Raw genomic sequence first — 283,432 nt, forward strand, 5'->3', positions numbered from 1 at the left:
TGTCTCTCTCTCTCTAAAAATAAAAAATAAACATTAAAAAAATATATCAAATCTAGAAAGTCAGAGAAAGGTTGCAGAGCCGAAACCCAGACGTCTGGGGAGCAGATGCCAGCTGGTGGTGCTGGTGTCCCTTGAAACCATGAGGCAGGTCCTACAAGTATCAGGGGAAAAGCAAACTGGAATCAATTGCCCCTCTTGGAATGAACTGGTGCTGTCAGGCGGGAAAAGCCTTGCCCCTGTCAGGGCATGTGGGGCAGCTGGACTTCTGTGTTATCTATCTTCTCTCTACCTCACCTCAGGCTCCCTGTCTCCTCTCTCAGTTTACTTCTCTCCAGGATCAATCCCAAACGTTGCTGGTTCAATCAAGAAACCTTTATTGAGGGTGCCTGGGTGGATCAGTTGGTTAAGTGCCCAACTTTGGCTCAGGTCATGATCTTGAGCCCTGCATCAGGCTCTCTGTGCTCTCTGCTGTCAACGCGGAGCCCGCTCCAGATCCTCTGTCCCCCTCCCTGTACCTCCTCAGCGCTCTCTCTCTCCCTCTCTCTCTCAAAAATAAACATTGAAAAAAAAATAAACCTTTATTGAACACCTATTATGCCCCCCGGTTCTGGGGACTGGAGACCTAAGCTACAAAAATAGTAACAGCACCCACGTTCATTGGAGCACTTACCTGCCTGACCTTGCTGTAAGCATCTCACGTACATTAACTCATTTACTAGTTACCCTCATTTTACAGATGGGGAAACTGAGGCACAGAGCCATTTAGTAACTTGCTTAGGGTTATTATTTAGCTAGTGAGTGGCAGAGGCCATATGAACCCAATTAGTGTGACTTCGCTCCCCACATTCCTCACCGAGTCACCTCATTGTCCAGAGACCAGACACGTGAACAGCTGATGGCGGCACAGGTAGTGAACGCCACATAGGGAGGGCCTCGCAGAGATGGCAACTCGTGTCATCCATTAATCCAATAAATCTTTAGACTGGGGTGTGATGATGAGCAAAAACAGACATTTCACCTGCTTTTGGGAAAAGCCTCTAGTAGACACACAGACATTAACCAAATTTCCACACCGAAAAAAGTCAGCTCCAATAAACAGGTTCCCTTTGCTATGAAAGCTGTAACCACAGACATTTGTTATTTGTCATAAATGTGAAAATGAGAAGGCTGCTTCCTGGAGGATGTGATGGCTGGGCTGGGGCATAAAAGATAAGCGGAAGTTAATCAGATGTAGAACAGAAAGAAGAAAGAATGTTCCAGGCAGAGGGAACAGCATTTGCAAAGGCACTGAGATGTGTGTGTGGGGGGGGGTGGGGGGTGGGTATGAGTGCAAGAACTGTAAGTCCTGCCCCTGAACTCTGGCCGGCTGGCCTTGGCAGCCCTCCCAGGCACGTAGCCCACCAGTCCAGTTTGGAGCCCCAGGGCCAACCCTTCCTGGATCATGCTGGAGGCTGGCCATCACCTAGTAGTGTGGGTACCAACCTCCCTGAGCTTCAAGTAACAGGCTGGCCTCAGGGGCCTCTGGAGGGAGGCCTGAAAAAGCTCCTAGAAGCTGGTCAAGGGACTAACAGGGACAGTCTTGTTGGATAGGGAGTGGGGCAAGTCCTCAGTGAGTTTTTGAAGAGTGAGTGAATGGGGGCACCATATAAATGACCTTTGTAAAAAGAAGCCTCAGGCAGCTGGGGGCTCAAATAGGCAATGATCGCCCCCTCCCAGAACCACCAGAGCCTCCGCTGGGAGTCAGAGCGCTCAACTCATACCAATTACCTCCCACGCCTTGAGCGGGTGGGGAGGCAATGATTAAGCCCATTTTACAGGACAGGGAAAGGGAAAGGCAAGGCTACAGAGGAAAGTTGGAGCTTGGGGCCACTTCTCAGCCTGACCCTTTTGAGAGGCAGCTGGGCCTTCGGCACATGAGACTCTGAAAGCCTTGCAGAGGTTTTATGCAGGGTCCAGAGGCTCTGGGATGAGCGGGCAAGACCTTAGCCTCCTAATGGGTCAGAAAGGGGGACAGACAGACTAGAGGAGAGGGAGCCCCCACTTCCTGTCTCCGGCGCCCTCTCCTCTCTCTGCCCTGTTTACAGAAAACAAAGTGCCTTTGGCTGACTCTGAACTGGTTGCCCTGAAGCAATTAGAGCAACCACTGTCACGCTTCTCCACCCCCTCCCACCATCCACAGAGCTGTCAGCCCAGCTGGGGGCCCCATGCTGTCGTCAGTTGGGATCTGCATGCCTGGGGCCCTGACCCTCTTCCCCCACCCCAGACAGCACTGAAAAGTGCCCAAAGCCGTCCAAGTTTCCACGGGCCCAACCTAATCGAGACTAATTGAGGGCTGTGTCATCCTCATCACCGGGAGTATCTCATGAGAAGGCCCATCACTGAATGGGCCCCTCTGGCTCCCCATGGGAATACGGGCCCCTCCCTTCCTGACTCCCCTTGCTGCCTGAGGTAGGTCTTTCAGCAGAACCACCCGACCAGAGGCACTGAACAAAGACGATTTGAATTCTCTGAGCCTCCCTCCAGCGCCAGGGTGAGGGCCTGGGCACAAATCCCTGTTGTGCCCCGTTGGGTTGGGGGGCCCTGCAGGATGCCGCCACCCACCTGCCAGGACAGGGGAGTCACCTGATGGGATGGCACAGGCCAGGACCCAGGGTCTTGGACGGACACTCAGTGGCTGACAGAGGGGCGGCCCCCATTGATCTGTGGTGGTCCAGAGACTCTCTGTGTCTTCTGAACACCTGACACTATCTTTCCTACCAGCCTGCCATACCGCAGGAGGGGTTTCTTTCCCCCTCCTCTACTTTGCGCCCGCCTGCCTCACTCTAAGCGGGGTGTGCTAGAGCCAGTTCACACAGACTTGCAAAAGTCAATTGTTAAAGATTCAGGAATTTTGTGAGCTGATTGTTAAACACAGCCATCGCTGAAAATTAAATTCTATAGGCGTGCCTGGGTGGCTCAGTTGGTTGAGCAGCTGACTTCGGCTCAGGTCAGGATCTCATGGTTCGTGGGGTCGAGCCCCATGTGGGGCTCTGTGCTGACAGCACAGAGCTTGCTTTGGATTCTCTGTCTCCTTCTCTCTGCCCCTCACCTGCTCATTCTCTCTCTATTTCTCTGTCAAAACTAAATAAACATTGGGGTGCCTGAGTGGTTTAGTCGGTTAAGCGTCTGACTCTTGATTCCAGCTCAGGTCATGATCTCGCCCGCAGTCATGGGATCAAGCCCCATGTCGGGCTCCATGGTGATTGTGGACCCTGCTTGGGATTCTGTCTCTCTCCTTCTATGCCCCTACTCTCTCTCTCAAAATAAATAAGTAAACATTAAAAAATCTTTATAAAAAATAAATAAACATTTTAAAAAACTAAAAAAAATTAGGGGCGCCTGGGTGGCTCAGTCAGTGAAGAGTCCGACTTCAGCTCAGGTCATGATCTCACAGTTTGTGGGTTCCAGCCCCGCCTCGGGCTCTGTGCTGACAGCTCAGAGCCTGCAGCCTGCTTAGGATTCTGTGTCTCCCTCTCTCTCTGCCCCTCCCCTGTTCACGCTCTGTTTCTCTCTGTCTCTCAAAAACAAATAAATGTTGGGGTGCCTGGGTGGCTCAGTCGTTTAAGCGGCCGACTTCGGCTCAGGTCATGATCTCGCGGTCCGTGAGTTCGAGCCCCGCGTCGGGCTCTGTGCTGACAGCTTAGAGCCTGGAGCCTGTTTCAGATTCTGTGTCTCCCTCTCTCTGACCCTCCCCTGTTCATGCTCTGTCTCTCTCTGTCTCAATAAATAAACATTAAAAAAAAATTAAAAAAAAACCAAATGTTAAAAAATTAAAAAAATTAAATTATACAAGCCAGTGTTTCTCATCCTTTTGCTCACTATTGCCTACTAAACAGCCTTTTCAGACATTTTCCCCAATTTCCTACCACCCTTCCCATGAAAATTTAATGTCACAAGACATGCTATATGTCTGTTTATGTACCGAAAGCCTATCTTTATACATAAAAAGAATAAGATTGTTTTTGTCCCCAACAAGAACGCATTTTCACCCCTGTTGAAAATGGAGGCTATAAACTCACAGATATATTATATTAAAAATAAAAGTAATGTATACTGAGAACACATCAGTTTCTAGTTATTTTACTATATATTTTTAAAAGTTTATTTATTTTGAGGGGGGTAGGGCAGAGGGAGAGGGAGAGAGAGAGAATCCCAAGCAGGCTCCATGCAGAGCCCGATATGGGACTTGAACTCACAAACCATGAGATCATGACCTGAGCTGAAACTACGAGTCGGGCGCTCAACTGACTGAGTCACCCAGGCATCCCTAATTTTTTTTTTTATCATTGGTTCTTTCAAAGTTATTGATATATATATTTTTTGTTTATTTATTTATTTATTTATTTATTTATTTATTTTGCCCCCTGGAGAGCTGATGGTTCAACATTTACCAGCACACCATTGGTCAGGTCTTTTAGCAAAAGAACAAATACTTTGAGAGGTGACTGATTGTTGTCACAGAAAGATCAGTTTGTCTAGCAAAAGCCTCACTTGAAGAAGCATGGGAGGACCTGGAAAATTCCAGTGAATGCGGGGAGAAGAGGGAGAGAAGCCAGGAGACAGAAACGACCCTCTGATGCTGACTCCATAGTCAGCTACAGAGTGCCTCTGTGTGAAAAGTTTAAAAAGGGGGAAAAAGTGTGAATATATGAGTGAGTGTGTGTGTGTGTGTGTGTGTGTGTGTGTGTAATCCACACCCTCATGCTCTAGGAATGTTTGTGATTAGCAACTGCTTGCTTTCACCTCAGGTGTTGTGCACATTTTCAGCCACCCTTAGAGGCTGAGACCTCTGCACTGTCCCATTTCCTCCCAGTGTCCATGTCTAGAGTGTTCTGTAAATACCTGAATCTCCGTTCCACAGGGAGCTCCGAGAAACACCTAGCGAGGCCGGGTCTGAGGAGAGGGAGGACACGGGATGCTCACAGGCAGACCACACTGTGGAAACTTCCCTCGCCAGTCTCCTCACCATCAGATGGGAGAAGAGCTCGAGTTCTCAGGAGGGCCTTCCAGCTCTCAACGTCCTTGCCTGGAAAGCCAGCTCCTCTTCCTCCATGTGGACAAACCTGCCAGGTCCATCCTGTCCAGGCACGGCCTCCTGCCACTCCTGGGGCCTCGCTCACCTCCCCTCCGCCTGCAGGAGGGCCTTGGAGAGCTTAGCCTGGCTCCCTCTGCTTCTCCCACAAAAGGCCACATGTGAGACGGCGGGGTGCGAACTCAAACGTTCTGCCATTACTTGTCAGCTGGTGGACCCCTGTCCCAGCACCAGCTCCCCCATCTTTCACACAGGAACGAGGCCTGCAGGGCCCAGGCTGGGGTGAAATTACGTGAGGTGATGTGCTGAACGCAGTGTTGCTCCTTGTTAGGCCAGAATTGTGCCCACCCCGTTCCCCATTCATATGTTGAAGAGACTTAAACCCCAGTTCCTTAAATGTGGCTGTATTTGGAGAGAGGGCTCTTACACAGGTAATTAAGTTAAAATGGGGCCGTTAGGGTGGGCCCTAATCCAGTCTAACTGGTGTCCTCATAAAAGAGATTAGGAGGCACAGAGAGACTCTAGGGGCATGAATGCTCAGAGGGACGACCATGTTAGGAGGCAGCAACAGGGCAACTGTCTGCAGGCCAAGGAGAGGCTTCCAGAGAAATCAAGCCTTCTGGCAACCCTGATCTTGGCCTTTCAGCCTCCAGAACTATGAGCAAGTACACTTGTTTAAATCATGGCCTGTGGTATTTTGTTATGGCAGCTGTAGAATACTTTAATGCAGTCTTTAAGAGGTACTGATTCTTTCTGACATTAATTTGTGTCAGCCTTGTGTTATGTGTGAGGACTTTGTTTCTCTGCTTATAAATAACTGGAGGTGAGATCCAGGCAGATGTATCTTTCCTGTGTCTTCAGGGTCTTCAATGCCACACACAAAATATATACTCTTGGGCCTCTGTCCTCACTGCCTGCCTTGCCCACCTGCAGGCAAGGGGAGGGGGAACCAGTTGCCAACCACCACGATACTGTTCAAACTTCAGGTCACGGACAAAGCAGGAAAGCATATCCAATGGAAAAAAGGCAGTCTCTTCAACAAACGGTGTTGGGAAAACTGGACAGCGACGTGCAGAAGCATGAACCTGGACCACTTTCTTACACCATACACAAAAATAAACTCAAAATGGATGAAAGATCTAAATGTGAGACAGGAAACCATCAAAATCCTAGAGGGGAACACAGGCAGTAACCTCTATGACCTCAGCTAGAGCAACTTCTTACTAGACATGTTGCCGCAGGCAAGGGAAATAAAAGCAAAAATGAACTATTGGGACTTCATCAAGATAAGCCTCTGCACAGCGAAGGAAACAACAAAACTAAAAGGCAGACTACGGAATGGGAGAAGGTATTTGCAAATGACATATCTGATAAAGGGTTAATATCCAAAATCTATAAAGAACTTATCAAACTCAGCACCCAAAAAACAAATAATCCAATTAAGAAATGGGCAGAAGACATGAACGGACATTTTTCCAAAGAAGACATTCTGATGGCCAACTGACACATGAAAAGATGCTCAACATCACTCATCGTCAGGGAAACATAAATCAAAACCACGATGAGATACCACCTCACAGCTGTCAGGGTAGCTAAACTTAACAACACAAGAAACAACAGGTGTTGAAGAGGATGCAGAGAAAGACAAACCCTCTTGCACTGTTGGTGGGAATGCAGACTGGTGCAGCCACTCTGGAGAACAGTATGGAGTTTCCTCAGAAAGTTAAAAATAGGGACTCCTGGTGGCTCAGTCGGTTAAGTGTACGATTTCGGCTCAGGTCATGATCTCATGGTCTGTAAGTTCGAACCCCGCGTCGGGCTCTGTGCTGACAGCTCAGAGCCTGGAGCCTGCTTCACATCCTGTCTCCCTCTCTCTCTGCCCCTCCCGTGCTTGTGCTCTGCCTGTCTCCCAAAAATAAATAAACATTAAGACAATTTTTTAAAAGTTAAAAATAGAGCTATCCTATAACCCAGCAATTGCATTATTACTTACCCAAAGGGTACAAAAATACTGATTCAAAGGGACACACATACCCCGATGTTTATAGCAGCACTATCAACAATAGCCAAGTTATGGAAAGAGCCCAAATGTCCACCAACTGATTAATGGATAAAGAAGATGTGGTATATACATATACGATGGAATGGAATTACTCAGCCATCAAAAATAATGAAATCTTGCCATTTGCAATGACGTGGATGGAACTAGAGTGCATTATGCTAAGCAAAATAAGTCAGTCAGAGAAGGACAAACACCATATGATTTCACTCATAGGTGGAATTTAAGAAACAAAACAGATGAACAAGTTGGGGGGGGGGGTGGAGAGAGTGAAAGAAACCATAAGAGACTCTTAATAGAGAACAAACTGAGGGTTGAAGAGGGAGGTGAGTGGGAGATGGGCTAGATGGGTGATGGGTACTAAGTAGGGCACTTGTTGGGATGAGCACTGGGTGCTGTATGTGAGCGATGCATCACCGAATTCTACCCCCTGAAACCAATATTGCAATATTGTATGTTAACTAACCAGAATTTAAAGAAAAATTTGAAAAGGAAAAGAAATCTTCAAAGCCCAAATGCCAGGTCATGGAATCAATGCAGTGAGTCACATGAGCACTTTTCAAAAATAATGACGCTGAATAGCAGAGATTAGAGAATGCCAGAGTGCATCTCAGGCAGGAAGGGAAACATTATTTCTTGAAACCTGAATTTGGTTTTACATATTTGTAAATAAACAAATGAAGTAACTACAAATTATTCTAAACGCTATGAATTATGTTTGTGTGTCTGGTTACTGCATTGTGGTATTAAATGCATTTCTTACTGTGACTTACAATCCACAAAGTCTGGGAAAAAAAATAAAAACACTGATCTACCAGTGATTTTCAATTTTCCTCTGAGTAAGTTGATGGTTGAAAAGCCAGTCAACCATCCAGAGGAGGCTTGGGGTGGGTGGTGCGGTGGGGTGGGGGTGGGGATGGGGGGGGTGGGGAAAGGACCCTCAGGGGAGGACCTGAATGGGCAGAGTCACTTTGTCCAGGCCATAGCCATGGAGCCCTGACTTTGGGTTCTTTCCTCTCTGTGTCCTGGAACAAGTGACATGACCGGCCTGGGCCTCAGTTTCCCTATCTCCCAAACCCACTTGCAGATGTGCTATGAAGATTACTAGAAACCAAAGAACCTGAAGGCACACACTCAATGCGGTAAGAGATGGTTTTGTTATTTCATCATTTCATTCAGGTCTGTCTACTCTAGTACGTGAATTGTTTCTCTACCATCTCAGGACAAAGGAATGCACATACCCCTCACCCCTCGGGGATCCCTGGCTGGGGGTAGGCCAGGGACGCAGGGATATCCAGAAAGGTATTTCAGAGTCTAAATCCCCAGGGGAGACTCTCTTCTTAAGGATTTTATGCAGATAACGTCAATTCTGGCAAACTCTCAAGCAGTTTCCAAAGGTGAGTCAATGTCCCCAGAGGCCAGGAGAAGGGGTAGCTTCCCACCCTTTGTCCAGGAAACAGAGGGGTCTGGGCCTGCTGCCACCCCTTCCCCCTCTGGCTGGGGTCCCAGAACATTGCCTGCAAGTCTTGTCACTGCTAGAGGCCATTCTGGAATCCCGGGAGTGCAGAGCTGGGACAGCTCCCCGCCAAGGTGGTCCCACCAATCCCATGGCCTGGCAACCCCCTGCCTCAGCCAGGCTGCTTCTCAGCACACCTGTCTTCTCTGGGCCGACACCTCTCTGAAACCCATGTTGGCAAATCTGTTTCCAAGCAGAAAACTTGGACATGAGTGGAATATCTGGAATTCCTGGAGGATTTATAACCCAGCAACTGGGACAGGTGTGGGTAGCTGACCCCAACCCTACCCCAGCTCTGACCCTGCCTCCAGCTCTCCGCTGGTCTCCCTTCCCTGGCCCCACATCTAGGTCACCGTCCTGGCCTCCATCCCCTGGTCCAGAGCAGACAGTCCTGGATGCAGAGCCAGGAGCTCGGTTTCTAGCTCCAGCTCTGCTTCTAACTCTCTCCGTGACCTCAGGCAGGCCACCTCACGTCTCCAGACCTCAGTTTCCTCACCTGTAAAATGGGCAGGCTGATAGGACAAGGGTTAGTGCTGGATTTTCTGTAAGAGTCAGATCTTTAACTGTTCTTTCTAAAATTCTAGGAAATGGACTAGAAGAGTTGACATCATGCTGGTTTCCTCCCTAAGGAGAAAAACGGGCACCTGCGTTCCTGGGGATAGAGCCAGAGCTTGTGAACTATCAGACCAGCCTCCAGGATTTGGAATCTTTGGTGGGACAGGGGCTGGGCATCCTTTCTGCAGCCCACACCGGCAGGGTGTGGCCTCTGGACTGCACAGGGTGTACTTAAGTCTGGGGCGGGGCAGAGAGAATGGTTGTTCCCCACACAGCTGCATTCTGCACCAGAGTGGGGAAATGGGGAACTTCTCTCTGGCAGTCCTCACATGCTGTTCTCCCTTCCCTTCCTGTGTCTCAGCGCAGAGACCCTCAGCCTTATTTTGGGAATGCCCCTTGTCCAGGGCTGATCAGAAGGACCCCCAAACTATACCCATTCAGATCTGCCCCCAGATCATTGCTATCACCCATCACCCCATTCCCACCCCGCAACGCCCTGTCATCGCACCTGCCCAGTTGTGCTTTGTGAGTCAGGAGACCAACAGATATTCATCCCTCTGGCTTGGAATTTCACTTGGTGAAATTAATCCTCAAAAAGGTAGCCCTCGAGTGTTCTTCCTCCTTTGTGAAACCTGACCTGACCACTGTCCCAGTTCCGGTGCCTGTCCCCACTTCCTCCACACCAGACATTCAATTATTTAATCAGCATATATTGAGCACTGGCTGCCTACCCTGTGCTCCGCTGGGTGCTGGGATGAGAGTGAAAAACAGACCCAGCTCTGCCTCTATGGGAGTTTAGGGCCCGCTGGACAGGGGCTCTTCTTACATATCCCCTCCTCCTTGCCCCCACCTTTCCGGCCCCCACTCCCTCCTAGACCAGCTCCCCAGGACAGCACCCTGTCATACACGTCTTTGTAGCTCAGCACCCAGCAAGTGCCCGTCATCTAACAGGGCTCCAGTATATTGCAGACTACATTTGTGTGCCCACGAAGGGAAATTGGTTTATGCCTGAAGTTGGTCCTAACTCTGTTATTTAGGGATAACAGATGATAGGGAGCGTAATTAAGGCTAGACATTGGGTTAAATCATATGTTACTGCTGCCTGCAGGGTGCAGTTTGGCCACAGCTCTCAACATTATAAATGCATTCACTTTTGGACCCAGTAGTTTCACTTCTCTGAGTTTATTGGACAGATGGATGCTCACACATGTGAAATGATACAGGTATGGTGTCACTGTAGTATTGTTTGCAACAGATTGGCAACGACTTAAATGTTCATCTATGGGGACTATTTTTTTACTTAAAAAATTTTTTTTAATGTTTATTTATTGAGAGAGAGAGAGAGAGACAGAGTATAAGCAGGGTAGGAGCAGAGAGAAAGGGAGACACAGAATCCGAAGCAGGCTCCAGGCTCTGAGCTATCAGCACAGAGCCCGACACGGGGCTCAAACTCACGAACGGTGAGATCATGACCTGAGCTGAAGTCGGACGCTCCACCGACTGAGCCACCCAGGTGCCCCTAAAAATTCTTTTTTAATGTTTATTTATCTTTGAGAGAAAGAGCATGAATGGGGAAGGACAGAGAGAGAAGGAGACACAGAATCTGAAGCAGGCTCCAGGCTCCAAGGTCAGCACAGAGCCTGATGTGGGGCATGAACCCACAAACGGTGAGATCATGACCTGAACCGAAGTTGGACACTCAACTGACTGAGCCACCCAGGCGCCTATGGGGTCTATTTAATACATTATGCTACACCTATATGGAGCAGAATCCTATGCAGTATGAAAAAAAAGAAGTTGTCTTTGTTGCTTTGTTTTTATTTTTAAGTAAACTCTGTGCCCAGAGTGGGGTTTGAACTCATGACCCTGAGATCAAGAGTCACATGCTCTACCTACTGAGCCAGCCAGGGGCCGGAAGAAGCTCTCTTTGGATATAAATAGGAAAACCTCTAAGACATATTGTTGCATTAAAACAGAAGTTGACAAAGAGTGTAGTAGTTCATGTAGTGTAAAAACTGGAGTAATGGGGAAGGAATGTATTTAAATATATACCTATTTGTTTCCGTATATGTAGAAGAGTCCTTAGGGAGAGTCTCAGGAAATGGGTAACAGTGAGCATCATGGGAGGGAAAATGGGCAAATGGGGATGGGGAACAAGGTAGGAAGAGATCTTTCCACTGAAGAGCCTGCGAATCTTTTGAATATTGTATCATGTAAATATGTAACCTGTTAAAAATAAAAATAAAAATAAAATAAAGTTAACTATAAAGATTATGAGGCAGCATGGAAAAATGTTCATAAGATAGGTGAGAAAAAAGATTTTTAAAAATCTGTATTCAGAATTATAAACATGTAAAATAAATGCATGTTAAAAATTTCTATCTTGTGGAAGGGATAGTCTGGGTAATTTTTATTTCCTTTCTTTTTTGTAATTTTCCCCCCAAATTTCTATAATAAACACATACTACTTCTTTTTTTTTTTTTTTTTTTTTTAAACGTTTATTTATTTTTGAGACAGAGAGAGACAGAGCATGAACGGGGGAGGGTCACAGAGAGAGGGAGACACAGAATCTGAAACAGGCTCCAGGCTCTGAGCAGTCAGCACAGAGCCCGACGCGGGGCTCGAACCCACAAGCTGTGAGATCATGACCTGAGCCGAAGTCGGACGCTTAACCGACTGCGCCACCCAGGCGCCCCACTACTTCTTTTTTAATGTTTATTTATTTTTGAAAGAGAGAATGAGTGGAGGATGGGCAGAGAGAGAGAGAGGGAGAGAATCCCAAGCAGGCTTTGTGCTGTTAGCATGCCCAGGCACCCAATTTTATTATTAGAAACAAACCTGTGACATAAGAAAATACATATATACTAAGCAAATTGTATATTCTGTATAATCTGAATTATGGAAACAAGGTTGAAAAAGACTAGAAGGAAATATGCAAAATGTTCACAGTGGTTGTCATGAGATATTAGAGAATTTTTTTTTTTTTAGTGTTTATTTTTTTGAGAGAGAGAGAGAGAGAGAGAGAGACAGAATATGAATGGGGGAGGGGCAGAGATTGAGAGAGAGAGAGGGAGACACAGAATGCAAAGCAGACTCCAGGTTCTGAGCTGTCAGCACAGAGCTGGATGTGGGGCTCGAATTCATGGACCGCGAGATAATGACCTGAGTCGAAGTCGGACACTTAACCGACTGAGCCACCCAGATGCCCTGATAATTTTTAAAACATTACAATATTTTGTATTATTTTCATGACACCTGGAAGGAAGGAAGGGAGGGAGGGAATCTAGTGGAAGGGAGTTCTTCAAAACAACAGTTGTGTTAGGGAAGTAAGATAATGAGTCATTTTTGTTGTTTTGTTCAGTTTTCCAAACTTTTCATTATGTGGTTTCATTGTTATTTTAGCAGGAATGGAACCCTCACTGCTGTAGAGTGGGATCCCTGAAGTGCTGCTGATTTGTGCTAAGGACCTGAGCTCCCTGACTGTTATTCATTCCAAGTCACGAAGCCCAAGGAGTTGCCCTGGACGGTGGTGGGAGATTTCTACCAGTGACATGTTGCTGGGGAGAAAAATAGCCCAAATCAGAGCACCTTTGGGCCCTTCAAAGTTGGCAAACATTTAGGGAATCCTGACTGCCAGGCCTGGTGCTGGGACTACAGGGTACCAAAATCCAGTCTCTGCCCTTGCTGGGCTCTAGGCTCCTATGGTATCCCAAGGCCAAGAGGTTTCATGCAGAGAGAGAACAGGGGTCCTCAAGAAGGTCTGAGCAGAGGCCTGGCAAGATCAGGCCTTGTAGGCAGTGACGGACTCTGACAGTGGACAAAATTGGGCCTAAAATTAGGCCTGTTCGAGGGTTGGGCTCTCACTGGTCCTAAACTGCCTTGCCATAGGGAGCACATGTCCCCTCAGAATGTCCTCAGTGGAAGGACACTAACGAGTGATTATAAACCAAACTGCCCAGCAAAGATTTGGGTCATCCAAACCGGAGAGACCTGGACTCTGAATCTGGCTTTACCATTAACCAGCTATGAGATCTTGGACAAGTAATTTCACCTTTATGAGCCTCAGTCTCCTTATCTACAAAATGGGGAAAATCATTATAATAATGAATAGTCCCTCCCTATCTCCCAGACTTTCTGTGAGGATCAGCTGACATAACGTATATAAAAGCATTTTAAAAGCATAAAGGATGGGAGCACCTGGGTGGCTCAGTCGCTTAAGCGCCCGACTTTGGCTCAGGTCATGATCTTATGATTCCTGGATTTGAGCCCTGCATCAGGATCTCTACTATCAGCTCAGAGCTGCTTCAGATCCTTGGTCTCCCTCTCCCTTTGCCCCTCCCCCACTTGCGTGCACACACGCGCGCTCGAGCTCTCTCAAAAATAAACAAACACTAAAAAAAAAAAAGTATAAAGGACGTCTGCTGACAAACGGATACACAAAATGTGGCATACCAATACAATGGAATACTATTCAATCTTAAAAAGGAACAAAGTATTGATACATGACAACAGGGATGAACCTTGAAAACATTATGCTTAGCAAAAGAAGCCAGACACATAATTTCATTTACGTAAAATATCCACAACAGGCAAATATACAAAGAAAGAGAGATTAGTGGTTGCCAGTGGCTGGGGGAGGAGAAACGGAAAGTGGCTGATTAATGGGTATGGGGTTTCCTTTTAAGGTGATGGAAATGTTCCGGTACTAGACAGAGGTGACGGTTGCACAACACCATGAATGTACTAAATGCCACTGAACTGTACACTCAAGTGCTTAAAACGATAAATTTTAGGTTATATTTATTTTACCACAATTTTTTAAAACTTATAAACAGTATATATGATGATTCAAATCTGAGTTTATTATAATTAATATTTCCATGATTAATAATCAAACAGATTTGACGTTCAGAATTTCCGAATTTTGCATCTGTACCAGGGCAGAGTGAGAAGTGCCTAGAAAAAGCAAAAAGAGAGAAAGGAAATCCCCCTCAAAGTGTGCAGAGCCCTAGGGATTCGAACCATTCAGCCCAGAAGCAGTATGACCAGAGGGGAAACCCAGAATGCCAAGGCCAGGGAAGCAATGATCTGGGAATTTCAAAATCCATCTGCGTGGGCTTACCCTTTAATTTGGTGGCTGTGAAATCCCTTGGGGAAGATTTAATCCCCAGCCTCCTGCCCCCCAAATTGTTTCCCAGCCAGACTGGAAGAGTCCTTCCTGGCTCCTGCCCTGAGAACGAAGGGCAGCTTCCAGGACATAAAAGGGCCCAAACCTGGCTTTGTTCCTGAGTGACCCCGGGCCCACAGCCTTTAAAGCCTGAAAGACTGTCCTATGAAGAGTTCTTGATGACAATGATGTGACTCTTTGATGATGATGTGATGTAACAAGAGAAACAATTCACTTGCAGGACACTCAGATGTGTAAAGAAGATAGTTTTTTTTTCTCCGTTACTGATACAATCTGTCTGTTGAGCCCCACCTCAGGGAGTAGGAGCCAGCAAGGGAGGGGACAACTTACCAGTTAGGCATCTTAGTCTGTTCCCATTAAACTCCATTCACTAGGGGCTCCTGGGTGGCTCAGATGGTTGACCGTCCAACTTTTGATCTCAGCTCAGATCTTGATCTCAGGGTTGTGAGTTCAAGCCCCGCAACTGAGCTCCGGGCTGGGCATGAAGCCTACTTAAAAAAATAAAATAAAAATAAACTGCATCTAACAGATAAATATTCAGTCACTTCATAGAGGCACTTCTCCCTTCCCTGCCACTCCCTGCCCCCATGCCACTTTGGGGAAGGGTCCTTTGGCACACAGGGAACCTCGTGCTTCCCCTGCATCTTTCCCTCTCCTCCCCACAATGCACCAGGCCATGAAGGGCCGACACACCCTCTCTGCCAGGGGTTCCTAAGCTTCCCTGACAAGAACCAGTAACTTGGGCACTGGTTTAAAATGCCCTTTCTGATTCTTTCCCTCTCTAAATAGATAGATAGATAGATAGATAGATAGATAGATAGATAAATAAATAAATAAACAAACAAATAAATAAATAAATAAATGTAAATAAATAAATAAATAAAAGGCCCATTCTGGGGTGCCTGGGTTGTTCAGTCAGTTAAGGTTCTAATTCTTAGTTTTGGCTCAGGTCAGGATCTCGTGGTTTCATGAGTTCAAGCCCTGTGTTGAGCTCTGTGCTCGCAACATGGAGCCAGCTTGGGATTTTCTGTCTCCCTTTCTCTCTGCCCCTCCCTCACTAGCGCTCTCTCTCAAAAATAAACTTTAAGAAAAAAAATTTTTAATGTTTATCTTTGAGAGAGAGAGAGAGAGAGAGAGAGAGAGAGAGAGCAGGGGAGCGGCAAAGAAAGAGGGAGACACAGAAATCAAAGCAGGCTCCAGCTCTGATCTGTCAGCACAGAGCCTGACGTAGGGCTTGAACACATGAACCGTGAGATCATGACCTGAACCAAAGTCAGACGCTTAACTGACTGAACCACACAGGCACACCAACTAAGGGTTCTTTTAACTGCCAAGATACCCCTTCCCTGAGTTTGAGGCCTCTTGGAAATCATCTAGTCCAACTTTTTTTTTTTTTTTTTAGAGAAAGAGTGCACATAACCAGGGAGAGACAGGGAGAGGGGAAGAGAGAGATTGAGAGAGAGAGAGAGAGAGAGAGAGAGAGAGAGAGAGAGAGAGAGAAAATCTCAAGCAGGCTCCATGCTCTGCGTGGGTCCTGATGCAGGGCTCCATCCCATGACCCTGGGATCATGACCTGAGCCAAAATCAAGAGTTGGATGCTCAATTACTGAGCCACCAGGTGCCCCCAACCTCTCTGTTACAGGTGTGGAGACCCAGACTTGGAGAATGAGTGACTTGCCCAGGACACACAACTAGTCAACAGCAGGGCTGGGAATGGACCCCAAGCCTGATCCAGTGCTCAGCCTCAGCGCTGGCATTTGATGTGTGATGTTTGCCATTGGGTAACTGTGTTGAACTGCCTAAGGACAGAGAGTCTTCAGAGGAGTGAGATCTACCCCATGGTTTCAGAATTTCACTGAGTTCTTAAAATGAGAGGACCCATCCAAAAGCACTGCTTCAGTGTTGTTGTTGCACCATAAATTTCTATTCATTGACGTCTTCTCTTAAAATTATTTTTTAAAAGTAAAGTCTTTACCCAACATGGGGCTCAAACTTATGACCCCCCGATCAAGAGTCACACACTCCACCGTTCCACCGACTCAGCCAGGAGGTCCTCTATTCATTGATTTCTTTTTTTTTTAATGTTTTTAATTTTTATTTTTGAGAGAGAGATGGGCACAGAGGATCTGAGGCTGGCTCTGCACTGAGCCCGATGCATGGCTCGAACTCAAGAACTGTGAGATCATGACCTGAGCTGAAGTCAGAAACTCAACGGACTGAGCAGACTGAGCCAAGTAGGTGCCCCTAGTCACTGATTTTTAATATGTGTGTTTTTTGGTTATGACTCCAAACCTAATTGCAGCCTAATTGTTTTGCAGATTTGGGGGAGCCAAAAGGGTGAGGGCGGTAGCTCCAGGGTCCATCAGGGGGTTTCTGGACCCACTCAACGCTCGTTTCACCTTTGCAAGGTGCAAAGCCCTGAGGCAGAGAACTCCTTTGAGGTGGTGAGTAATGGGTGAGAAAGAAGCCTTCTGAGCTCCAGTCATGGGATCTTTGTCCCAGCACATTTCACAATCTGGAAGGGCGAACTCCCAACTCCAAAGGGTAGGAAGAAAGGGAGCCCACGGTTAGTGAGCAGCTGCGATGAGCCAGACTGTGTGTTAAATACTTAACAGAGTTGTTTCATTCCCACCCTCACCCTGCAAGGCTGGTACTGTTATCCCCATTTTATAGATGAAGAAATCAAGGGTTAGAGAGGGTGAGGATAATTGGCCCGAAGTCTCACAGGTTTTAAATTAGCTGACCTGGAGTTTGAACGAAGTCTGCTAGACTCCAGAGACTCCGTATGTGGATGCCACGGAGCTTTCAAGGGTGAAATGCCACCTGCAAGCTTTACCGAGGCTTGCAGATCCCACCATCTGCTCCCAGCCATGGCTCCTCTTCCTCCTCCCCTGTTCCTGATCCTCCACTGGACTGGCAGTTCCTGATGACGTGCTGCTCTCATCGGGAGCTCATGCTTATGCTCAGTCTTAGCTTTCATTTTTCTGACCAGTTCACAGCCTTACTGAGGCGGTGTCCTAGAGACGCAGTCACTGCGTGCCCCACCCACATTCCTTCTGGAGGACCGTTACCTGAAAACCTGCCCTCAGGGTCCCAGCTGATTGTTCCAAGGCAGACGACTGAGCAAGGTCAGTTGGGCTGTGAGAGCCCCACTGCTCGTGCTTTGTGGGACTTGGCTTAGTAAAGAGGAGCTGTTTCAGTCAGATGCCTTTTCAAGAACTGGGAATTGGGAAATCCAAGAATGGCCGTGGAATCAGTCATGGCACTTGAATTACAAAGGTTGTGATACAGACAGAAGTGGGAAAAGGTATGATGAGCCACTTCTGGACTGATGAGCACATAAACCAGACATACGTAATGAGAAAGGAGTAGGGTATGTGTGCAGAGGGGCAGAAAGACCACACATACCCATGCATGGCGGCCGCAGTTCCTGTGCTTGGATTCCCACGAGCCTGCTGGATCCTTCATGATAACTTTTCCTGAGGTAAACTGAATGGGCTTCTTTTTCTTGAAACCAAAGCAGCTTTGTCTAGAGCAGGAGGAAACGAAATAACTTACGTTTGAACTTCCTTACAATCGGCAAGAGACACCTTTGGGTTAAGGCTCCCAAAGAGCTCCAACCAACACTTGGAACAGCTTTTAAGCAGTGAAGAAAAAGGAGCCACATGGTTTTCCAGTTATCTATTGCCGTGAATACCACCCCGAACTTAGAGGCTGAAAACAACCATTATTTATTTTGCTCATAAACCCGTAATTTGGGCAGGGCTCCTCGGGGACGACTTGTTTCTGCTCCACTTGGCATCAGTTAGGGTGGCTCGAAGGCTGGGACTAGAATCACCTGAAGACTCACTCACTCATTCAGATGGGTAGAGGCTGGTGAGTGGGGCCTCAGCTGTCTGCCACACACACCCATATGTGGCCTCTCCACGTGGGTTTGCCCCTTTCCTGTGGCATGGTGATTAGGTTCCAAGAACCAGCATTTCTAGAGGACTGAGTGGAACCGGTATCATCTTTTATGACCTTATAAGTCACATAGCATCATGAGCCCACTCAGATTCAAGGGGAGAAAGCATATGTGGTGGGTGGAATGTCAACATTACATTGTAAGAACATGTTGGATATGATATGTTGTGGTGCCCATTTTTGGAATAATCTGCCACATAGTGAGCTATAGACATTAGGAAGACAGTGAAAGCCCCTGGCCCATATTCAAACAATTGCATATTAGATGCAGCAACAGATTAAAAGGCTCAATAAAACCACTACATTGAGACCGAATTATGAAAGCAGAGAGAAGTAGAAAGCACAGCAGTGTGGGACTATTTAATGCAGGTGCAAACAGCCTAGCAGACCTCAGTAATTTCCGGGAGTCTCACTATCTAAGAGCACACTAATGTTCAATTTGAACCTTCTGTTAAGAAGCGAAGGATGGGGTGATATACTTTGGAATGAATTACATCAGAAATCATTAAAACAATGGTTTGGGTTTTATTTAAGATTGAATGTATGTAGGGGTGCCTGGGCGGCTGTCGGTTGAGCATCCGACTTCGGCTCAGGTCATGATCTCACAGTTTGTGAGTTCGAGCCCCGCGTTGGGCTCTGTGCTGACAGCTCAGAGCCTGGAACCTGCTTCAGATTCTGTGTCTCCCTCTCTCTCTGCCCCTTCCCTGCTCATGCTCTGTCTCTCTCTGTCTCTCAAAAATAAATAAAGTTAAAAAAAATAAAAAAATATATATACGTATGTATATATATGTAAGTACTTAAACTCATGACCCTGAGATGAAGACCTGGGCTGAGGTCAAGGCTCAGATGCTTAACGACTGAGACACCCAGGTGCCCCAGTTTTGGTTTTTAAACGGGGATGATGACTTCAGTAACACATTAGCTTTCCCTCATGATGATATAAAAATCTTACTATGGTGTCTTACACTTATTTTATGTTCTACCTTTCAATTGGAGAAACCTACCTTAGAATTCTCTTGGAGATATCATTCCGTTATCTTCCAGCCTCTATTGCTGCTGAAGGTAGTCCGCTGTTAATCTTAGTTTCTTTATAAACTGTCTGATTTCCCTGGCTGCATTTAAGATTTTTTTTTATTTGTCTTTGGTGTACTGCATTTGCTCTTACATATATGTCTACCGGTGGAATTTTTAAAAATTCTGCTCGGGGCACCTGGTGGGCTCAGTCAAGAACATGTGACTCTTGATCTCCGAGTTGCATGTTTGAGCCCCACATTGGGTGATTATTAAAAAGGAATAAATAAGCCTAAAAAGAAAATTCTGCTAGGGTTCAATATGATTCTTTTTTTTCCAAGTTTATTTATTTCGAGAAAGAGCAAGAGAACCCCAAGCAGACCCCTGCTGTCAGCACAGACCCCTACGGAGGGCTTGATCCCATGAACTGTGAGATTATGACCTGAACTGAAATCAAGAGTCAAATGCTCAACTGACTGAGCCACCCAGGCGCCCCTCAATGATTCTTTAATCTGATGATACATGTTATATATAAAAAATTTGGTCTTTGTCCTGGGTTCCTGTAGGGAAGATTCTAAACCCTTCCTAATTTTCCAAATAGACTATCGTTGTTAATTACGATGGGACCCTTAGACCACATCTGAGTTTATGTTAATGAGTAATTCAGGATGGGGCTGGTCACACCAGAAAGACTAACCATGTGATTAGAGGGTTGGGGATTTGAGCCACATGGTATCAGCCTAACTTCCTCTTGGGAAAGGAGGGGGCTGGAGAGTCCGTTCAATCAATTGTGTATATAATGAAATCCCAACAAAAACTGTGGACACCCAAAGCTTGGGGGAGCCTCCTGGCTAGTAAATCCATCAATGTGCTGGGAAGGTGGCACATCCTGATTCCACAGGGAAGGGGGCAGGGAAAGTCTATGTTTGGGACCCTCCCAGACCTCACCTGTGTGTCTCTTCATTTGGCTAGTTCTGATTTACATCCTCTAAAACTGTTATTAAGTATAGCCCTTTCCTGAATTCTATAAATCATCCCAGCAAATTATGGAACTTGAAGGGGTCATGGGAGCCTCTGAATTTGTAGCCCATTGGTTAGAAGTGAGGATGGCCTGGGACCCCTTGAATTGGCAGCTGGGGTCTGAGTAGAGACATCTTATTTGGACACTGTGCTCTTAACCTGCGGAGGCTGTGCTAACTCTGGGCTATTACTGTCAGAATAGCTCCGCAGTATTGCACACATCTTTATTCACTCTGGAGAGATTTCAACGTTAGAAATCTGTGGTCATCAAATACTACACCAGATTATGAACAACCAGTAACGACTTCCCATTGCCTATTGTTCCAATCACAGTAAACTGTGGCTCCTCCGCCTGGCATCAAAGACACACCATTAACCACAGGAGAAACACTGTCATGCCTTTGATGTAGCAATAAGAGTGTAAAGTAAAGGCCGTGTGGAAGATGGCATTAATGTTTCTTTAGCAGACATTACTGGTTCTCTGCTCAGATCTTTTCAGATCTCTTTTCAGGTTCTGATCCTTCTCCCGATTTCTGTGTGCCTTTGTTTCTAAGAGCCATGCACCTGTGACTCTTTTTTTTTTTTTTAATTTTTTTTAACGTTTTATTTATTTTTGAGACAGAGAGAGACAGAGCATGAACGGGGGAGGGGCAGAGAGAGAGGGAGACACAGAATCAGAAGCGGGCTCCAGGCTCTGAGCCATCAGCCCAGAGCCCGATGCGGGGCTCAAACTCACGGACCGCGAGATCGTGACCTGAGCTGAAGTCGGACGCCCAACCGACTGAGCCACCCAGGCGCCCCATCCTGTGACTCTTTTTAAAGGGCTGTCCCAGGGCTACTGGAGCTGCTTCACCCGCATTCCGAAAGCCCAAACTGCGCAGTTGCCTATGTTCCCATGGAGCAGTCCTTAGCCAATGACGGACAGCTGTGGAAATACGAGAGCCTAACTCCCCTGCCTGGAGGTGGGACAGACTCTGAGGTGTAATTTACACTCCAGGATGCCCTGCAGGGTGAGGTTCATCCCAGGACTTTGCCTGATGATACTTAGCTTTGTCCCCTTCCCTGCTCTGTTCCCCTTACTCCTTTTCTGGATTCTCCTAGGAACACTTCCTTAGTAAATCACTTACCCACAAATCCTTGACTCAGAGTCTACTTCTGGGGAACCTAACCTAAAATAGCTCCTAATTATTCATTGCCAAGCAGGTTGCCATGTGACTTGCAATGCCTGGGGAGGGGGGAGGGAACAGGCATTGTACGCTACACATTACTTGAATCTTAAGAATCATCACATTGTTACTAGAATTGCTTTTTTCTCTGGGGGAAAGGCCAACACAGGGGCTGCTCCCTCAGCCTGGGTCCCAGAACAAGACATGTGAAGAGCTACAGCTGACACAAAGCCAACATGTAACATGAGCAAGAATAAACCTTTATTGGAAGACCATGAGATTTGGGGTTTTCACTGCAGAACTCAACAGATATTAATACAGGCAGTGAGTGTGACATAGTAGTTAAGAGCATACATCCTGGAGCTAAACAGCCAAGCTCTACGGCTATCTGTATAACCTTGACCAAGGTGCTCAGCCTCTCTGAGCCTCAGTTTCTCCATTTGTAAAATAGGGATATTAATCATATCCACTTCATAAGGTCACTGTGCGGACCAAATGAGTTAACATATATAGAGTACTTCAAACAGTGTTTGGCACATGGTAAATGCTTGATAAATATTAACTGAAGTGAACTATAATAGCTAGCTCATCCCCAAGTTTTTAATGTTTCCTCCCCAGCATCCATTCCACTCTTCCCACAGTACTGATTTCTATTTGAGGATCTATCTGGTTCTGAGAAAGCTATTTTACTCTGACTACACTTGGCCCAACATGAACCTAATAGCTAGTAGTGTGTTGGTAAACTGGATCCAAGGAGGGTGGGGAGGGAAGGCAATTTCCACGGTGTAAATACTCCCTACTTAGCCAATTTCGAGCTATCAGTGGTTTTTAACAATTGGCTTCCAAAATTCTTGAATATTTAATAATCACCCGGGGAGCCAGTACTCGCCAGCTCCAACACCTCACATGCCACTCCTCTAGCTATAATGCATAAATCCCAAGCTGCTCTCATCTGTGAGAATCTCAGAATTTCTGTAACTCTAATCCAACACAGTTTCCCTGCATGTTGTAAAACATAAAGGAGCTTTCCTAAACGTGTTAGGTTGAACATACAGAATTGCCAACATTTAACTCGTTTTGATCTACATAAAGAAAGGGTCGCTTTCATATGATCCAACTTAACAGATCAAATGCACAGGAAAAAGGGTAGAAGAAAGAGTAAGGAATGAGGACAGACGGAAGGAAGGAGGAGGAGGAGAAAGTGGAGGAGGACGTCGATCCCACCAGAAGCAAATCTGGACTATGACCACGTGGAGTTTAAAAAGATGTTAATCCTTTACTCCACAGTGGGTATTAAACATAATTATGGACAATTAGCTTCTTTATTATTCAACTATATACCCTCTGGGAAGTATCATATTTTACCCTATAAGCATATCCAACAACTTCATTCTTCCAACTTTGCTTTTATGGCACTAAACCTAGTTCCATCATGGGCTAGAAATTCAGAAAGGTCTTAGGAGAGATTTTGGCAAGCACCTTGCGACAGGTGTTTGAGAACACTCAGGGTCACGCTACCCAGAGTTCCATTTCCCTATGGCGTTTTTCTCCTCCGTAAACTCACTTGCAGCAAGTTGGCGCGTCAGGGAGCCGAGGGCAGAGGGCAGCGGGTTCCTTCACCTCTCCGAGGTTGAGGTCATTCACCTGTCTGGTGGGGATAAGAACTCCCCTCAAGAGCTGGCCCGGAGTACTAACGGGGGAAATACAGGTAGGAGGCAAGGCGCTCGGCTGCCAAGAGCCCTTAAGTTAGACAATGTAGACACCGAGGGGCTGTCACAAAGCCCAGCCCGCACCAGGTGAGCAGACACACGCTGGGCACCACGTGCAAATTCAGCGCTCCCGCCTCCACCACTTCCCGGAGGCCCCTGCGGTGGGCGCGGCCCCGCTTCCCAGAATGCCCTGCAAGGGGGCCCCCAGGCCCGCAGCATGAGCGAGTCTGGCCCGAGGGCCCCCGACCCCGCCCCCAGCCCCGCCTCCTCCGCCCCGGCCCCGCCCCTTCTCGTCCTCCGGCCCCCTCCCCACCGCGGAGATCCGCGCCTCCTACCAGGCAGCCCCCAAGAGCAGCACAAACGCTGTGACACCTGCACAGATAACACTCCCTGCACAGATAACACTAGCACACACCTCCACACACGGCTACACTCTGCTTTTGGCTCACAAATGATCCGCGTCTCCCCCACGCCACACAAAATCCACGCACCACGGCACTCGGAGCATGCGCAAACCGCAACGCCGTGTACCTGCCCACCACTGGTACTTGTCAGTTCCGACATTGATCACGGCGTTCACTCTGCTCACCAAAGGCAGAAGTCCCTCAATACCTCACACACAACACACACTAGCGCACCACCTATACGAGCACGCACTACAAACACCATGTATTTTGCAGAATACGTGAGTCACTCACATCCACACACCACAACGCACCGCTCCCTCTTCATGCCGATGACAGGCATACATTCCACACTACACCGAACACAAAATATATACTTAAACCTCTGATTTAAAAAAAACCCATCACATTGCACACAAACGACATGCATACATGACCCACACCACACTAAATACAACACATTATACAAGCCCTACACATACGCGTGCATCTTACAAACAAATGCACATAGCACATCTTCACACACTCAGCAACTGAACCACATAACTTCTAGGTACCCTTATGGTGACCAGCCATCCTTTATGTACCCAGAACCGGCCTGGTTTTAGCACCGAAAATCCAACATCCTGAGAAAGCCCTCAATCCTGGGCTATCTGGGAAGATGGTCCCCCACCCCCTACACTGTTCCAATGAATTAGGCTGGTCCCCCAATAAGTACCAGTGATAAAATCTGAGCTGCTCTGGGAGCAGAGAGATAGGGGGCTGCAGAAGGCCAGAGCTAAGGGGACTCAGGTGTGGCTCTCTGAGCAGTAAGTTCCATCCTCTGACTTGTCTGTAGGGGAAAATGCAGTTAGGGAAAAAAATGCCTTAAAAATAAAGTTGCTCACTGCACCTTCCAAAAAAAAAAGGAAAGAAAAAAAGAAAAAAGAGAAGAAAGAGTCAAAGAAGTCTAACCACACCTGACTTTGAGGTTTTACCCCTGGCAAAACACTTTGACTGAAGTTATCTCATCTTAGAAAAACCTGTGAGGTAAGTAGTATAGGTGCTATCATGACAATGATGCTGGAGAGGCGCAGGCACCTGCCTGAAGTCACAGAGCACAGGTCAGGCGGAGCAAGTCTGGAAGAAGTCCCATCCATCTCCCGGATCACCCCACCCAGGCTTCCTCCTCCTGCCAGCTGTCTGCACAGCCCCCCTCTTTCCTCCAGCCTGGCTGAGACAGTGTGGCTGCAATCAAGAAGCCACCTGTCTTGAGCCACCACCTTCAAAAGCCTTTCATTCCGTCCTAATGGGGCAAGGCGCCCAGGCCGCCCCACCCTTAGGGTGGATTAGGCCTCGCCTCCCTGTTGGGGTTTAAGGTACATCAAAAGAGCTCCCTGCACCAAAATAGCTCTCACAGGCCCTGTCTGGTAGCTCGAAATCACACCACAAGAGATCTCTTTTAGGTAAAAGACATTGTGCTTCGAAGGCCCCTGCTCGAAATGCACCTGCGTCCCTGGGACAGCCTCCCCCATGGCAGCCTCCAGCACCTCGAAGCTGGTGTTGTCTTCCCTGCCGCTCCGTGCATTGCAACACACATTGCCTAATGTCAGCCCGCTGATGGAATTGGATTGTTTCTAGCAAGTCCTGCGGGAATGGGGCACAGGCTGGGAAAGTTTGATCATGGCCGAGGGAAGGTGTGAGAAGGGTGCAGTGTGGCTTGGAGATGGGAAAACAGGATTGTACAGGTATGGGGACAGGATTGAGAAAGATGGGGACATGCCCTTGGTAGGAGTGGAGGAGACCCTGAGTCTAAGAGAAAGGCAGAGGGAATGCCATGAGCTTTCCAGAGAGACCAGGAAGTAGAAGAGGGTCAAATGTATATGGTGAGCATAAGGGGGGGATGGAGAGGTTGGTGGGAGAGAGCTGTTTGTGGGGGACACTGTGGCTCCTTCCTAGCAGCACCCTGGTCAGGACACTTGAGCAATCACAGATTATTCCTCTGTAAAAGTTGCAGAAGAAAATGTAAGGGCATGGGAAATGTTTGGGATGTATTGATAAGTGAGAAAAAAGGTTTCAAAACAGGACATAGAATGGGATCCATATTTTGTAACACTGGCTGGAAAGATACCAAAATGTTAGCTGGGGTTATCCCTGCTGTAGGGAGGATGGTTTGCATTTCATCTTGGACGCTTTCTGTATTTTCCAGATTTTCTACAATGAACTTGGAACATTCTGTATATATCGGAAAGAGTTCTTTTAGATGAAGATTCACTGAGTATTTATCGGGTGCTTATTAAATTCTACAGTGTAGGCACCACACATAATGAAGAGAAATGGAAGCCGTGACCACTGCTCTCAGATTACCCTTAAATCCAGTCATGGCACAGGGGTTCAGGTCCGTGCGCAAAAATGTGGCCTCAGGAACCAGACTGCCTGGTCCAAGTCCCTCTTCTGTAGCTTCCTAGCTGTGCGACTCGGGCGAGTGCCTGGACCTTTCTGTGCTTTGGTTGTAATCCCCACCTAAGTGTTAGCTGTTATTGTTATTAGTGGGTAAGAGCTTTGCCTCTGGAGCCAGCCTGTCTGGGTTCAAATCCTTGTTCTGTCTCTGTCTGGCTTGGGCAAATAGTTTCATATCTGTTTCTACCTCAGTTTCCTAATCTTTAAAATGGGGATGACCATAATGGTGCTTCATAGAGTTGTTATGAATATTCACCGAGTAGCTATGGAGAAAGTACTTAGAACAGTGCCTGGCACATAGAAAGTGCTCATTAAATGTCAGCTGCTATAATACTAATTTGTTGTTGCTGCTGTAATCATTGCTATTGGGGGAGGCAGGGATTGGACACCACCCAGCAGAGCACCCCACATAGAGGCAGCCAGGGGTACAGGATGCATGAGATGGGGCTAAGCTGGGCCCTGCAAGATGGCCCCATCCCCTCTCGCCTCTCTTGTATTCTCCTCCAGCCCAGGTTAGTCTAGGCCTTTAAGTTTTAAAACTGTGGCCCCTAAGGTGCCACTCCTTGCATGTACACCACCGCCTCCCTGATCTTTATTTAGCCATAAACAGGGTAGATTTATGGTAAGGCTGATGAAGGGAGGCTTCCAGGACTTATTTGCATGGGGAGTGCCAGGCAATATTACATTTATAATTGTGTTCTTCTTCTTGCCATCATTACATAAATTTCAGCCCCACCTGGATCCTCCTTTAATTTGGGGAAGGGGACTCCTAATTCAGACTTCTGATGAAATCCAGCTCCTTTCTTCTTTTTAATTTTTTAAATTATTTTTAAATTATTTTTTAATGTTTGTTTACTTTTGAGAGAGAGACAGAGTGTGAGTGGGGGAGAAGCAGAGAGAGGGGGGAGACACAGAATCTGAAGCAGGCTCCAGGCTCTGAGCTGTCAGCACAGAGCCCGATGCGGGGCTCGAACTCATGAACCGCAAGATCATGACCCGAGCTTAAGTCGGACGCCTACCGACAGAGCCACCCAGGCGCCCCAAACCAGCTTCTTTCTTTAACTGGGCCTGGTCACTGAGACCTACCCGGGTGGGATTTTTGCACATGTGAATCTGTTTTCCTTTGTTACTGGTGCATAGTACTTTATGTCTCTTCTTGCAGCCATAGCCTCTACCTGAATGAATGAATGAATGAATGAATACACTCTGGGTCTGTTTTGTTCTCAAGGTAAACCAGCAGAAAAATGGCTTAGTTCTTGGAGCAAAGCTCTTGGCAGACAGGAGAAGCTGGAAGGCCTTTTGAATCTATGTGGAACAAGAAGCCTCTGAAATCTTGGAGTGTTTGGCAGCTTAGGAACTTGACTACAGGTCTACTTGGGAAAATATGTTAAGTCTGGAAACTCAACCAGAAGCTGAAATTGATGAACAGTCACAGGTCAGGGAGGGAGGATCCCTGTCATACCTGTGTTCTTTATTGACAGCTGGTGTTCTCTAGCTTTCTTAAGGCTGCTCTGGTGTTCTTCTTCTTTTTTTTTTAATGTTTATTTATTTGTTTTTGAGAGAGGGGGAAAGGGCAGAGAGAGAGGGACACAGAGAATCTGAAGCAGGCTCTGCACTGTCAGCACAGAGCCCGACACTGGGTCCCAGCTCACAAACCATGAGATCATGACCTGATCTGAAGTCATATGCTTAACGACTGAGCCACCCAGGAGCCCCTCTGCTGTTCTTTATTAAAGATTTATGTTTTTATTTAAAAATGGGCAAAATCAAGAGGGGAAGCTTGCTCGTCCCAGTGTTAGGCATGAACTCCAGTGTATCTCTGGATTTCTGGACTATACTTGAGGGGACTTTTTCAGGCCATGCTCAGAACCTTGCCATTTATCCCATACTAGCTGCTTCATACGCTTTGTGATTATTTTATGTGTCCCTCTGTGACTATTAATTCTGGAAAGGTGGGGACTTTCACATCCCATCCCTGACAAATGCTCAAAGCTGAAGTATTAAATACCCCAGCATTAAATAGGTATGATGATTAATTTTGTATTAACTTAGTACCCAGTTGTTTGGTCAAACACCAGGTATCTTTTTTTTGTTTCAACGTTTATTTATTTTTGAGAGAGAGAGCAGGGGAGGGGCAGAGAGAGGGGAGACAAAGAATAGGAAGCAGGCTCCAGGCTCTGAGCTGTCTGTCATCACAGAGCCCAGTGCAGGGCTCGAACTCACAAACTGAGTGATCATGACCTGAGCGGAACTCAATGGCTTTAACCCACTGAGCCATCCAGGGGCTCCGCTGAGAGGGTATCTTTTAGATGTGATTAACATTTAAATCAATAGACTTTGAGTCTATTGAGGTAATTACCCTCCTTCATGTGGTTGGGCCTCATCCAGTCAGCTGAAGGCCTACAAGAAAAGACCACCGAGGCTCCCACCCACACTCTAAGAAACAAAGGAATTCTGCCTCTGGAGGGTCTTCCAAGGTCGCAACATCAACTCTTGCTGAAATTGCCACCCTGCCCCTACAATGAGGGACATAACAGCCCTCCCCCAAAAGCACAAACCCCAGTACCTCACAGTAAACCTATTTGTCTGTCTGTCTCTGGATACATACACAGAAAGTAGAGTGTTCTACAAAAACTTTCGTAAGCCCATACGGTGAAAGCGAAGAAGGAATTGCTGTCAACTTCCATGGAATTTTTTTGAGTGTTCTCAGACCCGAAATAAACTTCTCTTAGGCTTTTCAGATCTGTTAGGACACATCTTGCTAATGGATGCATGAAATAAATTGAGATAAAGCACGGATGTTCACAGACACAGTTCAAAGCTGTGGCCGCTTGGTGCTGAGATGCTGAAGGCAGTCCTGGGGGCGGGAGCTACAGTTGGTGGCGCCACTCTCCCTGCCCCAGTGCGCTGTGTCTACGACAGCTGGGTGCAGAACAAATACTGAACGCTATTTTCACTCTCGGCACCCCCCTCCCCCCCATTTTTTTGTAAAAGTGACAGTCCTCTTCAGATTTCTTTTGGTTAGCAAAACCAGGTACAAACGTAGGTCTTGCATAAAAACAGAGTGTGGTAATGCAAACTTTTGCAAAGCGAGGGATACCTGTATATATATTTAGTGTGTATACAAAATTTGGTTCTGTTTCTCTAGAGAACCCTAGTACAGCATGTGTCTTTCTTACTTGGAAAAAAAAATCATTCTTGATGCCTTTTCATGATGTTAAATGCTTGGACAGGTGCAGGAGGTCTGGGAGAGGTCAGCAGGACTTCTTGTATCTTGCCTCCTTTTTTTTTTTTTTTTAAGTTTACTTATTTATTTTGAGAGAGAGAGAGAGAGCATGCAGGGGAGGGGCAGACACAGAGGGACAGAGAGAGAATCCCAAGAAGGCTCTCCGCTGTCGGTACAGAGCCCATCATGGGGCTCGAACTCACGAATCGTGAGATCATGACCTGAGCTGAAATCAAGAGTTGGTTGCTTAACTGACTGTGAGGCACCCAAGCGCCCCTTGCCAGACTCTTGATCAGGCTTGGACTTAAACTTTCAGTCACAAATAAGCATTAGAAATGAAGATCAATTCTTCCTTTGCTACCTGCCATGCAGGCAGCTACATCTAAAACCATGTGTGTTTGTAATAACGAAAGACTAGGGGCAGCCAAAATGTTTGTCCACATGATGGAGTGCCATGCGATGGCAAAGGGAATGGGGCTCCTTGTACCGACGTGGAATAGCTGTCGGACAAATTGAGTAGAAAAAAGCAACGTGCCCCACACTGTGCTTCCATGTGGCCAGGTGATGGGAATATATGAATATTTATATATTCATATATATACACAATCTTTGGTCTGTGTCAAATTTGTACGGTAGCAATACCAGAGCTAAAAGGATGTGAAGACATTTTGCAGTGTTACTTACCCCTATTAGTGTGAATATCTTACACCCCAGACCTCGGGCGACCAATCATCCTGTTTGCCTGGGACCGACAGGGTTCCCTGGGCACGGAGCTGACGGTACGGAAACCCCAAAGGTGAGTCATCCTAATATACAACCTAATCGGGTGAGGGGTGTTACTGAGTACGTGCGTTTGCACCTTATTACATGTCTGAAATCTGAAAAGGTCTAGATTCTGAAACCAGTCTGTCCCCTGGGGTTTGGAGGAAGGACTGGGGACCTGGATGTCCACGGGTCTACCTCTGGCAGGAGACGCAGCAACCAGCCACAGCCTCTGGGAAGGAAATGGGTGGCTGGAGGGCAGGGATAGGATAGAACATTTTCACTGCATTTTCTTTTGCATCTTTTGACTACAAAACACGTGAGTGCATTGTCTCCTCAAAAAAAATAAATACAGGAAATTATGGAGAAGCAGAACTCCCTGCACTTTTGACTAAACTATAAATGGAACTTGAAAGATTTGGAAAAACTACATTACTGTGCTACTGTTGTTGATGCCCTCGAAACAATATTTGTCTTTTTGATTCTGCTGATTCCAGCGTATCCTGTCCTGAGAGCCGCTTCGCCTACGGAGCCCTGATTTGGGAATCCGGAGACTTGCTTTTCATTTTGTAAACCAAGAATGCTGAGTAGGTCTCTCTGGAGCAGCAGGTGGCCCCGGGCTCCTGCTCCAGCAGCCTGCTCCACAGCCCCGGGCGATTTTTTTTTTTTTTTCCTGGCTGGTAGTGGTTATTATTATTACGAAAAATCAAGAACGATCATGCAGAGCAAGTAGAAACAGGCTGGGTCAGCTGAAAAATGCCCACACGCCCCCGCCCTGGGTCTCTGGGTGATATAATTAGCTGGTTGTATCCAGCGGTGAGTGGGCGGCTGGCTCCCCTAGCACCCGCAAGGCCAGAGGATGATGTAACAAAAGACTAGCCCGGGCAAGGCCAAGCCTGAGCTGTGCCTCCAGAGAGGCTGACTTGGCGTTCTGCGGGCGGGAGGGGGAAGGGAGTGGGGGCTTCAGCGCTGCAGGGTGGGGGGTGCCGACTGCCCAGGAGGAAAAGCCAGCCTTCTGCTCACTCAGCCTCGAGCACTCCTCCTGCACCCCCATCCCTACTTCTCTCGTTCTCACCAGGGTAGAAGGGTCTGCTGAGAACTTCTTGAGCTGAGGAAGGGGTCTTGAGCCTGCATAGACTACATCAGGGTCCCCAAAGCTGTGAGGGTGGAGGATGTGGATGTCTCAGGCACCCGGGAGATTTTTCAAATGACCTGTGAACTTGCGTAGCTGGCTGACCCTCACCCAATTTTCATTCAGTAGGTTTGGAGAGGGCCAGAAATCGTGCTGACAGCACAGAGCCTGCTTGGAATTCTCTCTCTCCCTCTCTCTGCCCCTACCTAGCTCCCACACGCTCTCTCTCTCTCTCTCAAAACTAAGTAAATAAACATAAAAAAATAAAATGAGGGGCGCCTGGGTGGCTCAGTCGATTAAGTGTCCGACTCTTGATTTTGGCTCAGATCATGATCTCATGATTTGTGACATTGATTCCCACGTTGGGTTCTGCATTGAGTGTGGAGCCCACTTGGGATTCTCTCTCTCTCTCTCTCTCTCTCTCTCTCTCTCTCTCAAAATAAATAAATAAACATTAAAAAAACAAAATGATATTAATGATTACAAAGATACATTATGAGGAATAAGCCTACCTTGTACCCCGGGCCAAGCAGTCTGTACACAGCACAACTCCAGGGGCACTGTCCACGCAGTTGGATGGTGCTCGGTGCCCCGGACATGGGTGACGCAGTCATTATTTCTTGTGTCTTCTTCCAGAGAGAGCCCATATGTTTGCAGGATCTGAACATTTTTCCAAAGGGGTTTTCCTTTCCTCCCACTCTGTTGAGAGGCAGTGAACTAGAGGGAGCGAGGTCTGTGGAGAGAGTTCAGGCCTCTACACGGTGATAGAGGATGGGGCCCTCCCTGAAGCCTCACCCCCGGCCCCACCAGCCAGGCTGGCTCCCACAAACCCCATCAAGAACCTGTCAGGGTCTCTGTACCTGCATTTCAGGCAATAAAAGGCCCTTTCTTAACAATCCTCCAAGGCCCCCAGGCAGTTTTCAGATGGATTTGCTGAGTAAGGGGTTTTCCATGCATTTCAGTGTTCTCAGCAGACTTTGATGTTGACTAGTAAAAACAAAACAAAACAAAACAAACCTGTGTACCAGAGAGAGGAAATTGGATCCCGCTGTGTGACTTTAGACAAGTCACACTGTCTCTTTGTGTGCTGGTTTCCTCCTTTGGGAACTGAGGAGGATCAGGCCTATTTCATGTTTTTCCATCCTCTCAGGGAGGTTGTAAGACCGTGGATATGAAAGTACCCACCTTATAGATGAAGATATTGAGGTCTAAGTTCACGCGGCTCAGAGGTGGCACTGTTCTTCTTGTGGCAAGGTCCAGAACCTCATCAGGAAAAGACTCTCTTGGGGCACCTGGGTGGCTCAGTCGGTTAAGCTTCTGACTTCGGCTCGGGTCATGATCTCGCGGTTTGTGAGTTCGAGCCCCATGTGGGGCTCTGTGCTGACAGCTCAGAGCCTGGAGCCTGCTTCGGATTCTGTGTGTGTGTCTGTCTCTGTCTCTGCTCCTCCCCCGTTTGTGCTCTCTCTCTCTCTCTCTCTCTCTCTCTCTCTCTCAGAAATGAATAAACATTAAAAAAAAAAAGACTCTCATAAAAAAAAAAAAAGGAAAAGACTCTCTTATAGGAAGGTGGGGGGCGGGGGTAGAAGGCAGGGAGAGGCTTTCATTTGCCTCTCTCTCCTGCTGTGGCACAGATGACTAGCAGCTCATCACAAATCTGTGCCCCTACCCAGGGACTACATTGACCCTTGCATCTAGGTGGGGACGCATGACAAGTTCTTATCAATGAAATGGGGGTGGGAAATGATACACGTGACTTCTGAGCCAGATGTGAAGAAAGGCATAGGCCTGCTGGAAGCAGAGACCCTGATGTCCTAGGGGATGGGGAACTACAGGGTGGAAAGAACCTGCATCCCTGAATCACCACGTGGAGGTCAGCTACTCGCCAGCCACAACACCTTAGTTGTATTCATACGTGTGTGAGAAATACACTTCTTTGGGTTGTCTTGAAAATCAGTTGGAGAGTTTATTTGTTACGGTGGGTAGTAGCATCCGCACACGCACCCCCCACTTTTCTTCCTAAGTCCAGCCTTGAGCTGCTTACATGTACCCAAAAGGAGATGAGGACAACCGTTCAATTATTCCTTACAGCAAACTGAATGTGTGGAACAGGAGATATTGTCTCCCTCCTCGCTCTGAGATTCGGGCCACCAGCATTTGGGGCTTGGTGGTTGCAGCTGTTGGCATTCGGCAATGGCCCTGGCGGTATTATGACTATGGGTGACGCTCAGAGCCATCCTAGGGAAGCAAAGACAAGGACAAGCAGCTGATGGGAGGGTGGGGCCACAGCCAGAGGCCTGGGCCTGCCCAGCCTCTCTGCCTGTGTCACCTCAGCCAAAGTCAGTGCCTCCTGGGGCCTCCGTTTCCCCATCTGTAATATGAGTCTAAAACACTTGTCGTGGGGGTGCCTGGCTGGCTCAGCCGGTAGAGCAGGTGACTCTTGATCTCTGGGTCGGGAGTTCAGGCTCCATGTTGGGTGTAGAGTCTACTTAAAACACACACACGCGCGCACACACACACAACACCTGTCGTGGATGGGGAGGCAGGGAGGAAAAGATCGTGAGGCGTGAGATAATAAATCTGAAATTCTGAAATCACTTCCTAAGACTCCACACTTCTGTGCAATCAAAAGATCCAAACCCAACACCCTCAGGACTTTGATGTGTAGGCCGGGGCTACTCTTTGGGAGGTACTTAAAGATAATATGAGAGAAGAAAACAGTGAAAGATCACATAACTCCTACTCTTTGGGGGATCATCCAGAAGGCTGTTCTCAGCTAATGGGGCTGGGAGAAGGGTGTCTTGGAGCTTTGAGGGCCAGTGAACCCAGTGTCTGTGGGTAGTTTCCTTTTCCACCAAATGTCTGCTCTCAGGTGCCTGATATCTGTAATTCCAACATTACTGCTTCATTGTTTTGGATTCCTGTTTGTTCCTCCACAAAAATGCAAACAATGATAATCCCTACTATTTGTTCAGTGCTTTACGCTTGCTCCAATAATCCTGAAAGAGATAGACGGGCCCAGACACTGGGTGGTGTTTCTCAATCACTTTTCCTGACATGAAGATGGTGGGCAGTTCTACTCCTAGGTGTACATCCAAGACAAATTCTGGCATGTGTGCCCTAGAGGATTGGATAAGAATAGTCAGAATAGAATAACACAATATTGGAAATAACCCAAGTGCTCCCTGACAGGAGATGGGGACCACCGGATGTTAAATAACAGTGAAAATGATTGAGCCCTGTTTTAATGAACAAGAAACCATGTTAGAACGTGGTGACAAGCACAATCGTTATTTGCTCACAATTCCGTAATTCAGGCAGGTGCACATGGGGGACGGCTTGTCTCTACTCCATGCGGCTTCGACTGGGAAGGCTCGCCTGGGAAATCAACTTTCAAGAGGGTGCTGCTCACATGGCTGGCACATTAATGCTGGCCATGAGCTAGGAGGTCAGATGGGGCTATTTGGTGTGTGTCGGGGAGGGGTTCAGTTGTCTTGCACGTGGCCTCTCCACATGATTCCTCACAGCATGGTGGTCTCAGAGTAATCAAAGTCTCACACATGTTTCAAGGCCCCCAAGAACGCAAAAGCAGAAAGTTGCTAGACTTTCTTTCTTTTTTCTTTTTTTTTTTAATGATTATTTATTTTTGAGAGAGAGAGAGACAGACAAAGCATGAGTGGGGGAGGGGCAGAGAGAGAAGGAGACACAGAATCCGAGGCAGGCTTCAGGCTCTCAGCTGTCAGCACAGAGCCCTACACGGGACTTGAACTCACGAACTTCTAGATCATGACCCGAGCTGAAATCGAGAGTTGAATGCTTAACCGACTGAGGCACCCAGGTGCCCCAGAAAGAGGCTAGACCTTCTTAAGGCTTAAACCTGGAGCGGGTACCAGCTTATTTCTGTCCCATTCTATTGGCCCAAAGAGTTACAACCTAGACAGATTTAAGGGGAAGAAACTACGAAAGAGTGTGAAGAACCAGAGGTGTAGTTCATTGGGTGCCACGGCCTTCTACAGATGGCAACCACCCACGGCCACACGGATAAATCTTAGGTAGGTTATGGTGCAGGAACAAATAATCCCCACATCTCAGTGACTTTACACAATAAAGGGTTACTGCTTTCTCACAGATCCCACACAAAGTGGTGGGGTACTCTGTTCCACACAATCTGCCAGGAACCCAGGCTGATGGAAGCTCCACCATGTTGAGGTGGCAGCATCTGGGACACGAGCCCCCACTTTTGCCACAGCCATGGGAGGCAGAAAGCCTGGAGAGTTTCACTTGGCTTCAGCCCTGAAGAGGCAAATGTCACTTATGCTCGCATTTCATTGGCCAGAACTAGTCACGTGACCCTGTGTAAGTACAAGGAGGGGCTGGGAACACATAGAAAAGTGGGTGAGATCCGAGTCACGGCACCAAAAAAAAAAACAAAAACAAAAACAAAAAAAACAAAAAAAAAGAAAAGTGGGTGAGCGTCAAGGTCTTGGCCACATGGGATGAAACTACTGAAAACAAAGGAAAGTTCAACATAAGATTCAAGATCGTGTTTACTGCAGGATAAGGGAGGAACTCACAGGAAGGTGTCAGTGATTTGTAATGTTCTGGTTCTTGGGTTGAGCAATGAGTGTTAATTTTATATATCTATAAATGAATGGATGAGTGAATAGATGAATGAATAAATAGAAGAAGGGACTCAGAAGCAGTGACACTGAAGCCTAATCTCAGAGGCAGGCCAAAAATGGCCCTTTCATAAATATTCCATGAGCTCTGGCTGAGGCCGCTAGACCTCAAAGGTACAAAGATGAATAAAATATGGGCTCATCCCCTCCAGGTTCCCAGCTCAGGCAATGCACTAGGCCCACAAACCAAGCAAGCCAGCAAGGCACAGGGAGATGGATTGCTCACCAGTTCTGGGAGCCAGAGGAAGCCCTGGGAAGGCCTCCTTCAGAAGGGTCATGAGGGTCGGGTCATGCAGGATCAGTAGGAGTTCAACAGGTAGCGAAAGGAGTGGAGGTGGGTGGGGTAGGTTGGTCAGGAAAACTCATTCTAGGAACAGCGAACAATACGTTCAAGGTACAGAGAGCCCTTCATTCCTCAGCTGCCTGTGTTCCCAGGGTTTCCTCGCCACCTTCTAGTCCCTGAATGATCTGATCAGCCCTTTCACCTGTGCTGTACCCCCCAGAACCCTCTGCAGGACCCAGGCACACATTCTCCCTACTGGCTGTTGGGAGCATGGGTTGCTGATGAGTCTTTCTTCAGGAATCGGCCCCATATAAGGGAGCTCTCTTGTCCAAGGTCATGCACCCCCTCCCTACTCCAGGGGCAGACACATTCAAATGACTGGTGAAAGCAGGAATATAAAGGTCTAGCTCCCTTACTTCAATTCAGGGAGCTCAGCAGGGCATCCCAGCTCCAGAGCTCCCTGTGGGATCAGCTAGGGCCTGTCTGGAGTCTCCAGTCTCCATTATAGTCCAACTCATCTCTCTGCTAGATCCTGTTCCTTTTGTACGCCCCCCCCCCACACAGGTGTTGATTGTGAATGCACTCCCCAAGAAACCTCGTTCAAGAGTATCTCCACTTCAGAGCACCTGGGTGGCTCAGTGGGTTAAGTGTCTGACTGGCTTGGGTTATGGTCTCACGGTTCATGAGTTCAAGCCCTGTCTTGGGCTCTGTGCTGACAGTGCAGAGCCTGCTTGAGATTCTGCCTCTCTGTCTCTCTCTGCCCTTCCCCCACTTGAGCTCGCTTTAAATAAATAAACTTAAAAAAGAGTATCTCCACTTCAGGTGTGTTTTCTAGGAAACCTATCTAAGGTACCCACTAAGTAAATGATTACTTAATCAGGGATGAAAACCCCTTTCCTAGAGGCGCTTCTATAGCAACAATATTAACTAATATTCACAGAGTGATTTCTGAGCTAGGCACTATGCTAAGCACTTTGCTTATGTGAGTTTATTTAATAAAGAACGGAATGAGCTAATGCCAAAGAAATGAATTTCTAACGGTGAAATTTCAGACTCTGGGAAGGTGAGATTGTCAGCTTAGGGAGTCTGGAAGTATTTGTGTGGCACATATTCTGTCACAGACTTTTTTCTCTGTCTTGCTGTTTAGTAGTCCTAATCTTTTATATTGGCTGGGTAAAGCCCCCAGCAAGTCAGGGATAAGGCTCCCAAACTCATTCTTCCTTAAAAAAAAAAAAAGAAGAAGAAGAAGAAGAAACAAAGAAGAAGGACTTCTGCTCTTCTCAGTGGTGCAATAATATTTCTGTTCTGTCTTTTTTTGGGGGGGGGGGTCTCGCTTCTTGGGAGCCTGTGTGGAGGTGAATTCCTCTGAAAGCCAAGTGCCCCTGTTTGGGACTCCCCAGATATTTTCTGAGAAACGGTGACATTGTTCCTCGTACTTCCTCTCCCTTCCTGAGCAGCTCCTGTAGCTACACTTCTATCCTCCTTCTTCAGGCTTGGGCTTTCCACCTTTCCTTTCTATCATCACCTCCTTCCTGGTGGGAGCCGATCTGAAATTTCTTGTCTCCCAGGCTGATCCTCTCTCCATCCCTAAGCTGCCTCCTTCCTGGGGAGCATGCCCAGGCAGCAGGCTGTAGCCCTGACTGGCCTTCCGGCCGTCAGGAACATGTCCCAACATGTTGAGCACTGACTCGCGGCTGTTTATCCTTTGAGCTGCCTGCTTTGGGGCAAAGAGGGGGGTGGTAGGATACAGGAGACCCCCCCCCCCCGAGACCTCAAGGAGACCTTGGTCTGAATTTCTCTGAACAGCAATATGTGCTTTGCAGCAGATCTCTTGGGATTGGCCTGGGATCTGGGGTGTGTGTGTGTGTGTGTGTGTGTGTGTGTGTGCATTTTTTGCATCAGATCTTGCGTGTGACTTCCAACAACCTGCTCTTTTGCCCTCTTCAGGGCAGAAGTCCTTTAAGGGCACACCTGGCTACACACTCAAGTGTATGGTTGGAAACTTTTTTTTTTTAAGTACTGAACAGTATTAGACACTTAGTAGGTGCTTAATACTTGTTGAATTCTGTTGTGGTGGTGGTGAGCTAAAAGTTATAGAAAAAAAAAACAAAACAGAACTCACTTCCCAACAACAACAACAAAAAGAATCATCTTGTGAAGTTCAGTATCACAAAACTTTAAATAATTCAATACAGGCCTTCATTAACTTTTTTTCCCCCCAAAGTAAACAGACAGACAATGTCAAGTCTATTTGAAATGCCTGAAAGCCAAGGGGAGTCAAGGCAGTAGGAGGATATGCCTGTCCTCTTCTGGACATTTGACAACGCAGTCTTTGGTATGTGTATGTTGGGGGTGGGGGCTGCATGGAGAAAGGGAGGAGGGGACTGGTCCTGGGGTCTTGGCCTTTTTGAGGCCCTCCTGAGGTCCATCTGCAGTCCTGGCCCAAATCCAAGATCAGGTAGGCAAGAGAGTCTGTTCTGTGCCCTCCCACTCCTAACTGGGCTCCTATGCCAGCAGTAGAGAAGACCTGTCCTCCCTGAGGTCAGCTGCATTAGAGGAAGAAAACTGGGCATGTCTGGACAGAGATTTCTAGACACTGAAGAGTCCTAGATGTCAGTAATTGTAGCTGTTCTAAGCCTGAGTTCTAATTTTTAGTGGGATTTCTGTTCAAATTAACATTCTGTTCTCTGCAATTTTTTTTAAAGATTTAAACGTTTATTTTATTTTACTATTTCAGTTTATTTTTTTAAAGTAAGCTCTATGCCCAACATAGGACTAGAACTCAGACTCCCAAATCAAGAGTCACATGCTCTACTAACTGAGCCAGCCAGGTACCTCTGTTCTCTGCAATTAAAAAAACATTTTTTAAATGTTTATTTATTCTTTTTTCAACGTTTTTTAAATTTATTTTTGGGACAGAGAGAGACAGAGCATGAACGGGGGAGGGGCAGAGAGAGAGGAAGACACAGAATCGGAAACAGGCTCCGAGCCATCAGCCCAGAGCCTGACGCGGGGCTTGAACTCACGGACCGCGAGATCGTGACCTGGCTGAAGTCGGACGCTTAACCGACTGCGCCACCCAGGCGCCCCTAATGTTTATTTATTCTTGACGGAGGGACAGGGTGTGAGTGGGAGAGGGTCAGAGAGAGAGGGAGACACAGAATCCAAAGCAGGCTCCAGGCTCTGAGCTGTCAGCACAGAGCCCCACGCAAGGCTTGAACTCACCAGCCGTGAGATCATGAACTGAGCCCAAGTCGGGCCCTTAACTGACTGAGCCACCCAGGCGCCCCTGTTCTCCGCAATTTTTTAAAAGCTAAAACTGCAAATGTTTTAGGTTAAAGGAGGCAAAAATGGAGTGCAAGAGGGGCTGGGGGTGTGAACTGGGTGGGAGGAAGTGGGCACCTCACTTGCTTCTGTATCTGGGAGAAGCACTAGTGGATATTTCCAGAAATGTCTTTCATCAACGTCACCTGAAAATGAAGGGTGCTGGGTGTTTCCCTCTTTCTAGAGCCACTGTGTAAGAGAGGGCAAGGGGCAGAGGGCTCTGGGTGGGAGGCAATAGGCCTATGCCCTAGGGATGCCTGGGTAGTTCGGTTGCTTAAGCATCTGACTTCATCTCAGGTCATGATCTCAGGTTCGAGTCCCACATCTGGCTTGCTGCTGTCCGCACAGAGTCCACTTCATATCCTCTGTCCCCCTTTCTCTCTGCCCTTCCCCTGCTTGTGCGTGCTCTCTCTCAGAAATAAACAAACACTAAGAAGAAAATGGGCTTGTGCTCCAACCGCAGCTATTTATTTGCTTGCTGTGTGACCTGAGTCAGATCACTGAACTTCTCTGAACCTCAGTTACCTTTAGTTCTATGGGCCTTGATTTCCTCATCTGTGCAATCAAAGGGACTGGATCCCTTTCTGGCCTCCAAGATGTTTTGTTGAGGTGTCTGGGTGTTTCAGGTGGTGCTTTGGGAGAGGTGGTCTAGGGAGAGAGCCTAGGAATAGTGATGCTATAGTGGGCTTTTCTGGGAATTCCAAAGTGAGGGACATCTTTTTTATTATTTATGGAGTTTTATTTATTAATGGTCACCCCTCATGCTCTTTTCGGGGCCAGAAAGAGGGCTTATGCTAAGAATGCCATCCCTTCCTGGGGAGTGCCAACTCACACCCCAATGAAAACCACCCAGATTTGTAGCTCAGCTAGTTTCCCCACCAACTGTGTAGAGCACACACGCCCAGGCGCGGTGGGGGGGGGGGGGGGAGGGAAACGCCCTCCAGCAGCTGATAACATTGGCATCTGAGTTCTGAGGTTCTAGAGCCAGGCCGGGAGCTACGAGCGTCCCGCGGCTCTGGAAGGGCGGTCCCAGGCCTTCAGCGGGCGGAGCAGCGGGTCCCGCCTCCGAAGCCATCCTTTATAAGAGCAGCGCCGGGCGGTGCCAGCAGAGGTGTGAGCCACTGCTCCAGTCTGTGACCTGGAGACCCGGAGCCGGGCGCGGATTCACGGAGCCACCGAGACCCTCAGAAGAGGTGAGGGAGTCGTGGCAGGCAGGAGCCTACCCTGGACCGGCAGCTCTGAGCCGAGAAGTGTCTGCCTGTGCGTCCGTTCGCGTCCGCGAGTGTGTCCTCGCGGGTGTATGTGTGTGTGCTGTCTTCACAGGTGAATGGCGTGAGTGGGTCGGTGCGCGGGTCTGGGGTTTGCTCCCACGGGTGTCTCCGTAAGTGCCCGTGTGACGGAGGCCGAGTTTGGCGGAGACTCCGGGCGGAGGGAGGGCAGGAGTTGGAGGGATCGATCCCTGCCGCGCTCCCGTCCCCTTGAAACAAAGCAGGGTGGAGGAGAGGCGGGCACCCGGGCGCCGCGGACCCCTGGCGCCGTTAGCGCTAGCGGCGAGCGGCTGGAGCCCCTGAGCGCCAAGCTCCGGGAGGGGCGGGGAACGCGGAGCCGAGCAGGTTCATCAGCGATCCGCTCCGGAGCAGCTCCCGGATCCACTAGGTGCCGTCTCCCCGCCCCGAGGTCTAGGTTCCCGACGCCTCCGTGTCCGCCACCGCTGGGCGCTGAGGTCAGCGCGGGCTGTGTCCCTGGTCCTTGGGAACGTGTTGGTACACGTCCCTTCAGGGCAATCGAGGAGGTGACTCATGGTGACAAGGAGACCCCGGGAAACGAACCGGGTGAGGTCAGAGCCCCGCCCGGGCTGGTGGGGGACAGTGGCGCCCCAGAAGTCAGCTTCCCGGCCCTCGGCGGTCTCTGACCCCCTACCCCCCCCCCCCCCATCAGCACAGTGACCTATTTGGCTGGCACGAAGTGTTCTCAGGGAAGCCGGGGACGCGAGGAGGTCCAGGACTGGTTGTGCGGTCCCCGCCTCGCAGCGCGCCCTCGAGGACGCGGAGCGGTGGCCCCGCGCGGGGTGGGCCCACGCCAGCCTGTCGGTTTGAGAAGAGCAGGAGTCGGACACACCTCTGTTCCATCGCGCCCGCCGAACCCCGGCCCAGCTTGCCCGCGACTCGGGGTGCCGGACTCCGCGGAGGGAGCGCAGCCCTGCGCAGCGGGGCGGCGGGGCGTGCAGCCCTCGTCCGGGAAGGGGTCACAATCGGAGGGTGGGACTTCGGGGGGGGGGGCGCGACGCTGCTCCGGCACTCTGTCAGCAGCATCCAGGGGCTCCCGGCGCCCCCCACCAAACTGCCCTCTCCAAGGGCGACAGGTCTGAGCGGAGCCGGGGGACGACGAGTCGTCCTTCGAACGCCGCCGCCCTGCGAGGGCCACAGTGCATCCGTCCTGTCGGGGGCCCTCTGGGGACCCTGGTGCCCTTCTAGTTCGGACAAGAATCTTGGATTTACTAGGGTTTGGCACTTTAGGGCGCCAAGGCAGCTCCCCTTCCCCTCCCTCCACGTCGCGTTTCGAGGAGGACTTTCGAGCGGTTTTGTTTTCCTTGCTTTCGTCTATTTTTATTTTCCAGGGATCTGACTCATCCCGTGCTTTGGGCGTGGAGATAAGGTGGAGGGCCCAAACCTCTGCGCGCCTGTGCGTGCTGTGTGTGTGTGTGTGTGTGTGTGTGTGTGTGTGTCACAGAGGAGCGCGCGGTTTCCCAACAGTGGCGGGGCTTTCGGAAGCCTGACTGGCTCAGCGTGACGTGTTTGCGGCCCCTGGTTCTCCTCCTAGTCCCCACCCCCCGCCACCTCCAGAGGGTGACGCGCAGCCCGAGTGGAAGCGAAGTTTTGGCGGGTGGGGAGAGCTTTGCAGGAAACTGACTCATCACAACTCCCTGCTGCTGTCCAAGGCTCTGCCCACGCACCTCCGACCCTGCGCCTGATTTCCTGGCGACCAGCGCCCCCTTCCGGCCCCGGCGCGAATAGCAAACACGCCTTCCCGCGGAATGCGGTTTCACCCGCCTTTCCTTCCCGCTCGCTTCGCCTACGCAGAGATCGCTCGCCGCTTCTGCCAACGCCCCTTAAAAAGAGTACCCCATTGGTTCAACAGTCTGTAATGAGTCCTTACTGTTTACTTCGGAATTAAAATTGGTTGATATCTAAGGCACGAAGGCCAACAAAGGAAGCTCTTCTCAGTTACTTGTTTGTAAAACAAGGGTTTGTGTTTCTCAGCTTTCCCTGAACTGGGAGTTATGATAATGGTAGTGAGATCAGATGCGGAGCCTATGAGAGCCATATGGGCTGGGGTGTTAGGAGAAAGGATTCTGGTCCCAGCTCCTGGAAGCCAGGGAATACCCAGCGTCCTGATGAAATCCTAGGCAGGCGCCTCCTCCTTGTGCCAATGAGGCACTGAGACCCAGAATGTCCATTTCGGCCATCCTGTGTATCCCCTCTTGAATGGCACCCCAAGAGTGCCCATCTGGGGAACTGCCAAACACCTGCTTAAATCCCCCTTAATTTGAGTTAATTAATCTGGGACCTAGATTAATTGATAGAGAGACCTATCAATATGGGTTTTTTTGTTTTTGTTGTTGTTTTGTTTTTTTAGAGAGAGAGAGAGAGAGAGAGAGAGCGTGCAAGCAGGGGAGGGGCAGAGTAAAGAGGGAATCCTAACCAAGCAGGCTCCCTTAGTGTGGAGGGAGCCTGAAGCAGAGGCTCTATCCCCACCCTGGGATCACGACCTGAGCCAAAATCAAGAGTCAGTGGCTGTTTTGACCGAGCCACCCAAACAACCCTGTATTTTTTTAATTCTTTTTTATTTTTCCTTGAGAGAGCGTGTGAGTGGGGGAGGGCCAGAGGGAGAGAATCTTAAGCAGGGTCCATACCCATCGCAGAGGCCCCAGTGGGGATCCATCTCATGCCTGTGAGATCATGACCTGAGCCAAAAATCAAGAGTGCAGTACTCAGCTGGCTGAGCCACCCAGGTGCCCCTGGATCTGTATTTGTAAAAAGCTCCCCAAGTGGGGTGCCTGGTTGGCTCAGTTAAGCGCCCACCTTCGGGTCAGGTCATGATCTCACAGTCGATGGGCTCCAGCCCCGCGTCGGTCTGTGCTGACAGCTCAAAGCCTGGAGCCTGCTTCGGATTCTGTGTCTGGATTCTGCGTCTCCCTCTCTCTTTGCCCTTCCCTCACTTGTGCTCTTTCTCTTTCTCAAACCTAAAAAAAATATTTTTAAAAAAGTTCCCCAAATGATTCTGCTGGGACTGTAGTTAATAATACAAAACGAGAAGAGTAAGGATGAATACCAGAGCGCAGAACGCAGGGCAAACAGGCTTGGGTTCAAATCCTGGCTCTGCCACTTGTGAGTTGGGTGGTCTTGGGCAAGTTACTTAATTTCTCTGAGCCTTCGTTACTTATTCTGTTAAAAAAAAGAGAGAGAGAGAGAGAGCAAACATACTGCACTGGGTAACCCCTCTATGGGGCAGTGGCTCTTGGCCTTTTCAGTTTTCTGGTTTGGGGGCAAGCCTCATATCTCGTCAAACTCTTGCTCTTTAAATTTGGTCTGAGGTCACCTGGTGCCTCTCCTCCCCCATCAGCGCTGAGAGGTGGGGTGGGGAGGGGTAGGTGTGGCAGGGGTCCAGGTCTTCCTGCCCGAGGAGGTCACTCAGAGCCTGCAAAGCAGGACTTGTCCTCGGGAAAACCCAGTCCCTGCCAAGGTTGCACAGCCACTCAGCCCTGGAGTCAGGCCAGAGCAGGGCAGGTGGGTGCCAGCTCTTCGTCATGAGCAAACTCAACCTTGGTTTTCCCTCTTCTGAAGTGGGAGGAGAGGAACCGGGTAGACCGGCCACCTCTAATTTTTCTTGCCTGCAAAACGAGTTCCTTGGATGTAGCCAACATGGGGCAGGGGCTTCCAGGCTGTCTAGACTCCAGATCACCTGATGTGCCTGGCAGGATGTGGCTCAGCCTGGGAGAAATCATTGTCCTGCCCTGCCCAGCCCCTCCTCACCCCCAGGCCTCCAGCTTGATGACATCCTTGGGAAAGGCCCTCAGCACACAGCACCTGTCAGCTGCTGTCTGAAGGAGGTGGTGGCCCGGGGAGTGATGTGGAGAAGGCTCAGCCAGAACTGAACACAGAGCAAAATAATAACACTTCTGTTTTCCAAGCACTTCTGTCTACCAGGTGCTTTTCCCAGCATGTTACCTACATTAACTCAGTTAATCCTCACATCTATCCTCTGAGACAGTCACTAATACTGTCTCCATTTTACAGATGAGAAAAAATAGAGCCCAGAGAAGTTAAGCCATTTGTCTAGGGTCACCCAGCAGAGCCTGGATTCCAACCCAGGCAGTCTGGCTCCAGAGCCCACACTCTTAACCACAAGAGCCAGCCTCTCAACTCTGTTCCATCTGCCTTGCCTGAAGGGACTCCCTGACCTATTATTGCTTGAGGATGCTTCCACAGTTCCATTTTATAGATGAGAAAACTGAGGCCCAGAGATATTAAGTGACATTTTATTTTTACAATTAAAAAAAATTTTAATTAAAAAAATTTTGTTAATGTTTATTTATTTTTGAGAGAGAGAGAGAGAGAGAGAGAGACACGCAACACGTGTGGGGGAGGGGCAGAGAGAGAGAGGGAGATACAGAATCCGAAGCAGGTTCCAGGCTCTGAGCTGTCAGCACAGAGCCCGACTCGAGGCTCGAGTTCACAAATCGCGAGGTCATGACCTGAGCTAAAGTCGGATGCTTAACAGACTGAGCTACCGAGGTGCCCCTTTTTACAATTTTTAAATTAAAAAAAAATTTCAGTGATTATTTAGTTATTTATTTATTTACTTAAAGTTTATTTTTGAGAGAGACAGAGACAGCATGAGTAGGGGAAGGGCAGAGAGAGGGAGAGAGAGCATCCAAAGCAGGCTCCTCACTGCCAGCACAGAGCCTGATGTGGGGCTCAAACTCACAAAACCTCAAGATCATGACCTGAACCAAAACCAAGAGTCAGACACCTAACCGACCGAGCCACCCGGCACCCCTTTAAGTGACTTTAAACTTTAGGTAGTAGGCAGCAAAGCTAGGACTGGATCCTAGGTGTTTTTTATCCCAGGGGCCAGGGTACTTTTGTTTCAGAACAGGGTTATCCCACATGGGCATCTGGGTAAAGGGGTTCAGGAGGCCAGAGAAGCTGTCAGCCTGTCCTTTCACAACGCAGAGTTCTAACCGCTATACGATCACGGCCCTTTCATTTGCTACCTGACCTCTTGGCCAGGGCTGGGGTTGGGAAACTACTGGACTCTGGCAATTCACACGTACTTGGGGCATTCGCACCCATGAGGGACACCTTGGGGGGACAACAAATTGATTTTAGTTGATAAAGCCTGGCGGTAAACAGGACTCTGATCCCTGCTATTGCAATAAACTTGTCTTTGTCAACACAAGTTTGTCCTTCAGCTGCTCCCTCCTCCAGTGACCTTGGGGTACCAGGTTAACCCAGCTCTGCCCCCACCCGGTGGCTGTTGGTTGGGGACTGGGGACGGCCTGTGGGAAGGCGATGGTGGCAAACCAGCTGGAAGGAGCCAGAGAGACCCCATGTTCTAGGAGGAAGACTTCATCTGAGCCAAGCACAGCCTGGTAAGGTAGGGTCCAATTTCCCGAGTGACCAGGACCTTACTTGTGTCTCGGCTGCAGGTGCCATGTCGGAGCCGTCCAGGGATGCCCACCAGATCCCACATGGCAGCAAGGCCTGCCGCCGCCTCTTCGGCCCAGTGGACAGCGAGCAGCTGCGCCGAGACTGTGACGCGTTAATGGCAGGCTGCGTGCAGGAGGCCCGGGAGCGATGGAACTTCGACTTTGTCACCGAGACACCGCTGGAGGGCGACTTTGCCTGGGAGCGTGTGTGGGGCCTGGGCCTGCCCAAGCTCTACCTGCCTGCAGGGCCCCGGGGGGGCCGGGATGACCTGGGAGGGGGCAAGCGGCCCAGCACCTCGTCTACCCTGCTGCCGGGGACAGCTCGGGAGGACCACCTGGACCTGTCCCTGTCCTGCACTCTCATGCCTCACTCCCCTGAGCGGCCTGAGGCGTCTCCGGGTGCACCTGGCACCTCTCAGGGCCGAAAACGGCGGCAGACCAGCATGACAGGTGAGGATAGACACAGGGAAGGACACTAGAAGGAATCAAGACTCTCAGAATCTGTGGTGCGAGGGACCGTGTCTGGTCCTGCAAGGGACCTGTCTGGTCCAGTTTGCTCATTAGGCCATAGGGAAAGCAAGCCCAGAGAGACAGAGCAACTTTCCTGAGGTCCCATGGCAGGTATACAGCCATGACCAACTCACTAACATCTACTGGGAACATTTATTGTATGTCAGGCCCTTTGCTAAGGTGAATTTCTAAGGTAGGTTTCATTTAGTTCTTAAAGCAGTCCTGTTCCATATAACATTCTTGCCACTCTTTTATAGGAGTGGAAATAAGGCTCAGAGAGGTAGGGTGGTTTGCCTATGGTCCCACAGTGAATTTGCAGTAGAGAGAAAACTAATGACAGTAATTTCCCGGCTGCCCTATCCAGATCTAACTCACCTTCCCCATCACACACACACACACACACACACACACACACACACACTTCCATTCAGTCCTCAGAGCACTACACAAATGGTCAACTTCATTTTATATGTGAGGAAACCGAGGTTCAGGGCGATGCAGTCAAGAATCCCACAGGAAATTTACAGCTGGTGCAGAACTAACAATACTGAAGATAGTGGCTCACATGTATATGGCCCCATCGTGGGCAGAACACTTCTCATGGGTTCTCCAATTGCGTTCCTAGAGCAGTGTGGTTCAATAGAACTGTGCAGTGATGCAAATGTCCAGTGCCACTAGGCGCAATGTAGCCATTGAGCATTTGACATGTGGCTGGTGTGACTGAGGAACCGAATTTTGCATTTTATTTGATTTTAGTTCGTTTAACTACACAGGGCCACCACAGTAGTGGTGGGCAGCTTGGCTTGGAGCAGGCCCACAGATGTTGGTCTGGTTATAATCAGTCATGTCTGGGAAGCGTGATGGGATGCCTGGTAGAACGGTGCCGTGGGAGACGGGGTGGGAGTTGCCAGAGTTTTACCCTGTACTTGGCAATGTGTCCCTTTGGCCCTAGGGAGGAGTGCCTGCCCCCTCTGCTGTGGGTTTTGGATGGATGGCTCTGTTGGGCCCTCTTCCTCCTGGCCTGGCTGACTTCTGTTCTCTCTTCCCAGATTTCTATCACTCCAAACGCCGGCTGATCTTCTCCAAGAGGAAGCCCTAATCTGCCCCCTGGAAGCCTCAAGCTCCTAGAAATGAGGCCCACCGCCCCGCCACCCCCCTCCCCCCCACTGCCCCCACAGGCCTCTTCTACACCTTTGCCTTTAGTCCTTCAGTTTGTGCGTCTTAATTATTATTTGTGTTTTAATTTAAACTCCTCCTCATGTACATATCCTGCTTGCCACCACCCTTCCCCCCCGCTCCCCCCCCCCAGCCTTTGGCATTTCCAATTATTTAAAAAACCATTAGACAGCAGAATGATAGGTTTATTAGAGCGCTAGGTATTTTTATTATGCGAACTATTATTTAAGACGTCTTCATCCTGTGCTCCCCATTTCTGCTCTCCCAGAGGTAAGGTGGGGCTGGCGTGACCCTCACCTTCTGGGTGGTGCTCCCTGGAGGGGCCTGGCTCCTTCAGCTCACCACCTCATGGGGGTTATGAAATTTCTGCCCCTTTCGTGCATTCTCAAACCCAGATTCTTTATCATTTGAGAAGTGCACAGATAGCACTTTGAAGGGGGCCCAGCAGGGTGGGGGCATCATCAACACTTTGGAGGCCCCTCCCCTTCTCTGAGGTCGGGCAGTGTGACCTTGAAGGGGGCACAGCCTGGAACACGGCTGGGAACGTGGCACTTTCCTGGCCCCTGATGCCCCGCCCTGCTCTGTGAAAGCAAGGGCGAAGGTAGGGTCCTGTAGCAAACCACCCCACCTCCTCTCACCCCCTCTGCCACCCACAGGGAAGCCAGTCTCAATGTTTGGCCTCCCCTGCACTTTTCTAGGAGCCCCAGACGCCCCTCTTTTCCAGCTGGGCTTTCAAGTCCCTCTCTGCTCCGCTCCCCTCCCCCATACCCTTTCCCTCTAGTACCCTCTCGGCCCTAGGTGGCAGCTCTGGGGTGCCTGTCCCCCCAGCTTAGTGGACTGGGAGGGAAGGGGTATGCTAGAAGTAGGGGTCCCCAGTTCTACCTCAGGCAGCTCAAGCAGTGGCCGCCTCCTCCTCTTACCTTCTGGGGCAGAGGTTCTGGTGGTTGGACAGGCCTTCTTGAGCGGGGATCCCTCTGTCAGGGGTATGTCTCGGGGAGCAGAGTTTTCGAGGAGGAAGAGTGTGACACCAGCCCCTGGAACCCCTCCAAGGACCTTCCCCACTGCCCACCCTCCCCCATTTCATTGCACTTTGATAGCAGCTGAACAAGGAGTCAGATGTTTTAAGATGATAGGGTAGAGGCTGTGGATAGGGTATGCTAAGTGGGCTAATGCGGCCCTGGGAGTTGGGAGTTATTGTCTTTCCCAGCACTGAGCATTGAGCCCCTGCAGGCATCGAAGCACTTAGTGGGTCTGACCCCAAACATCTTACGTTCCTGTAACATGCTGGCCTGGACTGTTTTCTCCTGGCTCCTCCTGTCTCCACCTAGACTGTAAGCCTCTGAAGGGCAGGGAACAAGTCCTATACTGCTCTGTGCCCTTCATAGCCCCTTCCTCAGTGCTGGGTATACAGCAGGTGCTCAATAAATGTTTCTTGGTGATTTTACTGGTAATATTACCATTGTGGCCCACAGGCCTTGTCATTTGTAAGAAGGAGTAGGCAGAAGTTCTTTCGGTTGTTTCCACAATGTTAACAATTAAGCATTTAAAGTTAAAAAACGCAGAGGCTTAACAAACAGACCATGAGCCAAAAAAGATGACAACGAAACAACCACGGTAAACATCACACCTCTGCAAAGATCACCACGGTCAATATTTTGGTTCCTTGTGTGGTCTTTTTTAGTAAGGGATATGTTACTCACCAGAACTGCACCTCATTACTCATGGCGGAAATGCACATTAAAACCGCAATAAGATAACGCTGTACATCGACCAGAATGACTAACGTGAAAAAGACAATGCCAAGCGAGGGCAAGGATCGGGAACAACCGGAAGTCAAACCTGGCTGGCAGAAGTATGAAATATTTCAACTACTTTAGAAAACAGGCAATGCCTTCTAAAAATGGCTCCCCTCGTGCCCACCCCATGACTCGAGAGTCCCCTTCCTGTTTGTTCTCACGAGAAATCAGTACGTATTTCCACCAGAAGGCATGTTCATGGCAGCGTTATTCTTGACCCAAGCTGGGAACAACCCAGATGTCCACAACAAGAACGGATGTGTAAATTGTGGTATCTTTCTAGAGTGGAGTATTATGCAATGTTAAAAAGAACAAAGTACTTTATGTGCACGTTTCTGATGATCTATTCATAGCTAACCACTCCAAGACTTAGTGGCTTAAAACGATGACCTTTATTTGCTCCTGATTCTGCAATTTAGCCAAAAACCACTTTTCAGATACGGGATAATTCTCTGCTGTATGGGACATGGCTTTGCTCTAGAACCCTAGGGGTCTGAGGTAGGGCTCTCCCACTGGGACTTTTCAGAGACTTCACACTGTCTACTTATCTGCCACGGATATTTCTAGTACCATGGGACACACAAGGTCGTATGTCCCAAGTGCTTGTCCTATAGCATGGACCTGTCACAGAGCCCTCTTTGGTTCTGGACTCCACTCGAACGTGGCAGCTCCCCATGCCATCTGGTAGATGGGCCAGAGCATTATTAGTATATGGCCTCCGAAGTCCACCTTGGCTCGCTAAAGCTATTTCTCTTTTGAGGGGGAGCATGTCCTCAGTACTTGTCTTTTCCTATAGAGGGAACGTCCCGGCACGTCCCAGTTCATTTGACCACTTAAAACAGAACATGACAGGTCTCTGAATTCTTGTAAAGAACGTGAATATGCCCCATTTCTTATCCCCTTTCCTGAAACGGATCAGAGAGAATGCGCTGGCCATATTGTTAGCTTCTTACAGTCAGAGGCTGTGTAGACTATTCTAGCAAAGATACCGTATCTGATATGATGCCTGCAATTAGGGCAACGATGTGGATAACCATCAACTGCCATGCTTCGTTTGGTTATTATAGGAGCAGTATGGGGTGGATGGAATGGGGATATGATGGGAACCACCTTGCTCCCTGCAGGCCTTTGAAAGGAGCACCGATCTCTGCACTGCCACCTGGCAAGCGGCGTTGTTTCCGATTCACTGTCTTGACTAGGGGGATAACTTAAGAGACTTCCATTCAGTCCTTCTTTCCATTAATGGCTCTTATTCCATAGATAAGGAAACTAATCAGTGCACGTTCTGCCAACTGCTAAATGTACCCACGCCTGTCGCTGATTGAGGGCTTCCTTCTGGGGGGCAAGTTTGGGTTCCTCCTCTCATGGGTGAAACAACTTCCCATGATGCCGGAGGAAACCGGAAGGATGGGAACATTTGAAGTGAGAAGCTGCATCACCACCAGGAACCCACGTTTCAGGCGAACAGAGGTGTGGGACAGGGACGGGGGCGGGGGGGCATCAACTTTGGCTTCCGTGACTTCCCTTCAGCCAGCCTAGTGCCCAGATAAACATGGTGGCAAAAGTCACTGCGGCTTTACCCTCTCCCATCAGCCCACAGAAATGTGAGCTCCGTGAGGGCAGGTCTTTGCCTGTTTCATTTGCTGCCATGTCTCAGCACCAAAGGAGTGCCCAGCACACAGTAGGTGCTCAATAAATATTCGTTGAATGAATGAATTATTCACTGTGGCTTGAATTTCCTTCCTGACCCCAGCGTTCATCTCTCACACCCAGTTCTCCGCCTACCCCACTCCCAGGTGGCTGCCCTCATCACTTGACAATCAGTCTGGCATTTGAACATGGCCATCTGCTAATTGGCAGGATACAGAAGTCGGAGATTCTCTAACTCAGTCTCCTTTTTTTTTTTTTTTTTTAATTTATGTTTGAGAGAGAGAGAGACAGCATGAGCAGGGGAGGAGCAGAGAGAGAGAGAGACAGACAGACGACAGACAGACAGAATCAGAAGCAGGCTTCAGGCTCTGAGCTGTCAGCACAGAGCCCAGCATGGGGCTGGAACTCAGGGGCAGTGAGATCACGACCTGAGCCAAAGTCGGACGCCCAACCGACTGAGCCACCCTGGCGTCCCAGTCTCCTTTTAAGTCACAAATATAACAACGGCCAGCATTGATGATCATCTGCCTGCCGTGGTTCTAAATGCTTTATGCGGCTTATAGCATTTAATCCTTGCAACAGACCATGAACGGGGTGCTATTATTACCTCTGTTTTACAGATGAGAAACTGAGGCAATAAGCCCTTAAGCCACTTGCCTGAGGCCACCCCTCTAGGAAGAGGTGGGGAGCCAGGATATTCATGCTGATGACCCAGGTCACATTGCCTGCTTGGTCCATAAACGAGCAAGGGGAAGTGCCTCGCCCAGGGCCACTACCATCATGAAGACGCTGAGGAGGCTTGCGGGCACCTGTCTCCCCCGGGTCCTGACTCTGTCTCTGAAGTAACTCAGGTTTCTCAGTCATACGCAAGGCGTGCTATGTAAATGCAAATTTGAACCAAGCTCCCTGGCCCTGGTTTCCCACCAGCCGGCCTGAGCTCCATCTAGAGACAGCTTGGAGCCAGCAGCTGCAGCCAGGTCTGGACACTGTACCTCAGGACAGAGAGTCTTTTGCCTCAGGGTTTCCTAAACTGTCAAGTGAATGCAAGCATCTCCGGGGAATTGAAAAAGAGTGAGTGTGAAACTTTCCCATTGATAAAAACGGTCTCACTGTCTGGGATCCTTGTTCATTCATTCAGTTTCTGTAAAATTCAGTGTCTGAGCTCAGTGTTTTTAAGTCCAGCGACACCATATTTTAAAATTAACTCCGCTGCTTCCAAAAAGGCCTGGATCTAACTTTTTTTTCTGAGCACTTGGCTCCGGCCTCCTGCCAGCTGGCTCACGGCAGATTCTCCCCTGGGGCTGCAGCAGAGGGCAGCCAGGCTGAGCTCTGACCACTCCGGCTCCATCGGGGAGGACTGGGACCACCCCTGCCTCCTCCGTGCCCCTTTAATTTCCATGGTTGGGAGGTGGGTCGTGGGGATGGGGGGCAAATGAACTGAAGATGCTTTGACATCCTGGAGGCTGGGTCTTAAAAATTGAACTTCACTCTGTTCCCAGGGAAGTGGAGAGAGCCCTCACTGCTGAAAAGTCTCGGATTTGTTACAGTTGCACTACCAGCAGCAAACGATGTTAGCCCTACTTTCAAAATACATCAGGGGTGCCTGGGTGTCTCAGTCTGTTAAGCGTCCAACCCTTGGTTTCAGCTCAGGTCATGATCTCACGGTTTGTGAGTTTCAGCCGTGCATGGGGCTCCACACTGACAGTGCAGAGCCTGCCTGGGATTCTCCCTGTCTCTCTCTCTCTCTGCCCCTCCCCCGCTTGCTCTCTCTCTCAAAATAAATAAATAACCTAAGAGAATATTTTAAAAAATACATCCAGAATCCTCTTGCCATCACCTCCACGGCTGCCCTCCTGGTCCAAATCGTTACTTCTTGTGTGAATTATCCTAACAGCCTCCTCACTGGTCTCCCTGCTTCTGCCCTTAAGTAGCACAGTCTATTATCCACAATGAAGGCAGCCAGAGGGATCATTTTAAAACCTCCAAATGGCTTCCACCTCACTTACGGTTAGAACCCAGGTCCTTACGTGGCCTACAGGTCCTCTTGTCTGTTCCTTCTGACCTCATCTTCTCCACTCTTCCCTCTATTACCTTCTCTCTATCACTGTCCCTCATGTACACAAAGCATGTTCCTGCCTCAGGGCCTTTGCACTCACCATTCCCTCTCCTGAACACTCTTTTTCCAGATCTTCTTTGTAAGCTCTATTCCAACATCACCTCTTCATCCAGGCTTCCCCCAGCCACCCCATCTAAAATATGCTTCCCACCATTCACTTTGCTTTACTTTTCTTTGTAAGCACTTATTACCTATGTTTTTTTTCCTTTCAGTTTTGTGTCCTCAGTCCCTAGGACAGTGTCTGGCACATATTAGGTGCTCAATAAATATTTTTGAATTAAAAAAATGAATGCCTTATTTAGTTCAATAAAGCTATAGAAACTCTCTGGGTACCAATTTCCTCAGCTGTAAAAATGGGGTAAAAAGCATGGTTCATTGTGAGGCTATCAGTTTATTTAGAAATTACACTTATTAAATTTCAAAACTTTTTGTTTTGAAATAATTTCAGACACAGAAAAATTGCAAAAATAGTAAAGTAATACTTTTCACCAACAGTTCCTAAATTTTAACGTTTTCCCACGTTTCCCACATCACTCTCTCTCTCTGAATATGTACAAATTATTTTTTTTCTTTTCTTTTCTTTGTTTAATGTTTATTTACTTATTTTGAGAGAGAGGGAGAGAGAGAATCTCAAGTAGGCTCCGTGTTATCAGTGCAGAGCCCAACACAGGGCTCGATTCCACCAACTATGAGATTGTGACCTGAGCCGAAATCAAGAGTAGGACACTTAACCAACTGAGCCACTCAGGCACCCCTTAAATTTATTTTTGAGTGGGCAACATATCAAGATGGTACAAAATAACCAGTGAAACATAAATTTCCCTCCTTCTCCATCCCAACACTTTTCTCCAGCCCAACTGCTACCAGTGTCTTGTATATTCTATCAGAAATATTTGGCATATTTACAACCGTATAGGAATGCATGTGTATTTACAGGGTGTACATTTCATCCACACATTTGTTCTTCATGCAAAGCGTACTAGACTCACCACTCTGCACCTTGCTGGTTTTATTCAACAATATATTTAGAAGGTCTTCACGCTGGCCCACCTATATCCTTTTCATTTTCTTCACAGCTGCCTAGAGGCCCTACAGGGACATATTTGAGCTTTAATCAGTTCCCTGTTGATGGAAATTTAGGTTGTTTCCAGTCCTTTGCTGCTATAGACAATGTGGTAGTGAAATCTTTCTATATCGTCATTGTGCGCATCACCTACAGGACAAATGACTAGAAGTGAAATTGCCGAGTAAAAAGCTCTTTCCTTTTTAATGTTGACAGATATCACCACATTGCTTCTCAGGAAAGCTGTGTCAGTTTATTCATTCAGTTCTTCCTTACAACGTGTGAAAATGTTTTCCTGCATCCTTTATAACACAGCACGCTATCGATTAGAAAAAAATTTTTTTTTTAATATTTACTCATTTTTGAGGGAGACAGACAGAGGATGAGCAGGGGAGGGGCAGAGAGAGAGGGAGAAGAATCCGAAGCAGGCTCCACGCTCTGAGCCGTCAGTACAAACTGACATGGGGCTCGAACCCATGAACTGAGATCATGACCTGCGGTGAAGTTGGACGCCCAACAGACTGAGCCACCCAGGCGCCCCGCAAATTTTTTTTTTTTTTTTTTGCTTTGCCAATTGGAGAACTTAAAATATTATGTTGCAGTTTTATTTTGTGCTTATTTTATTTTACTTTTTAATTTTTAAAAATGTTTACTTATTTTTGAGAGAGAGATAGAGAGGAAGTGCAGAGAGGGAGACACAAAATCCGAAGCAGGCTCCAGGCTCTGAGCTGTCAGCACAGAGCCTGACTAGAAGCTTAAACTCATGAACTGTGAGATCATGACCTGAGCCGAAGTCGGATGCTTAACCGACAGCCACACAGGAGCCCCTGTATTTCTTTTATTACAAGTGAAAATAAATATTTTTCACATGTTGAAAAGCCATTGGTATTTTTTTTCCCCCATGAACTGTCTATTTATTGATGGTCCTGATTTCTCTATTTATTGATGGTCCCAATTTCTCTATAGGAACTCATGATCTAAGAAGGAAATGAGCTTATTTTCTGTGACATGTGACTATTTCTTCACAGTCTGTTTGCTTTTTAACTTGTCAGTGGTTAATTTTTTTTTGCCATTCAGACGTTTATTTTTTATTCTAAAATTTCTATTTCATCATATGTGTCAATCTTTTATGGCTTCAAACACTTTGTGATAAACCTGGAATGGCCTTACCTGCTCCAGGATTATTTAAAAACCCATCCCATGATTTCTTACAGCATCTCTTGAAACATACACAAGAGTAGAGAGAATAGAATGAATCAGTGGTGCCCTCGCCAACTTCAACAGTAATCAGAACAGGGCCAGGGCCTTAGTTCATCTGTGTCCCACCCATCCTTCCACCCTTCCATTACTTTGAAACCTATCCCAAACATACAATTTTATGGGTTTTTAATGCTTGAACTTATACCATCTGGAACTATTTTATTTTATTCTTCTTAAAGGATTTATTTCTTTATTTTTAAATGTTTACTTATTTATTTTGAGAGAGAGAGCACGAGCAGGGGAGGGACAGAGAGAGGGAGAGACTGACAGTGCAAAGCCCAATGCGGGGCTCGAACTCACAAACGGTGAGATCATGACTTGAGTCCATATCAAGAGTCAGACGCTTAACTTAGCCACCCAGGCACTCCTAGATTTTATTTAATTTTAAGCAATCTCTACACCCAACTTGGGGCTTGAACTGAACCCCAAGATCAGGAGTTGCATGCTCTACTGACTGAACAAGCCACGTGTCCCCATCTGGAATTATCTTAGAGCCCTAACTTTGCTTTTTGCAGATAGCCAGTCCATTCTCTGAATGGTTTTTTGAGTAAACCATCTTTTTAAAAATCTTTTTAAAAAATGTTTATTTATTTTTGAGAGAGAGTGTGTGAGTAGGGGAGGGACAGAGAGAGAGAGACAGGGACAGAGGATCTGAAGCAGGCTCTGTGCCGACAGCAGTGAGCCCAATGTAGGGCTCAAACTCAGGAACTGTGAGATCACCACCTGAGCCAAAATCAGACGCTCAACTGGCTGAGCCGCCCCGGCACCCCTTGAATAAACTTTTATCCACTGATTTGAAATGCCGCTTGTAACATACATGACATTCCCATATGCATTTGAGTCTATTCCCGTCTATTCTGTTCCATTGATCCATCCCTGTATATTCATGCTCCAGTACCACTCTTTTCTGATGGTTGTAGCTCTCCAATACATTTCGGTGCTAAGTTAGACTCTTCTCTAAAAGATGATTTGAATGTAAGCCTCCCCCGGTATTTGCAGACACTGAGTCACGGTGTACAGGTACCCCGGGGCAGTCTGTATACCAGCTTTAGCCATAATGTGCCCCGTCAACACTCTAAGGCATAGCATCACCCTGGCAACCAGAGACTTGGGTCCGAGTCCTGGCTTTGCCACCGAGAGCTGGGTGACCCTGAGCAGCCCACCTCACCCTTCAGAGCCTCTGCTTAGAAGGACCTCCCCTCTAGTTCCAGCGGTCTACAGTTCTAAGCTTCTAGGGAGAGGGGCCTGGGGAGTATCAGGCCAGATTATGAAAGGACAGCCAGTCCTCGCTTCTACAGGAAGTCCTGTAGATAACACAGGAGATTGGCTTGCTGGGGAACGGAAAGGACGATTAAGCAAGAGACAAGACTGTTAACAGTTCCAGAGCTCGTGGGCTCCTGGGGGGCAGCGGTTGCCTCGTCACCAGGTCCAGGAGGCCAGCACTGGGTGCCCGACTGGGAGCCTTTAAGAGGTGGGAGCCACTGGAGTTGCAATGCTTCTTTTCTTTTGGAGGGGTGGTGGGGGGGAGAGGGAGCAGTGGTCCCCATCTGGCTCCTATGATGAGGGTGCAGAGATCTGAGCCCTCTTTTCTCGAGAATTGGGAACTCTCTGCATGGTCTAATGAGGGCCCTTGAGCAGGGGACTGGGATAGATTGCCTACCTTAGATGGCTGTGTGACCTTGGGCAAGTTACCTGGCTTCTCGGAGCCTTGGTTTCTCTACAAGTCAGTGAGGGGAAGAGAGAGGGGGAGTAGACCAGAGCAAGGCGTTCAGTGGTCTCTCAGACCCACCAACCTGGACATTTGGGTTCACTATTATTTTCAGTTATTGAAGTGGGGTGAAGGCAGAACCAGTTCCTTGCCCCTTTGGTGAGAGAATGATGGAATTGGGGAAGCCCTAGGGTAGCTGTTGCTTATCCCATTTCTCTTTTTACTTTTTTTTTTTTTTAATGTTTATTTTTGAGAGAGAGACAGAGCATGAGCAGGGGAGGGGCAGAGAGAGAGGGAGACACAGACTCGGAAGCAGGCTCCAGGCTCTGAGCTATCAGCACAGAGCCCGATGCGGGGCTTGAACCCATGGACCCTGAGATCATGACCTGAGCCGAAGCCCGACACTTAACCAACTGAGCCACTCAGGTGCCTGCCCCCCGCCCCATTTTTCTTACGTGGTTCTCTGCTCACTGACCCAAAGCTCGTGGTGCCTGCTCCCCTAACCCAGTCCCCCAGCGGGGAGAGCTGGTTCCTATAGATGCCTGGGAGCGAGATCCATTTGCTCTCAAGTTTGGCTTTCACGTTTGTATGATTGCTTGGGCGAGGAATGTGGGGAAAGGGGGTAGGGCTGAGGGTGTGTGTGCATGTTCCTGGTCATGAGGGGCTTCTGACTGTCACGGGTGTGAGGTAGCGATAAAGGCGGTGGGGATGTGGCAGAGGATGGAGGGGTGTCCCCGCTGGCTGAGTCTGAGGGGTGTTGACCCGAGTGACTCCGAGTGGCCAGGGACCTTCATCCGCGCCAAAGACCTGTGAGGAATGTCCTGTGAGACCCGTGAAGGAGGGGTCAGCGGTGGCTGAGTGGGAGCCGGCTGAGGAAGGAGTGTGTGTGCGTGTGACCCCACTATCTCTGAGGGGTCGTTCCTGACCGCGAAGGGGGCGCGGACTGTTTTTAGGGTTGCTACAAGGCCACGAAGGGAGAGTTGGCCATCCGCGACTGATGGTGTTCATACTTTGAGGCGGTGCTGGTGGTCGGGCTCCTGCTGTGCTTCTATCCCGGGGCCTCCTGACAGGCAGGGGGTGGTGCCTCGGAAAGGCCCTCCAGGGAAAGGACTGAGTGCTGGGGCTGTGGCCAAGTAGCAGCCGGTGAGGTGTCCAGAAGGTGCTGCCTTCTTACCAAATGCCAGGGAACTGTTGGAAATGGGCTGAGCTGACGCAGTTCGACCAGGAACTCCCAGAAAGGGATGTCAAGAGCATCCCATATCCTGGGATATGGCCACAGGGAATTTGTTTTAGGATTCTCATTTCCTTTACTTGCGGGAGCCTGACAGACTCAGTAATGTGGCACCCGTATCGTTATAAACTCTTCCCCCAGGGCTTTGGTTCTAGAAGCTTCCCCACTGAGAGTCTTATCTTGCTGCCTCCTGTGTGTTATCTCCATCAACAGAAGTCCACGTGCAGCTTGAGTTTCCAAGTCTCACACCTACAGGCAAAGCCTGCCCACTCGGCCCTGCTCCAAAGCCCTTGTCTCACGCATGTGCGTCAGGCATCCGTGGTCCCCAGGGGGCCCTTCGGCCCACCAAGGAGGGACCTTTCTAGGAAGTGGCCTTGGGCGAAGCCCATCCCACACAAACCAGCACAGTAGATCCTGTGCCAGTTCCACTACTGGCGTCACGGCTTGGGCAGGTTTCTTGCTTCTCAGAGCGCCCCTCCCTCGGTTTCCTCGCATGTCAAGTGGGAATAAATCGTATCTGTACAGTACTCGGCTTTTATGAGGCTCAAATGGAATTCTGCCCCCATCTGCATCATCACCACTATTGTCAATGCCGCCTTCACCCAGCAGTCACTGTGTGCTGGGCACAGCTGTGAGTGCTTTATTGTGGGCTATGTAGTCAACGAGTATTTGCTGAGTGCCAACTGTATGCAAGGCACTGTTTGAGGCCCTGGGTAATTAGGTTACAGCAGTAAGCAAAAGAGCATACTTTCAACTCATGGGAGGCTTACATTTCAGTAAGAGGAGATGGAGAATTTACAGAGTAAGTGAATAAAAGACTATTCTGAGAAGGTGACAAGTGCTAAGAGAAAAAAAAGCCAGAAAGGGAGGGGGGCTGTGCCAGGGAATGGGAGGTGGTGTTTCAACTTGCATTATCATATCTAATCCTCACTGCAACCCTGTGGGGTAGACAGCAGTCCCTTGTTCCAATAAGGAAACAGACACGGTGGGGGGGAAAAAAAAAGAAGGAAACAGACATGGGAATGTTAAGCGATTTGCCCTAGGTCACACTGCTAGCAAGCGGCAGGACTGGGAGACGCAGAGGTCTGTCTGACTCCAAAGCACTGTGACTGGAAGTCACTTCCTCTCTTGGGCCTCCTTTTCCATGTCTATGATTCAAGAGGGTGGGATGGACTGCCAGGAGGAGGGGCACCTCTTCCTAATTCACCGAATGGAACACTGCATCGTGGCAAGACTGCTACCTTGCGCTGGCATTCAGTCGGTGCTCAGTAAATGCTTGTCACTCAAGCGCATGCTAGATCTTGGGAAGGGTCTGGGCAGAAGGAAGTCTTCTTGGCAGAGAAGACTGCTAACTGTCCTGTGGGGTGGGGAGCCCTGACTTGTAGCATTTGCTGGTTCACATGGCTTAAATACTCCCCCGGTGGCTGAGCCCAAGCCACTGTGCTAGAAAGAGACGTGCACAATTGGCTTTTGCAAGGGCCTCAGATCTGACTCCGCGATTTTCATCTATGATCTTAAAACTGCATCTGAAACAGATTTGGAAGGCCCCGAGAGAGGCAAAGATAGTAAGCTGGAGAGAAACAGATGGAGACACAAAACACACAGGAAGAAAGAGAAAGACTGGGGTGGGTGGGTGGAGAGAGATTGAGGGACAGACTCTACTTCCTTTAAAGTCTGGGGGGCTCCACAGCCTGGGGAATTGCTTCATTCAAGTCCTATGCAACCCGTGCGAGGGAACACGCCCAAAGGGAGGCTGGACCAGTGGCTCCGGACCCCTGGAATAAGCCCCCTTCCCTGAAACAGAGTCCCCTGACCCCTCCACTCAGCCTGTCTGTGACCTTTTACCCCAGCAGAGAAAGCCCAGAGGGGCCTTCTTGTTCCTGCTGTTCAGTTCCTCTGCACATGCTGTTCACGGCTTCTAAATCCCACCTGCCTCCTTTAGAGCTTGGCCCAAGTCCCATGCCCGGCAGAAAGCAGCGTGCCTCTGCACATCAAGCTCCTCCCACCCCATACAGTTTCATGTGCCCCAGACTTATTCTCCGCTCAGGGCAGGCTCAGACTACACCCCTATCAGACTCCAGTCTCCCTCTCTTCTGTCCTTGGGGTCTCACCTAGACAAAATCCTCATCAACTGACTGACCTCAGACCTTCAGCGACAGTGGGGAGGTCCCCAATTAATGAATTGGACAACGCTTTTATTTTTTTTATGTTTATTTTTGACAGGGAGAGAGAGAGCACATGAGCGAGCAGGGGAGGGGCAGACAGAGAGGGAGACACAGAATCTGAAGCAGGCTCCAGGCTCTGAGCTGTCAGCACAGAGCCTGACACGGGGCTTGAACTCACGGACTGTGAGATTATGACCTGAGCTGAAGTCGGATGCTTAACCGACTGAGCCACCCAGGCGCCCCTCTTTCTTTTTAAAAGTAGGCTTCATGCCTAGCAAGGAACCCAATGTGGGGCTTGAACCCATGACTCTGAGACCAAGACCTAAGCTGAGATCAAGAGTCAGACTTCCAACCGACTGAGCCACCCAGGTGCCTCAGAGAAGACTTTCCAGGAGCAAACATCTGAAAGAGATGAGGCCACATAGATAGCTTGGGGGAAGAACATTCCAGGCAGAAGGAACAGAAAGGGCAAAGGCCTCATGCTGGAGGCCACGAGGTTGGGGATGGGGCATGAAGTTGGGGAGGCCAGCTGGGGTCCAATCAGCTTCATCAGCCATGGTGTCTTTTCTCCAGGAGCCACCAGAGGGTTTTCAGCAGAGTGACTGTGTTCGGCAGCCCGGTACCCCCTCACCATTCTTCTGTCCCCAGGCCGAAGCAGTATGGAGAGTGAACAGAGAGTTTCCCGAAAAGGCCGCAAGCTGGGCTCTAGCCGCCGCCGGCAGATGAGAGAAGTAGCCGATAGCCTGGATGCTGCTGCGGCCCCAGAGCCAGAGTCCTGGTCCTCCCAGGCTGCTGCCGAATTGCAAGCCTTCTTCCAGGATTGTGGTGCCAAGGAGAGGGGCTTTGTCACCCGCGAGGACCTGGCGGTGAGTCCAAGTCCCTAGCTCATCCCCTGAATCCCCTTTCTTTCTTTCCTTTTAAAGAATGTTTATTTCTGAGGGAGGGTGGAGAGGATCCAAAGCGGGCTCCTCACTGACAGCACAGAGCCCGATGCAGGGCTTGAACCCATGAACCGCAATATCATGACCCAAGCCGAAGTCAGACGCTTAACTGACTAAGCCACCCAGGTGCCCCCTGAATCCCTTTTCTGTAGCCGTCTGAGACTTTCCATCCCAGGAAGGCAGGGCATGCCTGTTCTTTGTCCTTTCTCTCATCCAAAATTTGCTTTCAAAGAGGAACTCTCGTGCACTGTTGGTGGGAATGTCAATTGGTGCAGCCACTGTGGCAAACAGGATGGGGGTTCCTCAAGTATTTTGAAATAGAAAAACCCCTACAATCCAATAATTCAACCACTGGGTATTTGCCCAAAGAAAACAGAAGCACCAGTTCAGAAAGATGTATGCACCCCTGTGTTCATTGCTGCATTATTAGCCAAGATATAGAAACAACCTAAGTGTCCATTGACAGATGAATGGATAAGGAAGGTGTGGCATATACATATAAAGGAATATTACTCAGTCATACAAAATGGTCTTCTCACTTGTGACCACATGGATGGACCTAGAAGGTTTTGTAGTAAGTGAAATAAGTCAGAGAAGGACAAATAGTCTATGATTTCACTTATATGTAGAATTAAAATCAAAAGAAATGAACAAACAACCAAAAAGCAGAAATAGCCTCATAAATAGAACAAACTGGTTGCCAGAGGGGAGGTGAGTAGAAGACCAGCGAGGGGCACCAGGGTGGCTCAGTTGGTTAAGTGTCCGACTTCGGCTCAGGTCATGATCTCACGGTTTGTGGGTTCCAGACCTGTGTCGGGCTCTGTGCTGACAGCTCGGAGCCTGGAGCCTGCTTCGGATTCTGTGCCTCCCTCTCTCTCTCTGCCGCTCCCCAGCTGGCACTGTCTGTCTCTCTGTCTCCCAAAAATAAACAAACATTGAAAAAAAAAAAAGGACAGACGGATGGGAAGTGGGGAACAGAGGCTTCCAGTTATGGAGGCCATGGGGATGAAAGGTACGGCATTGGGAATACAGTTAAGAGTATCATAGGCGCATCTGGGTGGCTCAGTTGGTTGAGCGTCCAACTCTTGCTTTCAGCTCAGGTTCTGATGATCTCCCAGTTTGTGGGTTCGAGCCCTACATCGGGCTCTGCACTGACAGTCAGAGCCTGCTTGGGATTCTCTCTCTCCTTCTCTTTCTCTGCCTCTCCCCAGCTCATGCCCTCTCTCTCTCTCTCTCTCTCTCTGTCTCAAAAAAAAAAAAAAAAAACGTATTGTAATAGTGTTGAATGGTGGTGTCTACACTTCTGGTGAGCACAATATACATGTAGACTTGTCAAATCACTATGTTGTGTACCTGAAAGTAATATAACATTGTGTGTCAACGATGCTTCCATTAAAAATTAATTAATTAATTAATTAATTAAAATATAAAGACCAGTGGGCAAAAAGCACAATGTACATATCAGGTATTTATGTTTGTATGCAAAGAAATGTTCTCCATTTTGTTGGTTTTATTTGAGCTGGTTGCCTGCAAAACACATTTGTTACACGATAACATTAATGTTTTTGTGTCTGGCACAAATTATTATCTTTTTTTTTTTTTTAGATTCGAGTTAGTTAACATACAGTGTAGTATTGGTTTCAGGAGTAGAATTTAGCGATTCATCACTTACACAACACCCAGTGCTCATCCAACAAGTGCCGTCCTTAAGGCCCATCACCCATGTAGCCCATTCCCCCACCCAAAACCCCTCCAGCAACCCTCAGTTCCTTCTCTGTATTTAAGAGAATCTCTCTCTCTCATTTTTTAATGTTAATTTATTTTTGAGAGAGAGAGAGAGAGAGACAGAGAGAGACAGAGTGTGAGCAGGGGAGGGGTAGAGAGAGAGGGAGACACAGAATCCAAAGCAGGCTCCAGGCTCTGAACTGTCAGCACAGAGCCCGACGTGGGGCTCGAACTCATGGACTGCAAGATCATGACCCTAGCCGAAGTTGGACGCCTAACCGACTGAGCCACCCAGGCGCCCCTGTATTTAAGAGTCTTTTATGGTTTGCCTCCCAAAATGTTCTCTGGGTTAATTGACAAATACACATGTTTTCTGAGGCAAGTAAATAAATAAATAAAAATTGCTCTCAGAAAAAGTGAGGAATTTGTTTATACTAATGTGTAACTAAATGACTGACAAGACGTTATGTGTGCCACTCTTCCAGAAACATTTGCATTTTAACAAAGGAAAGGACTTCAAGCCAAAGAAGGAACTTGCAAGTGATAGAATTTCGGGCCCATTGAGCAGGGAAGTTTATCCTGGGGAGCAGAGTCCTGGAAGTCAAACCATATCGATGACCGTAAACATCAATGAAACATAAGATCGGCCATGGTTGTGTGTTCAAATAACGAGTCTGAGGCTCTGGCCTAGACCAACATTGGCCAATTCTTCTTTGGTTTTTCCTCATTCTCTGCAAAGGGGCCCATGTGGGTTGCTGGAGTCACACTGGTTCTGCCCGTCTCCTCCGGACACTGTTCCATGCTCCAGACTCTGTCCTTCCCCCATCAAAACTGACCTTTCTTGTGTTCTAGCCTCAGGGCCACAAGGTACAAATGGCTGACGTTAAAATATAATTTTCAGGGGAGCCTGGCTGGCTCAGCGGTAGAGCATGTGATTCTTGATCTTGAGGGTTGTTCAAGCCCCACGTTGGGTGCAGAGATGACTTATTAATTAATTAATTAATTAATAAGACTTTTTCAGGGGAGCCTCTGCCAACTCCCTAGAATAATTCAGTTAAAAAATATATATATATAATTTATACATAAATTATATATTTTTTTAGGATATATATATTATATGTATACGTATATATTATATATATACGTATATATATTATATATTATAATATATATAATATAATATATATAATATAATATATATATTATATATGTATATATATAATTTATACATAAATTATATATATACATGTATATATATACGTATATATATAATTTATGTTATATATATGTATATATATAATTTATACATAAATTATATATATATAATTTATACATAAATTAATACATAAATTTATACATAAATTATATATATACATATATATAATTTATGTATAAATTATATATATATACATATATATGTATATATATATAATTTATACATAAATTATATATATGTATATATATAATTTATACATAAATTATATATATGTATATATATAATTTATACATAAATTATATATATACGTATATATATAATTTATACATAAATTATATATGTATATATATAATTTATACATAAATTATATATGTATATATATATATAATTTATACATAAATTATATATGTATATATATATAATTTATACATAAATTTATGTATTAATTTATGTATAAATTATATATACGTATATATATAATTTATGTATAAATTATATATATACGTATATACATATATACATAATACATATTTATACATAAATTATATATACATATATATAATTTTCAAAAAGATAAAAAATAGACTTTCAAGTAAATATAAAATCAACACTTATCAAAGTTCTTATCTAATGAATTATTATTGTTGATTAATGAAGGAGCCAGGAAGATGTTACGACTGGCTCAAAAAGTATGTAAGAAGCTAGGATACAGTATTTAAAGGCAATCTGACAGGACAGTGTTAGGATAAGATTGCTGAGTTCAATTTTTAACATGGCTGATGTCCCACAGGCCGTAAATCTTTGGGGTTATCTGTTCTACTAGACAAAAATTATTTTCATCTCTCCTGGGCAAAACTCCACAAGTTAACAAGTAACTTCAGCACGTCTGGGACTTTTAATTAAAGATAAACAATGAGATGGACTGAGTGCATTCCTCTAGTCTAGACAATGCTTGAAGCGACATGCTCTCCACCTTTCGGCCCTGTTTCCAAGTTTCCAAGTATTCAGGTGATTTTCTGTGATGATAAATAATCTCCCAAGCTTATTCTCGATATAAAAAAGCCAATTCTCATTAGGTTTCCGTAAGTGAAACACGTGCATCCTTGAGTTTGCTCTGCAAATCCAGACTTCGAAGGCATTAAACCATTTTAGCTTCTGTCTAAACATTTTCATGCAGAACCTTAGATTTAAAACCTCTGTTATTTGCTCTTCTATGTAGAGTGAATGTTTGTCCCAGTTTGCCTGGGACTGGAGGGGTACCCGGGATGAGAGACTTCCAGTGTTAACACTGGGAAAGTCTGGGGCAGACTGGGTCAAGCTGGCCACCCTATTTTCTATCCTCAGGCCAGGAAACTAAACCCAAGACTCTCTCTCCACCACCTTTTACCTGCAGCCCCTATAAATGCAAAGGGTTTCCTTTCTCCTTGGGGTTCCCAATTTTACTAAGGTCCCTCTCCTGCCCGAAAGTGGTTTTCTTTATCAACTGGCTCCAGGCCAGGTTTCTGGAAGGGTTTTGCAGACATTGGTTCCATGGCTGTTCTTTTTTTTTTTTTTTTTTTTTAATTTTTTTTTTCAACGTTTTTTATTTATTTTTGGGACAGAGAGAGACAGAGCATGAACGGGGGAGGGGCAGAGAGAGAGGGAGACACAGAATCGGAAACAGGCTCCAGGCTCCGAGCCATCAGCCCAGAGCCTGACGCGGGGCTCGAACTCACAGACCGCGAGATCGTGACCTGGCTGAAGTCGGACGCCCAACCGACTGCGCCACCCAGGCGCCCCACCATGGCTGTTCTTTACAATGGACTCGTCATGTCTGATTATATGAGAATCATTCTCCTACATGACTCATCAGTTACACAATTGATTCATCCAGCTATATCCCAACAGAAAGGAGGACAGATTCTTATTGAACCCGTGTAAATAACTATGTTAACATGGAAAGTAAGGAGGTTCAGTAAAATTGTTGGTTTCTGATACAGGAGGGGGTCAGTGAGATTCAGACAGCATTTACAATGTTTAACTTCAGGGGAGCCTGGGTGGCTCAGTCAGTTAAGCATGCAACTTTGGCTCAGGTCATGGTCTCATGGTCCGTGAGTTCCAGCCCCACGTTGGGCTCTGTGCTGACAGCTTAAAGCCTGGAGCCTGCTTTGGATTCTGTGTGTATGTCTCTCTCTCTGCCCCTCCCCTGCTTACACTCCGTTTCTCTCTGTCTCAAAAATAAACAAACATTAAAATGTCTAACCTCAGTTGAACAATTCACTCCGTTCTATGTAATTAATTCTTGTCCTGCTGGATCTTGGGTGAGCTGGCTGCTTCTGGACTCAAGTGTCCTAGAAATTGTCAGTCCACCAGTTCAGTCTGAGGGTCGGCCAATGTCAGCTCAGAATCCTTGTACCCAAGTGAAACAACAGAAACAGAGGTATCAGAAGCATAGAACCTGGTGCAGTTCTTTCCCACAAGTCTTTGGGTCAGTCCTTTGTGGCCTGCAGATTTTACCGGAGACTCCAGGACAAAATAGGAAAGCAGAAACTTATTTGGTAACGAGACTGAAAAGCTGTAATTATTTATGACAGTAACTAATATTATCAGAGTAGAAGAGAGTAAAGTTCTTTGCTGGGATACTGCACATAATGATTTCATAAGGGTTTGATCGGTGCTCCCCCTGAAAATAAGCACTTGCAAAGGCATTGAGAAATCTCCAGGGCCTTCCCATAAAGCATGAAGTTTCTGAAATAGTGTATTAATGACATTTTACCTACATAAAGCTTGAACATCTCTTCTAATTTGGTAGTTCTTCTGATGATGCTCTTTTTTTAACCCAAACCATAAATAAATAGATAGATAGATAGCTAAATAAATAAATAAATAAATAAATATTGTTTTTAAATTTAACCTTCACCCTCCTAACCCAAGCCATATTTGATGTCAGATTTTGTTATAGTTTATACCCTCAGTTTTGATTTTCATCTACATGCAACAAATATTGCAAGATTTCTTTTTTTTTTTAATTTTTAAAAATATTTATTTATTTTTGAGAGAGAGAGAGAGACAGACAGAGCGCAAGGGGAAGAGGCAGATAGAGAGGGAGACACAGACTCCGAAGCAGGCTTCAGGGTCTGAGCTGTCAGCACAGAGCCCGATGTGGGGCTCGAACCCATGAACTGTGAGATCATGACCCAAGTCAAAGTTGGACGTTTAACTGACTGAGCCACCTAGGCGCCCTGAAACTCTGCCCTAATTAAACCCTAATTCCCATTCTCCTTTCTCCCCATCCTCTAGAAGCCCCCATTCTACTTTCTGTCTCCATGAATTGGACCACTCTGGGTCCCTTGTATAACTGGAAAAATACAATATTTGTCCTTTTGTGACTGGCTTCTTTCACTTAGCATGATGTCTTTAACGTTCATTCATGTTATATATAGCATGTGTCACAATTTCCTTCCTTTTTAAGGCTGAGTAATATTCCACTGTATGTATAGACCACATTTTGTCTTTCTGTTCATCCCCCAATGGACACGTGTGTTGTTTTCCATCTTTTGGCTATTGTGAATAGTGCCACTGTGAACTTGGGTGTACAAATATATACTTGAATCTCTGCTTTGCCTTGCACAACTATTTAAAGTGGCAGGAATGAATTGACTCATTAACATGACTCAAAGGTCTAGCTGCTCTCTTGCACATAAAAATAAGAAGTAAAAGGATATAAACTTAAAATCATGCTTAGTAATGTTTTAGCTTTTCTTTTTCTTTCTCTCTCTCTCTCTTTTTTTTTTTTTTTTTTGAGAGAAAAAGAAAGAGAGAGAGTGGGGGGGGAGGGGCAAGAGGGAGAGGGGAGAGAATCTTAAATAGACTGCACGCCCAGCACAGAGCCCAACATAGGGCTCAGTCCCATGACCGTGGCATCAGGACCTGAGCCAAAATCAAAAGTAAGACATTTAGCCGACTGAGTCACCCAGGTGCCCCAATGTTTCAGTTTTTCTCAGAAACTGTCCAGGTAGCCAAAAATTCTTTTCTTTTCTTTTCTTTTCTTTTCTTTTCTTTTCTTTTCTTTTCTTTTCTTTTCTTAGTTTATTTATTTACTTTGAGAGAGAAAGAGATGGGGGAGGGGCAGAGAGAGAGGAAGAAAGAGAGAGAATCCCAAGCAGTCTCTGCATTGTCAGTGCAGAACCCAAAGCAGTGTTTGAAATAGTGAACTGAGCCCGAACTCACCATCTGTGAGATCATGACATGAGCTGAAATCAAGAGTTGGATGTTTAACAGACTGAGCCACTCAGGCACCCCCTAAAATTCTTTATTAATTAATATTAATTCATGTTTTTAAAGTTACCTAAGGATCTTGGAATTGTGTAATGAATCAATTTAGTTGAACCCAAATTTACATTTTTATAATCTTAAACATTATGTGAGGATTATGTTGGATTGTTTGATTAGTGAGACAAAATCAGAAGTGTGGAAAATTCAGATTAACTAGTTTCTTCACAAAAAAGAAATCCAGGGGCGCCTGGGTGGCTCATTCGGTTAATCGGCCAACTTCGGCTCAGGTCATGATCTCGCGGTCCGTGAGTTCGAGTCCCGCGTCAGGCTCTGTGCTGACAGCTCAGAGCCTGGAGCCTGTTTCAGATTCTGTGTCTCCCTCTCTCTGACCCTCCCCCATTCATGCTCTGTCTCTCTCTGTCTCAAAAATAAATAAACGTTAAAAAAATAAATAAAAACAAAAACAAAAAAGAAATCCAGATCTTATAAAAAGTAGAAAGTATAATTGTACGATACTTAATATAAAGCAGAGAAAACACAGATATTATTTATATTTTATAAGCAAAATTATTAAACCAATCTAATTTAGCCAAAGATCCACATTAATTACATTAACTTGGTTTTTTAAAAGCTTTCTGAGCTAGCAATTTCTTTTAAGACGGATTTAAAAAAAAATCTAGCACAGGGGCACCTGACTGGCTCAGTTGGTTGAGCATCCGACTTTCACTCAGGTCATAATCTCAGGTTGGTGATATCAAGCCCCAAGTCGGGCTCTGTGCTGACAGCTCAGAGCCTGGAGCCTGCTTCAGATTCTGTGTCTCCCTCTCTCTCTGCCCCTCCCCCACTCATGCTCTGTCTCTCTCTCAAAAATAAACATTAAAAAAAAGTTTTGTTTAATCTAGCACATTTAAAGCATTAGAAGCTCAGTTTCTTTATTTTCTGTGATTTGGGGGGAAATTAGATTTATATAAACACTTATTTGTCTCTATAAACCAATCAACACAGAACCCCTGTAAGAGACATAGTACTCTAAGTCATTAATACCCTCCAGATGCAGAAAAATATTTCATACTCACAGAAGAGTTAAAGGTATTTCTGAATTACAGACATGTAGACACATAGATACACAGACACAGTGGCTTCATATCCACAACTCACAGGCCACAGGTCAAAAGTAAACACAGGCACACGAAACTCACCTGTCCAGCTCTCAAAGAGTTGTTCTCCTTCCCAGTGGGTACAAAATGCTTCGCCACTTTGGAGCACACGTAGAAAAACCACCATCACCACCACCACCAAAGATCAGCAAATCAGGTTTTCTGCTGCCTCTCAACCAATAGACACTAGGTCTCTATCATGCGTCCCATAGAGATCAGCAATGGCCGGTCCATAAAATTGAATTCCCCATCATGGCGGCCACGAAAAATGAAAACACAAAATCAGCGAGGAAAAAAAAAAAAAAGACAACAACAACATAAGAAACAGCAATGGGGCACCTGGGTGGCTCAGTTGGTTAAACATCTGACTTTGGCTCAGGTCATAATCTCACAGTTCTTGGGTTTGAGCCCTGCATCAGGCTCTGTGCTGATGGCTCAGAGCCTGGAGCCTGCTTCAGATTCTGTGTCTCCCTCCCTGTCTGCTCATCCCCCTCTCATGCTCTCTCTCTCTCAAAATAAATAAATAAATAAATAAATAAATAAATAAATAAATAAACATAAAAAATTTTTTTAGCAGAGTCAGCAAACCTAAAGTTCTGTCACACATGGGATTCCCTCCAAGAGCCAAGAGAGAAAGTGCTTGGGTTCACAGAGACCATGAAAGGCACCTCTCCAGTACCGTAGGTTGCTTGGTTCTGACATCTGAGTTTACTGGGGCATCTCCATGAAACCTCCCAAACTCTTAAAATATAATTTTCAAAAAGATAAAATTATTACCCTTGGGCAAAAATAAAATAAAGCCATCTCAAAGACTCTATTTAGCTCATTAATTAATGAGAGATATTATGAATGGTTCAAAGAGCATTTAAAAAGCTGAATAACAAAGAAGTGTTACAATGAGATGGCTGAGTTCGATTTTTAAAAGCTGGTTAATGTACAACAGGCCATGAATCTTTGAGGTTATCTGTTCCAGCAGATGAAAATTGTTTACATCTCTCCTGGACAAAATCTACAGGTTAATGTGTGACTTCATTTAGTCTGGGACCTCCAGTCTGTGCCAGGGGAGGAAATGAAGTACATTCCTATAGTCTAGAAGATGCTTGGGTGGCCTTTGCCCCTGTGGAATGCTGAAAGAACGTGCTGTCAACCTTTCGGACTTATTTTCAAATTCCAGATAATTCTTTTGGATACCGATAAACACATTCTGGGGAGGATTAGCTACTCTCCTTTATTAGGATCGTAAAGGGTGAGACTCAGAACAGATAAGTTTTGATGTTGGATGGAGAAAGGGAAAAAGTGGGGAGGAAGGTCAAGGCCGTGCTGAGGGGGGGTGCTGTCTTGGGTGGGGTCCTGGAGCCTCAAGGGTACGCCATGGGACAGGTTGGGGCTGGGACTCCAAAGTTGGGGAGAGGGGAGGTAGGAGTGGCTGAAGGCAAACACCTCTTTTTTTAATTAAAAAAACTTTTTTTAATGTTTATTCATTTTTGAGAGAGAGAGAGAGAGAGCGCGCGCGCGTGCGCGCGCACACACACACACACACACACACACACACACACACACACGCCTGAGTGGGGGAGGGGCAGAGAGAGAGGGAGACACAGACTCCGAAGCAGGCTCCAGACTCTGAGCAGTCAGCACAGAGACCGATTCGGGGCTCGAACCCACCGACCGTGAGATCATGACCTGACACGAAGTCGGTTGGATGCTCAATCGACTGAGTCGAACAGACGTCCCCAAACATCTCTTCTTCTTGAGGGTGGCCCAGCGTCTTCCCCAGTGGGAACAGCGCCCAATTTACCTCTTCCTTGCAGGTGGCCAAGTTCAGCTTCCTGAGTGGCGAGGACGAGCTGGAGATGATCTTTGACTGGGTGGATGTGGAGCAGAAGGGACGCCTCTCCCTTGAAGAATTCAGCTCTGGGCTCAGTATGTCTGTCCTGGGAGGGCCTCTGGGGACTTGCTGCACAGCCAGGAGTCCCATGCAGTATGCCCAGTACGGGGAGGCTGGCCCGACAGGGTAGGCAATAGAGGACCTCACCACACACCTGAGAGCAATTCAGGGCGTGGATGACAATATGGATTATTCTGGAGATGAGGATACTAAGCCTGTGTGGGCAGGCAGCTGGTTTAAGACAGAGCTCCGTCTTAAAACTCTAACCCAGGAGGCCTGTTCACTTCTTTTACCACCAGTGAAAGCAGTTCATTGGTTGGGGGCTCCCCTTAGCAAACCCCCCCCCTCCTCCAGGGAGGCCTCCAGGCTTACTTTCTGATGCCTCACTTGTGTTCTCCCCAAAAAAAAGGCTTCCCTTGAGCAAGAAGTTCAACACCCCCATTCTTGGGACCACAAGCCTCGTTTCTGCCTGAGGAGAGCTTTGGTTAAGGGAATTTCAGGGAGCAGCAGAGGGTGATATTTAGTGGTTGAGGACTTCCCTGACCCTTTGTCCCCGTTGGGCAGGGCTACTCCAACACTTGATTCTCAAGACAGTCCCAAAAGGACCTAAAGAGACCAAGGCTGGCAGGGTACATTATTTCCGCTGATCTTCTCAATAGGGGTATACCTTCCAGCTCAGGGAATGGAACGTGTGATGTCCTTGCAGAGACCCTGCAAAGCACAGCTCAGCCTTAAATGTCAGCAAAGCCATCCAGAGTTCTCAGGTCTGCTGAGTCTCCAAAAGTTTGGGGGACAACAGAGAGGGAGGCCAGGAATCTGCATTTACACGTTGTAAAACGGGCGGAGTATAGCTTAAGTAGATTCCCAAGGTTGATAGGACGAACGTATGAACATGGCCCTGTATCAATGTGACCAACGCAGATACAGTTATCTCCCCAAGGGCTGAAGCAGGGCAAGATGGGAGATGGGGGGGGGGTGGTGGTGAGCCCAGCCCCACTCTGCTGCCTTTTGTCCCCTCTGTCCCACAGAGAACGTCTTCGGCTCCGGCACCCACGGGGTCCGCAGAAAGAGGCCAGTGCCCTCCAAGAGGGAATCTGCAGCCGTCAGCCTCCCGGTGCTGGAGGAGGCTGACCCTGAGGAGAAGGAGGCGTTCTTCGCATTCATACAGCAGCTGGGGGCAGGCCACTTACTTCCCGAGTAAGGCTGGCGCCGTGTGTGGGGGCGGGCCCTGCCAGTCTGTGGGGGCGAGGACTCACCCGGACTCGGTGTCAAGGTGGGAGGCCGCCAGATAGAGCTGGGTGCAAATCCTGGTGTGGCCACTTGTTAGCTGTGTGACTGTGGGCCAGTGGCCTAACCTGTGACCTCTGTTTCCCAGCTGCAGTGAGTTTAAGAGCAGTTGTGGGATTAAATGAAGCCCGTGTGGAGGGTGTCTGCTCTTGAGGAGTCCCTCCCACCACCACTCGCTCCCCCTGTCCTGCCCTATATGATTGCTCCCCAGGATTGGTGGGTTGGGGGTAGCAGGCTCCCCAGGGTACTCACGTTCTTAAAAACACGACTGAGGGTGCCTTTCTTGACCCACAAAGAGGATCCCCCAATTGGAGCGGTTTCAGGTACGGTGAGGCCCTGGGCTGGACAGGTTTGGAGATGGGGAGGGATTTTCTCCAAACTGTCTCAGCCCCTGGGCTCATGGGGTTCACTCATGCTCAGAGAAGGGGGACCCTGCCTCTCTCACGTCTCCCAGGTCCCACTGGGTCTCTTAGAGCCGGCAAGGGAACAACTGTTGCCCGTTTACCTAACTCAGGGGGCTCTGTGAGGACAGGCTCTCAGAAGGTGGGGCCAGGAGTGGTGGGGCATGCAGCGTGGGACTTAGGGTATAGGCTGGCAGGGCAGGTGTGGTGGGGAGCCATCTGCCCACTTGGCAGCTTGGCCTGGGCTCAGCCCTCCGGCATCTGTCTTCACGACTTAATTAAATCTGTGTGAAAGCAGCATTTGTCGAGTGCCAGCCATGGGCCAGGCTCCAAGCTGATGCTTTCACTGGGCAAGTCTCATTCTCCAGCGACCTTACTGGGCAGGTATCAGCCTCCCCATTTTACCAACAAGCCCAGAGAGGGCATGGGAGTTACCAAAGTCACACAGCTACAGAGTGGGACAAGAGAGAAGGCAATGGAAGCCCTGGGCCGTCAGGCCCCCGAGTCCCCCCTCCCCCCCATGCCATAATTCATCGCCAAACTGTGGAGAGACGAAGGGCTGTGGGGGTTCACGAAGGGAGAGGTTCTGGCCAAGGTTCCTGGAGGAGGTGGGAACTTGAATTGTACCTGGTAGGGTGTAAAGAGGTTAACGCGGCCCAGGTGCCCGGGTCTCCTGGGGCGTTGCCATTAAAATGGAGAAGTGGGCCCCCTGCCTCCTGGTCCCACCTCATATCTAATCTCTGGCTACCCCCCTTCCCCAGGCAGGCAGAGATCTGGCAGCTGTGGGGGAAGCTGCGGCAGGAGGAGCCCCAGCTGGCAGGCAACTTGGAGGGCTTTCTGGCCAGGATGACCAGCCGCCTGCAGGAGGCACAGGCCGACAAAGAGGCTTTGGAGCTGACCCTGCGGAAGTGAGTGGGGCTGGTGCGGAGTACGTGATCTCTGCCGTTTGGCTGAATGCGAATTGGATTCCCTCGGCTCCAGAAGCATAGAGGCCTGGGGTTCACCACAGGGCCCGGGAGCTGGTGGGGGGCAGAGCTGAGCTGGAAGAAGGGCTGGCTCGGGGGGCCTGGTGAGGAGGACAGAGCTGGGCCTCAGCAGTGATGGGGATGGCAAGCGTGTCTCAGTGCAGGGCCACCGTGGCACCCACCTCCAGGGACATCGCTCTTGTAGATTATGACGCATGTGGCAACCCTGGGTTTGGCGTGGAGTCTGAGTTTGAGGGTGGGGATGGTGACGCGGGAAGCGGCGATGGAGTGAGGGGGGCAACAGGGACCGTGGGGCAGGGCCAGGGGAACCAACATCTTGGTGATGGTTACAGGAGTCAGCATGATGACAGATGTCAAGGGCATACGGGTCAGGGGCTGTTACTGGCATGACTATTCTCAGGGTGGCAGGGGTGAGTGGGTCAGAGGCTATTACTGGGATGACTGCTCTCAGGGTGGCAGGGGTCAGTGGCTCCTGAGGTGAGCAGTGGGATGGACCCTAAACCTAGGCCCAGTCCACCCCTGCCAGCAGCAGGGTCCCGGGGTGCTGATGTGCCGCCCGCCTCTCACCCCTGCCAGGCGGGACTCTGATCACCATCGAGAGGTGCAACAGCTCTATGAGGAAATGGAGCAGCAGATCCTCCGGGAGAAGCAGCAGCTGCAGGCCGAGGTGGCCTCCCCTGGCAGCCCGCCCCTTCCCCCTGCCCTGGACTCGCCGCTGGGGGCGAGTAGCGGGGCCAGAGACCGGCCAGTGGGGGCAGCGGGGAGGCTGCTGGGAGTAGGTCCTATCACTGCCCCCGCCCCCCCCATCCCCCCGCCCCGACCGGCTGGCATTCCCGAGAGAGGGGGTGGGGAGAGCTGTGCCTGAGCCCCCTGCCCGTCTCTGCCAGGCCTCGCTCTCCGGGCCTGTCTCCTTGTGGCCACCATCTAGGCCTGCATCAGGGAAGTTGTCCTGAGATCCCTCCCTGCTGGGGCGTCCTGGACCCAGGCCCGGGGCCTGGATGAGGTGGAGTGTGGGGAGGCCCGGCCCTGCTGGGGCTTAGAGTGTGCAGCACTGGGGCTGAAACCTGTCTGCTCTGCAGAGCGACTCCCGGGGCCTGGCCTTCAGCTCCCAGATGCAGGAGGTCCTGGAGGCCAAGGAGCGTGAATTTCAGCGGCTGACTGAGGGCCAGAGGGAGGTGAGTGACAGCGCTTCCCCGGGAGCCCGATTTCTGAGCATAGGCTCTGACACCCATCTCCTGAGAATTCATGGGGCTGGCTGGGCTCCCGTATAAGAGCGGCCCCCTTTGCTGAGATGAGGCCAGGCAGTGCCGAGGGACCACTGGGAAGGTCCAGGTTCAAATCCCTGCCATTGCAATTAAGAGCCATGCAAATCTGAGGCAACAACTTTGCTTGTCTTGGCCTTAGTTTCCCCATCTGTAAAATGGGAATAGCCACATCTACTGCATCTCCCAGGCTAGTTTTGTCAAATGAGGTAATAAATGGGAAAGCACTTTGAAACAGGAAAGCACTGGGCAAACGTGAGAGCTCAACGTTGGAGAGGCTCAGTGGCAGGGTGGTATTCGGCTTTTGTCTCCACTGTCTGCTGAGTGACCTTGGGCAGGTTTGTAACCTCTCTGAGCCTTGGTTTCCTCATCGGAAATGGAAATCAGAACTCTTGCTCTAAAAGGCTGCTGAGGGGCGCCTGGGTGGCTTGGTCGGTTAAGCGTCCGACTTCGGCTCAGGTCATGATCTCGCGGTCCGTGAGTTCGAGCCCCACGTCGGGCTCTGTGCTGACCGCTCAGAGCCTGGAGCCTGTTTCAGATTCTGTGTCTCCTTCTCTCTCTGACCCTCCCCTGTTCATGTTCTGTCTCTCTCTGTCTCAAAAATAAATAAAAACGTTAAAAAAAAATTAAAAAATAAATAAAAGGCCGCTGGGATGACAACAGATGCCATATCTAAGGGCCTGGCGTGGTGCCTGGCACGTAGTACGTGCTTTACACATCACAGTTGTTACTGTCTCTGAGTCTGACCTAGTTCCTTGCCGCCCTGATGCCCAGGGCTCATGGCCTGTGGTCACTTCCAGTTGGCACTGTGACTGAGTCTTTGGGTCTGAGACCCTGCCCTACCATCCCTTCCTTTCTCAACTCCCAGACCACCAACCTTAGTAAACTCACCAGGACAACCAGCTGTCCTTCAGCAATGGACAAGGTTCCCAGAGCCTTTCCCACCGTTGCCTTGACTGGCCCTGTCACCTGGTCTCACCTCCCCAACGGGCTGATTTCCAGGTGCCTCTACAACAGCTGCTCCTTAGAAATGGAGGCAGACCCCTTCGGCCAAGGGAGGAGATTGGACTGGGGAAGTGCAGTCCAGGCAGAGAACAGCGAGTGCAAAGGTCCTGAGGTAGACACGTGCTATGAATGTTCCAGGAGCAGCCAGGAGACCTGTGGCTGGAGCAGACAGAGGGAGGGGAGAGTAGTGAAGGGGGAGGCCCGAGACCCAGTGGGGTGGGAGGGACTCTGCAAGGCCCAGGATGCCCCGGTGCAGGTTTCACCTTCCACTCTGAGTGTTCCAGCTGTGTGCCATCTCCGAGTCATGTGACTTGCTGTTGGCTCGGGAGCTCCCAGCGGACCAGATGGGGTTCGGAGATGAGCAACCATCACAGAGCTTTGAGCAGAGGAGGGTGTGATCCCATTCACGTGGCAGGCCCTTGTGGTGCTGCAGTGTGTGTTCCTTATACAATTCCCTCTCTCCTCCCTACCCCAGCAATTCAAATGTCTCTCCTGGGTGGGAGGTAATGGAGCTTGTTAGGCCAATAAGGGGTAACCACCCCCCCAATCCTTTGTGTGTGTGTGTCTTTTTTTAAGTTCATTTATTTTGAGGGAGAGAGAGAACGTGCAGGGGAGGGAGCAGAATGAGAGGGAGACGGAGAATCCCAAGCAGGCTCCGCACTGTCGGCACAGAGCCCGATGTGGGGCTCGAACTCACGAACCCTGAGATTATGACCTGAGCCAAAATCAAGAGTCGGCCGCTCAACCACCTGAGCCACCCGGGCGCCCCCCTCCAATGTTATGTTTAAGCTCGGTCTCCAGAAGCCTGGGGTCTGTACCCAGAAGCCTGGGGTCTGCACCCCACGGTGGCCTTTGGAGGCTGTTTGTCGCCCCGGAAGGCAGCTGGGCTTCTCCCCTCCTCACACCCCGCCTCCTGCAGCTGGAGGCCCAGGTCCAGTTCCTCAGCAGCACACATCAGGAGGCCAACGCGGAGAACCGGCAGCTTCGGGAGGCTGAGCGTGACCTGGCTGGGCGGCTGGAGGAGGCGCAGGAGCAACTGCAGGTGACCAGGGGGCGTCTGAATGCCGCCAGGGGCCACGTGTCCTGGCAGACGGAGGAGGAACCAAGGCAAGTAGCTGCCATCCCTGGGCTGAGGTGGGGACCAGGGGCTTCCTGAGAGAGGTGAGGGAGTTCTCTGAGGCTCTGGTCAGCACCAGAACACCCCCAGAATCTCCCTCCTTAAGCTTTACAACAACCATGCCAGGCTGACATTCTCATGCCCGCTTCTCAGACAAGGAAAGTAAGGCACAGAGAGGGGAAAGTCATGTGTCAAGGTCACACAACTGGGATTCACACACACACACACACACACACACACACACACACACACGGTCTAGTGTGGTAATGGATCCCAGGCAGGCACTCACTCTACCTGTTACAGCCCAGAGGAGTGAGATGGGCCAGGATGGTCAGGGGAGGCTTCCTGGAGGAGGTGAGGCTTCATATAGGCCCTGAAGGATGGGCAGGATTGGTTGAGGGGGAGGAAGGGGGTGCGTGCAGGGTGAGAAGGACTGCGGAGTAGAGAGAGACCGGGAGGGGGGCCAGTTGTGAGGCGTTACCGATGGGGAGACATGTAAGCTGGGTTGGTATGACATCTATCTGCCCCTCTCCTGACCTTAGCTTCCTAAACCCTTTCTAGTGTCCCCAGGGCAGGTGAGGAGAAAGCTCCAGACACCAAGGCAGTCTCCTCAGAGGAGGCCCCCCTGCCTGGACTGTTTGGGGATGAGGATGACTGGGACCAGCTCCTGAACAGCTTCAACACCTCCTCGCGCAGAGCCCTGCAGCTCTCCTGGAGCCCACCCTCCACCCCGAGAGCCCTGGCAGGCCCCCAGACGCCCCGAGTAGTCAGGCAGATCTCCATCTCGGAGCTGCATTCTTTGCCGTTTGGTCAGGGGCCACCTTCAGATCTGGATGGGGCTCCAAGGAGCCCCACGGGGGCGCCCTCCAGGGCCACGGAGGGGAAAGGAGTGGACGTGGGTGGGCAGGACATCAGTCCAGAGCAGCCTGTCCAGCCTCACAGCCTGGAACCTAAGGAGGAGTCAGGGCCCGGCCCCGAGACCATCTTCCACGGGAGTTCCCCAGGGGCCCCGAGTGAGGAGTCAGGGAGCCTAGTGGCAGCTGCACTCAAAATGCTCATTCCTTTGGAGGATGCACCCCCTCCCCCGGTGACCTCCTCTCCTCCCCAGGCCCCAGCTGGGCCCAGCGAACAGCTCCAGGCCTCATACTCAGATGACAAGAGCCCAGAGCCCGGGCCTGTCCCAGTCAAGCTGCCCAGGCAGAGAGAGGCCCTCCTCCATCAGGACCCACACGCTGCTGGCTCTGAGCCAGGACTGGGGTCCCCAGGAGCCGGAACCCCCACACCGGGGCTGGCTGAGCCCTCCCAGGATCCGGAGCCTGTGGGTCGGGCTCCCACAGAGGGATTGGAGCAGGGCCAGCTGGGCCCTGGTGTGCAGGAGGGCCATCTTGGAGGGCCAAGAGAAGCTCACAGCCAGGTCCTCGGGCCAGAAGGCCTGTCCACCCTTTCCCGCAAGAGTCTAGAAGAAGAGCCCAAGGTCGAGGAAAGGAAACAGGTGGATCAAGGAAGCCTAGACCTCAGTTCAGGGCAGTCCACTGAGGCTCATGGCCTGAAAACGGGGCATTCAGAACACCCCCAGCAAGACGGTCTGCCTGCCCCTCGCCCACATGATGTACCGCAGGCTCAGGCTGAAGCAGGGGCCCCTGCTTCTAGAAAACAGTCACCTCCACTGGACTCTCCCCATGAAGGGGCTCAGCGCGGGGATGGAGCAGGGCCCCGGGAGCCCACACAGAACCTCCCCACCATGGTTGAGCTGGAAACCCACCCCATGCCCTCACCTACAGCTGCTCATACAGAAGAACAAGGCTCCCTACGACCCAGGGAGCCAAAGGCAGAGAACAGGCCTGAAGACCCAGGAAGTGACTCCAAGGAGGCTGAGCTGACCCCATCCTCAGGGTCCCTCACTGCCAACGAGCTTCCAGCCAACCCTGATTACCTCTTTCACATCGTCTTCCTGGGAGACTCAAACGTGGGCAAAACATCCTTCCTACACCTGCTGCACAAAAACACCTTCACCCCTGGGCTGGCAGCTACTGTGGGTAAGAGCCCACCTGGGCCGGGGGGGGGGGGGGGGTGGTGCGGGGGAGAGGGGGGAGGAGGCTGGGGGGAGGGGAAACCCAGGGCCCGGAGCCAAGGGGCTGGAGCAGGGCCAGAGAGAGCCGTCTCCGGGGAAGCTGCAGGTTCTCCTGGCCACGGGCCCTGCATTAGACTTTATTTTATGTGGGCATAATCTTACTATTTTACTAATTATCTCTAATTATAGGTAATTTGCTTTGCTGCATTGATCTGATGAGCTTATAATGTGCCACATCAACAAAGCACCCTGCAATTTAGGGGCCAATGCTGGTTGATGGTGAAAACAAGCAAGTCTCCCCCCACATGGGCCGTGGGCAGGCCACTGCGGGGGTCCCTGCACTCACATTTGTTCAGGATCAACCCCCGGGGCCAGTTAGCCAAGCTCTGGCAGGAAGTTGTCTCGGGCAAGTTGAACACTTCACACAGAATGTATTTCTAGAGTAGGGTCAGTTAGTACCTGACTTCAAATCCCCTCTCTGCCACTGGCTAGCAGTATGAACTTGGGCAAGTTATTTAACCCCTCTGAGCTCCCAAACCCTCATCTGCATATAATGGGGACAAGAGTGCTAACTTCCTAGAATGGTTGTAAGGGTTACTTCCATCCGTACATGTCAAGTCTTAGAATAATATCTGGCATGTCATAAGTGCTCAATAAATAGTTTTTTTTATTATTATTAAGTTTTTAAAATGTTTTTTATTTATTTTTGAGGGGGGGAGGGGCAGAGAGAGAGGGAGACAGAATCCGAAGCAGGCTCCAGGCTCCGAGCTGTCAGCACAGAGCCCGACGTGGGGCTCGAACCCACCAACTGCGAGATCATGACGTGAGCCAAAGTCTGGCGCTTAACTGACTGAACCACCCAGGCACCCCTGTTTTTATTGTTATTATTGTAAGTAAATGTTTGCTAATGTCTAATTCAGTGGCCCCTGCAAATGAAATGTCCCCAACCACAAAGACTCCTGTACCTAAAAACGTCAGGGTATATGACCACTTGGCATCGTATAGAGCCACAGAAATGCAAGCTCAGGAATGAAGAGGAGACCCACTTAGGCACAAAGACGGGGGCGATCCGTGTGTTCGTGTCAGTCAGGGTGCAGGCTGTCTGGGGACCAGTGCCAGGCCAGTGAGTAAATGACAGCCTTCATGCACAAGAGGCTCTAAGACAAGTTCTCAAACTTTTTTCTAAGAATCCTAACCTGGGGAACCAGTTAAGAGTGCAGTGTCCTTGGGAGTGGGGAACTCATAGCAGGCCTGGTCTGATGTTGAGTGGGGTCACAGGGTCTGCAAGGCCACCGTTATTAATCACTAAGTTATTGGTTACTGACTACCTACAGTGCCCAAGCCTGTCTTACATGCCTTATTCCTTACAGAAGCCCTCCCTGTATTAAATGATCTGCCTCCATTATTATGTGATAAGAAGGTCCCACAGAATTCAATCAAGAAAAACACAGGTTGCAAAATTGTAAAAAGACAGGTCGAGCCTGCGCTCACTGCTAGGCAGCTTGGGAGTGTCTGAGATCCAGGTGGGTGAGACCAATCTGTCCCAGGGCCAGCTGCGGTTTGGTGCCCCCTGGTGGCTGCCATCCATCTGGCTTCGTTATCCATGGGGACGATTCTGGCTTCCCCAGTCTTGAACATTTCCCCACTCAGCGTCACCTCTTCCATTCTCACCCCCTCTCAGAAGAACAGGGCTAGGTGGAGTCCCAGAGCCAGAGCCAAGTGGGTTATATCTGAATGTGCATTTGTGCCAGGCTTTTCCATAGCCCCATTTTACAGATGAGGGAAACAGATCATTGAAGACCTGGTTAACTTTCCTGCCCTCGCTGGGGCCCAAAGTTCATTAGCCATAGTCTCCTGCCTTCAAAGCACATGCCCTACCCTCTTCTGGGTCTTACCCTCTTCTGCGTTCAGCATTACTCTCTCCCTGGGGAGATTCCTTCGGAAAGAGGTCATTGTTATACTCTTAATGTAAATAGCAGATTCCTTGGGAAGGAGATAACTTCTATTCTTAACGGCATGTTTGGGGGACAGTATGGGGGCCGTATGGGTGGACTGAAGAGGGGATGGACAGGGAGGTAGAACAGCGGGGGTAATGGGGGGGGTTACGAAAGAGTCATTTGTAGGTTACACAGTGGGTATTTAAGCCGAAGCTGGATATTATCACTGGGGGTTGGATTAGACAATCTCAGAGGTTCCTGCAGACCCTGGGCTTCCTAAAACATTCAGGAAAGAGGGCAGAAAAGAGAAGTAAATGCTACAGACTTCTGCATCACCATTCTGCAGTCAGGTCTCCCAGGTGGTCACTTCCTGTGGAGAACATGGGCAGTGGGGGGAGGGAGGTGGTCCGTGGTTTTGACTGCCTCCGGGGAGAGCAGCAGGTGTTCATGGAGGTCACCATAAGAGACGGAGGAAAGTCTCTACTAGCTCAGGGCTGATATGAGGAGGCACCCCTTTCCTGAGCTGGCCTGGGGCCTACAGTGGGCCCTGTAGGAAAGGGACAAAGAAGCCCCTCTCACTCACCCCCTACTCTGCCGGATTTCCTTGGGAAGTGGGGATTGGCAGGAAGGTGCACCTCAAACTTTCTACACTTCCCCGGGATTTCACTCTTATCTTCTATCTCCAGGGACAGAGAGGGTCTGAAAGCATGACCACGGCAGGGGTGGACCTGGGAAATTTGAAGGGCTAGGGTTCAGGGAGATGAGAATAGTGATGAGGGGCGCCTGGGTGGCTCGGTTAAGCGTCCGACTTCAGCTCAGGTCATGATCTCACAGTTCGTGTGTTCGAGCCCCGCGTCAGATTCTACGCTGACAGTGCAGAGCCTTTTTGGGATTCTCTCTCTCCCACTCTCTCTGACCCTCCCCTGCTCATGCGTGCTCTCTCTCAAAATAAATAAACAAACATTAAAAATAAAAAGAATAATGGTGAAAATGATCACCTCTCAAGAACTCCCTCCAGAAACTGGGCTGAACCTCAAACATAAGTCATTTAATTCTCCCAACCACTCTGCGATGTGCGTCCTTTTGTTTTATTTTAAAACCATTATTATTATTATTATTATTTACAGATAGTTATTTATTTACTTAAGTGAGCTCTACACCCAACGTGGGGCTTGAACTCAAGACCCTGAGATCAAGAGCCGCGTGCTCTCCCAACTGAGCCAGCCAGGCGCCCCGGTGCGGGTCTTTTTAAATTGTCATCTTGCATGGGGCACCTGGGTAGCTCAGTCGGTTAAGCATCCGACTTCAGCTCAGGTCACGATCTCGCGGTCCATGAGTTCAAGCCCCACGTCGGGCTCTGTGCTGACAGCTCAGAGCCTGGAGCCTGTTTCAGATTATGTGTCTCCCTCTTTCTCTGACCCTCCCCTGTTCATGCTCTCTCACTCTGTCTCAAAAATAAATAAACGTTAAAAAAAAATTAAAAAAAAATTAATTGTCATCTTGCAGATGAGAAAGGGAGGCTCAGAGAGGTACAGTGACCTGCCTGGGGTCACAAAGCCAGCAGCTGAGGGTGGGCAGCTCACAGTCAGGCATCCCTGACAGCATTGCTCCTTCCGCCCTCCTTGGCTGTCTGTTTCTACCCTGCTGTCTGTTCCATAATTAGGAACGAAACAGGGAGTATTCTAAAAATAAAATAATGAAACTGGTTTTCTTGAGGGACCTGAGGAATAAACATTGCTGTACAGGTGGGAAGACGGATATGTTCACAGATGTCGAAACAATGCAAGGTGCCTCGAACTGGCACTGACCGCCAGGGTGTGGGAGTGTGGTGGGGGCAGTGAAGCCCACAGGCTAGGTGGTCAGGAGAGGCTTCTTGGCAGACGTGGGCCCTTGTGTACAGATGGGATTTGGAGAGCTGAGGGGAAGCCCGGCAGCCCGAGGGGCTGGTACTGGGGACAGGTCTTGGCTGGAAGCCCTGGATGGTAACTTAGAAGCGGACCTGATGCCCTCTGTGTGTCCTAGGCGTGGATTTTCGGGTCAAAACTCTGCTGGTGGATAACAAGTGCTTCGCGCTGCAGCTCTGGGACACGGCTGGCCAGGAGAGGTAACTGGCACTGTCTGTAATCGTGTTGTCAGGGCCGCTGAGGTACAGCGGGGTGGAGGGCAGCCCTGACCTCAAAGAGTCTAACATAGGTAAGAGGCAACCACGTGCATGAAAGGTATCCAGCCCCTAAGGATTTAGGAGGCTGGGGAAGGAGAGGTGAGTCAAGCCCCGGTGGGGTAGGTGAACCAAGGGCCCCTTGGCCTGACAGGGCAGCTGGCAGGGCCATCCCCGCACGGCCTGCAGGGATGGCTGCCCATCGCCTGTTCTGAAAACGCCAGCCTGCCCCTTTGCAGTTAGGCAGTAGCGATCGAAACTTAAAAGGCATAGTTTCTGGGGAGCCTGGGTGCCTCGGCTGAGCGTCTAACTCTTGGTTTCGGCTCAGGCCATGATCCCAGGGTCATGGGATCAAAGCCCACGTCCTCTCTCCCTCCCCCTCTGTCCCCCTTCCCCGCTCATGCTATTTCTCTCTCTCTCTCTTTAAAAAAAAAAAAAAAAAAAGCCACATTTTCTTTGACCCAGCAGCTCTGCTTCCAGAAACTTACTCTGCTGATCAACTCATACATGACTATAGTCTCGACACATTCACAACAACATCACTTATGTTGTGAAACACCGGGAATGACCAAAACGTCCGGAATGGTGGCCCAGCTGATTCTACCCAATATGTAGAATAGTATGAAGCCACAAAAGAGATTGAGCGTTCTCCCCGTGCACCTGTGGGGAGACACCTCCAAGACGTTTTACGAACTGAAAAAGCAAAGTACAGATTACTGAGCATTAACGAATACAGTGAGGACTTCACACTGTGTTTACCATGTGTGTGCGTGTATGCACATATACAGTTGTGTATGTTCATAAAATCCCTCTGGAAACTGCTAACCCTGGCTGCCCCCGGGGAGGGAGACTGAGTGGCGGCAGGATGGGGGTGGTGGCGGGGAGGGGGGCGGTGTCAGACTTTTCACTGGGTGCTGGCTGGTACCTTCTGAAGTCTGAGCCATGAGAACCGTTACCTATTCAACGAGAACTACCCTGTGAGAAGGAAAACTCTGGGAAGCAATCAGAAGCAGGTGAGGCTCCTTGCCCCACTTTGCGGATGAAGTAGCTAAGTCCTGGAGAGGCCAGGGCATGGGGTCAGCCCCCCAGGCCTGGCCTCACGCAGACCGTCTGGGCAGGTACCACAGCGTGACTCGGCAGCTACTCCGCAAGGCTGATGGAGTGGTACTCATGTACGACGTCACCTCCCAGGAGAGCTTTGCCCATGTGCGCCACTGGCTGGACTGTCTCCAGGTGAGCCGATGGCTGCTGGGGTTGGCCCCAGTTTGGGGAACCAAGAGGGAACTTGCACCCTGCCCACACCCCCCTTTCTCCCAGGATTACAAATGACACAGCAGACTCGTGGGTGATGCGACCCACTGAGGGCGGGTGGCTGGATGGGCCGGGGGCATCATCACACAAAGAAACCACAACCACATAGTACCGCCTCCAAAACAAACTACTTCCTTTATCTTATGAACATTTCTTTCCTATATGCAGTAGCTTGGGGGTGTCTTCTTAACACCTGGAAATAATGCAAGTGTAGCGGCACTCTAAGTGATAAGTCGTCCGTCCACCCGTCTCTAGTTCTTGCCCCGTGTGCTTAGTTGACACGCACATACTGAAATTCTGCAGCATGGGCTGGCACCGCAGAGGGGTGTGAAGGAAGACGTGTTGTCTTCTCTGTGGGAGTTTCTAGTCTAGTTGAAGAGAAGCCAACAAAGTAGGATAAGGTGATGTATGAAGGAGGCTGGGCTCTGGGTCTGACAGGACCTAGGTGTGAATCCCAACTACCCTGCCCCAACTCTGACCTTGGACAAGTGACTCAGCTTCTCCGAACTTCGATTTTCCAGCTTCTCTCAGACAGTTGTTAGGATTAACTGACATCATTGCCTTTAGCACAATGCTGGGTATATAGTAAGCACTCAGTAAACAGAAGCTTAACAGCAGTAGCTTCTGCTGTGAAGCCGGCCTGTGTAATCAAGCACTGGGCTGTTCAGCACAGGCAGGAAGAGAAGGGCATGGGCGGGAACAATCCTGGAAGGCCTGCTAGGGGAGGCACTTTTGAGGCTGGCCTCGGAAAATGGCTGACAAGTTTGTAGGCAGAGAGGAGGGGCTGACTCACCGTCACACCGAAGGGTGTGGAGTGGGTGTGACCCGGAAAGGTGGTCATGGGGGGGGGAGGGGCAGGGTGTGCTTAGTCAGCTCCCTGGAGGGCGGGGCCGCGTCCACCCAGGGCCTGGCACAGCATAGCAGGCACCCAGCACGTGTGGCTGAGGGAATGTGTTCTGTGTGCAGGACTCAGGGTCCAATGGGGTGGTCATGCTTCTCCTGGGAAACAAGATGGACTGTGAGGAGAAACGGCAGGTGCCCACCGAGGCCGGGCAGCAGCTGGCCCAGGTGAGCACCCGGGCATCAGGCCCTCACCCAGCCTGGACTGGGCAGACCCCTCCCTGGAGGTTAGTGGACAGGTCACCCCGGCCTGGCTAACCGAGAAGGACCCGTTGCCCGTTCCTGCCCCTGCCCCTGCCCTGCCCTGCCAAAGGCCGGGTCAGAGTGGACAGCGGCCTGGCCCCCTCTGTCTCTGGCCTACCCTGTTCTTAGGCCCAAACGTGAAGCTGTGATGGTGGGCGTGACATTGACCCTCACGTTGAACTAGCAGTTCTCCACACAGCATTCTGACCCCCACAAAAATATCTTCAGAGTAAAGAAAGGTTTTTAAAGCTTCACTTAAAATTCCCAATCAAATCTTACTTTTCTCTCTGGTCTCTAATTAACATAGCATTCCTTCTAATTTATTCTATCTTAGGACTCAAATTCTTCTCTGGCGAGAGCGCATCAAAAGCCCCACCACCAGGCAGTGGATACTATTTATTTACGAATAGAATTTGGCCACATTCCAGAAACTCTGGAGAATAATAGAGAAGGAAGAAAGAACCCACCCCTTGCCCCACCTCTGCTACAACCCCTCTTGGCATTTCCATATTGTATTTCCTTCCCCTTCTCTTTTCTCGTAATCATGAGGTCATCACTGTGGCTCCTAGTTGGCGGGAATTTTTCCCTCTTAAATGTAGTGGCTCATCTCTTTGACATGGTAATTCCTCCTCTGGCAATTTATCCTGAGGAAAGAATCAGAAATAATAATCCCTAAGAGAATAGCGTAATGGATACCCGCGTATAATGTATAATCAAGAATGTTTACGTGAGGATGTTATTTACAGTATTATTTATAAGAACAGACATTTGGCAGTGGGTGGTGGTCAAATTGTGGAGGTTCATGGGAGAGGCTAGCATTTGCCATTAAGAATCCCTCCCCAGAAAAAATATTTGAGGGTGTGGAGGAAATGCTTACAATATAACGTGAAGTCAAAAGAACAGCTGGTCTTCTGAATCCTGTGAGGTTGCTGATATTTGACTGGGGCCCCGTCAAACTAGCCATTGCATATGGTTTAATCCAACAGTACAATGACCTTGAGCCCACCCTACCCCAAAGGGTTATATAAAACAGAGCGAGGGGCACCTGGGTGGCTCAGTCGGTTAAGCAGCCGACTTCGGCTCAGGTCATGATCTCATGGTCCGTGAGTTCAAGCCCTGCGTCGGGCTCTGTGCTGACAGCTCAGAGCCTGGAGCCTCTTTCGGATTCTGTGTCTCCCTCTCTCTCTGACTGTCCCCTGTTCATGCTCTGTCTCTCTCTGTCTCAAAAATAAACATTAAAAAAATTAAAAAAAATAAAACAGAGCGAAAAGATATATATCAAACACTAACAGGAGTGGTTTATATTTTGCACCTATACACTTTTAGAAACGTTTATTCATTTTTGAGAGAGAGAGTGTGAGCAGGGGAAGGGCAGAGAGGGAGTGGGACAGAGGATCCCAAGTGGGCTCTGTGCGAGGGGCAGGGAGCCCGATGTGGGGCTTGAGCTCACGAACCATGATCATGACCTGAGCCAAAGTCAGACGCCCAACCGACTGAGCCACCCAGGCGCCCCTGCACTTAAACTTTTTGAATGCTGTATTTTCCAGTATTTCGCCCAGTTGAATATTTTTGAAATAAAAAACCCCACACAACTAATGGTTTAAAATGCTCCTGGAGGGGGGCACCGGGGTGGCTCAGTTGGTTGACTGTCTGACTTCAGCTCAGGTCGTGACTTTGCTGTTCCTGGGTTTGGGCCCCTGCACTGACAGCTCAGAGCCTGGAGCTTGCTTCACATTCCGTGTCTCCCTCTCTCTCTGCCCCTTCCCTGCTCATGCTGTGTCTCTCTCTGTCTCAAGAATAAATAAACATTAGGGGCGCCTGGGTGGCGTAGTCGGTTGGGCGTCCGACTTCAGCCAGGTCACGATCTCGCACTCCGTGAGTTCGAGCCCCGCGTCAGGCTCTGGGCTGATGGCTCAGAGCCTGGAGCCTGTTTCCGATTCTGTGTCTCCCTCTCTCTCTGCCCCTCCCCCGTTCATGCTCTGTCTCTCTCTGTCCCAAAAATAAATAAATGTTGAAAAAAAAAATTTTTTTTAAAAGAATAAATAAACATAAAAAAAATATATATATATATATATATATATATATATATATATATATATATTCATTCCCAGGGACATTTCTCCAAGTTGGGACACGGGCTTTCCACCATTGCTCTGTGGGCTCTGGAACGTTTCCGGGGTGGCATCTTTAGCATGGTGGCTGGCCAGGGTGGAGAGGGCCAGTGGGCAGGACCAGGGCTGGGACCAGTGGCCACACGGAGAAGGGGCTGCCTCGCTTGTTGTGGTTGGCCTAGGGACGTACTGGGTGGGACTCTGTCTGATGGCCAGGGCTTTGGCGGTGGGGGCGGCCACCAGGATGCTCAGTGTGCTCCCCGAGGGCACCCATACCCCTGTCTGTCTGCAGGAGCTGGGAGTCTCCTTTGGGGAGTGCAGCGCCGCCCTAGGTCACAACATCCAGGAGTCCATGATGAACCTGGCCCGGTGAGTGCCACCCCGCCCCTCCCCACCCTGAGAGCCTCCTGGGCAGCCTCCAGACCCCTCCTGAGGGAGGGAAGGCCCACTCTGAGGAAGCACTGCGACAACACAGGGCTCACACTCTGGGGAAGGACAGAGAGCACTGTGCAGAGAGTCCGAAGCCAGTTCTACCAACGCCGTTGACTGCATCACCTCCTACAAGTCTCACATGCCCTGTCTGAGCCTCGGCTTTCTCCTCTGTGCAGTGTGGTGGGACAGAGAGAGTCACTTTCCTGCTCCCAGCCTTCTAGTAACTCCCACTAGATTTAGAATAAAATCCCAATGCCTCGCAGTGGCCTTCCTCATCTCCGGAGCCATCTCCCCTGTCCCTGTGTGCGGGTGTACGTGCACACTCACTCAGCTCCAGCTGTTTAGGGGGGACCCTCCCTGACCACTCCCCATCCCACCACTATTCTGGATCCCTGTCCTCTTGTTTGTGTCTTTCAAAGCCCTTCTTGGGGCGCCTGGGTGACTCAGTGAAGCATCCAACTCTTGATTTTGGCTCAGGTGGTGATCTCGCGGTTCGGGAGTTCGGGCCCCACGTCGGGCTCTGCGCTGACAGCGGGGAGCCTGCTTGGGGTTCTCTTTCTCTCCCCCTCTCTCTGCCCCTCCTCCTCCCCGGCTTGTGCTCTCGTCTCTCTCAAAATAAACAAGCTTTAAAAAAAAAAAAACCCTTCATGGGGAGCCTGGGTGGCTCAGTCGGTTAAGCAGCCGACTTCAGCTCAGGTCACGATCTCGAGGTCCGTGAGTTCGAGCCCCGCATCGGGCTATGGGCTGATGACTCGGAGCCTGGAGCCTGTTTCAGATTCTGTGTCTCCCTCTCTCTCTGACCCTCCTCCGTTCATGCTCTGTCTCTCTCTGTCTCAAAAATAAATAAACATTAAAAAATTTTTTGAAAAAACAAACAAAACAAAACAAAAACCTTCTTGACAAATCGTAATCACAGGTGCATTTGTCTGCTTCCTTGTTGCTGTCGGCCTCCTGCACCAGACTGTAGCTCCAGGAGGGCAGGGCCGCGTCTGTTTTGTTCAGCCCCTCCCTCCACACCCAGGGCCCAGCACATACTAGGTGCCCAAGAAATGAATGAAATGGGTAAGGCGGACGGGGTACTAGGCCAGATGATCTGGAAGCCCCTTCTCTGACAAAGCAACCGGGGCGAGCTTGCCAAACCACGCACCCGATCACACTGTGATGGCCTCTGATCCAAAACTGCTCAACGGATTCCCTCTGCTGTAGAACAGAAGCCCGGGTTCCTGAATGTGGTTTCCAGGCCCCTGGGGGCCCTGACCCCCTGTTGCCTACAAGGCTTCTTTCTGGGCCAGTCAGTCTTTTAGGCTTTGGGAGTTAGTGCAGTGGTCCCCACACAGTAAATATAATCTGAGCAAGTGAATGAACCAATGAGCTTCTTTTATTTCCCCAATCCCCAGCTCTCTTTTGACACCGAGCCTTTGCCCCCTGCCTGGAATGCACCCTGCTTTTCTGCTAGCGAACTCTTGTACTCTGCTGGTCTCAGCTCTGATGCTGCCTCCTTCCTCCGTAAATCCCTGGAGAACCTGGTGTGAGGTCCCTCGGCGTGCTTCCCCATTCCTGGGTTCTGACAGCCCCTTCTCCTCTCTGTCTCCCTTACTACTCAAGGCAAGGACATGCCGGCTTCACTGTCCCATTCAAAGTCCCTTGCACCAAGCCTGGCACACAGTAGTCTGGAAAGGATGCCAGGAAAGAGAGGGCAAAAGTCTCTATGGCCCCATTTTTCCGGTGCCGTGTGGAATGCAGGACGGGAACAGAGCAGGGGGGGAAGAGAGGTAGCTCAGGGGATGCAATCCCCCAGCCCCACAGCTGCACCTGCAGGTCCCTCCCTGCTGCCCCGGCAAGGTGAGACAGAGGACTGATGTCTGGCGTCGTCACACAGGTCACTCAAGATGCAGGAAGACCGTCTGAAGGACTCCCTGGTGGAGGTGGCCCCCAAGAGGCCATCCAAGAGCTCTGTCTGCTGCTTCTGACCATCTGGCCCAGCCAGGACAGGACGGCACCCCTCGGGTTTCCTGTTCCTCGACTCCTGTCCCACCTGCCTGGACACAGCAATGACAGAGACGGCCAGCTCGGATGTTCAGGAAAACCCCTCCTCCCATCAGGACTCGGATCCCAGGGTAGGGCTGCACTAACTCCGCCCTTTGCACTCTGAAGAAGGACTTTGCTGAGGTGATGGTGGTGAAAACTCTTTAAAGTAAGGAAAAGTCTAGAAAAATGAATGAAGGAAAGCACACCACATTCTTGGGCACACATCTCTGGGTGGTAAAATTGCAGGGTGAATGTGCGGAGGTGTTATTTCCCTTTTTATATGTATTTGTATTTCCAGATCTTCTGCAATGATTCGGTGTTCTTTATATAATCAAAATGAAAAATAAACGCTGAGGAGAGGGAGAGAAACTTCCCTGGGAGCCTGCTTCGGGGCTGATTGCTAACGGATACTGCCTGTTAATGACAGAATACTCTTTATTCAAGCAGTCCCCCTGTTTCGTGCCTGCCAAAGCTGGTGAACCTTGTCCCATTCACCCCTGTTTGCAAGTATGGAGGTCCTTCCGAGCAGAATCCAAGTCTGGGGAAAGAGCAATGTTCTGATGGCCCCTGACAAGCCCTGTTCCTCCTGTCTCCTGTCCCCCCCCTCCCCCACTTCCTTTCCCCCAGACCTGACTCTAAAGGGTCATATTCAAGGACCACCTGCTCTAATGCCAAGATGTCCCCTGCTGCAGCTCTCTGCCCTCAGTCGTCAGTCTCTGGGTGCTCTCGAGGTCCAGCTGGGGTGTGGCTGGTGGGGCCTGGGGAGCAGCAGAGACACTGGCCACGGGTCACTCATGGGCTCCTCTTTGGAGCTTTTGTAGGGATTCCCAGAACTGCACAACATTTGCCTCCTGAAAGGTACAGCCCCCCAGGCTGCGGTCTCCTGTGCCCTTAAGGAGCTTGTTTCGAGAATCTTAGGGAGACGGCCCCTCAATGTCGGACTATCTCCCGTCACGTATGTTTGTCGTGATTGTTGTCCCCGTCATCTTACCGCTAACCGCAATGACACCCACCATGTCCTGCAGGCCAGCATGTGCAGGATGCAGGGTGCGTAATGATAACTTCGTGATCCTTCAATCCTGGTGAATTCCCCAGCTGAATCCAAGGAAACCCCGGTTCCGTGGGGGAGACAAGCAGAGACAGTTCCAAGAGAAAGAGGTACAGAGCAAGAGCCTGCAGGAGAGGAAGCGAGGGCGGGAGGTGGAAAACAGAGCTTGCCTACAGGTTGAATCAGTCTCCGATCTTGGCCCCCATCCCTCTGCTCGGTTCTGAAAGGGATGCCTCCACAGCAGTGAGCTCTCTGTCAATAAAGGCATACAAGTGGCAGTTGGATGACCCTTGGCAAGAGGCAAGGTGGAAAAGGTTCAGGCATCCGAAGCCGCTAAAGGTTGGATCCAATGCCTTTAACGGACCCCATTCAACCTCTAGACAGTATGCAGGATGACTTTGTGATCTAGGCAGTTCTCTTCCTGGCCCCTCTTATGGATTCTTTCTTATCCCCAATCTCTTCTCTCTTCCTGGATCCTCTCTGTCAGCCCACAAGTGTCTCCCTGCTCTGAGAAGTTTCTAGATTGTAGTAGGTTCCAAGACAGACAGACAGACAGACAGAGAGAGGTGGGCTGGAGAGAGTGATGTGTGCCCACGGATGAGGGTGGGAGGCAGGTCTTGCTGTTGCTAATGGATCTCTCTGGGGCCTGGGGACCTGGCAGGAACCAACGTCTCTGTCCGGTAGGCCAGCGAGTTAATGAGGCAGGTAAGCAGGGTGTGATTCCTGGGGGAGCCAGGAGAGCGGATAGAGCCCCTGTCCTCTGGGGGACCCCGTACAGAAATAGCCCCCAGGCCTGCCCCTTTCATCTCAGCTCTGCCCCCGCTGGAGGCAGCCAGCTCAGGTTCCCTAGAGGTGGGGTGCCAGAAGGGACCACACACCTGCCCAGAACCTTCTCTTGGCTTTCTCTGGCTAGGTCCAGCTTCTGTGCCGAGCAGGGCTGTGGAGGGGCCGCCAGCCTTTCCTGGTGTCAGAGGGCTCCGGGTCAGCAAGCAGGGCCCAGGAACCTCAGAGCAGCACGAGGCAGGTAAGGAGAGCAGCAGGAGGGGCTCAAGGTAGATTTCAGAGGGAGCATCCAGGCAAGTGGTGAGTTCCCAGGGCACGTCTGCCAAGCAGGCGCTGGTCACAACTTAGCTTGAGGTTGGTTAGGAAAAGGAGGGTGAGGGTGCCTGGGGTGGCTCAGTCCGGGAAGCGTCAGGCTTCAGCTCAGGTCATGATCTTGCAGTTCATGGTTCGAGCCCCGCGTCAGGCTCTGTGACAGCTCAGAGCCTGGAGCCTGCTTCGGATTCTCTATCTCCTCTCTCTGCCCCTCCCTCGCTCTTTCTCTCTCTCTCAAAAATAAACATTTCAACAATTTTTTTAAAAAAGAAAAGGAGGGTGGGACTGGGCTGATGGGGCTCAGGCGGTGGAGTGAGAAGGGGAGGGCAGGGGGACAAACTGGAGTGTGGACAGAGGTGTCAGGGAAGAGAGATTTTTGGAACGGTGGGTGGGCAGGAACAGAACAGGCGTCATTTGCAAAGCTCCTACTTCGCGCCAGGCACTGTTCCGAGCACTTAGCTTGTATCACCCCATTCAACCCTCACATCAGCCCTGTGAGATGGGGCTTGTGATTATCCCCACTTCACAGCTAAGGAAAATGCGGCACAGAGGATGAGTCGCTTGTCCGCAGCCACGCGGCTAGCAGGTGGTGCAGGGGGGTTTTGAACCCAGGCTCTGGCGGCCACAAGCGTCGCCATGAAGTTACGGAGCTTCTCCTAGGAAGGTACGGACGCTTAGGTGGAGCCGGGGCGGGGGCCCTGGACCCTTTCTTTCCCTCCCCTCGTCTCCACTTCTGTCATTGGCAGCAGGCCTGGGCCGGGTGAATGAAGAAAGGGAAGACAGGGCAGTTAGGGACTGAGGCTGGTCCCTCGGTTCCTCCTCCACCCACAGTTCCCGGAAGGAGCCTGAGACCTTGCAGTGGCGTGGTATTGGAGGCAGAATTCACACAGGCCCCCCTGAGGTCTCTTCTCGGCTGCCCTCGGGCCCCAGAGGCCAAGCAAGTCCCCCAGGCAGGGCTCTGCCGCAGGGGCTCAGGGGACCCCCGGCTCCGAGCCAGAGAGGGGTCTCTCCAGACTCCCCCTGCCCCCAGTGTAGGAGAAAAGGGGAAGGAAAGTAGAATCAGGACCCCACGGAGCTGTCACGTTTGCTGCTGGATCCCTAGAAGCTGGTTCAGGGTAAAGACTCAGGACATATTTATTGAGTTAATGGGCAAGTCTCTTCCCAAGAACGCTGGGGATCCCGGCCTGATCCGCACCGTGGCAGTTGCAGACGGTGGACCCCCTGGGCTGACTCTGGGATGTCTAGACTCCGTTTCCCAGCCTGGCTCCGGGGGCCCCCCATGTTCTCAGCATGTAGGACGCGGTGAGGGGGAGAAGATCCGACACCTGGGGAGCAGTGCCTCCCCCCACCCCCACCGGGTACCCAGCACAGCCACAGAAAGGCGGTCGTTCCCAAGCTGGTCCGCCCCGTAGAGTCATCTGGAATCTTTCAAAAAAGCCCACATCGATGAAATCTTGTCACTGGGACCCACGCATTAGTATTTTTGAAACTCCTCAGGTGATCCCCATGCACAGACAAGCTTGGGAACCGCTGGCAGGGACTTCACACCTTCTCAAAGCCCTTCCATATGCACTTTCTTACTTGAACCTCGAATTAAAATCTGTTTCACAGGCAGGCAAGGTTTTGTTTAAAAATATATATGCACGTGTGTGCATGCACGCATGCACGTGCATATACATAGACACACACACACACACCCCAAATTCGTTTTGCACTCCCTGCAGAAATTTTATTTATTCATATTTTTAAAGTTTATTTATTTATTTTGAGAAAGAAAGAGAGAGAGCCTGAGCACGAGAGAGGCAGAGAGAGCGGGGTGGGGGTGGTGGGGGGGGGGAGAGAGAGAGAGAGAGAGAGAGAGAGAGAGAATCCCAAGCAGGCTCCATGCTGTCAGCGCAGAGCCCGGTGTGGGGCTTGAACTCACGAACTGTGAGATCACGACCTCAGCCGAAACTGAGAGTCGGATGCTTAACCGACTGAGCCACCCAGGCGCCCCATCCCCGCAGAAGTTTTAGAAATAAAGAAGTTAAAAAGAGGAGCATGAAAATTACCCTTTTGTAACGGTTACTGTTGACATCGGTTTTATCTTATTTCCTTACTTCTCTACAGTTGAGGAAACTGAGGTAGGGAAACATTAGGTAACTTCCCAAAGTCATGGAGCTACAGCGTAGCAGAGTCGGGACTTGAGCCCACGGTGTAGACCGAGCCCGTCCCATCAGGCTGTTGTGAGGTCTCAGGGGACCGAGGCATGCCAAGGGGGCCCCCTGGATGCAGGGCTCTGGGAAAGGAGGGGCGCTCAGCAGGGGAAGAGGGACACGGCCCTCAGGCCGGTTTCTACACTGTCCTTGTGTGTGTGGAGCAGGAGGATGGAGCCTAGGCTGGAGCCCAACGCCACGTTCACCTCCGGGCTCACAGCCACACCTGAGCGACCGCTCCGTCTCATCTTTGCCGGAGTCTGCGGCCTCATCCTGCTGGTGGGGCTGGTGGCCAACGGGCTCATGCTGGTGGTGGTGGGCCGGGCCTCAGGCGCCCCCCGTCCGCTCCTCGCCCTGACCAACAGCCTCATGGTGAACATCACGCTGTCCGACCTGCTCTTCCTGGCCTGCGTGGTGCCCGTGCTGCTGCTCAGCTTCCTGCGGCCCCACTGGTGGCTGGGCCCCGTCCTCTGCACTGCCAGCCAGGCCACCAACAACGCCACCATGTTCTGTACCTTCTACAGCATGGTGGCCACGGCTCTTCTGCGCCACGTGGCCGTGGCCTGGCCCGACGTGGCCCTCCCGTCTGGCCGGGGCGCCCGCCTGCTGCTCTGTGGGGCTGCGTGGGTCCTGGGCCTCACTGCGTCATTGCCTACCTGGCTGTTCCAGAGGGTGGTCGTGGAGGAGGGGGCCGTGGGGGCCCCGGCCTGCCTCTTGCTCCTGAGCCCTGCCCAGGCCTCCTGCTACTTCAGCCTGCTGGGAGCCCTGGCCTTCCTGCCTTGTACGCTGGGGCTGGGCTGCTCTTTCGGCCACGTGGGCTGGCTCCTGCGGACACGGCCCCGTGGCCCCAGCGGGGAGAGCGTCCGGGAGCACCAGGAGAACGCAGGGCTCATCCTTGTGGTGCTGGTGGTCTTCGTGCTGATGTGGGGGCCCTGCTCTGTGCTGGGCTACGTGGCAGCCGTGGGCGGCCTGCCTGCCACGCCGGTGGCTTTCGTGGCGTCCAGCCTCTGCACCATCCTGGCCTATTCCAACTGTGCGGTCAGCCCCATCCTCTGCTTCTACCTCTCCCGCCCCTTCCGGGCAGGGCTCAGGGACCTCTTCTGCAGGCCAAGGGCAGCCAGGCACCCTGGGGGTGTGGGCGGGGCCGGTATGGTGATGGAGAGCATCCAGCCTGGCCTCAACCCAGGTCCCGGGAGGCCTCTGGGGTCTGGCGAGGGTCTGAGAAGATAGGCTGACGGGAGAGCTGAGAGTCAAGAGAGATGGGAAGACCCTTAGCGACGTTAGAGCCGGTCCCCTCCATTTTACCAGTGGGGACCCTGAGATCCAGAGAGGGCAGGTGGCCCAGCAAAGGTGAGACAGCAACCAAAATGGCAACTAGGTTGATGCTCCCATTCCACCTTGGGACTCAGATACCTGTAGGCTCTACTACTTTCTAGTGGTGTGACCCTGAACAAGTCCCTTAACCTCTCCATGGCTCCGTCTTCTCATCTGGAAAGTGGGATGATGGTAGCACCTTCTTCACAGGGTTGTTATAAAGATACTCGTAACACACATAGAGTGCTCAGAACACCTGCTGCTTCATAAGTGCATATGAGTGTTGGTCATCGCGATTATTATCATCATCATTTTATTTTTACTAATTCAGGGGTACTTGAGGGGGGTGGACAAGAGATCGGTAAAGGGACTTCCAAAGGCAGAAGTGTGGAGGGGAATGACCTGGGGAATGACAGTCCAGGGTCCTTAATCCTGAGGGCCTGTGGAGCAAATAGGGGTGAGGAGGGAAGACAGCTGCACCCGGGGTGGGAGCCCAGAGGCCAGGAGAGCCTTTCAGCTGCCTCTCCCTCCTCTGCCTGCCCTCTCCTAGCTCAGTCACACACACCTCTCAGCCCCACAAGGGAACACAAAGTCAACCTTGGTGCCGTGACTTTCTGAACGCCCTCCTTTCTTCTCTGTGGTTTCCTTCCTCTCTCCAGAGAAATTAAAGGTCCCCACCTCTCCTACCCAACCTCCTCTGAGAAGCTCCCAAACTCCATGCCCTGCCTCTGGCCTCCTGGTAGCAGGCCTCAGTCTTCTGTGTTAGTGGTGGAACCAGGGAGGTGATCTCTACTTAAAGCCCTAAGAATGTTCAACGTTTTCTGCTTGGTAACAGTGTTACAGCTAAACACACACACACTCTCTCTCTCTCTGACTCCATGGTCAAAAAGCTTTGGAAACACCGGATTGAACCAAGTTAAACTGGTCTCTTTGCTGCAGGACTTATCAGAGCCTTGAATGCCCCAAAGGCCACTGGGATTCTCTGAGAGGGGCTCAGAGTAGGCAGTTCCCCAAAATCCATGCCAAAAAACCAATGTTTCATGGGCCATACCTTGAGAAATAACCCAGGAGAGAAGCTACAGTGTCAAGCTCAGTAAAGATGCACTTGGCCCCCCTTGGGCAGTGGCTCTGAGACTTGATTCCCCTGCCAGGTGGGCATCTCTGCTTGATGCTTTCCCACAGACGTCCAAGGTGAGGCAAAATGGGTCACTGGTTATGGGAACTTCCCTCTTCCCAAGCTATGACCCCACCCGGTTCCCACTCCAAGCATATCGGAATGCAAGTCAGAGGGTGATCTAATTATAGGGACAGCCATGAATCAGCTCTAATTTACTATAAAATCATAAGAAGTAAGTCCCCAACTTTGGTATAATTAGTCCCAAATTTCTTGTGATGTGCAGATTGGGAATGGCTGGCTGGAGGGCTAATCTGAGAGTGAGCTTGCCCAGAGGAGGGGAGAAGTCCCCTTTCCCTGCGATCCTGGGCTCTGATGGCCACAGGGGTTGATAGATGAAGAGGGACACGGAGGGCAGGGGCTGCCCTCTGAGGGTACAACTGTGTGTGAATCAGTGTTTCCAAACTCGAGCGGGGCCTGGCGTGAGTGCTAGGTAAATACTTGTTGAGGGATGAGTCAGTGGGTGATCAAATGTAATAAACTGACCCACCTGTTTTTGAGAATAATCTGATCATGTTATTCACCTCTCTCACCTCCTGACTCCATTTCACTCAAGAGTAATGCTAAAGCCCTAACCACGGCCCACAAGGCCCTATGCACTCTGGATTCTTCACCCCCCTGATCTCACCTCCTGAACTATCTCCCCACTTAATACAGTTCCAATCACACAAGCCTCCCTGCTGTCCTTCACATGAAGTATGCTCCTGCCTCAGGGCCTTTGCACTTGCTGTTCCTTCTACTTGTCCTTGGATACCATCGTGCCTCCTTCTCTCATATCCTTAGGGCTCATTTCAACCTTCACTTCCTCAGAGAGGCTCTCCCTAACCACCTCATTAAAATATCACCCTGTCCCTCTCTAGCCCCTTATTTTCTGTTCTTTGTCTTTGTAACTCTTATCACCACCTGAAATTAAGTTATCTACCTATTTAAGTGCTTACTGGGTTTTCCTGTCTTATTTATGTGTTTGTTGTAAGCTCCATGTGGAGACGGGGCCTGTGTTTTGTTCACTGCCGCATCCTGAGTGCCCAGCACAGACCCTGGCACATAGTAGTTGCTCAGTAAATCTTCATTAAACAAAAGAATGGAAGAAAGATGGAGAGGAGAACCTGGACTCTGTCGAACAGCAATATATTTTCTGTTTTTCACAGGGAAAGGAAAACAAGAAACTTTAGTAAAAGAACCAAATTTACTCCAGTTTAAGGCAAATTCCACACAGAGACTGTCTCAGAGACGGGCACAGGACCAGACAGCATAGAAACACCACCATCATGCATGACAGGGAGGGAAGCGGCATTGGGCAGCAGACGGGCGCGGGGGGAGGGGGGGTGGCGCCCAGGCATGGGATGTGCAGTGGGCCTCGGAGCCTCATGCTGCAGGAGGGGCTGGCATGCATGACCAAGGCTGGGCAGCTGGTTGGGCCCAGGGGTGAGATCACCTGTCTCACCTTCCCCACAGCAGGGGCAGGAGCTTGGGCTCAGACACCAGAGCCCAAGGCTGAAGGACTCAGGTGGATCTGGGGTGACAGGATGGAACAAGGTGACCCCAAGGGCCAAGACGGCCTGGGGTAAGGGGTCGCACTGCTAAGGAGTGGGATGGGGGGAGCTGGGCGTGGCATGAATGGATTCTCAGGACATCAGAGCTGAAGGTAAATCTGGGACCATCTGGTCAACCCTCTTGACTTACAGATGTGGAAACTGAGACCCAGAAGGCAGGAGGGCCTTACTTGGGTTCCCACGGGCAGCAGCTAGAGGCAGGGCTTGAACCCAGGACCTCTATCTCTTATCCCCGTGGGTCAGAGGGGCAGTGTAGGAGTGCTGGGGCTGGACTGCTCCTTCCAAGGCCTCCAGGGGGGGTAGCAGAGGCCTAGGCTCCAGGGGCCCCAGGCAGCTCTGGCAAGAGGAGGGGATGCCTGGAATCAGAAGTCAGCTGTAGAGATGCCTGTGGGTCTACACCAAGGAAAGGCCTGTGGATCTGTGTATCTAAAACCATGTCCTTCTGGGCTTGAGAGGCACCAGAAAGGACCCCGTGCCCAAAAGGCCTCCATTCCTAGCCCACCATGCGGCCTACGGCCTCCCCTCACAGCCTCCCCTGCATGGGTCCGCAGGGCTCCCAGAGCATGCAGGTGTCCCTGGGAAGGGTCACATGTTCAGGCATCCCTGCAAACCCAGCAGCCTCACAGGGTTCACTGGAAATAGGGATGGGATAGATACTGGGGTAGGAGGGCAGGGGCCAGGTATAGAAATAGACACCACAGGAGGAGGGAGGCCCAGTCCAGGCTTCACGGCCATATAGGAGCAGACGGGATTGCCAGGTGGGCCGAGGGGGATCTCAATTCTCCTCACTGTTAACACCTTCCTGGCTGGGCCAGAACCAGGTATCAGGGGGAAATGAGAAGGGCAGGGGCCCAGAACCTCACCTCCACCACCTGTACCCTCCCAATTCCCTGGGTTGGGCCATAAGGCTAGGAAATTAGAGAGGAGTCTTCAGAGGCCCCGCCTCCTGCTGGCCTCCCAGGCACACATGTTACAAAGGCTGGGCGGGGCAAATTGCAAGAGACCCCGCCTATACTTCCCCCCGCTGGGCGGGGCAAATTGGAGACCCCGCCTACACTTCCACTGGCCTCCCCGGGCCCCAGCCGCCCGCCACAGGCCAGGGGACTTCTTCGGGAAGAGGGCTCAGATGTGTGTGTGCAGGGGGGAAGCAGGGGGCGTGCGGGCTGGGGACTGTGGGGGCGAGGGCTCTGGGGCCGCAGGCGGGGGGCGCGGGCGGATGCCCTGTGACTTCATGTAGGACACCAGCTGGTCAGGGATCTCGGCCAGCACATCGCGGGCCAGGCGGGCCATGCTCAGCACGTGGTTGCCAGTGCGGTCCACGTAGTCCCTGAAGGGCACGAACTGGCCAGAGGAAAGGCAGGGTCAGGCAGGGTCTCCGGCTGGACCACAGCCCCCACATCTCCAGGCCTGGGTTCCTGTCCTATTCCTCCTCAGCCGCGGCCCTCTGCACTCACCCCCTCCCCATGGTGGTGAATTCTCATAGCCCCTGTTCTCTCATTCACTCAACAGATTCGTACTGAGCATCTACGTCATGCCAGGATACATCACCAAACAAGAGCACTTAATCTCTGAAGTCCTGGCACCAACACAGGGACTTAGCCGGTGCTCAGGAAACGCTGACTGAGCCCCTTGGCTTGTAAGAGCGGGCCTTCCCATCTCCCCCCACCTCTCTCTCTTTGGCTCCACTTCTCTTCTCTCTCGCGCTGACACCTAAAGTCAGGCCCCTCTGACTTCCTCCCAGGCCCCTTGAGCCCCTCACCACCCCTTGAATGCCTCAGCGCATTCCTGGCTCTAGGCCTTTCTATGCAAGGGTCCCCCCTCCCAGATTGCCCCTGCTCTGAGGTCTAGCCTCCTCTCTTTGCTCTCTACCCCTGGAATGAACCCTCCTCCATCCCCTCCTTTTTTTTCTTTTCTTTTTAATCCAGGGGTTCTGGAGAATGTCAGTTTTTATTCCCAATCTCCTAAACACTACGGACTCAGTCTGCAGGAGATTCACAGACAGAAGTGCTTACTAAGGTGCATTCTGAGGCTTGACTGGGCAGGGACACCCTGAGGACAAAGACCTGTCTGCTCATTACATCTGCCATCCTACATGGGATGTTCAGACAGGGCTTCAATTAAGCAAGCACTGCCCGTTCTCGGAGAAGGCGGAGAGGGCCGCAGCAACACTATAGACACCGCCCCCCCTTCAAGGGTTTGCCCTCCCACTGGGAAGGCGGCCCAGCAGAAGACAATGGAAGGTGCAAATATCAAGTGTGAGTGCTCTGCATGCAGGAGGCCAAGGAGACCTGGGGGCTCAGGGAGAGCACTGGCAGAGCATTCTGGTCGGGGTAACAACATTAGGGGTGAGTCTCAGACATGGGAGAGAGGGGTCCAGCTGGGGGAGAAGTGTGACCCAAGCACTGATTCCCGCTCCCTTCTCCGGTGGCCAGGCCACTCTGGGGCTCTCTCCAGGGCCCCTTTCTAGAGAAGTCTCTAAAAGGGGGGTGTATAAGGCCAGCCTGGCTAGAGGGGCTCTTGCATCTTCCTTGGAGCAGGCAGGATTTGGGTTTCACCTGGACAATGTCCCGTTCTGCCAGCTTCCCCCGGGAGGAGATCCGCACATCATCACCATCCAGCTCCACCATGGCTGTGTGAGGAGAGGCATTGGGGGTGGGGTGAGTTAATGGTGGGCACCTGGGCCTGGCACACCAGTGGAACTTGTCCTCCAATCCCAGGCCAATCCAAGACAGAGACCGTCAGACCAGATCCCCATGTTAGAGATGAGGAAACTGAGGCCAGGAGACAGGAGGAGCCCAACCAGGTGAACCCCTGGCTTCTAGCCCAGTGTTCCAGCTCCCCCACCCTCCCCAAGCTCCCAGGGTTGGAGGAGGGAGGAGTGACTGGGCCTCCTCCCCACAGCCTTGGGATGGGTACACAGCCCGACACACCCTTCCCTGTGCAAACAAACACACCCTTACACCCTGTGCTCACCCAGACAGTCACACCCACCCATGAGCTCTCACTCTTTGGGGAAGGGTCATTCCCAAGGGCCTGAAGCCTCTGGGGGAATACCTAGGGGGATGGGGACTTACCGTCGAACTCCGCCTGGCCCACGCCAATGATGATGATGGACATGGGCAGTTTGGCAGCCTGGGAGATCATGGGTAGGGGCAGAAAGGGGTGGGTCAACAGAAGACAGAAGGAAAAGAGAAGAAATGGAACAGAAGGATGGAGACACGCAGAAACACAGAAAAGGGGGGAGGCGGAAGGACACAGACAAAGGGAAACCAAGGTGAGGCCCCAGAGAGGAAGAGAGGGTCGAGAGGGTGAAATGGGTCACAGGTCTGCTTTTATGAGACACCCCCATCCCCGCTTCTGTCCCTGGGCCACCAAGTGGGACATCTTTTATGTGGGCAACTAGGAGTGCCAGCTGGGGTGGGAGTCCCTTATACAGGGAGAACACCCAGTAGGGGGAGCCATGTTCCTGGGCCTCCCCCACTCTGGGCTCCCGCTGGACCTGGCCAGGCTGGGCTGGGGTCTGGGGCAGCAGTCCTAGAGATGGGCTAATAAGGGAACCATAGGCATCTAGAGGGAGTGGACCATCTAGGGTGGGTGCAGAGGTCATCGGTAGGACCCTTCATCAGCCGGTGCCCCCTCCGCCCCCCAAACCCCACTGCGTGGAAAGCCTCATCCCAAGGGTTCCTCTGAAGCAGCGGGAAGGCATGCCCCCCACCCCCATTTTCCTCCCCCTTTCCCACCCCCCCCAGCTCACATTGACGATAGCCTCCTTAGTCTGTGCCATGTCCGAGATGACCCCATCCGTGATGATCAGCAGCACCGAGTACTGAGAGCCATCCTGCACTGCGGCCGCGGTCCTGGGGTGGGGTGGGGGCTGCTATCTGTCTGGCCCGCTCGGTGTCCCTCCCCGCCCCCCACACTTTGGTGGGGACAAGCCTTTAGCCGGAGGGGAGTCTCTTTAGGGTCAGAGCTCTCTGAAAGGCGGGTCGACGGGAAGAGACACCTCCTCCCACCTTCCCAAGAGGACAGGGGTGGGCACGAAGGCCGTGTGAAGATGTTGGGATGGGCGTCCAGTGGCCCCGGCACTCACCTGGCCACGTGGGTGACCACAGGGGCGAAGTTGGTTGGGCCGTAGAGCTGCACCGTGCGCAGGCTGTGGTGGTAGGCCTCCAGGATGCCATCGATGCCGCAGCAGGAGGGGTTCTCCTGGTTGCCGTTCTGGGGGCACCGGGGATGGGGAGGTTGAGCTCAGGAAGGACGGAGGAGTGGGAAGGAGGGCAGCCAGGTGCTCTGTTGGGGGCGGGGCGGGGGTAACGTACAGCCAGGGAGGGGGAGGCCAGCAGGTCTGAGATCTCCTAGACTCTTCTCTGGTGGGGGGTAGGGGAAGAGGAGGGAGCCCCAGGGCAACACGTGCTCTGGGTGAGCAGGGTTCCGACCCGCCCCTTGCACCACTCTTTGTACCTGCTCAGGCGGCACCCCCTCCACGAGACCCCTGGCTGCTTCCCTCAGGGGGGCCCCCGGGGCAAACCACTCCGTCCTAAAATGACTGCAGGGTCTGAGTGGCTCTGGAAGGGCCAGCCAACTAACCTGTCCTCCCGTGTCCTGTGCCTGGCACAATTGAGCGTCCCCAGCTCGTGGGAGGGAGGGAGAGAAGGTGGCCTGAGAAAGCATCCCTCAGGTCCCCCATCGCAGCACTAACTCGGGGAGTTTCTGGAATTACCTGTAGTTGCCCATACCCAACGCACACCGCTTTTACCCTGATTTCTGGGGTTTTGGTGGGGGTAGTTCGGCCACGTCTCTACTCCACCTCTACTCGGGTCTTGTCAGAAAAAAGAGGGCAGACCCCACTGCGGGTGGCATCAGACATGGAGGGGAGATGCTGGTGAGTCAGCTGGGGAGTGGGCTTCTGGAGGCCCTGCTACAAGCCCCCCTACACACAGCAGGCAGCTTACCGCCCCCCCACCCCCCCCCCCGCCCAAGGGCTGCACGGATGTCCCCTTGCCCCAGGCTCGTCACCACACCCCGAGCCTGGTGGGCCCTCAGCCTGTCCTCCCAGGACCTCCTACCAGCGGGAACTCATGGGACACCCTTCCATCAGGGGGTAGCTTGGCCCCGAAGCCAAGGGCAGGAAACATCTTGTCGCTGTCATAGTGCTGGATGATCTCCCCGACGGCAGTCAGCGCCAGTGCATAGGCGTTCAGCTGGTAGGGGCTCATGTAGTGCAGGGACGTGGACTGCGAGGGGTTCCCTGCAACACGGGACACGGGAACATTTGCTGGTGTCGACACTCCAAGCACCCCGGGCTCAGAATGCAGTGGGGGGTGCCCAAGGCACCCCTAATTTGATTTATTTATCCTTGACTCCTTTCTCTCTTGCCACACCTTCAATCCTTTAGTAACTCCTGGTTGCTAAACCTTCAAAATATATGCAGAATCCCATCTACTGTCCCCAGCTCTGTGACACCACCAGCCACTCGCCTGCAGGACGGCAGCAGCCCAGCCCAGCTCTCGGCCTCTGCCCTGGGGACTGCCGTCCAGCCAGACGAGCCTGTCAAACCCCAGGCAGCTAGATCATGCCTCTTCTCTCCTCCAAATGCTCCCATGCTCCTATCCCACCCAGTCCCAACCGGGGCGGGGGCTGCCCACAGGCCCCACGGGGTCTGGCCTCCGCTTACCTCCCTCCTGGCCTCCTGCCACCCCTGGCACCCCCTCCTGTCACCCACTCAGGCCTGGCCCCTTACCATCCCCACCTCAGAGCCTCTGCAATGGTGGTTCCCTCTGGGACACTTTTCTATAAATGTGTACATGGTGTGTGGTCTTCCTGAGCAGACTCCTGAAAATTACAGCCTCCCCCAACGCTCCCTGTCCCTCTTCCTGCTTACATTTTCTCCATAGCCCTTGTCACCACTGACAATGCCCGCATTTTACCTATTTGTTTATTAATGAGGGGCACTCTGGCATAGACTGCCAAGGTACAGATCCTGTCTCTATCTGTGTGCTCGTGGATGGTTCCTTAACCTCTCAGCCTCAGTTCCTCGTGCGTAGAGTGGGGATAATAGTCTCACCTCCTGGGACTGATGTGAGGAGTCGTGATGTGTTACTGGAACTCCCCTCATTGTAATGACAAGGCCCCTTCCAGCTCTGACTTCTACCACTCTAGGATGCTAGGGCCCACCTGAGGAGTCCAAAACCTGGGCTCCTTCTGACAGACACGGAAATGGGCACTGAGCACCGCTAATGGAGGTCCAGACTCCAAGGAAGGTTGTGAAGTTTCTAACAGTGAAAAGTGGGGCACTGATTGTTCCTGGTGACTCGGTCATAGCCCACCCCTGGAGAAGGTCAGAGGAGGGAAGGGAGCTGGGACAGGCCCAGCGAGGGTGGGAACTGGGGCTCCTGCCCTCGCTGAGGACCACAGAGCTCCGCTCGGCCTGAAGGTTGGCCTGCACAAAGGATGTGAGGTTTAATCCCGTGAGGAAACACTTTTTCTCCATGTGCTGTTTGTGGGCCCAGAGTAGCACTGCCCTATCTTTGCAGGAAGACTGGGTGCCCTCAAGGGCAAGGCTGTGCCTCAGGGCACATAGGTCCAGAGCCCAGATTTATTAGACCGTGGTCCAGTCTGGGGATGCCTTCGCCATTTTGATTATACTTTGGCTCTCCAGGCTTAAGTACCTTCTTTTTGGGGAGGATGAGGCCAGAGAATATGGGAGATCTGGCTCCCAGCTAGGGCCAACTACCACAGCTCTGAAAAGTGCCCCCCATCCCTTTCCAGCCCCAGCCCCACGCCAGCTCCTCTGCCCATCCCCCACTCACCATTGGAGGCCGTGAAATCGATGGCCACCGTGAAGTTGATCTGGGTCCTAAAAAAGGAAGAGGAGCAGGGGAGTTAACTGGACAGGTGGCAATCTGGCTTCCACCCCAGCCCCACGGCTTGCCAGGCATGTGGCTTTGGTGGAGTCCCTTGTCTTCCAGCTCTGGAAAACAGGGATAGTAATGCCAGCCACAGCCTCCCCCCAGAGGATTGTTGGGAGTATAAGAGGTAGGCAGTGCGAAAGTTCTTTGAGGATGATTCCTTTCCATGTGGACACCTGGTGACGATGACTTATTTATTCTCCCAACCCTGCACCTGGGCCCGCCTGAGTTAGGTGAAGTAGGGTCCCACTGTGTTTCTGGTTCAAATTTGGAGTCAGATTCGGGGTTCACGCTTACTTGACAAAAAAAGAGAGACAGAGATATTGTGCATCTCTGAGGGAAGAACAACACCCCACTTATGATGCTGCCTTGCCAAAAGCTGGAACGTGAATCCTACTGAACTTCCAGATCTCCCAGTTGTTTACAGGAAATACAAGGGACAGAAGAACATATTAAATGACAGCAGGGGGATGCAGCCAGAAAAGTCAGTCTGGGGGCAGCAGTGAGGAGTCCAGGGCCCCTGCAGACCTCATGAATCAGAATCCCTTGGCGGGGAGCAGGAATCTGTTTCAGCAAAGCCTCAGGTACTTGGGGGAATCAACAGATAAAAAGAGAATTAAGGGACAAACGGACCAATCACAATATATTGATCTTACCTGGATTTCTGATTCAAACAAGCCAATTAAGTAAGACAACGGGGGAAATTCGCACACTGAAAAGGTCTTTGGTATTAAGGAACTGTTTGATTTGTAGGTGTAATTATGGTATTATGGGTACATTTTACAAAGAGAAAGTTCTTGGGGCCCCTGGCGGCTCAGTCGGTAGAGCATGCAACTCTTGATGTTGGGGTTGTAAGTTCGAGCCCCACGTTGGGTGTAGAGATTGCTTAAAAATGAAATCTTTAAAAAAAATAAAATAGGGGCGCCTGGGTGGCTCAGTCGGTTAAGCATCCGACTTCAGCTCAGGTCATGATCTCACAGATTCGTGGGTTTGAACCCCACGTCGGACTCTCTGCGAACAGCTTGGAGCCTGCTTCAGATTCTGTCTCCCTCTCTGTCTCTACCCCTCCTCCACTTGTGATTTCTCTCCTTCTCTCTCTCTCTCTCTCTCTCAAAAATAAACATTAAAAAGTAAATATAAATAAAATCTAATTTCTTTTATTAAAAAAAAGAAAGTCTTTAAATTTTAGGGGTGCCTGGGTGGCTAAGTCGGTTAAGCATCCAACTTCAGCTCAGGTCATGATCTCACAGTCCGTGGGTTCGAGCCCCGCATTAGGCTCTGTGCTGACAGCTCAGAACCTGGAACCTGCTTCGGATTCTGTGTTTCCCTGTCTCTCTGCCCCTCCCCTGCTCATGCTCTGTCTCTCTCTGTCTAAAAAAAAAAAAAAAAAAAAAAAAAAAGTCCTTATATTTTAGAGCTACATCCTGAAGTATTTGGGGGAATGAAATATGATGTCTGAGATTTGCTTCAAAATAATTGGATGAGGGGCGTCTGGATGGCTCAGTTGGTTGAGGGTCTGACTTCAGCTCGGGTCATGATCTCCCAGTTTGTGAGCTGGAGCCCCACATCAGGCTCACTGCTGTTGGTGTAGAGCCGCTTCAGATCCTCTGTCCCCCCTCTCTCTCTGCCCTTCCCCTGCTTGCTCTCTCTCTCTCTCTCAAAAATAAACATTTAAATTAAACTAACTGGGTGAAAGGAAGCATGCATGGAACAAGGCTGGCCAGCAGTTGGTAACTGCTGAATCTGGGTGAAGGGTACTTGGGGTTTCATTACGCCTTCTCTCTACTTTTGCATGTATTTGGAATTTTTCTGTAATAAAAGGTTTGGTTTTGAGGCTTCAGATTCAGGGGGAAGCTTTCTGAGGGTTTGGCTGTTCTAGGTTCTGTGCTAGATGCTGACAGAACAAAGCCGACAAGGGGCATCTGGGTGGCTCAGTCGGGTAAGCGTCCGGCTTCAGCTCAGGTCACAATCTCACAGTTTTTGAGTTCGAGCCCCGCATCAGGCTCTGTGCTGACAGCTCGGAGCCTGGAGCCTGTTTCAGATTCTGTGTCTCCCTCTCTCTCTGCCCCTCCCCTGCTCACACTCTGTGTCTGCCTCTCAATAATAAATAAACGTTAAAAAAAAAAATTAAAGAACAAAGCCGACACGATGTGAACCCCTGATAACATCTAGTCTCATGGTTCTAGTGACCACAGAGTCACCAGGGGAATTTGTTTAAGAAGAAGGTCCCAGGGCCCCACTCCAAAGGATACCAGTTCATTTGGGTCTGAGATGGGGCCCCAGAATCTGCTTCTTCAACAGACATTCCCTGCCCTCATCCAGGGATGGATTCTGAAGACAGGGTTCTGGGATCACACCTGGGGACACCCTTCTGGTGGGTCCCAGTTGGGGTGATGTAAGATGGGGCAGGGCTCACTTCATCTGCATTTAGCAGACGGCACCTCTCAGAAGCCAAAGCCCTCTCCCCACCTGACCACAGATGAGCTGCTGCTCACGGGACCATCGTCCCCTAGGAAGGATGAAGGACACGGTTAGCAGGAGACCCAAGCCAGGGTCTGCTGGCCAGAGACGGTCCAGCCCACGCTCTTTCCCCTCGTCTGGTGCCTGGAGGCACAGCATCCAGTGGACTCCAACATCTGCGAGAGATGCAGCCACCAGGAGGCAAGAGCCTGGGTCCCTCACTGACTGTAGAGCGTCTCACCCATCCCTGCCATCCCATGAATGAAAAATAAACCGTTGTTTGTATTAAGCCTTGAGGTCACAGGATTATCTGTTATAGCAGTTGACCTACCCTATTCATCTCTTTGTGGTCATGTCTCACTGGGGAATAGACAGATCGTGTCTTTGTTAGAGGAAGAGAGACACTTGGAGGGTAAGAGCTCTGCTCCCAGGGCCACTATTGGGAGGGTAGTTCCGGTCTATGGGACCACAGCTGAGGGACACCCACCGGCCCGGCTCTTCCAAATAAGGATGAGGGGAGAGGCAAGCCTCATTCCTTAACTGGTCTTCCCCTGCTCTGGGTTCTGAAAGACTCAGGGAAGGAAGGGGCTGGAAAGCAGGTACATTTAGGGGACAGCTGCTCCCTGCAGGCTCGCCTCTCCAGCCTAAGGGCAGAGCAGGGCAGAAGGCAGGCTGCTGAGCAAGCAGCTCCCTCTGACACCGGGCGGAGGTGGCCAATCCCTCTCTCCAGGTCCAGAGAGGATCCCGGGACAAGAGCATCCATCGGCTGCCTGCCTGGACACGTACCTGGAGCTCTCGCTCCCTGGAGCCAGCTCTCTGGCTCAAGTCTCTGGGGAGGGCGGAGAGAGGTGTGGGGGAGGGCCAGGGAGGCGCCAGCAGCCTCTGAGGGCTCCTCCATGAGACATCGCGGCACCCAACCCTTTAACTCCACTGTCTCCGCCTGCATCACACCCCACCTGGTAGCTGTGAGGCAGGCAGGGCCACGATTATTCATTACTGTGGAAGAAATGCAGCATGTGGCGACAGAGGAACCCTGCTGCTGGCTGGGCGTGTGGCCACGGGCAAGTTATGTAAAATGGGAGATAATCATCCTCACCCTGCCCACTGTGCTCTGTAAATTGGGGGCACTATGCAAATGAGGAGAAACAGGATGTGGACTGCTTGAGAATTAGCAGGTGCCATGGAATGCTTGATGGGATAGAGAACAGGGCAGTTTTGATGGGGGATGGGAGCAAGGGCAGGGTCTGGAGTAGGTTCAGAGGAGAGGCGGGGGCGGGGGGCAGCGGTGGGGGGGCCCTCTGGGTGACCGCAGGCAGGTGTGTGCTCAGTGGGTAGGAGAGCTCGCAACCTTGAAAGCAGTTTCAAGGCGACAGGGAGTGGTGTCATGGGAGAGTAAGTGTGGCTTCCCAGGGCCTGACTTTTCCCTCTGCCCTGGAGAGCCCGGCAGCCAAGTGCCCACTTGGCTGGGATGAGCCTTTGGCACCTGCCCTGTCTTCTTTCCAGACAGGTGTAGTCACTCACCTGCCAGCACCTGTGGGCTCTCGGCTTCCCACACCCTGACCTGGCACCTGTTCTGGCAGGGAGCACACTAACCTCACCTTGGAGTCAGACTCTCTTTCCGCAAGCTGTTGGCTGGAGCCTCCAGGCTTCCCTGCCTGCCTCGGCCTGGATGCCAACCCCTCTGGCTCTTTCTGCTTCTTACACTCGTGTCTGACCACCTGGGACCATCTGATGGCTCAGCCCCCAATGCCTCCTGTCCCTTGTATGTCCTTGATGACACTGGGCAGGTTAATCTTTGCCCCCCCCCTCCCCGCCCCCAGCCTCCCCGAAAGACCAGGGATCAGCAGCTCAGAGAAGGAAGGACCATTAGAATTCACTTGACTCCAACTTCTGTGTGTGTAAAGGAGGAAACTGATATGAAGGGAGGGAAAGCGACCTGCCCAAAGTAATGGGGCTAAATTAGCAAGTGGCTAAGAAGGGCCGAGAGCCTGGGCCTCCTAACTCCTAGTCCAGGGCTCTTTCCACCGCCTCCCTAAGCCCTTAGTTCTCTTTGCCACGGAGTCCCTACCACCTCCGGATCCCATCCCTGCAAGGGAACCTGATGTGACCCAGGCTGGAGCCTCCACAGCTCAGGAGCCTCCTCTCCGGCCACTCAGGATCCAGGGACATGCACGGCTCCGGGCGAGTTGTCTGAGGCCAGAAATGGGCGTTTGCTCAGGGCTCACAGGCTACGTCTGGGGCCTCAAAGAGGCCAGCGTGGGGCTAGAGCTGCTCATGTCGATGGGTGGGGCCCCCTTCCTCTCCCTGAAGCCAAAGAAACCGGGCTGGATCTCTTCTCACCCTCCTTTGATGTAGTCAAGAAACGTGCACTCGGACTCCACCGCAAAGGAAAGCAGCGTGACCTTGAAAACAAAAGGCAGCTTGGTCAGCGGGGAGCCCAGGGTTGGGGGGAGACGGTTCGCTGAGAGTCAGGGGGCACATAGCAGGCCACTTCTGCGGACCCCACTGCATACAGTACCCACAACGACCCTCGAAGTGCAGCTGTGGTCCCATTTTATAGCCAAGGAAACTGGCTTCAAAGAGGTCATGCCATCTGCCCAGGACACGGCTGAGTGAGACTGGAACCCAGGTCGGTCTGACTCCAGAGCCTGCACTCTTGACCTTGATGCCAAACTGCATCCTAGGAGGGCCCTGCCTCTGTCACTGGGGCACAGGGGTCAAGCCAAGAGCACGAGTTTCCCCCAAGTGGACACCGATGTGGAGTGTGGAGGGCAAGGGGGTCTTCCTGACACAGGCCCGAAAACCTGCCAAAGCCGACTAGCTCCACCCTTCCACGTCCTGCTAACTGTCGACCTAAAGCACCCCTCTTTGGTCTGCGCTTATCTTAAACCTTACTTGTCCCGACTCATCCCTCTGGTGTCTCGTGATCCCTGCCTTCTCAGCCCTGAGACCCTCATAAGCAGCCTGTTCTTTCCCTGGAGGTACCTGACGGGGGGGCCCCCCTTCAGAGCAGATGCCTTTCGACCTATGCCTCCTGGCGGCTTTGGCATCAGCTCGGCCAAGACAGGCAGCTCCCTGGCACCTCGCTACAATAATGATTTAGGATCATGGAGACAAGTGAAAGCCTGGCTGCCAAAACCAATTAAATGAGGCAAGACTGGGGCAGGGGACCTATCACCTGTGCCAGAGAACTCTACCCTAGAATTTGGGGAAGCCCCTACTGGTGCAGATTCTGCTATCGTGACCAACTCTCTGGGTAGGCCAGGGAGGGCCTCTGCTTGACATCAGCCCAAATAATGGGAAGGTCTGTGGGTGCTGAGCCGGGCCTCGGAGACCCCTACCTGCTGTGGTTATGGTGTCAGGTACCCGGACGGACGAAGCCTCCTTTCACTAGCAGTGGACCATGGCAGTGGCCTCTACCCTGGCCAGCGGTCACCAGATGACCAATGATCATCTTGCAGCCTGGGTGGGGACCCCCAAACCAATTACATCCGTTTTGGGGGTAGGGCTCTTGCCCTGGATCTTTCTGTAGCTCCTCACATGAGTCTAACCGACAGCCGGGGTTGAACCCCACTGCCCCCCACAAGGCTCTGGGCTGAGGCAGCTCCCTAACCTGCCTGACCATACGGATTCACCCAGGGACTTTGTTGCTCAGAGTGTGGTCCCTGGACCAGAAGCAGCAGCAGTAGCACCTTGATGCTGCTTAGAATGCAGACATGCAGATTCGTGGCACATTAACAAGATTCCCCGAAGATTCTGCACACAGGAAATTAAGTATGAGAAGCCCTGTACACGGGTTCCCGGGCCTCCTGAAATGGAACCCCAGAGAACTGGACAGGGCACGGGCATTTTAATAAGCATCCTGGACCCTGACTGATTTGTTACGGTGAAGACTGACCTGAAACAAATCATGTCCCCTCTCTGGGCCTCAGTTTCCTTATGTCTGAGAAAACGGAACGAGATCGATGGTTTTCAAACTTTTTTTTTTTTTAGCAGTACCTCTGAGATTTCTCAGCTGGGGAAGGTGCTGCCTCCCCTAGGGGCATGGGAATGTGTAGGAAAGTTCTGGGGCTCTGCCGATGCCTGGGGCTCTACTGGTAGCCATGGCCGAGACCAGGGGTGCTAAGCGCCCCACGACGCACAGGGAGGTCCTGGGACAGGAAGAATGATCCTGCCCCCAATGCTGACAGCCTGCAGCAGACACACTGCAGCTTTGGACAAAGGAAATATTACTCCAACATTCTCCTGACTGAGAAACAGTTACAATCAGTCCCCTTTGAATGAGCAGAGTAATTTGCAGTTTGCAGGCCTGCGTCTCCATCTGTCTGTCACAGCCACCCAGCGCAGTAAGCCGGGCAGGGATGATTTATTCGCCCCATTTTACAGATGGAGAAAATAAGGTTCCTCAGAGGAACCCCGGAGCTCCCTGACTAGGACCTCTTCTGGGTCTGGAGGTGCAGTTTGCTTAACTCTAATGACTAAGTGTGGCTGCATTTGCAGATGGGGCTGTGGACATCTACAGCACAGAGGGACACGAAGGGTACAAATCTTGAATGTATCTGCAGGGCAAAGATGCTGGCTTGTTCTAGAAGTGCACTGTGGGCTCTGCCTCAGGGCCTTTGTACATGCTGATCCCTACAGCTAGAATTCTCTTTCCCCAATATCCTCAATACTTGCTCCCTCCCCTTCTTTGAATCTCTGCTCTAATATCACCTCCTCAGAGAAAAGCTTTCTTTAATTACTTGACATCAAATAGTTATCGTGTCTCTGGCATTCCCCAACACTTTACCTTTTGTATACTTTTTTCTACAGCACTCAAAACCACAGGACAAATACAGATACATGTATGTGTGTATATATATAATTTGTTTTCTGTCTCCCCCACTAAAATATAAGTAACAGAAGGGCAAAGATTTGAGTCTGTCTTGTTCCCAGCTGTATCCCTCACGCCTAGAACATGACAGTGCTCAGTAAACATTTGTTGGATAAATGCATGAATGTCCTGAAGATCAGCCCCCGGAAGCCACGGGGCTAGTGTGATCCTAGGATAGTCGTGGTAAACAGGGGCAGTGCCGGCTGCCAGCGCTCAGTTTAACTACTGGGCTCATTGCCATCTCTAGCTACGACCTTGGTTGTGACTTTCTGCCTCTGTGACCTTGGGCGAGTCACTTCCCTGCCTGCAGCCTTGGTTTCCTCTTTTATGACAAAGGGATGGTAATGTCTGCCTCTCAAGGAAACAACCTATGAAAAAGCACCGGGGTGGGGAATTTCCCACAGCAAGGGCCTCTACTCCTTTTCTGCTTCCTTTCTACAGGAAGTCCCCATGGGAATTTCTCATTCTGTGTCACAGGTATGGCCTACACCATCTACATCTACATCTCCTATCTCCCCGCAGGGGGAGGCTCCATCGGCCCCATCCCTCCCCACCCGCAACGCCCCACGTCTGGTTCCCACACTCTGCACAAGCCCACCCCGCAGACATGCGCACCTCCTGACACCAGACCTAGCTTGGACCTCAGGATGTCTATGCCTGGCTGCAGGGGATGGCGGGGGGCGGGGGGTGGGGGGGAGCGGGGGGGGGGGGCGGCGGGTGCCACTCACTGTGCCAGAATTCACGTATTTCTTTTTCTTCATTTTCTTTTTGGGGTTTACCACCTGCAAGAGAAAACAGTCACAGGATAAGAAGGAGTGTTTCCAAGCAGTCAGGGCTGGGCCCCCAGAGCTTCTAACGACCCGAGTGTGGCCCCAGCCCCAGCCAGCAGAATGTGGGGTCCAGGGGAGGGGAGGGTCCCGGGAGGTTTTATGAGAGATTGGCATTTAGATTTATACGCGCGGGCTTCCTGATTAGACCCAGTGTTCCACGACCAAACACAACAGGAATAATATTTATTTCACCTTCTTCCCCACTGCTCCCCCAAACACGCCCTCCACCCAAAGCAGCCAAAGGAGGTTCGATGTTGCAAAGGGGCCCTGTCTGTGCCTGCCCTTGTGTGTTGGCTCAGGCTGCTCCCCTCACCCCAAATGCCTTCCCCTCCTTCCTCCACCAATTCCCCCTCCCTGAGATCCAGCCCTACTGCTGCCCAGAGGCCTTTGAGGCTCCCCCCTGCCCCCAACACTGCAGTTAGAATTTCCTTAACTGTTCTTCATGTGAAAGCTCTCATTCCAAACCAGACCTGTCATCAGAGAATATATCACAGACCTAGGGGCATATTTAGTAGATGCTAAAAAAAAAAAAAAAAAAAAAAAAATCACTTGTTGCTGGGCTTAACTCAGTGGTCTCAACTGCCTGCCACCTCCCCCCTCCCAGGCATTTGGCAATGTTTGGAGATATTTTGGTTGCCACACTGGGGGAGAAGGTAGAGGCAAGGGATGCTGTGAAACATCTTGGAGTGCACAGGACAGCCCCCAACACAGGAAATCATCAAGTCCAAGATGCAGAACCACGGCTGAGAAGCTCTGGATGAATGAGGAGGACCAGAACCCTCCAGGGGGATTTCACACCTGCCACATCCGTACTGGGCTTGAGCCTCACCAGCTCTTTTGTTTTCACCTGGGAAGCTCAGGCCCCGCCTTTCCCTAATCTCCCATCAAAGGAAGCAAGGTGGTTTGATTTTCACACCCTAGGTCCTCCACAGGTTCTTGGTGAATTCATCCCCCCCACCCCATCTCCCCAGGGATGGCCAGCTCTGTCTTTAGCAGAGACCTCTTCTGTCGGAATGAGAGTTGCCATCCATTTCTGGAGATAAGGAAATGAAGGTACAGGGACAGTGACTTGCCTAAGGTCACACAGCTGCTCTGGGTAGTGATCAAACTGGAAACTAGGTTCCAGCCCTCAGCCCGCCTTCCTGCCTACCTGGGTGCCACCTTGATAACAAATACAAACACATTCCTTCACAAATACTTCTGGGGGGGAGGGAGTGGGGGATACCAGTTTCTCTTCTAGAACCTTCACTCCAATTGGAGAAAGATACGTCCTAGGGAGATACAGGACAAGAGATACCAAAAAGGGGAGCCAGAAATGTGAAGGGAGTTGGAGGAAAGAAGGACTGTTCTAGGTCCAGCATCAGTAAGGCTCCCCGGGACAGGTGGTGTTGAAGGCAGGTGCTGAGGACAGGAAGGGTTTGGGGCACGGGGAGACGGAGGGAGGGCATTCCAGTCAGAGGAGATAGTTGAAGGGGGTGGGGGGAGGCAGGGGGCGGGCACAGAACTGGGGTCCAGTTTGACTACAGGGCCACAGAGTGGAAGAGTAAACTGGGCTGGCTGGCAGAGAGCCTAGAGGGGCCAAGCTAAATGTCTGATGACTTCTAAACTAGCAGGGGCAAGATCACAGGTTCTAGGATGCTGGAAGGGGAGGGGAGAAGGAGAGACATCAGGGGTACGTTTACCCTCTTGGTTCTGCCACCTACTGGCTGTGTGACCGTAGGCAAGTTACTTAACGTCCCTGGGTTTCAGTTTCCTCATCTATAAAATGGGAATGAAAAGTACCTACCTTATAGAAAGGTATGACGATTAAATAGGTCAATACAAGCAAAGTGTGTAGGACATGGTCCACAATGTAGTAAATACTATATAAGTGTTAGCTGCTATTAATTTTTATTACTATGACCACTACCGCCCCCACTAGTCCAGGTGAGAGGTCATGAGCGGGTTGCTGGAACAGGTAGAGAGCTATGGCAAAACAGCATTGTCAAGAAGTCAACACAGGTCTTGGGCCCGGGGCATGGCTGCGGGAGCAGGAAAGGGGTCAGGGTTGACCAGGTAGACACAGGAGGAAGGAAGAGCTGGTCCCAGGTGGGAAGTTCAGGTGGGAAGGCTGGCCACAGCTCTGCAGGTGGAAATTTGTGAGCCTGGGGAGAGAGCCCATGACAACCTCAGAGCCTCCACAGGTACGAAGGCCACTCGGATGATGTGTTGGTCACAGACACATTCACGGGAAAACCATGTAGTAGGCCAGCTCCAACCCTGCACTGTGCCTCAGTTTCTCAATCTGTCCCATAAGGGTGTGGAACTTTTAGAACTGAATACACCTCAAACTTTTATTCCAAAGTCTCCTCCCAGCTGAGGAGAATAAACATGGACTCCTGGGGGGCTGGGTGTCGCCCAAGGACCTGGCCACAAGCACATTTCTTTGAAGTCTTCTGGGTTACCTTTAAATTAGCCTGTATTCCACATTTCCACTCTCTAATTATAACTGTTTTAATATTAAAGCAATGTTTTGTTCTCAGATCCTCATGTGAAGTGGGCACTGAAGAAACGCCCTGTTTATTCTGAGGTTTCGTGCCCTCCCAGCACCCCACCCTCACCCCACGGTACCAACCTCTCCGGCCCTAAATGGCTGCACCCTGAAGTTCCACGTGGGGGACCATCGCCCCCTGGGGGCCAGCCAGGGAATCTCCCAACTCCCAGGCTGGAATTCTCCGCCTTCTCCTCTCCCTCTCTTCACACCCCCAGGGTCCCGACGGCCCCCCAGGGCAAGTCTGGGGTGGGCCCTCCTGTGCAGGCAAGTCCCTGAATGGCTCTCAGGGGCCAGGAGCTGTGCCAGCTTTGGGAATAGGGAGTGAGACACTGCCCCCACCCTTGAGGACGTCATGGTCCTTGAGGGGACAGGAAGCTTGACAAACAGGTAATAGCCAGGGGGTGGGGGGGTGCATAGGAGCACCGAGGAGAGGTATTTACTTCAGACTTTGGGGGTGGAGTGCGTGTGCAGGCAGAGAAGGCTTCCTGGAGGAGGAATAATACCCAAAGGGAGTCTCCAAAGATCCACAGACCCAACCAAGTGAAGAAAAGCTAAGGGAGCCCCAGGGGAGGCACCATGGAGTGAAGCACAGAGGCTGAGCCAGCAGGGCGGTTCAGAGAGCCTTGGACAGCATAATGGGGCTGACAGTGGCGGAAGGCAGGGAGGGAAGGAGCAAGACCCCAGGGCCTCCTAGGGGTGGGATATGTGAGTTTACTTACGCACGCCCACTGGTTGCGGATTGCAGGCTGCTGGGGTGTGGAGGAGCTTGGACTCTACCCTGTGGGTCAAGGGCCCTGCAGACTCTCAGCTGGGGTGAGGGTGTCTTTTGGAACCTCCTCCCCACTCCTCTGCATGAACCGGGCTGACGCAGTAGGGGGGATGCACAGCCAAGGGTTAAGGAGGGCAGCGAGGTGGTCAGACTGCCATTTTGGAGGAGCCCTTGGATTACTGAGTGGAGGACGGTAGGAGGTGGGAAGGCCGTTAGGGGGCCGTTGCAAAGCCCCCCACGCGGGGGAGATCATGGCGGTGGAGGTGAATGGGAATGGAGGGAACAAATGTCAGAATGTATGTGGTAGGATTCAGTTGTGGACTGCATGTGGGGTGAGGGGCAAGAGGTGTCAAGGGTGACTCCCGAGGTGCCCCCCATGACGACCTCCCAGGAGTTGGAGCCTGCTGGCCAGGGAGAGGGGACAGCTGTGGAGAGGCCTTCAGTTTGGGAAGGCTGAGTCTGAGGAGTGGCCAGCAGACAGCTGGACATAGGAGTCAGACACCCAGGGTGATGCCGGGGCCCAGGAGAAGGGTCTTTCCTGACAGAAGCCTGTTTTCCCTTCAGACAATTTGGACTCTAGAAAGGCCTTTCAGTGACCCCCGCCCCATACTGCAAGCCCTGCCAGAGTTGAATTCCTTTTCTACCTGATGGTGTTTCTGATGGGGAAAACAAGTCAACCCAACCTTGTCTGCTTTGAGCTTGAGAGATCATGGCCTCTTCAGAGCCTGTCAAGCACCCTTAAAAGCCAAACTCCCAAAGATGTAATCCCTTCACTTCACTTCCCTAAAAAATCTCCTTAAAGGAAGCCAGAGAAGGAAAGGATGGGGCCTGCTTCTCTCTGCCTGGTGGGGGAACAAAGACAGCCCTTCCCTTGGCTGATGCGGAAAACAAAGCAATTAACTGTGAGGATCAGAGCCCTTTCAAAGAATTTCACCCACGCTCTATCTTCACAATGGCCTCGTTCAAGGGAGTTCAGTGTGTGCACGGATCATCAGCACCTGCTGGGTGCCCAGCGCTGCCCAGGGCCAACACGACAGGAGGCCACAGAAAGGGCTGTCACCTGGCCTGCCCTTAGGGAGCTTCTGTCTAACTGGAACACGAGACCTGCCCACTCAGAACCCAGACACAGGGGGAGGGAGTGAAGAAAGTGTGGAGCGATTCAGACTCAGCGACGGAAGTCAAGGCCTGTTCTTCAACTTCGCTAGCTGAGTGGCTGCTAATGTGAGGAGAGAGCCCAACTGTAGGGCCGTGGTGAAATGTAAATCTCTTGGCACACAGACGCTCAACAGATGATGCTGGAAGACAGCAGTGATGTAATAATAACAACGCTCACTAGGGGCCAGGCACTGGTCTAGTGACTTATTTAATTCTCAGTATGCATGGCGCAGAGTGGTTCAGGAACTTAGCCCAGGTCACATAGCTAGGACGTGGTAGCGTCAGGGTAGGGACCCAAGTGGTTATTAGGGTTATAAGTATCTGCAGTTAAGCTGGTCTAGCATGAACCGTGCATGAAGTTCCCAGGGAGGAAGCATGAAGTTCCCAGGGAGGAAGCATGAGGCCGGAGTGGCTGGGAAGGCCACCAGAGGAGGTGGAACTCGGCCAGATTTGGAAGGTGGGAGAGCATCCCGGGAGGGCGAGCACACCCACACACAAAGGCTCAGCAGCGGAAAGTGTCCTTTAAGGGCAAACACTATCATCTCCCGAAAGACTGGGGGCCTTGTCCCAGGTTCTCCAGGTCCCGGTGGAGGGATCCTGACTCCCATTCCTCTGACTCTTTCCTTCCAGAAAAGGTAAGATATTCAGCAGGCCCTGAGACTGGTCTGTTTGAAGGCAGAGGGCCACCTTGAACTCAGGACCTTGGGTCTCAGGCCTCAGAGACTTCTGGTAATGTCCCCCCCCACCGCCCCACCCGCACCCCTACCTCCCACCTTGTTGGAAGTACTCTGTGGAGGCCTCTCCACAGCTGTCCCCTCTCCCTGGCCAGCAGGCTCCAACTGCTACTCAGTGATTTGGAGCCAGACACGTCAACACTGTTTGCCTTTTGATTTTCCACTTACTGAACCGCATGTCTTTGGGCAAATTCCCCAACTTCTCCGAGACTTAGGCTCCTTAACTATAAAATGGGACAATAACACCCACCTCCCGGGAGAGCGTGCAAATACCCCAGCCCCACACATGGCCCCCTGGAGTCCTCAATGTCTGGGAGTCATGTATTATCAGAGCAGACCCCAGCCCCCAGGGCGCCCACCTCACCTCGTAGATGTTGAACTGGCTCTGCCCACGGGCTAGCTCCCGGTAGCTGGTAGTGAACTCCCCGATGAAGTCGTGGCTGCAAGGGAAGGGCTGCCGCTGAGACCAAGCGGCCCAGGCCACGCCTTGCCTCTGCCCACCTCCCCGCCTCCCACATCCCTTCCCCTGGCTCCCCATTCTGCTTGGGGCCCTTCTGCAGGGGCGCATGCCAGCAGAGAAGCTGGGTCCCTGGGGAAGTGTCCAGGGTCACCCATGGGGCGGGAAACCCAGTGGTCACCTAGCAAAGTGCGGGGCCCCGGACGACGGGACTCGGGTTCTTGTCGGAACAAGACAGCCGTGCAAGGGATTTTGAGGACAACTGGAGAAATTTAAATATGAAACGAATATTCGATGGTATTCAAGAATGACTGTTCCATGCGTCAGGTGTGATAATGGCATTCGCAGTTATGTAGAAAAAGGTCCTTATTTTTTAGACGTTCTCAATGAGATATTTAGGGGTAAAAACGCCTTGATGTCTGTAATTTAAACTACATCAGCAAAACACAGATAAAGCAAATGTGGCAACATGTAACACTTGTAAAATTCAGATGATAGGCTTAAAAGCATTCATTAAACTCGCCTGTCTTTCTGCGTATTTGGACACTTTCCCAATAACACTTTTTGAAAAGGCCATTTACGCTACGTCCACCCAGGCAGCTGGAGGTGTTTTCTGCGGCGGCCACACCTCCTGGGACTGCCCCCACTGTCACTGTCCCTGGTAGAGGGAACCTGGAGTGCCTTCCGGGGAGTGAGGCCCAAGGCGTGTCCCCGGGGCCTGGCTCTGCCTTGAGTCCACACTGTGTTTTGACTACGTATTTATAGCTCTCTGCATTCAGACCATGAGCTCCTCGATGGCAGGCCTCTACGGCATCTGGTGGCTGTCCCCAGTTTTCCCCAGTGAAGGAGAAATATGGGGAGCTCCCGGGTAAGATGAAGTAAATCATGGGTGGAGACATGGAGCTGATGTGCCTGTGATGTGGTTGAAGAGGGGAGGACAGGGGGACAGAGTGAGTTTACAGGTGCTGGGGCACTGGTGTCCTCTCTTGGAAGGCCTTGGGGAAAGGTGAGCTACTTGGCCCGGCCAGGGCCTAACTTAGAGCTGTCTGCACAGCCCTTTACAGTACCTCCTATCCACGTCGCAGACTTGACAGGCATCGATAAGGAGTACGGGCCTCTGCAACGCCCCTGGCAGTCCCACAGAATGGAGGAGTCACAAACGTCAGGGCGTATTTGGCTTTGGTCCAACAGACAAGTAGGAGCCAGTGAGGTTTCTGGACTACAGCCACAGGAGGCCCCTTCTGGTCCTCATCTGTGAATTCCCAGTGAGGCTGCTCCCTGGGAGCACATTCACAGACAGGGAGGGCACTGACCTCCCCAAACCCGACTAGAAAGTGCCACCCTACTGGCCAGGCTTGGCCCTACTCAGGTACTGCTTCGTGGCTCTGGAGACCATTCAAGTGTGTCAAAGCTTGCATTTCCCGGGGCGCCCGGGTGGTTCAGTCAGTAAGCATACTTCTTGGTTTCAGCTCAGGTCATGATCTCACGGTTCATGAGTCGGGCTGTCTGCTGACAATGCGGAGCCTGCTTGGGATTCTCTCTCTCCTGCTCTCTCTGCCCCTCCCCTGCTCTGTGTCTCAAAATAAATAAACTTAAAAAAAATAAAAAGCTTACACTTCCCAAAGCCGACTCCCTCAGGGCCTGCTCCCTGCAAACAGATCCTCTGATGCACCAAGGGCCTCCCCACTAGATTCGGGGGAGTCTCTGAGGGCTGAGCTTGTCTTCTGTGCCCGGTCACCCGGGCCTCTGTGTGCTTAGCCTCACACAGAGAACACATCCATGAATGCTCGGGGGTCGCTCGGGGGTTGCTAGTTTCTGTACATTAGGATATGCACATTTCAGAAAATCCTAATTCTCCCAAATGTAAGGAGATTTTAGTCACTGGCCAGCCGCTAGGCAGCTATTTTGGGAAAAGAGGCCTCTTATGCCCCTGGAACCTGTCATGCAGGTCACAGAGCCTCCGGTGCTTCAGTGGAGCTGGGCAGGGACAAGCCACTGGAGCTGGGGGACCTCCCACGGGAAGACCCTCTCGCCCCCAGAGCTGTCCCCATCCCTGCTCACCTTTTGTCCTTCTGCCTGCTTACCTGCCATCGCGATCCCAGTCGTACACCTCCACCTTGATGGTCCTGCAAGGCAAAGGGCCCGTGGTGGGATGAACTTGACCCAGCACCTGTGGGGCCTGAACGGGGCCCTTCCCCTGCTCCTGGGCCAGAAGGGGATACAGGGCCCCCCACTAGGCTCCAGCTGCCCTCACTGGAGACGCAGCAGCCCAAGAGACAAAGGAACTATCTTGAGGCCTTTTGGCTAAGGTCTTAGGGACAGTGGCAGCCCGAAAGCTGTGTAGGGACTCCCCCAAGTTTCAGGGAGAATGTGGAAAAACAGCTGCAGACTTCAGTTCACCCCACCTTCTCCTTGGCCACCCCAGAAGGGACACAGGTCCCAGGATGAAGCCATATTGTGAATTTATCAGGGGCGGGGCTGTTGTGGCGGGAGCGAGGCGCTCCCCAGATCTCAGGCCTAACCAGTCTGGGCTCTCCTGGGGAGGGGGCGACAAGACTGCAGGTGTGTGTGGTGGGACCCCCGGGTCTGAGGAGTCTGAGTGGTGGGGAGCCAGCCCAGCAGGGAAGGACCCAGAGCCCCTGACTGGGGGATGGCCTGCTGAGCTTTTCCATTGCGACGACTGGCTCCTGAGTGAGGGTGTAATTATCTTCACATTTTAGCCTGGCTGCTTTAATTAGTTTGTTTTGACTCCTGTGCATGGGGCTGGGCTTTGGGAGCCCATTTTATTTTTAGCTCGTTTCCATGGCAACAGGCTAGCAGACCAGAGGTGGGAGGAGGGAGGTGGAGGGCTGCGGGTTAACCCTTGGTGCCAGTGGTCCTCCAGGGACGCCCAGGCAGGGACGAGGGGGGGGGGAGCTGCCAGGGTCCCACTGCAGGGTCAGGGTCCGGGGAGGCGGGAGAGGCGTGGGGAGCCGGGGTCTCCAGCCTTCAGTCCTAAGTGGGGCTCGCACAGACCCGTGCCTGGGCCCGTCTTCTATTAACATCTCATCATCTCGCCCATGGCCGCAGCCCATCTCCTCGGGTCTGCGAGGAGTAGGCCTCGGGACTGCGCAGCGCCCAGCAGGAGGCGCTATCCCCCTTCAGATGCGCCTTCACGGCCCCCGGGGCGGGGTGCCGATCCGCCTGCAACAGGGCACATAACTGTTCCCAATGAGGGAACGTCTTGTAGGTTGTGCACCAACCGGATTTTTGTTACCAAAATGTAAAATGGGGCAGGCACAGAAGCCCACCATTTAAAGGAACCCTCTAAATTCTTGTGAAAAACAAAAAAACTATGTCTCTCCGAGGTGAATTGTGTGGAAAGAAAAAAAAAAAAAAAAATCTAGGCTCCTGAAGGTAGCTGATGAGCTGGAAAGAGAGGAAAGAGGCTGGGGTGCAGACTCAGATGCTGTGGGACCTGGGGATGTCACTGAACCTCTCTGAGCCACAGACCATCATCTTCAAGGAGGGACAACAGCAGCCTTGCAGAACAGCTGCAAAGCAAGTCAGCAAACCCCGCCTGGCACACAGATGGGTCTCTATAAACATGCCTCTTCCTGGGGCACCTGGGTGGCTCAGTCAGTTAAGCACCCGACTCTTGGTTTGGGCTTGCATCACAATTTCACGGTTTGTGAGACGGAGCTGGGGCATCGGGCTCTGCGCTGACAGCACAGAGCCTGCTTGGGATTCTTTCTCCCTGCCTCTGCCCTCCCCGTGTGTTCTCCCTCTCTCTCTCTCAAAAATAGATAAATAAACATTAAAAAAAAAAAAAGGAAAAAATGCCTCGTCCTCCTCACTTGGGCATTTGGCCACACTTGGATAGTTTTTCTTTCTTTCTTTCTTTATTTTATTTTTTATTTAAAAAAAAATTTTTTTAACGTTTATTTTTGAGACAGAGACAGAGCATGAACAGGGGAGGGTCAGAGAGAGGGAGACACAGAATCTGAAACAGGCTCCAGGCTCTGAGCAGTCAGCACAGAGCCCGACGCGGGGCTTGAACTCACGGACCTCGAGATCATGACCTGAGCTGAAGTCGGCCGCTTAACCGACTGAGCCACCCAGGTGCCCCTTGGATAGTTTTTCATATGAAATTTATTTAAATCAGGGACACCCATGCCTGGGTGCCTGGGCTCTGCCACTTCTAATTCCTGGAACGACAAGGCTGGACATGACCTTCGTGGCATCCAAGCCAGGCCACCTGGCAGATCACCAGACACACACAGCCCCAGGTCCAGTTCTTGGCAGCTCTGGGCAGTGCCCCGGGATCTAGTTTAAAGGTTTCCCTAGCGCCTCTGCTGTGCATGTTCTGGAGTGATAACCTCCAGCCCCCTCATATTCGGATGGGGAAACTGAGCCCTAAGAGCTCCCAGTGATGTGCCCAGGGTCACAGAGCGGGTGAGGGTCAGAGCCAGGACCCTGCCTCACAATGCCAAAGTCCCCCAGTCCTTCCCAGAGCCATGCAGCTCTGTAGGGGACATTCAGGAACCCCAGGGAGGAGTGCTGGTCACCAACACCAGCCTCTCAGGCGACTCAATCAGTGACAGCCACATGCTCAGAGGCTGTAGGAGGACCTCAGTTACAGCCACAGCCTTGGATACCCCAAAAAAAAATCACTGGGGAGCTTTTCTTTAAAACTCCCAGGGCCACAGGGCCTGATTCAATTGGTCTGGATAGTACTCGGGCACAGGTAGCTTTGGTCAGTCCCCTGGTTGATTGGAATGTGCTCCAGAACCACTGACCTTCTCCAGATGAGAGCACTGATTTTCCAACCTGGTTGCATACCGGATCCCTGGCGAGCATTAGCAATCCTGAGGCCAATGCCTCACCCCAGAGGTTCAGAATCAGTTGGTCTGGGGTACGGCCTGGGCAGGGGGATTGTTAAAAGCTCCTTGGGGAATGTGACACTGCAGCCGAGGTAAAGACCACTTGGAGTGTGGATTCCTGTGTAAACCCACCCCGGCCTCAGCTGAGGGTTCTAGGGATGGCTGCAGCTTAGGGGGTCAGATTAGCTCAGAGACTGCAGCCTCCAGCGCTGGGGGAGAAGGAGGTGAGAGAAACGGCACCCAAGACAGGGGAAGGCAGAGGCAGAAGCCAGACACGGCTCTGACTACTCTATGGACAGTTCTGTCACTGTCCAGCCCTGGCTGGGCTGCCCTGGGTCACCTCGTGTGCCACTTGTGGGCTGCAGGCCTTGGCTCCAACTCCTTAGCACAGGCCTAATAAAGGCTCATATCAGACCAACTGTGATTTCTGGGGACCGCACAATAGAGAAGGGGCTCCTGGGTACAGGACAGTGAAATGGGCCTCTGCTACCCACGGAATGAACGTCTTATTTGACATTTAAGGCTCAGAACACGGAGCCCCTAATCTGAGAGGCAGTGAGGTGGCCAGAGAAGGCTGCAGGCTCTGGGGCAGTCCCAGTTCCTCCAGGTACCAGCTGTGTAGCCCTGTGCAACTGGCCTACCCCTCAGGGACTCTGTTTACCCCTCTGTCAAATGGGATCATCATACCCACTTTGGAGTGCTGTGAGGAGTCAACTATGTCATTCCCGCATCATTCACACCAGCACTGGACACGTGTTGTTCTGTTCCATCTAAAACACTCCAGCCTTTTGTCCAAGACCCTGTCTCCCAAACAATCCCCTATTCACCATGAAAATATCAGCCCCACGACACTAGGGATTTTTGTGTGTTTTGTTCACCGACGTATCTTCAGCTTCTAGAACAGTGCCTAGCATATGGTAGGGAACATAAGTATTATTCAATGCCCGTTGCCCGACTACGACCTAACAACTCCGAGAAGTTACCACCCAGTAACAATCCCCTCCTTCCACAAAATCACAAAGGGAAGCCCAGGGTGTGTGGCTTTCCCCAGGTCACAAGGCGGCTCTGCAGAGCTGGGTGTGTGTGAGCCTCAGCAGGGCAGCAGGGATGAGGGACGCTGGCAAAGGCTGCAGGCCCCCCTCTTGACACACCACTGGCACACGGGCAGCATAGCCTGCCCCCCCTGCCCCGCCCCAGCAGAGGTGCAGGTCTGCCTCCTAATGAGCGTCTCCCGGGGCAGGAAGAGGTACTGGGCTGACAGGTCCCCTCGCCTGACTGAGTCAGCCCCCCAGTCAACAGTCCTAGAGGCTTCTAGGCCAAGAAGAGGGGGTGTCAGGGCTCACTGAGCAGGCAGCGAGACCGGATGGCAGCGCTCCATGCAACCCCAGCCATACGGCAGGGCCCTAACCTCTTCTGTCGCAGTTCAGTTTCTGCACGTGCGAGCTGGGGAGGAAAGAACTCTCCCAACCCAGGGCACATGTAGTGGCTGGGTCCCTCGGCATGTGGCGGGGTTCAGAGGAGAAGCACTTCCCTTCTCCAGCAGGCTGGCAGAAGCACATGAAGCTTCTATGAAGTGAGAGCCCCCAATTCTGGGGAATCCTCTCCCCAGATGAGGACCCAGGACAACCGACCCTCTTAAAAATCTACTCATTCAACATTAAGATGTGAGTGAGTGAGTGACAGCATCCCAACCAGGGCAATCTGGCTTAAGGGGACTAAATCCTCAAATCACAGAAGGTTCAAGGAGAGAGTAGGGGGACTTCAGGAAAGGCAGGGAAGTGCTTCTTGTCATCACCCACTTTACTCCACTGGAGGGCTGGACTTGCTCTGATCTGGAGGCCAGCTCCCCTGATTCCAACTGTGCTCAGCTGGCTCGCGTGGGTTTGGCCTGGAGACACAGCAAAGGCAGGGGGACCCCAAACCGGAGGGCCAAGCCAGAGGCGACTTCTGGAGAAGAGAAATGTCCCTTCTCCTTGTTTTGGCAAGATACAGAAGCTCCAGGCCTCTGTTTCCCCATCTGTGAAATGGGCATGTCACTAGTACCCAACTTCTGGTTACTAGCGCGATTTAAATGCACAAAATAAGAGAATGCATTCAAACCAATTAGGACACAATTTGGCCCATGTCTGAAAGACTCAGCAATCTTAACTCATTTCCACCCCCCACCCCCGACTCCCATCATGGCAGGAAAACGATCCTTTCTCACAGATCCCTGGTTCTCATCCTCCTGGCCTCTTTTTCATGATAGGAGTTGATAACTCCCGTTTGGATTCTCCCCTCTCAGCGCCCTGCTCACAGCCGCCCTCCCCGCGTACCCTGCTAGCTCTCTGACCATCTCCACTTCTTTCTCCTGCTTCCAACCTGTACGGAGGCCTTGGGCACCCCACCTCTGCCAGCTCTCTGTCCCCCCTGTCCCCTTGACAGAGCATCGCTGTGCCTGTCCCACAGCCCCTCACCCTGGCTCCCTGTCACACTTCCATTTCTGTCTCTTGACCCCAGCTCCAAACACTAATGACCTTGACTTCCCTTTCACCCCCTGATCTGGGCAGATGTCAAGGCTTTTGAGTCTTTCTTCCACCTCCAGGCTCAAAGCAGATCTGCCCCAAGTCCCTGGGCGAGCCCTCCTCCAAACATACCCCGCTCACACTCGTCTCAGACATCTGGCAGCAGATTGAAGGTTAAGAACACGGATTCTCTAGCCAGCCTGCCTGGTTCCAAATCCTAATTCCACCACTGACTGGCAGTAAGACACCGGGGAAGCTACTTCACCTCTCTGGCCTCCGTTCCTTTACCTGTAAAAGGTGGATAGTATTAGCCCCTTTTTCAGGGGAAATACTAATCGTTGGGAGAATTAAATTAGTTCATAGACATAAATTACCACGGAGGTGCTATAGGAGCCTTTGCTATTATTATTATTATTATTATTATTATTATTATTATTATTACCTGTCTGCCTCCCATTCTGGCCTGGGAGCAACCTAACAGCGAGACTTGGGTCTGACGCTCAGAATGCCCACGGCACCCAACCTGGTGCCCGGTGCCGGCTGGCTTGGAAAACAAGGCTGTTAGATCAAACTGAATGTGTTCTTGTGAGGCTTCAAGAGGTACCTCAGACGGAAGAGGAAAAGTGGCTTTGTTTTCTTGCACAAACCCCTCCCCATCCTCCCCTGAGAGGGCCTCCCGGACATTTGCACCTCCCAAGTGGCTGTTGGGTACATAGGTCACCCTGGAGCACAGCATCAGACAGGCCTGCTCGTTTTCCAGGCCAGCGTGACATGCCTGGCCCCTCCATTAACACTACCATCAGTCACTTCACTTCACGGTCAATCTGTTCCTGGCTGTGGAGAAGGACCCAGCTGCCTGGCCATTCTGCAAGGAAACTGGTCTGGGGCTCAGCCTGGGAGGGGGAAATGGGGGCCTGTGGGGGTGTTCCCCACCATCTGCACCCTCCACCACACCCTCACCTCCTCCAGTGGCTGCACAGTGACCCCAGGCCTCTGAGCCCGGCTGCCCTCCTCACTGTCCCCGACGAGGTTGGGTTCTGAGGGTGCAGGGCTGTGGGGGGGTCAGCTGGACCCCCAACAGCCTCTGGGCAGAGGAGCCAGAGATCTCAATTCCTCCCACCCTGTGCAACTTGACCTGCCAGGCTCTCCCATCCCTCAGCCTTGAATTTCCCCTCCCTTTTCCTGTCATCTCAACCATTCTTCCAGGAACCAATACCCCCCAGCTCCTCCCAGCCTTCCCCAAGCCTCCTTTTCACCCTGCTGCTCCAACCAGACCGTCCTCCCAGCCCCCAGCACCCCAGAAGCCTCAGGACCTGGTCAGACACATACCAGGGGTTCATTTGGCTGGAATGCCTATCTTTGTCTCCAGTCTTATTTTGCACAATTATTTAGCTATCTAAAATGCAGATGTGCACACATCTGAACTCCCTGTGGTCAGACTTCAAGTTCCCTCAAGATGGAAACGTTGCTACATTTATATTCCCCTGAGTGCCACACAGCTGCTGGCGTAGTGGAGCCAGCCTCTGTGACTGCCTCTGGAGGTGCTCAGTGACAGCCTTTGGAGCAGATTGTGGCTGTTCTGTTCCCAACAAAGAGGCAGGAAAAGGAGCCACTTCATCTCCTGGATCAGCAACCTAGTAAGGCAATCTTGAGGGCTTCCTGGAGGAAGACAGGGGTGTCTGAAGGCCATCCACCTTGTCATTCACTCTCCATCCCACCACACCTACCCAGTCGGAAGCCACTGCGAGCAGGGTCCCAGGGAGCCCACGCCAATGCCATCGCCCAGGATGCCCCGAAGGTGTCTGACACCCCAGTATTCCTGTCGAAGTGGCCAGCAGAGGCCCGGCCTCCTCAAGGCTGCCCAGGCAGCCCTGCCTGTGAACCCCCTGCCAGCTCATCCCCCAGCAACAGCAATCACCAGGAAACCAGGCTGGGTTCTCATGACTTAACACAGACCGATACCAGCTTCCAGCTTCCAGCTTCTACCCCCACCCCCACCCCACTCCCCGGCACTTACCACAGTTTGTAATTACATGTTTCTCTGTGTGATTATTGGATTAATGTCTGCCTCCCCCGCGAGAATGTAAACTCCACAAGGTTGGGCAAAGGGTGAAGACTATGCGTTTTGTTCCCTGCGGATTTCCCAGCATCTAGCGCACAGTGCCTGGTGCATGGTAGGAAGTCTACAAACGCTTGTGGACAAAATGCCAGGTTTGGTATTTTATGCACACCAGAGCCTGCTTGTGGCGCTTCTGAGCAGCCCTTTAAGGCAGGCAGGTAGCCATTTAAAACCCATTTTACAGATAAGGAAACTGAAGCTCAGACAGGTCAAAGTTTGCCCAGGGTGCCAGGGCTTTTAAGTCACAGAGCCAGGATTAGAAGCCGCGTACCCGGGACCTGCGCCCAACAGTCTACACTCTAAAGGGTGATGGCGATAGTGGACATGTCATAAGAGTAAGCTGTCACATCAAAAAAGTTTCACGAGTTCTCTGTACTCCGCCCCAGCCCCCCACCCCCCATTTATCTTGGGATGCTGATTCCCCAGATTCCATCTGCAAGGAGTTGGGGCTGGTGGCGGCCCCGGCCACCTCGGCCTGCATCTAGAGCCCCAACCTGCTCCCACTTGCCCTTCCGCTGGAAATCATGGAGACACAGGCTGCAGAGCTCCAGGCCAGGACCCCCAACACCCACAAGGGCTCCCCCGGGGAATCCCAATCCCCCAGCCTGGGGAGGTCTTCACCAATGCGGGGGAGGGGAGGGCAGACAGCGGTGGGGGAGGGTGGAGAGGGAGGCCTGGGAGGAGATAAAGGCAGACACTGCCCAGGGAGGTGAGAGGCAGGGACAGTGCAGCTCCAGGAGGCTCCGCCCATACTGCCTGGGCAGCCTGCACCTGCACCTGCACCTGCGCTGGGGAGGGACATTTTCTCATCTCACCGGTCATAGTCCCCGTTGCAGAGTGCTCTCACAGGAATGGAGAAAGTTTGCCAGACTGGGTTTAGGGTGTTCTTCATGACCTCGGTCTTGTGGCAGATGGTGAAGCTGGTGAAGAAGAGAGGGAAGGTGTCAGGCCCGAATCGAGGGAGGCAGAATCCAGGTGAACAGAGGGGCCACAACCCAAGAGGCTCTGCGGATGCCAGACGGTGGAAACTACAGCTGCATGAGGTGATGAGCCACCTGTCACTAGCAGCATCCAGCCAGGAACTAGATGGCCACTTCTTTCTTTTTTTATTTTATTCTTTCTAACGTTTATTTTATTTTTGAGAGAGAGAGAGCGTGAGCATGGGCTGGGGAGGGGCAGAGAGAAAGGGAGACACAGACTCTGAAGCGGGTTCCAGGCTCCGAGCTGTCAGCACAGAGCCCGATGGGGGTTGGGGACGGGGGGGGGGCGGGGCTAGAACTCATGAACTGCGAAACCATGACCTGAGCCGAAGTCTGACACTTAACCAACTGAGCCCCCCAGGCCCCCCAACTAGATGGCCAGTTCTTGGTGATGTTTTTTGGTTTGGTTGTTTAGGTAGGCTTTATGTCCAGTACAGAGCCCAAAGTGGGGCTTGAACTCACGATCCTGAGATCAAGACCTGAGCTGAGATCGTGAGTCAGATGCTTAACCCACTGAGCCACCCAGGTGCCCCTCTTGGTGATGTTTGAGGGAGCAGGTGCACAGCATCAGGAGATAGGGGTTCTGCCCTTCCTCCCCCCTCCCCCCACCCTGTGTGACTTTGAGCTAGCAGAACCCTCCCCTGTGAACTCAGGGAGCTGGCTGCTATCAGCCATTCTTCATCTGAGACCCATGGAAGGACCTGTGGACGGGATTTCAGGGTTTGTGAACCCCTGGAATTGGGGGATATTGGGTGGGTGACTCTCATCTGCTTGCTGTCCCCCTCCCGGAACACTGTCCCAGATCTCCCATGTTCTTGGCTTGCCTCCTCACTTCCTTTAGGTCTTTACTCAAATGTCACCCCTCTGACATGAGCACTTGCCCTGAGCACCATATATCAAATTTACAGCTCCTGGTCCCCTGACTCCGACATCCCCTAGACCCCTTCCATGCTTTTTTTTCTTTTTCACCTGTTACTGTTTGACATTTGACATAGTCTGTGTATCTCCTTATTTATTGTACGGTCTATCACTAAAATGTAAGTCCTGTAAAGGCAAGCGTTTTGTCTTCTTTGATCACTGGTGTATCTCCAGTGCTCAGAACAGTGCCTGGCACTTAGTAAGTGTTCACTAAATATTTTTTTTGGAACGAACTAACGAATATCTGTATGTCTCAGAGGAGAGTTTCCACAGATTTCACTGGCATTCAAGGCAGTGAAAGTAAGGCCCCTGGCTTAGACAATCTCTAAGACACTTTAGGCTCTTCCAGTCTGAATCCATGAGCCTGCTTTGCAAACTAAAAGTGTTGAATTGGCTTATCCCGCTGGGCTCCAATCCAGCATCCCTGCCCACTCCCCATGCCACGCCTGCTGGCCCTATCCCAGAAGTCTGCCCCACCACCTGGAGGGGCAGCCAGGAGCCAGGGTGGAGCTGGGAGCAGAGGCTGTCCCCCTGACACTTCCCAGCATCCACTCCAGCCCCCTCCCAGCCTGGAAAGGTCACCCCGGAAAGTGCCTGGGCCCCACCCATGCCCACACAGCCTGTGCCATTTCTTCTCTGGCAATTTTCAAGTCAAAATGTCATTCCTGTCACCGTGGCTCAGCGTTTCTCTGCTCCTTCTCGCCCGCCCACTGGAGAGTAGAGATACATGTGGGAGACCTCCCCACACACCCCGGAGCTGGTGACGAGGACAGGAACAGGGGCGACGGGGACAGGAGGGACCATGGCTGCCCAAGCTGGGGCAGGTAGGTAAGGCAGGAAGAGGAAAGGGTTGGGGGAGAATCAGGTGCAGCAGCTGGGCGGTGAAGGGAGGGAGGTTCCAGGGTGCAGAAGCCCTGGCCGGGCTCCAGAGGCCTCCTACCTGGAACAGTGACACCGGCCTGCTGCCCTGCTGTGGAGCCTCCCAGCCCCTCCATCTTTCTGGACCCGCTGACTTCTCTGTCTCCTATCCCCTGCCAGCCAGTTTCTTGACCCAGTCTTCTGAGCTATGAGCCCGATTTCTTCCCTACATGCTTCTCCCTGAGCCCTGTGTAGTCCTGTTTTCTGCTTCAGACTCTTGTCTGAAACTGCTTTCTCTAAGGTCCCCCGGGGCCCCTCACCACCAAATCCACAGACCCCTCGACTCCCCGCTGCCCTTGCCCTGGGGGGCTAGGTCTCAGTGTGGCCACGGTCCCTGCAATCCCGTCATGACTCAACTCCATTCACTCTGACAGACGGGCCTACACTCAGGACGTGGTGTGGGAGAGCAGGAGCCACGGGGCCAGACAGGCGAGGCTCCAGTCCCAGGGCCACTTCAACCAGCTGTGCAGCCCAGGGCAAGTGACTCTCTCTCTCTGAGCTTCCCCTTCATTGTAAAATGGGGAGAAAATAGTAGCTACCACTGCCAGGCCCTGTTCTATTTACATTAACTCATTTGGTCCTCAAAGTAACCCTGTGAGGGAGGAGTGATGATTATCCCCACTGCACATACAGAGAAACCGAGCTGTGGACGTTACAGTTGCACATTCCAACATGGTAGCCCCACGGGGCTATTGACCTTTAAAGTAACCTCCATTCAATCAAAAACCCAGTTCCTCAGTCACACTAGCCCCGTTCCACATACTCAACAGCTACATGTAGCTACTGGAGACTGTACTGGATAGCCAGACACAGAACATTTCCACCCTCCCAGAAAGTTCCGTGGGTTAAGAGACTTGCCTAAAGTTACACAGCAGGCGGGCTGGCACAGCCCGGCTCTCCATCACGTTCTAGATCCCAGAGGAGAGACTGGGACTGAACGAGGCAGGCCAGGCTGCACATGGGCCAGAGCACAGGGGGTGCTCTGTGGGTGCCTCCTTCCCCTTCCCTCCTGGGGAGGCAGGCATGACATTCCACTCCCTGGGGTCCCTCATTGACCTTCCTCCTGTCCTCTTCCTAACTGGGGCCGTCTTCTCTTCTCTCCTCAAACCCGGCTTGCACCAGTTCAGCCTCAACCTGTGCCCGCAGGCTGGCCCACCCTTCAGGGGCTTCTGGGTGGGTTTCCTGAGCTGCCCTGAGCATCTCCTCCAAGACAGCTCCAGCCCCCATGCTTCAAGCGAAAGTCGCCCCCAGATAAACTCCCATCGCCTCCCCCATCTGACCAGCTCCTTTGCCATCTTTAACACTCTGGGTTTCCCACAGCTCCACTACTGGGGAGGAGGGGGGCTCTGCCGTCAGTGGCCACCCAAGTCCTACCTAGTGAGGTCCTCCCCTCCCCGCTTCCTCCCTGCATTGCCACAGCAAGGCTCGCCTGCGCTCAGCACCTCCCACCTGTTCGCGGTGTCAGTCACGAGTCTCTCCCTCTTCCCTGCCCCCTCCCCACCCATCCTACACAGGCTCTTCTAGAACAATCACTGGCAAACACTGCAACACACCCCTCTCCTGCTCCCAAACCAAAATCCCTCTCTCCCGGCCGGCTGGCCTTCACCTCAGAGACAGACCTGGCCTGGCCAGGCATCGCCTCTCTGAAGGGGACCTGTGGGGACATTTTCTTTACGTGGGCGCCCAGAGAATCACTGGGCCCTTTTCCTCCCTCCCGCAAGTCAAGTCAAAGTCAACAAGAATTATTTAAAGAAATCCTGCTGGGAGTCCTTCGGTGAGACAAAGACTCCTTTTGTTATGCAAATGATCGTACCTAATTTCCCTTGTTTTGTTCCTTCAGGTTTTAAAATCGGTTTTCCCCTCGAACTGAAACACACCTCCTCCTGCTACTCCCTGCCCCCCAGCGCGCGCGCGCGCACACACACACACACACACACACACACACACACACACACAGAGTTTCAGAATCTAGGGGAACTTGGTGGACGCCTCTCTGTCCCCTGCTCAGAGCATACCTGCTTTGCACTTACTTGCATTTTCTCTACCCTATTATTCTTCCCCGCTCCTCCCCCAAGGACCCATTTTCTTCCCCTCCTTTAAAACCTGCTTCCAAGTTCCCCTTCTCCAGCAGCGTTTCTCTAATTAACCTCCCTGGCCCCATCGCTTCCTGGTTCTGCAGAATCCCAGCTGTGAGTGGCCACAGCCTCCCAGAGCTGGACTGCTTAAAGAGACCATGGAGACCTCCTAATCCAACTGGTTCATTTTACTGATGAGAATATAGGCCCAGAGAGGGGGCATAAGTTGCCCCAGGTCACACAGCGAGTTGGTGGGGGGCACTGAGGTCCCCAGACCCTCAACCTAGAATCTGTGCATCTGTGTGCATGGCTGACCTACATTTGCCAGTGTGTTGTGTGTGTTTCCGTCATATTGTGGGTGGCTTCTAGATTAGGGAGAGGAGAGGAGGAAATGGGGGCTTTGAAGACGTGTGTGGTTTTGAATGAAGCCTGTGGCAAGGTGTGGGGCTGGGCAGGTAAAAGGGTTCAGATTTGCCAGGCTGAGCGTCTGGTAATTGGGTGGGGGGCACAGGTGGTAGTAGGGTGTCGAGACAGCTGCGGGTGGAGACGGGGTGGGCTAGAGATAGGCACTGATCTGTGTGGAAGAAGAAGGGGCTGTTACTGGAGCTCCTTTTTCCCAGCTTAGCCCTGTTTTTGCCCGCTCCCCTCACCTCCAACGTACCTAGCACCCACCATTGCTGAGCCCCTCAGAAGGGCACTGCTGGCTTGGAAGCCATCCCCACCCTTTACCCCTACACACACACCAGTCCCTACCACGTGTCAGGGCACCACCCAGGAGCCCCAGACTTCCACCCTGAGCAGGAGCCCCAGGGCAGCACCGGGAAGAGGCGGGCCCAAGCCCTCTTGCCTGGTGGGTCACCACACCCCTCCATCCCTGATTCCCGAAAGGGGGTGAAGTGCTGTTAGAGAACTTACGTTCCATCCTCGTTGCTTCTGTAAAACACCAAGAAGGGGTCGGACTTCCCAAAGAAATCTTTCTTGTCCAGCTTGTTGGCACAGAACTGCATGGTGGCTACATCCTGGTGAGAGGGAGAGAGAACAGGGGTGTGAGACAGCAGTAGGCTGGAAGGTGCCCCAATCCCTGTGGAAACACAGCCCCAGGGCCCTGGAAAATAGGAGGATTCTGAGCACCAGGCTGGTTAGAAAGGACAGCATGTTACATTTGCCCTGCACCAACCAAGGGCCAGGCCCTGGGCTAACACTTTGGACGGTCTCATTTCATCCTCAAACCCCACCGGGCAGGTCTAACGGAGCAGCCGGGGGGTGTGTGAAGCAGGTGCATTCTGGAGCCAGCTGCCCCGGTCTGAATTCTGGCTCTGCCACTTTCTAGCTGTGTGCCCTCAAACAAGGGAGGCAAGCTCTCAGAGCCTCAGCTTCCCTTCTGTAACACAGGGCTGACGGCAGTACAGACCTCAAAGCACCGTAGTGAGGGCCAAATTGCAAAGCACTTAGCAGAGGAGCAGTCACGTCCATGTTAACGCGCACGTCGCTTTATTACTATTTTACCAGGGGGCTCAGAGAGGTGAAACGGCCAGCCTCAAGGCTACTCTGAACTTGGTCTGCCAACCTCAAAGCCCTCACTCTGTCCACACTGCCTCATTCTCTCACACCCTGTGTGGCTCCTGGAGGACAGCCCAGATGAGGCATTGCTTTCACACCCACTAACCCAGGAGAGGCCCACCCAACTCTCGAAGGTAGATATGGCCCATTTTACAGCTGAGGAGTCTAGGGCTCAGAGCAGGGAGCGACTCCCCCAAGTTCACCAGGCAGAGCCCTGGGTTTCTGACTCCCCGGGTCGTTCATGGCCCTGGCTGACCCAATACTCAGCCCAAGAGCACAAAGAAGGTATCCAGGCCCTGCTGAGGACTGCTGGATCCCTCCCCTCACGTGACCCCAAGCCCCTCAGTCTGCCATGGCTGACAGGGCACTGGGCAGAAATGCCCCCATGTCCTTCTCTCCACCCATCCCCCTGTGGCCTCTTCAACCTGAAATCTCTGCATCCCGACAAATCTCCTGCCAACTGGCCAGAGCTCGGAGCTTTGTCTTCTAGTCCTTTGGGCCTGGCCTGCCCTCAAGGGCTAGGGCCTGTGGGGAAGTCACCTAACTCTCACGCTGCCCCCTTCCTCTCAGTGGGGAAGAGGGTCTCTTGAGCTCAGCCCCACAGCCCAGTGAGGACCAAAATGGTGGCAGAGCTGAAAAGGCAACCTCCCACAAGTTTGAAGGGCATGGTCAAGGGTAGGGAGAAGGTGGTGGTATAATGGTTAAGAATATGGTCACTGGAGCCAGACCGCCTGCTTCAGTTCCAACCCTTTCTAGCTGTGTGACCTAGGGCAAGTTAATCACCCTCTCTGCACTCAGTTCCTCATCTGTAAAATAGGGTACTGGCAATGCCTACCTCATAGGCTTGTTGTGAGGCTGAAGTGAGTTAATATGAGTATACTGCTGAAAACAGGATATATACGGTGCACACTAGATGCCATGTACGTGTAAGCTCTTAGGGCTATTTGGACACTTGCCCTCCTTGCACACACAACATATGTGGCCTCTGTCTCTGCCCCACCCCACCCCAAATGCCTCCCTTCAAGGACAGCTGACAATAGCAAACACAGAGCATCCGTTCACTCACTCACTCACTCACTCACTCACTCACTGATTCATTCATTCAACAAACATTTATTAGATACATACGTGTAGCCAAGTCACTGAGTTCCTTATCACCTTTAGCCCGAGAAGTAATCCTTTGTTGCTTTTTTATAAATGAGGAAGCTGGGGCAGAAGAAGCTGACCTGCCCAAGATCACCAGCTGGCAACCAGCAGAGTGTAATTCAGCACGTATGAACTGGCTGCAAAGTCAGGCCTCTTCCGGCGTACCACTCCGCTGAGAGGGAGCGCGTTCCAGCTGTGAGGCCCTCTTCCCTGGTTTCTTTGGACTCCGGGGTCGTCGGGGTCGGGGAAGGGGCAGGGAGGGGCTGGCCTCTGGTTAATCTGGGACGGAAGTACCCACTAAAGGGAGGCTCTGAGGAGGGGCAGTGCTGAGGCACACAGCAGCCAGAGCACAGAGGTGTGCGGGTAAGGACGACTTTCATCGTGTTCCTCTTCAAGACTGACCCGAGAGGAAGAAGGAGCTGGACCGGGGGCTTGCAAGGCCTAGCAGTGCCAGGAATCCTAGAGCCTCCAGAGAAACCTAGGACTTCAGACCTGGAATAAGAGAATGGCTGACTTATTGAGCACTTACTGTATGCAAGTCACTGTGTTAAGCCTTCTCTTTACATACGTTATTGTATTGAATCCTCATAAAGACCATATGAAGTAACTCCACTATTCTCCCCATGTTACGGATGAGGACACTGAGGCTTTTAAAGGCTGTCATAGGCCCACAGTCACACAGAGGGTAACCGAGGCAGGTAGACTTCAGGGCATTCCCTCTCAGCCTCCCAAAAAGATCTCTAGCCTTCTAAGTCTGTCCCCTGTAGTCACTGTAGGAGAAAGTTTCAATCCCACCCCATGCTGGATGGAGGAAGCATTTTAAATGCCTCCCTGGGGAGTTCTATCCCATGGGCTAGAAAAAGGAGGCGGCTTAGGACCAGGTGGGCTCCTCCCAGCACTGGCTATATAATCTGTGGGGCCCAGTGGAAAGGGAAAATGTGACAGCGGGGCATTAAACCGAACTTAGGCCCTGTGTGACTGCACAGATCATAGGCCCATGAAGCCAGCGCTGGCTCCTCCTCACGGAGGCAGCGGGCAGTGGCATCAGAAAATACTGACCTCTTGGGGCACCTGGGTGGCTCAGTCGGTTAAGCTTCTGACTCTAGATTTCAGCTCAGGTCACAGATCTCATGGCTCATGAGTTCCAGCCCTACATCGGGCTCTGCACTGGCAGTGTGGAGCCTGCTTGGGATGCTCTCTCTCTCCCTCTCTCTCTGCCCCTCCCCAGCTAGCACACTCTCGCTCTAAGTAAATAAATAAAAAAAAAAAAAAAAGAAAACACTGACCTCTCAGATTCTGCTGAGGACAGAGTGGAGATAGCCCAGCAAGGCGCCCATAGTTCTGGTGTCTAAGCCTCAGTTTCCTCATCTGTAAAGTGACATGCTGGACAGGATGACTACACTGTCCTTTAACGCAGGGCAATTTAGGCTTCCGTGTGAATGCTACAGGGAGCGCACTGGGACAGGGGTGGCAGTGGGGAAGGCTGGCACCCAGGGGACAGTCTGGGAATCCAAAACCCCTCCACCGGCTTCCCCGGGATACAGTTTGGTCGTATCTCCAGATGTGATTCCACACAATCAGAGGTCACCTATAGGACACCTGCACCTGAATGAACACAGGCAAGCCACACACAGCAACCTGCCCCGGTTGACTCTAAAATACACACATATACTGGCAACAGCCAAACCAAAAAATCCAGGAGAAAGAGCTCTTCCTTTTGCTTCCTAGGAGAACCTTCAAGGCCCTGCAAGATCAGGAAGGGGGGCAGGAATATGAGGACAAAATCAGTGCAGAACTTAATTATCGTAACTTCCAGGACCATTCAGTGCTCCCCTGGGAGGGCCCCTGGCCCCGGCACAACACCTGACACAGAGAATAGTACAGGGGAGTCAAGGCCACCTGGCTGGAAACCACTTCTGCGACCTATCAGCTCAGCAGCCTCTGACAAGCAACTTAACCTAAGCCTTGGTGTTCTCCTCTGGAAAAACAGAGTAATAACACCCCCTGTGAGCCTGTCAGGAAGACTGAGGCAAATGGCATATGTCAAATACCAGCCCACAGTGCCTAGCACGGAGCAGCTGCAAGAACAGGGGCCAACACTTGTGGAATGCCATCCCCCACTGGGCCGGACCCTATGAAACTGCCTACCTACAAAAATGGCAATACCACATGGGTCAACCTCAGGTGGATGTTTTTACGGTGACTAACTCATTTTAATTCGTTGAATCCTCTCAACCGCCCCAATGAGGTAGATGCCATTATCAGTCCCATTTTAAAGATGAGGAAACTGAGGCCCAGAGAGGTTAACACCCTCGCCGGAAGCCACACAGCTACTAACAGGAGAAGTTGGGATTGGAAGACAACAGTCTGGCTCCGAAGATTAATAACTGAGATTCCAAATGATGACCCCCCGAATCATCAAGATAAGTTGAATTTGTGTTCTGTAGCCTCAGTTTGAGGACTCAGAAAAGTGTGAAATCCATTTTAGAAAGGCCTCCTCCGTGCAAACTAGTTAAAATTAAAGAAAAGAAGAGAAGAGAAGAGAAAAGAAAAGAAAAGAAAAGAAAAGAAAAGAAAAGAAAAGAAAAGACAAGACAAGACAAGACAAGACAAGACAAGACTGGCTCTAAAAATCAGCTAACTGGAAAAATCTTCCAGGGAGCCACACCTCATTCCCCCGCTGATGGCAAATACAGGTTTTGCTGGCGGCTCATTTTGTCGCTCAACCTGCCCTGCCATCCCTAACACAATCTAGACCCAGAAACAATCACCAAAAGCCCATTAAGGTTATGGGTACTGCTGTGCCATTGTCGAATCCACAGGGATACAACAGACCTTCAGTGAGATTTCTAGGCTGTAACGAAAGCAAGCTTCTTCCCTCATGGGTGAGCCTGCCCCAGGGAGTCCTGGAGACAAGGAACTGTCCTGGTCTGGGGACCCAACTTCGGAAGGCGGCTCTGAGTTATGTCAACAGTCATATCATATGAACAAGGCTTTGACTGCTCCCCTTAAATGTGGGTTAGTGAATGGACCCCAGGAAGAGGCTGGGAAGCGGCAACAGTTGGGACTGAGCCAGCAGGACTAGGAGGCAATGAATTCCGGCCATGGTCAGAGGTCCCTCTGTTTGATAGCTTCAGCTGGAGGGTGGGGCTCTCTGAGCGCAAGAAACGCCGTTCCCAAACCAGAAGCATCTCTGGAATCAAGTGTGCAGAAGATAAACAACTCCTGCAATATATAATTTCCTGCAATTTCTGCCTTTTCGCCCTATCTTTTTAAAAAACATATTAAGTTCTTCTAAAACAGCAGGATTGCCTCAATTTGCATCTTTCCGCATGTTAATCAGGCTGCTTGGGAGACTACAGCAAACAGCCTTTCTCTCCAGGGTGGCCTGGCCCACTCTAGCGCTAGCCCTCCGACCCAGAGAGGCCTTGCAGGTCAGAGGTCAGGCCCAGAGGTCAGCAAGTGGGCTGAAGACTGGGAGAGGGTAGCAACACCCTGGAGGGGAGAAAAGAAAACCGGGTCTTGCTGGCATGCTCCAGGATCAGAACAAGAGAGTAAGGCGAGTACAAAATTTAAAAGGTGCCCCGAATCTCAGTAATCAAAATAAAGATATAATGTGACACCTTTAAAAATCAATGTCAGTGCAAAAATCCATAATAAAACACCAACGATTTAAATAAAGCCATTTTACAAATGAATAAACGGAGGCACAGAAAAGTCAAGTAACTTACCCACAGTCACACAGCTAGTAAGCAGTGGCATTTAGTCTAGATCCAGAGCCCAAGTTCTTAGCCACTTTGCTCACATACTACACCCTAAAAAGTAGTTTTATAGCTTTTTTAAAAGTTTACTTATTTATTTATTTTGAGAGAGTGTGTGTGAGTGGGGAAGGGGAAGAGAGAGAGGGAGAGAGAGAATCCCAAGCAGGTTCTGCACTGTCAGCACAGAGCCTGATGTGGGGCTTGATCCCACAAACTAAGATCATGACTGAGCTGAAATCAAGAGTCGAATGCTTAACTGATTGAGTCACCCAGGTGCCCCCCCCCCAAAAAAAAGTACTTTTAAATGGATGGTGGAACCATGGTGACATTTATTGTTTTCTCCTCAAAGTTGGCTGGGTTTTACAAATTTCCTGGAACTTGTACATTGTCTTTTTTAGTCCAAAAAAGAGAAGACATCAATTAAAAGGAAAAAGAATCATTAGCTACAACTCTGAAATTCAGCACTCCAGCAGGAGGGAACACAACGCAGAGTCAAGAGCCATTCTGTGCACAGTAACCTCTGAAAGGGCTTCCACATTCACAGAAGGGCCCGGAACCCCAGGCTGCCGGGATAAGACTACAGAAGCAGGGGCCCAGGGCACAGGTGTTCTGGGATGTCCGCGAAGACCACATAGGCTAGAATTGATTGGAATATAGATGGTGGGTGTAGACGTTGGTCTAAGAGATTGGGTCTGTCTTTACACGTTGACTGTAACAACCACATGGGGGTCAAGCTGTTTTTTCTCTGCTGTCTTAATAGCTGACTTCCCAAACAATCTAATCAGTTGTACATCTGTTGATTTGGTCATTCAGAAGCTGAAAACCCCAGATTGACTGTTTTCCCTCCCACTCATGGAGACTATGTGCCTGGGATACTAACCAAAATCCATCAACAAAAGCTCAAAAGAAAAATGGGATTATTTGGCTAGGAGGATGTTCAGGGCAGTATTAATTACATTTTTTCCTAGAAGAGAATAGATTTAATAAATTATGGCTCATCCATATAATAGAGGAACAATATATAGCTATTAAATCCATGTTTTCAAAAAATATCTAATGATATGGGAAAATAAATCTGAATACCATATCCTACTAATTATAAAAGGGGTGCCTGGGTGGCTCAGTGGGTTAAGCCTCCAACTTCAGCTCAGGTCATGATCTCACGGTTCATGGGTTTGAGCCCCACGTTGGGCTCCGTGCTGACAGTGTGGAACCTGGAGCCTGCAGGACACTTATATCCGTGCTAGCCATAACGTGCATCTTTCCTAAATACCAACCTGCATACTTCTGAGTCTCAGAAAAGCTTCACCACTTCCCCCCACTTCACCTCTTTCTTCTTATCTCTCTCCCTTCCTCCCAGGACTCTCCCATAGGCTCCCACATGGAGACACTGGGCTCTCCCTGGTATCTGTCCTCAGAACAGTGAGAGTTCTGACTTTATCAAGATTCAAAACTGCTAAAGGGCTCTGCTACAAGGTCCTCCCCCCACCACTTCCCACCCACTCCCACCTACACCCTCACCTCTCTGACATCACTCATCATTGTCTCCTTGCCCCAGGGCCTTTGCACAAGCTGCTTTCCTTGCCATCTTCTTCAAGGTAGCTGTAAGGGCTTATTCCTTCACCTGTGTGTATTTTGGCATATTATATGGTATTATCCATGGATTTTTCTTCAGGATAGTAAAGAGTGCTGTAAAATGCTTTCTATTAAAAAAGAGGCAATGGGGGGCACCTGGGTGGCTCAGTCAGTTGGGCGTCCGACTTCGGCTCAGGTCATGATCTCACAGTCTGTGAGTTCAAGCTCCGTGTCAGGCTCTGTGCTGACAGCTCAGAACCTGGAGCCTGTTTCAGATTCTGTGTCTCCCTCTCTCTCTGACCCTCCCCCGTTCATGCTGTCTCTCCCTGTCTCAAAAATAAATAAACGTTAAAAAAAATTTTTTTTTTTTAAATAAAAAAGAGGCAATGGGTCTGATGAATTAAAGACTACTGCTGTACTGTGATTGCTGGTTGACATTTCTGTCTCTCGCACTAAACTGGAAACTCTGGGGTGGTGGCAAGGACTGAGCCAAAGCATGTTTGCTGAAAAAAATGAATGAACACGTGAGCGGGCTAGTGATACCTAAGGGGTGGGGGCCTTGTGGGGCAGCTGCAGTGAGAAGCTTTGACTCCCGAGGCTTGTGAGAGGGGAGCCACACTCTCTCCAGTGTGTACAGGAACCTGACAGGGAGGCAGTGAAGACGTGCTATCTGGCCAGGACCCCCGGGGTCCGCGGCAAAGCAGGTCTGGGTGTCTGGCAGGCGTAAGGGTAGCTGAGGATCTGGGAAGGGGAGGGCCAGGAGCTGCCCAACCTGTGCGTCCACAACACCCCCCCCAGCTCTCTTTAGAAGCCCAGCCACTCACCATGCCTGCTGAAAGCTACTGGCCCCACAAAGATCACAAAGCCCACCCCTGTTTCATGCACCATAAAGCTCATGGCTGCACCGTGGCTGAGGGAACTACTCCCTGAGGACTAGGGGTCCACAGCCGAGCAATCTTTTTTTTAAAAAAAACTTTTTTAATGTTTATTTATTTTTGAGAGACAGAGTGCGAGCCAGGGACAGGCAGAGAGGGAGACTGAATCTAAAAGCAAGCTCCAGGCTCTGAGCTGTCAGCATAGAACCTGACGCAGAGCTCGAACTCACAAGCGGTGAGATCATGACCTGAGCCTAAGTCGGACGCTGAACCGACTGAGCCACCCAGGCACCCCTCTCCACCTAGCAATCTTAAGCTGTCACTTCAACCTCTCTGCACCTGTGAACTGGAGGCACTCACTCCTACCCACCTCCCAGCCCTGTGGTAAGGACCAAATAGACTATAATCATGAGGATCTTGGTCAATTGTGAGGGCTATGCAAATGTTGGTCAGTATTACACAGAATAATAATAGTTTTACTGCTGAACATAATTAAGTCTTTGGTGATTCAGAGGCCCTTCAGGAGCTTAAGCTCATCGTTGTCAACATCCAGTATGACTGAATAGTATTTGGGATCAAATTCCCATTGTTGCAACTTTCTTGTTTAAATTCTAGATAAGGAAAGCTTTTCCGTAACCTATCAAAGCACGCTGGTGACCCACTGGAGTCCTTTGCTAGTCCCCACCCGTCCACACCATCTGACTACTTAGCAGAACACATTCGCTTGAGCAGAAAGCCCTGCTCTGGTTGGAAAAAAAAAAACAAAACCTCTCAGACTCCACCCTCTTCCTTTGATCCTCCTACTGAATGCCGAGCTGGAGCCACAGAAGCAAAGCAGCTCAGATGTAATTATTTTCATTCAGCCAGATGCTGGGAATTAGTCTCTTTTCCTTGTAAGTATTCTAGGGAAAGACAGAACTCAGCCAAAGACGCCCCGAAAGAAAAGGAGCTGACAATCTCAAGAGGAAGGGAGGGAGCCCACCCCCCACCTCCTTGCCTTGGGAACAGCTTAAATCAAGGAAACTGTGGCCACCCCTGGAGGGAAGGTGGGGAAGGAGCAAGGAACAGGGAGGCGCCTAATAGATACTAAAAGGCAGATTGTTTGCCAATCCCGGAAAACTAGACCAATGACAGCACCCAGCATTGTCTAGGGCTTTAGAATTTCCAAAGCACTTTCACTCGTATTACCTTATTTAATTATAAGCTAGGGAGGAAATCACCAGCTGAGCTGGAAGCTTGGGGGCAAACGGAATTTAGGCTTCAAGGAATTCAGATTCCATCCTTCCCAGCCACCAGTTAGGCAGAGCCACCTCCATGAGCCCCTTTAATCCTCGAGACACCTCTATCAGCCCCGACATACAGATGGAGAAGCTGAGGCTCGGGGAGCTTCAACAACTCTCCTGTAATGTCGGCTGTGTTCTCTCTCCCTTGCCTGAACGCCGGTGACTTCCAGATGGTCAGCATACACATTTGTAGTTTTCCTCGTGGTCCGCTGCTAAACGTTTGGTCTGTGCTTTTATTCGGTTACAGATTCCTCCTGATCCATCCTGCAGGACTGGCCACCGCACACCAGGCCCTCTGCTGGGGCTGTATACCAGAGGGGGTGTGGTCCTGCTGCTAAATTCCTCCAGACCCACTGAGGTTAACAGACACTTAGATGAGCCAGAACGAGCAGTGGCCTAGCAGTGGATTTGGTCATCGCTACACTGCCCTGGCCTATCAATTCTGTGTCTTATTCTCCAACGGGAGGCCCCTGAAAGCAGAGTTTGGAAGCCCACAGCCTGGTGTTTAAAGACCCTGGCTCTAGAACCAGACTGCCTGGGTTCAAATCTCTCCTACCCAGTGGCTCTGTGACCCTGGGCAGGTCATTTAACCTCTCTGGAAAAGAAAAACTGTAATATAGCAGATATTATGTAATACATCACACTACTTACAGTATTACATCACACATCACACTAATACACATTAAGAAGTCGATACAGGGGCGCCTGGGTGGCACAGTCGGTTAAGCGTCCGACTTCAGCTCAGGTCACGATCTCGCGGTCCGCGAGTTTGAGCCCCGCGTCGGGCTCTGGGCTGATGGCTCAGAGCCTAGAGCCTGCTTCGGATTCTGTGTCTCCCTCTCTCTCTGCCCCTCCCCCGTTCATGCTCTGTCTCTCTCTGTCTCAAAAATAAATAAACGTTAAAAAAAAATTTTTAAAAGAAGTCGATACATGTAAACCTCTTAGCACAGGGTGTGGCTCAGTATAATTGCTCAATTAATCTTGGCTAACAATTTATACCTCCACAGCAGCAGTTCTCAAAGTATGGACCAGGAACCCTCAGGAGGTGGTCCATGAGGCCAAAACTCTTTTCATAATAATGCTAATAAGACATGGAGTTTTCTAGAATTTACCTAGCAGTGATACACAACAGATTGACTGCAGAAGCAAATATGAGACTCTAACTCTCTTCTGTTCAGCCTGACATTCAAGATATTTACAAAAATGCAAAACAAGGCTGCTCTTCTCACTAAATGACTCTTGTTTTGGAAAAGGTAGTCATTTTTCAGAAAAAGTTGTTATTTATGTTGTCATTGTTAAGCGAATTAACATATAGCTTCTTAATCGCTCAACTTTATTTTCTAATAAGGCAAATATTTATAGCTAACAAATATCATAGTTGCACTGATTTCCCAGGAAGGTCAGAAAATCCTGTTTCTCCCCCTCCCTCCCACACCCTCTAACCTGAGCTATGTGAACTCGGGTTCCCAGGTTACCCCAGGCTTGGTCCTGTGTTCACACTCCGTGGCCACCTCTTCCTTCTCTCCCTGGGACCTACCCCATTCCCACCTGTGGCTTCTAATGAACCTAAGAGGCATGCAAGCCTGGGAACGAGCCCAGGTTTTAGAATCGGGTTGACCTGGGTTAGAACCGTGACTCTACCATTTCCTGTCCTTGAACAGATGACTCCGTTTCCCTGAGCCTCAATTTCTTCATTCGTAAAATGGGAACAAGAACAGTACCCACCTCTTCGGATTGTTGTCAGGAGCAGTGATAACTTAGGCAAAAATGCCCCTCCCCTGACAAGTAATAACTATCATCATCACTATGTTTCACCATTATTTTTAGCCATCGAGTCCCCTGAGCCCCTTGTTGGTGTGCTCAGCTACCCCTTCAGCTGTCCCCACCTCCTGCTTCTCCACGGTCCCACAGAAGGAGCAAAACCAAGGGCCGCCTGCGATGGCAGACTCTAGCTTCGCAACACACACACCCTCACTCCCTCGACCCCGTGCAGGGCGTCACCCTACTCCAGAGCTAAAAGCGCAATATGACAACGACATGCCAAGCCCCCAGGCTCCACGACGGAAAAAGCCCCTCTCTGCCAGTCCTGGAGCCAAAGCAGTCTTGGTTCAAAGACATGTGAGAGGTGACCATGATGGGGAATGGAGGAGCCCCGGCGTGGAGGGCAGGGGCCAGGGCCAGTCTGGCTCTGCTGCTAACTGTGGACGAGTTCCTTCCCCCTCTGGGCCTCAGTGCGCTCCGCTATAAAGGAGAAGGCACCGGGGCGCCTGGGTGGTTCAGTCGGTTAAGCGTCCGACTCTTGGTTTTGGCTCAGGTCACCATCTCACAGTTCACGGGCTAGCTCTGATGTTACAGAATTCTGTGACCGCCAGGTCAAACTGAGGAGCCCTGCCTTCCCCCGGATACCTTCCAAAGACACGCGTGGCCCGGGGGTCACAGGGAGAGCAGCCTGCCCTCTGTCACTGCTCCACCTCTGCCCCCACCAGGTCCCGTCCTGGAGCCCCTCTGCCACTCACCCTACAGTTGCTCAGCTCCTCGGCGGACAGGATGATGGTGCCACATTTCTTCCCTGGGACACCACTGGGAGAGGAGAAGATGAAAGAATGGAGAGCCAGACAAAGACAGACACACAAGCCTGAACACTCCCCGAATCAGACCTCCTCACCCTCCCTCCTCCCCCACCCAGCAGACCTGCCCAAAGCCCCTGGGGAGACAGAGTCTCCTGAAATCCATGTGGCAGTGTGGCCTAGTGCACTGCTTCCTGGGCCAGGCCCCCAGACCTGGAGCTGCCCCGCCCCCTGCTCCCCGAGAGCCCAGAGCCCCACCAAGGGTAGTGTCTGCAATTAAAGTCCTAGAAGTGGAAAAGCATCCAGACTCACCCGGAGGCTTCCAGACCAGTGGTTCTCAAACTTTCCATCCAAAGACCACTTCTGTGGGCAAAAGACCTCGTGGGCCAGCCACCCCACCCTGCACCCAGCTGACCCCCAGAGTCCCGGGACATTTCAGCTCTGAACCACTCCGATTTATCATGGGAGGGAGAGCAGCAAGGGGAGTTAAGCAGAAGGGCTGGAATGCTCTTGGGGCAGCTTGTCCAGGCTCTCTCCCACGGCTACCTCCCCTTGAACTCCTCGGCTGGGGTCTCTCCAGAGAAGAGAGCTCCTGGCCATTCATGCAGCAACTCAGTGAGGGGGGCAACCAGGACCTGAAGTCGGCCCACGCGAAGAATCCCTTCCAGGAGGGTGAATTCCCAAGGGTGGGCCTTCACCCAGGGGACCTGTACCACCTCTTCCCTAGGTCAGGAAGGACCCCTCCCCCAGGCACCAGCCCATCCCACTCCAGTGTTTGGGATGAACCTGGGGGTGGGGGCCCCCAGTGTAGCCAGGGGCCACTGGGAGGGAGAAAAAAATGTTACGTTGTCCAGCAGCTGTGTGACTTTGGACTCATGCCTGCACCTCTCTGAGCCTCCGTTTCCTAGCCCCTAAAAATGAGTGTGTTTGTAGCCTCCATTATGACCAACATGCACACACAGTGCTATCATTTCCCTCCCCGCCCGCTTTCCTTTACAAAGTTGCAAAGCTGAGAAAATCCGGCCCCACCCCTCAGGCCAGCCTCGGGAGCAGCAGCACGCTGTCCGCAGAACCCACTTTGAGAACCACTGATGGAACTCTCCCCAGTGCCAGCTTTCGGAGGGAGGGGCTCTCAAGTAGAGGAGGCAGGGGAGCTGGCCCCAGAGGTGGGGACAGCCCAGAGCTCTCCAAATCAGGTGAGCAGAGCAGGGGCCACATCTGGAGGCTCCCATCACAGATGGCTGGCAGGGCCTGCCAGCCTGTCCCCCTAGACGTGGGGAGTGCCCCCAAAGCACCTCCCCAGCCCCGGTCTGGCCCTCCCCGGGACTGATATGTGTCTGCCCAGGGAGACAGAGTCCTCACACCAGCCTCTTCCGCCAGTGTTTCTCCCTCTGCCTCCGGGCCCCTCTCCTATTTCCCACCTTCCCTTCCCTCCCCTCCAGACCCAACCCACTCCCACCTGCTTGGCCTTCCTTTCTCTCTCTCTGCCTTTCTGGCCCTCCCTCTCTGCTCTTCTCCCTGACTCCTGTTCCCTCTCCAACTGCTGCTTCCATACTCTCCTTGTAAATTAGCATCCACACCCTTCCTGGGCCGTGAGCACCCTGGGCCCCCTAGAGCCCCTGTCCCATATCCAGCTGCTCTGGTGGCCGGTGCAGCTGCTGGGACCCCAGCTCCTGGGAGCTCTCAGCAAGGCCAGTGGAGCTCTGCTGACTGGGCCAAAATGCTCAGCTGTCTGAGGCACCTCCAGGCTGCTCCCGCAGGCAGATATCCCCTATCCTGCCCCCCAACACCCTCAGGTGAGGACCTTCCCTCCAACCAGGAGAGGGGACAGGCAAGGAGTGGGGAGGGAGGGTCTTTGTTGCACACAGTTGCAGGAAGCCGGCCAAAAGCGGATGGTCAGGGTGGAGGCCAGGGGAATGGGGCTGGCCCACCACAGCTGGTGAGCAAATAGAAAAAGTGAGGATTTAGCAGAATCTTCTCCATGAAGAGGCAGACATCCAGCAGTGGGAGCATGGAGGGGAAGTGGAGTAAGGAGATAAAGAGAAGGGAGGGAAAGAGGAAGGGGAGAAGGGCAAGAGGTGAGAGGCCGAAGAAACCAGGCCAGGGAGAGAGGAAGAGAATGTGTCCAGTCCCTGGTGGCCACCGGAAGCAGCGCCTACCTCTGATCCCCACCCTGCTCCCTGAAGTCCCATGGGCCACTGGGCCTGGGGATGCTGGAGCTCAGGTCTGGATGGGGGAGGGGCTGGCTGCAGAGTGGCCCAAAGCACCCACATCCTGCAGGAGGGACCCAGGCTCCTCTCTCCCCTTGGCCAGGGCTGCGTGCACGGTGGTGGGGGCAGGGACCGGGCCTGGACTCTGAGGCTCCCTCTGCAGAGCTGGCTGGATGTCTGAGGACTCCAGGACCAAAGATGTCTGCTGACCTACCCATTGGACACAGCTGGCATGGGTTTGCCTGTCCTGGAATTCAGGCTGAATGCTCCTATCCTGTGGAGAGAGAGGAAGAGAGAGCATGCCATGAGCCAAGTACCCTCGTCCTGAGAGGCCACAGCACTTGGCATCAGAATTCTTGGAGACAGGTTTCTATTCTGGATCAAACGTCAAAACAAGACCAAAAGCCATGGGCCAGAGGAAGGAGAGGTCTTCCTCCCAAGCCCTGTTGTGAAGTCCTGGGCGACCGCCCCTCAGGGGTTCTCAAAGTGTGGTCTCCGGACCAGCACCATCAGCATCCCCCGGGAATGTGTTAGAGATGTAAATTCTCAGGCTCCACCCCAGACTTGCTGGATCGGAACCTGGGGGTGGGGGTGGGGGGTGGAGCCCAGCAATCTGTGCTTTAACAAGCCCTCCTGACGATAAGCCTGCCACAGTTTGAGGACCACTGTTCCACTTCTTTGAGCCTCAGTGTGTGAACCGTGAAATGGGGAGACCTGCCGAGTGAATCTTGTGAGATCAGAGAAGCTGATTATGGTCTGGCCCAGAGGAGATGCCCAGTGAAGGGGAGCTGTGCGTGGGTCTCACTGGGGAGAATGAAGCATTTGAAACCTTCAGTGGGGGAAACAGGTGCCCCTCCTTCACCAACCCATCGTCTCCAGGATCCTGCCTGCCCTCATGGCTGGCCTCCCCAGCCATCTCCTGCTGAGGTCCTCCTCAATCCCGGCAGAGGGCGCGCCTCCCCAAAGGTGGGCTGGGTGACAGGAGGGAGGAAACAGACCCGAATGACAAATGGGAATTAGACCCAGGCAGTTGGGGGCTGGGAGGGACAGACACATACCTCACTCTGGGGGCCCCAAATTCCATAAACTTCAGAGCCCCCCAAACCTGGTCTCCTTACTCCTCCTCAGCCTGCATGACTGGCTGACTGCTTTGCCCCTACCCTGAGCCAAGGGAGGCTGGAAAGTTGGCCCATCTCTGGGGAAGCAACCCAGGCAGGCCCCCCACCCCTTTACACTTACGTGAGGGGCTTCTCCAGGCGGCTCCCAGGGGACCCCACAATCTCTCCGAGGGTGCAGAAGGCTTGGCCCAGAAAATCCTGCATACCCGGGGAACAGAAAAAAAACAGTGTCGCCCACCCTGCCCACACCCACCCCACCTCCTCCATCACCCCATCCCTAGAAGTACGAGGGCTCTGAAATGACAGGTGGCAGCATCAGACACACAGTCTGTGTCACGGTGAAGTCCGAGGCCGACCCAGACCTTGGCATTTAAGAGATGTTCAGAACCTCTGGGCAGTCGCTGGCAAAACTCACGTGTTTGGATAAATCAGGGCTCTTCGAGTCGACGTCGTATCTGCATGGGACGCACAGAGATGGTGAAGATAGCTGGGGCATCCTGCCCAGAACTGCTGGGGCCCCTGAGCCAAGCCAGGACCCCTGTACTCAAAAAACCAGTCTCTGACACAGTGGTTACCCCTGGGAGTAATGGCTGGGAGGCGCACGTGGGAGCCCCGTGGGGTGCTGGACGTGTTCTGTCTCTTGATCTGGGTGGTGGTTACATGAGTGTGAACATCTAAAAGGGCATCATGGAATGGACTCTTATATACATGTCATACCTCCTTAAAGACTGAAAAAGGAAAACAAACTTGCTCTGCAGCCCTGGCTGGTTCACAGGTGGCTGGGCCACCTTGCCCTTCGCTGCCTGTTCTCCCATCTTCCCAGCGAGGCTCGGCTGCCCTTGAAACGAGCTCAGGACCTGGCCTTTGACCTTCCCCGACTGCGTCACCTTGCTCAGGGGGGGCCAGCCTGACCTTGGGTCTTGTCACTCAAGAACGAGGGATGCATTCAACACCTTCACCTCTTCCCTGCAGCTGGGTACCTCCCTTTATCCGGAGCCATACCTGCAGCCCTCTTCTCCAGTCACCAGGCCATCCAGGCCCAAATGCCTTCTGCTGAGGGCACTCATTCTCGTGCTCCCCCTACCCTGAGCACCTTCTCTCTCCAAAATGTCCCCAAATGGTGACTTCTCGACAATGGGCTGCAAGCCCTCCATCAGTCCCTGAAAAGTCATTTCCTTCTACTGTATTTTTTTTTCCTTTGCTCCTTCAAGCCCCCAACCCCCTTTCTGTCCACCCTGTCCACAATTCTCTGCGACACGGTCCTTTCTAACCACCCCACGCCTTGGAAAAACAACAAAACAATGTTCCTCCTGTCATCATCTTTAACCTCAGCAGAGGGGCACTCGGCTCCTTTGTGAGACACATGCACATGCTCTGAGCCCCATCAGCCAGGTTACCTCTGCAGGAGGGGAGACTGGGGGGTACCCTCTCCTCAAACAAGCTCTGACAGAGGGAGTGGTCAATGGGGACCGCCCTGGCAGCTGGGGAGAAAAAGGCTCTCTGGAGGTGGAGTTAGAGCTTGCCCCCAAGAGCTTTCCTCAACTGGCCCCTAGAGTCAGGGCTTGTTCAGGGCCCCCCATGTAGCTGAGACAAACGGTGGGGAGCCTCTGTTCTCTCTCCTCACCTCTTTTCCATCTCCTGATGGAGGCGGGGCTAGACTTCAACTAATCGTCACTTTTATTCCAGGCCAACCCTGAGCTACTACCAACCCGGGTCCTACAGTCCCACCTCCCGTCAGTGGTTCCTCCCCAAGCCCCAGCCTCAGCACCATCTTCCACTTACAAGTCAAAACGGAGGTTCTGCTTCTCCTCAAAGAAGTAATCCACGATGAATTTGCGCACAAAGTCAGGATTGAGTGTGTTGTCAATGACTTCAGTGCGTCCGAACTGCAAGAGAAAACAGGGCATGGACCTCAGGGCCAGGCTGGTGGGGCAGGGGAGAGCACTGAGCTCAGAGCCCCTCAGTCCTGGCCCCAGCAGTAATGGAAGCCATGCCTATCCCACCTCATGGCCCCCATCCCCACCCCCCAGCAAGGGTGAGACCTCTTCCATCTCTAACAATGGAAACCATCCACCCTATGGGTCCAATCTCCACTGTCAGCTTTATTCTCCTTACCTCTATCCAGGCTCCACCCAAGTTGTAAGGTTTTGATACCTGGACACCTGAGCGGGCCCTTCACTTACCCACCTCACTGCCTTTGCCTATGCTCTGTCCTCCACCTGGGCTTCCCCTTTGTGCCAGAGGCATATCCTCCATTTCTTCAAGGTCCTTTGATAATGCTGCGTCCTCCAAGAAGCCTTCCTGATTCTTCCTTTCAGAGACTTTTACTTTTCTCTGAACCACCACTGAACTTGTGCTCACCCCTATGACCACGGTCCTTCTCTGACCGATTCCACAGTTAGGCGTGTACGTATCTGATGCCACAATTGTAAACGAAAGGGCAGAAGAAGGGATGGTGGTATCTTGGAAGATCCCCCACCTCCTGCCCTTGTATAATCCCCTCCTTTTCAGGGTGGGCTAGACTTCATGACTCATTTCACGAACAGAACAGAGCACAAGCCACTCCCAAAATGTTACAAACAACTATGACTTCTGTCTTGGGCACCCCCTCTCTCGCTCTCATTTGCTTGCTCACTTTGAGGAAGCCAGCTGCCCTTTGGAGAGGCCCGTGTGGCAAGGAACTGAGGGCAACCTTAGGCCAACAGCCAGTGAGGAACCAGGCTGTCAGCCCACCCACCTGTAAGGATCTGAATCTTACCAACAGCGACTGAGTGAACTTAGAAGTGGACCCTGCCCCAGCAGAATCTTGAGATGACCGAGGCCCTGGCCTACACCTTGACTGTAGCCTTGTGAGAGACCCTGAGGTAAAGGAACCCACAAAGCTGCACCCAGATTCATGACCCTGTTATTGAAGTTGCGAAACTCTGGGCTAATTTGTTACACGGCAACAGATAACTGATGCATTGATGTAACTCTTGGTATCCCCTACAGCATACACTCTACAACTTTACACACATTAGGCACTCAACAATTGAATCCCCCTGAACTCCCCAAATGACATAAGGCAAGTCACTCCCATTTCTGGGCATCAGATCACTTGGAGGGTTTGTTAAAGGATGGATTGTCGGTCTCACTCCCAGAGGTTTTGATTCAATAGATTTAGGGTGAGGCCTGAGACTCTGCATCTCTCAAACTGTGCTGCTGGTGTGGGGACCTCCCTTTGACAACCACTGGGCTAGACCTTTGTACACAGGGCCCTGAGCTCCTTGGAGTCTCCCTGCAGAATGGAGGAAGGCAGTGTGGACATAGTTCCAGGCCATCTGTTCCATCAAAACAGCTCACTCTTACGTCTGTTCAACACACTGGACATTTCTGGTGAGATTTTGTTTCACAAAAGCGACGTGGGACTAAAAGATAAAGCATAAAAGCACTGTACTATATCCTTCCTGAAGGGAAGGCGGGATATTCCACAAAGTGAACAAGACAGACAGGTGCACAATAAATATTTTAAATAAGTTGCTAATATTTCTTTTTTTAAAAAATTTTTTAATGTTTATTTTGAGAGCGAGACACAGAATGAGGGTGGGGGATGGGCAGAGAGAGAGGGAGACACAGAATCTGAAGCAGGCTCCAGGCTCTGAGCTGTCAGCACAAAGCCTGACTTAGGGCTCGAACTCACGAACCGTGAGATCACGACCTGAGCCGAAGTCGGACGCTTAACCGACTGAGCTACCCAGGTGCCCCAGTCGCTAATATTTCCGAATACATAAACATGTTTTTTCAAATTGGGTAGTAATTGCCAAAATAAAAAATTAATCCTGAATACTAGTCCTCCTTAATGGGGCTCTGCAATCCAGAATAATGCCAGTACCTGGGCCCCTCTCCCGTGAGGTGGGCAAGGCCCCGTTATGTAGGATCTACCCCTGCACTCACTTCTGCCCTGAATTAAGTTAGAAAGCTGCAAAGAGAACCCCCATCTAAGGCAGTGTGGGTTCAGCTGAGAGCACTAGATTTGGAACCTTCTTGCCCTCATTCCCTGTCAAGTCGACCTGCTAAGTCTCTCTCCAATCCCTCTGTCTTCGTTTCCTCTGTTGTGGCCTTGGTCTGGGCTTACCATTTTCTTACCTCAACTTCCGCAGCAGCCTCCTAGTGGGTCCACTAAGTGGGAACATTCCTAATGCTTGAAGACTCGGCTCCCGGGAAGTCCTGTTCTCCAACTCCTAAGCCCTCCCCTGTGCTCCCATAATTCCCTTCACACCCCTCTTGCTGCACTTACCATGTCCCCTGATAATGATCTACTGAGGCTGTTTCTACCCTACTAGATTGAGCTTCTCGAACAGCGGAGGATCCAAGCTCTCCTCATCTTTGCAGCCCAGGACCTGACATTGTCTAACACAGTCACAGGCTCATAGTTGCAGATGATTAACAGCCCCAGGAACTGAGTTAAATATTTTGCACCGTTTTACCTTATTTAGTCCTTTTATGGTAGGCTTCCCCATTTTATAGATGGGAAAACACAAGCACAGAAAAGCTAAGCCATTTGTCCAGGGTTTCACAACTAGTCATCGCTGAGGTCAAGTCACAAGCTAGGCATTCTGTCCCATGCTCTCTAAGCCACATTGTGCTACACATGAAATCCCTTGGGAGGGCAAAGACTCATAACTGCTCCCAGCGACTGGTACACAGTAGGTACTCAGGAATTGTTGAAGGAAGGAAGGTTGAGTGAGGGAATGGATGAGCGGGTTTCAGTCCCAACCTTATCACAAGCTAATTGTGGGACTTCATCGGAGCTTTTCAAAGCTCCAATCTCCTTACTTCTTGGGGGTATCATCTAAGTCAATTACTGATTCAACAGTTTTTAAGCACTTTTCATAGGCCGGACAGTGTGCTGGGTGCTGAGCTACTAAGGGAGCATGAACCCTTCACTTAAGGACTTCTCTATCACAGGTGGGACAACTACAACACCATGTGACAACAGCGCTAACAGAGCTACATACAAACGTCTACGACAATCCCCTGCCTGCACACCAGAAGCACCATGGAGGTGTGAAGGATAGTGAAATCTACAAAAAAGCAGATTACTGGGTGTTCTGCTTCACATACTAGCCCAGGTATCGGACTTCATAGAGATCTGCACCTTTCATTATTGTTGAGCTATTTTACAACTCTGTAAACTGCCGGAAGGAAGCAGAGTGCAAAGGATTCTTTTTTTTCTTTTTCAAGTAGGCTTCTAGCCCAGAGTGAAGCCCATGAACTCATGACCCTGAGATCAAGACCTGAGCTGAGATCAAGAGTTGGACGCTTCCCACAACTCTATGGTCGACTAATCTTTGACAAAGCAAGAAAGAATATCTGATGGAAAAATGACAGTCTCTTCAACAAATGGTGTTGGGAAAACTGGACAGTGACATGCCAAAGAATGAGACCGGACCCCTTTCTTACACCAGACACAAAAATAAATTCAAAATGGATGAAAGACCTAAATGACAGGAAACCATCAAAATCCTACAGAAGAACACAGGTAACGACCTCCTTGACCTCGGCTGGAGCAACTTCTTCCTAGACACGTCTCCGGGGGCAAAGGAAACAGAAGCAAAAATGAACTACTGGGACCTTATCAAGATAAAAAAAACTTCTGCACAGTAAAGGAAATAATCAACAAAACTAAGAGGCGGCCTACAGAATAGGAGAAGATATTTGCAAATGACATAGCTGATAAAGGGTTAGCATCCAAAATCTATAAGGAATCTATCAAAGTCAACACCCAAAAAACAAATAATCCAGTTAAGAAATAGGCAGAAGACATGAATAGACACTTTTCCAAAAACAAGACATCCAGATGGCAAACAGACACATGAAAAGATGTTCGACATCACTCATTATCAGGGAAATACAAACTAAAGCCACTATGAGATACCACCTCATATCAGTCAGAATGACTAATATTAACAACACAAGAAACAACAGGTGTTGGCGAGGATGCAGAGAAAGAGGAACCGTCTTGCATTTTTGGCAGGAATGCAAACTGGTGTAGCCACTCTAGACAACAGTATGGAGGTTCCTCAAAAAGTTAAAAATAGAACTACCCTACCATCCAGCAACTTCACCACTAAGTATTTATCCAAAGGATATAAAAAGAAAAACAGATTTGAAGGGGTACATGCACCCCAATGTTTATAGCAGCAATATCAACAATAGCCAAACTAGGGATAGAGCCCAAATGTCCACTGACTGATGAATAGATAAAGAAGGTATGGTATGTATGTGTGTGTGTGTGTGTGTGTGTGTGTATACGTATATATATATACACACATATATCATAGATAAAGGATGGAATATCTATCTACCAATAGATAAGGAAAGCTTATATATATATGTGTATGCATGACGGAATATTATTCATCAAAAAGGATGAAATCTTGCCATTTGCAGCCACGTGGATGGAGCTAGTGGGTATTATGCTAAGCGAAATTAGTCAGAGAAAGACAAATACCATATGATTTCACTACTATGTGGAATTTAAGAAACAAAACAGATGAACATATGGGAGGGGGGAAAAGAGAAAGGGAAACAAACCATGAGAGACTGCTGAAGATAGAGAACAAACTGAGGATTGATGGAGGGAGGTGAGTGGGGGATGGGCTATATGGGTAATGGGCGGGGGGGGGGGGGTAGGGGGGCGCCTGGGTGGCTCAGTCAGTTAAGCGGTCGACTTCGGCTCAGGTCATGATCTCGCGGTCCGTGAGTTCGAGCCCCGTGGTCCGTGAGTTCCAGCCCCGCGTCGGGCTCTGTGCTGACAGCTCAGAGCCTGGAGCCTGTTTCAGATTCTGTGTCTCCCTCTCTCTGACCCTCCCCCATTCATGTTCTGTCTCTCTCTGTCTCAAAAATAAATAAACGTTAAAAAAAATTTTAACAAAAGAAAGCCATAAGGAAAAGAAAATACATTTATAGTACTATACTGTATTTATTGAAACAAATTTGCATATAAGTGGATCAGCAAAGTTCAAACTCGTGTTGTTCAGGGTCAACAGTAGGTGTGTTGTTTGAGTCATCTGAACCAGTTGTAACATCTAACTGGTTCCCTCATTTAATTAACAAGTTAAATAAATCTTTACCATGTGTTCATTTTATATTTGCATGGGAGTCATGCTTTTACCTTTTAAAAAAATGTATCCTTTAACAGGAGCTTTTTTAAAAAGCTCAAAGCCCCCACACAGACCTATGAAACCCGATCTCAATGGGTGGGGCCTAAACAACTGTGTTTTTTTTCAGTTTCCTAGGTGATTCTAAAGTGCAGTTGGAGTTCAGAACCACTGATGGAGGAAGGAAGAAAACTAACCTTGACTGAGCCCCGTCTGAACGCTCAATAGATCGAGTGGATCGTTATCTCATTCAGTTCTCATAAAAACCCCCGTCAGTTACTACCCATTTTGCAAGTGAGAGAATCAGAGAGGTTAAGTACCTTGCCCAAGGTCACACAGCTAGGCAGACCTGGGACCTAAACGCAGGTATGTCTAATCCAAAACCCATTATATTTTTACTTATCTAACATCTAACAGGCCTCCTCAAGTACGATGAAAACCAAATAAAGATGAAGTTTACTTCACAAGTATTTATAAAATCCCCACTGTGTGCAAGGCAATGGCGAGGGCACAGAGGTGAGTAAGACTGGGCTCCTGCTGCATCCCCTAAAATTCAATAACGATCTTACAATGTATAATCCTCGTTCCAAGAGAACTGCTGCATTTTCCTCTTGTGCTCTTTCTAATTGTTAATACCTCTAGTCTTCAGACAAAAGGAAAATTTCTCTCACACCCAGGTGTGAGAGAATCCTCCTTTCAGAAAGGGCTCTGCCACCTCCTCAATGTACTGCTCTCCCAAACAAAGTAAAAAAAAAAAAAAAAAAAAAAATCCCTCTGGCTGAATTTTAGACGAACCCCAGTCCAGAAGGAACAAGCCTTGGTGCGGTCTCTCTCCTCACCCGACTCTCCGCAGAGATGCAAGGAAAACACCCATTAGGCAAGATGACGGCGCTGCTTTTAAAATGGCACTTGAAGCTTCACTCGAGGGGAATTCCCTGGAGAGTGATCTCTGCCAGAGAAGAAAATGGAGTTCCCCCGGAAACAGGACTTGGAGCAGGACTCCAAGGACCCCCGAGATTTCCTAGCACAGGAGAGGGGGCAAGAGAGCCAGGCTGGGCAGTGATGAATTTCCAGCACACAGGGGTAATTAACATATGCCAGTCACAAACAACTGTGAAATCTACAACCCAGGGATTTACTAAAGATGTTTTATAGCCTTCATTACTTTGGCTAATAACAAAGGGGGGAAAAAAGGGAAAACTTGGGTTTTGAACATCCAAGAAGCAACCAGGTCTCTGCCAGGCCCAATTTACACACCTATTAATGACACTAGGAAACAACCTAACTGATGTATAAAAAAAAATCAATTTGGTTGTATTTCCTTCCACACAGAATTACTGTTTCCAAGCCACAAGGGACTTGGACAGATGAGGTATTAGCACCGAGGAGTGGGAATCACATGAAAGCATATAGTCTTTTTTTTTTTTTTAACTTTTTAAAAATGTTTATTCATTTTTGAGAGACAGAGAGAGACAGCGCGAGCAAGCGTGGGGGAGGGGCAGAGAAAGAGGGAGACACAGAATCCAAAGCAGGCTCCAGGCTCCAAGCTGTCAGCACAGAGGCCGATATGGGGCTTGAACCCATGAACCGTGAACCGAAGTCGGACGCTTAACTGACTAAGCCACCCAGGTGCCCCAAAGCATACAGTCTGAATGACATATGGCAAATCCTGCTTGGGGGAGAAGGGGAGAATGGGTTAACCCCTCGCCAACCATAATCAGAGCCAACCCAGCCCTGAACACTCTTCCAGCTCCCTGTCCCTCCCTTGGTCCATTCTGAACTCCTCTGTCTACACTCCAGGCTCTGCAGATGGCAGGCAGTATCTCACATTGCTCACAACCTGGGGGCACGGGCCCCCAAACACCAGTGGACATGGGATTTCTCTGATGAACAAAGCTGAAGGCAAACCTCGAAATCTTGGTTTTACCAAGTGATTCTCATGCAGAGGGTCTTGGAGAACTGTTCCCGATGAGACAAGGGCAAGTGTGGACTGGGTAGGGCACGGTGTGAAACTGGGGAAGGGGCTGAGCAATCTGAAAGAAAGGTGAGGGGGACCTCCGTGGGCCCCAAAGCCTGGAATAGTCTCCCAGTAAGGGAGAAAGAAAGAGAAAGTACAAACAAGTAAGAAACCTGGAAATTAGGGTATTCGCCCTCTGAAAAGCTCACTTCTTGTCCCTGGCAACAAAACCCAGCGGGAAAAGCTCCTGACATGCCACAAAAGATGCTCCCAAGGGCTCCTAAAACCTCTATGACTAAGCCCCAAGAATATCAATTAAGCAGCATTAATTACATATCATCAGTTCCAGTGAGACCCTCAAAGGGAAGGCAGACTTAAACCTTCTTTGAGAACTAAATTAAATGGCTCCCCGGGGCTCTGCTACACACAGAAGTTGAGAGTTACGGGGGCGGGTGGGCAGCTGTCCCAGCAAACTGCAAGGGCCACTGCAAGGCTGGGATTGAGAACCCTGGTCAGGCAAGTAAGGTCTTTCCATTCTACAGCCAGCTATGAGGCCAGGAGGGGGTGATCTTCTGTCAAGACCTGGGCCTCCTGACCTCCAGGGGGGCATAGGGCTGGCAGTTAGGCGTGGACTGATTTGGCGGCTTATTCTCTGCTGCCCCCACCCGACCCCACCCCACCCCACCCAGCTCATTCTCTGTCCTGCTCTACACTCCAGGGGATCCTTTCCCTTTTGAAGCCCATTGCCCTAGTTCCCTTGCCCTGTGGATTTCAGTTGGGTTTGGCCAATGGGAGGCCCTAGCAGATGGGACATAGGTGGAGAGAGACATGGGGTTATTTCTTCCCACTCTGGCCCAGCCTCTGCACCACAGTTCTGGGAGGGGCTGCTCCCCACCTCACCCCCCACCCCCCAACCATGCTCTGCCTCTCAATCTCCTCTCACTACCCCTCAAGCCTGCGGTGAGAACAGCTCTCTGCTGTGGCTGGGCCCTGGGTGCTGCCCTACCCTTATGGGTTTCCTCAACCTCACCCATACCTTTGAAAGAAACCCATTACCTCTCTCTCTTGAGTTCAATGAACCGAGTAAACTCTCTCTCCTGCTGCTGCCCTGACTGATCTAGTTTCTCTCTCACAAACACCTTCATACACATACAATTTCCAACTCAACTGAACATAAACCAAGTCCCCACCCCATTCCTTCTGCTGAAACACTGTGTTAACACTCATGTCACCAACAAAGGACGCGACTCCCACCCATGCAGCTGGGATGACAGCCTTCTGGGATGCAGGGGCTCAGCACTGCAGTCCCACCTAAGGGCCCCTGTGGGAACTCTTGGGGATCAGGGCTCCCACCCCAGCCTCCTCCACTTGGCAGAAAGTGGCCATCCTGGCCCCATCCGCACAGTTGCCAGAATGAGGCCCAGGTGGGGAAGAACACCTACCAGATTAGAGACACAGTTTGAGGCTTTTAGTCAGCTCTAAGTGGGTTTGTGACACCCTGAAATTGAAAGCAAATGTCTGTCTGTACATGTCTGCGTTTTCTGGGTAGAGGAGCTGTGGTTTTCATTAGTTTCCTAAAGGGAAAGCATGTCTTCAGAAAGCTTTAAGAACCTCTGATTCTACCTTTGAAGACAGATCTTAGGGTTTCCCACACATGGCAGGAAGTGAGGCAGCAAATAAGCGAAGTAAATAGAGCAGAGTCTGGAGCCAGGCTTCCTGGGTCCAAATCTGGCTTTGCTCCTCAGTGGCTGTGTGACCTAGAAGAAATCCCTTTGCCCCATTGTGTTTTGGTTTACTCTTCTGCAAAATGACAACTTAGCCGCACATTGTAGGGCTGTCGGAGGCTTACACGATATGGTTTATGTAATGTACTTAGAAGGCACCCTGGGACATAAAATGAGCTCTGTAAATTAGTGATTCCACACTCTGGTCCTTCCTAAATCCCAAAGCCTGGCCCAGTCACCCAGGAAGTGTGTACCTCCCGAGTCTCTGAACTCAGCCTCTTCTCTGAGCTGTTGCCAGCCCTAACTGCTAACACTGCCTCCTCACCTTCCACGCCCGAGAGGCCCGGGCTCTGAGCGGTTTCTCTCCAGACATGTTCCACACGCGGGCAAGGCTGAGGGAGAAATGCAGGGCTGCCCCTTTGCTCTTACCCAGCAGCTACTCTGTTAAGTTCTAGGCTCTGGCCTCCCCGTGGGCATCCCACAAACTTAAATGCCAAGGCCTTTGCTAGAAAAAAAAAAGGCAGTAGAACGAGAAAGGTTTGCTTAGAGACCCGGGCCTGGAGAAGAAAATTCGCTCTCCTGCCGCTGGCTGGGAAGGCAAGGCAGAAGAACCCCTCGGGCTAGGAGGCTGCTTAGTGAGGGTGGGGAGGGGAGGAGAGTTCTTGACCCTCGCTAACCCTGCTCAGACACACGGACTACCAAGCTAGGAGGTACAAAGCAAGGCAGCCTGGGAAGAGGCTCTTTTCTCTGTTGCTTCTAGATTTCTAAAGTCTGGTCCCTCCTTCCTCACAAACCACCTGCAAACCCCTGCAAATGCCCATGGTTGGGGGGCACTGGGGGCTAGGGCTATGGAGCCACGGTGGGGTACAGAGGTAGCCAGCCCATGGGTTTAGGACACCCACTGGCCAGAGTTCTGTTTCTTATTATTTACAGGAGACTACCTAGAATCGCCCCTCAGAGGGTGCATTTCCCCACTGCTAAGACAGCAACTCATTCCTTCTCCAAGGGAAGGACAGAAGGGAATGTGCATGAAGCCTTACCTAGAAGGTCTGCTGCACAGTTGACCTTCAGTACTGACAATAACCCTCATGTAGCCCTAAAGTCAGTCGGGCGCTAGGTGTTTTCCACATTTTGTCTCCCTTACTATTATCTCCATCTTACAGATGCCCAAGGTCGTACAACTGGTGGGTAGAAGACACAGGATTCGAACCCCGGCAGTCTGTGCTCCAAATCAATAAGGAATTGATAGGGGCGCCTGGGTGGCTCAGTCGGCTAAGCGTCCGACTTCGGCTCAGGTCACGATCTCGCGGTCCGTGAGTTCGAGCCCCGCGTTGGGCTCTGTGCTGACAGCTCGGAGCCTGGAGCCTGTTTCGGATTCTGTCTCTCCCTCTCTCTGACCCTCCCCCGTTCATGCTCTGTCTCTCTCTGTCTCAAAAATAAATAAACGCTAAAAAAAAAATTAAAAAAAAAATAAGGAATTGATATAGTCACTAACCAATAAGAGGTTAATACTGTGAATGGGGCTTGGACTGTGTCCTATCCAGCCTTTACTCCTCTTATTTTCCTACCTTCAGCAGAACCTCTCGACTCCTTTAATGCTTGCTCTCTCTTCCACCTTGTTGACTCTTCCTGTGGGTTGGGGGGCTCTAGGTCACATGGCCCAGGTGAGTGTCCCCAACCCATTCTTCTGCTCACCTCCTACCCACACTTCCAACTCCCACAGACTACACCCCACCCCCCACCCACATACTCCTGGTCCCTCCTATGATTTCCATAAACATTTGTTGATAAACAAGTTGACCTGGAAGCTGAAGATTTTAGAGCTGGAAGGAACCAAATCCTCTCAACCAATGAGAAAAGACAGGCAGAGAAGCGGGCGGTGTGCTCTGACGGAGGTCACACAGCTAATGAGGCAAAAGGCTGTGACCAGAGCCCAGGTCAGGTCAGCTCCAGCCTGGAGCAGTGCCCTGTCCTCCCAGAAGCCTGTCAACGCCTCCTCTCTCAGGTTTCTCTCAGGTCTTCCTCCCATCAAATCCTCCTCCTCCTCCTCTTGCTTTGCATCGTGACTCCTCATCTTCAAATCACTTCCGTGATCTCATTTAACTCCCCCCCACCCCAGTGACCCCATGGAGACATTATGATCGTCACCCCCATTTTACAGATGAGAGAACGGGGCTCCAGGAGGCCAGAAGGACCTCCCAGATGCACCCAGCGGTGGAGAGGGAGGACCAGGGCTCCCAGGAGTGATGGAGCCACTGTGTCCCATGGTGTTTACCGCGGTCCCCTGCCTCAGTAATGAGTGGGTGGTTCTGCAAGCCTGAACAATCTTCACAGCCCCGGATTTAAGCAGCTCTTGCCTTTTTACAAATTACAGCTGGATGGAGCTCCAGAGACCTCCCCCCAGCTGCAAAGCCCCCAGTGGCTGTGCTGGCCGGGACAGAGGGAGGCCAGAGCTGACAGACGGCTCTCCACCTCGAAGCTGCCCACCCTTTCCCAGTCAGAGCTCCCCTATAATTTTCATATATAATTGATGGCTCCTTAATTGGGGATTCTAAAAGCCCTGTGGCAGAGCCCAGCCCCGGCCCCTCATGAATCATGTTCACCGGGATTAAAATTAGAGGCCAGAAAGCTCTCTGACTCAAATAGAAATCGGAAAAAGGGGTGTGCTCGGTGCTGGGAATGGGGCCCGAGCGGGTGCCCGGGGCTGGAGAAAAGAATGGCCTGAGGTCTGGGCACGAGGAAGGAGGGCCTGGGTTTCCAGCAGGAGCACAAAGGACCTGGTTGCATGCCAGGCCCACATCATCTTCAGTCTGGAAAGCTCTCTGAGGTTCCCTCACTGGAGGAGTCCAGGATTCTGTGGCCACCCTCTTGAGGGAAACCAGGCCCCAAGAGAGGAAGGGGCTTGCCTAAACTACAGAGTGAAACTTCTGTGGCCTGATGGCCTTCCAGATCACTTCCTGTTCTGTTAAGGCCTCTGGGTGTGGAAGGGCAGAGGTGAGCGAGGAGACCCGAGGCTCCAAAGGCCTTCCCCGTTGCCCAGGCCTGGACGGAGAAGTTTCCCTCTCTGGCCCCAGACACCAGCATCAGCCAAGCTCATAATGAAAGACTTCCTGACAAAAGGCTTAGTTCCTAATTAGCCACTGTTCCAGATAATCTGTTAAAAAGTCCCAGTTCCTGGAGGGAATGGCCCTTTTACCAATGAGCCTAGCTGCCAAGCTGCTGGCAAAACACTCTCCACCAGCCTGAGCCCTGGTCTTGCCTGGGCAGGAAGCCCTGGGTCTGGCTGCAGCCTGTGGGGGGAGGGCCCTCAGCAAGCCCCGCCCTAAAGGCACCTGTCCCCTAGAGCACCCTATAGCTCCTGCCAAATGGCATCAGGGTGTCTAAAATGATACCACCAATCGTTCTTTCCTGCAGGTGAAGCAGGGGTTCCTCCTTCAGGACTTCTAAGGAGCCGTTATTGAGCATTTTCTCTTGCCAGGCGCTTTACATGAATTAGCTCCTTTCATCCTCACAGCAGGCTTGTGCACCGAGGCACCTGCCTAAGAGCCCCAGCTGGGAAGGTGGTGGCCCGGATTTGGACCCAGTCACCCTGACTTCGGAGCCCACACTCTCAACAGTTCTGCCACAACTGTAAAATGCACCGGGACATTGACACTGAAGAGTAAATAGGTTTCTCGGCCGCCAAAAGATCCGGACTAGAACCTCAGGGTTTAGCAACCCCCAGAGTTAGAAAGCAAACTCTCTTCAAGTGAAATCTTGGGCTCCTGTCTACCGTATTACACGGAACTAACAAAACGTCTCTGGCTGAGCAGGGGAAGGGGAGGCAGGAGCCACGCACAAATTCACATCAAACCCTGAAGTTCGAAAAGCCCACTCGGACAGAGGCCTGGCCAGATGGGAGGACTCAGAAGACCACCTCACACCTCAGCTCCACCACTCTCTGGCTGAGTCACTGGGCGAAACGGGGACCCCTCTGTGCCTCTGCCCCCTCATCTGGGGTGTGCTGAGGGCCAAGGGGGATAACGGGGTGCTGCTGATGTAGAAACCGCACAGGCCACAGGAATGTCATTCGACCTCCTACTGAGGGAGCAGCAGGACAGGGGGCAGACCCTCCACCCAGCTTTGTCTAACAGTATTGCATAATAATATTTACAAGTATTGAGCACAGCCAGGGACTGTGATGAGCGATTCAGTCATTACGTCCACACCACAACCCAACCAGCAGGCATCAGGATCCCATTTACTGATGGAAAAAACTAAAACTCAGAGACTTTCAGGGAAGTGACAGAATCAGGATTTTAAGGGACACGGTGACAGTACCTTGCTGTGCCAAGGCAGGTTCTAAAGCCCTAACCCTGAGACAGTGAGCAGTGCCCATGACCCATCTAGTCCCCAAAGGCAGGTTTTCGTCCCAGACTGCCTGCTCCCACTGATGGCAAGTGAGGGCCCTGAAAATTCAGCTGCGTGGCAAGAGCAAAGGCCATTAAAGGTTGCCCACGGGACCCGAGGCTCAAGAGGGACCTTTCTTTGCAGAGGCAGACTCCTCTCTGCAAAAATGAGTCCAGGGGCACCTGGGTGACTCATTCAGTTAAGTGTCCAACTTTGGCTCAGGTCATGATCTCATGGTTCGTGAGTTCGAGCCCCACATTGGGCTCTCCGCTGTCAGTGCAGAGCCTGCTTTGGATCCTCTGTCTCCCTCTCTCTCTGCCCCTCCCTTGCTTGCACTAAAAAATAAATAAAAACATTAAAACAAAACAAAAACAAAGCAAAAAACGGGTGAGTCCAGAAAGCCAACCCCATGCTTGCCTTGGAGTCCAGCTCCTAGAGAGGCTTGTCTCCTGCTTTAGGGCTTAGCAGTAATAATGACCATTCATTACTTTAAATCTTTTGATAAAGGTCTATGTCATGTGACTGGGACCAGGTCCTACGCTGGTCATCAGACATCCCAAATTGGGCTCACAGCGTGGTGGCAAAGGGTCATTTCATTTCACATTTAAACTCTTGACCATCAGACAAACTGGATCCCCACTGCCCTTGCCCACTCCCGTCTCATCCCTGTACTCCACAAGACTGAAAACTGTCTTCCTGTCTCTGTCCTTTCCCCCACAATCTGCTCTGCACACAGTGGCCAGAGCTGTCTTTCTGAAACATAAATGGGGCTGCATCACTATCCTGCTCAAAACCCTCAAAGAGCTTCCCCTCACACTCAGAGCAGTGTCTGAACTCCTACATGGCCTATAAAGCCCTATAGGACTTGCCCCTGTAGACCTCTGCAACCATACCGCCCACTGTCTTCATTGTTCACAGCACTCAAACTATACTGGCCTTCTTTTTGTCCTTTGAGTGCAGTGAGTTTGTTCCTACCTCAGGGCCTTTGCACCTGCTGTACCCCCTACCTAGAACACTCCCTCCCAGACTTATGCATGGCAACACTTAGCACTCGATTCAAGTCACCAGAAAGGACTCCCTTGGCCCCCTAACAAAAGCAGTCCCTTCCTCCCTGGTCACTCTCTCATTATGCTGTTTTATCTTTTTCACAGCACTTATCAATCAATACCTGAAATTGTCCAGTTTCTTTGCTGATTACACTAAGCCTCTCCAGAGTAAGGACTCTGCCTGTCTTCTTCTCCACCATGTGCCTGGACCAGTGTGTGGCATATAGTAGGTGCTCAATCAATAAATGGTTGTTCACTGACTGCTGACTCTTTGGAAACCGATCAGACCTTGTACTCCCAACAGAGTTCCCAATGGGGCACTGCCCTCCCTTCCTCAGCTCATCTCTCACCTCTCTCTAACACAGCCTGGGCCACAGCCAGACCGAGGCTAGTTCACAAACACACGGGACATTCCCACCACCAGGCTTTGCTAAAGGCAAACCCCCTTCCTGGAATGCTCTTTCTTCTTTCCACTATGTTTCAGTCCCAGGCCTGGTACCACCTCCCCCTAGAAGCCTTCCCAGCCCTCCTGGATCTCTCCCTGCTGTGAAGCACTGAGAACTCACGCCCAAACTACTTGGGTGGATCCTGGCCTAGTTGTGGTCTGGAACTTGGGGCCTCTGAGAGGATCTGCTCCAATGCTCCCATCGAGATGAAGAACACAAGGCTTTTAAGTCCTTCCACGTCTGTCTGGTCTCCCCAGCTCCATAAACGGTCTCTGAGGGCAGGAACCTCACAGCTACTGCTTTGCGCCCTGGATGATATCACAGTCCCTTACTCAAGTTATTTCCCTTCTCTTGGCCTCCCCACTGCTATCTATAGAATGGGTTACCTGAGATAAAGCACCTAAACTGCCTGGTACATTGCCTGACACCCAGAGCCCATCAGTGATACTATAACAAGAGCTACCTTTGACCAAGGGCCCATGTGACTCCTCCAGCTTACTTTATGTTCTCTCTAATCCTTAGATAATCCAACGAGTAAATTGTCCATCTCACAGTTAAGAAAACTGAGGCCCAAAGAGAATAAGCGTCTAGGACAAGGCCACACAGCTCTAAGTACCAAGGTCCTGACACAAACCCAAGAACTGCCCATGACACCATCTTCCTCTGTGGTTCCGCAGGGACAGAGCCCTGGTTTCCTAGCCACGTCACCTGGGCGAAGTTCTGTCACCTCTTTGAAGTCTGGAGATAATCTGTACCTGCCTGCAGAGTCATTATAAGGATTAAGGACAAGTATAAGATGTGATGCTGGGCACACGCCAGGCACTTCTTAAAGGAGGCCTGCTGTGACATAGCAGATTTTCCATACATCTTGGCTGATTCTTTGAGTACTTTAAACAATCAGAGTTGTTGGGGTGCAATCTTGGCTGCTGGGATAGGGGTGCCTGGGGAGCTCAGAGAGAGCCAAAGGTGGACCAGAGTTGCATAAAGGCATGGGCGTGGCTGGAGGATTTCCTTTGGAGGAACAGCAGGAGGGTGGGAAGTACGCCAGACTGGGGGTGGGGGTGGGTGGGGAGGGTGCTCTGAATGTCTGGATGCAAGAGGAGGGACGGAGCTATGGAAGAAGGCGGGTAACATGCTGTGAGGTAGGGTGGGAAAAGCTTGGAGTCAAACAGCTTGGCTTTTGTTCTCCTGTCAATAATATGTTATTTAAAATTATTATTATTTTTTGGGAGAGAGTGCTCCCCAAGCAGGGGAGGGGAGAGGGAGAAGGAGAGAGACTTATTAAACAGGCTCTGCGCCCAGCCCAGAGCCCAACGTGGGGCTGGATCTCACGACCACGAGATTATGACCTGAGCCAAAACCAAGAGTTGGACGCTTAACTGGCTGAGCCACCCAGGCGCCCCTAAATTTTTTTTTAAGTTTTTAAATTAATGTATTTATTTTGAGAGAGAGAGAGAGAGAGAGAGAGAGAGAGAGAGAGAGAGAGAAAGCGAGCCGAGGAGGGACAGAGACAGGTGGACAGAGGATCCCAAGCAGGCTCTGTGCTGACAGCAGAGAGCCCGATGCGGGGCTCGAACTCACGAACCATGAGATCATGGCCTGAGCCAAAGCCAGATGCTTAACTGACTGAGCCACCCAGGTGCCCGTGAAATTATTTTTTTTGAGTGCGTTTCATCCATCCCAGGAGTGGAGGTTACATTTGAGAAGCCCTAACTAGGAGGCCTCACCTCAGATACAGGATCTCCCAGGCGCCAGAGGACCCTATTAACAAAGGGAAGTTGGCAGTCATTTTTCAGAGCCAACGGGAAGGTGTGGAGAGACACATGAATGGTTTGCAGTGCCGCACGGTCGGGACCTCACGCCTTGGGGGTGGGCCTGGGCTTCTGACGGCGTCCGGGCTCGCCTGCCAGCGGAGGCTGCCCGACCCTCACCAGTGCTAGAGCGTCGTCTCTCCGCCTGCCTCCAGTGAACCTTTCAGGCAAAAGCAGGTCCTGGAACCTCACTGAGCTTATAAGGACAAGCAGGTGAACAGGGGGCCGCATGCTAATATTAGATTAGAGTGTCACGTAACCATTAGACTATATGAAATTGCCAACTTTTTTTTTTTTCTTTTCAGATTTTCAAACTGCAAATCCATATGGTTCCCCTTAGCATGCTGGTGCATGTGGCAGAAATCAGCCCGAGTCCTGCTTTCATGGTTGCGTAGGCTCCGGTGTCGAGGTTGTGTGGAAGCAGAGCTGTGCCTGCACCCACCTCTGACTGTGGGAGGCTGCTGGCACCTGCCCCAAAGGCCTGACAGCTGTGGACAGATACCCGGGGTTAGGTGGCTTCACAGCACATTTGAATCCCAAGCCTGCACCGATTAACAGAGTGGCCTTGCACGAGTCACTTCGACTTTTCCAGCCTCAGTTTCCCATCAGGGACGTGGGCCGATAGGATCTCCTCACGGGTGGTTGCAGCATTAGAGGTGAGCCAGCAGAGCACACGGCAGGGGCTCCCTCAGTGGCAGTTCCTCTCTTACAGCCATTTTTTAGGGTAGTCCGAGTGGGAGAGGCTCTGACTCCAGGCTAAGAAGTGGATGATGCTTTGGGGCACCCGGATGGCTCAGTCGGTGGCATCTGACTCTTGATTTCGGCTCAGGTCATGATCTCACAGTTCGTGAGTTCGAGCCCCGCATCGGGCTCTGTGCTGACGGTGTGGAGACTGCTTGGGATTCTCTCTCTCTCGCTCTCTCTCTCTCTCTCTCTCTCCTCCTCTCTCCCTGCCCCTCCCTGGCATTCTCTCTCTCTCTCTCTCTCTCTCCCCCTCCCTCTCCCTCTCTCCCCTCTTCTCTCCCTGCCCCTCCCTGGCACTCTCTCTCTCTCTCTCTCTCTCAAAATAAATACATAAACTTAAAAAAAAAAAAAACCCACTATGTTAAAAAAAAAAAAAAAGGTTGATGTTTTGTTTCAGAGGCTTGGGAAACAGGTGAATTCCTGAATCGTGATTTTAAGAGCCATTGGAACCAGGAAAAAAAGCCCCTTTCTGTTCAGAAGGAGCTAAAGGGGAGAGAAAAAGTGCTGGCTGCCAGGGGTGAGCAAGGGGATGACCTTCAAGGCCAGAGCCAGAGAAGATGATGGGGCTGTGCAAGGGGGCAGGAGCCAGACAGGCCACCACTTAGAGAATCAGGGTTTTGTGGGCAGACTAAGAGGAGACACCCCCGGACAAACACCAAGGGAACAAAGGCACCAGCGGGGCAGGGAGTTGCCAGTGTAGGATGCTGCAATGCTGTCTGGGCTCGACACCATGATGAAGGCCCCCCTGGGTCCACCCTTTCCTGGAAGAGCCCCTCCTGATGAAGGACCCTTCCCATATAAGGTTGACATGTTTCCCTATAACCCCTTCTCTTCCTGGAAGCCCTCACTCCTTGGAGCCAACTGGGTCCTGGGGTTCTAGGCTGAGGAGGGGACTTAGTCCACAGGGTCTCCAAATATAGCTGTTTCCACTGACAGAGCGCCTGGGCACTCAAGTTGGGCAATGGCACACTGCAGTTGATATTTCAAGGCATCTGCACAAGTGTGATGTTAGCTGGTCCTTCGAAGAAAGACTCCTGGCCCCATTTGACAGATGAGTAAGCTGAGACTAAGAAGATAAAGATCTCGCCCAGGTCACATAGTCAGAAATCTCAGAGTGGAGATGGGAATGCAGGGTTCCAGACGTCAAGTTCAGAGCCTCATCTGACTAGGCACTGGACTGTTATTCACGAAGCACTTAGAAAACAGATCTAGAAACATGGGATGGATTATAACCAGATTATGCAGATCCTTGGTGGCTGAACAGCCTACCTCAAAAAGCAACTAGAGAAACGAGGTCAATCTGGGAAAAGGTCTCCAGGGGAGGACCACAACGCTCTATCCTGTTCAACCCCGCATCGTTCGTGTGGACAGCAATGGCAGCCAACCCAGGACCTTGATCTTGACCAAATCAAGATGCTGAATGCACGATCGTAATTCAACATGATCTTCACAGCCATACAACAGACTGAACCTATCAAATGACAAATCTACTGAATAAATGAAGATAAATGTAAACTCTCACACTGAGGTTCAAAAATTCAATCGCGAAGTCTGAGCTGGGGGAATCCTGTCTGGAGAGCAGTTCGTGTGAAAAAGACACAGAAGCCCCACACTCAGGGTGAAATAAGTCAGAAACACCTGCCAGAAAGGCCGGTGAAATACTAGACAGCACGACAGATGTACGACCCTCAGAAACAGACACAGAATCAGGGACCTGAGGCAGGAGCATGACCGTCTAGTTCAAGCCCCAGTGAGGAGGGAGCACACCCATGATGCTCTGGACTAGATAAGTTAAGTGGGTGCAGCAGGACACCCACTCTGGGAAGAACACTGATGAATGGACACGTGTTCCAGGGAGTGTGGCCAGACTGGAAAAGGGACACGAGACAGTGATAGAAAGAGGAAGTACGGATAGAAATGGTCACATTCTAAATCTGCCCAAAATATTGAGCTGTCCTCAAATACTGAGAGAAAGAGCACTTGGAAGAGAAAATCAACTTATTGTGTGCATCTAAGGAGGGTCGAATTTGGGATGAGTGGAATTCTGCCCTTTATATATAACTATTATAGTTTTTACAACGTCATGTTCTAGAAGTTACTTTCACATTTAACCTCTGTGCTTCAGTTTCCTCCTCTGTGAAATGGGCCAATAATAATAATAGTAATAATACCTGCTGCATGGGGTTGTTGTGAGGATTTAGTTGCTAAATACTTAGAACTGTGCCCCGTGCAGCACTGTTATAGATGTGTTTGCTGTTAACATTCTTATTGCTATTACTGTCATTATTGCTATACCTTCCTGAATCGAAAATGGGCTTCTAGGGGTGCCTGGGTGGCTCAGTCCGTTGAGCGACTGACTTCGGCTCAGGTCATGATCTCACGGTTTGTGAGTTCGAGCCCCATGTCGGGGCTCTGTGCTGACAGCTCAGAGCCTGGAGCCTGCTTCGGATTCTGTGTCTCCCTCTCTCTCTGCCCCTCCCCCACTCATGCTCTGTCTCTCTCTGTCTCAGAAATAAACATTAAAAAAAAAATTAAGAGGGGCGCCTGGGTGGCTCATTCAGTTGAGCACCTGACTTCAGCTCAGGTCATGATCTCACGGTTTGTGGGTTCGAGCCCCACGTTGGGCTCTGTGCTGACCGCTCAGAGCCTGGAGCCTGCTTCGGATTCTGTGTCTCCCTCTCTCTGTCCCTCCCCCGCTAGTGTTCTGCCTCTCTCTGTCTCTCAAAACTGAATAAAAAACATTAAAAAAAATTTAAAAAAAAAAGCAATTAAGAGGGGCGCCTGGGTGGCTCAGTCGGTTAAGCATCCGACTTTGGCTCAGGTCATGATCTCACCATCCGTGAGTTCGAGCCCCACGTCGGGCTCTGTGCTGACAGCTCAGAGCCTGGAGCCTGCTTCAGATTCTGTGTCTCCCTCTCTCTCTGACCCTCCCCCATTCATGCTCTGTCTCTCTCTGTTTCAAAAATAAATAAACATTTAAAAAAAATTAAGAAAATGAGCTTCTCTGGTTGTAGACAGAGTTGTCTCATGCCCCTTTGTGTCCCCAGCAATCTACCCTGGCACACAGTAGGTATCCACACATGCTTGTTGACATTTAGAGATGAACTGTCATTCCCAGCCAGTGTGAAATGTTCCAGGAACTGAGGTTGCTCAAAAATAGCGCTCTGGCAGGGATGTGTGGGTGTGGCCGCCAGAGCTCATGCCCCACAGGCGGTGTGGTTCGATCAGCAGGACACCCTAAGATTCTATAATACCATCTCCTCCTCTCCAAGGGGCCCTTGGCCAGGACAGCTGCCTGGCAAGTGAGGGGCAGGGATCACCTGATCACACACGTTTTAAATGGGGAACTAAGAGGCGCTCCCTATGACGTCCCTCCTCCCGGTGAGAATGTTTCTGGGACCCTTCCTACTTGGTCATCCTGCCTTCCCTGGGACAGCCAGAAGGCCCTGGCAAACTCTGATGCAAGTAGTGCTCAATTTCCTCAGCTAAAATTACATCTGGAGTCAATTTTCATAAAATGCATTGACAGATTTAGGTTCTGGAAGATGGAGCTTTCTCAGAAGGCATTAAAATGACCCAAACGGTTAGAATCAGCTGAAACCCGGCAGCCAGGGGCTGAGAGAACAGCTTTCATCCTTCCGCAGCCTTGTGGGAACCCGGGGTCTGGACCCTGCCTGGAGAGACTGCTGTGCCTGCGCTTGACTCCTCTTGGTCACTGGATGATTACCTCCCGGCCAAGGTTCCACTAACAGACGTTTTGCAATGAACTAACAGGTGGGAATCGGTTCCTGTTTATGAACAAAAGCAGTCTGCCATCCCGGGGGCAGCTTCAGAGATAGATCTGGATGTTTCTTTAAATTTCCCATTCCTGATACTTTCCTCTGTGGGTCACAGAGAGAATTAGGCAAAGAAATAGGGCCTCAGTATGTCTGAGTGCGTCTCCCCTTCTCCAGCAATAGCTTGAAGCCTGTGTCCTAGGGGTACCCAGCTGGCTGAACTCTGCCGCCATCACCCCTGAAGGCTGGGTATGGTGTTGATTGTCCATGGGGCGGCCTCCTTGATCTCTAGGGACCCTCCTGCTCTGACATTCTGACCCCGTAACCCCAGCTGTCCCCAGCCTGACCGCCATGAGCTCCCTGAGTTGCCTCTTCCTGTACTTTGCCAGCCTCGCTCATCTGCTCGCTGTCCATTCTGGACTGTCTCCCTTTGCCCCTCTGGATCCACTCTCTTGGCCACCCTGCTCTGTGCCCGGGAGGCAGACCTGTGTGGACTGCGTCAACAGTCCCCTACCCTAGGTCTTCCAGTGGGGTGATACTGGGGGCCGGGGCGGGGAGGCACTGGCAGGAGAGCAGAGGGTGGAAAGAGAGTGAGGTTGCCCGGGGCCCCCGCTCCTCCTAGGAAGTCCCCCTGGGGTTCTGCATCCCCTTACCTCCTCAGGCCTCTAGTAGTAACAGCTTTCTGCTGTTGCCAGCCTCATGATTCGTCACCCCTCGCTGGTTTCCCTAAACCCTGAGGACTCCTCTATAAACAGCCCCTTATTAGCTCCTCCAGCTGCCCAGGACCTGGACTGACCTGCTCATTCCGGCCTCCCGCTGTGCCTTCCCTTCTACCGCCATCTTTGCTGCTGGGCCCTTGTGCCGTGTCCCCCAGCTTCCGTGAAACCCTGCTCCTCCAGGTGGGTGCTCCCACTGCACTGGGGCCTAGCGCCCTGCCTCCACCACCTGAGGCCAGGCCTGCCCCTCTCTATAGAATGAGGGGGTGGAGCGGATGATCTGGAAGTTCCTTCTGACCCATGTTCTCCTCTGCTCTACGGCATGCACCCCTTAGCCCGATGGCTTGTGTTTAGTCACACTGGATTTTTAAAAGTCCAATGAGGGGCGCCTGGGTGGCTCAGTCGGTTAAGTGTCTGACTTCAGCTCAGGTCACAATCTCACGGTCCGTGAGTTCGAGCCCCGCGTCGGGCTCTGTGCTGATGGCTCAGAGCCTGGAGCCTGTTTCAGATTCTGTGTCTCCCTCTCTCTCTCTGACCCTCCCCCGTTCATTCTCTGTCTCTCTCTGTCTCAAAAGTAAATAAACGTTAAAAAAAAAAAAAAATTAAAAAAAAAAAAAAGTCCAATGAGCTAGCAAAGTGCTTTAGCTAGGGGAATCTGGGTGGCTCAGCCGGTTGGGCGTCCGACTTCGGCTCAGGTCATGATCTCGCGGTTCGTGGGTTCGAGCCCCACATCAGGCTCTGTGCTGACAGCTCAGCGCTTGGAGTCCGCTTCCGATTCTGTGTCTCCCTCGCTCTCTGCCCCTCCCCCGCTCACACTCTCTCAAAAATAAACAAACATTTAAATAATTTTTTTAAATAAATGAAAGTCCAATGAGCCATCAAAGTGCTTTCGCTAGGGGCGCCTGGGTGGCTCAGTCAGTTGAGCATCCAACTTCCACCCAGGTCATGATCTCGCAGTTCATGAGTTTGAGCCCTGCATCCGGCTCTGTGCTATCAGCACGGAGCCCACTTCGGATCTTCTGTCCATCTCTCTCTCTCTCTGCCCCTTCCCCATTTGTGCTGTCTCTCTCAAAAAATAAATAAATCTTTAAAAATTAAAAAAGTGCTGTAGCTAAACATGGTGTCCTGGCTGTAACTCTCTCTGTCCTCTGAACTCCCACTTTATTCCCACTGATACTTTTTTCTGTCACCGTTTCCTCTGTTAGGATTATTCACACATGTGAATCTCCCCTTCCAGGCTGCAAACTCCATAGTTCCAGCTTTTGGTGAGGCTCTATTTTTTTGACCATCTCCCTCTTTCCCCACTGCACCTGACAGATTGCCTGGGACACATGAATGCTTACCGTTGCAAATATTAACCGACGGGGGAGGGACCGGGTGGCCCTGACCACTCTGGATGATGCCATACAAGGGTATTTACTGAGCAATGACTACCCACCAGGCACATTACATCCCCATCTTGTTTCACCCGCTCTCACCACAGGCTTACCAGGTAGGTGTTATCCCCATATTACAGATGTAGAAACTGAGGCACAGAAAGGGTAAGCAACTTGCTCCAGATCCCGCCTCCAGAAAGGGCTGGAGCCAGGAACAAAGCACAGGGGTACCTGACACCAAGGCCTCCCACCTTTCCTCTGCTCCACCTGAGGGTGAGGGGATAACGATACAAGGTGGACAGTCAGGGACCCTGACCCAAAGGGAGACACGTCTCAATTACTGAATGTAATTAATCGCTAGCAGAGCAGTGCCCTTAGGAAGAGGCCCGTCCAGACTTTTCCTGAATGAATCACTACGACATTAACACATTGCTGCTTTCTGTGAAGCTCGGCCAAAAGGCCTCAAAAGTAATTAGTTCACTTAAGTAGGCTAAACGTTCCCCCAGCAATCTGGTTTACACTGTAATTGGCTTAGGGTCTCAGAGAGGGCGAAAAAGGTACAGTTTAGCCCAGCCCCTGTGGAAATACTTCCCACACATTTTATGGATAAAATTCACCCCCTTCGGCCACGTGCTCCTGCCCCACACGGGGGCAGGGGTAGGAAGCAGGGCAGGTGATGCTCTGGCCAACCCGACAAGGAAGGAGGTTTGTTAATCAAGTCTGAGTTACTGAGGCTTTTACTGGCTATTCTCATTCTGGCCCTGTCGTCCAGGAGGGACTCCCCAGGTTCTTGGCAGAGCTTGGAAGGCAGACTAAAGAGTTGGGACTTGATTCAAAGCAGAGAAGAGTCACTGAAGGTTTCCAAGCAAGGGAATCACCTAACCGAACGATCACATTGGTCAGAAACCAAGGGAAGGCTGGTGTAGATGAGACATGGCGCCAGCTGCTATATCCACGTCTTAGGCCACCACACAAGATCTTTCTTTCTTATTGGGCCTGGATTCCCTCTGTCTCCCCCGCAGACTGGGGCTCCCTGGGGACAGGGCTGTGTCTCCCCCTCAGACTGGGGCTCCCTGGGGGCAGGGCTGTGTCTTCCCCTCAGACTGGGGCTCCCTGGGGGCAGGGTTGTGTCTCCCCCTCAGACTGGGGCTCCCTGAGGGCAGGGCTGTGTCTCCCTCTCAGACTGGGGCTCCTTGAAGGCAGGGCTGTGTCTCCCCCTCAGACTGGGGCTCTTGAGGACAGGGCTGTGTCTCCCCCCTCAGACTGGGGCTCCCTGGGGGCAGGGCTGTGTCTTCCCCTCAGACTGGGGCTCCCTGAGGGCAGGGCTGTCTCTCCCTCTCAGACTGGGGCTGCTTGGGGGCAGGTCTGTGTCTCCCTCTCAGACTGGGGCTACTTGGGGGCAGGTCTGTGTCTCCCTCTCAGACTGGGGCTCCCTGGGGGCAGGGCTGTGTCTCCCCCTCAGACTGGGGCTCCCTGAGGGCAGGGCTGTGTCTCCCTCTCAGACTGGGGCTGCTTGGGGGCAGGTCTATGTCTCCCTCTCAGACTGGGGCTCCCTGGGGGCAGGGCTGTGTCTCCCCCTCAGACTGGGGCTGCTTGGGGGCGGGTCTGTGTCTCCCCCCTCACACTGGACTCCCTGAGGGCAGGGCTGTGTCTCCTCCTTCAGAATGGGGTTTGCTGAGTCAGGGCTGTCTCCCCCGTCAGACTAGGGCTCCCTGGGGGCAGGGCTGTGTCTCCCTCTCAGACTGGGGCTGCTTGGGGGCAGGTCTGTGTCTCCCCCCTCACACTGGACTCCCTGAGGGCAGGGCTGTGTCTCCTTCAGAATGGGGTTTGCTGAGTCAGGGCTGTGTCTCCCCCCTCAGACTGGGGCTCCTTGAGGGCAGGGCTGTCTCTCCCTCAGACTGGCACACAGAGGGCAGGAACTTTTCCCTCCACCATGTTTCTTCTTGCCATAGCAGGGACAAAACTCCGTGCTCTTCAAGCCTTGCTATCCTTCCCAGGGGCTCAGATGCTGCGCTCCCAAACACATCGGGTGGGATGTCTCCAGAGTTAGACAAACAGACACATAATGAGGGCCAGGCCATGTTTCCAGGGTGGGCAAGGGGCCACCTACCTCCCGCCACTGCTTGTTCTCCATCCCTTGAGTATACATGACACATACTGTGGGGAAAGGAGAAAAACAGGGTTAAGACCCCAGGCCAAGAGGAAGGTGGGGGCCCCGGATGGGGACAGCTCTGGAGGGGGAGGCATCTCAGGAGACTCTGACCTGGGTCGCACCGTTTACGTCTGGAGCCAGGGTAGGGGCGGTCAGCTTGGAGAAGGGGCCTAGAACATAAGCGTGTCTGGGAGAGGCACCCTTTTGGAGGAGGTTAGGCCAGAACGTGATGGAGGGCACATGGAGGACTGAGTCGCAGAGACGGGAGAGGACATCTACATCCTTTCAGACCCCAAGGCAGTCTCATGAGGCCCTGTACCATCACCAGCTCCACCTCACTGATGGGCACACTGCGGCTCAGAGGCGGCCAATGACCTGTCTGAGATCATACAGTTGACTGGCATTGCTCAGGGCTAGCTCCCTGGACTGCAAAATCAGCGCTCCTCCCCGCCCCTCCCCGCCCCAGACCACAGCCAGTTGGGGCTCTAAAATGTACCGGTTTCCCTGGGACCAAGAACTCCTGGCCTCAGACACCCCGATCCCTGCCAACCCCCTTGGTTGTGTTGAATCTTCACCAGTTCCTGCAGGCTGGGAAGGGTCAGACTCTCCAGTTCTCCTCCAGACAGTATCAGTAAAACACTAAACAGCCTGGATGCACCCGGAGTGGTGCCTGGCACATAGCACGCAGGAAGGGCTCCAGGGTCGGCCGCCGCAATCGGTCGGAATGTCGTTGCTGTTGTTGTTACTGTTATTATTGTCAGAGCAGGACTTACGTGGGTCGGACTTGGAAAACATGTCTTTGTCCAAAAGGTTCCTGAAAGAGTGGGGAGAGAAGAAAAGTTAGCACAGCCAGAGAGGAGGCTCTCAGGGGATTCAGGCCGATGTGAGACGCAGAGGCTGCCTCAGGCCCGCTGCAGGCAAAACCGGAAGAGAAGACGGCTCCTTCAGGACAAGATCATTAGGTGCTCATTAAAACCGGCATAGGGTGGGTGGGCCCTGGAGGTCCCTCAGCTCAGCCTCCTAAGGAGCGGGGCTCCCCACCTCCCACCCCAACCAGCCACACACGCTCTGGGTACCCTGGATCCCGCAGGACCTCACTCTTGAGCCAAACCTCACTCTGCCCAATGTCTTAGCCTGTTCCAGGAATTCTCCTGTCACCTACCTCAAATAAATAAATAAAGTAAAATCCAGCAAACAAAACTTAGCCACCTTATGTCCCATTCTCTGAGGGCTCTAGTTACAGCCAGTTTATTCAACCCTCCCATCTATGCCGATAGATTAATGATACTTGGAGCCATGGGATACAGACTCATTTGAACAGGGTCCCCGGAAGCTAACACATGGCCCTGATAATCAGACTTGAAGGCACTACAGCAGGACGATGGACACATCTGGGGACCGAGAGGTCTTGAACGGGTGGCGAGCCCCTCCTGCCCTGCTTCCGTGCTATCACACGCTCTTGAACCCCAGTGATGGATGCTAAGTGTCCTGTAAATTCGCTCCCAATTCACACGCTGCCCTGCGAGGTCAGTACCGGGTAGGCATCATCCCATCGGACAGATGCGGAAGCGGAGGCATAGAAAGATCAGGCAAGGGTATGTCCTGAACATCTGTGTCCCTCATTCCATAGTGACCTGCTGCTGTCAGGAAGCAACACAGCCCACTGGAAACTCAGTTTCTGGCTGGGACGTGACTCGGCTTCTCTGAGCCTCTGTTTCCTCACCTGTACAATGGAGACAATAGAACCAGTCCTGAAGATTGCAGATGCCTTACCCTATCTATCTCCTCAGCCCTTCTAGCTCCTGTACACACCCACGGTTTCCTCCGGCATCTGCTTCTCTCCCAAGGGCCTTCTCTGGCAAGCCAGCTGCAAATTACCAGGAAGTGTATGCTCCCCAGGTCAGCCCTCAACCAATGATGGGCAGGACTTGGGGGTAAATATCCAGTTCTTCATTGCTCTCCTCACCCCCCAATGCCAGGCAGACCCCAGGCGTGCTCCCAAGTCTCCAGTGGGACCGAGTCCCAGAAGCCCAGTGGGCGACCCCCTCATCAAAGACCTTGTTGACTCGTGTAAGGGCTCCCACCCCCACCCCTGGAAGACTTCTGTGAGCCCTCCTGCCTCTGCAAGCTACTGTTCCTTCCTACACTACCCTAAAGTAAGCCTGCCCGGGGCGCCTGGGTGGCTCAGTCGGTTGAACGTCCGACTTCAGCTCAGGTCATGATCTCGTGATTCCTGAGTTCAAGCCCCACATCGGCCTCGTTGCTGTCAGCACAGAGCCTGCCTCAGATCTTCTGTCCCCCTCTCGCCACCCCTCCCCCACTTGCGCCGTCTCGACGATAAATAAAACATTATAAAATAAATAAAGTAAACTCTGGCCTTGCCAGCCATCTTAGCCTTGTCCCACCTCCCTTCCAGATGCCCCCAGGGGTCTTCTCACCCTGTCCCTCCACTCCTTCCATGAACTCCTTTCTCAGAAAGGAGAAACAATAGACACTGGTCCGTGTGGCTTCCTGACCCCCAACTCCAACTGTCAGAATATGGAGCCCTCTGGGTCATCTGTTCCGTCTTCTCCTAGGAGGGGAGAATGAAACCCAAGGAGCTGCAGGGAATAGGCAGTGGTAGAGCCAGAAAGATCTAGAAGAAGGCCTTACCCTGGGTCACTGTCGCCAAAGCCATCAGGAGTGACAGTCTATCTGGGCAATTTGACCCCACAGTCAATGCCAAAGGTGGGAGGTGGGAGGTGGGAGCCAAAGACCAGCTGATGAATGGACAGATGCAGTGGCAACCAGGTGCCCTGCTGCTGGGGAGGCCCCAGATCACGCTCATGAATCCCCAAGACTCCCAGAGATGCCCTTGAGAGAGGGATCCCCAGATCCCCACCCTCTGTTCCAGCCTTCATTCAGGGGCCTCTTCCCTAAAGGCCGCCACCCACACCCACACCCCCTCTGCTGGTCTCCACCACTCCTGCACCAGATCTGCTTGGGGACAGCTGTCACTTTGGACATCATCTGATAAACCTCCCAGCCCACCGCAGTGAGCACCAGATGAAATGATGAAAGGCAGCCCTGAAGGAGGCAGGGGGAGTACAGGTAAGACATCACTTTTAAGTACATGCATCCACACCAACGTGGGCTGACCACCTCCTCCTGCAGTGTGCAGAAGGGTCTATCTTGATTTCAGCAAAGGGCAAAATGCCTTCACACCAAAGATGAGACTCTACAGTGGGCAGAACATGAGGCGTGGTGAGGAGTAATAAAGAGGGTTGGTGGGGGGGGCAGGACATTATTAAAGAGAGTGCTGGAATTTATCTTTGAATTCCATAATGAAATTCTATAATTGCACAAAACCTTAGAATGTTCAAGCTAGAAGGGACCTGAGGTCACCTTTTCCAATTCCTTTATAAATCAGGAATATGAGACTCTGAGAAAGGACATCTCATTTCTCTAAGGTCTGGGTCTCCTCCAAGCTTGGGTCTGGAACTCAGGTTTTGTCACATCTAGGCTAGTGAGATGCTGGATTTCAGTGTATGTGTGTGTGTGTGTGTGTGTGTGTGTGTGTATGTGTGTGTGCATGCGTGTGTGACAGACAGAGACGGAGAGACAGAGAGACAAAAAGATACAGAGAAATAGAGACAGAAAAGGAAGGACACAGAGACAGAGACAGAGGTGGCTCTGCCCATGTTCCCACCTAGACTGAGAAATAGAACCAGTGATGTAGCTTCAGTGGCTCCCTGCCCTGTAACCTCTGGACTCTCACGGAGCCCTGGGGCTTGGGTTAGCCTGACCCGGACACCCGAGGATGACGAAACCCTTGTCCAATTCCTATCCGTCCTTGATTTTGCCTTCCCTGAACAGGCACTGACCAACAACCATCTCCTCTCCCCTCCCCAGAGCTCTCTTGGGCCTGTAGTGTGCAGCCCCTGACTTGTAGGGCCCCATGTCCATACTCAGCACACCCTGGGCTGCAAAATGAGGGACACATCTATCTCCCACACTGGCTGGGTGCTCCTCCATGCTAGGGACCCCACCTCTGCTGCAGGCCAGCCCAGCATGTGACTCAGAGCAGGGTGCTGGCAAATTTGGATGAAGGAAGACCAAGAGGAATGGCCACATGGGTAAGGCTCTTGTCTCCCACCCGCATGGCATCTGCTCAGTCAGGACCAGCCCATAGACTCTCTTTTAGCTGTACGGCCTAGTGGTTAAGTGCGTGGGCGGCAGGCAGACAAGCGGGGTTCACATTCCAGCTCTGGACAAGTTTCTTGCCTTCCTTGTGTCTCAGTGTCCCCACTTATAAAGTAGGGCTAAACTGGTTCCTCCCTCAGGACTGCTCTGGAGCACCTGGGCCTAGTGAGGCTGCTCAGAAGGTCAGTCATCATTGGCTCAGGGCTGAACAGAGTGGCCACTCTCCTGGCGGGTGTTCAGGTTCATTTGGTGAAAAAGAGAGACCCAGGATGGGCGACACGAGCCACCTCCACCCTCACCTGACCAAGGAAGCAACACATATACTCCCAGCACCCCATTGTATGTGTTGAATCTCCTACTGGCTAACAGGAACCCCACTCACCCCAGCCTCAGGCCCCTCCTTGGCCTCCCCACCTTCCCTCCCACTCAGCTTAAGGCCCCTCTGCCCCTTTGCCTAAGTCCCTGCACCCTACACCCCTCTCTGATCCCTTACGTCATCCACAATTGCCCCTATCTGTGCCTGACCCCAAGGGCCTGTCCTAACAGAAGCCTCAGGGCCCGCTGAGCTGACTCTCATGGCCTTGAAATGGTGGCTTCCCCACACGAGCCATGAGCCTCTCACTTCCTGGGACTCACCCTTGCCCCCTCTTGTAAAAAGGCAGATTCTTGGGCCCTAGGCCCAGAGCCCGGTTTCTGCTGGTCTGGATGGGCTCCTGGAAGTCATGTTTCAACTATCTTCCCCACCACACACACCCACACCCACACACCATGTTTCTGATGGCAGCACTCCAAACACTGCATGTTGGGACACCGGGGTCTTTAGGGCCTCAGCTTCCCCCACCGCAACCATGTACACAGACACAGCACTTGAAAGCTGTCACGTGACCCTCACCCTGAGGCATCGAGGACTCGCAGGCTGAGGGACAGTGACTGACTTGCCCACAGACACAGCCGGTGAGAAGCAGTGAGAAGCAGGGTGGAAGGAGACCAGGTCTGGCCTGAAGCAGGGCCCCGACCACAGGGCTCGGCCACACCAGACCATAAGTGCTTTTTCTCCACCTTCTGTCTTGGGAGAGCTCAAAGAGAAATTCTTTCCAACAGGCAAAAGGTGTTTTTTCCCCAAAACAGCATAAAACCCTTCAGCTGCCCGCACAGCAGCCTGGAGCTTAGCTTCTTTTGTTCCTGAAATCAAGGCTGGGGAAGGAGCCCAGGGCCCCTTTCCTCCCTCCTCTCCCCCAAGGAATCGTTTTCGATTCAGTGGCAGCCAGAAAAAAACAACTATGCACTGAGTGGTGAGGTCAGAAGTCTCCAAAGCCCCAGCAAAGGGAGAGAGCACTGAAAGGGTGGAAATAGGACCTCTTACCTGGTGCCAAAGACGGGAGCCTGAGGGTACCACCCTCCCATCTGTGAGACTTAAAACAGTAGGGAGTATAGGCTGGGACTCTCCAGTCAGAGAGAGGAGGAGATACAGCCCTGTCCTCAGGGATACCCAGTCTGAGGGGGGAGACACAGCCCTGCCTTCAGGGAGCCCCAGTTTGAGGGGGGAGACATAGTCCTGCCTTCGGGGAGCTCCAATCTGAGTGGGGGGAGACACAGCCCTGCCTTTGGGGAGCCCCAGTCTGAGGGGGGAGACATAGTCCTGCCCTCAAAGCGCCCCAGGCTAAGGAGGGGAAATACAACCTGCCCTCAGGAGGTCCCAGTCTGAGGGGAGGGAGACACAGCCTTGTTCTCAGGAACCCCAGTCTGATGAGGAGACATAGCCTTGCCTTAGGGAGTCCAAGTCTGAGGGGAGACACAGCCCTGTCTCAGGGAGCCCCAGTCTGAGGGGGAGACACATTTGCTCTTGAGCTGAGTTGCTGGGTAAACTGACCATCACACATCCCTGGTTGTCTCTAAGCGAAGCCCAAAAATGCTGTATAGATGCTCTGAGCAATGACTCCAGCTACGGCGTAGTGGGAAACACATTAAGAGCACTCACCCTCAGCTTTTCCTGGACCAGGGGTCCCCACGGACCCCCTGAAACTGGAAGGAAAACGTGGCATATTGGTACATTTGGATGCATTCTTTTTGGAGAGCTGTCATCAGATTCCCAAAGAGGTTCCTGAGGCTAAAAGAGTTACAAAAACCTGGTTCATCTTTTCCCCAGCAACTCTCCCTAAGCATCCTTCCAACATCTGGCAAGAGGTGGGGAGCACAGAGAGCAGATGTGGAGCTTCACCGCTCAGTCCAAAACTCAGTTCTGCCCTTTACTAGGTGGATGACCTCACTTAACCTCCCTGTGCCTCAGTATCCCCATCTGTAAAGTAGGGATAATAAGAGTCTCTCTCTCCTTGGGATTTTCTGAGAATTAACAGAGCTCATAGATGCAAAACAGTTAGAAGAGTGTCTAACGTTGTAGTAAGCTGCAATTCGGTGCCTGGAATTCAATGGGTGCTCGCTAAAGGCCTGTGGAGAATGAAGTAGGATCTCTAGGGACGCCTCATGCTCTGCCCCCCTAAACGGGCTGCAGCAGGACTTTGAGCCCCCGCATGCTCACCACTGCCCAATACGGCTGCACGGCCTTCCTTACGGAGAGCAGACTGGGGACACGTGAGCCACCATAGGGGAGAAACAGGAATCTCGAGAAGATCCAGAGATCCCTGGCCCCGAAGAGCCTGCCAGCAACACCCTATTTCTCTGCAGAGCCATTCGACCCCAAACATCTGGCCCACACCCCAGGCAGGCGAAGAGGGTGGGAGCTGGCAGACATTAATCACAGAGACAGTCTGCTCCGAGTGCTTAACCTGTGACACCCTATTCGCCCTACGTATCAAATGCCAGGAAGTGGACGTGGCCTCCTTCTAGAGGCCAGGGTGCTGGGGCTGACAGAGGTGCCCAGTGTCACCCAACTTGCCAGGGAACACGCTGAGCTTGAAGTCTGACGCCCAAACCCAGCTACAGGTGCCACGGGGAGTGTCTGCATTTCCAAACCCAGGGCCACCCCAAACCCCATCCTGGCCAGCAGTGCCCCCTCCCCTTCTCACTCTCCCCTGTGTCCTGCTTGGCTCTCAGCAGGGCTGCTTCCAAAGGAATGGCTGGAGAGAACTGGAGGGCTTTCTGTCTCCTCCTGCCCTGCTCTCCGTCCACACACACAGAAGGAATCCAAGAAAAGAAGAGGAGGGAGCTGGGGAAGAAAGGGATATTGGCACCCAGCCCTTGGCACTTGCCCATCTCCCCCTTTAAGATCCCGCTCCTCACCCACGTGCACTGTTTCCCTGCCAAGCCACCTCACAAAGGTCTAAAAAGCAATTTGCACACGGCTTAAAGAGCTCTCCTTCCTGGGGCTATTTGCATTATTATTATGACTATTATTAATTACTGCAATAATTGTCCCTCCCATGCTGTGTGGCCAAAGGAAGAGAGCCTGAGTTCTGGCCTCAGAGGCATCCACACTGGAATCTCCACACGGCCACGTGGTAATTCTGTGACTCTGGACAAGCTACTGACCCTCAGTTTCCTCATCTGCATATGGGGTCACATACCTGCCTTCTGCAGTTGTGAAACCAATAGCTTAAAATAGGAAGGCAGGAAGCACGTTGACTCCTCGCTCCCTTATGCCCCCACCAGTCCTATTCATCAAGTCTTAACCGTTTCTACTTCAAAAACACACTCCAAACCCCACACCACCATCAGCATTGTCTCTCGCTCGCTCACTCGGATGTGGCAGTAGCTTCCTGCCTAGCAGTGTGCTTCAGTCCCTGCCCCCGTCGTCACAGCAACCAGAGAAAAGTTTTTTTAGAAAATGTATCAGATCACATTACTCCCGGTTAACCACCCGACCCCCCCCCCCAGGTGCTGTTAAAATACCCAACCCCTTCGTGCTGGTCACAAGGCCGTGACCCACATCCCCCATTTCCCCTCTAAGCTCGGCTTTCTTCCCTCCCCATCTCCCACACCGCTCCAGCTACACTGGCCTCTCTGCAGTTTTGAGAGCATACCAAGGTCTCTTCTGCCATCGGGCCTTTGCACTTGCCGTTCTCCCCCTCTGAATCACCTTCCCTACGGTTCCTTCCCCAGTTGGCTTTCTCATCCTTTGGCTCTCAGCTCGATGTTACCCGCTCATCCTGTCTGTAGTGTCCCCAACAACCACAGACTTATTTGCAGAACACCTATCTCTATCAGACATTACTGGCTTAATAAAAAAATGTATATATTTGTTATAATCCCCCTCCCCACCCCCTCACATACAGATCACTGTGAGTTCAACGAGAGAGTTTGTCTATCTTGTTCACCACTATATCCTCAGCACTTCAAACTCTGAAGACTCGAGGTACCTGGGTGGCTCAGTCGGTTAAGTGTCTGACTCCTGGTTTTGGGTCAGGTCGTGATCTCACGGTTTGTGGAAATGAGCCCTGCATCGGGCTCTGTGCTGACAGCACGGAGCTTGCTTGGGATTCTTTCCCTCCCCCCTCTCCCTGCCCCTCCCCCTGGCCTCTCTCTCTCAAAATAAAATAAATAAAAACTATTCAGACTCAATAGCAAATGAGGATCAGTACCAATTGTTGAACAAATGAATGTATCAGTAGTGTTCAGTTATTGGTACCTATTACCATTATTAATTTTATTTAGTACATCCCAGTTTATACGGAACTTCACAAATATAATCTCGTTTGTCTTTATAACAATCTTATAGAACGTGGACAGGACCAATATTTCTCCCCATTTAACAGATGGAAAGACTGAGGCTAGAGATCTTAACTGAGCCGGCTGAGATTGTGGAGAGGGTAAGCCAGGAACCGCATTGACTTTCAGTGTCCTGCCCAGGATTCTTCAAGATCCAAAGGCATAAAGCTCTCCTATTGGGACCTGCAGGCACTATGCTGGGCCACCAGAAGTGAGCAGTATTAGAGGACAGAGCCATCTTGCAATGTTTTGCCCAGGAAGGTTTGCCAACTTATCACACTAAGTTTTCAGGGTTTTTTGTTTTTGTTTTTTTTTTTCTTGCCCAGGAAACTGTCAAGAACAGAGATAGCCAGGGGTCTGGCCAAGCTGTGCTTGGAGAATCAGTCCCCAGTCACCTAACACAGGCTGTCCACTGACTGCAGGAAAATCTAAGGAGCTAGTCCTCAGAGATACCAAACTCCAAGTACCCCCAGGGAGCTCAGGTAACATATGGATCACTTGGAAAGCCTCCTGTGGCAGAGGTCATGGCTGTCCACCCAGCAAGCATTCCTCACTCTCTTCCTGCTGACAGAATCCACAATGGTTGAGGTATCTGATAGAAATACCCGGAATCCTAGAAGGTAGATTCTTATCCCTTGTTGCTATCAACTGAATTGTGTACCTCCTAAAATGTATATATTGAAACACTAATCCTCAATGTGATGGTATTTGGAGATTGGCCTTCGGATGGTAATTAGGGTTATGGGGGTGGGGCCCTCGTGATGGGATTAGTGTCCTTATGAGAAAAGACACCAGAGAGCTTGCTCTCTCTTTCTCTGCCACGTGAGAACACAGTGAGAAGGTGGCCATCTGAAGTCAGGAAGAGAGTCCTCCCCAGAACCCAACTATGCTGATCTCAGACTAACATCCTCAATGGTGGGAAATAAATTTCTGTTGTTTAAACCACCCAGTCTATAGTGTTTGGTTATGGCAGCCCATGCTAACTAATATGCTAGTCCTCTAGAGGAGGACATGAGACATAGCTTTAGCCACTGAAATAGAAGGGGAAGTCTGGTGAGATTTGGGGAAGGATTGTGTTTTTCAGATAAAAGAACTTGTGAAACAGAGGCCTTTGGCCCCATGCTTTGCTTCCTATCTTTGGATGTGGCTGTGATGCCTGGAACAGGTGCAGCCATTTTGTAACAAGGAGGTCCACCATTTGGATGGCAGCAGAGTAGAAAGATAGCTGGGTTCTTGGTAGCGAAGTGAGGTGACAAACCTGCACTGCGATAACCTACCTCCAGACTCACTGTGATCTGACAAAAAATATATATATTTGGGGTTTGAGCCACTACCAGATTTTCTGTTATCCATAGCTGAAACATTCCTAGCTGAACCTGACTCCTCTGTGCTCCAAAGCTTTCCAGACTTATTCCCCTTACCTCCTCCCACCCTCTCTTCCCAATGGTAAGTCATCTCCAGCAATGGCCTTGGGTCCAAGCAAGAACTGTGGGCTGGGAGAGGAGGAATGGGAGCTACCACCATATGGTCTGGATGCCATGGAAAGCTCACTGCCATCCCATGACTCTCTCTGGTCTCTGCTCCCTGGAGATTCCTCCCATTCTGGGTTTGCCTCCCAGAGCCAGAGGCATTCTAGAGTAAGGAAGGCCTCTCCCATCCCTGGAGAGAGAGCACGTACTCCTTGGTGACATCTACTGTGGTTGGCACCCAGGCCCCTACGATGACCCTCATGGAGACCCCAATCCCCAACCTCAAGAAGCCCTCAAGGTTCTGAAGTCTGAGGAAACTGGATTTGGATCCCATTCTCCAAAATGTGCTAACTGAAACCTTTTGGGCAGGTCCCTTAACCTCTCTGAGCTCTGATTTCCTAATCAGCAAAAAGGGAAACTACTTCTGCATACCTTATAGGATTGTTGCAAGGTTAAAAAGATATAGTAATTGCGGATGGCAGAAATCGAAGATGGTCCCCAAGAGTCCTGCCCCCTGGTGAACAAGCCTGCATAATCCCCTCCCCTTGAGTCTGGGTGGGACCTGGAAATATGACGATACTCATGCCGGCGATCACTGCTACTTTCCTTAAGACTCTGTCATGGCCGACTGGGGAAGAGACCTTCCTGCTGACTCCCAAGAAGGGACCCGCCATGTTGTGACAGGTCCACACAGCTAGGATCTGAGGGCGGCCTCTAGGAGCTGAGAACCCTCCTGATCCATGAGCCAGCAAGAAAACAGGACTTCAATCCCACAGCTTCGAGGAACTGGATTCTGCCAACCATCTAAATGAGCTTGGCTTAGGCCCTGAGCCTCAGATGAGATCATAGCCCCTGCAGACACCTTGATTTCAGCGTGGCGAGACCCTGGGCAGAGGGGCCAGGTGCACTATATGCCTAAGCTTCTGACCTACAGAAACTGCCAGAAAATAAACGGCTGTTGTCGTAAGCCGCTGGGCGCGCGGTAATTCATCATGCAGCCACCGAAAATTAACATCATGATCTTAGTTTGAACCAAATGGCTGCTTGAGTCGATCGAAAACAGCAGAATACAGGCCACTGCATACGGTTCAGCCTAATACAGATGTGAAGTGCCTAGCACGTAGTAAGCACTCAGTAATTTCCACTCATTCCCCTGGCTCCACTACCAAGCGCCTGGGAGTAATCTTTTTCCTAACACTGGCCTTGACAGCTGCCACGTTGCCCCCAGCCTCCTCCTTCCCCAGAGCTGCCTTCCCAGCGCCTGTCAGAAGAAAGCATTCAGAGCCCATTCACACCCCTTCCGAGAGAGGTCCGGGGCACAGCTCCTGAGCTAGGCTGCCTCTCAGGGCTCGGCAGCAAAACGCCAACTTGGACAGCAGAAAACATCTTCGGGGCAGACAGCAACTGCCCTCCAACCCCACCCGCTGGCAGGGGCCCGGCCGCTGCTTGAGAGATTCCAGCCTGGCCAAGCAAACTGTCTGCCTTCTGGACTCTCCCCTCCTTGTCTTCCCTATGGGCTCCAAGAGCCCCACCGTGTGAAACTGTGCATTCCTTCTTCCCGCAGGACCCTGTGGAAGTGCAAAGGTTTCCTGTTACATAAAAAATGCAAATCGCTCTTTCTAACACACTGGTCCGGATCCCTGCACAGAGAGACCTCAAAAGTAGTGAGGATTGTGGGGAATGGGACACGAGATAGCTGAGTTTGGAATGGGTCTGCAGGGAGGCTAATCGTCAGGAAAGGTCTGCAACAGACCATCAGAGGAAGGAGAAGCTTGCGGCTCACGTTTTCTACAACGTCTTCCGGTATCTGGTCCCACAAACCATCTCCTCTACTTACCCCCAAAACAACCCTTCAGAATCTCTAAATGTACACAGTATGTCAAATCTGTCTCAGTAAAGCTGAGGCAGGGAGGGGTGAATAAAAATCTCTCCATGGATCAGATCTCCAGGACCCACACAAACCCTGGGATCCAACTAGAAAGGCAAATGTTTATTTACTCATGTGTCAAATACTAGGCAAATCAATTACTATTCATGGACTAATCCACCTCACCCTCATAACTGTGATAAGAATCAGTGCACACCTTTTACAGATGAGAAAACAGAGGCACAGGTTAAGTAGTTCATGCAACGTCACAAGGATAGAGCTGGGATTTGAACCCAGGCAGACAGATCCCACAGTTGATGTTCCTAACCATTGAGCCAAATGACCAGAAGCTTTATAATATTTGAACCTGAGTTTACTAAAGTCAATGAAAACAATTGTTTGCACGTAGACCATAGGTCAGCCCAAGGGATACACTACCCAAAGCAGAGAGACCCAAATACGTCCATCCCACAGTGTCATGTGCCTTCAGTGGAGGCTTGGCTAGGCCTCCACGGTGGTCCTGTGCAGGGGGTCAGACATGCCCCTGGACCAGGCAGCTCTGCTCAGCTAGCAGTGCCCTAGGAGAGGCGTGGCAGGGCATCAGGTCTTTCCCAGGCAAGAGCAGAGAGCTCCTGGGGCTGCAGGGTTGGCTGGGACCTTCCTAAGGAGCAGGGCGGAGCTGGAAGGGAACTGGATCCCAGGGATGTTAGTTTCCAGTTCCCTGAAATACCAGGCCCCTCAACCTGAGCTGCCCATTCTCAAAGCCCCCCGAAGTTCTCACCCCACCAACCCCTCTGCCTGCCTTCCTGTCCCTGCCCACCAGAAGGGGTCACCTAGATGCTCAGCGCAGGACATCCCTTAACCTCCTCTCCTGGGACCCAGTCAGTGCCGACCACGGGATACTGGGGAGGAAGACTTATGACCATGGAGTCTTGAATATGCTGGAGAAAGCCATTCTGTGCAGCTCTCCCTCCTCCCTCTGCTCCTCTTCTCCCACCTCCCTCTTTCCCTTCTCTCTCTCCTTCTTCTAGAAGCTAGATATTTGGACCTGCTGGAGGTAAAGATGGATTTACAATTCCAAGCCCACCCAGACTGGTTTTTGGCCTCCCCTCTGTTCCAGGTGACTCCTGCCTCCTCAACCTTCCTACCGACACCAGGCCCCACCCTCTGGGTGGCTTTCAGACCAGGAGCAGGGCCTGAGTCGGGCTGATGGATCACATCCCTTGAGATGCCAGGGCCGATCCCAAATCACATCCCCCAGGAACTCAGGGGGATCCCCGGGTATTTCTTAGGCAAAAACCTTGAGTCCTTTGGACCCCTCCGCTTTCCGAGAGCAAACAGGAGGGGCCAAGTGCTGCTGCCTCACAGTAATCATTGTACCTACTTATTGAGCACCGACTATGTGCCAAGCAAGTGCAAAGTAGGTGCTGGGTGCCTCCCCATCCTCTACTCCCGTAATTCTTCCAACCGCGTTTGTTACGTATGTGCAACATGCATGCCAACCACTCCTCTGAGCAGAGGCGCTACCTCAGCAAATACGATTTCTCCAATACAGGTTTCGTTGTTTGTACTTGACCAACGGGGGTGATGGAGGCGAAAAGCATGCCCCAAAGGGTGGAGCTGAGTCGGTTTCAAGGTGTCTGACTCCAAAGCCACAGTGCCACGTGCCCTCTGCCTCCTCTCCTCTCCACTGGAGTAGAGGGTTCATGGGTCTGAGCCAGGGTGGGGATCCCCGTCCTCAAATGCTTAGACAGTTGCTTTGGGGGAGGAGGGGTGGAGCCTACACACCTGAGATGGCTTCAGAGGTGGAGTGCTCGGTATGTGAGTAACCCCTTGGGCCAGGCTGAGTACCCAGGACCCAGGGGACACAGAAGACTCTGTGATTCGGACTGGGTGTCTCATGGGTGAGCAGGAGGGCTGCAAGTGGGGGGCATGAGAACAGGCTTTTCAGGATGGGGGGACATGAACTGGCAGAGATGAAAGAGGGGTGAATTCAGGATGGGGAATAGGCTGCTCAGAGCCCGGTGGTGACAAGGATCTGGAGACAGCTCTGACACAAGCCTGACAAGCTGGGAGGGAGCGTCAGGCGCAGCGATGTGTGCTCCGCAGGGAAGGAAAGGCAGGCTGTGGCAACTATTGATGGCTGAGGAGGTGAGACTGGAGCTAATGGGCCATCAGGAATCTCCCAGCAGAGCGATGGCAAGATGCAAATGGAGTCAGGAGAGAATTCTGACAGCGATGTGCGGGACCACGGGGAGACATGTGGGTGTTATCACAGGAGACCCAGGAAGGGCCTGGCATGGGAGGGGGGGGCTATGCTCCACCTCACGGGCCCTCCCTCCTACACACCCTCAAATCCCAGTCCCTCCCCTTCCCACACCTCAGCCCAGCTCTCTGTCTGGCTACAGGGCCCCCAGGGCCACAACTGTGGAAACGAGAGTTGAGAGGCCACGAGGGTGAGTGAAGGGTCTGACCAGAGAGGGGCCTGGATGAAAACGGAGTGGGTGATTTGGAACAAGGGCACAGCCAGGACCGCGGAAATGCTATTGGGTAGCATCATCTAGGGTAGGAGGAACAGCAAATCCAGGGGAATGTCAAGGTGGGCTATGCCCAGGGCCACAGCACCCCTCACAGCCCAGCCAGGCAGTGGCCCTAGGCCAGCCACAGGATGATGACTGCATTAGAGAAGAATCCCCCTTCTCCACTGGTACCCCATACTGCCTGGAAGAAACTGGGAGAGACCCAGCTCTCGGATGGAGAAGTTACCCCCAAAGTCTGTGTGACATGACTGAGGATTTGGGGGTGGTAGCCCATAAAAACACACCTCCCCTCCCCTGCTGGACTCTAAAATTCCACACTCACTGTCCTAGTCCTTTGGCTTAAGATTTTGTGTACCTAAGTTATTGTTTATTTTAATGGTGCCACTTTAAGTTGTTATCAGTTATCCATAGCTCAGTTATCCATTGATTGAATGAATCAATCTGGTCCTTTTCCGCCGGTTCTGTTGTTGGAGATGAAGAAAAGCTTCAAACCCTGGGGTCTAGGGTAGTGGGTGGGTGGGGTGGAGAGGAGGATATTGGGGCAAAGGAGCAGAGAGAAGAGAGAAAAGAAGAACAGAGAAGGCGGAGGCTGGGTATTCCTGGGGAGGATGGGGCAAAATCACTCACTTCATCATTTGGGCAAGAGTTGATCGGCAATAACCTGTGCCAAGACCCCGGGATAGCCTTTCATTACCTCCCTCTCCTGCTTCGGGCGCCCGGACCCCTGTTCCTGTGTCTTCACATCTCTTCTCAGCAACAGCCTGGAGTGCAAACTTTCCGAGATAGGACCCCAAGCCTGGCTTCCCCCCATTCCGCGGTCATCACCCGTGGCTGGGCAGGGGCTCCTGCTGGACACGCACGGGGGGCATCCTGGAGGCAAGGACACTCTGAAAGGGGGCGCGCGAGGGTAGAGGGTCCGCGCGGCAGGAGCCGCGGGGCTCCGGGTCCAGGGGCGGGGCAGGGGGGACCCGGCCAGCGGGCGGCTCACCTGCAGGACACGGTGATCTCCACCTTGGTGGCCGGGATGCTGCCCGCCAAGGAGTCGAACTCGCTCAGCGACGCCATGTCCTCAGGCTGCTCCATCGCCTACCGCGCCCCCCACCCCAAATTAGTCAATCTCTGCGCGATTCACGCCTCCTCCAAAGCGACTGAAACCCTGGGCTCTCCCCCAACTCCGGAGCCGGCGCTGGGCGGCAAAGGGAGGAGAGAGGAGCGCGAAGAGGGGGCGTGGGAAGTGAGAGAGGGAAGGGGGGCGGAGGGAGCGGGGGCCGCGGGTAGAGGAGGGGGTGCAGGTGACGCGACGAGGAGGCCGGGGCGGGGGCAGCGGAGAGGGGCGAGGTGCCCAGGGAGCTGGGGTGCAGCGGAGAGAGGCGGAGGGGCGCGGGGAGAGGGCACCGGGAGGCACGCGCGGAGTCGTGGAGAGGGGTTTGGGGAGAGGAGCGTGCGGCTTCGGGTGGGGAACAGAAGGGGTGAGGGAGAGGGAGAGGGGCGTGGGGGGCCGGCTCGGGCGCGGGGGTGGCCGGACGCCGGGAGCGCCCGGGCTGCGCCGCCCCTCGCTGGGTCTCGGCGCGGGCGGCAGCGGGGCCGGGGACCCGGCTGCGCGCGCCACCTCCTCGGCTCCGGCTGGGGCTCCGGGGCGCCCGGGCTGCGGGAAAATCAAATCTGCCCGAAGCCGCCGCCTCCCGCCGGCCGGGGCGGGCTGCGTGCCGGGTCCGCGCGCGCCGGAGGGGGCGCCCGCAGGGGCCGGGGCGGGGCCGCGGGCGGGGTCTGCGTGCGGGTGTGAGTGTGTCCGTGCGAGCGTGAGTCTGTGTGTGTGCGTGTGTGCGCGCGTGGCGGGCGTGGGGACGCGGCTCCAGATGCTGGCAGCCTGGGGGGTGGGGGGTGAGCCAGAGACGGTCGGGGCCGTGTGCGTCTCCTTCCGCGCCCACCCCCTCCCCCCTCAGGGGTTTCCTACTGGAAGAGGGAGAGGGTTTTGTGAACCGCCGGGCGTCTGTTTGAGAAGGGTCTACGCCGGGCTGGGTGGGAGTGACGTGCGCAAAAGAGACATCCTCCCGCAAAAGGCTGGGGGAGCTCTCTGCTGAGGGTGCGCCCCACCGGGGGCCGGGCGTCAGTCTATAAACAGCATCACATCTCTTGCGGAGGTGTGTGGGGGCGACCCCGGTGCCCGGAGGGGCCTCCTGGGTTTCCTAAGGAGGGTCGTTAGGACCAGGCAGGGTCGGTGCTTGGGCGCTCCCCCATCCTCCTCTGGCCACACCGAGTCAGCCACCTAAGCCACACGCCAGCGCCCTCCCCATCCCCGGCCCGTCGTGACCACGTAGCTGAGCCAGCCCCTGGGGTCTAGAAGCTTCCTCCACCAGACTGCGAGGGTGGCCGGGGCTCCCTGGGCTCCTATCCAGCCAGCGCTGAGTAGGCGCCTGCTGTGTGCAGGGTTCTGATCCCTGTCCTGGGAGAGTGGGGACAGTTGAGGCACCTCTCAGGTGGCACCCCTCCTGAACCAACCCCTTCATGTCTTCAGGGCTGGACGGGCCCCACCCTGCCTCAGCCTGGCCCTTCCAGACCAGGGGTCGCCAGGACTGTGAGCTGTGGCATCTCCCTAGGGCTGCCCGCATAGATTGCTGCACTGAGACTCCGGAAAATCCCCCGCAGGCCCTCCTCAGCCTCTGTCAAAGCTTTGCAGAGATGGAGCCCACTTTTCTACGCCCACCACCGGATACCGTGCGGGGGGGGGGGGGGGAGGGCTGGGGGAGGCCAAGAAGGCTGGACGCAGAAAAGTCACGCCCTCTGGGGGCATGCCGTTGGCAAGCCGGGCCTTAACTGGCAAGTCCAGAGATTGTTTGAAGTCGATTCCCAGAACATCAGATACAGCCAAAGTCAAAGATGAGTATAAGAACACATTCCTTGGCCTAGGTTAAGTGTTTTCGTTTACCCGTACGTCAGTTCGGCTGGACTCCTTCTGCCACCCGGGACTGACACCAAGGGGCAGAGGCGCTGGGACTCCCATGGCAGTGGGGCACACTGGGGTCTGAGGGCCCCACTCCTGGATTGACCCTTAGCCCTACCTCCCCAGAGAATAATCCCAGCCTCCTTTCCTGAGGGATGCAATACTGGGCTTGAAATTTCTCTGCCCACCACCCTCCCATCCCCCATACCTCTCCCAGACAGTGCTGCAAACCTGCTTGTGGACCGTTATCCATTCATTCCACCAGTATTTACTGAGTACCTACTGTGTGACTGGCGCACTGCTGGGGCCATTTGGGAAACTTCTTGATAACCACCATTCTATTTTCAAAGAGCCTACCCTGAGCTAGACACCATGATTCTTTTTTTTTTGAAAAAAAAATTTTTTTTTGAAATTTTTTTAAATTTTGAAATATTATACCCATACCATAAAACTGGTATGGTAATGTTTTATGGTAAACATTAAAACTAAGGCGCAGAGCCGGCTTGGGATTCTCTCTCTCTGCCCCTTCCTGCACTCTCTCTCAAAAATAAATAAATAAACTAAAAAAAAAAAAAAAAAAAAAGACTTTGTCCCCACAGAATCCTCAGGTTAATAGGGGCCCCAGGACATGCAGACAGATGGTACAGACAAACCCCAGTGAGACTTGAGGAGTGCTGCTGAGGTAGGTATAAAGGCCCTTGGAAGAGAAAAGAGTAGCCAGGAGTGCCTGGGTGGCTCAAGCCGTTGAGTGGTTGAGCATCTGACTTCGGCTCAGGTCATGATCTCACAGTTCCTGTGCTGACAGATGGGAGCCTGCTACAGATTCTGTGTCTCCCCACCCCACCCCGCCCCTCCCATTTGTGCACTCTTTCTCTCTCTGTCAAAAATAAATAAACATTAAAAAATGTTTATTTATTTTTGACAGAGAGAGAGAGGAGATAGAGCATGAGCAGGGGAGGGGCAGAGAAAGAGGGAGACACAGAATCCGAAGCAGGTTCCAGGCTCTGAGCTGTCAGCACAGAGCCCCACACGGGGCTCGAACTCACAGACCGCGAGATCATGACCTGAGCCGAAGTCAGACGCTCAATCGACTGAGCCACCCAGGCGCCCCCCCCCCAAAATAAACATTTTAAAAGCAAAGAGTGGCCAACAGTTTTGCCTCAAAAGTGGAAACAAGGGAGGGTCAGGGGAAACTGCAAAAAGGAGGTGATCTTGAGAAGGGCATTGAAGATGATGTCTGTTTGGTTCCTCTAGAAGCAGACCCGGAGAGAAAGATTTGAATGTGAGTAGTTTATTTGGGAGACGAAGGAAAACGCTGTGGGGAGCGCGGAAGTAAGACAGGTAAGTGGGCAGTCCTGGGTGGTTTCTCAAGCCGGTTATCACTGGGCAGCTAGGGCTCATTCGCACTGAGGAGCTCTGGCAGAACACGCCCCGGACTTAGCCCGCCACAGGGGTGAGAGAGCAGGGGTGTGTATACACCAACTTTTGTCAGTGGCTGGGGGTTCCTGTTTGGGGGGAGGGGGGGGGATTCCCTGGCACTTCTGGCCTCTGCCCAGCACAGAGTGGCACATGCAGGTTCCAGAGGCCAGAGAAAGCTCCAGGCAAAGAAATGCAGGTGCTGGCATCCGGATGTGGGACTGGAACATACTGAAGCGGTAAAGGTCAGGGCATCGCCAGGACAGCAGCTGCCACAGATGACGAGCTTCTGCCTGCAGGACAAGGCTAAGCGGGCACTCCTGGCAGGGAACCAGCACGATCAAGGGCCGGAGGGAGACCACGGTGTGGCTGGAGCCTAGGGTGAAGGTGGTGGAGGTAGAACAGGAGGCCAGGAGGTGGGGGGCCATGATGCAAGGCCACAGGTCTTGGCCTCCTCCTCCTCCTCCAGAAGCTTTTCAGAAGGGAGCACTTCAGGAGTGGTGGTCTGCAAGATACCCCTCAGCCACATGGCCAACAGAGTGAGCCCCAGAACACAAAACTTGGTGTTCAGGCCCAGGGCAAAATGCTCATAGTCCTTGCTTGAATGAATTGCTGATGGTTCAAAAGCAGCCAGCAGGCATGCCATCTGATGGGCCATTTCTTCTACTGAGGTCACTTGTGATGCCAGCAGGCCGGCAGGTGCTGCAGACGTGTTGTCTGGGCCTGGCAGCCACATCAGAACCAGCCATGGCCCTGGCCCACCCGGCCACGTAACCAACGCGCGTCCCTCTGATTAAGAACTGTGAGCACGGAATGGGCCATGCCCAGAAGATCTAGAATAATCAGCATCAGCGCTTTGCCTTTGCCATCTAAGACTGCACACACGCGCTCGTCTGACCTAATCCGCGGTGTTAATGACGGCAGAGCAATTTCGAGAGGCAACTCGCAGCATTGATAAGGAGAGGAAAAGCACCACGGGGTTTAGGAGGCAGAGTTCCTCATAGGGGAGGCAGCTGCTGTCCACCCTCTCAGTACACTTCGTGTAAATGCTGCCCTCAGATTTGCCCTGGTGGAGACTGGTGATGGTCGGAGAACAGGGACCCAGAAGAGCAGAAGAAGGACTCTGCATGGGACAGGGACAGACTAGAAAAATGTGTTCTTCACTCTGGGTAAATGAAACCCTGAGCCAGACAGGGGACATGGCTTGTTAAGCAGGGCATGGGCGGGTCTGAGCCTCTACTTACTCCCTTGGCTGGGTGTCCTTGTGCAGTGAACACCCTCCACCACCACACATGGCAGCCCTGGAGAGAAAAGGAAAGATAGAGGGCATGGCAGAAACCTGAAACCACATGGCAGTAAGGAGGTGGGAGAGATGTAGTGTCTGATTCCATCCATTAATAGAAATGCTAGAAGGGGCTTGGTTGGAGACCATCTAGTTAAACCCCTTCTTTTACTAAGAAGCGTAGGGAGGGCGAACGCTGCATTCAAGGTCACCTGAACTCTTCCCTTGATAAGAAACTCCACCAGTAACAGCAAGGTCAGGTACCCAAGAGCAGTGAGGACCTGCCTGGGAGGTGTGGGGAGAAGCCATGCTCTGCCGGAGTAGAGGAGGATGCTAAAGCCGGACACAGAGCTCCCCTTTCCTCCTAGAGGGTGACAGTCTTCCAGCCGGGTGCCCTACTATCCCAACCAGAACCCCACACCGCCCCTCCCTCCCACTTCTCCCCAGATCGTAGCGCCAGCTAACTGGGTCCATGGGCAAAGAGAAGCCCCAGGCCCTCCTGCTGCCAGCCCAGCAGCCTCTCTTGCCCTAGGATCCACTCCTCCCACGCTTCCCTGCCCTGGTGTCTGTGGCGGCCCAGTGGGCACTAGCTTCCTCTCTCACTTCTCCTGCTCTCTTCTTCCTTCCAGCCACTCATGATTTTCCAAGTGAGGGGAGCCTCCCAGCCCTTACAGTTTGGCGACCAGAATCTTCACAGAGGCACCGGAAACCAAAGTCAAGTTGCGGCGCTCTGCTGGAGCTCCCCCTGGCTCCCATCTCACTCTGTGGTGAAAGTGTGGTGAAAGGACTTACGAGGCTGTGGGCCCCACCCCCGCGACCTCTCTGACTTCATCCCATCTTTCTCTTCCCCTCACTGACCCCATGCCAGCCACCGACCTCCTCATTGGCCCTGCGACTCCTGTCTCAGGACCTTTCTACCTGCTGTTCCCTCAGCCCAGTCTGTCAGGTATCTGCCCAAATGCCCCCTCTGCATGGAAGCTTTCCTGGCCACACTAACACAGTGCCTCGTCACTCTCGTCCCCCGGTCCTCTTTATTTTCCCTTATAGCATTATCCTTGTCTGCTTCCCACCAGGATGTAAGTTTTATGCAGGCAAGGACTTCCCACCGCTAAGACCGTGCCTGGCACATGGCAGGGGCTCAGTCAGTCAGATGACTAAAGGAAAAGTCTGCCCCTTCCCTCTGAAACATCGACTCATTCATGAAGAACCCCGGACTTCCACCAAGAAGTCCCAAACAGGGCCTGGGTCTTCCCCACCACGCACATCTTGCCTTCTGTCCAGCAAACATTTATTGAGCATCTATGATGAATTCAGTTGTTAAACTGTTTGACAACTGTCAGATCGAGAATCTCTGGGCCCCTTGACCAGTAGTAGCACAGAGAAGGGAAGGAATTTATATATTTGTTTTTTTACAGAGAACCTGCCATGTAATAGGCGCCGTGGTGAGAATTTAACATCTGTCACATATTTAACCCTCACACTAATTCCATGATGCTACTGTCCCATTTGGCAAATAAGCCCCCGTGCCAGACTAGCTGCCCAAACGACCTAGGCTAGTTGGTTACCAGGGATATAGAGATAAGGGAGACCCTGTCTCCTCAAAAGCTTGTCCGGTGGGGTTGGAGCAATCACTTTGAATTAACGTTCTAGAAATCTGTAGAATAATGGGCATCATCTGCTCCATTTTACAGATAAGGAAACCGAGGTCTGAAGTAGTTCAGTACCCCAACTTGTCTGAGCTCACACAGGGAAACGACCTTAGGATGCAAAGCCAGGACTGTGTGGATCCAAAGCCCCTTTGCCCAACACCAAGCCGCCTCCTTCTAGTCCTCACTCAGGGCCTCAACCGGGAACCTCAATGTCCGCCAGCATAGCCCAGGTCTCCAGCCCCTCACTGGTCTGCACCATATGATCTATGCTCGGGACCTTGACCCTTCCACTTCTCACTTTGTCCAGGGTAGATATCACTGTCTGTCACCAATGCCCCCATATTTAATACAGTATTTAGCTTGGCATTATTTTTGTTTTTAAGTTTATTTATTTTGAGAGAGAGAGAGAGAGAGAGAGAGAGAGAGAGCGCGTGCGCGAGCAAGCACAAGTGGGGGAGGGGCAGAGGGAGAGGGAGACAGAATCCCAAGCAGGCTCCACACCACCAGTGCAGAGCCTGATGCGGGGCCCAAACCCACAAACCACGAGATCATGATCTGAGCCGAAGTGAGACCCTTAACCGACTGAGCCCCCCAGGCGCCCCTAAACTTGGTATTGTTAGTTGCGATATTAGAAAGCTCACTGCTGCTTACTTTCAAGATAATTCAACTTACCCAGACTTTACAGATCTGGAACTGAGTCCTTGAGAGGGAAAGAGATTTGCCCAAGGCTGTTCTGCCAATAAACAGAAACTAGAGATAAAAAAAAAACAAATTAACAGGAGCTCTGGTTAGAAGGAGTCTCAGGGATCTGCTCTCACCTCGGCTCCTTCAGGTAAGACATGGGTCCCTTTGACTTTCTGTTGATTGAGAAACAAATGTGCCGTCTCTGGGCCTTCCACAATAAAAAGCCAAGGTCCTTCCAACCTGTCCTTCCACTGAACCTCCAAAACTGTTCTCTTAGGTAGATTTTTTTTTCTCCTCTCCCCACTAGCAGGGGACGTGCCCTGAAGGCCTTGACTTTGGTCCTCCACAGTGTGGCCTTTCCCGGGCCTCAGGCTCCCTCCTTCTTTTCACTGGACTTAATTGCATTTGAATACATTATGACCAGCCAGCCAGTCTGCTCCTGGGCCTCTTGAACTGTCTCCACTTGATGTAAGCTGATTTCCTCTTGCTTGAGCATCTTGGGAAATGGAGAGTGAATCCTCACATTTCTTCACAAGCTGAAAAGCAAACTATGTCCCTCCCTGAAGGCCCAGCCTCCCACCAACACGCTTGTCACATTCCCGATTGGCAGGCTCAGGCCTGGGTGAGGTTCAGAATAGCTGGATTTTTACCTGGCTGGCCTCAGCTGATTCTATTCCCAGAAACCCCTCTCCTTTCTCCCCTGTCCGAGCTGCTGTGAGGGTCTGCCTCGGCTTCAGGACTCTCTGCCCCTCCCTACCTGAGGCCATTGGATACAAGGCTGTGGTTTCACCCAAGCCCTCAGGTCCTCTGTCACCACTGCTCCCTCACATCTCCCTTTGCTGCACCTGTATTGGGGCAGCCTGAAAAGCCACTGAAGATGAAACACTTCTTTTAAGGTCTAAATTAATTTTCATGCCAAGCTGCCCGCGTTTGCCTGCCTGGCTGCTGAAGACTGAAACGTGCACAAAATGCCATGAGACTGGCTTTGTGCAGGAGCTAAAGTCCCAGTGGCCCTGCCCCTGGAGCTCGCCTGCTTGAATCTCCAGCTGTCTGCCATGATTTCCCTGGGTTTTATTCACTCTAGGCCCTGCACTGGAAGAGCAGCTCATCAGACACACTTCACATCTTGCCTCCTCCACCCCTGGCTAAGAAAAGTTGCCCTGATTACGGGAAGTATGTGTTCCCCAGTTCGCTGATAATTCTATCAGGAGCCAGGGTGAGGCTCAGATGTCAGGCTCCCAGAGCTGCTGCTGACAGCCTGCGTGCGTGCCTGGGGGCTGGAGGCAGAGTGCCGGGTTCTCCATTCATGCTGTGACCTTGAACCCCTCACTGCATTTCTGCCTCTCAAGTAGCCCTAGCTTTAAAAATGGGAATAATACCCATACCACCATCCCCCCAAGTTTGGTTTGAGATTCTAATTAGATAAGGAGGTGCTGGGAGCTGCTGGGCGAGAAAAATACCTTCATCAAATCATCGGAGTTTAGACCAGAGCGGGTTTAGTCTGGGCCCCTCGTTCCACAGATGGAGGCTTGGGGAAGGAAGCTGCCACGGTCACACACTGGCCCGCGTGAAAACCAGTCTCTATATTTTTGTGAGTGCAAGGAGGGAACAAAGGTAAATGCTGTCACTATGGGAGTCTGGGGTATGGCAGAGGGAGAGCACAGACCCCCAGCTTGAAGCTCAGCCCCGCCAAGGCCCAGCCAACTGAGTGGAGCCTTCACCCATGAAATGGATGCACCTGTGAATGGGACATCACGAGGCCTCGTTCATAGGCCTTTAGAGAGTTTCAAGGGAATAATACGTGTAAAGCGTCTGGCACCTGGTATGTTCCCCAAACACAAGTTCCTTCCCGACTCTTGTTTTATCTTAAACAGCATCACAAATGCTTTCAAAAAGGGAGGCACAAAGAGAACATCTTCTTAGAGCTGAATGTTGCCAAAAAGACAATGTGAACCTTGGATTCCCTTTCCTTTGGGGGCTTTTCTTATCCAGTGAATGTGAAATGGCCATTTTCCCTGTCAGCGTAATGAGGAAGTAGAAATATTGCCTCTCCTTCCTCCCCCGCTGCTTCTGCTGTACAAGAGCTTCCTCACAGGTACACGTGGGCCAGCAGCTTTTAATGGAACTGTGGCTAAATCCTCATGGAGAGGAAAGTGATTTCTGTGAGATTCGCTGAGTTGTGAGGCTAATACAGTTATGATCCAATAAACACACTGATTAGGGTCATTTGTGTTCCCTCCCCCCCCCCCCTTCCCTCCTGCTGTGCCTCCACAGGCCTGGTTCAGGCTGCTGGGAAGGAGCTTCCAGACAGCTAAGCCCGGAGCCTCCCAGCCAGCCCCGCTTGGGGACACCCTAGGACGCAGCAGCAGATTGGTCAGGCCAGCGAGAGATTCAGGATCCAACCCCTTCCCTGCCACTAGATCATTCTCTTTATCTGTTGGTCATCTTCCTCCCCTGTATGCCAAAAGTGGAGATAAATGGGCTGAACTTGGGATCAGAAGTTCCCAAGTTCAGGTCCGAGCCCTGGCCTTTTACTAGCCATGCAACCCTGGACCGGGTATCCTATCCATTCCTTGACTCTGGACAAGGCTTTGTGCTACTTACCTTTGGTCTCCAGTTTGCAACCTTAGAGGTTGATTTGGGGAATTAAGAGAAAAATACAAATAAGAAGCTTCCACAGAGCACGGAACAAGGGCAATGGTAACTTCATTTCAAGCTTCCTTCTGGTTGACTTTCTGATTCTTTGAAAATATTTGCTATTACTGGGCATAAAAGGGGTACCAGGGGGCGCCTGGGTGGCTCAGTTGGTTAAATGTCCAACTTTGGCTCAGGCCATGATCTCACGGTTCATGAGTTTGAGCCTGGTGTCGGTCTCTGTGCTGACAGCTCAAAACCTGGAGCCTGCTTCGAATTCTGTGTCTCCCTCTCTCTGGCCCTCCCCTGCTTGCGCTGTCTCTCTCAAAAATGAATATTCACTAAAAAAAGAAAATTAAAAAAAAAATGGTACAAGGATTACTTGTTAAATGAATGAATTCAACAGTAAAGCTGAATATTAGAGGAAACTAGCTCTTTTTAATGAGGCATGCTATAGAACCGGGCCCTGTGGTCACAAGGACTCAGCCAATCTTACCATGCACAGTGGGCTTCTCTTCCATCTAGTCCAGTAGACAGGAAAGAGGGTTGGTCGGCACGTACCAACAGATAGACTTAGTGCCAGGCTGACATCTCAATTCTGGCCTCTTGCAGTCTGAATAGTTGCTGGTTTACCACATCCAAGGGGTGGCAGGCCTCGCTTAGTAAAATCGCGAAAGGCATGGGTAGGCCTTTCCTTCCGAAGCAAGGCTAAACTGTATTCACAGCGGCCTCTAGTGGTGAACTTCCAAAACAGCATGCTAAATGGAAACTTGGCAACCGAAGCTATCTTCTCAGAATGACCTAGATTCAGAAATTTGGGGCTAACAGGGGACTACTTCTAATCTTCGCTTGATGAATAAGGAAACCAACTTCTGGAAGTAAAGGGCTTCGCCAAAGGTCACACAAAAGCTTCATATCTCTCTGTCCACAAACTTTGCCCCCAGCTGGCTACCTGTGGTTTCAGATGCAGTTAGGGATCATGAATTACCCATTTGGAAGAACAAAGGAGGATCCAATTTCTAAAATCAGACCAAGCCAACCTTCGAGTGAGACCCTAACATGTTCTCTTCCCCTGCACTTTGCTTCTCTCTTATCTGCAAAAGAATGTTGCTGGAAAATCCCTATCCTGGTATTTACCTAGAGTAAGTAACCTACTCCTATAGGCAACAAGGCTCTGAGGCCACAAAGCACTTTGTAGGCAGTAAACTCCACCACTCAAACAAATGTGCTTTTCAATGTTTCCTCCTCCACACGTTGCAAGAATGTGGTGCCAGAAGGGGCCACAGTGACGTCTCAGATTGGCTCGAGGATCTGGGGGTAGGAATCATTTCCCTTATGCGGGGAAAGCTATTTTGACATATTCTGGAGACACAATCCAAAAATAAATCAAGCTGAGGACTTCCAGAGGGCTTAGTGGAAAGGTTTTGCTGCCATACCAGCTAAAATCTGGGTTTGGAGATGCGGTGAAGCTATTTCAGCGAATGGATCTTAATCTTTTCCTGACAGAGAACAATTCTAAATTTGATTCATTTAGCAATAACTTCAAAGAATTGCATAAGGTGCTGAGGGGGCTCCCAGCGGGGAATAAGACAAAACCTTTGCTCTGAGGCTAGCCCGGTGGGAGGGAGAAGCTGTACAAGAGGTAGGAGAGGGGTGTGGTGGCTTTGAGGGCCACTGGTAATAACTGTAGCTGTTTTCTAAATGCTGGTGCTTTTTCAGATGACCTGTTCTAGCTCATTTAAATCTTCACAACCCTATGAGGCCAGGGCTATTATCCTCATTTTATGGTGGAGGAAACTAAGGCACAGAGAACTTAGGGAACTTGTCCTTCGCACCACTGCAAAATGGCGAAGCTGGGATCTGAACAGCAGTCTGGTTTCAGAGCCCTTTTTCTTCAATGTCGTATTTGCTGAAGACCTCTCCCCTGCATTTTCTGTGATGTCTACAACCTATACCATATCTTACCCATGCTGGTGCCCACACGGGGACTCAGTGCCACACACCATGGTCTGATGTCCGGTGTAGTAAAGTGGGAATAAAAGGCAGAAGGGCACTGTTTCTACAAGCTTAATCTCAGCAGCCAAAGCCAGAAGCAGTTAAAGCTCATTCTGTGCTTTGAATCTCTTCACTCTTCCAAGGCCACCACTGGTCGGGGAGGCAGATCAGGTTATGGTGCGGACTGTCCCATGCTTAGGAAAATCTCCCCCGCCCCCACTGTCAGGTTGGACAAACGTGACCTCTGGGATGTCACTACTCAAAGTGTGATGTCTGGACCAGCAGTCACCATCTCCTGGGAGCTGGATAGAAATACAGACTCTCTGGACAGATGCTGAATCCCGACTTGCTTTCTAGCAGGCTCCCGGTTATTCTTGTGTATGGTAAAGCATGCCAAGTGCACTGTACTCAGGCCCTTCTTCCCTTCTCTGAGCAGTGATGGTACATTTCCACCACTCCCACGACCTGGGTGAAAATGGGCATTCTCAGGATTATAATTCGGGGAGGTAAGTGGATGGATGTCTTATTCTTTGCTCTTAGAGGTGGGTCCAATGATGTCTGCCCAGTTCAGGGCAAAAGAAGTTTCTACTTCCCCAGAGTCTAGAACAGTACTTTGCCCAACACCATCTCTGAAAAGTTAATAAAGTCATTTACATAGTTTGTTGTTGGGTTTTGCGTTTTTGTTGTTGAGAGGAAAGAAAGAGAAGCATGGAGAAAGAGGCTGAAGGTGGGGAAGGCTTGAGGAATACAACTTTTTGGTCATTCCCTAAAGTAACCCATCATTTCCAAAATTTATGGAATGACAAGGAAGAAGATTAAAGCTACAATCCCCTCTTCAATCAAGGAGCTGCCAATTTAAGGAAGCCACACTACATACCACCTCTGGGTCCATAACAACATAAAGGTGGGTTTCCCGCAAGTTCAAGGGATGCTTTAGGTCTCTCAGCACATCCACCTGGCTAATCTACACAATTCCCCCTCACTCAGAAATGCCAGTGGATATCACTTAAATTCTTTCTTAGATACTGCCTTTTTAAAGTCCGCCCTGCTCTTGAATAGAAGTCCACTGGAGACCCACAAACCTAAAATGTGAAATGTTGAAGATGAGCCCTACAATCCTACTTGAGATGGTTCACAGGTTAAAATGGCTGTTAAAACTTCATACAGTCTTTAAAATCAGAGCCCAGAAGCAATTTCAACCATCAGTGGCACTTTATTTTGGAAGTTTCTATGTATTACATAGATGGCGACTTCCTTTGTTACCACCCCCCATTAAAAAAAATCAGAAAGATTTAAAAAACATGTAAAATCCCTTATCCAGTTTCTCTAGTCCTAGGTTAAAAAAAACTTAAGTGGTGCCTCTCCTTCATGACAATACTGCTTTTTAAGGAGAATTCATAGTCTACCCTTATGCTCACTACAGAGTTCTACTCCTTCCTGGGGAAAAAATGGTCAGTGTTTCTGTTTGCTTTTAATAAATTCCTTTCTCGATTATTACACATTATCATTCCCCACTTGACACCTTCTTAGAAACTTGATTGTTGGATGCATTTTTCATTTGGCAAAAATCCAACGTGGCTTTGCGTGGGATGTCTAAGTGTCAGAAACAGCAGTGTTGATGTTCTGGTTTTGAGAGGGAAAATATATATAGAGATGCATACATTCCCTGGAAGAACAAATGTAGGAGACTGAAATAGGGTGCGCATGGAGTTAAGAAGGCTGATAGACACTACTTGGTTTTGAATTCTGTGGCTGTCAGCCACCGAAGACTGCGGTGTAGGCCAGAATATAAATCTCTGCAGGAAGAAGTTTGGTTAGGCACCACGAAATGACAGAGCCGGCTGCATTTTGTTCCAAGTGTATCAGAACAGACACAACCAAGGAGGGGCTCATTGGCAATAGGCAGTTCCCTGTGAATGACTACTTATGAGCATTTCTGTGAGTGCTCTGTCAACAGAGGCACCGGGGGAAGAGAAAAGAAGCATCCTATTAAAATCTACTTCCGGGGCGCCTGGGTGGCTCAGTGGTTGAGCGTCCAGATCTTGATTTTCGCTCAGGTCACAATCCCAGGTTCATTGTATCGAGCCCTACGTTGGGCTCTGCGCTGAGTGTGGACCTTGCCTGGGATTCTCTCTCTCTCCCTCCCTCTGCCCCTCTCCCGTACTTGTGAGCATGCTCTCTCTCTCTCTAAAATAAAATTTAGAAAAATTATTTAAATAAAAGAAAATAAAAATATACTTCCATCTCTAACTCACCCAAGACCCTAGGTCTCCTTAGCTCTGTGATTTGCAAGGCCAAAATGAAGTTTAAGTATGTGTCATTCTAGGTCATCTGGAAGCTGGTTCACCGAGGCCATCTCAGAGGACCTGAGTGTGCCCAAGAAAGCAGCAAGCCTACCCAGAAGGGTATGCCTTAATGATCTTCACATCATCCACAGGGCGGTCCTGGGAGTTCGTTTCCACCATTCCTACTCGATTCACCATTCCTATACCCTGGCACACACGGCCGAAAATGGTGTGTTTGCCATCAAGCCACTGGGTAGGGGCTAGGGTCACAAAAAATTGGCTGCCGTTGGTGTCTGGCCCCGCATTGGCCATTGCGAGAATTCCGGCCCCTGGTGGGAAAAAGGAGGAAAGAGTATGAATAACCCCCAAAGCTCCAGCCTGGAGCGTGTTACACCATCCCAGACTTTGTTCTGGCCTCTGTCCTCAACCACATGACCCAAACAATCTTGCCCTCAGGGCAGGCTCTCCGCCTTTGCACCAAAGGCCATCACTGCACTACCCCAACAACCTCATCTTCCTGGTCTTCGCCTACTCCCCAGCTTCTCTATCCATGATGATCCCCACCAACTGCTGGGCCATGTTCCTGATTCCCCTCCAAATCCCAGCAAGGTCTCCTCCTTCTCTGAGGAAAGCAGACTTTAGTTATAGTGCAGAACTACAGACACATAGTATATAAATATAACTCCCAGTTTATGACCGCAACATTCAACAATTAGAGGCTAGAACACTCAGGCCAGCACTGTGAATTGCTCAGGACCCTGAGAGAGGCGTCATCTTCTCTAATCCACCACGGCTCTTTGTGGCGCCGTAGCTGGGCAGCGGCATGGCACCACGCCACGGTGTCAGGCATGTGCCCTGGATCACAGCCAAGGGCAAGCTTTTAAAGTCCTCTCCCTCTTCCTACCCAGTCCGGCCAGACTCTTTACTTACCCGTGAATTTCAAGTCTGGATGAAGTTCATCTTCAAACTGCTTGCCGTAGATAGATGCACCACCTCGACCTGCCAGATTAGAAGATAAGAAGCCAGTCAGCTAGTCCCACGCTCTACCTCACGGCAAGAATTATGGTTCAGGGTCAAAAGATTCTTCGGAGTATACAAAAGGAAAGAGCAGTGAGCACACCTGGCCCCTGCTAAGTATACTGCAACTACGTAGCCCAGCAGCAGGATCAAGCACAGACATAGCACATTCGGATCACTGGTTTCATTCAGGTAAGAGGTTTCTTTTCAAAATAACACCAAGAGTGTTTTTTCCTGGTTATTAAAGTAATACGTGTTCACTGTCAAATATGCAGAAAGCATAGAACATTATCAATAGGACATTAAAGTCCCCTATAACCTAACTATCTACAGTTTAACTACCATTTATAATTTGATGGATTAAGAGATTTCTTAATTTTTAACTTTTTTATGAGTATTTTAGACAGGAGTGCCCCAAGCCTTAACCCGGTGCCCATCACAGACATTGCTGATCAACCAACATTCCTCCCTGCTGAGCTTCGACGGGCCTCTGTGGCCTACCAACTCAGAACTGTAGGCAGCCGTGTTTAATGGACCAGAGATGGCACAAGACTTAAAGAGCTACTCGCCGTCCTGAACCTAGATGAAGGAAAGTAACATTCATTTAAGTCAAAGATCTCCAGCTTAAGGAAAACAGAGTGGAAAGTGGCAATGTGGCAGAAAGGAATATCACAGCAGGCAGAGTCCGTGGAGAGGAGAAGTCGTGCATCACTAAGGAGATTATGAAGAGACGTGAGATTAGGAACGCTTTGCTAGCAACATCACCACCTTACGCCATTTATATTATGTCCACGAGAGTGTGGCGCTGGCACCCAGGTTCTGTTCTTAGAGCAAAATGATACAATAAATATGGTGTTCCCAAAGGAAAAAAAATGTCCTAATAGGAGGCAACTCGCCTAATCAACTATTTAGCAAAAAAATATGACTTGCTGAATTACTCTGGTTTCTCCAAGTTGACCAACGAAGACAAAACAGCCTGGAACAAAGTGAACATTGGGTTCATCAGCTTACTCTGCTTGCCTGGCAGCCAGAAAACAGCCCAGACACAGGGAGCTCACCTCCTCTTACAGCCTGCGATGAAAGTAGGATGTTAACGCACCATGTTCCTCCCAGGCCCCAGGGGCCAGCTAAGGTGTTTCCATGGTGAAAATCCCTTGCAGTACTTAGAATGTTCCACCACAGACAGCCTGCCATAGCCCCCGGTGCTGGAAGAAAACACCTCTCACGCAAAGAAGAATGGGAGTGAATCCTAACAGACTCAGGGAAACCTCCCACCCGGCCCAGGCTACCTATGCTTCTGGGAAAGTACCCAAATACCAAACTTTATAAAAATGTGTTCCAAAAATTCCAACCTGTCAGTTTACTTCTCAAGAGCAATCATGTAACCAATATATTATCTCAGACTACAGAGTCAAGGTTCCTACCTGAGGCTGGGGGCAGAGGGGGTGGTTAGTGCTAGGGCTGACTATGAAAGAGAGGGCCATGGGCACAAACTGTGGTCAAGCCCTAAATCCAGGGCTTGAGTGAGCAAACAGAGGGCGAAGTTCAGTAGCGGGCTGTTCGTCGCAGGCTGGGCCTTGGAAGTGGGATCCCTGCAAGCCGGGGGCTTCTAGGATGAAACCTCAGGGCCCCTGCCCTCTAGGAACCGAAAGCCATCACATAAATGGCACCAAGAACAAGAGGGTTAAGGGATGGGCCAGTCAAGAGTCACACATGAAGCCCGGGGGTTAAGTCATTAGAAGGAGAGGAGAGGAAAGAGCACGGGGGGCCCTCTGTACTCACCAGGCATAGTCTGACCAGTTGCAACTAGTGTGGGGCTCCACAGCACCATTTACACACAATATGTTATCTTTTCATAATCTAATTCAACCCAGTAGGGTTTGCAACAAAATGTCAGAAAGACAAAGAATTCCAATCAAAACATTCCTTTGGGCATGTGGAATAGGGGAGAGACGGTAGGGGGACAGCCACGATTAAAGAGTTTTCCAGTGCAGAGCAGGGTACCCAGATGCCAACGATCACTTATAAAGCTGACAATCTGGAAGCTTTGCAGTCAAAACTTTGCTGTGTGCCGAGTCTAGTACAGATACAATGGCGACAGGCACTGATCTGTTTTGTAAACTCTGTATTCTGGACGCTCTTTTACTCTTCTGTCCCTTCTCTTCAACATTTATTCAAGGTATTTAATATCTCAGATGTACAAAAGAGACAAGGAATAATGAGACAAACTGCACCCTCGCTCAGGAAGAGTGTGGTCAATCCAGTCAAAGACACCATGCACACACACTCCCTGCCCTCTGCACCCACCTCCCCGCCAGCTAACAACTACTTCAAAGAATCACGTTTTCCTCTCAGGTAGCCATTATGCTGGCCAGGAGTCTGTCCCTTCCGTGCTTTCTCCTTTTTACTACCTAAGTATGCACCCTAAAAAAATGCATTGCTGCTGTGCATATTTTTCGGTTTATATAAATGGTATTATACTCTATGTATTCTTCTGCAATTAGCTTTTCTTTGTTCGCCATATTTATCCATTTTGTTCCATGCGGCTCTCTGTAGTATTCGTTCCAACTGTGCGATTGTAACACCAATCTTACCTTTCCTCATGTCGATGGGTGTCTGGGATCCTTCTCCTGTTTCTGCTGTTGTAAACCATGCTGCAGTAATCATTCTTACGCCTCTCTCAGACAAGTGCGGGAGCTCTTAGGGACAACACCTCATGGGCAGGCAGGGTCACGGTTTTGAGTATTACCAGATTTCCATTACCATTACCAGATTTCTTCCAACAGCTTGCCAGAAGTGGCCCCAATGTGCACTCCCACCCACAGTGCTCACTCTTACTGCTCTAGGTGCTTTAGGCAGACTTTCTAACATTCCTCAGTCTGAGAGGTGTCTGATCTCTTGGGGTTTAATCTGCATTTCCTTGAAGGTGTGCATAACGCCACAATTACTGGCTATTTAGCTTTCCTCCTCTGTGAACAGCCACTTATCTACTAAGTGGTTTGACATTCATATATATAAAAATATGTATATAATTCATATATATAATATATATAATTCATATATATACATATATGATTTGTATATTATTAGGATTAATATTTTGGATACTAATCCTTGGTCAGTTAATGCTTTTGCAAATACTTTCTTCCGGTGGACGAAATTTTATCACTCTTTTAATGGGGTCTTCTGCTGCACAGAATTTTTCGCAGTTGAAATCCCTCAATCTTTTTCTTTATGATCTTCTGCTTTAAAAAAATATTTCCTTCTCCCCAAGACCCCTCCGATGTCTCTTCTTGCTCACTGCCTGGCAGAAAACTCCCACGATGAACTGGAGCGGCATCTAAGACACGGTGGTTTCAAAGATGACCATACTTGGTGCTTACCCCATCGTTCCCATGCCACAGCCCCTTTTGGGACCAGTCCCAAAGCAGTACAGGTGACCCATGAAGAGGCCCTACGTGAAAGCTCTGCCTGGGGCACCTGACACCAGAAGGCGACTGACCAAACCCATCAAAACCTCTTTTCTGGCAAGAGAGCATCTAACAGCAGGTTAGCTGTTCTCTGAGCATTTCTAACTCTTTCTCTAACCCCTTCTCCATGGCCTAGTTCAACCTCAGGGACAAGAGAGGCAGGTACTGACCAGTGCCTTTTGCAGCTAGGGGTAGTCAGATGATCTGGTTCGGACTTACAAACAGAAGCCTGCTGAGTAGAATTTCTGGGAAAGCTAGAACTTTCCTGATAAAAACGGAAAAACACGCTCCTTTGTCTTTCACCCATAGCTCTTTCCCCATCTCCCTTTTTTGAAAGCAGAGGTGATGTCAGGAGCAGCAGCAGCCATCTTGCAGCCATAAGACAAGTCTGAGATCCAAGGCCAATACACTAACAATGATGGAATGGAAAGATATAGTAAGTTTGGGTCCCTGACAACTCTGTTGGGCAGCTGAACCAAGGCCTACAACTGCTTACCTTCAGACATTTTCTTATGCGAGAAAAACAAAAGCTCTCTTTGTTTAAGCCGGTGCAGTTGAGTTTTCTGTTATGTGCAGCCAAAAGCATTCCAAATTGATACAATCGCTGTTAGTAACAGAGTCTTCCAAAGAGGGAACTAACAGGTGGAGCTGCTGCTGCTGTTGGATTACCAGGGCAAATGCCAGATACCAGATCTAACGTGGGAAACAATGCTACGTCTCTCCAAGAAGCTTTGAGGGTCTTAGGAGTCCTGTCTTCCTCACTTGCCTCTGGGGCCAGAGAGATCCAGATTTCCATTCCAACTCCACCACCAACTGGCCGTGTAGCCTTAAGGAAGATATTTACCCTCTCAAAGCCTCAGTTTCCTTGTCTGAAAAATGGAATAGTAGAAGTACATCTGTCTCGTAGGACTGTTACAGGAACTAAGTAAGATCGTGCACAGAAACCACGCAGTGTAAAGCATGGAGCAAACACTGTATTATCAGCGATGATGAGCTATCTTTTTTTTTTTTTTTAATGTTTTTATTTATTTTGAGACACAGAGAGACAGAGCACGAGCAGGGGAGGGGCAGAGAGAGAGGGAGACATAGAATCCGAAGCAGGCTCCAGACTCTGAGCTGTCAGCACAGAGCCTGATGCGGGGCTCGAACTCACAGACTGTGAGATCATGACCTGAGCCGAAGTTGGACGCTTAACTGACTGAGCCACCCAGGCGCCCCTGAGCTATCTTTAACGGAGACAACCTGGGCATTTTCCGGTGAGAGGCAACTGTAGGTAGTGATTAATACTTCACCTTAGGAGTCAGACTGCATGGGTTTTTGCAGTTCCTCAATCGGCAAACCTCCACCACTCCCTCACTGCTCCTTGCTCTGAGTGTAACTCTGCTTATTTCAATGACAAAAAAGGCAGAGAACTTTCACGTGCTCTCACCACCAAATCCACTCCCCTTCCCACATCTCCACCCATTTCCCTTCCTTCTTCCCTCATTAATAAACCGTTCTTGTGACTATCCCACCACCATGTACCTAATCGAGCCCATTCACCGTTATGGAACTTTGCAACTACAATTCCTCCCTCTGCTGTACCATTTTTTTCTTTCTAGTAGACCAGGCCTATCAGCAAAAAAAAAAAAAGAAAAAAAAAAAAAAGAAAAAGAAAAAGAAAAAAGAAAAAAAGGAAAAAAAAGGTCTTAAAAATTAAACATAACGCTCCAAGTATCCCTATTCCTCTGCGCCCCTTCACAGAAAAACTCCTCAAAAAAGCTGGCAACACTTGGTGTCTTGGCTTCCTCTCCTGCCTCTAAATGCGCTCCAATAAGACTTGTGCCCTGACCGCTCCATTACAATGGCTCTTGCCAAGGTCATCAGTGACCATCACGTCATTAAATCCAATGGCCAATCCTCAGGCCTCACCTTGCTTGCTCTGTGAGCAGCATCTGACAGTTGATGTCACCCTTCTAAAAATCCCACCTTACTGGTGGTGACTCCTCCCCTTCCCCTACTGGCTCCTTCTCCTCTGCCCCCTGTCCTTTTTTATATGTTAGACCTGCACTGATGTGTGAAGACCTCCCCTTCCAACCACTGCTCTCTTGCCCCTTTAACTTTCACAGGCGTTACTCCAATCAAGCTCTTGAATGTCTAACTCTGTCTTAGCATCTGCTTCCCAGAGGATCAGAACCGACAGAACCACTATCACCCTAGGCCAAATACAAAAAACTCTAGCTTTGATAAACGTCACAAGCTTCCAATTGGTCTCCTTGCTTCTAGCCTTGTCTCCTCTTTTCCAAGCCAGCTGGTTCTCCACATGGAAGTCAGGGGGACCCTTTTAAAACAAGCCTCATCATGGCAGTCCTCTGCTCCAAATCCTCTGGTGACATTTCATCACGCTTAGGACAAAATCCAAAGTCTTCACCACTTATGAGACTCCATGACCTGGTGTCCTGCTACCTTCCAAAGTCATCTTCTGTCACTCTTCCCCCCACTCACCTGACCTAGCCACTTGGTCTGTGCTATTTCTTGCCAAGCATCCTCTGGTCTAAGGCCTCTGATCGCTATTCCCTCTGTGGTGTCCTTGCCCCTGACAGTCTCAGGCTCACTACTTCACTTCATTCAGAGCTCTGCTCAAATGCATCTTACCAATGAGGTCTTCCCTAATCCCGCTATCCAAAATAACACCTCCGTGACTCCTGTGGTTCTCAACTGAGGGTGAATTTCCCCATTAGGGACATCAGACAATGTGTAGAGACATTTTTGGTTGTCACACTGAAGGGTCTACTAGCTTCTAGCAGGGAGAGGTCAGAGATGCAGCTGAAGAGCCTACAATGCACAGACAGTCCTCTAAGCAAAGAATTATCCAGCCCCAAACGTCAACAGTGCCAAGGCTGAGAATTCCTGCTCTACCCCCTTACTACAGCATTTTCTGCACATCATTTGTCATGATGGTGATAGTGTATTTTGTACTTAGTTGTTCACTGTCTCTCCCACTAGAATGAGAACTTCACCAGGGCTTCCTTAATTTACTATTGTATCCCCAGCTCGTAGAACATGCCTGGAATATGGCAGGAGGTCCAAAAGATGTTTGTTAAGTAAGTTAACAATCAAAATAAAGAATAACATTTTTTAAAGCTCCTATTTTGGGTCAAGACTGTACTCACCATTTTACAAACATCGGCTCATTTATGACTCACAACAACTCCATGAGGTGAACACAACCACACTCTGCATGTATAGATAAGACGACTCAACAAGCTTACACAACTCGTCTACATTTAGTAAGTTCAAGTGAAGCCAAGATTCAACCCCAAGCCCACCAGGCTCTACGACCCTGTTCATCCCACACTCCATGACCTTGCCATCTACCATGGCTGAATTAAATTTCCTCACTTACTTTTCTTATCCCAGACTCAAGAGTCCCAAAATAGTTCCAGAATAATATTAGATCAAATCTGAACTCCTGTCTGGGAGTCTCTGTGAACTGGTCTGATCTTATCCACCATGCTATCTCTAACTACTCTGTGCACTCTGTCCCTAACAGCTCCTTAACTGTCCCCTAAACATGCAGTTCAAGGACCTCAGAGATCACATTGTACATATTTGTCCTGGACATGGAGAGGTAGCCGGTCCAGCATGTGAGACACAACATCTGGGGTGCTGCGCTCTCCTTCACACTCAACACGTCTCTGTCACTTGTGCCTCTACTCTACTCATTCTTCTTCCTAAATCTAGAATGCCTTTCCCTGTCCTCCTAAGAGTTAAAAGTCTACATTTCTTTCAAGGCCCACCTCACAATATGCCTCCATCCATGCTAATTCCACTCCACTGTACTTTTTCTCTTATTATGAATTATTCCAACCTATGTCATATATATAACCCAGAGTGTACCACCATAAATTTGCATATTATATTACCTTATAGATGTTTCTTTTCTTTTCTTTTCCTTTTTAAGATTGAGAGAGAGAGAATGAGAGCAGATGGAAGGGCAGAGGGAGAGAGAGAATCCTAAGCAGGTTCCATGCTCAACGCAGAGCCCAACACAAGGCTTTATCCCACAACCCTGGAATCGCGACCTGAGCCAAAATCAAAAGTCAGACACTTAACCGACGGAGCCGCCCAGGCACGCCTCTATTGTTGTTTGTTGTAAGAACCATCTTGTCTTCCTGGCAGAGGAGGGAGAGCTATAAGTAAAAGAAAATGCCTCGGCTTCCACTGCTTAAGTCTCTTCACAGGCCTTGGAACAGCACAGGATACCCAGCAGACTCTGAGCAGATATTCACCAAATGAATACAATTAACAATGAGCTGGCCGTTCCACAGTTAAATTTCAGGTGTTCCTGGGGCTACCAAGAGGAGACGAGGAGTCAGAGGGAGGGCGATGTGCAGCGTAATCAGCATGCAATTAATCACCGCAATCACGCCAGCTGGTGAGCACGCGAGGCTAACTGCAGAGCGTGAAGAGCGAGAGGAAGAGCCTGACAGGATGCCACGTCTTACAGGGAGGAGAGGAAGGGAAGAAGTTAGTAGAAGCAGATAAAAAAGACAGCTAAGGAAAAAGCCGGCATAGTTATTACAACAAGAGAAATTTTAAAGAGGAAAAATAGTTTAAAATGATGCAAGTGGGGTGCCGGGGTGGCTCGGTGGGTTAAACGTCCGACTCTTGAGTTCAGCTCAGGCCATGATCTCACCGATCGTGGGTTCGAGCCCCGCATCGGACTCTGCACTGACGATGCAGAGCTTGCTTGGGATTCTCTCTCTCCCTCTCTCCCTGCCCCTCCCCAACTTATGCTCTCTCTCTCAAAATAAATGAATAAAACTTAATAAATAAACGCAGCAGGAATTCAAAGGTATCTGAATTGAGAAAACACCTGGCAAAGGTGCTTAAGAAAGACTGTGGAAAGGATAGTTAGTTCCAGAGTAGCCAGACCAAGGAACAGGGAGGAACAGAAATAGTACATCGACTTGCTGAAGAGCCCAGGATGCGTCATGCTGTTCACCTGAGATATTTAGCAAAAAACATGTCGCCTAATCAGCTAGCAGTTCATATTAGTGACCCAGGAGGGCCTCACCTTGTTTGCCTTCTACCACAGACCTACCAGCTCAATCATTCATTACACTTGAGGCTGGAGGCAATTACTTGGAAATCTTTTGAGTGATTCCATTTCATTAAAATTGCATCATGGAAATGTGACATTATGAAGGATTGCAAAGCAATTACAGAAATATAGGGAAGCTCTGACATGAACAACTCACATCTGAGTCACTTCCAATTCTTGTACATTTATCATGGACTCTCTCAGTTCACTGGCGTTATGAATTAAAATTTTATCTCGTAACAAGAGAGAGGAAGAAGACAGGAAAGTACAGCAAAGTGCTGACAGGACACTTTCAGATAAAGAAAGAGGAGTGAGGCAGGCTTAGACTCCCTCCATACCTGATGAAACAGACAAAAAAAATTCCACTTTTTTCCAAGCCCCAAATTCACCAGCATCAACCAAAGAAAAAGGAAAGAAACTCAGTACAAAAATGCTGAGAAGAGTAAGCCAAGGAAAGAGAGATTCTTCTGCCTGTACTCCCTAAAAGTAGTAAGCAGGAAAGAGAGTGTGGAACCCAGAGAATTCTTACAAATAGCCTCCAATTTTGAGAAGCCAACAGAAGAAGTGGGTGAGCAACCCTGAAAAAACTGAAGAGAAGTCCCTGAAGACAGAAGCCTGTGCATACCACAGGGGCTCAGCAGCGGCATGGCAGGCCACCAGCCACGGCCGCCTTGGGGGAGCGGGGGGGGCACCGGGCCATGCTGGGGTTCAGGACAAGCTACCCCAAAATATGGCACTTGGGCACACTGAATATTTCAAATTGAAGGAATCTGAGAGACATCAGGTACAAGAAGGACACTGTGACGTTCCCTTGGAGTAGGTCCTAAGACCCTCATGTGAAAGGTGCCCTCACTATACCTGGGGAAAAGAACATCCCACTTCTAAGACAGAAGGACCCCAAGAGGAAGCTGAACGAACAAGCCTTGATGTTTACTACATTCAGTTCAGACCCCTTTCGTCCTAGCATGTTTTCTCACAAGTTTCCACTCTAAGCACAGAACACTCAAACAATGAAACCACCCTAGCACAACACTGTCAAACCTAGCACAAAAACACTCAAGTATAACCGTTTCTTCAGGTCATTTTTTTTTAGAGAAAGTGAGAGCGAGCACAAGCAGGGGAGAGGGGCAAAGGGAGGGAGGGAGGTGGAGAAGGAGGGAGAGAATCTTTTTTTTTTTTTCATTTATTTATTTTTGAGAGACAGACAGAGAGCATGAACAGGGGAAAGGCAGAGAGAGAGGGAGACACAGAATCTGAAGCAGGCTCCAGGAGCTGAGCTGTCAGCACATAGCCTGATGCGGGGTTCGAACCCATGAACCGTGAGATCACGACCTGAGCCGAAGTCGGAAGCTTAACTGACTGAGCCACTCAGGCTCCCCAGGAGAGAGAGAATCTTAAGCAGGCTCCATGTTCAGCATGGAACCCAATGTAGGGCTCAATCCCATGACCCTGAGGTCATGACCTGAGCCGAAATAATCAAGCCAAACACTCAACCAACTGAGCCCATGGGTCTTCAATTCTTTATCAAGGCTCCGGTGTCATCAAAACTTAGAACAAACAAATCTGTATGCTTTTCTATCAATTTCTCCTGTTATGGAGACCCAGCTATGAATGAAAAAGGGCAGGAGGATCCTTCTCCTCCACTACAGCTGTTCTCAGGGGACTACCCAGAGTCCAGGGTTGGGGGAGAGGTCTGCAGGGAGAGGGCTTTACTAGAGGCTGGGGAAACAGAACAGAGGCTGGCCCTCATGTAAGGTGCTCACTCAGCATTAGCTCTCCCACTACCTCATCAGGCCAGAATAGAATGGAGAGAAAGCAACCTAGCATCTGGAATGGGAAGGACAATGACAAAGAGGATCCACTTGTACTGTATCTGAACAAATAAAAAGTACAAATAGCATCAGTGCCGACATACATTAAGCATAGATAAGATGAAAAGAAGTGGCACAGAAACTATGCAAACGTAGTACAACAAATGGAAGGAGAGAAAGAAAGGAAGGGTTGTAAGAGAAAAAAACACCTCATGGGGCGCCTGGGTGGCTCAGTCGGTTGGGCGTCAGACTTCGGCTCAGGTCATGATCTCACAGTTTGTGAGTTTGAGCCCCGTGTCGGGCTCTATACTGACAGCTCGAAGCCTGGAGTCTGCTTCAGATTCTGTGTCTCCCTCTCTCTGCCTCTCCCCCATTCACACGCTGTCTCTCTCTCTCTCAAAAATTAAATAAACACTTAAAAAAAAAAATTTAAAAAAAAAGAGAGAGAAAAAACACCTCAGGAACTCAGTCTGGGAGAAAACATAGTCCAAGGGCTTCTCCGCAGCTGTCTCAAGCTACAGATGCTTCAATAGAAATAAGAATCCAATAAAACAAAAGCTCAAAGACAAGATAATAAATCAACAAAATAAGTGAAATGACTGCAGAGCTATGGAAACAGATTGAGAGCCCAATAACACCAATACAGTGCTAATAAATCAATCAGAGCAGTAAAGGACAGAACAGACATGACCACAAGTTGAATAAGGCACAGAGTAAAGGTCTAAGATTATCTCAGTGGATGCAAGACAAAACAGAAAGACATCATCTCACACACTCAAAAGAAATCTAATAGGGGCGCCTGGGTGGCTCAATCGGTTAAGGATCTGACTCTTGATTTCAGCTCAGGTCATAATCTCACAGTCATGGGATTGAGCCTCGCTTCTGGCTCCGCGCTAAGTGTGGAGCCTGCTTGAGATTCTCTCTCTCCCTCTCTCTGCCCCTCCCCTGCACGCATGCTCCCATGTGCTCACGCTCTCGCTCTCTCAAAATAAATAGGGGAGCCTGGGTGGCCTATTCAGTTGAGCATCTGACTTCAGCTCAGGTCCTGATCTCACAGTTCATGAGTTTGAGCCCCACACTGGGCTCACTGCTGTCAGCGCAGAGGCTGCTTTGGATCCTCTGTCCCCCTCCCTATCTCCCCCTCTCAAAAATGAATAAACATTAAAAAAAAAAAAGATTCTTAATAACTAAATAAACATATAAAAATTTAAAAATAAAAGTAATGTAACATATGTGAAAAGCAAAGGTCATAAAACAAAGAATAACTAGTTTCCGGAACTAGGAAATCAGAGCAAGTGACAGAGAAAATATTCACAAATACAAATCAAAACACTTCTCCAGAGCTGAAGGAAGGAGTAAATCTGGCCTCCATATTCTCCAAAGCCATGTTTACAACCAGAAGTCAACAGAACAGACCTGTCTAAAAAAATCTGAGGGAATGAGCGTGGCCCAAAAACAGAATACCCAGTCACGGTCTTTTTCAAATTCTAACATGATGGAGTTTAAAAAAATGTAACACCCTCCAGGCGCCTGCAATACAAACCACTCAGCAGGAAATTCTGCCCTCTAGCCCTTGTGAACAGAAAAGCCTAGGAGTAAACACTGAACCCTCTGAAATGGAGAACCCATACTGTAGCTGAGGGAATCAGGCACTGAATGGAAAATGTGCCCTGATGAAAAAAAAACTAATGACAAAAATTGAGAGCAAGGGAGGGAGGAGTGTAGGTGTGAGGTAACAGAAGAGATATAGATGTGTATATATCTCTGTCCCCAGTTCCAGGCACAGAGCTCCTAAAACTCTTGTAATTTCCTACATGATAAAAATATTAGGGGCAGCTCTTGTTCTAACATTTGGTCTTTGACCTGTCCTTGAAATTGGGCTTTTAAAACCCTTTGAAATTCCTAAGTGATAAGAGCATTACGAGCATCTTTTGTTCTAATGAGGCAGGTGGACTCCTGGATGGTGACTGGTCCCCAGAAAGACCAAGCCATGACTAGAAGCATGGAATTTTCAGCCTCCCATCCCCCTACCCCTGCTTCTTCAGAGAAGGGAGAGGGGCTGAAGTGGAGATAATGATTGGTCATGTCTACATGAAGAAGCCTCCATAAAATCCCAATACTATAGGGTTCAGAGAGATTCCAGGTGGGCAAACACATCCCTGGATGGTGACGTACCCTAATTCCACAGGAACAGAAGCTCCTGCCCTGGGGACCCTCCCAGACCTCACCCTGTCCATCTCTTCATCTGGCTGTTCATCTGTATCCTTCATCATGTCCTTTAATAAACTGGTAAACGTCTTCATGAGTTCTGTGAGCTGCTCTGGCAAATTAAGGGACCCCAAGGAGGGGGTTATTGGAACCTAGGCTTGTGACTAAAGGGGAGCCAGGGGAAGAGGGGCAATCTTGTGGGGACTGGGCCTTAACTTGTGGGAACTGAGTTAATCTAAGACACTCACTTGGTGTCATAGAATTGCTTGTCGGGCGAGGCGGGGGGGGGGGGTGATAAACCTAAATACATTTGTGTCAGAAGTGAAGTGATCTGTGTTAGCAGTAAGGGAGACATGCAGGAGAAAAACACAGGAGGAAAGAACTAGGTTTTTCCCATCACAGAATGCAGGCAAAACTGAGTTTTTTTCTAAACAACAGGAATGGGTAGAAATTTAAGTACTGACTGCCTCACCTTTCATAACAGGAAATCAATTTTTGTTAAGTATATACAAAATTAAATGGTTTTTTTTGTTTTAAAAACAATAACATGCATGACATAGTCTATTGTCTTGAAATCATCTCTATTTAGCTAGTGATCCATCCATTCATCCATCCTTTTAACTAGGTATCTGAAAAGAAAGATTTCTAGAATAATGTCCACCAACAGTTAACATCAATTGTTTCTGAGAAGTGGATATTGTGGGAATAATTAATAGTGGCTAGAAATCTTTAGGAAGGGGGCACCTGGCTGGTTCTGTCAGTTAAGCATCTGACTCTTGGTTTCAGTTCAAGTCTTGATCTCATGGTTCGTGAGTTCAAGCCCCACATCAGGCTCTGCAGTAACAGTGGGGAACCTGCCTAGGATTCTCTCTCCATCTCTCTCTGCCTCTCCTGTGCTCTCTCACCTGTGCTCTCTCAAAATAAATAAATAAACTTGAAAAAAGAAAAAAAGAAATCTTTAAGAAGTATATGTATAAATGATCTTCGTGTTCTTTTGTCTAGTTTCCTATATCTTCTGTATTTTTAAATGTGTCCATATACATTAAAAACATTGAATACCTCTGGTTATAAAGGATAGATAGAGAACAACTGAAAATGACAAAGAAGAACAAGATTAAGAAAAGACTGGCACAAAGATTATCGAACTTATTTAAAGGCAAAAAAAGCAGGAACAGAAATTAGCAGAGAGAAAATGCAGACTGAGAAGCAAGGGGCCTTGAAACTCACGTTAGCATGCACCAATTTCACTAATAAATCCCATCTAAATGACAGTAACTCCCAAATTCATACCTCCATCCCAGATCTCTCCATGAACTCCATACTCCTATCCCTTCACTTATTCAACACCTCTAAATGAAGACCTGACAACTATTTCAAATGTAATGTCTAAAACCAAAACCAAATTCTTGATTTTTCCCTCCACACATGCTCCTCTCTCAGCCTGCCCTATTTCACTGAATTCAACTAATGTTGGCTTGGGGCGCCTGGGTGGCTCAGTCAGTTGAGTGTCGGACTCTTGATTTCAGCTCAGGTCATGATCCCTGAGGGTCACAGGATCCCCAGGGTCGTGGGATCGAGTCCCACATTGGGCTCCACACTGAGCATGGAGCCTACTTAAGAATCTCTCTCAGTCACCTGGGTGGCTCAGTTGAGCATCCACCTTTAGCTCAGGTCATGATCGCACGGTTTGTGAGTTCAAGCCCCGCGTCGGGCTCTGTGCTGACAGTTAGGGGCCTGGAGCCTGCTTTGGATTATGTATCTCTCTGTCCCCGAGCCTCCCCTGCTCACACTCTGTCTCTTTCTCTCTCTCAAAAATAAATAAACATTAAAAAAGAAAAAAAAGATTCTCTCTCTCCCTCTGCCCCTCTCCCCTGCTTGCTCTAAAATTAAAAAAACAAACAACTAACGTCGGCTTAACTATACCTGTCCCCGTTGGGTCACCTCCCTGGATCATGAAGTCTTTGATGATTCTGTGGAATTTGGTGCCATTGTAGTAACCTCGACGTGCCAACTCTGCAAAATTCTTACAGGTCTTTGGAGCATGCTTCCAGTACAACTCCAGCACAATGATTCCCATGCTGCAGGAGGGGGAGGACAGCAGAGTTCTAGTCAAGAACAAGGTCACAGCAAACAGGAATATTATGGGACTGATCCAGGACTCTTTATTTTCAAACTTATGTAAGTCATGAAATTGTAATAAACATCAGATCTCATGCTCAGCAAAGGAAAACATCACAATGTAAATAATAAAAACACAGGTATCTTCTTTGAGTAAAACACATAGGAACTTCTGGTACTTTTTGTAAACAAAATAACTGTGGACAACTAAAAATTCAAACTAGCCTTATATATTAAAAAAAAAAAAAAAAGTCACTGATCATGGGAAACCAGTATAACCAACCCTCAATTTGGAAAAAAATTTCACTTAATACTTAATTTGTCATTTTTTAAAAAGAAGGTATTATTATATCAGGAATTTGTATTTATTTAAACATGCATAAGTTTCTGGGTAGGAGTAGAAACTTGACAAATGGGAAACAGGATGGTTTTTAATGAGTATTTTTTTTTAAACTTTTGTATTTTTGAACCATGTAAATAATTACCTATTCATAAAAATTTTAATGGGAAAAAAAGGTACAGTTTGTGTGTATTTAAGAGAGGGTGCAACAAATGCAAAACCTGATTACTTCACATCTCTATACCTATCAAATGGGATGAGCCCTTCCCCTCTACCTCCCCCCGCCCCCCAGGTACTGCTCAAGAAAAAAGTAAAAGACTTAGGTGCCTTCCCCTCTCCTCTACTCCATCACTCACCTAGATCTTAAGCTCCAAGAATGTGAAAATTGAGGCAACTATGTATAGTTTGGATAGCCAGTGCCAAGCACAGCATAAGCACTCTATAAATATATATATGTGGTATATGCTAGAACATAGCTCTCTAAAAAAAGCCTTTCTACCAGCAATTCATCCCCTACTAACAATTCACCAGGGATCGACACCTACTCTGTGCAAGGCATGGTTCTAGGCGGTTTTTTCCCTCATGGAGCTTATATTCTGGTGCATATTTTTTAAATACAGGGAATAACTTTTTGGAATGGCAATCGGGAAATACCTATACAGTTATGAAATCAACATACCTTTTGAGAGCAATTTCAACTTCTAAGTATTCTATAACAAAACTCACAAACGTGCTGCTAAAGGACACGGTATGTGGAAGGATATTCATGCCAGTATTTGTCATAACAAAAAACAAGAGGCAACTTAAGTGTCCTTCAAAGAAGTGACTAAAATACAAAATATCCACACTATGGGCAGCTGTATTAGCAAGTGAAACAGAAGCAAATTACAGAAAAAAACATATATACAACATATATACAGTATGATCACATGATTTTGTTTTTAAGAAACAACATAAAAGAGACGGGCATCTGGCTCAGTCGGTTAAGCCTCTGACTCCTGATCTTGGCTCAGGTCATGATCTCAGTCTGTGAGTTCAAGCCCCACGTCAGGTTCTACGCTGACAGCACAGAGCCTGCTTGGGATTCTGTCTCTCCCTCTCTCTGTCCCTCCCTCACTTGCTGTCTCCTTCTTTCAAAATAAGAAAACAACAACAAAAAGATAAAAGAAACAACACAAAAGAGATGTTTAGATGTTCGCAGAGAAAGATGTGGAAGGCCATCCAACAAACTATTTACTGTTTTTACAGGAAGAGGTGGCTTTCACTTACTCTATCTACTTTTACACTGCTTGGATTTAAATTTTGATTTATTTTGTAACTTAAAAAAACGTGAACAGGTGAATTCAGAAATTGCTTTCAAGTTGGGGCCTGAAGTAGGATTTTGGTGGCGGGGAAGATGACCAGGGAGCAAAAGCAGCATCTGAGAACCGTGCTCCGGGGGGAAACAGCACGAGCAAGCGCAGAAAATAGAAAAAAAGTAACTGGTCCTTGGCTACTGATGTGGGAATGGCAGAAGATGCAGCCAGAGAGGGAAGGCAAAGGCCAGATGAAAAAAATAATAATCTTGAATGTCAGGCTACCATGCTTTAATTTTACAGTGTTGTAGAAATAAGAAGTTACTTAGGTTATTCGTACTACCTTCTTAAGATCACTTTGGACTTTTTCCAAAGAGGCAGTGGAATGAATGGAGCTAAAGAACCTAGCATGTGAGGCAGCCGGACCAGGCTCCAAATGAGGTTTCCCGACTTACTTGCTGTATGAGTCTGGTCAAATCATTTCATCTGTAAATTCTGGCATTTCTCCTGCTAAAACTGGAGAGAAGGTGGAATAATACCCATGTGGGTATTAAGTGGATTAAACTATATGAGATGCTATATGTCAGGGGCATGGCACTCGCTAGTTAGTGCTCAGTTATAGCACTCTTTGATACTGGGGGAAATGTGCCTCTTCCTGTGCCTTTCTAATAGTTTAATGCAACTAAACTGCTTACAACATTAGTAGTTACTATAACAGCTGTATAAACAAGCCCCACCTAGATGACCGCAACTCTGAAATTCAAAACTGGTGTGTGTCTTAGGCACTTTTTTTTTTTTAAATGTTTATTTATTTTTGAGAGAGAGTGCACACACGCAGAGGGGCAGAGAGAGAGGGAGACACAGATTCTGAAGTAGGTTACAGGCTCTGCGCTGTCAGCACAGAGCCTGATGCGGGGCTCGAACGCAAGAACTGTGAGATCATGACCTGAGCCGAAGTCCGACACTCAACCGACTGAGCCACCCAGGCGCCCCATAGGCACCTCTAACCTGATTCCAGATCCAACGTCGCTGGCTTGTAACCTCAACACACGCTAGTTGAATGAATGAATGAATGAATGAACCACCGGGTGGGAGGAGGGCAACCAGGCCGCTGTCGCTGAGGTCTCAGGGAGACCCAGTGTGGAGCTCGGACGCGGGAGGTGGCGGTCCCCACTCAGCGCTCAAGCTGCCCTTACGGCCGCCGCTCTACGCTTCTCCACGTGGAGGCCGGCCTCCCGGGGGAGCGTACCCGGAACCCAGCCCCGCGGCAAAGCCGGGGGTCCGCTTCGCCACCGCCAGCCCAGCCCCGAGGCCCGACCCCTCTCACCTGGTCTCCAAGTACACATTGGGCGGCTGCCAGGAGTCTGGGGGGATCGCCGCCATAGCGCAGCGCGCGCAATTCAGCAGCACTTGCTACTTCCGGTGTCGATGCCTGGGGACCCGCCGCTGCTGCGCACACTTCCGGTCCTCGCCGTTCAACCCTTGCTATGGCAAGATTTGGGGAGTTGAGACAAAGAAGAAGGACCCCACTTCCAAGGCGGAGAAGCTGGTATGTGAAGCGAAAACAGAACGGCTGCAGAGACGGAGAAAAGCGCAAGCTCCATTGTAGGGGGTGGTCTCTAAGTGAAGCGTGAGACACTCTCCTGTAGCTCTGATTGGTTCGTTTAGGCGGGGAAGGCGGGAAGAACCAGAAAATCTGCACTCCGATTGGAGTTATGTCCTAATTTTCCATCGGAAGAAGTTTTAGTTCCACAAAGGGGCTGGGACTTGAAAGAGAGTAGAATGAAAGGGAATAGAAATGAGAGGTGCCAGTATCTGACCTTTGTAAGGCCCTGTACAATTTACATAGCACTTACATTTTATTATCTACTCCACAGAGCAATCCTGTAAAGTAGATATTATTGTTCCCATTTTTCAGATGTGAAAACCGAGACCCAGCAGTTAAATGACTTGTTCATTTGTCTCTAGCCATACAGCAAACCTGAGCCTTAAGACTCCAAGAAGTAAAGCAAAGAGTCTGGGACAGAGAGAGGAAAAGGGTCAGGAAGAAAATGAGAAAGAAGGAAAGGGAGAGAGATGAGAATGAAGATCAAAGAGATGAGGGCTAACGCAAGGCTTAGAGTGACTGGCTGGGATATATGGGACAGAAGGTTGTTAGGGAGGTTTGTTCAGGGTCAAAGAGAAGCAAAGTAGAGGCCCTGCAAGGTTTGGAGGGAGGAGGAGAAAGAAATGGGGTAAGTAAATGTTGTAGATGCTTTGCACACTGGTTAATAATGATGGCTACGGGGCGCCTGGGTGACTCAGTTAAACGTCAGACTTCAACTCAGGTCATGATGTCGTGGTTCACAAGTCCCAGCCCCAAGTCGAGCTCTGTGCTGACTGACAGCTCAGAGCCTGGAGCCTGCTTCGGATTCTGTCTCCGTCTCTCTCTGCCCCTCCCTCGCTTGTGCTCTGTCTCTCAAAAGTAAATAAATGTTAATAAAGTTTTAAAAAATTAAAAAAAAAAATAACGATGGCTAAATGAGTTCTTACTCTATGTCAGGCATCGAGCTAAGAACTATGGTGTGCTTTCACCTTGTTAAAATCAAACACAAATGGAGACCAGACTTGAAAATTTCCTGAGCAAGCAAACCAGTTTAGTCATATAGGCAAACCTTAATTTAGCTTGTTCTGTAAAATAAGCGAAACTTAACTTGGGCCACTTCTTGTTAATGCCTCTGAAAATCAAAAACAAAACTTAAACTGTTCTCAGAATTGATATGAAGTAACTACTCTTCTTAAAACTTTTTTTTTAATTTTTTTTAATTATTATTTTTTAAAATGTTTATTTATTTTTGAGACAGAGAGAGACAGAGCATGAACGGGGGAGGGTCAGACAGAGAGGGAGACACAGAATCTGAAGCAGGCTCCAGGCTCTGAGCTGTCAGCACAGAGCCCCACGTGGGGCTCGAACTCACGGACCGTGAGATCATGACCTGAGCGAAGTCGGACGCTTAACCGACTGAGCCACCCAGGCGCCCCAAAACTTTTTAAAATATTTAAAAAATATTTTACACCGTCAGCACAGAGCCTGATGTGGGGCTCAAACCCATGAACTGTGAGATCATGAAATCAAGAGTTGGACGCTTAACCGACGGAGTCACCCAGGTGTCCCACTATTTTTTTTTTAAGTTTATTTTGAGAGAGAAAGGGAGAGTGCACCAGGGGAGAAGGGGAAGAGAGAATCCCAATCAGGCTCTGCACTATCAGTGCTGAGCCGGATATGGGGCTCGATCTCACAAGCTGAAATCAAGAGTCAGACGCTTAACCAACTGAGCCACCCAGGCGCCCCATGAAGTAACTACTTTTAACCCATCCCTATCCCTAGGAAATTCTAATATTATAAAATATCTGAAGAGTAAAAAGCCACACTATCTCCTCACCGGATAAGCTGCTTCATAACGATATACCTCCGAACCTCATTCCATGTTCGGTTTGAGTGCTTCCAGTTTGCAAACTATTTTTTGTGTATGATACATTTTTACTAATTACTATTTCAGTGATCCACTTAATCTTCAAAACTCCATGAAGTTGATGTTACTATACCCTTTTTACTTTAAGGAAACTGAGCCTTACAAAGATTAAGTGACTTGTTCAGTATCACAGCTGTGAGTGTCTGCGTATAGTTAGTTCAATCCTAGTTCCCTTAATTGTCAGGTAGGAATAAGGCTATACGGTGTTGTAGAGATCAACTAGACAGTGAGCAGGCTGGGCATCTCCTTCATTTCTGTGCCTTTCTCGCAGAGTACTGAGAATAGGGTGTTCAGGTTTTGTTGAATTAATAATGGGCAGAGAACTACATTTTACGCTGATGAGTGCTGGGCTAAGGTAAGGTATAATAAATTTTACACTTTCTGCAGTCTCGTGTTCATGTCCTCTTTATGACCCTTGAGCTGGACAGAAAAGTCTTTATCATTGGTCCATTCTGTCTATTGCTATTTGAGTTACCTTTCTCTGGATCTTATGTAGTTCCTTACTATCTATTTTGGGTGCCTTAGGGCACAGTGAGGATGCATTGGAGTTTTACACAAGAATAAGTCAGTGTCTTTTTGTCTCATTCCAAAATCCTTCCCCAAGAGACTCTGTATTTGTTGGCCTTTTGTCCCCAAGAGAACATTGGGTGACTTCAGGGAGGAATTAACAGAGATTTCTGAGTATAACTAATAGTCCACCTTAAATTACTCTGAGTGTCTTGTATTTACTTCACCTATTCTGTTAAGCTTAATTTGTCTTCTTAATAAATGTGCTTTATTAAAAACAAAATTATAAACTCTTACAGAAACATCATTTTGGGGGCTAGAAACTTGAAGATCATCCTCTTTCTCTCTGCTCCCTGTAAGTGATACATCATCAAGACTTATCAATTCTTTTTTCCCAAATTACCAGGCTTATTTTAACACCAGGCTTATTTTAGAAGCCCCCTTGTGGGGTTCCCTGCCTTTTGGCTTTTCCCCACTAATGCATCCTACACACACACCAGCCAAAGCTTTCCTCCCAAGATATCTTGTATGTCACTTTGCCAAGAAATGTGAAATGGTTTCCCTTGGCCTGTTAAAGTCCCCAGGGTGCCTGGGGACTGAGTTGGTTAAGCTTGATTTCAAGCTCAGGTCATGATCTCAGGGTTCATGGGATCAAGCGCCACCCCCCCCCCCCCCCCCGTCTATGCTGTCAGCACAGAGCCTGCTTGGGATTCTCTCTCTCTCTCTCTCTCTCTCTCTCTCTCTCTCTGCCCCTTCCCTGTGTGCTCTCTCTCAAAATAAATAATAAATAAGTAAATAAACATTTAAAAAATAATTTATAAAAACTAACTAAATAAAATAAAGTCCCAAACCACTTGGCCTGGGCTTGAAGGGCCTTCACCCTGACTTCCCCAGCCTGATTTCCTACCATTTCATCCATGCCTTAAATGTGCCACCAACATTTCCACTTTCTGGGCCTTTGCTCAGGCCATTCCCTTTCCTTGCAATACTTCCCAAACCTTGCCCATGCCTGGGTCCCAACTTCTTCAGAAATCCTCTCTTCCTGTCTGCGAGTAGGTTCTCTCCCTTTCTCCCTTCTTGGTCTTTAGTCCTCTGCCACCTTTCATTGTTGTCTAGCCGCTTGTACACATTCTCTTCTCTCCAAGTGGATTGATAAGAGCCCACATTAGGGACCACATCCAAGTTCGGTTCAGTTCGGCATTCCCACAGGGCCTGGTCCAGGCCAGAACCTGAACAGAGAGAGCCTCCAGTGGCTGGGCGGAGCTAAGTCACCACAAGCAATTAATTCTGTGGCACAGAGTGTTACTACCTGGAAACCTTCTCAAGGGTTTTTCTAAATGCCAACAGAAGCCCAGACTAAAGAAATGAGTATGTTTATCCATCATTTCCATCCCTATCCTCTCCCCCAAACCGTTCCTCCTCCTGTGCCCCAGTCACTGTTGTCCTAGTCATCACACATCTTTTGATTCCTCACCCTCTTTCAGCTACATCCCCACACACATTCCAGATTGCCAAGCACTTTCACATTCATGAGCTCTTCTCCCACCAGCCAGGTTTTAGAGTGGAGGGCTCTGAGTGACCAACAGGAGGAGGCGACAAGCTGCAGGGCCCACAGGATTTAGTGTGGGCTGGAGCCCAAGCCTTTCCCCTGCCTTCCTCCCCTGAACCTTTCTACAACCTGATTTGTTGTACCTGGGAAATTTTCCTTGAGCAGATTCTCGTTCTTCCATTCCTTTTACCTAGACCATCAAAGTTATTTTTCCCTTGAACTTTCCAAAGTTAATTTTTCCTCCTCCAATCTAGCCTTCGTCCATCCCACGGGATTTATATGGCCATAACAGAACTCTGATCCCATCACAACCCCACTCAAAAACCTTCAGTGGCTCGCCACTGCCCACAGGTCAAAGTGTTAGCATTCAAGTTCTTTCTGGCCTAAACTGATCTTTAAAGATTGTTTAGGGGCGCCTGGGTGGCTCAGTCAGTTGAGCGGCTGACTTCAGCTCAGGTCACGATCTCGCGGCCCGTGAGTTCGAGCCCTGCGTCGGGCTCTGTGCTGACAGCTCAGAGCCTGGAGCCTGTTTCAGATTCTGTGTCTCCCTCTCTCTGACCCTCCCCCGTTCATGCTCTGTCTCTCTCTGTCTCAAAAATAAATTTAAAAAAATTTTTAAAGATTGTTTCTTCTGGGGCACTTGGGTGGCTCAGTTGGTTGAGTGACTGTTGATTTTGGCTCAAGTCAAGATCTCACAGTCATGAGATCAAGCCCTGCCTTGTGTCTTTTTTTTTTTTTTAATGTTTATTTATTTTTGACAGAGAGAGACAGAGCATAAGTGGGGGAGGGGCAGAAAGAGAAGGAGACAGAATCTGAAGCAGGCTCCAGGCTCTGAGCTGTCAGCACAGAGCCTGATGCAGGGCTCAAACTCACAGACCGCGAGATCATGACTTGAGCTGAAGTTGGACGCTCAACAGACTGAGCCACCCAGGCCCCAGTACCTTGTATCTTTTGATGATGAGAGGTGGTTTCTAATTTAATTTTTTTGATGTTTTTATTTATTTTTGAGACAGAGAGAAAGCATGAGCTGGGTAGGGGCAGAAAGAGAGGGAGATAGGAACTGAAGTGGGCTCCATGCTGACAGCAGAGAGCCTGACATGGGGCTTGAACTCACAAGCCAAGAGATCATGACATGAGCCAAAGTTGGATGCTTAGCCAAGTGAGCCACTCAGGTGCTCCGGTTTCTAATTTTAGTGTGGTAAACTGTATCAATTTATCTTTTACAGAACATCTCAATTCTGACTAGCCACATTTAAGTACTCACTAGTCACTTGCATGGCAATGGTATTGGACAGAGCTACTCTAAAGTTTTATTGTTTCAATTTTTTTTCATATAGAGCTATAATACACATAGAATTTATTTTGGTGTATGGTGTGAGGTTGGAGTTAAGTTTCATTTTTTCCTATATGTATATATAACCGACCCAGAACTATTTATTGATAGCATTATCCTTTCCTCAGTCCTCAGTTGTACCTCTTTGTCATAAAGCAAGTGTATATATATGTGTGGTTCTCATTTTGGTCTCTTTATTCTGCACAATTGGTTTGCCTATCCCTGCATCAGTATCACACTGCCTTTGTAGTTAGCTTTATTAGTATGAACCCAGTAGCATTTTGATGGCAGGTCTCTAGCAGAAAAGTTAGGATCTTGGCACTAAGGACTGGGCAAAATAAGTAGCCTGGGTTCTAATTGTGACCCCACTACTCTTTGTGTAATCTTGAGCAAGTTAAACTTTCCATAAACCTCAGTTTGGTTGGTATGAAGATAAATTTTCAGGGAGGAAGAATTTCGTCTGCATTTCAAGGTCCTTCCAGCTGGACAAAGAACCAAACTGACATGAGACAGAATAACAAGAGAAAATCAAATTTAGTTTCATAAATGTGGAGAATGCACACGCATACACACACACACACACACACACACACACGAAATTCCAAAGATAGCCGACATGAGACATCCTGAGCTAAGGAGAGGGGCAGAACTTGGGAATACAAAGGAGAGGAAGGCCTTGTTCTATTAGTAGTAAGGCGACAGATGTTTGGAAAACAAAGATCGCCCTATAAATTTCTTAGGTAAAGAGGGATCTCTATTAATAGTTCTTTCTGGTATAGGCAGGCAGTTGAGGGGGTGGGTAGAGAGCTTTTCCTAAATCTGCTGTGTTTTTATTGCTTTTATTTTTTTAAAGTAGACTTCACGCCCAATGTGGGGCTTGTACTCACCACCCTGAGATCAAGAGTTGCAAGCTTTATCAACTGAACCAGCCAGGTGCCTCTTGGTTGCTTTTAATTCAAAATAATCATCATGCCAAAGTGTCCGTCTTTGGGTGGCCTGCCTTTTGGCCCCTATAGGGACTATTTATATGATAGGGTTGTTGAATTGGTTTCACAAACATAAAGGGTTTGGCAATGTCTCGCACAGAGTAAGCTCCAATAAATATTTATGAGTGGGCTGTGTGTTTATTTGTATGATTTGTTTGCTTGTCTTTCTTTTAGACTAAGAGCTCCCAGAGGTAAGGGCCTGCCCTCCGTTACCTATCCTTCCCACTCCTTAATGCCTAACACGCTGCCTGGCACGGAGTAAGGGGGGGCCCAATCAAAGGCTGTTGGATGAATCAGTTCAGCTGCTGAATCCGCGCGAGCGCGGAAGAGAACAGACCCCGATAAAGACTCAAGTGGGCCGAGCAGGAAGAACCTGACGCCAGGGGGAGCAGGAACCCGCACTCTCCAGATATCGCGGGACTTCGCGCGCGCGCGTGCGCGCGGCCAAGTCGCGGGTTCTGTTTCTGACGCAAGCGCGAGGCGTGAGGAAGGAGCTGCCCTAGAACGCGCGGCCTCGCCTGTGGCGTGGGAGTTGCTTCCGGGTTGCGCGCCCGGAAGCAGGAAGTTGGCGGCTTACCCTCCTCGCCCGGAGGCTGAAGTCCCCGAGGCGGGAGGAGCCCGAGGGGGCGCGGGCCCCGCATGTGAGTGACTGGGGCCCGAGGCCGGGAGGGGGGAGGCCGCCCTGTGACAGCCTCACCGCCGCTCCCGTCCGTGACACCCTCGCGCGGCCCTTTTCCTCTTGCCCTTGCGCAAACCTCTTTTCTGAACCTCTGGGGTTTCGCAGATTGACAGCACCGCCGGCAGCTCCCCCAGGATCGACTCCCATAAGACGTCTTTTCCTTGGCTCCGCGGGGCCGAGCAAAGCGAGGTCGACCCTGTTGGGGCTTGTTTCGCAGGTGTCACAGCAGTGTCCAGAACACCATGGGTGCTAGCGAAGTCTAGATTTCACTGCTCTTTTGACAACATTCTTCATCTTTTGGTATATGGAGTAGATTCCTGGCCCCCCTTCGAAACACCTTTTATTAATTGTTACCCGTGGAAGCTTGCCTTGTGTCAGTGGAAGTCTCGGTTCTTGAATTCCCCACAAAAGATTTACACGAGGATGCGCACTGGCATAAAGACCGTGAGAAGGAAGGTAGCAAGCACAAAGCAGTTTTTTAAAGGGCAGTACACTTTCAGGATGGAGTGGGCAGGCCTGGAGTTGGCGACTGCCCCGAGGCTACAGTTGTTTTTTCACTCCTACCGGTAGGGGGAACTTTGACCCTGCAAGGTTCCTGTCGAAACTGTCTCGGGAAACTGTCATGTCCGTTTCCCAACGGGGATGGCAAACTAATGCAAATGAATTGTAATGAAGTCTAGGGTTACTCTGGGGCAGAAGAGTTAGAGAGAAGCGCAAGCCTTGTACCTGCTGCTCTGGGTCTTAGAGCCCTGGAAAGTTGGGAACCTTTTGCCCTCAGGTCTCTAAATGTAACCTGTTTATGGCCTTCCCTGCCTCCAGCTCATAGCTAACCAAGTGCCTACTCTGTTATTTCCCCTTCAAGGACTTGGGGCTCTGAAATCTTTCAGGTTGAGGACCAAAGTCAAGCTTCTGTAGCTGCTTCCTACTGAACAGGCAGTGTTTTCATTAGAGTTTCACTCTTTGATATCTGTCTGGGCCATGAGGAGGTGGTATGAGGTTATAGGGTGGAGTAGGGCTTGTGTCCTGGTCTCAGAAGGTTTGACCACTCCAGTCCAGGGGCTATAGTAGTCTTGATGTTTTCTTGAAAGGGGCTGATATCCTTGTTGCAGTAAGAGGTGAAGTTGGTCTTGTCTACCACAAGAGGAGATGAACTTAGTTATAAGATTAAGAAGACATGGTTCAAAAAGCAAAAGGATCACGCAAAGGAAAGGTCCCATGAAGGGAAGTATCCATGACATAAGACCCCAGGATAGGGAGATGGTGGATGTGCTTGCTGATAGGAGACGATGGGCTTGCGTTTGAGGTCTTTTGATACTTTCTTGAATAACCTGACTGATGGACATAAAAGCAACATTCTTCCTGGACTAATGTGCCCCTTTGGGCTAAAGTGAGCTATCTAATGCCCTTCGATTTTGGAGGACTACCCCTGAGAGTGACCACCAGGACAACCAGACTGGAGTTGAAGGAAAGCTTACCTGTAAAGGAGGTTAAGACAGAGTAGGTGGCTCCCGTGTCTAAAAGAAAATTAATTGTCCTACCTGCCAGTGAGTTGAGTTGGTGGCCTAAGGTTGCCAAGACTTACATAGTTTCTTGAATGGATTTGCCTAATTCTTGAGAGAGTGGAGGACAGTCCTCGTGATCCCTGTGGCCAGTCATAAGGCTGCTTCCTAGGAGAGCCCCTAGCAAGAGGAGTGTAAGGACCTCCTGCTTGGATATGGGTGTTTCAGTTATCATAGAGAGGGAAACTCTTTGAGTAACTCCTATGAGGGATACATCTGGAACTAACCAGGCCAAAGAACAAGTGCCCTTCCATCCATCTGAAAGGGTCACATATGCTTGAGTTCCAAAAATAGAGTCCCTTCTGAGGACACAGGTGAACCTTGGTTAGAACAGAAAATAAAGGCACTTTCAAAAGGGGCTCCCCTAGGGCCAGCAGTGGCCCTAAAGAGGACCAAAGCCAATATGAAGGTGGGCAAAGAGGTCATGACTAGATGTTGTAGAGTTGCGTTGCTACTTTAACACCGTTAAAAGACCCACTCTTTTAATTTTTTTTTAAGTTTGTTTTTGAGAGAGAGAGAGAGAGAGTGTGTGTGAGCAGGGGAGGGGCAGAGAGAGAGGGAGACACAGAATCGAGTCAGGCTCCAGGCTCTGAGCTGTCAGCACAGAGCCTGATGTGGGTCTTGAGCCCAGGAACCATGAGATCATGACTTGAGCAGAAGTGAGACGCTTAATCAACTGAGCCACCTAGGTGCCCCTTAAAAGACCCACTCTTAACCTTCCCCCAAAGGTCACCATCACCCCCCGTCCTTGGTCCTCCATGTCTCAATATTGTCAGGGCCACCCGTCAGCCCAGATAACCTCCTTCTTCTTCAATACACCTTATTAACAGCCTTGTCCCCTGTTGGAAAAACTCCTGGAACATATGTTCTGGGATCCTTATCAAAAGCTCCTCTTTAACAGTGTTAAAGTAGCAATCAGAAACACTTTCCCAAAAGAATGACTCACCTGCCGAAGTTAGGTTGAAATTATAAAGGCAGGGAGACAAGGGAATAAAACCCACTGGGGTCCCAGATGTTGGGTTAGTACTAACACAGATTGGGAAGGTCATATTAGAGAGTTTAAGTTGAGTATATAACAGTCCCCAAATAGCAGGTGTTGGGCGGGGCCCCTGAGCATTTAGGATTTTTGTGCTGTGTTCCATGACCTTTCTTTGGAAGTTTCTTGCACTTACGTGGGGCTGGGAGGTCCATGTTGGTATCCAGAGACGGGTATAGGTGAAACTAATGGGGTTATTGGTGGTGGCCCACAATGAAGCAGGTGTGGGAGTTACAATGGCTAAGTGGGGTCCCACACATATCCAGCAAGAGGAATTAGAATTGGTGTTGTTGAGATAGCATTGAGCAGTATTAAGTGAGGGGGGCTACGGGGCAGCATGAGGCAGAAGTGGCTTGTGATCAAAGAGGTACCATACCTATGGATTTCTTTAAGGGTATAGTCTTGGAAGTCCCCCTGCAGGACTACACTAAGGTATTGGACATAACAGAATAGAGGACTTTAGGATTTATCTGAGATGGCCCCTTTTTGAAGAGCAGTTTGAGGTCTTCCAGTGGCTCACCGGTATACTCAGAGGTATCAGGGTTGTCCTCTTTGTTAGAGGTCACAGCAGGCTCGGCTCGGGAGAGATGGATCCAGCTGGAGATTCCTGGGACCTTGATGGTTGTAGGGATGGATAAAAGAACAGTATAGGGTCCCTTCCATAAAGGCGTTTGTTGGGATCCAGGAGCTCAATCTATCCAGGTTTTAATTAGGACCTTATCTCCTGGTTGGACCAGGGATGTTGGGTTTGAGTGGTCTGGCTTTAGTAGGACCTGTTTTTCCCATAGAGCCTCTCAAAGGCACTGAGTCCCAAGAATATATGAATGTTAGGTTAGCTTTGTTGGTAGGCTCTTCACTCCCATAACCAGACAGGAGTTGAAGGAAAGCTTACCGTAAAGGAGGATAAGACAGAGTAAGTGGTTCCCATGTCCAAGAGAAAATTGTTCTACCTGCCATGTCAAGGGGTCACCCTGGGCTCTGTCACAATGAGGGAAACAGTGAGTGGAGGAGCCTATTGGTGCCATAGGTTGCCTCAATCCATGGTGGTGACAGCTTGAAGGGATGCTGAACCCCTGGTTGTCCCATTAATGGGGCAGTCTCTCAGTGTCCTGTTTGAGGACATTAGGACAGGCCATATTAGGGAGCTTAAGGAACAGACATCTCTCCAGTGTCCCTCCTTTTTGAAATGGTAGCAGGCTCCTTTTGGTGTCTCCCTTTTGAGGGGGCGACCCTGGGGTGATGGCTGGCATTGCAAGGCCACCAGGAGTTGAGCCTGTCTCTGATCCTTACGTTTTTCCTTTTCCCTTTTTTTTCCTTCTCCTGGTCCTGGCCATAGAACACAAAATTGACCACCTTAAGGAGTTCAGAGCTTGGGATGTCTGGCCCTAGGGATAATTTTTGGAGCTTCCTCCTAATATCTGGGGTGGCCTGAGTGATGAGTCGACCATTAAGAACTGTAAGACCAGCCTCTCATCTGGGATCAAGAGTATGTTTAGCTGAAGTCTCTCTCAGTCTTTCCATAAAGGTTGTGGGGTTTTCTTCCTTTTCCTGGTTTATGAAAGCCAGCTTGTTATATAATTAATTGGCTTTGACTGGCATCTTGACATTCCATTTGTTAGACAGATTATAAGATGGTCTTGGGACCATTGCTCTTGTGCAGTGTCATAGTTCCAATGAGGATCTGTTATTGGAACTGCCATGTTATCTGCCATGAGGATCTGTTATCTGCAGATACCTTGCACTGGAACTATGAAGTTTATCCCCAGATTAGATGGTGGGCTCCCCAATTCTATCTCAGTCTGCCTTGGAGAGAGTCTGATTGAGAATGAGCACTATGTCCTTCCAGGACAAATCAAAAGTTAGTATAAAACCCTGAAGTCCTGACATGTAACTGTCAAGGTCCTAGGAAAAATCTCCCAAGTCCTTCTGGATTTGGTGGAGATCACTCATAAAGAAGGGAGTTTGGACCCACATGGTGGTTCTGGTTGGCTCAACTATTTCCTGGAGGAGACACAGAATTGGAAGGGGCTTGTTAGGACTTGACAGTGTTGGTGGTCTTGGATATGGGGCAATGGATCATTGTTTTGGGCTATGGTAGGATTTGGTGGGGCTTGGGGAAGCCTCCTCTGGTGGTGGGGGAGGGGACTTAGGACTTAGGCCTGTGAGGAAATCTAAAGTGGACAGCTGAATTTTGCAGGTTTTGAAAAGTGTGAGGTCTGTTTAACATAAAGGCTTGGACCTAAGGGAACTGAGACCACTTTGTCTGGTTTATACAAAATAGGTCTAGTTTAAGATGGTGTTATAATCCAGTGTCCAATTGTAGGGCCCTGTTGCCCCATCTCTTAGTTTATATTGGGGCCATGCTGTATTGCAGAAAAAGATGAGCCTTTTCCTCTTTAAAGGTTGGGGGTCAAACTTATCCCAGTTAGTGAGGATGCATCCCAGTGGTGAACCCCGGGAACTGCCATCGGGTTTCCCATATGTAAGGGAATAGCAAAGAGAAGGGGAAGAAGTAGACACAGTATTCCAAGAGTGTCCCCTTGGAATGTTGTGTATCAAGAGGAGAGGTGGCCTTTCTACCTCCTTTGAAGAATGACCCTTCAAGGATGTCCCCTCAGGGGAGGCGCACAGCCCAAATTAGTATTATTGCAGCCTGTCCTTTCTTTACTTGCCTCCCCCAAATTGAGGTGCCCATGAGGGAGGGATCTGGTATATTTTATAACCCCTAACGAGTCCCTGAGTGCCAGGATGTATGCCCCAGCCTTCAACATCTATGTGGTTCCATTTCCAGATTTCATCCCAGGCTCCTCTCAGTTTTGTTGTTTTTTTTTTAATTTACATCCAAATTAGTTAGCATATAGTGCAACAATGTTTTCAGGAGTAGATTTCCTCTCAAAAGTATTAACTCGAGGAGTTGGAATAGACACAAAGATTTGCCCTTACCCTCTTAGAAATAAACTCCCGCTGGAGACTGTGATTATCATGTACCCAACTTGGATTTAAGTATCAGAGGCTGATTGAGACCATCTTTCCGGAAAGGGAAGGGGAGGGAAACACGTAAGAAGGTGTGATTTGAGGCAACAACACAGAGGGAGAACTACTGGTTAGATGAATCATCCAGGAGATTGAATGAGTATGAAAATGGACCGGCCCAGCAGATGTAGAGGCTTTCACATATATACAGCACATCCTCGGGGTTTGAGGGGCACAGACTTTGTGAGAGTGATGGCAGAAGTGGTTTAGGAGAGGAAGAACTATAGACAGTAACAGTAGTGGCCAAATTGCAGAGTGAGAGCTGATCTCCGAGAAAGTAAATCAGATAGGGATCCTCTAGCCTCAACGGGGTGAGGACTGTCTTACCTTGGGCGGTCGGAGTCGCGGCACCAAAAGATGTTACTGGGGTAAGCTTGCATGGTGTCAGTGGAAGTCTCAGTTCTTGGATTCCCCTCGAAAGATTTATAGGAGGATCCGCGCTCGAATAACGACAGCAGGGAGGTACAAAGCAAGAAGTGGTTTATTAAACCACCAGTACACGGTCATAATGGAGGAGACGGGGGTTGAGGAGTCACCGAGGATACAGTTTTTTCTAAGTAAGTAGGGTCTTGAGCCATGCAGGAGGCGGTCTCTAATGGAAGCTGCCTCACATCTTTGGGGAGACGCCTCCTACCTGTGGAGGAGAACTTTGACCCTACAAGGTTCCTGCTGGAACTGTCATGGCGTCACTCCCCACCAGGGGGCGCAGAACCTGTAATGCAAATGCCTTATAAAGCCAGGGGTTACCCTGGGACAGAGGTTGAAGAGGAGAACGCATGCTCTGCACCTGCTGTCCTTGCTCCGCTAGCCCGGAAAGTTGGAAACCAAATGTTTGTTGTCTTTCTCTCATTAAAACTAAGCTCCCACAGGTGAGGGCCTGCCCTCCATTACCTGTCCTTCCCACTCCTTAATGCCTAACACGCTGCCTGGCACGGAGTAGGGGGGGGGGGCAATCAAAGGCCGTTGGATGAATCAGTTCAGCTGCTAAATCCGCGCGAGCGCGGAAGAGGACAGACCCTGGTAAGGCCTGAAAGGGTACGAGCAGGAGGAACCTGACGCCAGGGGGAGCAGGAACCCGCACTCTCCAGAGCTCGCGGGACTTCGCGCGCGCGCGCGCGTGGCCAAGTCGCGGGTTCTGTTTCTGACGCAAGCGCGAGGCGTGAGGAAGGAGCCACCCTAGCACGCGCGGCCTCGCCTGTGGCATCGGAGTTGCTTCCGGGTTGCGCGCCCGGAAGTAGGAGGTTGGCGGCTTACCCTCCTCGCCCCGAGGCTGAAGTCCCCGAGGCGGGAGGAGCCCGAGGGGGCGCGGGCCCCGCTTGTGAGTGACTGGGGCCCGAGGCCGGGAGGGGGGAGGCCGCCCTGTGACAGCCTCACCGCCGCTCCCGTCCGTGACACCCTCGCGCGGCCCTTTTCCTCTTGCCCTTGCGCAAACCTCTTTTTCTGAGCCTCTGGGGTTTCGCAGATTGACAGCACCGCCGGCAGCTCCCCCAGGATCGACTCCCATAAGACGTCTTTTCCTTGGCTCCGCGGGGCCGAGCAAAGCGAGGTCGACCCTGTTGGGGCTTGTTTCGCAGGTGTCACAGCAGTGTCCAGAACACCATCGGTGCTAGCGAAGTCTAGATTTCACTGCCCTTTTGACAAAATTCCTAATTTTTTAGTATGTTGAGTTGATTCCCCGCCCCCCTTCGAAACGTCTTTTTCTAATAAAGTGTGGACTTGTATGCGATAAACATAGCATGTAGGATTTCAGAGTTATATGACTTGATTTATTGACCCGATAATGGGGTGTTTGTAATCACCATTTGCTACAAAAATCTCCTGCCTAGTGTTCCTAAGACCACCAACCTTGCTGGTCACAGGTTTTCCTATTTAAGAGCTCGTATAGCCTTGGTATTCGCGAGTATATTTAAAGTATTTAGTCATCGCTTGATAATAGAAACTACTCCCGGATGCTTAACTATTCTGACTTTTTCAGGTTGCTCATCTGGTTGTTTCCATGGTGGAATCCTCTATGGGCATTTCTCCCTTAATGAAATCGTGTGTTCAGGGTTTATCACAATTTCTCTCTAAGGAACAACATCCTTTAACCTAAATTCAACTTTGCTACGTTGAAGTTTGACTAAAGTTCACTTAGTCCAAGTCGCATACCAAAGAGTGTCCATGTTAGGCTCTTTCTGCTTTGAACCAAAACAATTTTCAAGATCCAGTTTTAATCCCTGTTCCTCTAACAAGCTACCTAGCAACACCACAGAGATTCTCTAAATGAGAGGTTCCTAATCTACTCACCTAAACCCTCCTTAGGTTGATGTATTTTTAAAAATAAGAAGAATAAATGGTAAAATAAACCAACCATTAGTTAAATTAGTTTGAGAACAGAATGATCAGTTCCTTTGTATAAATTTGTTCAGACGATACTGATCAGGTTCCATGACTCTGAGGTGAATTTCCATGTCTGTTGTTCTGATATTTTCTCCACTTATCTCTGCTTTCAAGTGTTAAATAACAAAAAATTCAAACGAGTAAATTTTGAACATCTAATTGCTGTAATTAAATCATGAATCAGGCAGCATCCCATCTGACAAGTAGAGAGGAGCTCCTAAAGGGCTACAGGAAAGGAAAGGCTTTTCAAGGTAGAGAGTGAAGTAAAGGAAATTATTTTTTTTTAGGCATTGCCGGTTTTTTAGGCAAGGTCATTCTAAGGGGGAATGGGGTTTATCAGTAAATGTTCTAGCACTGACCAGGAAATTCCATGTTGGCTGGGTAAAGTCACATTTCCAAGGGATTTGAAACTGCAGTTAGCTTAGATGTCAAGTCTTGGTTTGCTCACTTGGGGCCCTAACCTAAGTGACACCATTTTGGGCCTGTGGTTTTCTTTTTAACACAAGGAACAATTTAGTGTGAAGAGACATGGAAATAAATATAATGCAAAGTGATCAGAGTTGTGTTTAGGGTTCAAAGGACAAACATCAAGGCTGGAATAAGGAGTTCACTGATTGGAAGAGCATGGGGGCTTTTCCCCATGGTGGGCAGAGACAATTATTTGTACAAAAGCAAAAAGACGTAAAATGGGATGGCAGTGAAGAACGTGAGGAAGGAATAGGAAATGAGACTGAACAGGTAGGCAGTGACCAGGTCATAATGGGAAGCTAAGTAATTTGAACTTCGTCTTATTAAAATTACCAAGTCTTAAATTTGGGTATTGGGACAAATGTTTTACATTCATCATCTCGTAATCCCTTCACAGCAGTGTTGGAAAGACACAATTATCCCCATTTTATAAAATGATGAAAACTCAGAGGCTTAGATTAAGTACTGTCTCATGACTATACAGTAGTGGAAGATTCACAAACAATCAGTGTTTGTATTTAGCTTTTTCCAAGTCCATTTGCCTTCTTAACCACCTTGCTAAATTGTTCCACAGCAGGACATGGGGATTCAAGGAAGTTGCTTTAAATAGACAAGTAACATTAGCTGATTTGTTTCAGAAAAATAATTTGTGGGGCGAGTTGAGGATGAATCAGAGAGGAGAAGGAGAACTGGCAGTATAGAGATTAAATTTATCTTTGTGATGGTCCACGGGACAGATGTTGAGAGCCTTGACTACCATTAATGTAGAGCTAAAAAGGAGATGATGAATGTGGGAACTATACAGGGAGTAGAATCGAGGATTTAGTGATTGGTTCATTAGTGGTGATGAAAAAGGAGGGGTTTTAAATATGGAGAACTGGTGTTTCCATTAATTACAAAACAGAATACAGTAGGAGAAATGGGTTGCGGGGGTGGGAGGGCAGGAATAATAAGTCAGTTATGGGCACATTACATATAGGGAACAGAAGGAAATTTCTGCCAGAGTGTCTGGTATATAGATAGGTGGATGGGTCTGGAGTTCTGGAGGGTTTTAGACTGGAGAAGAGATTTGGAAATCACTAATAGCTGGTAGTTAAAGCCAGGGAGGGAATGAGAAGATCAAGGACAACTGTGATGAATACCAGCATTCAGGGGTATGGTCTCTAAGATAAGAGAATTATGCTAAGGTTTGAGAGCACTTGAGGGAGGAAATGGCTGGCAACAGGAACTTCTGTGGAGAGGTCAGTTAAGGTAGTAATTGAGAAAACGCCCTTTTGACTTGGCATGTAGAGAGCCATTGGTGACCTGAGAGCTATATTAGTGGTGTGAGGGGGGCAGAAATGTGACTTGAGTGGTTAATAAAGACATGGAGACCTTAGAAACACGAAGGTGAAGTGATGCCTTTTTTTTTTTTTTTTTCCTTTTCTTTTTTTAAGGAACTTGGCTCTGGAGGGAGAACACGAGCACTGGAATTCTAGAAAGGATTTTTTTTTTTTTTAATAGAAACTGGAAAAGATGAGGATACGAGCAGGTAGAAATAAAGTTTATTTATTCTAGAGAGAGAGCATGCAAGCAGGGGAGAGGGGCAGAGGGAGAGAGAGAGAAAATCTTTAGCAGGCTCCATGCTCAGCACGGACCGCACCTTGGGGCTCAGTCCCATGACCCTGGGATCATGACCTGAGCCAAATTCAAGAGTCGACCTTCTGAGCCCCCGAGGCGCCCACCCCTTTTTGTGTAGCTAGATGCATCTATTTTGCATCTTAGACTTGCCTAGCTGGCACAGCTGTTTAGTTTGGAAAGCTGAGCACCTCCAGGTGTTCACTGTCAAATCAGTGTTTAGGACATATTTATAACCATAAAGAAGTTCTGTATTAAACAGGACAAAGGAGAGGTTCGCATTTAGTTGGACCTCTTAACCTGTTTTCTGCAGTAAACAAACTTTTATTGTAAGTTCTGTTAGAGTCATTCTATTGGTTATGCCTCTGTCCTGTTTTTTTCCTAGACTGAGACACAGAAGGAATTGTGGAGAACATCTCATCAGAGCTGTCAGTGGCTTCCTTCTATTCCTGAGATGCTCCTTCAGAAGTGAACAGCCTCCTGGCTTATCTCCCCCCCCACCCCTTGCCTCCACCCTGGCCTCCCTTGAAAGCAGAATTTCTTCACCTCAGCACTCTTAACATTTTCAACGGGACAGTTCTTTGTTGTGGGATGTTTAGTCTTCACCCACTGGATGCCAGTAGTGCCCCTCCAGTTTTGACAATCAGAAATGTCTCAGACATTGCCAAATGTCCCCTGAGGAGCAGAATCACCCCTAGTTGAACGGCTGTTCTAGAGCAGTGTCTCCCATTTGGGAGTGTGCCTTTTCTCATCAGGGAAGAGTTTGAATACTTCTGCACCAGGATCCCACTCCCAGAGATTCTGGCAATTCAGGATGTCTAGGGTGGTGCATGATACCTTGATTTTTATAATTCTGCTAGTGACCCTGCCTGTGCCCTTGCAGGTTAAGAGTCAAGCTCACTCTTTGGAACTTCCCTCTGTGGCAAAGCTCATTCCTGCTAGAGTTGGATCTTCTTTCTTTCTGGAGGTAAAGGAATTGCCTTTGCTCAGCTGATTTCAGTCAGTGCCCTCATACTTGATGCTAAGCCATGACTTTGTGTTTGAGGTTTTTTTTGTTTTGTGTGTGTGTGTGGTTTTTTGTTTTGTTTTGTTTTTTGTTTTTAATACAAATCCTTGTGTTGAAGGCTTTCAAATCTCAGCAAGGGAGCTGCTTTGCTGGTATGAAATCCCAACCCAAAGGGACAAGATTTTTTGTGTGTGCTTAATTGACATCATATCTACTAGATGCCAGTACCCCTCAAATGTGACCATCAAAATGTCTCCAGACTTTCCAAATGTCCCTGTCCAGAATTGCCCCCAGTTGAGGACCACTTGTCTAACGAAAGCCAGAAAGAGGGCTTATTATGAAGATCCCCACGTGCTCTTAGAAACTTTATGAAGTTATTGGTAAAGACCCTTCCAGTAACTTGGGAAATATGTCAAAATCTCAAGGAGAAAGGATGTACAGCTTGCAAAAATATAGTCAGTATCATAATACCATTGTATACTTGAATTACCAAAAAAAAGAAAAAAGAAAACCAAAAAGTGTTGTTTTTGTGATAAAAACTGGGGGTTTAGTGAGGTTTTTATGTGTCCTGAAAGTAGGCAGAGATTTACAAAGGTTGTGAAGTAGTCATCAGAAATGGTGATAGTTGATTTTCTTTTGAACCTCACTTGTACTTCTGTTCCCTTCACGGTTCTCCTAAAGGCCCACCAATATGATGTTCTCTTCTGCCTGAGGGATTACCTACACGTACCCCACCTTCCAATACTTTTCAGAATTTTTTACTGGAATCCTTTCCAGAATTCTCCCTGCTCTCTTTTCTAGTCCTTTAATGAGTTTTAGTGGATTTTGACTGGATGTCGTTGGGTAATTTATTGTAGTTTTTTTGAACAAACATTATCCTCGCTTGCTTGCTTGGAATATCTTTGTTAATTTCAACAGGAAAAAATTCTATCTCTGGAATCACTAGTCACAAAATCAAGATGTGAAAAATGTTGCAATAAGTTATCGCTTTATTCTTTTTCCAGGAATCATTGTAGTTGATCACTTGTCCAGTTCTCAGCCAGTCATTTGTGATAATCGAGGGGCATGGTGTTGTGGTTTCCACACTGCCAGCTCAGAATAGGAAAATACTTGGTAAGGGAGGCAGCATGCATAAAGGTTAAAAGCATCAACTTGGAAGTCAGCCACACTTGACTCCACATCCTGGCAAGTTATGGAACCTTTCTGAGCCTTACTTTCAACATCTGTGAAATGGGATTAATCACATCTACCTTTTGGCAAAACAAAAAGCAAAGAGACAAACCAAAAAAAAAGACTCTTAACTATAGAGAACAAACTGGTGGTTGCCCAAGGGGAGGTTGGTGGAAGTGGGGGGAATGGGTGAAATAGGTAAAGGGGATTAAGAGTCCACTTACCATGATGAGCGCTGGGTAATGTACAGAATTGTTGAATCACTATATTGTATACCTGAAATTAATAGAATACTGTATGTTAACTATACTGGAATTAAAATTAAAAACTTAATAAAAAATCACACCTACCTTTTGGGATTGCTGTGATGATTTACTAAGATCATGTTTCTTGTGTGCTTAGCACGGTGCCTGCATTTAGGATGGCACAACTGGAAGTGGTCATTTAGGAATGTAATTGGACATAAGTCTTTAGTTTCTAATGAATTGAAGTGTTTCTACTTCCCAAAGCCTTCCAATGCCCTTAAAATTTTAGAGCTAGAGGGGACTTTGAAAACCTCTTAGTTCAGTCCCTTTATTTTTTTAGGTGAGGAAATAGACCAGGTGACTTAGCCAAAATCATAACAGCATAGTTTAATAAATGCCATAGCAGGGGTAAGTTCAAATTCTATAAAAATACATTGTACAAGACCAGTGCTCTAACCCCTGAGCTATAGGTCCTATAAATACACATTTTAAAAACATCTTTACTGAAATTTAATTTATATGCCATAAAATCCACCTGTTTGAAACGTACAATTCAGTGTTTTTTAGTACATTCACAAAGTTGTGCAACTATCACCACAATTTAAGTTTTGAACATTTCTGTCACTCTAGAAAGAAACCCTTGGATCTACCGACAGTCAGTTCCCGTTCTTCTCCACTCTGTGTCTGCATAACCACTAATTAATCTACTTCCTGTCTCTATAGATTGCCTCTATTATTAACTTTTTGCATTTTATTAATACAGTCTTACAACATGTCATCTTTTTTGACTGTCTCCCACTTAGCTTAAGGTTTTCAAGGTTCACCTATGTTGTTGGTATCCATACTTTATTCCTTTTTATTCAATCATATTCTATTGTATGGATATACTACATTTTATCCATCCATTTAGTAGTTCATGGACATTTGGATCGCTTTATTTTTGAGCTATTATGAATAATGCTTGGATATCCATGTACAAATTTTTGTGCAGAAATATGTTTTAAATTCTCTTGAGTTCATACTTAACAAGTGGAATTGCTGGATCATATGGTAACCCTGCTTAAGTTTTTGAGAAACTGTCCAGCTGTTTTCCAAAGCAGCTGCACCATTTTATATTCCCACCAGCAGTGTACAGGAGTTCCAGATGCTCAATATCTCCCAACTTATTATCTGACTTTTTTTTTTAAGTTTATTTATTTATTTTGAGAGTGCAAGAGAGAGAGAGCACGGGAGGGGTAGAGAGAGAGGGACAGAATCCCAAGCAGGCTCTGCACTGTCAGTGCATAGCCCGACGTGGGACTAGAACTCTTATCAGAAATAGAGTTTGCGTATATTTTCCCCCATTCTATGGGTTGTCATTTCACTTTCCTAAAAGTTACCATTTGTAGCACAAAAATTGTTAATTTTTAATGTAGTCCAATTTATTTTTTCTTTTTCTGCTCTTGCTTTTGGCGCCGTATCTCAGAAGCCATTGCCTAATGGAGGGTCATGAAGACTTTTTCCCCTGTGTTTTCTTCCAAGAGTTTATAGTTTTAGCTCGTATGTGTTTGATACATGTTGAGTTAATTTTTGTGTATGGTAGAAGGAAGGGTCCTACTTCATTCTTTTGCATGTAGATATCTAGTTGTCCCAGCACCATTTGTTGAAAATACACATTTTTATTTATTTATTTTTTATTATTTTTTTTAACGTTTATTTATTTTTGAGACAGAGAGAGAGCATGAACGGGGGAGGGTCAGAGAGAGGGAGACACAGAATCTGAAACAGGCTCCAGGCTCTGAGCTGTCAGCACAGAGCCCGACGCGGGGCTCGAACTCACGGACCACGAGATCATGACCTGAGCCGAAGTCGGCCGCTTAACCGACTGAGCCACCCAGGTGCCCCGAAAATACACATTTTAAAATAGAGTTGACACCATCCTTTTATCTGAACCTTGAAATGAAAGCCTATGTGGCCTAGGGAAAACACAGTCTGAGCAAGAGCAAAGAGTTTGGGGAAGGGATTTGGCCTTTTAGCGTGTGGGGGTTCCCGCCCCTCCCCAACCAATTCCTCAGTCTAGATTACCTGCCTGTTAATTCACCATTGGAAATCCAATACTGTTTTATTTAATTGGTTTGGGTTGAGGCCCTGGTATGAGCATTCATTAAAAATTCTGGTGACTCCAGTGTGGAGGCACACTTAAAAACTAGTGAACTAAAGGGTTAATAGTCCTACCAGGGACCAAACCGTCAGTATCAGGAGGTGTTGCTGGAAGGGGAGATAGGCTGAGGTGCTTGCTCTTCTCCACGGAGCTGCAGGAGCTGCAAGACCGTTGTCCTTGGCTCTACAGGTGGCAGCATCTCCTTACTGAAAAAATAGAGTTGTTCCACGTCAGTGCTTTCTGGGGTTAGAAGCACTTTGGGCGTGACATATATGAAATAAGATGACTTCTACATGTAAGGGAAAAAGAGACCAATAAAAGAGCATAAATCCCAAGCACTGTTTTTCCTTTGGTAAGTGACAGAAGATGTTGTCTTATAACACAAGCATTTTTTAAAAAGAACGATTTGATTGCATGTTACAAATGTTACAAGAGAGTATTCTACTCTGCCACTTTAGTTTCTACCTTTTCTTCTGTGGCCGCTGTGAAACAATTTGGCTTTAAAGTAACTATGAGAACAAATTGAATTTTGAAATTAGTTAAAGATCTTAGGTCTTTCAAGTATATGAAATACAAGTAAAATGCTCTTTATTGTCTAAAACTGTATTTGCAGAAAAGTATGAGGACTCTAGCCTGCAAGGTCTGAACAGTCCCAGTGCCATGGTTTTTGTGTTGCCTGAAATTCTTGCTCTGCCAGTAGCAAAACGTGTCAGTACGTTCCCCATAGTAAATCTTGCAGTGCTTAGTTCCTCCTGTGTTGCTAAAAGGTGTATCTAATACAAATGCAAAGAAATAATGGATCAACAACACTCCATATTGCATTTCTTTTTAAGTAAATTACCAGTAGCAGACCACCTGTGATTGGTTTCAATAATCCTTTTGGTTGGCACTAGTGTTTCAGAGTCCCATTAGGGATTTATTGTGCTTGTAGACTAGTGCTCCTCAAAGTGTCTGTGAACCAGTAAACTGTGTTACTAGCCCACAATTAAGGAACACTTAAAAGCTGTGTAGTACTAACTTGACCTAATCTAGACATTCGTTATGTTCTACAAAAGCATTGGCTTGCAGTGGATTGGGGAAAACAGGTCCTTCCCATGAAGCTCTGTTCTAAGTGAAGTAACTTTGAGGGGTGCCTGAGTGGCTCAGCTTTGGTTAAGTGTCTGACTTCAGCTCAGGTCACGATCTCACTGTTTGTGAGTTCGAGCCCCGCGTTGGGCTCTGTGCTGACGGCTCAGAGTCTGGAGCCTGCTTCGGATTCTGTGTCTCCCTCTCTTCTGCCCCTCACTTGCTTGCTTGCTCGCTCTTTCTCTCTCTCTCAAAAATAAATAAAACATTAAAAAATTAAAAAAAAAATAAAGGAAGTAACTTGGAGGAAGAAGGTATTTTAAAGAAACCATCTTTCTTTTTACATTTACTTTCTTTCTCTCAGGGATTTTGTATTGGAAGACATGGATCTTGCTGCCAATGAGCTCAGCATTTATGACAAACTTTCAGAGACTGTTGATTTGGTGAGACAGACAGGCCATCAATGTGGCATGTCAGAGAAGGCAATTGAAAAATTTATCAGACAGCTGCTGGAAAAGAATGAACCTCAGAGGGGACCACCCCAGTATCCTCTCCTTATAGCCGTGTATAAGGTAAAAACGTGTTTTGACTTGGAGATTCCTTAAACAGAGCACAAACTCTTCAACTTTCTCCCCAAATTTTACTGTTGACTGCTTCTACCATCTAACCTTAGTTTTCCTATGAATAAGTTGGCCTTTGCTCTTGTTACCATGAGTTACTAGGAAATTTGACCCATTTTGTTAAATATCCATGATGAAAGCTATATATTTATAATTAAACTGTATTTGTGTATACTTTTTAATGGAGGACATAGCCCCATAGAAGCCTGGTGCTGAGTGGCTCAGTTGGTGGAGCATGCAACTCTTGATCTCCGGGTCGTGAGTTCAGGTCCCACTCTGGGCATAGAACCTACTTAAAAAAGAAAAAAAAAAAAAAAAAGAAGAAGGTTGGTGAGCCTTGCAGTTCTCATAGTTCTCAAACTTTAAATGTATTTCATTCAGGAGTGAATGTAGCCAATTTGGCAATAAATTATATTAAAAAAAATAAAATATAAATAAAATAAATTAAAAAAATGAAACTATAAAAGGTTTAAAAAATGAATGCAAATGGCTTGTTTATGAAAATGGATTAGTTCCTAAGGCACAGTGAAAATAATGGAAGAGGCTGGGGTTTTTGGTTTGTTTTGTTTCTTTTTTTTCTTGGCATTAAAGTATTTTGTTTGCTGGGACAATTATTAATCCTTCTCCTGTCTTTCCTTATAGGTCCTTGTAACCCTGGGATTAATCTTGCTCACTGCCTACTTTGTGATTCAACCTTTCAGCCCATTACCACCTGAACCGGTGCTTTCTGGAGCTCACACCTGGCGCTCACTCATCCATCACATTCGGCTGATGTCCTTGCCCATTACCAAGAAGTATATGCCAGAAAATAAGGGAGTTCCTCTGCATGGGGGTGATGAAGACAGACCCTTTCCAGGTAGAATCCTGCATTTTACTACTTACACGGTGTTCTTGACAGTGTATGATGGGAAAGGAAATAACATGTACTGACATCTAATGAGAGACACTTTCTCGCTTTTGTCTTTAAAAAAATTTTTTTTGTTTTTATTTTTGAAAGAGAGAGAATGAGCTTGAGCGGGGGAGGGGCAGAGAGAGAGACAGACAGACAGACAGACACAGAAAGACACAGAATCCAAAGCAGGCTCCAGGTTCTGAACTGTCAGCACAGAGCCCAACGCGGGGCTCGAACTCACAAACTGTGAGATCATGACCTGCACTGAAGTCGGACACTCAGCCGACCTGAGCCACCCAGACACCCCTCAATTTTGTCTTATTTAATTCAGTCCCCACTAAAACTCTATTTGATAGTGGTTTTTTTGGGTTTTGTTTTTTTGTTTTTGTTTTGTTGTCCCTGTCTTGCAGATTGAGGAACTGAGGCTCAGAGAGATTAAGAAACTTGCCAGAAAAACACTCCTGGGGGAACCAAATTCAAACCCCTTGATTCCAAAGCACACATGGTGGGGATGAGTATTTTTGTTTATAAGGAAAATTTCAGTGTATCTTATTCTACCCTTTTCTCTCCTGTGATCCCTATCCATAATAGATATTTTCATAAATAGCTATTGATTTATTGAAAACATCTGAGTCCAGCTTGCTTTTAACCAGATCCTCGAATAGTCCTTAGCCTGTTGGGCTGGGTTTTTGTCGCACTTTGTCTTACCCTTTCAATATAGTGTTTTCTCTGCCTCACAGTATGCTTAGTGCTCCTAAGTGTGCAGTTTTGCCGATAAGTTGAATTTAAGGAACATTTAAATTTAGTAACAGTGTATCAGTGGGAGCACAGGAATTTCTGGTCTGACATACCATTTGAGGAGTTTCCTTTTGCGAAGATTGTAACGTGTGATAAGACTTGAAATTTACCTTTTTATTTTTAATGTTTATTTTTGAGAGACAGAGTACGAGTGGGGGAGGGGCAGAGAGAGAGGGAGACACAGAATCTGAAGCAGGCTCCAGGCTCTGAACTGTCAGCACAGAGCCCAATGTGGGACTTGAATCCATGAACCTCGAGATCATGACCTGAGCTGAAGTTGGACGTTTAACTGACTGAGCCACCCAGGTGCCCCTGAAATTTGCTTTTTGAGAAAGAACAGAGGGCATTTTATTTTATTTTATTTTTTAAAGTTTATTTATTTTGAGAGAGACCTTGAGCTGAGGAGATGTAGGGAGGGGGGGAGAGAAAGAATCCCAAGCAGGCTCTACGCTGTGAGTGCGGAGCCTGATGTGGGGCTCAAACTCATGAACTGTGAGATTATGACCAGAGCCAAAGTCAAGAGTCAGGTGCTTAACCAGCTGAGCCACCCAGGTGCCCTGCATTTTATTATTTTGGTGGTATTCATCTTATTTGCCCAGATAAAGGAATATGGAAATTAATTTCACAAGTGTATTATGGGAGTTTTTGTGTAACTGTTCTGAAACCTTTAGATTCCAACATAACTGGAATCTAAACTGTTTAGGAAGCATGCTTTCTCCTCAGTGTTGCGTTCAAAAAAAATTTCCTAGTGGAAGCTACACTTTATAATGTTACTCTTTTCTCTTTTTTAACTTTTTTTTTTTTTTTTTTTTTTTGAGAGTATGAGAGAGAGGGGAAGGGAGCTCAAGCTGGGGACGGATAGAGAGATCTTAAGCAAGCTCCAAGCCCAGTGCAAAGCCTGACATGGGGCTTCATCCCTCGACCATGAGATCATGACCTGAGCCCAAATCAAGAGTCAGGTGCTTAACCAACTGAACCACCCGGGCACCTCTATAATGTCACTTTTTAAGCCAAGATCTAATCAGTCATAAAAATCCCTTGTATTGAGTCTCCTTTGAAAGCTATTTTTGTACACTTGAGGGAATTATGGAAAGATTTTCAAAATTATGCTAAAATCAGAGGAAGGGAACATTGTAAAGCAAAAAGCCTTGTGAGGTTTCTTTGGTTTTTTTTTTTTTTTTTTTTTTTAGTTAGCTCATATGTATAGAGTTTTTAATTCCAGATATAACTTCCTTGTATTTTTGAAATGTCATCAACAAAGCTTAAAAAAAAAAAAAAAAGTGATGTTTCCAACTCCTCTGTCAGAAAGTCCAGAGCACATGGGGGAAAGACCCAGAGAAACTTGTCAGGCCAGCCTGATGCTGCTTCCTCACACGCATCAACGCATCAGCCTCCTTTCCTGTCTTCCTCTCACTGCCTCCCTAAAGGCATCTTCTGCCCTTTGGCACATAGAGATCAAGTCAGCAGTTTTTAGGACCAAATTGATGGCGGTTACTCTGTTTCTCCCTGTCCTGTAAGGGAAATTTCCTTAGGCTATTGAGTTAGGAAGTGACAGTTGATGGACCACTATTGCTCATTCTCCAAATCAGAGTCTAATAATTCAAGAAACCTTCGTGTCTTGTCAATAAGCCTAACTATTGGGTTCACTCCAAATGAGTATTTTGCCTTGCAGGTGGAAACTGAATTCTTGGAGCTCAGTTGTAAGGAGAGAGCATTGGAAGGGTGTGGTTTTTAGCTCTTTAATGTTGACTATTAAAGTGCTGCTTTTACTTACCAGTGTGGATATCGATGCACCATATATTCTTGTGTGTGATCATTCTGGGAAGCTGTGGGCATGTACAACTAATAGCATTTTGCATAGCATTTGGAAGGAAACTGAAGAATGCATAATAATATAAGGGATAAATAGAAACATACGGAGGAGAATTAGGTACAAGAAATAGGAACTGCTGGGCCTGTAAGAGGGCTAGAAAAGGAAAAAAAAATAAATTATCCTTCCTGATATCATGGTACCAATGAACAACTGCCTTTTAGTTAGAATTACTTGGCAGTACTTTTGAAGTAAATGTAGAGGGAACATGGCATGGCAGATTCAGCTCCCTAAAGGAAAGCCCTCAAGCATATTGTTTCCTAAGGGCTGGCCTGTCAAAGGCCCCTGGATCATCTGACACTCCTTGCAGTGGCGCCTTGGGAATGACCGAGGGCACTGGGAGCAATGGTGAATACCTGACCTCTGGTAGTTTCTCCTCTTGACTCCACCCAGGGAACAAGAGGCAGCAGAGGTGGGGTTCTTTTTCTAGGTTTCAGCCTTGGGTAGGAAACCCTGCTCCTGAATTCTGTTGATGAGAAGAATGGAGGGACTCCATAGTGACTCACGTCAGCCTCCCACTCTGCAGCAGAAAATAAATAAGCTGACACTTATTTAGTACTTACCAGATGCCAGGCCCCGCTCTAAGGGCTTTCCATATATTGCTTCATTTAATCTTTACATTATCCCTGGGAGGGAAGTTCTGGTTGTATGCCCGTTTTAAGGATGGAGACACCGAGGGACAGTGACATTATGTCACTTGCCCGAGGTCCTAAGGCTACTAAGTCATGGAACCATGATTCAAACCCATCCTATCCTCGCAGTCTGAGCTCTTAGCCTCTGCTGTGAGTAGGGTGTCGCTATACACTATACCCACAGAATCTAGCTTTTAGTTTGATTTGGGAGTTCTGTGCTCTCTCTCAGCTCACCAGATGCCTCCTTTCCACTCCCTGGTGCCCAGAACAAGGTTTTTCTGGCTGGCATTGCATGTCCAAAGATAAACCATCCTCCGGGCCCTGGCCCTCTAGAATTTTCCTGAACTAGTCTTTTCCTAGGCATTCCACCCAGCTCATCTTCCCAGTCTACAGCCTTATGGGTAATGTGTGACTTGTTTGACTTAATCCTTTATCTGATTAACCCATAGTTTTCCCTTCACGGTCACATTCTTAGTCCCCCCCAAGTCCCGACCTCATATCTTTATGTCCACATTGATCCTACCAGCCATCCTCTTGGCTTTCATCCTTCCATGGAATCACTGAGTCTTAGAGCTAAAGAGGAACTTTAGCACTGATCTAGTACATAGCCTTGTTTTGTAAAGAGGGAATTGAGGACAGGAAAGGTGAAGTAACTTGTTCACCCAGCTAAAAATGCCTCACTGGCACTCGAACCTTTATTTCTTAATTCTAGTATGGTGTTCTCTCCATCACACCACACTCACTGTCTGCTATCTTTGCCCTCAGCCAAGCCAGGCTCCTGCATGTTAGGCCCAATTTGTTTACTTGGGACATCAGAAATTTTTTTTTTAAGGTTTTATTTTTGGGGCACCTGGGTGGCTCAGTCGATCGAGCGTCTGACTTTGGCTCGGTCATGATCTCACGGTTCGTGGGTTCAAGCCCCGCTTCGGGCTGTGTGCTGACAGCTCAGAGCCTGGAGCCTGCTTCCGATTCTGTATCTCCCTCTCTCTCTGCCCCTCCCCTGCTCACACTCTGTTTCTGTCTCTTGCTCTCAAAACTAAATAAACATTAAAGAAGAATTTTTTTTGAAAGGTCTTATTTTTAAGTAATCTCTACATCCCACACAGGGCTTGAACTCACAACATTGTGATCAAGAGTCTCATGCTTTATCGACTAAGCCAGCCAGGTGCCCCTAGGCATTTATAATTTTTAATTATGACACCCATTGATGCTGAGGAGGTCTGAGATAGTCTCATATACAATGGAGAAGTGTATCTCTGTATCTGTACTGCATAATTGGAACTTTACATATCCATGACCTTTCAAGGGAAGGTTGGAGTCGATCCAGCAATATCAAGTGGTTTTAGGAGTAGATCATTCAATGACTAGAACTGAGGACCAAAGCAGGGTCTAGGCTAGTACCCAAAGATGAACTGCTTGGACCTCAGAAAATGCCCTACTATTTTATTTGCAAATAAAATTTGAGGTGATGATAACAAATATGTCAAGCACTTACTGTGTAGGAGGCACTGTGCCATGTACTATGTTGTGTATTTTCTCAGTCCTTACAACAATTACAGAGGTAGTTACCATTTTTCTGTCCCTTCCAAAGATGAGGAAACTTGATATGCAAGGGGGTTGACTAACCTAAAGTCTCATGTTTAGAGTCCACTTAAAAAAAAAAAATATATATACACACACACACACACACACACACACACATACATACACACACACGTACATGTATACATATATATATATATATATATATATTTTTTTTTTTTTTTTTTTTTAAGTTTATTTGAGAGAGAACACACATCTGTGAGCAGGGGTGGGGCAGAGAGAGAGAATTCCAAGCAGGCTCTGCACTGTCAGCATGGACCCCAGTGCAAGGCTCTATCTCATGAACCGCGAGATCATAACTTGAGCTGAAATCAAGAGTCGGACCCCGACAGAGCCACCCAGGTGCCCCTAGAGTCCATTTTTTAAAATAGCAGTATAGGGGCACCTGGGTGGCTCAGTCTGTTAAGCATCCGACTTCAGCTCGGGTCACAGTCTCACGGCTCGGGTTCGAGCCCCACGTCGGGGTCTGTGCTGACAGCTCAGAGCCTGGAGCCTGCTTCAGATTCTGTGTTTCCCTCTTTCCCTGCCCCTCCCCTGCTCATGCTGTCTGTCTGTCTCTCAAAAAATAAATAAACATTAAAAAAATTTAAAGTTGAAGTGTAATTGATCTACAATGTTACGTTAGTTTCAGGTGTACAACATAGTTATTGGACAAGTCTGCACTTTATGCTGTGCTCACCACAAGTGTAGCTGCCATCTGTCACCACACAAGGCTAATACAGTACAACTGACTGTATCCCCTATGCTTTACCTTTCATCCTCATGACTTACTCATTCCATAACTGGAACCCTGTATCTCAGCCCCCTTTACCCATTTTGCCCATTCCTCTCATCCCCCTTCCTTCTGGCAACTATCAGTTTGTTCTCTGTTTTTTTGAGTCTCTTGCTGCCTGTTTTTAAAAAAATTTTTTAATTTTTTTAATTTATTTTTGAGACAGAGAGAGACAGAGCATGAGCAGGGGAGGGGCAGAGAGAGAGCGAGACACAGAGTCTGAAGCAGGCTCCAGGCTCTGAGCTGTCAGCACAGAGCCCGACGCGGGGCTCGAACTCACGAACTGTGAGATCATGACCTGAGCCGAAGTCGGACGCTCAACTGACTGAGCCACCCAGGTGCCCCCCTTTTTTTTTTTTTTTTGATTCCACATGTAAATGAAATCATATAGTATTCATCTTTGTCTGTCTGACTTAATTTCACTTAGCCACAGTACCCTCTCGGTCCACCCATGTTGTTACAAATGGCAAGATCTCATTCTTTTTTATAACTGAGTAATATTCCAGTGTATGTGTGTAATATGTGGGGTTTCACTTCTCTGTCACATTTAAAATTAATTTTAAAATTTTAAATTTTAAAAATTTAAAATTTCTCTTAAAATTTAAAATAGCTATTATAAGGAGATTTTTTTTGGAGCAAAGAAACCTTGGACATTAAAAGAAAGTTAGGAAGTTACCATCCAACTTCCATGGGCCTTTCTGTCTGCTGCTGCAGGAAGAGTGGATAGAAAGAGAGGGAAGGCTGGAAAGAAGGCACATGCAGCAGGTAAGGTGGCCAGAGAAGAGCTCTGTCCTGGAGTGGCATGGAATGGTCTGCTCTGTGCCGCTGGCTATTTTCCAGGATGGGATTTTGCTCACTTTGTGCTATCATGGTTCCAGCCGATTGTATAGCGAACATATCAGGTGAAGCCATCCTATCTGGAAAGATAGAGGCCAGGTTGGAAGTCTGGGTACTCCTCCTTTTTGGGGCATTTTGTGGGAAGGGGAGGAAGCACCCCAACCATACACCCCATACACACCCAGACAGTTCACTGCCTGGCGATTCCCCAGTCCCTTCCCACCAAAATATAAACACTTTCTTTATCCACCTTGGTGATCTCAGGGCTGTAGAGAAATCAAAAGTAGCTCTTCCTTTTGAAGATTGGCTCCCCTAGTTCAGATGGATGGCATAAGTTACCCCATTCCAGTGATCCCTTTTCCTCATTACTTCCCCTCTTCCTTTGCTGGACGCCAGCCTGGTCAGTGTCTCTGCTCCTGTAGAGTACCTCTCCAGAGGCCTGCCTTCTTAAGATGACTGAACCCTCCATTTCATAAGTTTTCATGGCCTCCAAAGACATTTCTATTTGAAAAATACATAAAACCCATACAAAGACAATAAAAAGGTATAAGATTTTTATGTTTAAAAATACACTTTTAATAAAGTAAAATTTCTCTTGATCCCTTTAACTCTTCCACCAAACCAACCCCTGGTAATAATTTGATACACATCCTTCTGAGTTTTTCCATGGCTGTACAGATAGATATACTTTTGGGTACACACGCACACATAGAAAAAGGTCTTATGTAGCTTGCGTAAATACTTCCGGCTACTACCAGAAGTTGGGTGGCTTAAAACAACAGTAAATCTGGGGTGCCTGGATAGCTCAATTGGTTGAGCATCTGGCTCTTGTTTTCTGCTCAGGTCATGATCCCAGGGTTATGGGATCAAGCCCCGTGTTGGACTCTGTGCTGGTCTTGGAACCTACTTAGGATTCTCTCTTTCTCCCTCTGCCTCTCTCCCCTAAATCAAGATCTCAGTAAGACTGTACTATCTCTAGGGAAGATTCTTCTTTGCCTGCTTCTGGTGATTGCCAGAAATCCTTGGTATCCCCTGGCCATGATAGCAGAACCCCAGTCTCTGTGGCCATCTTTACATGGCCATCTTTCCTCCATATGTCTTTTGTATCCTCTTACCTTCTCATACGGATACCATTCAGATTAGGTTTAAGGCCCATTCTACTTCAGTACGACTTCATCTTAATTGGTTACATCTGCAAAGATTCTGTTTTCAATTGTGGTCACGTTCTGAGGTTCCAGAAAGACTTGAATTTGAGAGGGACACTATTCAACCCAGTATACACATTTTTCAGGATCTTATACTATTCCATTCTGTGACCTTTCCATAATTTAAATTTCTAGTTTTTTGTTTTTTTTTGTTTTTTTGCTGTTATAAAATGCACCTGGGACATTCATATATACGTACCTTTAAAAAGTTTTTTTAAATTTATTTTTGAGAGTGTGCATGCAAATGGGGGAGGGGCAGAGAGTGAGGAGGACAGAGGATCTGAAGCAGGCTCTGTGCTGACAGCAGAGAGCCTGATGCAGGGCTCAAACTCACAAACTGAGATCATGACCTGAGCCGAAGTTGGATGCTTAACTGATTGAGCCACCCAGGTGCCCCCATATATACATATACTATTATTCCTGTAATAGATTCTTAGAAGTAGAATAGCTGGGTTAAAGGGCATTTTCAATTTTAATAAATACCACCCAGATTGTCTTCATAAACTTATACCAACTTTCATTAACAGTATATGTTGCTCACCAGGACTGGATATTGTCACTGTTTTGCCAGTTAGAAAACTAAAGAATGGTATCTTATTTTAAGATGTATTTTTTTTACTATTATTGCAGTTGGATATCTTTTCATATGTTTTATAGACCATTTATATTTATTTTTCTGTGAATTACTGTGAATTGTCCCAACATCATTTATTGCATTCATCCTTTCTTCACTGAATTGAAATTGACCTTTATCACAAATCAAATATTCTCACGTGTGTGTGTGTGTGTGTCTGTCTGTCTGTGCTGGATTTGTTACTGCATTCTTTATTCTGTGTTATTAAACATTTTGTCTGTTACTTTACAAGAACATAGTTCTTATTATTTGCAATAGTTATGTTTCATAAAGTCTATGCAAACTTTCTGTTGCTTTATAAGAAGATACAGTCAATTCTCATTATTTTCTGTAGTTATGTTTTATGAAGTCCCTGCAGACACTGAATTAGTGTTTGCACTAGTTACTAATTAGTAATTACTAATTACTGACCCATTGCCCCTAGGGAAAATCAGAGTTAGGTTCCTGAGAGTCTCTGGGCACATTTTCATCAAGTGATGAATACCTGACTTTGTTTTATGTATATTTTTGTTTAAAGATACCTTATTTAATATATATTGTTGATTCATTAACACTGAATTCACATCAACAAGCACTATAACTCCTGCCTAAACAAAGCTTACCCAACACATGTATTTTCCCTGGAAGGCACATCACAGCCTGTTTGCACTTAGGAGCACTAGAGAGTACTTTAGCTCTGTGCTCCGAGACCATTTTTTAATTAGTGAACTATTTGTTGAGTTTTGGGTTCATAGCAAAGTTAAGTAGAAAGTGCAGAGAGTTCCCATATACCCCGTCCCCACAAACACACAGCATCCTTGGGAGCCATTCTGAACTGCAAAACCACAATAAGAATGCGAAAACCGTGGCACCAAGTAGCCAAAAGGACACTCGTTTACAGTTCGAAGGTGAAGCAAAAAGGTAGAGTGTTGTCTCCTTCCACCTCAGCTACTAGAGTTCGCCCCTCTGCATTACCACAGGAATTGATTGGGGTTACAAATACATTTCAGAGAGTAGGCAGGTTCACAGATCAGAGTCTGTAAATAATGAGGATTGACGGTACTTTCTGAATCACAGTAGATTTCTAGAATGCTGCTATACGTTTTTATACTTAGTAGCGCAAGTTCCTCATTTTTTTCTTATTCAACACTTTATTGTCTACAGCTCTTACCGTACGATATTAGACGAATAAGCCAACTGAAAATGGGCAAAAGATTTGAGTAGACATTTCTCCAAAAAAAAGATATGCAGATAATGGGAATGTAAACTAGCGCAGCTGCTTTGGAAAAGTTTGGCAGTTCCTTGGAAAATTCAACACAGAGTTATTAAGTGACCTAGTAATTCCACTCCTAGGTGTGTACACAGCAGAATTGGAAACACATGTCCACACAAAAACTTGTATGCAAATGTTCGTAGAAGCATTGTCCGTAGTAGCCCCAAAGTAGAAATGTCCAGCAACATATGAATGAATAGGCAAAATGTAGTATATCCACGTAATGGAATATTACCTGAAAATAGAAAGGAAAGAACATTTGATATGCACTGTACCATGGATGAACCCAGAAAACATGCTAAATTAAAGAAGCCAGACAAAAAAGACCCTATATTGTACAATTCCATTTATTTGAGATATCAGGATATGCAAATGCATGGACACTAAAAGATGAGTAGTTGCCTAGGGCTGGCGGCAGGGGGGTTAGAATGGGAAGTGTCTACTAATAGGCATGGGGTTTCTTTTTAGGGTAATAAAAATGTTTTATAATTAGATAATGGTGATAGTTATTCAACTGTGTGAATATACTAAAAGCCAATGAATTGTACACTTTAAATGAATGAATTTTATGGTCTGGGAATTAAACCTCAATAAAGCGGTTTTTTTTTTTTAATTTTTTTTAATGTTTATTTCTGAGACAGAGACAGAGCATGACTGGGGGAGGGGCAGAGAGGGGAGGACACACAGAATCTGAAGCAGGGTCCAGGCTCCGAGCTGTCAGCACAGAGCCTGACGCGGGGCTTGAACTCACAAACTGTGAGATCATGACCTGAGCTGAAGTCGGTCGCTCAACCGACGGGGCCACCCAGGCGCCTTTTTTTTTTTTTTTTTAATGTTTTATCTACATGGAGAAATAAAATAATGCTCTTTCCCTCCAGTTTTGCCTTCTTTATGCCCAGCATGGAGAGAGGCTCGAGCCGTCCAGTGACTCATGAGCAGTGAGGGGTGAGGGTCCTCAGGTCCACCATCTGCCTGAGGTGTATCATATGAGGCTCTTAATGTATTCTTTTTTTTTAATTGTTTTTTTTTTAAGTTTATTCATTTTTGAGAGACAGAGACAGAGGGTAAGCTGGGGAGGGGCAGAGAGAGAGGTGGACACAGAATCCAAAGCAGGCTCCAGGCTCCAGACTGTCAGCATGGAGCCCGATGTGGGGCTTGAACCCACGGACTGCGAGATCGACCTGAAGTCAGATGCTTAACGGACTGAGCCACCCAGGCACCCTCTTAATGTATTCTTTAATGGTATCTGTGCCTGCGGGGGGTGTCCTCTATAGATTTTAAGCAGTGACCATACTTTGTAATTCATTTGTATTACCTAGAATGCCTTCTGGCCCTTAAATTATTTCCAGAGTTACTTGGGGCAGGGAATGGATTATTGCCTGTTCTTATACATTTACTCTTGTAGATGAACTTCAGAATGAGATTGTCACAGCCTCACCCTACTCCTACCTTCATCAGAAGCAAACTCTGGTGGGAACCTATCCAAGTTCTATTGAATATACTTTTGGGTAGACTTGGCGTCTTTGTAGTATTTAGCCTTCCTGCCCAAGATCGCGGTATGATATGTTTATTTATTCAGGTCTTATGTTATGCCCTTCTTGTTAAATTTATTGCTGGTTGTGAAAGAGGCCATTTTCTGTTCCAATTTTTAAATGACTGTGGCCAGGAGAGTAAGAAGTAATTGATGTTCCTGTGTCTGGATGTGAATGTCTTATATTCTGCCATCTTATTGAGTCCACTTTTTAGTACTCTATTCTTTCTTTTTCTTTCCTGATTTTTCTTCCCAGGGTTTTCTTCTTCCACCTGCTTCTGAAAGCATCTCTACCTGGAAATCCCAAGAATATCTAAAGTTCAGAATAAAACTGAAATTAACTAAGTTACAGTTAAAATAATGTGTCTGTGCTCTGAGGTTCAGAACTGCTCACTGCTAGCTCTTGAGGCACCTTTATAAATTGAGAGAAGATGCCCCCTTTCTCCTGACACATGACTCTTATCTCCTGGGGAGATTGCCATACCTAACTGATTCCGTCAGAATATGACGCATGACCGCAGAAAAATGTCATAATGAATCTGCAGGTGTCTGGCGTCTCCTGTGTCCGGGCTCTCTTAGACGAGGTGCATTCAGGCAGTCTCAGCTGCAGAGGCATTCTTGTAGCACTGCTTATATTTTATTTTATTTATTTTATTTTATTTTATTTTTACCTTATTTTATCTTATTTTTTTTTATTTTTAATAAAAACGTTTATTCTTGAGAGAGACAGAGACAGTGCGAGCAGGTGAGGGACAGAGAGAGAGGGAGACAGAATCCAAAGCAGGTTCCAGGCTCTGAGCTGTCAGCACAGAGCCCGACGCAGGGCTTGAACTCACAAACTGCAAGATCATGACCTGAGCTAAAGTTAGACGCTTAACTGACTGAGCCACCCAGGTGCCCCTTTGCAGTACTGCTTAGATCTGTAGATTTTGTCTTTGCTGCCTCAGTTTACCTCATTATATTTCACCTCTCATCACAGGACAAGTTCCGCCACCCCACCCACCGCCAAAAAGACAAAAACAAAGTAAAACCCAGTCGTCCTCTGCCCAGCCTGTCTCTTCTCACTCTAAGTCACAATCCAGAATAACCTTCCTAAAGCATCAGGAAATCCCTGCCCAAGGCCTTTGATGGTTCCTTGTTTTGCTCAGAGTCAGATGTGCTTCATGCCCTGGAAGCCTGCATCATGGCCTTCCTCCACAGCTACTTTTCTCGTTTCCCCCGCCGCCCCCTCTGTGCTCTTCCCCAGTTGGGAACTCATGGTTAGCGCCTGTCTCCTGTCACTCTCTGTTTGCTCATCTGTAAATGGAGAATAACGCTGCCTCCTCAGTAATTCTAGGGCAACAGGTAAATGATACAGCACACGATGGTGACCAGCACCGGGCCTGGCACTGTCCCCTTCCTTCCCTCTCCCTCGTGAGGATTTTGGAAACTGAAATGCTGTATAAGTATAACATGTTTAGATTATTTATGCCTCACTGTATGTCCATTACCCAAAGTTCTTGTATTTAGGTAGGAATTCATATTTGACCTCTAATCAGGAACATTTGAAAATATTCCAGAAAGAAAAATAAGGATAACTTTGCAGCCTCAGTGTGCCACCAAAACAGGTGCCATTGAAGGGTTCCCGGGTGTCCTTGGAGGCCCCTGGCAGGCTTAAGGGTGCAGCATTGTCTCCTGGCTGTGACAGTCTGTCCACAATTAAGGCAGGTGAGGAGGGGAGGTGACAGCCTCCTCAAGGAACACAGGATCTGTCTGCAGGAGATGGAGGGTGTTTGGAGGGTCCTCAGGAGACGTGCTGAGAACAAACACAGTCCTTCCCTGGTGGGGATTTCCTCCGCCCCGCTACTACTGCCTTAAGAAAACATGGAAAAAGCCCTCGCTGCCGGCCACAGCAAATGTTTTCTGGTTAAGAGTCATTTTCCAAGTGTGTTTATTGGTTCAGAGAATTGATTTCATTTCAGCCCCATTTGGTGGTCTGTTTATCTTTTGTTCTAGGCTTTCTCCCGATTCGGTTTCCATTGGGTTTTAATCAGAAACCATCTGGTGAAAGCATTTTGGATCCAAACTAGAGTTTATCATAAGAACAATCTCCAAGAACACAGATGAAACCCAGAGTGGAACAGAACACAAACAAGAAATAATGCAATAACACTATCAACAGAACAGTGTCAGAGGGAGGGAGGAGGAAAGGAGGGAAACTGAGAAGGGATGTGTAGAGAGGGAGCCAACCCTTCAGAGGAGGACCAGCCAGGAATAGGGGGTGGGCAGGCAACTAGCACTCACATCAGGGGCTGGTGGGCCCTTCTTCCCTTGCTGACCAACCTGCAGCCCTTGGAGGGGTAGAAACCATGGTTAGTAGCCCTTACCCACTTCTGAGCCGGGACAGAGCACTGTCTGATGGGCACATGCAACTCACTTCGCTCCAGAGATGGGCCCCTGAAATGTCCCGTCTCCTCTCCATCCCTTCTCTCTGCACCCTTTTCTTGCTCTCCCTTTCCCAGAGTCATCCTGGCCTCCACTTGGAGAAGACACGCAGTGGGGCTCATCACTGATGATGGGACTTTTGCCGGCCCCTCCCCCAAGTGCTGTAGACTTTCAGACGCTTGGGTCACGGGTTAGAAAACAGTGGAAGATTTACCTCTCCAGCCCCACGTCACTGAATATACCAACTGGTCGACGTTGCTGCTTTGACTTAGGAGATACATATACGTGTTAAAAAAATATTTTCTGTAAAGTATAGAAGATTATAAAGAAGAACATAGCCTCTCCTTCCTACCCCATCCCCTGTGCCCTCTGCCCCTTCCTCAGAGGCTACCTATTTCATATGTATCTTTTCAGAGGTCACCAGTACTTATCATTGTTAGCTTTTAAAAATTACTATTATATCTCTCCTTTTTGCTTTCACTGCTGAGGCTACTAGATTTACCCGCTGTGTTCTTCCTGTATCTGCCTTCTCCACTTCCCTTCCTGTCGCAGACTTTGACTCTTGGTGGGCAAACAGTTGTGAGCAGAATGAGTCGGACCCCATCCCTGCCAACTGCAGTGGCTGTGCTCAGAAATTACCCCTCAAGGTGATGCTCCTGGAAGACACCCCGAAGAAATTTGAGAGACTCCATCCTCTGGTGATCAAGGTGAGCAAGGAACGCGCTTCTCCCCCTGACAGATGATCTGTTCGATGCCCAGAAGGCAGCAAGCTCTGTAACATTCCTGATAAGTAATTCTGTGTTATTTTGTCTCGCTCTTGTCCACCTTGTCAAGACGGGCCAGCTCTTGCTGCCAGAGGAGCTTCAGCATTTTTTGTGCCAGTACCCGGAGGTGGCGGAGGACTTCCCCGAAGGGCTTTTCACCAAGTGGTGGCGCTGCCTTCCTGAGCGGTGGCTCCCATTTCCTTATCCATGGTGAGTGCGGGAAAGGGCACTTTGTCTGCGTGTGGTGGCAAGGGGGCAGACTGAAGGTCCAAACAGTACCTCTGAGACCCTCCCATGCCCCGCATTGTGTAAACACTCTACAGTACCCTCTTCGAGTCAGACAATACTCAGGAGCTCGCTGTTGAAAAACCAGTGATGGGAGATAAAGAGGATGAAGTCGAAGAGGTGCCTCGAAAGGGCTGTCACCACGAGTGGACACTGACATTGCCTAATAGCATCACAGTTTATCTCTGCGCATGTTTTTACGCAGAATGCCTCCTGAGCATCGGAGGGCTAACGAGAAAGCCTGAAGAATGGAAGGGAAGCTTCATTTCCTGGCACCTTGTTTGTGCCAGGCAGTGTGGGATGGTGGTTAGTGCCTGTTGCTCATTGGTGATGCTCATAATAGCTCTAGGAAGTAGGAATTATCATTGTCATTTTCAGATCAGAAAAGTGGGGGTCAGAGAGGTTAAGTACCTTCCTTAAGGTCACCCAGGCAGGATTGAAACACAGGTCTGTCTTCCCATTTCTTCCTGTGTCCTATAGAAGACATGGTCTGTTTTTTGGGGTGAAGGTTTCTGTCTAGAAGAAAAGAAAGCCAGTTTCCATCTAGAACCATTCCAAAAGAGAATTAAAATGGCTTTTTTTTGGAGCTTTTTGTTAGATAATTTCTCAATGCTTTTGTCTTTCTTAAACCTTTATTTCTTACTTATGCATTGATTTGCATGATTGAATACTCTAACTAGTCAGGCTTCCCACCGCATGCCACAGCGCCTTAGGTTCATGATTTTTGCCCATTCCTCCTCCCTTCTGTTCTCCCGCCTGGCCTGTTACTTCAGTCTCTTTTCCAAGATAGAATGAATGGACCGTTTATTTCCTTCCTCTATATGTTGTTTTAGCTGGATTTTATAAACATCCCACCCACACGTACAAATCGTGGCTGTGGAGTTGTGTGTGTGCTTGTGCATGTCACAGTTAATTGATTTGGCATGACTGTTCCTCATGAACCTGATACTTAAGATATTGTCCTGATATTTTTCCCTCATTACCCACCGCCCACAGTTTTCCCACCATGCTTAGCTCTGTTAGTCATGGAGATAGAGGCCGGCTTGCCCAGCTGAATTACTTCTGTCTCTTCCAAACTTTTACAGGAGAAGACCTCTAAACAGATCACACATTTTACGTGAGCTTTTTCCTGTTTTCACCTACCTGCCATTTCCAAAAGATGCCTCCATAAAAAAGTGCTTCCTTCTTCAACCGGAACCTATTGTGGGTAGTAAGGTAGGACATTTTGAGAGGACTTGGGTCAAGGCTTTTCCTCACTTAGCCCCTGGGCTGATGTCATACTCCCTTCCTTCCCTACGTGTCAACTCAGGGTGACTTGAAGGGACATCCACATGACCTGAAGTTCTCCGCCTGTTGCTTGCCAGGGGACCTGGTGTGGCCTGCCCTGTTATGAAGGCATGCTTAAAGTCTAGTTACCTTGCAGATCTGTTTCCTGCTCTAGACACTTGGGGGCAAGCTACTTTTCTACATTAGGAAGTAGAATCCTAAAATTTGAAAGAACCCAAGCATGCAGTTAGTCTGAGTACCCTACCTCAAAGTGTAAAGCAGGCAAACCGTAAATGAATGCCCCAACTTACTCATTTTGTGGCTAGGGACACTGAGCCCCAGAGAGAGTAAATGATTTGCCCAAGGACACAGGAAGTTAATAGGAGGGCTCTACCCACCCAATTCCCAGGTTGGCTTTCCCCAGAAATAAACAAATGAGAAACTTCGGGGAGAACTAGCTAAGCAGGAAGCTTGAGAGGTTTGGGGACAAAAGGGTTGATGGGCACGTGGCCAAGGCAGGCAGACTAGTTTGGGTGGCAACACTTCTTGCTCAGTCCATGGCCAAGTACCCAGAGCCCACTTTTACCCCTCTGGGGCGAGTGGACTGGGTAAAAGCCGTTCTGAGTTGTGTCTGTTTACTTTTCTCTGAATTGCCCTTTTGTTGAGTCTCATTCCTGAGGACCGTTTTTGAGTTTGGATTGGTTTGGAAGAATTAAAAGGATGAAATTTCCCAAACTGTGACCCCTACCAACTCCGGGTTGTGTTTTCAACCTCCCAATACTATTGTTTGGCTTCAGATTTGCTGAATCGTGTTAAAGGAATTTCAAAGCCTATAAAAACAATCATTTTGTCTAGGAGTAAGAACTTCTGTCTGCCAGCAGTAGGGTGGAGGTGCTGGGATCTTGCCTCAGATTTTAAAGACGTTTATTCTGCTGTCCCCAGCTAGAACTCCGGGCCCCAGTATGAGTTCATCTTCATAATTATGATACAATTCGGGGCGAAAGCTTTTATCTTTATCTTGGTTTTCCCACTTGAATCTGAAGTTAATTTCACCAGTCTGCTTAACAGGGACTCCGAGGAAGCCCGCCAACAGGGTAAATACTAAGTTACTCAGACGCCTATCAGAGTCATCTTGTGGTTCGCAAGCATGTTTTGGGAAGGGGAGTGGTCCAAATAGGCAAAAATCCTGAGAGTCTGGTTTCTTAGAGCATCTGCTCCCCGCCCTGGCCCAGGCTCTCCTTTTTCTTCAGCCTCGTTACTCCGCCCTGTTGTCCACATCCCTGGGCCCCTAGACCCTGGTAAAGTCACATGTCTGTGCGCCTGGGATCCCAGAGGCAACCTTGGGATAGAAGATGAGAAGTGGGGTCTGATTTTAAGAGGCGAGGCACTGGGGAAAGAGATGAAGGGCTCCAAGGCCCACCTCACCCAGTCCACGGTGTTGCCCAGGGCTGGCCTGCTCCATCCTGGTGTCCATTTCTTCCCATCCTGGGTGGGGAGGAACCTGGTTCTGCCCCCTCTCGGGCCTGTATGAAAAAGAGATACATCCACTTGGTTTTGGTCTTCTGGAATTTCTTCAAGACCGCAGATGTCAGGGCTTCTGCCAGTCATTTGCAAGCCAGTAGTCCTCCTTAGTTAGTCTTCCTTCTGTCATGACAGTGGCAGTTGAATGGCTCTAGTGTTGCCATGGAAACGGAGTCGTGGCCACGGCCTGCTCTGAGAGCAACAGAGAACCCAGGGTTGGAGACACAAGAAGATGGGGCTAAAACCAAACCTCTCGAAGCCCAAGTGGTGAAGAGAAAATCAGGACACGGCCCAGGGAGTCAGACTTCGGACCCTTGTGCTATGCGGACACAGAAAGGCTGTTCCTGGAGGGGACAGGGAGGGGAGGTCCTGAAGGTTTTCTGTCACCATCTAGGTAGGAAGAGGAGCCTGAGCAAGGTCAGCTTCTCCCTTTGTCCCTACTCCCTGCCTACCCCAACGCCACCTTCGCAGCTGTTCCTGGGAGACAGCAGGTTGCCCTTAATGCCTGTTGGAGGCAGTGGTATCCCTCACGGTGCAGTAGTTACCTGTGGGCGTGCATAGCCCAGTTGTCTCCTTGGTATTCAAACTCTGAGGCCAATCTTACTGTCACTACTTTTTAGTCAGTAGCAGGATAGATCTGCTCACCTAGGTCTTGCCCGAAAGAGTGAACTTGAACTTCCTGCTGTTCAATTCTCATCAAAACTCTGGCAGTAAGAAATAATATCCTAGAAATGATACTACGTTGCCCAAAGGATATGCAGACTGTCTGTTTCTCTAAAAAAATCCGGCTGGAGTACCTGGGTGGCTCAGTTGGTTAAGCGTCCAACTTTGCCTCAGGTCATGGTCTCACGGTTCGTGAGTTTGAGCCCCGCGTCGGGCTCTGTGCTGACAGCTTGGGGCCTGGAGCCTGCTTCGGATTCTGTGTCCCCCTCTGTCTCTGCCCCTCCCCCACTCACACTCTGTGTGTCTCTCTCAAAAATAAATAAATATTAGAAAAATAAAAAAAATAAAAATCTGGCTCACACCAGACCCTCAGAAGATTGTGTACTTAGACCACTATGTGTTGGCCTCTGCTAGACTTCTGTTAAATTGCACTGAGATGATTTGCCTTTAGCCTGCTTTGGAGCTGTGGCTAGAAGTAGTCATGAATTACGAAGCTCGTGCTAGATCTACATTCGGGCTATTTGTTGAGGATGTCTCTTTATGAGAACACACAGAAGAGATTTCACCCTAGTCTCAAGATCAGGAGATGCCATGCTTAGGAGAAACTAGTTTGTTTTTGTCTTTCGGACATAATCGCGAATTGTGTTATTGGTTCTGTTTTCTTTGTTGCTTAGGCTGGTATGAAACTCAGAGCCATATAATGGACAGATTTGTGTACGCTCATCTCCCATACCACTGGGTTTTATTTTGTTTCCTTTTCCTTCCTCTTCTTCCTTGTTTTTTTTTTTTTTTCTTTCCTCTCCAGATGCATAGAATGCATGACCTATTTATCATTGGCAGCGGCGAGGCCATGTTGCAGCTCATCCCTCCCTCCCAGTGCCGAAGACACTGCCAGTCCGTGGCGATGCCGCTAGAGCCAGGGGATATTGGTAGGTGGGGCCCCCAGGGGCAAGGTCAGTTTCAGGATCTTTGTAGTTTTTAACTCAGAAAATATTCTAAGAATTAAATATTGCCTTCAGAAAGCTTCAATTAAATAGAGTCAAAAAGAGCATTCCTTTCTGGACAGAGTCAGTATTTATGCTCGGTAGAACAACTAATAAGGAAATGTAGCAGAGAAGGGCCTCGATTTATATATATTTAGAATGTGCGATGTGTTCCATTGGTCTTAGAAACTTCAAGTTAGAAGGCATTATAGAAAATGTTTAAGGGCACCTGGGTGACTCGGTCGGTTGAGCGTCCAACTGCAGCTCACGTCATGATCTCACGGTTCGTGAGTTCGAGCCCTGCCCAGAGTGCAGAGCCCCCTTCAGACCCTCTGTCTCCCTCTCTCTCTGCCCCTCCTCCACTCATGCTCTCTCAAAAATAAACATTAAAAAAAAAGAAGCAAATCTTTAGAGCAATCCTTTATTTTACAGATGAGGAGAGATTGAGACCCAGAGAGGAGAGGTGACCATCCCAAGTTCCTCCCATCACCTAGGCAAAGCATCAAGCTTTAAGTGTCTCCTTCACCAGGGGCAGGCCAGGGGAGGTACAATTCTAGATTTGAGGAAACCCTCTCTGTGTCTCTTTTGCTAATAACGCAGTGCGAGCAGTATGTAAGGGCAATGACCCCATGAGGAAATATTCCCTTCCGTGTGGGTCCCACTGCCAAGTCATAGCCTCACAGTCATGACTCACCGTTGGCTCCATGATTTCCCAACTGTGGCTTATTCTGTGCATTATATTCTAAAAATCCTTTCCAAGGAAGCAAGTTTGAATCAACTGCTGTCCGTAGCAATCAGTTTGACAGTAGAGTTTTCTTGGCGGAAGCAGATAGTAAGTATCACTATTGCCCTCTGTGTTTTTCCTGCCTCACAAAGCCTAGGGGGAAGCCTAGGGTCCCTGACAGAGCCCAGACTGGTTTTCCAATTGATTTCTTTTAATTTTACCTCTTTAGAAGACCCCAGTCCCTGGAAACCTTTCACCCATTTGGAAGTAGGATACAGACTGCAAACCATGACAGGCTTTAATCCATGTTACATAACTTATTTCAATGTAGAAATGAAAATCATGCACAAATTAAGCGTTAACTGATAATGGAGCACAGCTGGCCTGGCCCCTGGGAATTACTGCAAAGAAGAGGATTTTTGTGTAGAAATTGTTTTTGAAGCTATTTTCCTATAGCGGAGTGACCCTTCCATGAGGCATGTCTATTGCACAAGCCTGTATGGATGGCATTTGGGCTTGAGAGTGCATAGTTATGCTTGAAAAAGTCTCTGTCTTATGTTCTGCAAATGCCAGACAGTTCAGACAACTACAGAAACACCTTAGTTATCCAAATTTTAGGTTCCTGGATCTCACAAACCTCTAGAATGCCAATTAAAGAATTAGGGGGAATAAATGGATGGGTGGCAGTGATCAAAGAAGCTTTGAGCATCAAAGGCTGGTGGGAATAGTGATGAAAAGCCGAAAATCCGGGGCATGATAACCTGCCGGGCTGTGACTGGCTGGCTTGCTGACGAGAAGGAAAGGAGCCCTGTGGGCATGAAAGGCCAGCCGCAGGACAGCAACGTGGAGAAGGGATGGGGAACTGACTACAACAAGAGGGAGAGGGCAGGTCTGGGAGAAGAACGGGGTAGGGCGGGCTGGGGAGGACAGTGAGCTTCTGAAGCAGTGGCAGAAATAGAAGCGATGGCTGCGGCTGCCACAGTTAAAGATGAGCACAGGAAGCGGACCCTGACAGCAAAGGAGAATAATTCAGTGCTTGTAGGACAGATGACAGCTCTAGCATTTTGGGGGGCCCTAAAGAATGGCACTGTGACAAGTGGGTTCTATGGTTTTTGCCGAAGTAAGCATTGTCCTCTGAAGGCAGACAGGAAGGGGACAGGAATACACATCACCAGAAAACCTGTGATGAGAAGCATTTTCAAGAATGCTTCATCATCTACCTGCCGTGGTTGATGAGTCACTGCCCATAGTGGCCTTTCTTTCTTTCTTTTTTTCTTTTTTAAATTTTTTTAATGTTTATTTTTGAGAAAAAGAGACAGTATGAGCGAGGGAGGGGCAGAGAGAGAGGGAGACACAGAATCCAAAGCAAGCACAGATGCGGGGCTCAAACTCACGGACCACAAGACCATGATGTGAGCCGAAGTCGGACGCTTAACCGACCGAGCCACTCACGCACCCCCATAGTGGCCTTTCTTGAGTCACTAAGTAGAGGTTAAATTCTATTCAGTGCTCTCAATTTAATGATGGGTAAGGTATGTTGTACTCTAGAAAATTTTCCATCAGGAGTTTATTGAAGTGTTCCAAGTTTTTAAAGCTTTTAAGTCTACCTTCCTACTCCACTCAAATAGTGTAGGGTCAGTGTTTCCTAAACAGTTCTTCAGATCACTGATGACCCTAGGGATGGGAACAGGAGCCCCTTAGAAAAGCCCTTGGCAAATAGGGCTGTTGAATCAGTTGATTTGGGGAACTGCCTGTCTTGTGATTACCTAGTGCACATTAGTGTACAGAAGTCTCCAGAAGCCTTAGAGGAACCTAGTGTTTCTCAAACTTCCTTGACCATGGAACCCATTGGACTATCCTAACAGCATGTTACTATTTGCAGAACACAGTTTAGGAAGTGCTGGTCTGAGCGATTCTGGATGTTCTATAATGAGGCCATGTGACCGATAACATTAGGAGACTTGGATGGGGGGGTCCTACTTCCCTCAGAACTCATCGTATCTTCTTGCCAAGAAAGATGAGATGGGTCTGAGAATTGATGCCCAGCACCAGCCTCATCTAGAGCATCTTGCTTTTGTAAATCTGCTGAGTTGTGAGTCATAGTTAGCCAGGTGAGTGGTGGTGATGAAGCACTTGGGTTCGTAGTGGCTCCCATTGGACATCCGGTTACAGAGAAGACCAATAACGGCATATTTATGCCAGGCAGACCTGCCTTGTTCGTGCCCACAGGTGTGCCCAGTCCCTGCCATTCACCTGCTTTCCTGTTGCTGTTTCCCTTCAAGGCTATGCCGGTGCCACCCACTGGAAGGTCTACGTTACAGCCAGAGGGGTCCAGCCTTTGGTCATCTGTGATGGAACCACCCTCTCAGAACTATAGGAAACAAGAACTGTACAGAGGAACAACTTTGAGGTCCGAAGACCAGATCGAAAGGGGAGAAATAAAAACAGAAACGAGGAAACCACTTTCTAAGGTTACTTAGTTATCTGCCCTATGCATGCGTGTATGAGCCAGCTGTATGCTGGAGGCAATGGCCAGAGCCTGGCCTTCCCGACTCTTCCAGCCTCCCTGCTTGGCCCCGGGATTTTGCTGGTACCTGTCTGTGAGAGACTGGGCTCTTCCACACCTTCTGGAACCGCAGCCTTGAGGCTGCCCCTCAGGCAGGAAACAGGGCTGATGCCTTCCCTTACTTACGTGGTGTGATCCCTCTGCTGGCTCCCTGGCCACAGAGAGGGTAGCCAGCAGGTCCTGACTTCAGGGCCATCCCTTACGAGGTGGTGGGCCTGCTTGTCCTGTCTTCCTGGCCACACCACCCGATACTTTTATGGAAAGCCATGGTCAATTAAAGAAGCTGTTGCAGTTTCCCAAGCAGAATGGAATCTAGAACCAAGATTAAGTAATGTCATTGCACTCAAGAGATGCACTGCCTTCCCAGTGTCCATGGCCCTTGGAGTCTCAGTGACGTCAGGTTGGAGTCTGATTATAATTGAAATGGTAATTGCCGAGGTAATACTTTCCTCCATCTCATCAGGTTCTCATGCCGGCCCCCCCTCCCCCCAGCTCCCACCCCCAGCTCCCTTCCCTTCCCTTCCCGCTCGCCTATCTGGATGGTTTCTCAGAAGCTGGACTCCTGGTCCTCCCTCGGCAGAGCCCTTTATTGCTGAGGCAGCACTGCTTCTGTCAGCTGGGTCGCTTTTACCAAGTGTCTTCAGAGGGGATGAGTTAGAGCGCTGGCCTGGGGAGAGGGCACCTCCCCGGGTTTGATCTTTAGGGTCCAACTTTCCGCAGGGAAGATGTTTTACAGATGTGTCAAGCTGATGTTGTAATGTGGTTGGGGAAGGAGCTCCAGACCCCACGTATTTGCCAGCTGGGTGTGCGACTGTGGAATCCTCTGTCTCAAAATGATTTCTCTCTTTGTACTTGGGAAACAAGGTGAGGTATTTTTATTATTTGTAACAGTATAAAGCTATGTTCTTTCAGTTGGGTGGTTCACTATGCTCACTGTTTTCTCCAAGTGCTTTTAGTGTGTATTAACCAAATGGTGTAAATGAGGACATAGTTTTCTTCCTTTTTTTTACCCCCCCCCTTTATTCTTTTATTGATGCTGCTAGATACCTGGCCTCTGGCCCTATGCCATCACCCAGCTGAAGGAACAAACCACACTGTAGCCCCTGGTTCCGAATTGCAGAAATCAGATGAATCCAGGTGTCCGTGACAGGGTTAATGGCAGGCGGTGGTGAGGGCAGAATGTGTGACTCCTTGCGGGGTCCCCTTCATCCTTGGACGTACCCCTGCACCTCCAAGGATGTCCCTGGGCCCTCTCTCAGCACCTCTCATGAGCAGCAGTGGGGATCATCAAGTCCCTGAGGGGCTGGTTTGTGAGCTTGTAAAGGAGAAGCATGGTTCACAGAGCTCAGGGTGGAAATACTCTGCCTCCACGGACTTAAATGAAACTAGGATGAATGGTACCTGAGGGAATTTTTTCTTAAACAAGTCCGCGCCTTGTGTGGGTTAATGCGGGAAAAACAAAATTTTTTGTCCATATTAAAGTCATGCTGCTAAGCCGTTATGATTTAAGAGGTTTGAAATCAGAGGGATCATTTCAAGGCCAGCTTTGCGCAAGCTTTTAGAGCCTTTGCAGTGTCCTTACCCCTGCTGCGCATGGAGAAGGCTTATATGTAAACAAGTTCTTTAGAGTTTTCTTAAATTAGGCCCTTCGGGTTGACGAAAGAGAGGGTTCCTTAGTAGAAAAAGAAACTATCTTGATGGTTGAGATTTCTGTTTTGTCGTTTTGAATCACCCCGTGTTCCTTCCCCATTTCCCACCTGCCCTTCACACCACAAATGTTCATAAAATACCCACTTCAACTCAAAACTTTAAAGACTAGGAAAAGTTTTCTTCTTGTCGCTCTTGCATGTGTCGCTCTTCTGAAGTGTCCCCTGGGGAGTCCCCCAAGCCCCTGAGCTGTCGAGCTCAACAAAAAATGGTGTAGCCGCAGATAAGCTGAGACTTTTCATGCATTTCCGACTCATTTTACTTAAAGTCTACCCAGTTCAGAACTGAGGGTAGATTTCTGTTAGGAAATTTTCCACAGAGAGTTTTCTGCTCTTAATTACTGGATACATAGAAGTAATTGGCCTTATCCTCAAGGCAATTCTGATAAGCAGGGTACAGGAACGGCTTCCTACAGGAATGACCCGCAGTGGCCAGCCAGTCCGTCTCTCCCAAGGCTTTGTGTGAGGGTGCTGCTCGCCCACCCCCACCCCCAGCTCCCCCACGGAAGCAGCACAAGTCCTTCCACATGACCCGGTGCGCGAAAGAGGGTCATCAAGATGAGGAAGAAGGGTGGGGAGTCATGGTGGGGCCACCTAACCAACCCCCCGCCTCCACCACCACAGTAAGTACCAAACCGCAGGGACTCGCAAGTTTGTTGAGTGGTTACTGAGAGGTGACACGGTGGTGACCTCCGCACATGGGTTAGGTTCGCTTTCTTGTAGGTTCCCAGAGTAGAGACTTGGATCCCCAGCTCAGCTCTGTGGGGAGGAAGGTTGCTTTGGCAGCAGTCTGAAGCACTTACCTCCAGATGTCCTGAGGTCCAGAGGAGTCCAGTATTGACAAGACGCTGTACTGGTTCAGGCTTATAGAAAGAGGCAGAACTTATCTTCTTCCCTTATCTCCAATTTGTTTTAGGGAAGAGCGGAAGTAAAATAATACGGTTTATGAAAACAGAGATCTAGGGAGTGCCTGGCTGGCTCAGTCGGTGGAGAGTGAGACTCTTGGTCTCAGGGTTTGTAAGTTTGAGTCCCACATTGGGTGTAGAGGTTATTGAAAAATGAAATCTTTAAAAACACGAAACAAAACAGAATCTACTTATTTGGTGAAAAACAAAACAGTCTAGAAGTGAGCAGATTTGGGCTCATTTTCTGAGAGAAAGAAGAGTAACATTTGTCCAGTCCATCCTAAGAGTGTCTCCATGTACGTGATCTCCTTTAGTCGTTACTCAGTCCTGCAGGCAACTAGGGCTTAGACCAGTTAACTGCTGGCCAATAGGTAGTTGGTTTTGCAGTGTATTATTTTCCTGCTTCAGCACAGTGTGGTGCCCAAGAATGAAGATGTGGGTTTAATTGTCTCGGGTGTGCCCCCATTGGGGAGGAGGACTGAGGGAGGGGGTCAGCAAGCCGGGAACTCTTCAGGGTTTGTTTTCAAAACTGTCTTGGACAGAAATGGAAAAGGAGAGAGTTTAACCAGATGACTTTTATAAAAATCCTTTCACTTTTTCCCTCCCTGTTTGAAAACTCTTTAAGAGTGAGTGTGGCTGGAACACAACTGTGTCCAGCCATTTTCCCATCCCCACATGTTTCCAGATGTGTGACCAGAAGAGGGACTCTGCCCAATTCCAGTTGTGGGTCCCCTTAGAGTTTACCTCACTTGTTTTTCAGTTCTCGTTTCTGTTCCCTTCTCCCAAATTCCAGCATAGACCTCTGTGGAGGAACAATTATTTTTATAAAAATCAAAAGTTCCTTAGCTGCAGGTGACGGCCTCAGTCATTCTAATATAGTCGGGAATGAGTTGCTTCTTAACCAGTGGCTTCCACGATGAACATTCAAAACCCCAGAGCACGTGTTCCCTTCTCATCTAATCCCTGCCCACAGGAGAAGCCCAAGTTGTAGGGGAAAGAGAAAGTTGCCTGTCTGGTTGCATGGAGAGAGGCAACCTTGGCTACCTTTTGAGAATCCGTTATTAATCGGAGGGGTCTTTTAGGCTTTTGAGCTCTCCTAGTGATGGGGGAGAAACTCTCCTGAGTTCACAGCTCTTTGCTCATTAACTTTCAGCGGTGACCCATCATGCACTAAAATTGGTCAAAGGAAGGCCATGCCACAGATGTGCTTTAGATGGCATTCTAGACTGAGATTCTCTCCATGTTTGGAGCTGTTCATATTATGCACAGAGCTGATGGTGTCAGGGCCAGGAGGCTAGGAAAGTGCCGGTGCTTATAGAGATAGCCCCATAGCAAAGGAAAAACAGGAGGCTCTGGGAGTGTGCTGTGTCGCCATCAGCGTGCGTCTCCCTGGCTTCCTCACCCCCAGCCTCCCAATGTCCAGCGGCTTCTTCCACAAAAGCATCTCCAAGAAGATGGACAGGTGCTCTCCCTGTTGAGCGCCACACCCAAGTCGGGCCCACCCTTGGACGCAGTGCTGGCCTTGGTGAGAGGTCCTCCAGCCAGCTTGTCTGATGTCCAGGTCCCTTAGTGTCTGGTTTCCCTGCCCTGCATAATTTAAGCATTAGAGCTAAATACATCTGTCATCTTCCTCTCTCCGGAGACTGGGAAATGTCCAGAGCTTTTCAGAATAGTGGAGAGAAGAAATGTTATGTAACTCCTAGTGGAGGCCTGGAGCTGACCCGACTTTTCTCTTGCACTTAGCACGTCTGTCGGCGGCATGAATCCAACCGTGAGCCCCAGCTGCAAGCACCTGTGTAGAGAAGGGAAACCAGTCTAGAGTTTCTGACAGAATCCGGGGAGTCCAGACCTCAGCTCTGTGCCAAGCTTGATTGCCCTCATTTCCTCACAACACCTCTGTGGGGTAGGTGAGGTCATCCTGTGAAGCCACCTTTACTCAAAGACCAGCAGTGTCCCAGCCTTCAAATTCCAGCCCCTTGGGGCACTTTTGGCCCTTTTAGGAGCAAATTCTCACTTATGCACAAGAATCAGTGACAGGATCAGACAGACACATGGCATTCCCAGGAACCCCTAGTCTCATGACAGGCAACTTCCCCTCCAAACTTCTTGCTACAGTTTCACCCTCAGAAGCTAGCTGTGGTCTCTCTCCCCACTTCCTCCTGTGGAAGAGGCAGCAACAGACACTGAGGTTGGGGGACCAGACGGGGGGTGGAGGTAGGCAGGACAGCTGCCGTGCATCTTCGGGGAAACCGGGGAAGGTCCCGGCAGGCAGAGGCAGATGGACACCTGTCCCAAGCACACGTGCTCCGAATAGTGTGAGCTGTTCTAAAATGTGTCCAGTGCAGAATGTTGACAGTAACTTAATGTGCTGCAAACTCGTACGACTTCCACCGTGTAAAGAATGTATGTAAATTAAAGTTTTATGTAATGAAAGTTTTTACTTTTGCAATTAAAAGTGTGTATGTTGGTTGATAAAAACTGTCCTGTACTCGGTGTCATTCTTAAATTTCCAGTTCTGTCTTGTCCCATAACTGAGGAGACCTCTAGCCACATCCTACTCATGAGGCAGGCCCCAGGGGCCTGGTCACTTGTTCCCCCCGCCCCGCCGCCCCGGCCTTGGTCCTCCCTAAAATTCTCTCCCAGCTTTATGAGACTCCTCTTTTCTCCACATCCCTGCACTTGGCCCAGAATTCAAATGAGACCCCGCATGCCCTTTTCTGTCTCCCCGGCCGGCTGCACATGGGCCGGATGTCATCATAGTGTCGCCTCACCTGTGGATGTCCTCAGTCCTCACAGGGGGACAGCTAGGCCTCTGGCTGGCCCACGTGAGCCAGCTGCCACTGATGAAGGCCACTCTCAGCCCTCTGTTAACTCGGTGCACGTTTGAGTTAAGTCATTTTGGTGTGGTAATTTCTTTTTGGTAATGTCTTTTTTATCTACACAGTTTTATATAAATGCATAAATAGAACTGTTTCCTATATACTGCTTAGTGTCCTGTCTTTCCTTGGTTGCTTGCTAGAGACTTTTTCCTCTCCCCCATGTGACTCGCCCCCTTCCCTGATCAGGTCTATGTAACATATACACAACCGTGCGCGTGTTTCCATGGCTTCCTCCATGCTGTCTAATCATAATCCTGAATCAAGATTCTTGTCCTTGCTTTATCTAAAATGTGACTGTATTCCAGGCACGTGTCTGTCACTTTTCTTACTCAGTACCTCACAGAGTTCTCTTGAAGTCCCCTGGTGTAGCTCCAAGCCTTCCTATTTAATGGTTGATGCTCCAAGGTGTGGACGCCCCCGTTTATTCCATTGTTCTCTTACCGATGGTAATAAAGTCGTCCTGTTTAATGACTGCTTGGATTCTAAGTCAAGAAGCTTAGAGTTCATTTTAGAAACGCTTGTTTTGGGGTGCCTGAGCATGGAGCCTGCTTGGGATTCTCTCTCTCCCCCACTCGCACGTGCTCTCTCCCTCTCCCTCTCTCTCTCAATAAATAAAAAAAGATTTTTTAGAAACAAAAATACTTGTTTTAAAACAAGAACATTCATCCTTCTTTGCTCCGGCTAATGCATATTCTTCAAAAATTAGAATCTCAACCCATTCCACGGTACTATTCATTTGCCTACTCGGAAGCTGGAGTTCAACAAGAAAAGGGCCAGGGCTTGATCTCATGTGAAAAGGTGACAAAGTCACCAGGTTTCAGTGCCCTTCTTTCTCTGTAGCACTTGACACTCGTGGAGAACGTCTGCTTCCCTTGGCTTCTGTGAGACTCACTACTCCCTTCCTGAAGCTCCTCTTTTCCACTTCTGTCTCCTGTGTAGAATTTCCTTTCTTCCACCTGACTCTGAAACTTTGGTCTCTCCTACCGACCCTCCGCCCTCTCCCGGCAAGGCCTCGGCTCTGTGCCTTCCCTTCCACCCAGGGCCGAGTCACCTCCACCCTACATTCCCCGCCCACGCTTCTCGCCCGAGCCCTAGTTTTGTAAACCCAAGTGTCACAAGCTCATTCCCCCAGTTGTCTCCCAAAGTGCCTCTAGTTCACTGTGTCCAGAACGACCGTGGCAGCCTCAGAGAGCTCCTGTCTTTTCTCTCGGCCTCTGCTTCTGATCAGGACCAAGCTCTAGAGAGTTCTGCCTCCCTGTTGCATGTCCTGTCCTGGTTTAGAGCCTTGCCGCTCCACGCCTAGACTCTGCCAGTCGTTGCCTGTTTCGTGGGTATACTCTGCCATCTCAGTTCACCCACAGGGCTGCCACAGTGCCCTTGCTACAGCACCTGCCCCCGTACGCCCTTGCTCAGCACTCCCCAGTGATGCTCCATTCCCCACAGGGTACGTCCCGGCCAACCCCTCCAGCACATTCCACTCCTGACCTTTGCTTCCCCTCCTCAGTTACTGTGCCTCGCCCCTACGGAACCATCTGTAATTCCTGGAAACATCCAGTCTGGTTTTTCTTCTTTCTTTCTTTCTTTTCTTTATTTTTATTTTTATTTTTATTAAAAAACTTTTATTTTTTTAGAGCACTTTCAGGTTCACAACAAAATTGAGCAGAAAGAGTTCCCATACACCCTCTGACCGCCCCCCCACCCCACCAACACAACCTCCCCCACTACTGATGGAATCAAACCTACATTGACACCTCATTATCCCCAAAGTCCATAGTTCACACTAGGGTTCTCTTGGTGTTACACACTCTGTGGGTTTGGACAAATGTATAATAACATGTCTCCACCACTATAGTATCATACAGAATAGTTTCACCACCCTAAAAATCCGCTAGGCTCTGCCTATTCATCCCTCCCTCCCTGCTAACTAATCCCTGGCAACCACTGGTCTTTTTGCTGTCTCCATAGTTTTGCCTTTTCCAGAATGTCAGATAGTTGTCTCCATAGTTTTGCCTTTTCCAGAATGTCAGACAGCCTTTTTCTTTTCTTTTCTTTTTTAATGTTTGTTTATATTTGAGAGAGAGAGCACGCGAGCTGCGGGAGGGGCAGAGAGAGAGGGAAACAGAATCCGAAGCAGGCTCCAGGCTCTGAGCTGTCCGCACAGAGCCCAATGTGGGGCTCATACTCACAAACTGTGAGATCATGACCTGAGCTGACGTCAGACTCAACCCACTGAGCCACCCAGGCGCCCCAACGTTTTCAAATTGATTTCTTTCACTTAGAAATATGCATTTAAGTTTCTTACATGTCTTTTCATGGCTTGATAGCTCTTTTTTTTTTAAGTTTACTTATTTATTTTTATTTATCTTTTTTTTCAAAAAAAATTTTTTAACGTTTATTTATTTTTGAGACAGAGACAGAGCATGAACGGGGGAGGGTCAGAGAGAGAGGGAGACGCAGAATCTGAAACAGGCTCCAGGCTCTGAGCTGTCAGCACAGAGCCCGACGCGGGGCTCGAACTCACGGACCGCGAGATCATGACCTGAGCCGAAGTCGGCCGCTTAACTGACTGAGCCACCCAGGCACCCCAAGTTTATTTATTTTGAGACAGACAGCACAAGTGGAGATGGGCAGAGAGAGATGGGGAGAGAGGATCTGAACTGGGCTCTGTGCTGACAGCAGAGAGCCCAATGCGGGGCTTGAACCCACCAACTGCGAGATCACTACCTGAGCTGACATCAGACACTTAACTGACTGAACAAACCAGGCACCCCTAGTTCATTTCTTTTTAGTGCTGAACAATTATCCGTGGTCTGGGTATATCATTGTCTATTTGTCCACTCAGCTACTGAAAGACATCTTGGTTGCCTCCAAGTTTTGGCAATTATGAATAAAGCTACTATAAACATCTTGTGTGCATCATTTTGCACGGACATAGTTTTTTTTCTTTTTTGATTTTTTAAAAAATGTTTATTTTTGAGAAAGAGACAGAGTGCGAGCAGGGGAGGGGCAGAGAGAGAGGGAGACAGAATCCGAAGCAGGCTCCAGGCTCTGAGCTGTCAGCACAGCCTGACACAGGGCTCAAACTCATGAACCACAAGATCATGACCTGAACCAAAGTCGGACACTTAACCAAGTGAGTCACCTAGACACTGCTTCTTTTTTTTTTTTTTAATATTTATTTTTGAGAGAGAGACACACACACACACAGCACGAATGGGGGAGAAGCAGAGAGAGAGAGGGAGACACAGAATCTGAAGCAGGCTCTAGGCTCTGAGCTGTCAGCACAGAGCCTGATGCAGGGCTCAAACCCACAAACTGTGAGATCATGACCTGAACTGAAGTCAGTCATTTAACTGACTGAGCCACCCAGGTGCCCCTGTATAAACATAGTTTTCAATTCTGTTGGATAAATACCCAAAGAAGCATGACGGATGGATCATATGGCAAGAATAATGTTTAGTTTTGTAAGAAACTGCCAAACGTTTCCAAAATGACTGTACCATTTTGCCTTCCCACAAGTAATGAATGACAGTTCCTGTTACAACACACCCTCACCAGCTTTTGGTGTTGTCCATGTCCTGGATTTTGGCCATTCTAATAGTTGGGTCGTGAAATCTCATTGTTGTTTTAATTTGCAATTCTCTGTGACATATGCTTACTTCCCACCTGTGTAACCTCTTCTCTGGGGTGTCTGTTCGGGCCTTTGGCTATTTTGTAATCAGGTTGTTCGTTTTCTCATTCTTAAGTTTTAAGAGTTCTTAGTATATTTTGGATAACAGTCCTTTATCAGTTGTATCTTTTAGAAATATTTTCTCCCATTCAGTGGTTTGTCTTCTCATTCCCTTGACACTGTCTTTCGTACTACAGAAGTTTTATGTTTTAATAAAATCTAGCTTCTCAATTGTGTCTTTCATGGATCATGCCTCTGGGGTGTTGTACCCAGGGTCCTCGCCATAACCTAGGTCATCTAGATTTTCTCATATGTTATCTTCTAGGAGTTGTATAGTTTTGCATTTTATGAAGAGTGTAGGTCTGAGTCTAGATTTCTTTCTTTCTTTCTTTCTTTCTTTCTTTCTTTCTTTCTTTCTTTCTTCATGTGGACATCCAGTTATTTTAATAGCACCATTTGTTGAAAAAATTACCTTCACTTTACTGTATTATCTTTGCTCCTTTGTCAATGACCAGTTGCTTGTATTTATGTGGGTCTCTTTCTGGGCTCTCTGTTGTATTCTATCGATCTTTTGTCTTATTCTTTTTTTTTTTTTTCATTTTTTTAAAGCTTATCTATTTATTTTGAGACAGAGAGACAGTGTGGGAAGAGCAGAGAGAGAGGGAGAGAGAGAATCCCATGCAGGCTCCACATTGTCAGCACAGAGCCCATGCGGGTCTTGAATTCACGAACAGTGAGATCATGACCTGAGTCAAAACCAAGAGTCGGACACTTAACTGAGCCACCAGACACCCCACTTTTGTCTTATTCTTTTGCCAATACCACACTGTTTTGATCCCTGCAACTTTATAGTAAGTCTTGAAGTCGGGTGATGTCAGTTCTCTGACTTTGTTCTTCTCCTCGATACTGTGTTGGCCATTCTGGGTTCTTTGCCTCTCCATATAAACTTTAGAATCTCGGGCGCCTGGCTGGCTCAGTTGGTGGAACACACAACTCTTGGTCTCAGGGTTGTGGGTTCAAGCCCCA

At 49.6% G+C, this 283,432-nt stretch overlaps 6 protein-coding genes and 2 long non-coding RNA genes across 20 annotated transcripts; 5 read left to right on the forward strand and 3 right to left on the reverse strand.

The window, feature by feature from the left end:
- Window positions 1-40,601: 40,601 nt before the first annotated feature.
- Window positions 40,602-49,356, forward strand: CDKN1A (cyclin dependent kinase inhibitor 1A). Of its 2 annotated transcripts, none has more exons than XM_042986220.1 (3): window positions 40,602-40,828; window positions 46,218-46,667; window positions 47,777-49,356. In XM_042986220.1, the coding sequence occupies exons 2-3, from the start codon at window positions 46,223-46,225 to the stop codon at window positions 47,824-47,826; spliced, it is 495 nt and encodes a 164-aa protein (XP_042842154.1). In that variant the 5' UTR covers window positions 40,602-40,828; window positions 46,218-46,222; the 3' UTR covers window positions 47,827-49,356. The 2 variants fall into 2 exon arrangements, with proteins under 2 accessions (XP_042842154.1, XP_042842153.1); XM_042986219.1 differs by having other exon boundaries at window positions 40,629-40,698.
- Window positions 49,357-57,187: 7,831 nt separating this feature from the next.
- On the forward strand, window positions 57,188-93,568 carry RAB44 (RAB44, member RAS oncogene family). Of its 5 annotated transcripts, none has more exons than XR_006217613.1 (15): window positions 57,188-57,259; window positions 61,541-61,758; window positions 71,997-72,108; window positions 73,102-73,270; window positions 74,523-74,669; window positions 75,324-75,414; window positions 75,827-75,922; window positions 77,934-78,121; window positions 78,693-80,167; window positions 84,162-84,243; window positions 85,416-85,530; window positions 86,575-86,676; window positions 89,155-89,231; window positions 91,174-93,075; window positions 93,284-93,568. XR_006217613.1 is itself a non-coding variant. In XM_007085253.3 (14 exons), the coding sequence occupies exons 2-14, from the start codon at window positions 61,552-61,554 to the stop codon at window positions 91,262-91,264; spliced, it is 2,952 nt and encodes a 983-aa protein (XP_007085315.2). In that variant the 5' UTR covers window positions 57,188-57,259; window positions 61,541-61,551; the 3' UTR covers window positions 91,265-93,568. The 5 variants fall into 5 exon arrangements, 3 of the variants coding, with proteins under 3 accessions (XP_007085315.2, XP_042842156.1, XP_042842157.1); XR_006217614.1 differs by having other exon boundaries at window positions 91,174-92,480; XM_007085253.3 differs by having other exon boundaries at window positions 91,174-93,568.
- Window positions 93,569-95,504: 1,936 nt separating this feature from the next.
- Window positions 95,505-99,179, forward strand: LOC102967322 (galanin receptor type 1-like). The gene has a single exon (XM_042985282.1). The coding sequence runs from the start codon at window positions 95,832-95,834 to the stop codon at window positions 96,888-96,890; it is 1,059 nt and encodes a 352-aa protein (XP_042841216.1). The 5' UTR covers window positions 95,505-95,831; the 3' UTR covers window positions 96,891-99,179.
- Window positions 99,180-100,752: 1,573 nt separating this feature from the next.
- LOC122238616 lies at window positions 100,753-102,041 on the forward strand. Its single transcript, XR_006217615.1, has 3 exons — window positions 100,753-100,829; window positions 101,211-101,337; window positions 101,627-102,041. It is a non-coding gene; the product is annotated as an uncharacterized LOC122238616 (long non-coding RNA).
- Window positions 100,824-194,097, reverse strand: CPNE5 (copine 5). 3 transcript variants are annotated; one of them, XM_042986224.1, is made up of 22 exons: window positions 193,879-194,097; window positions 178,944-178,984; window positions 178,129-178,175; window positions 152,674-152,777; window positions 151,307-151,346; window positions 151,013-151,089; window positions 149,988-150,047; window positions 147,876-147,926; window positions 147,513-147,576; window positions 135,712-135,815; window positions 130,721-130,825; window positions 122,505-122,546; window positions 120,328-120,403; window positions 114,671-114,724; window positions 111,410-111,471; window positions 106,511-106,557; window positions 104,768-104,949; window positions 103,792-103,919; window positions 103,456-103,558; window positions 102,776-102,833; window positions 102,257-102,330; window positions 100,824-101,042 (listed from the first exon to the last, which is right to left on the reverse strand). In XM_042986224.1, exons 1-22 carry the CDS (start codon window positions 193,971-193,973, stop codon window positions 100,824-100,826), a joined length of 1,833 nt encoding a protein of 610 aa, XP_042842158.1. In that variant the 5' UTR covers window positions 193,974-194,097. The 3 variants fall into 3 exon arrangements, with proteins under 3 accessions (XP_042842158.1, XP_042842159.1, XP_042842160.1); XM_042986225.1 differs by lacking the exon at window positions 147,876-147,926; XM_042986226.1 differs by lacking the exons at window positions 130,721-130,825; window positions 135,712-135,815; window positions 147,513-147,576; ... (6 more) ...; window positions 178,944-178,984; window positions 193,879-194,097 and adding an exon at window positions 123,436-123,598.
- Window positions 194,098-207,655: 13,558 nt separating this feature from the next.
- Window positions 207,656-226,731, reverse strand: PPIL1 (peptidylprolyl isomerase like 1). Of its 2 annotated transcripts, none has more exons than XM_007085252.3 (4): window positions 226,449-226,731; window positions 223,292-223,446; window positions 208,707-208,775; window positions 207,656-208,105 (listed from the first exon to the last, which is right to left on the reverse strand). In XM_007085252.3, the coding sequence occupies exons 1-4, from the start codon at window positions 226,502-226,504 to the stop codon at window positions 207,885-207,887; spliced, it is 501 nt and encodes a 166-aa protein (XP_007085314.1). In that variant the 5' UTR covers window positions 226,505-226,731; the 3' UTR covers window positions 207,656-207,884. The 2 variants fall into 2 exon arrangements, with proteins under 2 accessions (XP_007085314.1, XP_042842161.1); XM_042986227.1 differs by having other exon boundaries at window positions 223,292-223,473.
- Window positions 226,732-233,528: 6,797 nt separating this feature from the next.
- Window positions 233,529-273,142, forward strand: CB2H6orf89 (chromosome B2 C6orf89 homolog). Of its 5 annotated transcripts, XM_042986229.1 has the most exons (9): window positions 244,193-244,247; window positions 244,663-244,746; window positions 249,770-249,977; window positions 250,668-250,881; window positions 265,027-265,181; window positions 265,309-265,448; window positions 266,609-266,738; window positions 269,779-269,902; window positions 272,963-273,142. In XM_042986229.1, the coding sequence occupies exons 1-9, from the start codon at window positions 244,234-244,236 to the stop codon at window positions 273,055-273,057; spliced, it is 1,164 nt and encodes a 387-aa protein (XP_042842163.1). In that variant the 5' UTR covers window positions 244,193-244,233; the 3' UTR covers window positions 273,058-273,142. The 5 variants fall into 5 exon arrangements, with proteins under 5 accessions (XP_007085310.1, XP_042842165.1, XP_042842164.1 ...); XM_007085248.3 differs by lacking the exons at window positions 244,193-244,247; window positions 244,663-244,746 and adding an exon at window positions 233,529-233,649; XM_042986231.1 differs by lacking the exons at window positions 244,193-244,247; window positions 244,663-244,746 and adding an exon at window positions 240,408-240,556.
- On the reverse strand, window positions 259,308-268,450 carry LOC122238617. The gene is made up of 4 exons (XR_006217616.1): window positions 268,215-268,450; window positions 266,667-266,721; window positions 265,935-266,039; window positions 259,308-260,754 (listed from the first exon to the last, which is right to left on the reverse strand). It is a non-coding gene; the product is annotated as an uncharacterized LOC122238617 (long non-coding RNA).
- Window positions 273,143-283,432: the final 10,290 nt, after the last annotated feature.

This window comes from Panthera tigris, chromosome B2 (assembly GCF_018350195.1).
Source record: "Panthera tigris isolate Pti1 chromosome B2, P.tigris_Pti1_mat1.1, whole genome shotgun sequence".
In the NCBI taxonomy this organism is placed as follows: domain Eukaryota; kingdom Metazoa; phylum Chordata; class Mammalia; order Carnivora; family Felidae; genus Panthera; species Panthera tigris.

What these genes read in the sequence shown, in the direction of transcription:
- RAB44 (XM_007085253.3), top strand. Translation starts at nt 61,552, where the DNA reads ATGGAGAGTGAACAGAGAGTTTCCCGAAAAGGCCGCAAGCTGGGCTCT. An exon ending in AGAATTCAGCTCTGGGCTCA is followed by an intron (nt 72,109 to 73,101) that starts GTATGTCTGTCC and finishes TCTGTCCCACAG; the next exon opens with AGAACGTCTTCGGCTCCGGC. An exon ending in AGCAGCAGCTGCAGGCCGAG is followed by an intron (nt 75,415 to 75,826) that starts GTGGCCTCCCCT and finishes TCTGCTCTGCAG; the next exon opens with AGCGACTCCCGGGGCCTGGC.
- CB2H6orf89 (XM_042986229.1), top strand. An exon ending in TGAAGACAGACCCTTTCCAG is followed by an intron (nt 250,882 to 265,026) that starts GTAGAATCCTGC and finishes TTCCTGTCGCAG; the next exon opens with ACTTTGACTCTTGGTGGGCA. An exon ending in CTCCCATTTCCTTATCCATG is followed by an intron (nt 265,449 to 266,608) that starts GTGAGTGCGGGA and finishes AAACTTTTACAG; the next exon opens with GAGAAGACCTCTAAACAGAT.
- PPIL1 (XM_042986227.1), bottom strand. Translation starts at nt 226,504, where the DNA reads ATGGCGGCGATCCCCCCAGACTCCTGGCAGCCGCCCAATGTGTACTTG. An exon ending in AATGTGTACTTGGAGACCAG is followed by an intron (nt 223,474 to 226,448) that starts GTGAGAGGGGTC and finishes GTTCTTGACTAG; the next exon opens with AACTCTGCTGTCCTCCCCCT. An exon ending in TCCAGACTTGAAATTCACGG is followed by an intron (nt 208,106 to 208,706) that starts GTAAGTAAAGAG and finishes TTTTCCCACCAG; the next exon opens with GGGCCGGAATTCTCGCAATG.
- CDKN1A (XM_042986220.1), top strand. Translation starts at nt 46,223, where the DNA reads ATGTCGGAGCCGTCCAGGGATGCCCACCAGATCCCACATGGCAGCAAG. An exon ending in GCGGCAGACCAGCATGACAG is followed by an intron (nt 46,668 to 47,776) that starts GTGAGGATAGAC and finishes CTCTCTTCCCAG; the next exon opens with ATTTCTATCACTCCAAACGC.
- CPNE5 (XM_042986224.1), bottom strand. Translation starts at nt 193,973, where the DNA reads ATGGAGCAGCCTGAGGACATGGCGTCGCTGAGCGAGTTCGACTCCTTG. An exon ending in CGCCTGGAGAAGCCCCTCAC is followed by an intron (nt 150,048 to 151,012) that starts GTAAGTGTAAAG and finishes CTCTCTCCACAG; the next exon opens with GATAGGAGCATTCAGCCTGA. An exon ending in TGCAACGGGGACTATGACCG is followed by an intron (nt 122,547 to 130,720) that starts GTGAGATGAGAA and finishes TTTGCCTTGCAG; the next exon opens with GACCATCAAGGTGGAGGTGT.
- LOC102967322 (XM_042985282.1), top strand. Translation starts at nt 95,832, where the DNA reads ATGGAGCCTAGGCTGGAGCCCAACGCCACGTTCACCTCCGGGCTCACA.